The 236424-nt window shown below is 40.5% G+C and overlaps 4 protein-coding genes across 9 annotated transcripts; 1 reads left to right on the top strand and 3 right to left on the bottom strand.

The window, feature by feature from the left end:
• Nucleotides 1–43883: 43883 nt before the first annotated feature.
• cd276 (CD276 molecule) lies at nt 43884–107739 on the bottom strand. Of its 2 annotated transcripts, none has more exons than XM_072465003.1 (8): nt 107504–107739; nt 106337–106422; nt 90781–91131; nt 87937–88233; nt 75822–75959; nt 70890–70928; nt 63619–63658; nt 43884–44800 (listed from the first exon to the last, which is right to left on the bottom strand). In XM_072465003.1, the coding sequence occupies exons 2-7, from the start codon at nt 106380–106382 to the stop codon at nt 63636–63638; spliced, it is 894 nt and encodes a 297-aa protein (XP_072321104.1). In that variant the 5' UTR covers nt 106383–106422; nt 107504–107739; the 3' UTR covers nt 43884–44800; nt 63619–63635. The 2 variants fall into 2 exon arrangements, with proteins under 2 accessions (XP_072321104.1, XP_072321103.1); XM_072465002.1 differs by having other exon boundaries at nt 70890–70931.
• A 640-nt stretch (nt 107740–108379) lies between these two features.
• Nucleotides 108380–110938, top strand: ubl7b (ubiquitin-like 7b (bone marrow stromal cell-derived)). The gene is made up of 10 exons (XM_072465402.1): nt 108380–108596; nt 108974–109093; nt 109174–109259; nt 109430–109514; nt 109596–109653; nt 109739–109872; nt 109991–110040; nt 110141–110299; nt 110384–110497; nt 110622–110938. Exons 1-10 carry the CDS (start codon nt 108419–108421, stop codon nt 110760–110762), a joined length of 1125 nt encoding a protein of 374 aa, XP_072321503.1. The 5' UTR covers nt 108380–108418; the 3' UTR covers nt 110763–110938.
• A 2123-nt stretch (nt 110939–113061) lies between these two features.
• Nucleotides 113062–189190, bottom strand: LOC140381001 (SH2 domain-containing adapter protein F). Its single transcript, XM_072465004.1, has 8 exons — nt 188529–189190; nt 168415–168547; nt 132923–133141; nt 132099–132197; nt 125372–125524; nt 120670–120844; nt 120111–120230; nt 113062–115876 (listed from the first exon to the last, which is right to left on the bottom strand). The coding sequence occupies exons 1-8, from the start codon at nt 188955–188957 to the stop codon at nt 115690–115692; spliced, it is 1515 nt and encodes a 504-aa protein (XP_072321105.1). The 5' UTR covers nt 188958–189190; the 3' UTR covers nt 113062–115689.
• Nucleotides 189191–222447: 33257 nt separating this feature from the next.
• LOC140380998 (ubiquitin-conjugating enzyme E2 Q2-like) lies at nt 222448–228809 on the bottom strand. Of its 5 annotated transcripts, XM_072464998.1 has the most exons (14): nt 228439–228809; nt 228121–228304; nt 227663–227767; nt 227281–227403; nt 227078–227131; nt 226841–226990; nt 225877–225961; nt 225714–225774; nt 225557–225647; nt 225414–225472; nt 224841–224889; nt 224564–224668; nt 224019–224085; nt 222448–223691 (listed from the first exon to the last, which is right to left on the bottom strand). In XM_072464998.1, exons 2-14 carry the CDS (start codon nt 228277–228279, stop codon nt 223660–223662), a joined length of 1140 nt encoding a protein of 379 aa, XP_072321099.1. In that variant the 5' UTR covers nt 228280–228304; nt 228439–228809; the 3' UTR covers nt 222448–223659. The 5 variants fall into 5 exon arrangements, with proteins under 5 accessions (XP_072321099.1, XP_072321098.1, XP_072321102.1 ...); XM_072464997.1 differs by having other exon boundaries at nt 228121–228808; XM_072465001.1 differs by having other exon boundaries at nt 224573–224668; nt 226850–226990; nt 228121–228807.
• Nucleotides 228810–236424: the final 7615 nt, after the last annotated feature.

Below are 236424 nucleotides of genomic sequence, written 5' to 3' on the forward strand. Positions count from 1 at the left end.
TCAAATATTATTTGATCAATTATTTACTTTTGGCCGTCCGCAAAGAGCCTGGCATATGTGCTCCTGCTTTGACCACTAAACCATCGCAGCACTATATTTTGGACAAATCGCAAAATCTAAGAGTCTAAAATAATCATAATAAAAGAAACAAATCAGTGAAAATTGCACGGTATGACACTATAAACAGCTACAGACCACGCCGCCGGACCACGCCGCCGGACCACGCCGCCGGACCACGCCGCCGGACCGGGCTTGCCTAAGGATAACTACTGTTCACAGCTGTGGATGTTTATCGTTTTTGGTGCAAATTTGTGCAAAAATGGCTGCCCAACGCTGCTTAATCCAGAATCACCCATTAAGAAAGAGAGAAAGAGAAAAAGGAGAACGAAAAAAGTAAAGGGCAGTGAGCTTGTACGGGGGCAGGGGAAAGGGAATTTTCCGTGTGTCTGAATGTCTTTTATAAATACTGCACTCAATCACTCAAAATAAACATTTTAGAGGGTAATTGAGAAGAGAAACAATTAACATGGCTAAAAGTACTTTAAGCACAATACGCGTTCTTTAAAAAAGTGATCTTGGAGTGAAAAATTTAATTTTAGAATATTTGAAGTGAAATACATTAGATGTATTCATGATAAATCTGATCATGAAGGTTGGCATCTGGTCATTATAAAGACGGAGGATTTCAACTGTCCTCCAGTTTACCTCTGCAACTCTATTTACCATTTGAACCCTCATCAAATAATAGGAGAAATGCTTATGGTGGTGCACAATATTTTTGATGTAAAACCCATAGGAGGTCTCCAGCACTCTGGAGATTTAGCTCATCTACACAAGCACATCTATAACAATCCACTTTTTTATGCCTTCACTTCTAATAGTTATTGCACAGAACACTCCTTAGGGGAATAACAGTGGAACTGTTTAGGCAGCAGTAAGCCCCAGGAGCCCAATATAAACACATTGAACACTATTACTCTGGTAGAATAATAAAAGCCTTTAGCTGAAGGTTTGTATGCTGCACAGGCATACAGAACCTAATATCTCCAAATCATGTTGAGAAATGTCACTTTATTTTGCAGAGTTAATCTCAAAATACAAAAAAACATAAAAAATAGGCACTTGAGTCGGATCAGTGCCTCACACCCCACAGCAACGACATTTTCTAGATTGGGGTCCAACAGGTCATCTCTTTCATTAGCATAGCCAAACAAAGCCATGCAATGCCATCGGCATTCCATCAAAACATAACAAAGCTCTTATTGTTAATCCTATACAACTGTGAGACATTGTACGGCACGTCAAGCACTTTTTATCTCAATATTTTCTGCGTCATATCTGCAATGAAATCAGCTCTTCAGACGGGGAGCTGTTTGGCACTCGAGTGGAATACATTATCATTGGGGGCAGATTTGAGATATTTGGACAATACATTAGCAACGTCTCTTTTGCCAACATGCTCATTATTCATCTCTAATAGGGCAGATCATTGTCCTCCATTCTCCATGGGACAAGGATGGGAGGCGTCCAAAGGTTATGAAAACCTAACCACACTGACACCAAATTAGCTGCCTTCCATGAACACCATTATGTTGCCACAGAACTTGGGCTGAACGATTAATTGCATTTGCAATTAAATTGCAATGTGATCAAACGCGATTTGCTAATCGCAACGTACGGGATTAGAATTTGGTCATGTACAGGGGTCTCTCTATTGTATTGGTCTTATTTAAGTCATTCATTACGTTTTCTTACGGAAAAAAGAAGATACAATAAAAAATAAAATAAAAATCGCACATTAAATCACAATTTCAATATTGGGGGTGGAAATCGCAATTAGATTATTTCACCAAATCGTTCAGCCCTACACAGAACACTCAACAGCTCTTTCTATGGTTATGTTTGTCACAGTGACTGATGAGAGACCGGCCATCCACACTATTTACAGAGGTGCATTTAAGCCAATCATTATCTTGTGAACTGGTTTGAATATGATTGCCAAATAGTGTGTGTTGTGGTATCAGTTAACTTCTATATCTTTTCATCAAATGTGTTGCTGGGGTTTTATGGCCAGCACGTTGGCTCACAGATATACAGTACATCCAGGTAGAATGTGGGTGATGATTGTATTGTTGTGCCAACTGGGATTTCCCAGACAGCTAGCAACTGAACAGCTTATCCGGAGCCACAGACACAAGTAAAGTATGGAACAGATTAAAAAGGCCCACATAAATTAGTGACACTGAGATTAAAGTAGACATAATCAATTAATCAATAAACTAATTCCTCCAGATGACCCTAAAATAAGATTTGATGCAATATACATAAATGAGACTATGAGTCATGCCCTATGAGTTTGACATAAGCAGTGGGTTTGCTTGAGCTTCCAGCCCTAATCAATCCTGTAATCACAGCCACCAGGGTGCACAGCCCCGAGTGACAGCAGAAAAAAAATAAAAATGTGATTATGACACTAAAGACTCAAACACACAGCCCAGCCCTTGGCTCTCCCACCTTTTAGATATAATTACTACACTTCACTCGTTCTGCCCCCGGCCTGTATCAGAGTGCCGGAAAACAGATGACAGATCTGTGTTTTCTCTGCTGACTGGAAGGGTCCATGAAGCGGAGAGCTCAATTCAGTCCCACTGATTACTATGGATTAGCTAACGGCCGGAGCTACCTAGGCTTGATTTGTTTCATCTTTGTGCCATTCATATCATGCCCCAACTGAGCAAACAATTTCAATACTACATCTTCTACGTGTTCCTTCAACCTCCTCCTGCTGCACTCACATTACAGTTCCAGAACATTTGTTGATCTAGAGTCATCATTACACTAATACACTGATTTTATCACATTGGATATATTCAGGAGTAAATGTTTTATTCATTGAGCTTTTTAGTGTACAGTATATAGTCTGGATTTAAAAAAAATCTAATTCTGCTATAATAACATCTACTGTGCAAAAAATTATTGTTTCAAATAAATTGTGCATTATTTGTAACTACAAATGGTGCACATGGCAAGAACAAGGCCAAGCATTCTTTCCCAATGTGATTGAAGTGTGGAGAGTGATTAATGGCGAGACATGCAGAAGCCAATGACATGATTAGACCTTTAGAGGTTCTGAAGGAGAAGCCCCGTGGAGGAGAGAGTCTGGAGGTGGAACGCTCTCAGGACACAACAGTAGCGCTGCCACACAGTAATTAATGTTAATAAAACTGCTGTCACTTCCACTGGGCAACACCATCAAAACTTAGAGAGGAAAAAAAGAAGTGACTAATTATTTCATGATTGGGTCGAAGTGAAGGTGATAAAAAGGTCTTTATCAGATAAAACATGAGGCCAATATTTAATCACCCCACATTCTCAGCCTTTTCAGTAACGAGACATTCATTTTTACAAACCATGTTGTTTGAGAACATCTAAGTACCGTAAACCATTTATTACATATTTGACAGGGAATATACAATGATCATGAAACTGGTAAATAAACTTAAAATGGCACATATTTGGGACATTCAAACCTGAAACATTGACAGATTACATTTCTTGGTTCATTTTGATTACATGTTAGAGACAAAAACGTTTACAGAAAGGATTATGGATGTATTATTTAGTTTTTGAATTACTAGATCTGACTGAAAAGTTACTTAAAATTCAAATTTTTGCCAAAATGTTTCAGACTTAAAACTTTAATAAATCAGGCTCAGAATACGATATCCACAAATTATTTTGTTATTTGCAAGTTTGGAAAGATGTGTGTGGGTGCAACATTAAGGGGGGAGTCCTTTTGGTTTAAAAAAAAAAAAAAAATCTGTTTTTTATTCATTCTTAAAAAAAAAAAAAAAAATGTAAATATATACATAGAATTGCAAGTTCTGCTAGTGTAAACCTGGTGCATGACAACGTCAGAGCGCAATGCAGAGCCATCAACAAAGCCATTTCTGAGAGAGAAAAACAGACACGGGGGAAATGATTGCAGCTAAAATGCTCTGACTTTTCATATTGAACTTCCATACAAATGAAACCTTGCTGCATAGTGCATTAAACTGCATACAAATGGTCTGAGTAATGACATGCTCAGCTGAGCGCGGAATACATCAGGAGACAATTGAATTGGTCCTGGAAAAAATACACAATTACAGAAAACATCACCGAGGGGCTCATAGTCACACAATCACATCCCATACTTTACAACGGGAACTTAACACTGAGCAGCAGGAAAAGAGGGAGTTAATGAATTAAGCTTGACAGTGAGAATATGATCTTTAAAATAGAAAAGTACCCCCTTCTGTGAACACAACAAAGACGTTGTGAAATGCAAAGAGCAGCAGTCTGCAGCTGGCCCTCAGATTTGCCAGACTGTATTCTACAGGTGAAGGACAAAAAGGCAGCGAACTGCTCACAAAATTGTACAACGACAAATAAATTTAAATCATAAGAAGAGTGCGGTGCATGAGGGTGCTCCCCCAGTGCCCCTTATTTCACCTCACAATGGGCTCTCCCCATCACTTACATTTACGGCTTTCTTCTGCCTAATTCCACTCACTCACACCACCAGCGGCACACCTTTACAAGCTATTTTCTTTCCACGCTGCTCCAGAGTAATGAGCACTCCATTCTGGCTCACAAGGCTGCAGTGGAGGTCTTAATATTGCAATTCACCCAGTGCCAAGGACAGGTAAGCGCCATCCTTTCTATCACTGCAGAAAATAAAACACTGCCAAAGCCAATCGAAATTCAGGCACTTTCTGTCAACATCCAAAAGCAAATGAAAGAGGTTGCCATAATTACTATTACTACCATAATAATATGAATCATTTTGGCACCTGGGTGTCAGATATAACATGTGAAAAAAAGAGTAAATCAGAGAAGAAAAAAGTGTTTCCAATAATATACCTTATGGAATACAAAGTATGTTATGTCAATCTGTGCATTAATACTTTTGGGTTTATTAATGCACACAGCCTGGTACAGTGTTTCACAAATTGGGGTACAGGTACCACCAGAGCTACACCGAATGGTTAAGCAGAAGCACCAGGCTCTGTGCTGGTCTCATGCATGCCCTCCTTAACAAATTATCCAGGAATTAGTCCCATTGTGCTTTAGTCATATTTCATACCCTCACTTTTGGCATGGATTCTCTTTCAACAAATCACTATAACATCACCCTTTAAGGTAAGTTGGATTGGTTTATTATTGATAACAACAAACATAAACATAACCATAACCATGATAATAGCAATTGGAAATTTAAAATAAATTTAATGCCCAGCCCTACGTTTGCTGGCTTTCCAACAATTCTAAAATAACATATTATCTTATATTAAACGCATATACAACAAAGACCAAAAGATGATTTAGCATTTACTATAGAGAGCTAATTTTAGCAGCTTCGTTTAGTGACTAATGTTAGTGAAGAATAGGATGTAGGGAGGGTTTTTCCGCTCCACTCTTTAAATGGCAAAGCAAATGACTGCAATTTTAGCACATCAAATGACTGCTTTGTGACATCTACAGCTCGACAACATCCAAAAGATAGAAAAAAAGAGCGCCTTGGTACCATTTTCAGACATTTAGCCACTAAAGTTCACCACTAGATGGAGCCTTGTGCTACTTAACTATTTAGTGTGTCTCAACTTAAGATTTATACTTAATTATCTGGTTAAACAAAAGCTCAAAAACAATTAGTCAGTCTTATCATTGTGTGGTGTTATTAAGTGTTGGAGCAGAGGAATCAAGCTCATGACACTTAGAAATGGGTTGCCATGCATATGCACTGAAGCCCTAACCACTGAGCTTTTAAACACACTTTAAAAGACAGATTATGAGCAGGTATATGAGTTACTTGAATTTTCTGAGAATAGTATTTTCCATATCGTATGTCCTACCCCCAAAAAATCAGAGAGATGAATTAGGGCCACTGCCTTTCTCAGACCATTAGCGACTATGTCTCTTGGGTGCAGACCCCATCACACAGTGTTTTTAGAAACTCTAGGAAAGAGACTTGGCAGAGGAGAAAAATACATTTCTGCTTGATAAATCCCATTCCTGACTTTAGGTATTAAAAGCCAATGGCCTGTTTAACAACTTTCAGCGACACTAAACGGGTAATTAGTTACAGCCTAATAATTTTTCATACATTTTATGGATATGTCCAGAGTGGGATGTGTTCCCTTGAGGATGAGCTTGGAACTAAAATGTAAATCCACCTTTCCCTGGCTTTTTATACTGGTCCAGCTCAGAATTGGGGCCTCCATCTGTATCACACCATTAACATGCAATACTGTGGTATCAAGCAATAACACTTCCTCTAAGCCAAAGCACCTGCTTCTCATTGCTTTAGAGAGCATTTCCCACAGTGTAGCCATCAGTATAATAGGAAGCACAATCCATTTCCTTCAATACAGGAGAAAAAACGAGAGGGAGTCCAGGAATAATCAATTATGGTTTGTGCCAATTGCTATGGATAATCAAGCATAGAGTTGAATTCAGTATTTGTTACCTTTGCTCAATCTAATGTAGCCTAGGAATCATGCATGAGCTGAAGGCCACAGCGGTATAGACCTCATTATGATTCTTCAGGGCACACAGAGTACAGTGGCCTCTGTGTGCTAGAATATAGACTTATCTTAGCATGTTAATAGCTGTTAACCGCCCACAGAGGCAGGGGGCGTAAGAAATCAATTAATCAAAAGTGCAAGAGTGTCAGAATGGAAAGAGCTCCCAACTCCAGGCAAAACTATGCAGTATAATGTGAACAACAGGCCTTTAACAGAAACTATAAACCAGAAATGGGATTATGCATTTCTTGAACAATGGGCATTAATGCTGAAATGTATATGTGTGCAGTCAATCATCCATTTTACTCGTACAATACACAACCTAAAGGTCCTACGTAATGCTCATTTGATTTTTTAATGACTACAGTATATCATGGCTCATCAAAAAAGAGAAAGCTTTCTTGGTGTCCATACTTGGTGTTTTTTATATATATATTTTTTACTTTAATAAAAGACTTTTCATTTTCACAACATTGTGTTCTTTACTCTCCCACTAGCTATAAGACACGTCTATATAGGTGTTAATGGTGACTGTATCAAAGCCTTATAAGTGACAATGACATTAATATCTGCTCAGAAACATAAGGGCTTGGGGCAGTCTGGAGATAGCAGAAACCACAAGATAAGTGTAAGAACAGTGTGTGTAAGCAATGTAGTGTGAATCTGACAGCTAGAAACTGAGAAGAAAAAAAAAAGAATATATATATATATATATATATATATATATATATATATATATATATATATATATATATATATAGGCTTGTATGTCTCCGGAGGTCATCGACGGGTATCGGCAGGCCAAGCGAGCCGCGGCTCGTGCTGTCGCAGAGGCAAAAACCCGGGCCTGGGAGGAGTTCGGGGAGGCCATGGAGGAGGACTATCGGTCTGCACCAAAGAAATTCTGGCAAACCGTCCGGCGCCTCAGGAGGGGGAAGCAGTGTCTCACCAACACCGTTTACGGTGCGGGTGGAGGCCTGCTGACCTCGACTGGGGATGTCGTCGGACGGTGGAAGGAATACTTTGAGGATCTCCTTAATCCCTCAGTCACGTCTTCCGAAGAGGAAGTAGAGACCGGGGACTCGGAGGCTGGCTCATCCATCACCCAAGCTAAAGTCACTGAGGTTGTTCGCAAACTCCTCGGTGGCAGGGCTCCGGGGGTGGATGAGATCCTCCCTGAGTACCTAAAGTATCTGGATGTTGTAGGACTGTCTTGGTTGACACGTCTCTGCAACATCGAGTGGCGTTCGGGGACCGTGCCTCTGGACTGGCAGACCGGGGTGGTGGTCCCTCTGTTCAAGAAGGGGGACCGGAGGGTGTGTTCCAACTACAGAGGGATCACATTCCTCAGCCTCCCAGGTAAGGTCTATTCCAAGGTACTGGAGAGGAGAATCCGACCGATAGTCGAACCTCGGATTCAGGAGGAGCAGAGTGGTTTTCGTCCCGGTCGTGGAACACTGGACCAGCTCTATACCCTCCATCGGGTGCTCGAGGGTTCATGGGAGTTTGCCCAACCAGTCCACATGTGCTTTGTGATCTGGAGAAGGCTTTCGACCGTGTCCCTCGGGGTGTCCTTTGGGGGGTGCTCCGGGAGTACGGGGTCCGGGGCCCTTTGCTCAGGGCTGTCCGGTCCCTGTATGACCGGAGCAGGAGCTATGTTCGCATTGCCGGCAGTAAGTCAGACCTGTTCCCAGTGTATGTTGGACTCCGCCAGGGCTGCCCTTTGTCACCGGTTCTGTTCATAATTTTTATGGACAGAATTTCTAGGCGCAGTCAGGGGTCGGAGGGTGTCCGGTTTGGAGACCACAGGATCTCATCTCTGCTGTTTGCAGACGATGTTGTCCTGGCTCCATCAAATCCGGACCTGCAACATGCACTGGGACGGTTTGCAGCCGAGTGTGAAGCGGCTGGGATGAGAATCAGCACCTCCAAATCCGAGGCCATGGTTCTAGACCGGAAAAAGGTGGCTTGCCCTCTCCAGGTGGGTGGGGAGTCCTTGCCCCAAGTGGAGGAGTTCAAGTATCTCGGGGTCTTGTTCACGAGTGAGGGAAGGATGGAGCGTGAGATCGACAGGCGGATCGGTGCAGCGGCTGCAGTGATGCAGTCGCTGCATCGGACTGTTGTGGTGAAGAGGGAGCTGAGCCGAAAGGCAAAGCTCTCTATTTACCGGTCGGTCTACGTTCCTACCCTCACCTATGGTCATGAGCTTTGCGTAGAGCGGTCGAAATGAGTTTCCTCCGCCGTGTGGCTGGGCGCTCCCTTAGAGATAAGGTGAGGAGCTCAGCCACACGGGGGGAGCTCGGAGTAGAGCCGCTGCTCCTCCACGTCGAGAGGAGCCAGCTGAGGTGGCTCGGGCATCTGTTCCGGATGCCTCCTTGGCGCCTCCCTCGGGAGGTGTTTCAGGCATGTCCCACCGGGAAGAGGCCCCGGGGAAGACCCAGGACACGCTGGAGAGACTATGTCTCTCGGCTGGCCTGGGAACGCCTCGGGATCCCCCGGAGGAGTTAGAGGAAGTGTCTGGGGAGAAGGAAGTCTGGGAGTCCCTGCTCAGACTGCTGCCCCCGCGACCCGGCCCCGGAAAAAGCGGCAGAAGATGGATGGATAGATGGATATATATAATAACCATTTTCTCACAATAATAATAATAATCATTATTATTATTATCATTATTATTATTATACCTGAGTATCACAGAGTAAAAGATGCAGCAGTGGTTTCCATGCCACATCTAGCTGTACTATGACTTTCATTCATATTTGAAGACTGTACCGTCGCTCACTTGGGCTGAGAGCAGCACTACCCACAGCAGACACTCATTTGTGCACACACAAACAGGAGCTCATGAGGGTATAACATATGGAGTTGTGAAGTGAAGACAACAATATCCTCATGCTGCAAGGTTCAGCAGATTCATTTAACATTTACTTATGCAGCATGGAGTGAAATTAGCCTACTTTTAGCCAAAACAACACAGTCAATTCAGTTTGAGAGCTGTCTCCATGGAAGTCAATAAAAGGCATTGTATTACATGCTGGCACTGATGAGGGGAACAGTCCAAAGGGAGGCTACCGAGTGAAATACTGCATACCTTTGAGGGTTGCACTGGAATCTGCAATATATTATGAGCAAGCGGAGAAATAACAGCCCCACTCTGTGGAGTGGAACCAGAGGATTCAGAGATCAAATAGATAAGCCACTTCAGCCATTTCGGAGCATGATAGAGCTCACATCTCAAAGTCTTGCTCGGCACATGATCCTTTCCTGGGTTGATCCGATACTGATGCTGATGCAGAAGGGCCTGGTTGTGGCTACATTGTAATCCTGAAACGTAATAACTTTCTTAATTATTCAATTGACCCAGCAGCTGAGTGGAAAAATAAGCACGAGGAAGGCGTTTCATTAAAGGGTGGTGGTGAAGTGGATAGCACATATGCTGGCTGTGTGGGGCAAGCCGCAGCATTATCTGGCTCGCAATAATGTGCTGCATGTCATTCACCGGTCTTATTCCCATTACACGCCGCACTGTCCTGGGGGCAACAAATCCTGTTATCTTAAAATGTTATAGGCACTGTTGTCATAAATGTACACTGGTCCCCTATGTAGGACAAATATTATTAGCAGTAGCAGATTGAGACTTAGACTAGTTTCTTCATTTTCAACAACTGCTTAGGCATTCCAAGCATTATTTGAGTGACAAGAACCAAAAACACCTTACCAAATTAAAAGAGCAACTGTAACAGTAGAAACTGATATGGGCAAGTCTGTGTAATCCCTCGTCCAGGAGTGTTTCATTGTAGAAAAAATGCAGTTGTATCATCTGGACTAGAAAAACAAAACTCTCACACAAGAGTTATTCTTGATCTGCAAATCGAGTCTGGGAACTCAGGTTTTATATCCTTCTGTGTGTAAGGGATGGTCAATGTATTCTTATAAAGACTTTTTAGAAATTCCTTGCTTATTCAACTGTATCCCAGTTAATATAAGATCTGTAGTCATTTAAAAGGGGGAAATGTACTGTTACAGAATTGTCATGCTAGATAAGATAAGTTCAGATATTTCAATCAGACATTGAAACAGTTCAAGAGAGCCCCTTCAGAAGCATGCAGCTCATTTCACCTGATTCGACCTGCTGCGCTGACCAAAACTGCTATGTCAACATGAATGAACACAAAGATAAGCAGCTTTTGTTTGTTTTGTTTTGCTAAATGAGCTCTGGGCCTCTCTTGGGATTCAGTAATGGCCATACCAACTTGTCAAATCGTTGATATTGTGAGTTTCATATCAGATCTCAGAAGCTAAGCAGGGATGGGCTTGTGTAGTACTTGGATAGAAGACCACGGGAGTGCCAGGTGCCACAGCGGTGCAGCAGTGTCAACTGTCAGTGTCCAAGACACAACTCTCACCTTGCCTCCGGTGTCAAAGTATGAGAGTGTTGCGAGAGTGAATGCAGGAGATGGACATAAGCTTATGGCTACAATCGGCATCTATATTATGTATGTTCATTAACATGCACAACCAAATAATAAATAACAAATAATAATAATTCATGTGTGCTGTGAATTGCTTGTAATTATCTCACTTGTAAAACATTACAGGTGGAAAAAATGGTCTTTTGCTGAAGAAAGATTGCAATAACAAATATTTCTATTGGTAGAATAACTATAAATAAGTGAATGTACTAAACAGATAATGATCAGGACTTTCCACATGAAAAAGAGACAGTTTACCTAGCTTTACCTTCCTGCCATGCTTTCTTCACCGTGGGTGTCCAATTCCTCAAACCCTTGCTGAGTGAGGATAGATGGAGCCAACTCAAAGAGGCAGGAAATGAAAGAAACATGTTTGAGAGGTTTGTGGCGACAAGACTGGGCCAAAGCCAGACAAGGCACTGAAGAGAGAGCCATGTTGGGCATATGTGCTGCTAACCCTTTGAGCCTGATCCAGGGGGTGAGCCTGTCATGACCCACATGGTCAAACAAACTGCCTTTTCTCACATACCTCTGGGCCAATGGAACAGAGGCACAATGACATGGACTCAGAGGGAGACGACATAAAAAACAAATTTGTTCAATCAATGTGGGAAGAGTTATATTTGATTATTTTACCATGCACATGAGTTAGGAAACAACAGGTGTCAGTAATCAAACGGCAGGAGACTGAAATCAAACAAAAGCTGTAGCTGAGGTTCTGTGTTTGCAGACTCATATTTGGGGTAATGCACAAATAATATAAACACATATTGATGTTGGTAACAATTTATTCAACAAATGTATTTATTTATCCGGTGTCCTATTTGAAAAAACATAAAATCTCTAGCAGGTGTGTTGAATATTAGCTTAAATGATTAGCTGGACATCACGGATACAACCGATATTCTGGATCCAACCTGCAGGCCCACATGACTAGAGATCAATATAGACTAGTCCATCCCCTGGTGGTGGTCAATCATCAATGTAACAAGGTAACTAATGACCATAATAGTTGCCATTATTTTCAGTCAGAAATATATAAATGTAAAAACGTTCATAGACATGTTTTATGTCTAAGAACTGACTAAGAACCATCTGAATATCATCTGTGCTATACATTTACACACAAAGCTATTCAAAAACATAATTAAATCAAAATTGAATCTGTTGTAGATATATGTTTGAATACACATCCATTGACAGTCTCATAATCTCCCCCGATCATATTTATATCACATGAAATAAGTTAAGGAGCTTGTAAGGACCATAAAACCTTTGCTTCTTCACAAACAGACATTGTATTTCCCAGGCCTCTCGAAAAGGACACACTGCAAATATTACAGTTCATTAAGATATTATCCTTGAAGCAGACAAATGTGTACGTCCACATTTTATAATACGGAGACAATCAATAGAATTCGAAAAGAAGGCCACCGGCATAGGCTGGGAGATGACAGGATTTAACAACACTTAAGCTTTAGGGAATCGTGTTGCTTTTCCAGGACGTGCAGTACATATTTTACTTTCTTGTAAATGGAATAACCTTCATACAACAAAAACTTTTAGAAATTCAGAGCGTGCTAACCTTCGGAGGGGGGATTGCAAAATTTAAGCAACTAGTGGGAAAAAAAAACAATATTTGTGTTTCCAGTGGGCGTTAGGGTTAGGTTTAGGTTAATTATGTGTGTTGCTATAGACAATTTGTATTCTGAAATAAGGAGCAGAAGTGTCACCCTGCTCTCTTCATTTGTCTCACTGTCATTTCTCCTCTCAATCACTGAGATTCTGCAGGCCACGGACCCCGCTGTGAGTGCAAACAGTGACGCCCATCACTATTGACATCCGTCTAAAAGGATCAGTTAGCGCAGCCTTTAGCCCACAGGACCCACTATCCCTCATCCATACAATAACAGCCGGCAAATGTGCTTCTCCGATTGGAACTCTCCACCCATCAGAGAGCGAATAAAGGAGAGCACTAGTGCCTAATGCCCCATAAAAGTCTGACATCACCTTTCTACAGGAGAGGAGGACACACTCGATTTGATGAGCTAATTGTGTGTGGCATAATTAATCAACGACTTCTGACTGTATCTCACAATGTTACAGAAATGCCTGTGCAACGCAAAGGGTAATTAAATATATTTAGTCAACTGTGAGATCCTGCTGATGTAAAGCTAGACACTTATTTATACTTATATTTAGACACATTTATAACTGGGCTGTTCAGTTCTTCACTTTTGAAACAGGACTGTTAAAATCAATGTTCATTCTCCAAGTGCAGATTCTGGCAATTAGGGATGTTACAATATAACATTTTAGAGTCACGATTATTGTCGATAATCACGATTAAAGGCAAAAATAAACAAATGGTTGATAATGTGTTTTTTTATGTTTCAACTTATTCCTGTGAGTGGAAAATGTGTTTTATTATTTATATATATATATCGATTATTTTGAAAATAAAATATAATTGTAACAAATTATCACACACCAATTATGAATAAATTATATACATTTAAAGTTTATTTTAAGCATCGTATCAGTTTTTAGTGAAATGCGCTCCATGGTAATGCTCAGGGGCTCCACTTTTGGCCCGTGCTGAACGGCAGCTTTTTCCCCAACAGTTCGTTGGCGGTGCGGTCCCTCGCTCTGCCCCATATAAACTCATGAAGCATAAAACAACTATACACGCACTGACTGTAGCTCGTGTAGTTGACTCACACTAGTGTGGACCTCCGTGTGTAATGGAGCAGTCATTCAGCGTGTACGCCAGACAATCATTATAAACAGATCAGTCTTGTTGACACACTGGGCTCCCATACATCGCCTGTGACGTGTGCTGCGCCTGGTCACATTTCTGTGGTATACTGTAGGTTCCAAAAACCCCACGAATAACGTGCCAAATCAATCAATATTCACAGTAACTCAAAAACTAGTTCATCTTGACATCCCTACTGGCAATACAGATTTAAAAAAAAAAAAAAAAAAAAAAAATATATATATATATATATATATATATATATATATATATATATTGCATATGATCAGACAAAAGCACAAGACCCAGAGCATCAACAAAGCACAAAGATGTTTGAAAAAGAAAAGAAAAACCCTTCAGGTATAACTATTCTAAAATGTTTATTTATTTATTTATTTTTGAGACAAATATACATTCACCTTAACAGGAGAGATGCATTGTACTAGGTTGTAGCTCAAGTGCTAATTTCCACCATGTGTTTAGTGGTAGAGGAAACCTACGCAGACACAAGGAGAATGTGCAAACTCCACACAGAAAGGCCCCGCGCCACCCGGGAATCGATCCTAGGTCCTTCCAGCTGCGCTAATGTGCCGCCCACTTTATCCCACAGTGCACGTGTACAACACAAGCTGAAACTGAACTTTACACATGTCAAACACAGAAGGGTTTTATAAAACATCAGGAGGCAAGAGCTATGGAAGCACGGATGAGAGTCATTCAGGAACAACTGCAGGCAAGAAAAGGAAGAACACCTGCTGAGCCAGGTCAAAGGGTTTGATGGGTTTTGTATGTGGCAAGGCAAGGCAAGGCAAGTTTATTTGTAGAGCACATTTCATACACAAGGCAATTCAAAGTGCTTCACACAGCAGGAAAAATGCATTCAAATCACAAAGAAATTACAGAAACAGAAATACAATAAAATTAACTAAATTAAAAATTATCAATCCAACTGATTGTCTAAACTAATAAAATCACAAAAAAAAAACAAAAACTGTTCTTCTGTATCTACCTCTGTATCTACCTGCGTTGCACCAATGAAATTTCCCCATGTGGGACAATAAAGGAATATCTTATCTTATCTTATCTTAAACAAAAGAGAAGAGTGCAAAGAAAAAATCCTTTCAGTCATATGCGCAGCTAAACAAAACTGTTTTTAGCTTAGATTTGAACATTGTCAGAGTAGAAGCCTGTCTCACATCTTCAAGAAGACTGTTTCAGATTTTAGCTGCATAAAACTGAAACGCAGATTCCCCATGTTTTGTCCTGACTCTGGACACCAGCAGGAGGCCGGTCCCTGAGGTCCTCAGAGTCCGAGATGGTTCATATGGCACTAACATATCCAAGATGTACTTTGGTGCTAGGCCATGGAGAGACTTGTACACAAGCAGAGCTGCTTCAAAGTCTATTCTCTGAGCCACAGGGAGCCAGTGCAGAGACCTGAGAAAAGGACTAATGTGATCATACTTCCTGGTTCAGGTCAGGACCCGAGCAGCAGCGTTCTGGATGTACTGCAGCTGTTTTACAACTCGTTTGGAGAGACCAGTGAGCAGGCCGTTACAGTAGTCTAATCTACTGGAGACAAACGCATGGATAAGTCTCTCTAAATCTGGTTTTGACACTATATTTTGATTTTGGCAATGTTTTTTAGATGGTAAAAAGCTGCTGATGTTATTGATTTGACGTGGCTATTAAAGTTCAAGTCTGAGTCCATTATTACTCCCAGATTTCTAATTTGGTTTGTAGGTTTTAGAGCGAGACTCTGGAGGTGACCGCTAACACTTTCTCTTTGTTTCTGTGGGCCAAAAACGATTATTTCAGTCTTGTCTGAGTTCAGCTGGAGAAAGTTGTTTTGCATCCACAAACTGATCTGTTGGATGCAGTGACAGAGTGAATCCACTGGTCCATATTCACCTGCCGATAGTGAAACATAGATCTGAGTGTCGTCTGCATAATTGTGATAGGACACATTTTCACTGCGTATCAACTGACCTAACGGCAGCATGTAGAGGTTGAACAGAAGGGGACCCAGGACTGACCCTTGGGGCACTCCACAGGTCAGGGTCATGTGGTCTGAGACACAGCTACCAATTTCAACAAAGTACTTCCTGTCTTCCAGATAGGACCTTAACCAGTTTAGGGCAGTGCCAGTGATGCCCACCCAGTCCTCTAGTCTCTGTAAGAGGATCCCATGATCGACAGTGTCCAAAGCAGCACTCAGATCTAACAGAATTAAGACTGAGGCTTTGCCCGTGTCAGTGTTCAGGCGGATGTCATTTGTCACCTTGACAAGAGCAGTCTCAGTGCTGTGATGAGGTCTAAAACCTGACTGAAAAACATCAAATGAGTTGTTTATTAAGAGGAAATCTGTGAGCTGTTGGTAAACAACCTTTTCAAGGACTTTGCCCCAAAATGGCAGATTAGAGATGGGCCGGTAATGACTCAGTACTGCGGCATCAAGACTGCTCTTCTTTAGGAGAGGCTTTATGACCGCAGTTTTCAAAGACATTGGGAATGTTCCAGATTGAAGTGACATGTTAACTATGTGAGTGAATGGTGCTAACAAACTGTTCAGCACAGACTTTAGAAATCTGGTGGGTAACAGATCGAGGCAGCATGTAGATGAACTCAGACTGGTGATGATCTCATGGACAGTTTTGTCTGTTACTGGTGCAAAGTGAGTTAGCTCTAAGTGTCTTGGTGGTTTTAGGGTAATTTTTTGCATTGTGGGATTTATAGCATTTTTAATGCCCTGAACTTTGTCATTAAAGAATAATGCAAACTCATTACACTTGGATGTGGAAATGAGTTCTAACGGCAGCTGAGCTGGAGGGTTTGTTAATCTGTTTACTGTGGCAAACAGGACACGCGAGTTGTTACTGCAGCTTCCAATTATTTCAGAAAAATATCTTTCCCTAGTTCTACATAAGATTAGGTTGTACATGTTCAGCTTCTCTTTGTAAATCTCTTTTTGAACCTGGAGCTTTGACTTGCGCCATTTCCGTTAGGCCCTGCGGCACTCACTTTTCTGTGCCCTGACCGAATCATCATTTCTCCACGGTGCCTTCTGCTTATTTTTAACCATTTTAGCCTTTATAGGCGCGATGGTGTCCAGAACATTCAAAACGCTAGATGTAACAGAGTTCAACAAATCATTTACATTAGAACATGAGACATTTTCAAAGTTTATCATTTCCATAAATAGTGCACCTGTGCCATCACTTATGTGTCTCCTCTGAACAACTGCAGGACCAACCGGAGGTTTGGGAGAAACAGACAGGTCAAAGAAGACACAGAAATGATCAGACAGAGCAACATCGATCACATTAACATTTGAAATATTTACCCCCTTTGTAATTATGAGATCTACAGTGTGTCCTTTGCTGTGGGTGGGGCCTCTCACATGCTGAGAAAGACTGAAGGTTTCAAGGACAGCATCAAGCTCTTTAGCGTCTCTGTCACAAATATTATCAACATGCACATTGAAATCACCTGTAATGACCAAACCATCAAAGTCTGTGCATACGACTGAAAGCATCTCAGTAAAATCATCAATAAAACTTTGGGAGTGCTGGGGAGGCTTGTATAAAACAATGAAGAGAATGGATGGAGACCGTTTTAGCTCCATTTTAAAGGATACATACTCAAATGATGAAAACACCCCAAAAGACAACCTGCGGGTAATTATTTCATCTCTAAAGACAGCACAGACTCCACCCCCTTTTTTGTTTTCTCGTGTTTCAGATTCAAACTTAAAGTTGGGTGGAGCAGATTCTATCAGAATCTGCATCTACATTTCCTGTGTTTTTGTCAAGCCATGTTTCAGTTAAAAACATAAAATCAAGATTATAAGAAGAAATAAAATTATTAATTAAGAGAGATTTGTTACACAAGGATCTGACATTTAGCACAGCAAGTTTCAGACTAGTTTCAGTGGGACTGGGCTTTATCTTTTCACAGGGAATATGAATCACATTTCTCAGATTGGGCCTGACTAGCATTTTGTTTTTCCATCTGTGTGATGATGTGAAATAGCACTAGGGGGGGCTCTTTTTACATAGGGCCCCGGGTTGGTTTGATTTTTAATATGACAATAAGTCCCGGCAACGCTGAGACCCAGTGCATCCTAGCTATGGGCAACAAAACAGTCTCACAACTGGCAAAGGCATTAGGATGTAAAAGTTTCATGTGCTAAACGTTCTCTAGGGAACTTTGACTTAAATAGGAAAAACATCACAATAACATGCCATGGGTGGGGTGTCATTGTGCTCCTTGTCTAGATATAAAACTAAGTATAGATACAATGGACTCAATGTTTCAGCACCATGGACAGCATTAGTGAAAATGTAAGTAAAATATCAAGTTGTTAAAGGTTGAGGTTTAAATCCCTGATTGATTCCTTCTGTAGCTGGGATTTCCATTGCTCGGTAAACAGATCAATTTGAAATGTCACACTAAACCATCCATTTCATTATAAAGAAGAAAATGCAAGTCGGCAGTTTGTTGTTGGTGTACAAGATAACATATGGATAATGTAAATCTCTTATCAGATATTTTGTTCATGCGCAATAGGCCAACCGTGTAACTGTTCTGCAGTTTGTGTGACAATACTATAAACATATTTCTATTGGAAAGCTCTGTCTAAATAAGAAAAAGAGAACCAATAAAATATGCAAATTCCAATCAGCCTAAGAAAGAAAATGTTTACACACAAATATATAATGTCATTCTCATTTGAGGTTTTTGCAAAATTGACACGCTCACTGAGTAAATTAATGGGGAAAAAACAGCCAAATAAGCTTCATTTCCTGAGCCAATTACATGATTATATCTGAGCTGTGAAGAGCAATGCGGCAGATTAACAGCACCTTCAAGACACTATGAACACAAACATGACCTAAAACGTCACCTAGGAAAAAAACAATTGATTGATTTTGCACCAATCAGTGTTAAAGTTGCATTATTTAACTTTTATGATGGAGAGTATGCCACCTGCTTGTCTTATGTCGCCACAAAGGTGTTATTGCTTTGCCTTGAATAAGATAAGATATTCCTTTATTGTCCACACATGGGGAAATTTCATTGTTGCAACGCAGGTAGATACAGAGGAAAAGGACAGATAACTTATGGGAAGTTTAAAAAACACTCTTAATAGAATAACTCTTATAAACAAAACTCTTACAAACAAAAACTCCTATAGACAAAACCTGTCATTTCTTATGATGTTCAATACTGAATTTTCCGCAGTATGACATTTAACACATCTATCTAGCATTTATTTCATTTTGGGTGATTTCATTGCACAAAAATACCTTGAAAAACATGTATTCTTACTGTGAGCGTCTCTACACAGATCTGACTTGTAATTTGGATGCACCATCTGATCTGAGTTTTGAAGCCATACAACATTATAAGATAAGATAAGATAAGATATTCCTTTATTGTCAGATAGTAGACAACTCTGGTAAATGTACAATACAGTATATTACGATAATAGCTATATCAACGTTTTTTTGTAAATGCGCAGAAGATGGAACAGGTAAGAGAGTAATCAATCTGTAAACAGTATTTACTGGATATTTGAATGTTGTGATATTATGCTGATGCTGCTGCTGCTGCTGCTGCTGCTGCTGCTGCTGCTGCTGCTGCTGCTGCTGCTGCTGCTGCTGCTGCTGCTGCTGCTGCTGCTGCTGCTGCTGGCACGGCTTTACTTTTATCTGTTATTGTGCTAACGACTTTTGCTCATGGCTGGGATCGTACACTATTTGCAGTCTTGAGATTAGCGGAATGGTGAGTGGGAAACCAAATTGCTTTACATTCTCCGTAAGCAGCAAGCACACCAAATAGAGAGCCACCATGAAGCTCAAGCCTGACGTCTGGGGCACGGATCTCTTTGCTGGCTGCACAGATCAAAGGCAAGAGATTTGCTTCTATCTGCAGTAATTTCATAGCTCCTTATACATACCACATATAACCACTCTAATCTAAACACGAACATGTTTCATTCAATGAAACACACACAAAACACTGTCATAATTAAAAAATAAATACAGTTTTACAAAAATATAAATGAAATGAATCCTAGAAATATGTATTCACTCGTTTGAATTCAAGTCCACTTGCGATACAAACAAAGATTATAATCGACAGTTTTTATATGACGTTTATCTGTTCACACCATAGAACCATACAATATTTACTATCATACGCATGTTGTTGCTTTTTAATTGCCATGAATAGCAGCACTACAACACATTTCTTATTTTATGTATGCTACTATTAATATATTTTTGAGCCTCTATGAAAACTGTGAATCCTCTGGGCAGCCATAGCATAGCCAGATGTCATTGCACTATCATACACCGCTATAAAACATTTACAAGCCATTACACTGCCAAGCCACAAGGATGACACTGTTGCTTGTGAGGTCAGCAGGGTAAATGCTAAAGGTAGGGTTGCAAAGGGGTGGAAAATTCTTGGCAATGGGAACTTTGAAAATGCACGTAATTTTGCAACCCTAGGTCCAGGTGACCGGGGGTTCACAATACTGATTCTAAAAGCATAACGGTGAGCATACATTAGCCTAAAAGCACAGGGAGAACATGCACCGCAGGACTATACCGCTCTCCTCCCTGCATCAATACATCAGCTAAGAGAGCATCACATATGTATGGATTCTAAAGCTCAATTTCTAAAGCGTTTATTTGTAAAAAAAAATGATGATTTTCTTCCCTCCCTGTCTGTTATATTACTTTCAGCATTTCAGCAGCTAAGACTAGATCTCATTTCAGCACCGTCCATGAGAGAGGAGGCTTAAGGGAGATGACAGACCTGTGTCAGAGTCTCTGTGCCAGGGAAAATTAGGGTTACACAATTACACACAGTCCCACAAGCGTCACCATAAACCCTCTTCATAATTGGATCCATGTTTGGAGGGTTAAAGCTCTCTTTTGGAGATATACAGCCACCAGAGCAGGACTAGGAACAGAATGCATGTGCCTGTCACCATACATCTCTTCTGCATTTGTACAAGAAGAGAAACAAAACAGCAGTGAAGATGCAGCTGTCACATTGATTTGGCGTTATGCCACTGTAAAGCTGAATAAATGGATCTATTTGTTGGTCATGGAGAGAAATACCCAAGATCGTACTAACTCAGTATCATTGCCTGAGAGTAAAATAAGCTCATGCTATTTAGTGCTTCATCGCTACATTACAGTGCCCTTTATCGACTCAGGTCAGATCAATAACTATAGCTATAATGATACATTAATGCTATGTTCAGCCCATTACATGCTTATGGGGCAATAATATGAGATAATTAAGGATGTCAAGATTATTTTGTTAATCTATAATTGTGATTATTAAAGTCACAATATATTCGTAAGAACAAAAAAAAATTGTGTGTGTGTCTGGATGCGTCTAAACTCAATTAATCATTAGACTAATTTCTCAGGGAATATGAGTTGGATTATAATAAAGCACACAACATTTTGAAGTTTAAAATAGAGACGGTCAGGCCTTGATTTTCCTGTGTTTATCTGTGTCTCCACGTCTGGCTCTGCTCCAGTGAGTTTCCAGCTAGAGCGCCCCTAGAGGCCGCTCTCATAGTCCGACTTTTAAGGTAGTTTTTTCTACTAAACAATTAGTTTAGACATGTTTACGCCATGTTTTCCCATAACAGCAGTATCGGAACGCAGTGTAAAATCTTGGTGCCTCAGCAGTGACATGGAAGTCCCGCAGGGCTCTGTGCTCAGGCCACCTCAGCTAGTTTCATCATACATCAGGTTTTTCACAAATGCTTGGATATCAAATTGGCCTCCCACAACTTGTTCATTGAATCTGTGCTCCTTATGAAAAAGGAGACGGGAGGCCGTTCTGAGTGAATAAATAATGGACAAACAGGCTCTCTCGCATAGGGATGAGAGGGCAGTGATTGGCTGTCAGCAGGAAGCATTCAGCGCAACATAAACTTTTGAGTCTCAAACATTTACATCTACATCATCATGTACTGTATGTGTTGTAACGTGTCTTCTTCTATAATACTACTGTCATGTCTTAACCTACAGATATAAATTAGTCCTGAGCTACATCCAGTGTATTTACAGCACTAGATGTTCATTAATAAACACTATCCAATTCAAATAAATAAATAAACTAGTTATTTTCTATATTTTATCCATAACGCATTAATATTGACTTGAGAAAACCGAAAAAAATAGTCAAATTTAAAATACAGAACAGTGCTCACAAGAACTAACAAAAAACATTTGTTCTTGGTCATAAAGAGTTTAATGATATGCTTAAAGCGTTTAAGAAGTAACTACATGATACATTTCCATCTACTGCAGAACACGAGGCAGTTTTGCCCTAGGTGTGTGCTACAGTCCCTGAGGAGCAGAGACTGAAGGGAGACCATAAAGTGTTTATGAGAACTGATTTTCAATCAGACTACAGAGTGCCTTTCCTCTTGAGTACAATTCAGTCCTTCCCATGCTGAGGGATAATTGCAGCTCATCTAGAAAGAATATTTTCATGTTCCTCTCAAGGTGCGCTTCAAAATCTGACCCACCGCCTTGTTGCATTTCTCTCCTGACAGTGCATGGTTTGTGAGATATTAAAACCTGAATACAGATTACTTCAGTACAATAACATGACCCTCAAGAATGGTTATATTATACAAAAATAAAAATGAGGCTAGTAGCTTTGTGTTGTGCACTGCCGATGTCTGTCAAGGTTTGAATAGAAAAGTAATGACAATAACAATTCCATGGTCCATTACAATAAAAATTACAAAATAAATATGATTATGAATAAAAATAAATATGTTTTAGAATATATATTTTCTTTGACCGCAAAGAGAATAAAAGTACCAGGAGAACCTTCTCAACACAAAGCAGACAGTGTTGCTACTGTAATACAAACATCTGCAGGCTGAGGCAGTCATTTGTCTTGTACATTCATTAATTTTGCTACCTTCCTGCTCACACTACATGAACACAATCACCATTACCCATGCAGCTCATCCCCTTTTTTCCCCTCTACATTTTCATCAAAACATTCCAGATGAGGTCCTACGCACAATTAATCATTCAGCAGGCGTTCAGCACTGCCCTCTATTAATCACCAAGCCCACCACGCAGCAGGGCCTGGCCTCTGCTATGTTTCTTTATGGGAGCGGTGTGTTGCCAGTGGACACGCACCCACACACACACCAGGCGAAAACACACAAACACAGCTTCCTCTGTCATCTGTTAGGCCATGGGAGGGTCTCATTTTCCTCGGCTGAAGAATAGATTATAAGCAACGTAGTGATAAGAATGTTCTAAACACTTTTAATACATTATTTGGCAAAAACTATTTTCAATTTGACATAATTTAAAGTACATTCAGACATTTATGTGTGATGTATGTATGTATGATGATGGCACTTGTTAATTATATATTTGTGGTCTTTACCTATCCTGATCCACTCCACCAGGGACAGAATCCACCCATCTTCCAGTCAAAAATCTGCTCACACCACCAGACAAAGACTTATCTACAGCCGGCTGTGAGCGTGCGCCGAGAGCTAATCTTCAACTTCCTCAATATATCGCACAACTTTTTCTCTTTGTAGACAAAGCTAAAACTGTTGTTTTGCATTTGTTCTTGGCCAATGATAGTGAATAAGCAATAATGTGACTGAGGCTGACTGCAATTCTCCCGAAAGGTCAGGGCCTCAGGCTTGTATATCGGTGTTTATGTTCACAAAACTATTAGTAGATCTCAATTATATCAAATTTACCCGATTGTCTACAATTGATCTAATATCTGCTTACTATTTGGAATTGTTTTTGCCCGAAGGCTTTATTAGACAGGATAGTGTGAAATGGGGGATGAGAGAGAAGGACATGCAGTAAACTGTCGGGGTTGGGTTTCAAACTCTCGACACTGAGCCGGCTGCACTTGGAGCCCAGCATGTGTGCTGTGACTTAACCACTCCACCACCGGGCAGCACCTGCCTCACTATTTGGATTTTTGCTCACTCATTCTGTAGTGTGTGTTATTGATGAACAGATACTCATGGTGCACTGTTTTATTGGACTTGGCAGTTGCATTTGACTCAGTAGCCCACCCTGAAATAATCTATAATATCCATGGAAAATGTAGCAAACAATTCTGTTGGATCATTAACTAATTGCAAGGATAAATAAAGCATCAATGAATCCACGTCTGGGACAGTGCAAATAAGAGACCCAAGAAAGTACTATGGCAAATACCATGGATCCTAAATTATTTGTAAAATGCATGAACAATCTCTTATTTATTGACCTTTATCAAAATGTTTTTGGTGGTAGGGGAAAGCAGAAGACCCGGAGGAAACCTACGCCCAGGAATTAAGCCCAGGACCTTGTTGTTGTGAGTCGAGAGTGCTAACTGCTGTGCCACCGTGCCATCACACATTTCATTCGTCATCATCTATCTCCTATACTATTCATGTTTAAAGCTGACTGTGGCACATTGTTGCATCCCAACAGCTCTCCTCAATGACTAAGAAAGTAAATCAAGAACTTTCAGACGTTGCTCAGTGGGCTTCAACTTTGAGACTTCAATCCAAGTAAAACCAATGCTATCAGCTATCAAGATTCATCAACAAAATATTTATATTAAACTGAACTCATCTCACAATCCTATTGGATCTCCCTCAGGTCATCATCATGTTAGAAAGTATTATTTACTGTAAGATGGAACAATCAAATAAAGCAATGGTATTAAAGTACCAGACCAAACTAAATGAAGTATAGTAAGGCTGAGCAAAATAATATGTCTGTTTGCCGTAACCCGACCGACCCGGTATAAAACTAGCCGACTGGGAAAAAAAAAAATCATCATTTTGTTAAAGAAAACGCCAAATTCTTTTATATTTCAAATATTTTGCAGACTCACTGACCAGTCTTTCCCAAAGCGCCGTGTAGAATCATTTTATAGTGCTGGTAACCCTATCATACATTCCAAGGAACAATTAACGCATTGCGCATCACTTAAGCGTCTTCATTTACAGTCCTCCACATGCTTCTGTATTAAACAGACCATGCAGGTGGAAACCTATAGATTGTCTTTTATTTGTTGATTTGCCTTTGTCAGTGCCACTGCCCTGGCCACCGCTCATGCCGTTCTGCGTCATGGTGTGGCTTCATTTTAAATTTGACTTGCACATTTCATTCTGGGAGGGAAACACGCCGAGCAGCATCCTCACAACAAACATGGCGTCGCCCGTGTCCCCCGCATGTTCCCACCGCTCGCCTTCGCTACCAAAATAAAGGATGACGTACAAAAGGTCATTTGAAATATCTTAAAATCGGGAGATTTAGTCATTGACTGTTGAAGTCTGACCCCTGGTGGCCACTCCGAGTCAAAAAAGGGCAAAATTTTGATCTTTTTTTTTTGGCCTTCAAAGTGAAAAAAAATAAGAATTTACCTACCGACCGACCCACTTGAAAAATGTTGGTTCGGGTTACAGCAAACAGACAATTTATTTGGGGTAGCCTAAATATAATGTTATTATTGTCTAATGCTCAAAAGTACGTGCTGTCCAGGCAGAATTCTTGAACATCCAGTTTGGGGCCTTCATTGCCTGGGAAAAAAGTGCAACCTTAATAGGATGTAGGCCATCATAAATTGAGTTGGTTGACGTTGACACAACTTATTGATGCCTCATGTATGTCACAATTATGTATCTTACAAGCACTTCTATATGGCACGTCTAAAACAGCGGTACAATTTCCAGTTTTACTGAAATCTATGGAGAAATGAAAACGGCCATACACGCCTGTAAGGATTTTATGATTAAATTATTATAGCCTAATGTGTCCTCTGCTTCACCGACCTATAAAACTGACCCGGTTTTCTTCTACCCATATTCATCTTTCCCCTAATAAAGTTTCTTGACTCCACAGGGAAGGTAATTAAGAGAAAAGCATTGGTGTGCACGTTTGCAGTTCCCCAAAATCATAATTTACACATCAAACAGCTTCCTTCAGCCTAGTTCATTTGCATATAATAACACAAAGGTGTGTCAATGTCAAATAGAAGTCTTCCTTCCCATGCAGCATCACTATATCAGCTCTTCAGAGATGCTGACTTCACTTAAGTGTGCCACAGCAACATAAAACAATAAAAAAGGGGAGAAGAGTCATATAACATGTTTTTAAAAGTCAAAACACTTTACATTAGGCTATACTTCTCTTGTTCTTATAACACTTGAGTATGTAATAAATGAATAAATAAATGGTATATTGTAAATATTATTCATCAACCTACACATAAATAATACATTCATATTTTATTATATGTTCTTTGCTAAATAAATATGAAACTTAGCATGTGCTCGAACATCTCTTGTGTTTGATTAGCAGAATAATGTATGTGCTGGACATGAACTAAGCATCCTCTATCGGATGAAAACACTTTCATGATCCTCCTGCATACTACTGTCAATAACAAAATGGTCACATTTGGATTTCACATGCTCACATCAGGTTCATACTAGACTAGAGTAATCTGAAAAGAAGAAAGGAAGAAAGCTACACAACAAGGTGAGTTTAAAGGGCTAGCGGAGCAGCCCAGAGGCTAATTAAAGCAGGCTGCTCTGCTCTTAAAAGCACTTTCACTGGCGCTGTCGCCAGTAGAAACTCTAAACAGACAGAATATTTCATTAGCAGCCCTGAATATTTCATTTGAAAACACATCTTTAGATGCGTTTCCCTGTTCATATAATACATTAGGAAAAAGGCCTGGAAAAATACACACTTTCTCATTTGGATGTGAAGCCTGTAAAGCACGCACCAGTCTCTGTGTGAAACACTGGTGACAAAGTTTAATAATTCAGGCATCACAAGCTGTCAGCTACCTCACATATTTCTCAATCCGGCCCTAATCCACAGCCCATTTTATGTCCCATAGACACCGACATCCAGCTTTACTGGTCCATCTGCCACAGCGTCACCATGGCAACCTTGCACCGCTCACAAACTTACATTTTATGAACACTGGTTCAGGGCCATCCATAATATGTACATAGAAGGAAGGATTGGAGTATAATTAAAATGTTGATCCAATATTTTTGGACTGCACCAGTGTGTTCCACATCATAATAATGTTACCAGGCCAGTGCGAAGTTTGGGGAGTTTTTAGCAATGTTAAATGGTTTATAAAATCAGCTTTATGCTAAATGTTTTTAATGGCAATGCATGAAATAGTTGGGTAACATTATTCACCAACATGACTGCATTTAAAACAAATGTTACCTATGCAACTACGGTTCTGTGAATCCCGGATGACCAAAAAGTCTGTACAGCTCTTCTGGCGGTCAGAAGGCATGAAATAGAACAATATCCTGCAAAATAAACTTTTAATGCTGGATTTACATTGACATACCCCTGACAGCTCACAGCACCATAGTCTTCCAACTATTGACTTTTGATTGGTATTATGAGAAAAACACAAATTCATGTGTCTCAACTGTATCATACATTCATTTTCGACCGCTTGTTCCGATTAGGTAAACATTTACTCACTAGAGCCAATTTAGAGTTGATCATGTGATGTTGCGTGATGTTGGTCTGGCTCGGGTATTGAACCCACAATTTCCTTCTTGGGAGGCGAGGGCGCTAAATACTCAACCAAGACAAGTTCCTATGTTTGTGAATTTTGTTCATTGACAATTGATTCTGGAAAGATTGAGCTTTACTGTTGCTAAATTCATTTGAATGAAGACTCTTATCAGTCAGTGCATAGTGTGTGTCACTGTGGGTGGATATGGATTTTACCATAAATATTGCATGGTTCAGATGTGTTTTATCGGATTTCATATGACGGCTGGCCACAAAGTGTGAAACTGCAGTGCATCTGGTTGGTGCTTTTGGGTTATAGACAGATCATCACATCTCAGAGCAAAGGGGGATCCGGTATCAAAGTGCTGACTGGAAGACGCACAGGCGAAAAACAGGGGAGCTCACCATGTTAAAGCTTTAAATATTTATCTGATACAGTGGAGTTGCAGTCACTGACTGTATCATCACTGTACTGATTGAAACCTCAGCATGTCATGAATGTTGAACACAAGGTTAGGGAACTGTGAGGGCGAAATATGGTCCACACTATGGAATTAGGCACATTTTCTGTACAGGATTGCGTGTAATTAATAATTTTTCAATTTTTTTGCTAGAACTCAAACAATCTTGTTCAAATAGCTTATTGTTTCCACTGACAGTAGCTCCATAAATGAATTCTTATTAGCGATCTAAAAATAAGTCGGCTGGTTTGAGGGTCTATGCTGGTTCTAATCTGACAAGCACAGAGGGAGCGTCATGACCAGCCAGCTGCCAGAGCCTCAATGAAAAACACAAGGACTCCGGCTATGCAATAAATCTCCAGTGGAATAAAACTCCCATATATCAAATTATTCTGCTGCTCTATCAGAGAATGTAAGCAACCACGGATCGTTCTTCAAAAGGAGATAATGTTCAAAGCTGCCCAGATGTTTCCTCTTCCCCGGAGACAATGATAAACACGGGAGTAAATACTAGACTAAGCTCATTTATGTGCATGACCGCTTGTGCCCGTTTTGTTTGTCTCCAGGTTTACAACACAGCTATCTCACTTTATTCGCACAACACTTTTATAGGCAAATACATGCTTTTATTGAACATCCCCGCAAGTCCAAACAGTATATGTTTACAGGCACTTTGGCTGGAACAGTCCCATTACCGAGATGTCACTATGGAGGAGTTTGTAGCCTTTCCAGCAATTTATATCCAATTGATCTCACTGAATATGGCCGTTTGTGCCAGACACTAAAACATGAAATACAGAGTTTGCATTAAGTGTGTTCAGGTTCTTAAGCACTATGCAAAAAATAGGTTGTGTTCACGGTCTAAAATTTGATGAGGTCATCATTTTAGAGCCTGTGTAACTCTCAGAATCAGAAAAGGTTTATTATTATTGATTATTTTTGCAAAATTCACAAACGTAGGGACTTGCTTTGGTGATACGGTGCAACATAAACCAATGAAAAATGATAAAACAACCTGTATAAAGTCAAAAAGTGAAACTGCTATAAAATCTGCTATAGGATAAAAAATAAAAATAGGCTTACTCTGTACACACAATTTACAGTTGAGGGAGATTTGCTGTTTTTGAACGAAATCGCCGATCTAGAAATCCACAGACGTTGAACCCTGGGATTGGCTCCACAAACTTGTCATATTAATCTCACGGCCCATCTACCGACAAAAATCGTGTCTTTGGATTTGAATAATGGCAACAGTTTCTGGGGCAATTGTGGGGGAAAAAACGATATATTTCATTCCGACGTTGAGAAGATGTTGAACTCTGTGCCGGTATTTTCTTTCATGTGAATAGGCCCAGGAAAAAAAGAGAGATAAACCAAATGAACAAATCCGCAGTCTGACAGGGACACAGCAAATTCCACCCCAGACTCATGGCTCGATTTAAAACTATAATGCTGTGACGTCATGTGAACTCTCTGAACGTCTCTGAACGGGCCTGAAACCACCGCATGTACTAATGTAATGAAGTTTTGTCTCTCTAGAAAAAACTTCTCCTAGTTTTGCCTGATCATTTTTTATCAGCGTGAAGCCAAAATAGAGTATTTCGTGGAAGAGAGAATGAAAGAGCATTGTGATTAGATGACACGCACACAAACGCACAGGAGAGCCGTGTGATGAGCTTGAAAGGAGCAACTGCTTTCAAAGTGCGAGTGTCTGATCCTCACCTCTCATCCTGTGACTCCTTCTGTCACTGTGGGCAAGTCTCACCGTCTGCTGCGCAATGACCTGGATTCCCCTCCGCCGGAAGAGGAAGCGGGGGGGGGGGGGGGGGGGGGGGGGGGGGCCTTTAACACGTGCACCAATTACAGAGAGAGCTCAGCGTGCATCCTTTTTCCCAAAAAAACACTGAAGAGCACCTCGCACGCCCCGGAGTATAAGTCGTACCAGCCAAAAAGTGCATAATAGAGAAGAAAAAAACATGTATAAGTCGCACTGGAGTATGAAATGCTGTTGCGAATGTGGAAATAACAAATAATATCACATATAAGTATCTCCGGAGTAAAAGTATATAAGTATAAATATATATATAAGTATAAGTCGCACCCCAGCCAAAACTATGAAAAAATGTGCGACTTATAGTCCAGAAAATACAGTATTTGTAGTGCAGGGTATTGAGCCTGAACTGGAAATATTGAGTTTACATCGATCAAACAAATTATTGATAATATAAATTGGAATATGCCTAGGATCCACTGCCTCTTACACTTAAATGTTGTGTGTTCAGCTCTCAACGTTACGCTCTTCATAAATTGGAACGTTTACGGATATTGTATTATAGCAATCTATTTTGTCAAATTCCACAGACACTATTTATGACAAAGAATTAATAGCACATTTGGTTTATTTTCACATAAAGACTTCAACAAACAGAGCAGTTACAATTTATTTGCGATCTTTACTGTCGTCTTTTATGAGTGCAGAGAAAAATTAAAGCAAAGTGCAATTAAAACACTATTTTCATTGGGCAAATGAGATTAATTGAGAAACAAATTGTTATTTCTTGAAATTAGTCACATATTTAAGTATTTATCCTAAAGCACACTGACACTCATTGAGGCATAGCAGAGTCATTTTCTTGAAAGATATGGGTTTTAAAAAGCCAAGATTAAACAGGTATCATTAAAATACAAACCACACACAATCAGTGTAATAGTTTCCCCGGCGGTAGACAGGAGATTGGACATTACTCCAACCGTTGGCGGTGGATTGCACGACATTGCAATATTCATGAAAATCAGTCATATTATACCAGATGATGGCAAACAAAGTTTACTTTACTGAGGTAACAGAAAGAGCAGGAACGATCCTAAAGGAATATTCTGCAGAGATGTATCGACAGTTGTGTGCAAGAATGTACCTGATCAGTGCAAAAGAATGTCTTCATTGTTCAAATCTTCCCTTCATCTCTAAAATCCTTGAAAAAGTTGTAGTAAAACAGCTTTGTCGCCACCTGCAGGACAATAACTTATTTGAAGTTTTCCTGTCAGGGTTCAGAGCCCACCACAGCACTGAAACTGCACTTGTTAAAGTCACAAATGACTTGTTATTAGCCGCTGAAGATGGACTGGTCTCAATCCTGGTTCTGTTGGACCTCAGCGCAGCGTTTGACACCATTGACCACAACATTCTACTGCAGAGGTTAGAATGTGATGTAGGTGTTGGAGGAACAGCCCTCAGCTGGTTTAAATCCTATCTATCTGATAGGTTCCAATTTGTTAATGTAAACCAGAGCTCCTCACCAAGCTCTAAAGTAATTTACGGTGTGCCACAGGGTTCGGTACTCGGTCCAATTCTGTTTACTCTTTATGTGCTGCCATTAGGCAACATTATCAGAAAGCATGACATTAACTTCCACTGCTATGCAGATGACACTCAGCTGTATTTATCAATGAAACCTGATCAGAGCGATCAAGTAGACAGACTTAGTGCTTGTGTGAAAGAGATAAAAACCTGGATGACACTAAACTACCTGCTTCTTAACCCTGAAAAAACCGAGGTCATTGTGCTTGGCCCTAAGCATCTACGAGACTCTCTATCTGAGCAGATAGTCACACTGGACAATGTTAGTGTAGCCTCCAGTTCTACTGTAAGAAACCTTGGAGTCTTATTTGACCAGGAGCTCTCAGTTAAAGCTCATATAAATCAAGCTTGTAAAACAGCCTATTTCCATTTGCGCAACATCGCCAAAATCAGAAGAATTCTGCCTAAAAGTGATGCCGAAAAACTTATCCATGCATTTGTAACGACTAGATTAGACTACTGTAACTCCCTGCTTGCAGCGTGTCCTAAAAGCTCCATAAAAAGCTTTCAACTGGTTCAAAATGCAGCAGCAAGATTACTAACAGGAACAAAAAGAAGAGAGCACATTACGCCGGTGCTGAAGTCTCTTCACTGGCTCCCCGTCGAGTCTAGAATCAAATTCAAAATTCTACTCTTGACCTACAAAGCCATAAATGACATGGCCCCATCCTACCTCAAAGATGCTATAGAACCATATCATCCAAACAGAGCTCTTCGCTCTCAGAATGCCGGCCTTCTGGTGGTGCCAAGAGTCTCTAAAAGTACTGTAGGAGGTAGAGCGTTTAGCTACCAAGCTCCTGTGTTATGGAATCAGCTCCCGACCCATGTTAAATATGCTGACACAGTCTCTTCATTTAAGTCCAGGCTTAAAACGTTCCTCTTCGAAATCGCTTATGGTCAGACTAGTTAGGAACAGAAACATAAACCCACAGCTTTAGCTACGCTGCCCTAGGAGTAACTATGCTGGGGGAAGTATGACAGCTTGAGCACTATCATCTTCTTCTTCTGACTACTTATGCTATCAAACAATATTTATTTTTTGATTCCACTTGCAAACTGTTCACCGCCTTCTTTTCTTTATCTCACTCCTGAGGACCTGTGGACCCAGATGCCCCTCCCCTGGTGAAGTGGTCCCTGCCCTGTGTGGACGGTCCCTCATCTGCCTGAGGAGTGGGTCCAGCTCGCCCCCGACGGTCCCTCATCTGCCTGAGGAGTGGGTCCAGCTCGCCTCCGACGGTCCCTCATCTGCCTGAAGAGTGGGTCCAGCTCGACTCAGACGGTCCCTCATCTGCCTGAAGAGTGGGTCCAGCTCGCCTCCGACGGTCCCTCATCTGCCTGAAGAGTGGGTCCAGCTCGCCTCCGACGGTCCCTCATCTGCCTGAAGAGTGGGTCCAGCTCGCCTCCGACGGTCCCTCATCTGCCTGAAGAGTGGGTCCAGTTCGCCTCAGTCGGTCCCTCATCTGCTTGAAGAGTGGGTCCAGTTCGCCTCAGTCGGTCCCTCATCTGCCTGAAGAGTGGGTCCAGCTCCAGTCTCCCTCGTGTCCGTCTGTCCGTCTGTGAGAGTCGGATCTCTCCTTCACTGGAACTCCTCCAGGTTTCTACGCTTTTTTTCCCAAAGAGGTTTTTTTGTAGTTTTTCCTGGCCGAGAAGGAGAGTCTAAGGACAGAGGACCCTGGGACATCGTCCCTCGCCACCACAGACATTGTTGATTCATTTCTCCCTGTGGCCCTCAGAGGCAACTGTTGTTGTGATTTTGGGCCTTACAAAAATAAATTGATTTGATTTGATTGTTTGTTACTGATAGCTAATAATCAGCTAAACCTAGTAAATAAACTGTAAAAAAACAGGTTCCAAGCATTAAACAGCTGAATTCATGGCATTTCACCGTTCAATCCCCGACTGTGCTGCTGTAAAGGACCATTGAGCGTTTAGCTTCACAACACAATCATGATGACAACTTGAAACTGCTGCACAGGGGTTTTAAAGAAGCTTTGATCAAAAAAAAAAGTATTCATCAGAAATACTAATAAATGACAACAACAAGAAAATCACATTTCTTGCATTAGGACAGACCAACATGATGTGAATAAGGAACAAGTTTTTAGTTGAGGTAGAATTCAGTGGCCATAAGGCAGGAGCCTCTAATTACTGCCTAACGGGGACTTGCATATCATCAGCAGCCATTTTAGTGTAGCAAATATTCCCACAGCCTTTGATGTAATTACTTTCCAAACAGCTCCCTTAGAGTCTATGAGGGATTTTTAATTTGTGGCTAAACATGTTAACCACGTCCCTCGAACACACATGATAGGTTGGCCTACAGACAACGGATGAAACCAAACTTCTTTCATCACTGGACAGAGACCAACTATAAACACAAGGCACACGATATATACTTCTCAGGGCTGTCTACGCGCTTGTCATTACGTCTTCATGTGTTGCAACATACTCTCAGTTGCTGGGAAAGAATGTCTAATGACTCTGACCTTTAAACAAGATATTTGTCATTGTTAATACAAATGCATCCACGTTTTCATAATGACTTGATTAAATCTGTTTCGGAGGGACCCCTTTATGTCAAGGGTAGAGTGGGAAATGCATTTGGGCTTGTGTAACTTGACAAATTGTGCTTCAAGGTTTCTATTTATATCTTCCTCATCTCACAGGGTGGGTAAAATCTTCCCAATTCCCTCGTCGTTTGCCAGAGGCTTAGTGTGACATACTGCTAATCTGGTTATTATGCAATTTATTAGCCGTCTGTCTTTTAGAGCCATGGATAGCTATTATGCAGGTTTCTTATGAGGCCAACTGTAATAACACTTCAAGGAGCTAATGAGCAGTCACCACTGCCGCAGCAATTCATCTTAAGTCACTTCAGGCAACTTTTGTTAGAACAACTTGTTATTCTAAAAGACACCCATTAAGCTAACCAAATTATTTCTGCTAAAAAAAATGTTCTGCTTGAATGAATTGTAGTGTTGAATACATCAAGGGTCATTTTATGAGGTTTCATACATATTCTTTCACTCGTTACTTCGTGCGGCTTTCAATGGGCCAATGTCAAACACACATGGCCTTTTTTAACATGTGTTTGCACCATCAGCTAATTAAGAGTTTCAAGTGACTCACCATTCTTAATAAGGGCCCAGACAAGAAGAATGTGGTATTCAGACTAAATAGGCCCAAAGTTGAAAGGTCATAAGTCTTGATAATGATGTCCAAGTAGAGTGTATTGATCACCGGCCCCACTGTCCATAGATCAAAGCAGCACAGACAGAAAATCAGCTGGTTTTATCCTGCGTGTTACACATTTACAGAAAAGGACAAACAAGTCAGAGATGTAGGAAGTACTTAAGAGTTACCAGTAAATATAATTTAGCACTCTATTTTTTTCATATACAAAAGAACCATGTTGATTAATTTATGTCACCAAAACAGTATGAAGCTTTTTTTAATGTTATAATTAACGTTCTTGTTTGCTCAAAGTCAAAGCTTGAACTCACAACACTGAGTCAGAGATGTTCCCATGATCCTCAAACATGAATAAAACATATTCATTTAGATTTACAGCGTGGCCTCTTGATCTCTGTTGCTGTTGTTTGTGTGCTTCTTTGCTACTGCTTTACAACTACATAGGCTACTATAATAATATAATATCATCTTGTGTTTTTCTGCATGCTAATATGCATATTGATAAGCCAATGTGCAATTTAATTTAGGTAGTCAAATGACGCCAATCAATGCACTTTTAGGTTCATACCTGAGCAAGCTGCCGGGAGCCAGGAAGAGGAGACAGAAAAACATCTTTTCTAGTGTACATCGCGGGAAAAAAGCAAAAATGTTTTAGGTTTCTTTTCTGTTTGTTCGTGTTTGGCAGAATCTTTACAAGGATAATTACCGGAGTTGCAAAATTAGCAGTCTTTCCATCATTCTGAGGTCCCATGGCGAGCTAAATAAAACGTACACCAGAGTGACAGTCGGACCATAGCACTGCAGAGCAAAACGCGGCGGCCATCTTGTAACTGTAAACTGATCAACTATATCGCGATGATTAATGGAAGTTAAAATCGTTAAGGAGGCTGTAACAGTTGATCGAATAAAAGTAAAAACAGAACAAAAAAGAGAGAGAAAGCGTTGGAGTGGTAGTTTCTTTTTTATTAAATTTTTTTGAGGAAAAGTTTGGTTCTCGGAAATTCAAAACTGATCAATTTATTTTAGATCACTTTGTAATATTTAATGTATTTACTGGCAAAAGTTAAAAAAAAAAATAAAAAATAAAGTTAAATATATATATATATATATATATATATATATATATATATTTATACAAGAAAAGTATAACTAATTTTAAACAGACATCAAGAAAGTACCGTATTTTCGGGACTATAAGTCGCACTGGAATATAAGTTGCACCAGACAAAAAATGCATAATAGAGAAGAAAAAAACAAGGTACACTGGAGTATGAAATGCTGTTGCAAGTGTGAAAATATCAAATAATATCATATATAAGTCGCTCCGGAGTATATAAGTATATAAGTATAAATATAAGTATAAGTCGCACCCAGGCCAAAACTATGAAAAAAGGTGTGACTATAAAGGTATACATTAATTTCAACCTCTTTTTATATGTAGTAGCCATTTGTGTGTGTTTTCCTATGTCTCTTTCTCCTTGACTTGCCTGTAACGCTGAGCAGCTGTTGAAAGTGCAATTCACCTGCTGTAAAAAGGAGGCAGGGGTCCCCAGAGTAATACAGACTCAGTGAGGGGACTACAAACCGGAGCGCCTCTTTGAATGTCATAGATTTCCCATATTCCCTGCAGAATCAACTGCGGTGTTGTGCCCCAGACGTAGTGCTCAATATGTCAATAGTGTAAACGCTGCTACACATTTTCACACACTTTCTCCTCCACTATCTTGTGTGTGTGTGTTCCATAGGGTGTCATGGGCTAGCCTGCGATCTAGAAAGTGAGTTAATAACTTTTGTAATGGTAAACAGCGCTTTATTCAAAATGAATTGTGGGGAAAACAATTTATATTCATGAAGCCTATCTAATCATTGTGGAGGAATACATAAGATGGACTATGCATTACTGAGAGCACCGGACACTGCAGGATAATCTCAACAAAGACACACTTCACCTCGATCCCACCCTATCCCTCCACACACTGGACCTAGTCTTTTATTGAACCACCTGACTAACACAAATTAGTTTGAGCATCTTTATTTGTAACATTCTAAGGGACCAATCATTATCTTTTAATTACTAGTACCAAGTAGTGAGCCCATTAAAGCGGAGTAATTAATCTCAAAGTTTGGCTGGGGAGGAGATATGGTGAGTAAACAACCCCTTGACTGAAAGAGGCAGTGATCAATTTCTGTTCTCATGAAGTACGATAATGTAATTTCAGAGTAATACTATAGTACTAGTAATACCGTACTGCATATTGCTGCTGCTGCTGCTGCTGCTGCTGCTGCCGCTGCCGCTGCTGCTGCTACTAAAACTTTTACACAACTGTTACATCTTCTAAATGAGCAGATACTTAATCTACTACCAACATTTTCCAAACCATCTGCTAAAAGTATTTCATCCAATTTGGAGCAAGATACCAATATGTGAGTAGTTTCTCACACCCAGTACTACCAGCTTACAAATGAACAGCACATTCTGAACAGTCTGCACACCAACGCTATTTATACAGCTTGTTACCACATCAGTGCACGTTCCAGCCATGTTGATGATTGATTAACATGTCAAATTAAATCACTGTCAAAGTAACATTAACTGGCCTAATATTCTAAACAGTCCATTTACAGCTGTTAATTGAATGAAGCCAACAAGGTCTGAAGGACAAAGTAAGCGTTGTCAAGCTATTGGTGTGCTGAGTTTTCTGAAATTTGTTAAAGTTACAATATATTTGTTATCCTTTTGAAATAATGATGTTTTAAAAAACGTAAGACTATCTGCAGAAAAGGCTTGCACGAGTGTTGTTATCATGAGTGTTACCATTGCTGCGTTTCAGCTCTGACACAAAAGATGATTCATGTGTAAATGCGGTGGTTAAATTCGCCATGAGTTATCTTCTCAATAACCAGTACTCAGATAGCTGGGGTTGCTTCCACTGTAAACAAATGTAATTACAGTAGATGTGATGGATGAACAGTAAAAGATTGCCTGCAGGCTCAGAGAAAGTAGGACACTAGAATTAGGGATGGCCTGGTCTAGCACCTCTGAGAAAGGAGAGCAGAAGGTCTGTGTGCTTTACCATGTTGCCAACTGGCTTGAATCAAAACAAACATTGCACCTTATGATGAAAATAATAATACAAAATACAGCATGTATTACAGTAGAAAAAAACGTGCAAAGCACTTAACTAAGTAGACCTGGGGTAAAAGAAGATTTATATTTTGTTCTGAATGATTTGAGCGTAATGGTCATCCACAGACAATCAATGATCAGCAGTGAAATCTGGTTCCGGTTCCAGACCCTCCTGCATTCGACAGAAAGTATGAGAAACTGTCTCATTCTCAATCAAAATATGTATTCATATAATATACAAAATAGGACTATGATAGCATAAGAAGAATGACCATCAATGGAAATAAAATTTAGATTTATTAAGGTTGCATGCCAAGCATTTTTATTAATTATTCTCTAACATGCACTCTAGCCTTTGACACTATTGAAGGCATATTCTTCTGATGTTAACCCTGGTTTCCAGGGAATTCTACTTTAAAAGCTACCTAAAGCATGTGGAGTAAGCCAGGAGAGAAGCCCACACTTTTATCCTTCATGTCTGCACCCCAGGCTCTTTGATGTTTATTTTTAATAATGATCTGCAGCTAGCTGACCTTTATACTTTTCCTGCTCTTTCCAGAAAGAACCTCAGGAGTCATGTTTGAGGCAAGATCAAAATCCCCCCTGGTGATTCCTAATGAAGCACACAAAAAAACATTTTACAACACACAATTTTGTAAATGGTGGCTTTGTGATTTTTTGTTTTTTTTAACCATTCCCTGGGGTAATTTAGCACATCCAGTTTACAAAACACTTGCATGTTTTTGTAAAGAGGAAGGATTCAGCCATAACCTTCACATGTTATTTCAGTTAATTTTTATTCAAACTCTTCCGTGATGCCACGGTTGAATAAAGCCGGAGGGAGAAGTAGCATTATTCAGCTCAATCAAAAATTCAGTCCATCCCTTAAACGATCACAGGTAAATTGTTGAATTTACAGTTTAGAGAAAATAAAAACAAATCTGCACACTATTACCAAACTGCATTTATTTGGACAGAAGTAAATATGCAGGCTTACGTCAATAGCCTAGTGCCGTTTGTCTTGCTCTATTGTTTTACAGTGTGTCTCATACAGTCACTCAACTAACAAGTGATTTTTCAGTGGCTGGAACGGAGATTTTCACTGCATAATAACCATGACTATGACATGCATGCAATGAACGTTTTGTAAAAAAATTAGTTTTCCAACAATATAGCATGTCTCTATAGATTGAAAACATATTTTCGTCATTAGATCGAACGGGGACAGAATCTATACAAGGCCTAAACAGGTTGTGACGAGTTCTGCTTTTTGAATTGACCCAGTGAAATAAATGAGCTTTGTCAATACTGTCAGAAGTGGCTTCATGGCATACTTTAACACCCAGTATTGTGCCCTTCCTACTCAGTTGTGTGCCCTTGCTTGCTACTTTTGCCTCGGAATTGACCTTGACCGTGCTTCAACCTTCCCTCACATAAAAAACTGATTTTCATTATTCTGGACAAGCTGCACATGAACTGAATTGGCAAATCAGGCAGTTAATGGTTACATTTTAATTTGCAACACGAAAAAGAAAACCCCAATGCTAATTCAAACTGCCATGGTCTTCATAATATGAGCATTATACGGAACAAGGGCAGGGGCATCTTCACCCCTGTATGGAAATTATGTAGGTCTATTTGTGGTAAAATGAGTGTGTTTTTGATAGCAGAGAATAAATTCAAATTCTGTTCCAGCTTGTAAGTACAAATATGGCAGGAAATGCTGTTGATTCCAAGTGATTAGTTGAGCGATTATTCACACATCTGTTAGTTGCAGTGCAGATGTGCTCTCCTCAGACACTTATGTCGTGTGACATCCAGGAATACCCAGACCTCCATAATATACTGGCTCAAGGGCCTCATTTTCATTAGGAGTGTGATGTGAATTTCAATGGATATTTTGTTCCAGGCAAGAAGATCCAACACCAGACACTTCACCCACTCTTAGCTAATCATTATGCGACATTCAGGGCATTTTGTGTAAAAAAAACATGCACAATTATGTTGTGCTTAGTATAAAGCACAAATAAGATCCAAATATGTCTACAGTGGACAGTGACAGAACAATGAGCTTGGTTTTGTATAGTTTAGGTTGATGAGCATGTTTTAGTACACAGACTGCTTTGTGAGAATGAAAAGCTGGTGTATAGGTCAATACATATGCATTATGTACAATACAGTATTGTTTGAACTTATTCTAAGTAGTAAAACAAAACCAAAATAAAAAATGTAAAAATGTTTTGATTATGTCTTGAACCACAAACAATTTAATAAAACTCTCTAAATCAGCTTCAGCAAACATTTGAAAGTATAATTGTGTTCACCTTTTGCATCTCCTTTGTTTGATATTTTCACCTAAGCCTGTGCAAACATGACTTATTATTTATATTGGACATCCTCAGGAGAAATAAAAATGATTTAACCAAAAAATAAAAAATGATTTAACAAAAAAATGTCTAAAATAAAAGTGCTTTCAGTGCTTTTTGCACTGAAAAAACTAGAAAAACATGTGTCCTGAGTCCAGGCTTGTATCTCAACCAACTGACTGTCCTCTTGCTTGTTTTCATATAATATTGCTCCTTTGGCTATAATATTTCACAATATGGCAGAACATGTGTCCACCTCCATGGAGAGTATGGATTTAACTTTCAATTTCCATGGAATTATGCAGATGACGTACCGCCAGAAAGTTACATACTGTTGCTTTAATCAGGGAACAAAACCCAGGTCATCATAAAGTAATGCTCCATTACTGGTAGCACACTGATATGGTCAAAGTGTTAATTGAACTTTCTGAATAACTCCCATTTTAAAGCATCTTTATATTGGCTGAGTGAGGAGAAGTGGATTTTAAGAAACAAGCAATCACAAGTTTCAAACAAACTAACCCAAGTCCAATCCAGAGCAGGCAATCTGCCAGCGGCAGCAGGGTCTGCGTGGCACAGGTCTAACTCTAGCCTTGGGGTTTCCAAAATAAGCATATGGTTGTAGACTTGGAGCCTACAACCATGTGCTTTTGTGTTCTTCTGGTGCCAGGAGTTAAAATAGCTAGTTTTCAATACCTGTACTTAAACGATACTTTACTTACTTTAAGTCATATTCCTCTATTCCAGTAATAGATTAATTAAGCCTGTTTCTTTCTTATTTTATTTTGAATTACTTATTTCTTTCAAGAAAAACTCCAGTAGCTTTGTTGTTTTTTGGAACCAGTTTTTTCTGGTCTGAGGATCGAGAACTATTGCTTCTTTCAGAATACTTCCTTCAGACTGAATGTCTACTGGATGTCAGTAAGAATGTCTCCTCTTCCATCATGGCAAGCTAGAGATAAACTTTGTATGTTGACTTGCACTTTGCACACTTAATAATAATAATAATAAAAAAAATCCTTTTTAGTGGAGATGGATGGTCATTTGTATTTAAATTAAGTCAGCAGTGGTTTTAATTTAAAATTAGGCAACCGAGTGAGGCTTCACAGACTTCTGAATTAATGAGGGTTTAGCTTTTGCACCTTTGGTCTCACAATTATTCTTTAATATTGTATTCACTCTGGAAACAGAAACTGAGACACAGTCAGATTCAAATATAAGCTTTTCTTATATATGCTATCATTTTCAGGCATGTTCCTCTTACACAATCACATATAATTAAATCTGAAAAAGTGACATTTCAACATTAGATTCCATGATACTTTTTACTCCACAGGAATGAGTGCCTCTCCAAATAAGCCTCTCTTCAGGCTTGGCGCCACTAATCTGTAATTTCATTTCAGACAGGTGTCTAGGCCATGAGGACACTTGGCAAGGTCAAGGGCTACTGTACAGAGATGTGCACATTTTGTCAGTGGCTCATCCAGCTTAGCCACAAGACACAGTGTGAGCACCCTACACTCACACATGTCAGGAGTCCTGCATTAGTCAGTGTGAAGAGATCTATTTCCAATGTGACAAACAATCAGAAGGAAAAGCCATTATTTAAAACAAGTCAAATGTTTGGGATGACTGAGCATGAGCAAATAAAAGCCGGATTAGCCTCAAAATAGGACTGTGTCTAACTGGGAATGTGTCAATATGTCACAACTGCTCTACATACAAATGGAATGTTTGTGTTACCCACACAATAATTCATGTTTGGCTTATTCTGTGGAATGGTCTTGACTCTAGACAGTGGAAAATTATTCCTAATGGAAAGTGTAGAGATGAATTTATGAAACCCGGTTAATCCCGTGGGGCAGAAATGCCTGTAATAAACTGGACCTTGTTCTAGCTCAGTGAGCACAAAGTGGCCCTGGGAATAGGACCAATAATTACCAGTGGCCAGGCACTTTCACTCTGTCTCTTTAATGTAAATAGGCACTGTTTTATTTGACACAAATTACTTTGGTGATCATAAATGGATGGAAGACACAGGTAGGTCAAGTACCAAAAAAAACCCATAATGTAACATTCAAAGCAGCACAGAGCTATATAAAAGATTGGGCAACACTTTATTTTACACAACACCCTTAAATCAATGTACCTATCTTATTTAATAACATAACCAGATCCCTCTAACCCTACATTAAAAACCCCACTGTGCAAAAAGTCAACAGAAATGTATTTAATTCTGGCTGTTTCTCTTGCTCTTGTTTTTCCACAGACCTGACTTCTGACCTTTCTGGAGAAGGGCCTGTCAATTTGAGTCATTTACCAAATTTGCGTAAACCAAGCTAGTCTCTTAGCCTGATTTATTAAGGCCGGGCTCACATTGCACACAGGGCAGCTCCAGTGCGGTGACTGCAACCAGTCACAAAACAAAAGGGGCTCAGATTGCCCGTCGTGCAGTGTGGTGGTGCAGTGTGGTGGTGCAGTGTGGTGGTGCAGTGTGGAGGTCCAGTGTAGAGGTGCAGTGTGGAGGTGCAGTGTGGAGGTCCAGTGTGGTGGTGCAGTGTGGTGGTGCAGTGTGGAGGTCCAGTGTAGAGGTGCAGTGTGGAGGTGCAGTGTGGAGGTCCAGTGTGGTGGTGCAGTGTGGTGGTGCAGTGTGGTGGTGCAGTGTGGTGGTGCAGTGTGGAGGTCCAGTGTAGAGGTGCAGTGTGGAGGTGCAGTGTGGAGGTCCAGTGTGGTGGTGCAGTGTGGTGGTGCAGTGTGGTGGTGCAGTGTGGTGGTGCAGTGTGGAGGTCCAGTGTGGAGGTCCAGTGTGGTGGTGCAGTGTGGTGGTGCAGTGTGGTGGTGCAGTGTGGAGGTCCAGTGTAGAGGTGCAGTGTGGAGGTGCAGTGTGGAGGTCCAGTGTGGTGGTGCAGTGTGGTGGTGCAGTGTGGTGGTGCAGTGTGGTGGTGCAGTGTGGAGGTCCAGTGTGGAGGTCCAGTGTGGTGGTGCAGTGTGGTGGTGCAGTGTGGTGGTGCAGTGTGGAGGTGCAGTGTGGAGGTGCAGTGTGGTGGTGCAGTGTGGTGGTGCAGTGTGGTGGTGCAGTGTGGTGGTGCAGTGTGGTGGTGCAGTGTGGAGGTCCAGTGTGGAGGTCCAGTGTGGTGGTGCAGTGTGGTGGTGCAGTGTGGAGGTGCAGTGTGGAGGTGCAGTGTGGAGGTGCAGTGTGGTGGTGCAGTGTGGTGGTGCAGTGTGGTGGTGCAGTGTGGAGGTCCAGTGTGGAGGTGCAGTGTGGAGGTCCAGTGTGGTGGTGCAGTGTGGTGGTGCAGTGTGGAGGTGCAGTGTGGAGGTCCAGTGTGGAGGTGCGGTGTGGAGGTCCAGTGTAGAGGTGCAGTGTGGTGGTGCAGTGTGGTGGTGCAGTGCGGAGGTGCAGTGCGGTGGTGCAGTGCGGTGGTCCAGTGCGGTGGTGCAGTGCGGTGGTGCAGTGTGGTGGTGCAGTGTGGTGGTCCAATGTGGTGGTGCAGTGTGGTGGTGCAGTGTGGTGGTGCAGTGTGGAGGTGCAGTGTGGAGGTCCAGTGTGGAGGTGCAGTGTGGTGGTGCAGTGTGGTGGTCCAGTCTGGTGGTGCTGGTGGAGGTGCTGGTGGAGGTGCCAAGGCGCTCCGGATTCTTTCTGTTGCATTGGACTTTTTGCCATACGCCGGAGCTCACAGCTAAAATGTTCCCTGTGTAAATGATTTGTTATCGCGTGAGCACGTGGTCTCAAGTGTGTGTTCAAAGCCTGTGAGCTCAGGAGCACCGCAGAGCTCCGGTCCTAATGTGAGCGGCGTTGGATGCAGTGTGAGCGAGGCGTAACTCAAATTAGGGAATGACAGGGACCACCAACTGCTTTTCTCCATGGAGATGTTCTTTGCATGAAACATTCCACAAAATGGCATAAAACATTTCCAGTTCCATGTGGAATGCTTCAAAATGGGGTTTTACTTTGGTTTTAACTGACTCATAGACCACTAACGGCAAGTCCTTTGTAGGGGAAAATAAATCAGTAATCTGAATGTAGAAGTGCTGCTCTATTCCCCACTGTTCAACAACTATAGGAGCAAATGTGGACTGTAGGAGTTGCACCATATACAGACACAAAGACACAGAGAAGAATAAAGTGGTTCAATGGTTCAAATTTGTATTAACCCCTGAATCGTAGCAGCTTCTAACCTTTAACCCTGACAACCATGTTACAGGTGCTGTAAAGTAAAGTGTGATTGTTCACCTGCATTAAAAATCCGTTCATATAATTGTTCAATCATTAAAACCATTTCATATAGGAGGCTGTCAGGTCAGTGTGGAAATCAGGTTATATGCCATGCACCATTTGCAGTTTGTTGGAGCTTAGCTGGCATTCAATTTCAATTGCCTCAAGTTAGTGAATATAGGAGAGCAGTGAGCACTGACAGGTACAAGTTACTCTTGTGACAGACGCTAATTAGCAAGTGCAGAAGTAATAGAAGAGCTGGGCTCCCTCTCTGGCAAAGAGACAGTGATGGCAACAAAGGCAGGGTCATCTCTTTTTAAGTGTCTCGCTTCCCATTAGAGCCAAGATCTCTGGCACCAGCCCCATCAAAGGCCATTCAGAGCCAAAGCACTCTGTCACATTGTGTAGATCTCCTTTGCATCCTGCATACAATAGAGGGGAACTCGCTCACTCGCTGCTGGCTCACCATTGACAGAAGGGAGGATAATAGAAAAATAATGGCATGTGATGAGTTTATGTGTTTAGACGAAAACTCGTGGGGAAAGTCTTTGAGAGAAATGATGGACTCATCTTCTGCTCAGCGAGGCTTTGACATTCTGTAGGAGAGGCTGGAAATAGTCTCCAGGTTGATAGATAGGTGGTTTGGGATTAGCCGCCAGACTCATCTACCAGCCACTGCCTGGTGCCAGCATCTAGAAAAAACACACAGAAATACAAAACAGAATGTCAGGTTGTGCGCTGTGGGAGAAGCCATTAACTTTAAAAACAGTAGAGGCCACTGGGTGACAGTTTGGAATGATTTACAGTTTAACAAAGAGATATGGAGTTCAAAAAATATATTATAACAAATACACACATTTAATATAATTTATTGATTTGAACTTTTACACAATTCATTGGCTCTCATTTTGTCTAAATGTATTTAAAGGTTTAAAGATGATTTGAGCTAGTAGTAATGCAATATAAACAAATACAAATCAAAAACAGCCTGTATTTAAGTTTTATTTGTTAAATGTGACATCATTGACTTACCAGAAGTTCAAATGTAATAGATTAAAGCATGTTTGAGTAAGCCCATATTTTCCTTCATTTGTGGCTTCATTGTTTTCCCCTAGAGTTTTTTCAAAAATAAAAACACTAATGAAAATCCAACAGTGAATCTCCCCTTTGCAGCTCTGCAGTTTTGAACAAGAGGAACATTTTCCATTATATTTTAAGCTGTTTTAGATCAATATTTCAGTTTACAAATGTCATTTGTTGCTTCGGTCCCCCTCGCTCTTGCTGCTTGCTCCCTCCCTCTACCTGCCTGGTTACCAGGTGCAGTCCAGGCCAACAGATCCGCCCAGCTGAAGTTACAGTCAGCTGGAGATAAAAGGCTGCCGCGGCCAGAGCTCAGTGGCCAGTGTTTTTTTTTAACCTCTCTTTCATATATGTTTGTTTTTATTATACTCATTTTACTCACTTGTTATTTGCACATTCTATAGTTTTTATGCATGATGAGCGGTGTTGTATGCAGTGTTCATTGAGCAATTTGGAAAGTGTGATACAACTTGTCAGTTGATCAATAGACATCCATGTGTTTAAGAGCAATAGAGCCATTTGCTCCCATGTCTCCCTCAATGACACTAGCCCTCTGAAGCACTTTCTAATAATCCTTCTCCTCACCGGCCCCTATGGACCACCCTGCTGCATAGCATGCTGAAATAAATTGTTCTCCCTGCATCATTAAACAGTCTGAATTAGCGGGTGAAATTTAATTATATGTCACACATGAAGCTCTCCTTCTTGGTTTAAAAGAGGCATAGTTGGTTTTATGCATGGAGGTTATGTTGAAGTACATTATTCAAGCAACTTAACACAATTTGCAGTGATAGAAGTGGACTCCTTTAGGAAATTGGAAATAAAAGAGGTACATTTACCCCTTTCTAAAGTTACAGTTAACATGCTGTCTGTGTGTATTTTGAATATCTGCAATATTCTAAATGTTGAGAGCGCCTTCAGCCAAATGTAACCAAAAAGGTTTTTATTTGTATGGTGTAAAAAATAGAATTCTGCATTATCTTCAAATTTGGAATATCTTAGCCTATATGACGAAGTTACAATGCAATTTCTAAAAGTTAACAATCCTCTGATCTCTACCGATTGCAAACTTTTGTTAGAGGAGTGTTGTGCATTTTAAAAGACTGCCTACTCTCATTTGAACCCTGTGAACAACTTGGCAACATCCCAAGAACTACAAACACTACACCAATGTTACACGTGTGCCTTTCCAAGTGACCCTCTCCTCAAGTAATACCACTGCAGTCAATATTATCATATTATTTTTATTTTTGAAATTCTCCGGCACATGTTTCTGCTGTATTGTTCCCTTGGGTTATTAGAAATGTCTCAGTAACCTTCAAGCTAAGTACATTCACTTTCTCCGTCTTGTGAACAAGCAGAGGTGCAGACCAACTTCCACACAGCAGAGACGTGATAGACAGATTCATTTATAAAAAAAAAGAACACGAGATTGCACACTAATTTGCCCGGTTACGTGAGACACTTCATGTGGGAGACACAGGCAGCAGCATAGTGGAGTACTAATGAACAACTATAAATCCACCCTCTTCCTTTTTCAGTCCATTTACTAGATACGAGCGCAGCATAATTAATTCTCATCATTGGTTACATAGCCATTTAATGTATACAAATATGAAAAAAACAATAGGCATCCTATAGGAGTAATTGCAGTAAAACTGAGCTGTATTCTGAAGGGGTGATGTTTGGAGATCACCTTGGTAGTTGCACAATAATGAGCATCCTGCTAAGACCTTGGTGATACTAAATATTATTACCCAATGATCAAACACAGGCTAGTGAGAGAATGGCTAATTAGGAAGTATAACATACACAAGGAGGATCTACTTTTAGACATTATTTAAATTGCAGCATTTTTCTCACACCATTAAAAGAGGAGGTATGCTATGTAACAAACTAAATGTGCTTAGACAATGTGACATATTGTACAGCGAGATACTGAACAGTTAGACTAGAATTATAGATGGGAGTGATAAAATGTGAATATATGATTATATTTCTGTGATGTATTTTATCTGCATAATAGTGATATTTTATCTGCATCATTAGTCTAAGAGAAGAATGGGTGTGTGACAAACTGCATTTGTGAAGGTATCATAAAGATGGGCCAAAGAATGTTGCCCAGGGGGGGAGTTGCACCCCCCTTGCAGGCTTTATCTCTACGGAAAAATACCAAGTGCCTTGATGTGAAGCTGACCAATGAGAAATGTGACCCGCCTATTCCAGAATATCTAATAAAACCAACCAGTATGGGAAAAAAACGGGGTGAGACGCAGGAGGATCACGCAGGCTGCGTACAACAGCTTGCGTGATCAGTCTCCGCGTTTGCGGGGAGCTTGCCATACAAATGTCTGATATTTCTGTGTCGTTTCATATTCTAAGTTGAATTGTGTTCTCGATGTGTTACGGAATAGCATCAGTGTGTGTCTAATTCCATGACATTTTCTGGTCCTTCGAGCCGGATGACAAGCAGCCCCTTCGCAGAGATTGACGGGTGACTCGGTGAAGTCTGTGCACAGCTAAAGGAAGTCCACTTTTCCCGTGGCCGCCCATCGCACCTCATTCTCCGCGAGGAGAGCGCGTCGTTTCGAAGCAGCAGGAGAACACAGGCGACGAAGAAGGTCAGACAAAACTTTGAGTGTGAAAAAGAGTTAGCCATAAAACGTTTTATGCATTAGTTTGATATTTACTGGAAAAATATTGTAGACTTTTATGCCCAGTTAGGTATTACTGAGGAAATGCCCAGTTAGGTATTACTGAGGAAATGCCCAGTTAGGTATTACTGAGGAAATGCCCAGTTAGGTATTACTGAGGAAATGCCCAGTTTGATATTACTGAGGAAATATTGTAAGCTTATGGACGAGATAAGTTTCTCACATGAAGGAGTTAAATTGCTCACCACGAGTTAAGTTTCTCACCGAAAGTGATTTAACGTATGCTTTATGTACGAGTTGTTACTGACATAAAGATGAGTGAATGTAAGTAAGAGAGAAGTGTGAATGTGTGAATGAGGATTAATAAGTGATTAACTAACAAGTGTGAATCACAATTAATCATACAAGGGTCACAAGGCGTTATTCTGAGAGATCTAAAATTTGCAGTCACGGGTGAATCTTAAACACCACGTTTATGTCCGGAGGAATCTAATAAGGAATTTTCTCTAGAAGCTTGACATTGACCGTGACTGTAAAGCAAGTAGCATTTCTCTCAGACGACCGAGACCACATAATGCCAGAATTACTGATGACTGATGAGTAATAGGAAAAGTTAACATTAACAGGGAAAGAATTTGACATTCTAAAGTAAATGCCTGAAGAATTGTGGAGATTCAATCAAGAATTGAATAGATTTAAATTAGACAATATCATCTAAATTTAGACATTATAGAAGTTATGAAAACCAGTGATAACAGGACTTAAACATTATAGGACTCAGGACGGAGGCAAGAGATGGTTAGACTACAAGAAAGAGAGAAAGTAAAAGCAGGTTACAAGTGAAGGTAAGAGTAAGTGAAAAGAGAGAAAGAAAAAGCAGGTTTAGAAATTTGGAAATGGGTGTTTCTTCCGTTACGAGAGGAAGACAGAGAGCAAGACAGAGAGGAAGACAGAGAACAGACAGAGGGGAAGACAGAGAGGAAGATGCATGCGTTACAGAGAAAAGACAAAGAAAGTAGGGAACAAGGGGAAAAAAAGGTTGATAAAAATGATGTGCTTTATAACCAAGGGGAAGGTTTAGAATCATTTTGATTTTTTAATACGCATATAGACTTGCTAGAACAAACTAATACACAATGTTTGTAAAGCACCACATGAGCAGGTGTGAGAGATTGAGTTTGAAACTCACCTGAAGCACATATAGAAGATTAGCACATATCACATTAGATGGGTGACTTTATTCAGGCCACGCCCACAGAGGAGATGTGAAATTTGATGTTAATACTCTAAGTTGTGAACTGACCCTTATGGCCAGCTCAATGGGGGAATTATTGAGATAATTATTATTGTTTGATGTATTTGAATCACACACACACACACACACACACACACGCACACACACACACATACATACATATGCGCGCACACGTGGAGACCAAACATTTAGAGTTTGAAACATTTAGAGTTTGAGACTTTTAGAGTTTGAAACATTTAGAGTTTGAAACACGTAGAGTTTGAGACATTTACAGTTTGAAACATTTAGAGTTTGAAACATTTAGAGTTTGAGACATTTAGAGTTTGAAACTTTTAGAGTTTGAAACATTTAGAGTTTGAAACACGTAGAGTTTGAGACATTTAGAGTTTGAAACATTTAGAGTTTGAAACATTTAGAGTTTGAGACATTTAGAGTTTGAAACTTTTAGAGTTTGAGACATTTAGAGTTTGAAACATTTAGAGTTTGAAACAAATGGTGGTAAAACAGATAGGTTTGGCAGTGTCGGATTACAGACACACAGGGGGGGGGCCCAGCGCCGTGGAAGGGGGGGCTCAGCCAGGGATGTGACCACTGAACTGTGAAAGGTCAAGAGGTGACATTGCGGAGTTGGAGTGACAGACGCAATTCCATCTCTTCCTTGATTACATCCTGGATTAGTGAACGTTGTAAACTATCTGGATTATTGAATTTTGTTTAAATGTAGAATTGTGTAGTAGTTTGAGGAATGGGCAAGGCCATATCTCAAAAAGGAGGGATATTGGACGAGTAAACAAATATTCCGAATCAATAATTACTCAAAACAAAAATTGTAAACAAGAAAGCTGTTTGAAATACACTGAACTGTCGAAAAGACTTTGTTTATCACCGCAGCAGAAAACGTGTTGGAGATGTGGTGTTTACAGGGACGAGCCAAGTGGACGAGCCAAGTGGACGGAGCCACACCGTGTCGTCCTCACACCGACCATTGGAGGGACGAGAACATGGGTGCTCTCATGGGAAAGTGAGAGAAATGTCTGGACAACACAGCGGCAGATCCATAACATCGCAGACGCAGGACTTTGTTTTTTGTCCAGAGTCTACGGTAGAGTACGATACTCTGCTACAATGGACGGGAGACAGATTCTACAGTACGCAAAGTACTATACTCTGCTACGATGAACAAGAGCCAGAGGCTACGGTGCGCAGAGTACCATACTCTGTGAAAAGAATCAACAGTGAAGAAACACAATGGCATATTACACCACAGCCACTATTGGTTACACTAACTAAGAGAGTTTTTTATCTGCTACAACATAACTACATGCAATGTTAATGAGATTATGAATTAAGATGGGAAATGTACCAGTTCATATGTGTCATAGGTGTGACCGAAGCGAGCAGCGGAAGAAGGTCTCTTAAGAAACCAAGCGAGGACGTATGGTGGTGTGGGGACACAGTGCTGAGAAGGCACTTGGAGGCAAAGGGTGTAGGACGATGTGCCTATGTATCTCTTTTGTGGCCAGCCATGGTCATAACAAGGATCAACATCACCCAGAACCATACTGCAGGGTCAAGGTCGAGAGGTTAGTGGACAATCTGGTCCCAGTAGCACCTGATACGACGTATTTGATTCTATTGAGGTGTCCAGAGAGGTCCCTGACGAGTCAAAGTGACTGACCAGAGAGCAGCGGGTTTAAGGGCTTTCCGCTTGTACTTCTATATTTCCCATCACACCGCACAAAATTATAGACAAGATAAATTGTCTGTTTGTCAAATTACAGAGATTGACCAATCTGACTCAAAATTTAGGACAGTAATATAGCCATGTAGACATGTTGTGGGCCGAGAGAAAAGGAGTGTGTTCAATGTTTGAAGACTGTGCTTAACTTTTTGTGTGTAAAAGTGTCATTTTAACACCAATATGAAAGACATGTTGAAAACTGAAAAGAGTAATGTGTTTGGCATATGAGACAGTAGACTAATGCTTTGATAAACAGGAGGGAAATGTGATAAAATGTGAATATATGATTATATTTCTGTGATTTTATCTGCATAATAGTGATATTTTATCTGCATCATTAGTCTAAGAGAAGAACGAGGGTGTGACAAACTGCATTTGTGAAGGGGTCGTAAAGATGGGCCAAAGGATGTTTACCCTAGGGGGGGAGTTGCACCCCCCTTGCAGGCTTTATCTCTACGGAAAAATACCGAGTGCCTTGATGTGAAGCTGACCAATGAGAAATGTGACCCGCCTATTCCAGAATATCTAATAAAACCAACCAGCATGGGAAAAAACGGGGTGAGACGCAGGAGGATCACGCAGGCTGCTTACAACAGCTTGCGTGATCAGTCCCCGCGTTTTCTCCCAAGCTTGCCATACAAATGTCTGATATTTCTGTGTCGTTTCATATTCCAAGTTGAATTGTGTTCTCGATGTGTTACGGAATAGCATCGGTGTATGTCTAATTCCATGACAATGGGACATTTGGAGTTTACCCATTTGCTATTTTGGAAAGAGAGGCCAAACTGATATGGTTTGGAAAAGCCCCATTTGTCCCTCGTCCAACACTGGACCTTCTTGTGGTGAGGTAAGAGTGCTAGAGAATGCAAGCTACTGGAACATTAATCAGAACAAAACATAGCAATTGGAATGAAGCCAAATGTATTCATATATTTTGCATGATGTCAAAATGGCAAGATTGATAAAATTACCGTTTATGTGAATGAGGAGGGGCATTGTCCAATCTTTCAGGAAGTAGCAGGGGAGACTCCATGGATCTATGAGGAGACTCTCACTACAAAATGTAAGATTAGATTTGACTACATGTATTAAAATAGGCCATTTATTTTGTTATTTAATTTATTTATTTTAGCTAGAATTTTCTATTAATCTAAATTGCAGTATTTTGTTGTAGTATAATCACAATGTATATGTACCACTAATGTGATTACAGGATGATTAATGGTGCAGAACTGGTCACAATTGCGTTGGCCGACAATGCATAAATTGCCTTTGAAAAATGGGGGTGGCTCCATAATGGAAAGAGGTTGAATGAATGTAAAGATGATTTAATTGGCCTTAATAAAAATAGTGTTAGATGGAAATATTGGGCAATTACAGCTCAAGTGACAATACTTCACAATGAAGTATGCGTAAACACAGTAGGAAGATAATGGGAGAGGAAAACAGACGTTGTTTGTGAAACACTAGCGGCCAGATTTACCGGGGGCTAAATTGACAAAAAATAGCATGTGTCGTTTTGTTGACGTGTTGCTCCTTTTAGCATTAAACCTACGCTGTGATTGGTGGAGTGCCATTCAGTTGAAGTTTTGTTTATTGCCTCGCTTTTTTGTGTTTACTTGTATACATTTGTGCAAATGCTTAGTAAATCTGGCCCCAAGTTACAATAAAAGGTAAAGTGCAATGAAGAGATCAGTTGGATGATAAAAGGTATATTATATCACATGTATTTGTAGTGGTATCAGTTTTAAATTGGAAAATATATATGATGCGTTTTTTGTTTCAGAACAGTCTAAAATACCCCAATGTGTATTGTTGTTATAGGAATGATGAAAAGATATGCACCCACTTCGACAAATGTTCTTCCCTGAGTAATTTAAAAACAATTGCATACTTCTTTAATTTAATTGTAATTACTCCATCATTTTCACAGAAAAGTGAATAAACCCTGTTATCCACAATTTTTCAATGTGAGAAAATATTTATTTCATATATCTCCCTGAGTGATATTTGAAATGGGAGATTGGAGCATCTGACATTGAATGCTATAAATGATGCAGTAACGCATCACCTCCAGGCTTCTCCACTTTGTCCCAATAACAATAAGCCAGAGTGAGGTGTCTGACAGGTCATTCTGTTACTGCTCACAGCAGCATATATCACACCGGAATAAATCTTTTACTTTTATCAACTCTTTTTCTGAGGCTGAGGCTCCCCAACCTGCAGCTCACTCCAAAAAACAGCCCCCTGGTGTTAATTATAAGACTTTCTTCTCCTGGAGCCTGAACGGGATGTGGAAATGCATTAATCTTGATTCCTCAGCTAAGTCTAAAGGGATGGTTTGAAGAGCTTCCTGTGGTAAACCCTGAAGCGAGGTGACTCAGGATGAAGGCAGAGCGATGGGGAATATGTTGTGCAGTGGGATTCCTGCCTGACTGCCTCCTCTAACAAGTAAATCCCCCCTATGGCATTATATATTCACAGAATGGTAATCTGATTTAATATTTGGTGTCACCCGGGATGACACAACAATGACTATCTTCCACCTGTGTGTGATTTATTTGTTTCTACACACGCAGCATGAAGGTGACCATCACCTTATAAGTCCAACCGACGCTGAAGGACTCTGACATGTTTACACACACGAGTTTGCATTCTCATTGCACACATAATCCACATTTATGTAGACTGAGGTCGGTTCACTACTTTGTAACAAGGGCACAAGGCAAGAACACACATACACATTTTCCATTCAGCAGTGGCCATAATGCCTTTGTTTTTATTCATTGTGTAGAGATATGATATTGGCTGATGTGTAAAAATAATCCGCTCACCGTTTCAGAGCAATGAGTCAGTGTGGCTTGATGCATCACAAACACCTTACTGTGTAGCCCTGCCAATGTCATTGACTGTGAAATGGTGGCATGGCAATGACACAGACTATCAGGTATAGTAATTGCTTAAAAACATTACTGCTAGCAGCTGGTCGCAATAAAAACAGACAAAATAAAGATAAAGATAAACATGCTGCATTTATTGATAGTTTAGCAAGCAGTTCTATAAATCTAATTTGGTGTGAAGGAAAATTTTAAATATCCCAACAAGCGCATGTAAAACATCCAAATAAAATAAATAACCTATTTTCTAAAACATGTATCTTTTTAAATATTCTACACATGGTCCAGAACAACAGTGAGTGTTTGGTTGGCAAAAACTCTCAATATCTATCCAGTTGTGACTTTGAGCTTGGCACTAAAGCACATTGCACCGTTAACCCTTCAATTAAAATTTGCTCTATGCTCATCTCTGCACTTTTACAGAGTGTACTGATTTATACACACATGGAATTGTATATTTAGTGATTATTTGCATAACATATTTAATTATTAAATTTGAACTAATGTTTGCATGTTTTTCATTCTTGATGCTATATTTGTACCAAACTCATTAGCTAAACCCATTCTTCCTAAATAATATATGTGGGGGAAATGCTTAGTCCACACAACAAATTGAAGTCGACATTCACACTGCTGGTATAGACGTGTTTTGTGATAATTGTACACACTTAACAAAGCTGCAAACAAAAGCGATTGCTGTGTCCAATAGGCAACATGTTCTGGCTGTTCCCATCTCAGTGGGCACAGCGACCAGGCGTCAGGATTGTGCCATCTGTAATGTTTCTGGTGCAGAGCACTTTGATATGCACTCGTAAACAACGGGCCGATGCTTAGTTACACAAACGAAAAACTGTCCCACTCACATGGATAACACTCTCTCCTTTTGAGAATTGTTTCTTGTGATTGATGTGAACATTGGAACTTGAAATTGGTTGTGTCAGAAAAACACAAATCTTTTAGCTCTGGAGTAAAACTCATATTTCTCTAAACTTGTCTTTTCTCGTGTGTTGTTATTTGTTGTTGTTTTTTTGTTGTTTTTAAATGCAGAAGAAAGTCAAATTACTGTTACTTTAAATTAATATAAAGTAAAATTCCTGAAAATATGTTCGGAAAAGGAAGTTAATGATTTGTGGATAAAAAGGATTGTACAATTTATGAAATACAATTAATTACTTATTCTGCATTTAATGATGGATGAAATTGGTACAGCTTCCAAAACTAATTTTAATACAATCTATTATGTCAGTGGAGGAAAAGAGGTATACATACATGCACATACTGAATGCAGAATCATATTTAAGAAACTACATACTTACAGTTTTTTTTTTATTTTAAACACACCAGGCCATGTTATCCTCGTTGTATTTTCACAATGAACAGAATGAAAAGTAACCACAAAACCAATCCAGTTGCTCCTTGTCGTGGAAGGTATTAGGTGATGCTAATGTGCGATGACAAAGGCTATGACCTGGCGACCACACATAAAGAAAACCATGTTGTCACCATGGAGCTCGGCCATCAACAATGATGCAAAAAATATGTTTGCTGTCACTGGGGTCATAGCTGACAAGGTTTGTTTATGCATGGAAAATCATATCGGGCCATTTTAAGGACACATTATTCAGAGACAAAACAATGTAACCTAATGAAACTATTTTGAGTTTATTGATTGATAAAATTCATATTCTATTTTTTAACATGTTTATACAAAAAAATACAGCATATTTTTTCAGTTAAAACATCAATACAAATTCCTAACCCTATTTATTTTATTCCAATGTAACAGTGGAGTTTATAGTGGTGTTGCAAAGAAACACCAAACTCTCATTTTGATCCGATCTGATCTGATCAGATCTGTCCAAGCAAACCGCCTGAAAAACAAAAACAAAGGAAGCCCAACTGGCAACAGAATGAACAAAGATCCCAGAATGTGGACTTCACATTTAATCTGAACATGATGAATGCTTCAGCTTCCACCCGAGCCCTCACATTACCAGTCTCATGTTCCTGAAATTAATATCCAGGTAGAATGGTGAAGCTAGCACAGCATTTTCCCTCGTTAGACTTCTAACTGCAGTTTTCAGACGAATAAGAAAAACAAAACAGTTTTGGCAATGCTGCACCCTTTGTCAATATTAGATATTTCTCTGAAAAAAGGGTGAAGTTTCACCAAAATAGTGCCAAATAAATTTGAATTAAATTAAAGGTGTATTTTGTAACTATTGTGGTAAAGAGTCCGCTATCCGCTTGTCTCCTGGAAAATAATCTTAGAATGTTCCAAAATTTGGATCTTGTGTTTTAATTGCTAAAAATACTTTGACTACTTTGAGATTGAGAGGTTTATTGCCATACTATGGCATACAATACAGGCTAGACAAAGCTAGTGCCGGAGCTACACAATGCACCTTTAAGTGGACTCCTTACATCTAAATAAACAAAGCAATTACACATTTAAATTGAGTTTTACACAATTTGGGTGCTGTCCTGGTTCTAGTTGATTAATCAGCAAACTCCAAATTGACATCACAGCGATGAGGGAAGAGAGAGTGAGTTATGTTATGGTTTTACCAGCCAACTTTTAAAAGGCAAAGCTAAGCAAACTACACTGGTTTGGATTATAGTCAAAAAATACAAAACATGCTGCCCTTCTCTGTATTATTTTGAGTTTACACTTATCTTTTGATGGATAAGGATCCCAGATGGATGGTAACGCAGAAATTGAGGAGGAGTTGTAGGCAATGAGCTCAACCTCTGGGGGCAGTGCTTCACATTTCTACAGAGTTCAAGGTCTTGCTTGCGTTCAGTGACACTGCATTGTGTCTCCCATTGCAAATCGCTGCTAATATGCATGCCAAAATACTGACTCAATACTTGATCCGATAATATACAGTGCTGGAGCTGTAAGGAGAGGTGTGAGTCTCAGAATGGGACCTTGGCACATAAACACTCTTTCAAGTATGGCTCAAGCTTGTTTTCATTGTATGGGCGTTTATGAACTTTCAAAATCAGTAGATGACTTTAGTTACAGAAACACAATACAAAAAAATAAAAAGTCTACATGTGCTCAAGGCTAAATTATTGTTATATAATTGTTTATTTTTTTTTTTACTTCTTGTGCATCACGGCCACGACAAAAAATAAAATAAAATAAAGACTTCAAGGTGCCCAACACACTGTAAGGAGTGTCCAAACGTGTGGCCTTATCTGACCTACACCAGGCGCACTTAGAGGGTAGATAAAAAACACAATTTTAATAATTTTACCCCCTTTTTTCACCTCATTGTAACCTACGGTCAATTCATCTCAAAGCTTTTACTCATTGACCATATGCACTTACAAGAAATTATGGCAAAAGATCTCATTTGCTCTGACTAAATGGATAATGATAAGATATATTCTGACCATGACAGTGTGAAGCTTAAGTGAATATATAGGAGTAAATTAAATCCATATTTCACAACACGGCCGAAGGAGCTTGGGAAGGGGCTTTTATGTCGCACTAATTGCACCTATAGGGTCAATCTTTAAAAATGTAATCTTTTATCTCATTGTGATTCATCAAATGTCGTGGGTTAGATGACCGCGCTCGTCCATTTTATTCTTCATTCCACTACATTTTCTTTATTCCCTTCATGCCGCCCTTTGAATATTTATTATCTTCTCATTAGAAGCTCAGTCTAGTCGCGGCCATAGCCTTCTACTCACAAAGATATAAATTCAAATTAGTAACACTTGCATAGCAAATGACCCCTTAACATTTTTACTGTTAAAAATGGTTTTGTTGTAAGCTTTTGTATAAAATCGTATGAGCAGAACATGGCTAGTTTACAGACTTAAATGAAAATGAAACGCAACACTAGAGAGAGGGGATTGTGTGTACTGCCCAGACGCCAACTCTAATAATAATAATAATAATAACTTTTATTTATATAGCGCTTTTCAGTGACCCAAAGACGCTCTTCTGGCTTTACTGTTCTAATGAGACAATATAACTAAGAGTGGATAAACATAAGTCTGAGCATAAATGTATTAATCAATAGGAAAAGTGGCGCACAAATATTAGAATAATTGATCTGGCGTGATTCAGCAGAGGGGAGGTCTCACCGGATATTGCAGAGAAATAATCGCTCCACTGAAGGTCAATAAGTACTACAGGAGTGACAAATGTCCTTTCTTTGACTTTATTTTGCCTGCAGAAAATTACTTCAAGCTCATTCTTTTATGTCCTCAGTATGATGCAACTTCATGGCAGTGACAAATCAGAAAGCAAGGAAACACTCAGATCTCGAACCGCCCGGGCACATAGTACCACATTGGAAGCCTCAAACAGAGCGATGCTTTATGTAGAGCTTTTAAAAATATGGGATTCCCTTACAATAATAAATGTGATGGTCTTGCACAGAGCAGAAACATCAACAAGCCCACGGATAAATTAATCAAATTGTGTCTAATTTTCCAACAAAAGACATGCCAACTTCATTGAGCTGTTATCACTCTGGCACCGCAGCAACAAAGGAATTTCAATATCTGTCAAATGAAAATTGATGGAGTGCCTCTAAATGTCAGGCGCTGCATATGAAAACTAATACAAATGTCTGTGTTTGGGCTGAATACAACCGTCCCCAAAACATCAACTGCCTTCTGCCCTCACAGCCTCCTTTGATGCTTATATTACTTCAAACTTCTAAAAATAGCCCCAAGCTTTTGTACTGCGCTGGCACTAGGCTGGTAATACTGCAAAATGGGCAGCATCTCGGGAGCAAAACAGAGTGGAAATGGTTGAGAGAGACGCTGGGGTATATGGGAGTGCGATTGGACTCCCTGGGTTCAATAGTGTCACTGCCCTGGTTTCATCAGTACGGCCTGAAAACCAATACAACAACTATTACTGCATCTAAGTGTGACACAGGTCAGCGGGCTAAGGAAGTCATCACAAATATATCCCAGTGTGTCTCCAGGTTAACACAGTGAGTGGTTGGACGGACAGAGTTCCACCCATTTAGCTGGGGAAGAGTTTTTAGATTATTTGAGGAAGAAAAGCAAGAGACTGTGTGCGAGAAAAGCAAAAGCACTAATAAATAAAGTTCAGCCAAATTCCAACATCCCAAATTGTGTGCACTATAATTATAATAATAACAACAACAACAACAACAACAACAACACAGTGCAATTATGTACAAACGTGCTTCATAAGGCTAAATACACTCCTAAGTATTATTTTCTCCAACACTAGTTTACAATAGTACAGTCCAAATGCAGGTTCTTGAAATGGAACTGTCCTTGGTGCTGAAGACTGCCTTTCTCTTAAACACTTGAAGTCAACTATCTTCTTCTTTTTACTATTGTTTCTTCTGCTGCATAGTGAAAAAGCTACATACACTCTGACTACAGCAGTTTATCTCCTTCCCACTCGAGCTGCCAGACTAAGCGAGGGGGTTGTGATGGTAGCTGCGAGTCAGCATAAAATAAAACTACCTTTGGGACCAGCAGTTAGGCACTACAGTGTAAGTGTCAATATTAGTTAACCAAAGCCAATAAGGAACCTGTGAGACAATTATGCAAATGTTCCTGGAATTTAAATCTGTGTGTTGTTTAGTGAGACGCTTTAGTGAAATGGAACCAGATTAGATGGGGTTATTATCGTTTATTTTGTTTTATACTTATAAGTTACATCAGCAATATTGTCATACCTAAAGAAAGGCTTTGAATTGCAGGATTTCTTAGAATTTGATACAATACATGGCTCATACTTTGATAAATAATCTGAACCGTGAATATGTCAATTGTGTTCAATTTCAAATCAATTTATTTTTTGTAAGGCCCAAAATCACAACAACAGTTGCCTCAGAGGGCCACAGGGAGAAATGAATCAACAATGTCTGTGGTGGCGATGGAGTCAGACAATGTCTGTGGTGGCGAGGGACGATGTCCCAGGGTCCTCTGTCCTTAGACTCTCCTTCTCGGCCAGGAAAAACTACAAAAAAAAACCTCTTTGGGAAAAAAGCGTAGAAACCTGGAGGAGTTCCAGTGAAGGAGAGATCCGACTCTCACAGACGGACACGAGGGAGACTGGAGCTGGACACACTCTTCAGGCAGATGAGGGACCGACTGAGGCGAACTGGACCCACTCTTCAGGCAGATGAGGGACCGACTGAGGCGAACTGGACCCACTCTTCAGGCAGATGAGTGTTACATATCTCCTTTCTCAAAATAATCAAAATAAAATGTTCTGTCACAATCTAGTTTTGCAAAACGTTTTTATGTCCATTGCAATAATAATAATAATAAATATAGCCGCAAGCGGCAATGATCGGCCCTCGCCACGCCGCCGCCACGCCGCTGCCACACCGCCGCCACACCGCAAGAGGAGGGGGCGCTAACGCGCCCCAATTGTCCTTTTATTACGCCTACTGCTGAATCTGTGACGCTGTCACATCTTCTCCCCTTTGTTTTACCATCAAAAAGCTATTTTATTTTGAATTCTTGGCAAAATGTGCGGCTTTGCCGCACAGACACCGTGACTCTTTGAATGAAAATGTGGATAACTTTTGATGGTCCTGAAGATGAGTCTCACCAAATTTCAGGTTAATAGGGCTGACGCCCTGGGAGGAGTTTGTGAAAGTCTAAAGTGTAAACATGTTCTGGCGATTTCCCCATTGGAATAACATGAAAGGTTTCGGTCATCGTTACGGCAACGCCATAACAATTATGACATGGGTCTCATTGACTTTTTTGATGGGGATGCTAAAATTGAGTTGTGTGTCAAATTTCATATAATTTCGCAAAACTAAACATTTAACCTCCATATAAAATCTGTAGGGGGCGCTGTGGCGCCAAATGAATTTATTTCACTTCAAGTAGGTTTAGGGCAAAGAGTTTAACAACTGATTCTAATTTGACGCAATTCGGACTTTATCCGCGCAAACGGCAGAAATTTTAAATATGGGAGATTTCTGAAATTCTAGCTACAGTTTGCGGCTTCGCCGCACAGAGACCGTGAGAGGTATCAATGTAATTTGGATAACTTTTGATGTCCCACTCCTCAGTAGCATTTTTACCAAATTTCAGCTTTTTAGGGCTAACGCCCTGGGAGGAGTTCGTAAAAGTACAACGTTTGTAAAAACTCCGAAGTCATGTTTAGCCATTTTTGAAGCAATATGGCCGACATTTGGTTGGGCGGACGGCGTTGCCGTAATAATATTTTTTACTTCTCTTGTCACCATCTACCTCTGCGCCAAATTTCATGATTCTACGATCAGATTTTTTTTGGGTCATTTCCTATCTCTCAATGCATTTTTGGTACATTTGGGGGCGCTGACGCGCCAATTTTTTTTATTTTAGAAAAGGGAAATAGCCAGAATGTAGAGAGGCACGATTTTTAGAGGTGTGAACATTTTTGTGACTTTTTGTCAATGTTCACTGGGTGAAAAATAGGGGGGTTGGTCCCGAGAAGAAGAAGAAGAAGAAGAAGAAGAAATATAGCCGCAAGCGGCAATGATCGGCCCTCGCCACGCCGCCGCCACGCCGCCGCCACGCCGCCGCCACACCGCCGCCACGCCGCAAGAGGAGGGGGCGCTAACGCGCCCCAATTGTCCTTTTATTACGCCTACTGCTGAATCTGTGACGCTGTCACATCTTCTCCCCTTTGTTTTACCATCAAAAAGCAATTTTATTTTGAATTCTTGGCAAAATGTGTGGCTTTGCCGCACAGACACCGTGACTCTTTGAATGAAAATGTGGATAACTTTTGATGGTCTTGAAGATGAGTCTCACCAAATTTCAGGTTAATAGGGCTGACGCCCTGGGAGGAGTTTGTGAAAGTCTAAAGTGTAAACATGTTCTGGCGATTTCCCCATTGGAATAACATGAAAGGTTTCGGTCATCGTTACGGCAACGCCATAACAATTATGACATGAGTCATTGACTTTTTTGATGGGGATGCTAAAATTTAGTTGTGTGTCAAATTTCATATAATTTCGCAAAACTAAACATTTAACCTCCATATAAAATCTGTAGGGGGCGCTGTGGCGCCAAATGAATTTATTTCACTTCAAGTAGGTTTAGGGCAAAGAGTTTAACAACTGATTCTAATTTGACGCAATTCGGACTTTATCTGGGCAAACGGCAGAAATTTTAAATATGGGAGATTTCTGAAATTCTAGCTACAGTTTGCGGCTTCGCCGCACAGAGACCGTGAGAGGTATCAATGTAATTTGGATAACTTTTGATGTCCCACTCCTCAGTAGCATTTTCACCAAATTTCAGCTTTTTAGGGCCAACGCCCTGGGAGGAGTTCGTAAAAGTACGACGTTTGGAAAAACTCCGAAGTCATGTTTAGCCATTTTTGAAGCAATATGGCCGACATTTGGTTGGGCGGACGGCGTTGCCGTAATAATATTTTTTACTTCTCTTGTCACCATCTACCTCTGCGCCAAATTTCATGATTCTACGATCAGATTTTTTTTGGGTCATTTCCCATCTCTCAATGCATTTTTGGTACATTTGGGGGCGCTGACGCGCCAATTTTTTTTATTTTAGAAAAGGGAAATAGCCAGAATGTAGAGAGGCACGATTTTTAGAGGTGTGCTAATTTTTGTGACTTTTCGTCAATGTTCACTGGGTGAAAAATAGGGGGGTTGGTCCCGAGAAGAAGAAGAAGAAGAAGAAGAAGAAGAAGAAGAAGAAGAAGAAGAAGAAGAATATTCCGATGCGAAAACAATGTTTCCCATTTTTCAAATATCATAAACTATACATTTTCGGAAAGCGCTCGCGCTTTCCTACCTCATGGTGTGGGTCCCTGGTCACTGACGGGTACTTTCGTTAATTTTGAGTGGGCTCCGCCCACTTTGTGTTTTTGGCCCTCTATACAGTAATAATGTTCAATTTTTGCATTACATGCTTATATGCACGGAACATGCAAGAGATGGGGAACGTATTCGTGAGCTACTTAGGGCAAATGAGTGCTTTATATGGGGATGACGATCGCTTCGCGGTCGTCATCCCAATGTAAAGTGCTCGTTTAGTGCGCACTTTTGCACGGGCTTCGCCCGTTTACAACGGTAATGTTCCATTTTCCTACTATTAATTAGTATGCACGGGGCGTGCGTGAGTGAAGGAGTGCGTTAGTGAGTGTTTGGAAGTGGGCGAGCGCTTCGCGCTCGATTTCGTGCGCACTACGTGCGCACTTTCGCAGCCGTAAGGCCGTGCTTCGCACGGCCTTACGAGATTAATAGGCCTCTCGCCAGCTTGTGGCGCTCGGGCCTAATAATAATAATAAAAAAACAAAAAAACAATGTATATATTACAGATGTAAAATAGAGCACAGTTCAGAATTGACTATTTATTATAGTTCTCGTCCAAAGACATGCATGTGTTAGGTAAAATTGGTGACTCTAAATTGGCCCTAGTGAATGAATGTGAGCGTGAACTGTCTGTAATGTCTATGTCTCTGTGTTAACCCTGCGACAAGTTGGCCACTGTCCAGGGTGTACCCCGCCTAAGACCCGAAGTCACTGGGATAGGCTCCAGTCACCCGCGACCCCGAAAGGGAACAAGCGGTAGAAAATGGATGGATGGATGGATTATAGTTCTGCAATTGCTTTGAGTACGCCAGAGAAACTTACTACAGCATATATGCGGTAATAGATTTGTCACATCAGGCAGTGACTGTGTGATTCCTGAAATCAAAATGTCAAGACTTCTCATTTTCCTGTCTGTCTACAGAATTAATGCGGCTGGGCCTCATTACAGCCGTGCTCACCCACAGTCTCTAGAGAGCAACTTTGCCAGAGCAGAGCAGCACGCAATTGAAATAACAGGTTAAAAAGTCTGACATCTGTGTATACACACTTTTTGACAGCAGAATTGTTTAAATTGTACTCACCGTTCTCTGAGTTGGGTTTAGCTTTTCAGTGGGGTCATAGCTGGAGAAAAAGGAGAAATACATTATTATAAGTTACAGAGAACAATCATATTTATCAAGTTTTATTTTGTCTTTAATCCTTGCAAAGAAGTGTGCAGTGCGTTCAAGTTACATCGACATCGACTTTCAAGTCTTTCAAGTCTATTGTCTCAAAGTGAAGCATTAACAAAGTCTTTGCAGTTGCTATCAGCACTTCCCTCCTTCATCACCCCTCCCCTTCGTCTCAGTGCCAGAACCTTGCCATTGCTAACAGGAAGCAGAGGGCACAGTGCTTTATTTAATTAGTCACTGCAGCTGAGTGCTCATGTGGAACCGAACTGTTGAGGCAGATTGGGCTAGCGAGATGGATAGACACTCTCCCACCGGGTCTTGGCCACGCTGTCAGAGGAACCCAGATTACATGACAGGGAGGGGGCACAGGGGGGCGGACGGCAGAGGATGTAAATGGCATCTGTACAGGAGGACTCATCCCAAATAGCCCTGTCTCCCCACAAAAGCCTCGCTAACTTGTGTCTAAACTGCCAGCCAGTGTGCCAGTCTGCTGTTATGATGCACAGTACTCCGTGGCGTGACTGCTATTATTAGCCCTGACAACACTCATTATTCCAAATGATTTAGGGGAGGGCTATTTATTTCCATGGCTACTGACAATCATCAGGTGGCAATTCCCTCATTGGCTAGCAGATAACCTCGAAGTACTCGCTGCAAATCCTTGATGAGTGATGAAAGCGAAAGGTTGCAGCTGACAATAATAGGATATGATTTAGACAATTCTGGATTTTTCTTTCTTCTTTTTTTTAATTCTTCCTTTACCATCATCGCAGGAACAGGTATTTACGGACTTCCCATAAACATAATACACCATAAAGGCAAAAGTCAGTGTAATCACTCATTTGTGCTTTCTCCCTTACAGATGTTCACCAGTTAAGAACCAGCACATTTTGCATTATTGTCTTGTATATTTATTTGATTGTGTTTGTGTGTAGTTAAATATTGTCTTATAACTGGGTTGTATTTATTAAAGAGGCGGTGAGTGTTCTTTGAGTAGAGCAAGTCATGAGTTTGTTGATAACATCTGTCCATCTTTCCAATTTGGTAAGATTACGGTTTTTTTTTAAAGGTTATTGTGAGTGATATGAAAATAAAGAAATGGTAAAACATTTGTAGCGCTTTTCTCCCTTCAAGTCACCCACCAGTGTACGCAGACACTGAGGGCGAGGCGGGTTAAGTGTCTTGCACAAAGGCCCAAAGCTACAACATAACAGCAGTATTCACCTGAAGGGGCTGGAATTGCACCGCCACCCAGAGGGCCAGTGGATCAGTCTGCTGTACCAAGGATGTTTATGTCCTCTAGGAGAGATATTGTTGGTTGAACTAGAATATTGAGGTGAGTCCAACAATTTTCTACAGCCTATTCAAGACCCCACATGGATTTTTAATTAATTGGCACATAGTTGCTGGATAATAAGTATAGAGTAAATCAATTAGTACCTTGGATCACTATACAATTATATTATGATCACTTATCTAATATCGTAATAGCATGAATAGAGCCACCCTCTAGCCACAGAGATCCACAGTGTATTTTGGCATTTTTCAATCAGAGCAAAAACAACCCAGACTCATTTTTATCAAATAAGTTTTAGGTATGATAGATTCACAGTTGATATAAACGGCAGCCTTTGCTCCCAAATAGCACCATCTGTGGCGCTTTGCTTCGGTTACCTCCTTAAAACGTTCTGACGTTCCCACAATAGATGTAGATGTGGAGATACCCTGACATAAGTAACCATGACAATTTAGCTCATATCAAACTCACTCAATCCTCGCTAATTTTCTCTGGCTCCAACACATAATTTGCTCACTAATAGGTCACCTTAAGATGATTAGTGTTGCTCACTGTGGTCAAAATGCTTTATTGGTGTATAATGAATGAAGTATAAGGGGCAGATATAAATGAGTACAAATTAATTTAGCATCAACTTGCAGAATGGTGCTGAGGAAAAACAGTGGAAGAGCGCATCACTTGAATAATGTGTCCATTACTAAGGAGCAATGGTGTGTAGGGAGCACTCTTAATTAGCACTCTTGAAGTTATCCAGTGACCCACATCAAATAATGAAGGCAACATGAATGTTCTATTTACATATCTTGAGTCAGTAATGTGTGACCGTTGGGAGGGCCCAGTGGCGGAGGAAGTGCCAGTGCGAGGAGAAAGGCGCCTGGGGCTGTTTTTCAAGAGCCTCTCAAATCAAACTGTAGCTGTGCCGAATGGCTTATAGTGACCTGCAAGTAGTCACAGAAACACTGAGAGCTGTTGATTCGTATGAATACTTTCTGTTTATCTATGCATAAGTTGTTACAATACTTAAGCCAACTTCAAATTTGCACTTTTCAATTCTAGTTTTGCCACAGCAAATAACCTGCATGGTTACATGCCAAAGATGTTTTCATGGAATTTACCAATTAATCTGATTTGTTTAGAAACAAATACACACAAAGAGTAAATTAATAAACTGTATATATTGTGTAAATTATATTGTTTTTTGCTCGATGTAGTTCAACTATATTCAAGAATGTGCATATGGACGTGTCTTTGCAGACCTGTTTGTACCAGATTTGAGTGCATGTAAAGAGCCTTTACACCTCCAAATACTCCCCAAATTGGAGCTTGACTGTTTGTTAAACATTATTTGCTTCTGCTGTAAAGGCAACAAAGGGCTCTTACCCTTCTGGAAATGAATGAGCCCAGGTTCCTAGTTATCACTAGTTATTGTTCCAATCAGGCTGTGCTTTGAAAGGAGAGGCGCACTCTTCTTTGGACAGCTCATTAAGATAACACACAAATGTGGCTTGCCTTGCCATCATCCTGGGTTTATTAAACTGAGGCTCATTTCAACTCTATTGTCTAACGCAAGAACCTCTGCCTTTGTCAGCGCAATTGGAGCCAGATGTCAAAACAAAGCTGCGCTGCCTGAAGTGCTTACAGAGTGATCTCAGAAGGCAGCACCATTAGCTTGACTTCAACAGTCCGCCACCCACTATGTCCACCTGGATCAGGCAGGTGCACGGACAATGAGGAGAGACAGGGCGAGAGGCATAGGTGTGGCTGGGTGTCGTAGTCTTGTCAGAGAAATGCAGGAATGTTGGGATAAAATTTGAATGGTTGTCCCATGGTCTTCACATGGTAGATAAACGAAGATGGATTTTACCCTGACTTGTACCCAGCTCTTGACTGCTTTGTTTATAACAACGTTTTATACATATACATATATATGGAGCCTACCCCAGAGACATAGACACACAGACAACCATTCACTCTCACATTCATTCACTAGGGTCAATTTACAGTTGCCAATTTACCTAAAACATGCATATCTCTGGAGCTCCTTATTGGATTATTGAGAGGCAAGAGCTCTGCCACCGTGTACCCTACATATATATATCAAATATAGTAAAAAAGCCATGGTCTTCTTCGTTCAATGACTGACTTAATTTGCTTATTAATCAGATGTAAAATATTAGAAAATTGTCTTAGATGACCTGGCTAGACCGGTAGCGGTACTCTGCTAATAAAACTGGACCAATGGGGACCTGGTCCAGGCATCTATCTGATATAGAGAAATATATTGGGCCAATATTTGCACTTCTTATCATATCAGCTATTGGCCCTAAAGCGCCAGTATAGGCTGATATTCTATTTGGGTCGGTGTGTTAACAATCTGTGCCTGCAGGCCATTTGATTTTTGTTTTGAACGGGAAATTCAAAATCGGTTTCTCCACTGCCCCCTGGGCCGCCGCCGATTTGACCCTGGGATACAAAGAGCTTCGCCGGGCATTTGTCACAGAGCTTTCATTTCTTTTTTTTCCAATTTTGGTTTTCCCATTTCAAAACGAAAATCAAATGGCCATCAGGTAAACAGACCATCAACGTCTTACTGTACAATTGTTTTTTCTTACACTTTTCTAATGTACAGCAGTGCATTATACAGGTCAGTTGTGCCTGAACCTTTTTCCCTATAGGTCAAATATTGAAGGATTATAAGATAAGATAAGATATTCCTTTATTGTCCCACATGGGGAAATTTCATTGATGCAACGCAGGTAGATACAGAGGTAGATACAGAGGTAGATACTGAAGAAAAGAACAGATCACTTATAGGAAGTTTGAAAAACACTTTCAGTAGAAGATCTCCTATAAACAAAAACTCCCATAGACAAAACCTCACATTTAATAATAAGTTATAATAATAATAACACTTATAATAATAATAAGTGCTGGGCCACAGACTGGTAGTCGATATGTCGAATAATTCAGATGTGCAGGGACCACATCTTTTCAGACAAAGAACCCTTTTTATCAGTGCAGGGCATAGCAGGACAAATGTTCAGATTTAGTCAAACTTGCAAAACTTGTTCCAGTTAAATTTATAGACAAGATAGATTTCACTGTTATGGCTGTAGCTCAGGGGGCAGTGCATAATGTAAAACAGCTTGTTGGCATCACTAAATGAGTGTGTGCCTGCTTCTTCTTGCCTCAAACCATTGCACGCACGGTGAAGAGTTATACCATCGTTTTGTTGTGCTGAATGGCTTAGAGCCTGAAGGTGGTCTAATTTCTGGTGTGCGCATATCCTCTATCAGAGCCCAATCACACACACATTCCCATAGTTCCACCAGGAATTCTTCAAAACAAACTTGAAGGCATTTCAATTTGCATGTCTTGGAACAAATACATGGTGCTGTGGTGCACAAACTACAGACACCGCCTGTGCATAGACAGTATCTACATGATTAGATGTAATTATTATTGTGTTTCATGTAAGTAAAGTAATTATATAATGTTCTAAAGGGAAAGTCTGCATATTCTTTAAAAAAATATTGTATTTCCTGCATGCAAAAATGGTCAAACGACACATGGGCACCGTCACATGTGCAATATGTCCAAGGATAATGTTTGTACTGATTGACTGACCTGTCTTTGACTCTTCCTCTTCAAGCTCCTTGGCCTCTTCTGCTGTGGAGAACACATTATCAGCCAAACCACCACACAAAAGACAGCACACACTATTGCTACTTCATTGCCAGCCAATGGAGAGCTGATCCTTCACAGCTCAGAGGACAAGTTGTAATGAGAGAGAGACTGTAGGACGACCAAACCAGGGACAACACACACACTTATGACATATCCAGCCTCTATTCTCACAAAGACGGTAATCACATTAGGCTTTAGCCGGTGGCTTTCTGAAAACCCACTGTCAACAGAGTTTGAGAGGCACTGCACTGATGTCTGTCAGTGATGGCTGTCACACTTACACGTGCACACTGAGGCTAAAAATAGCTCAGGGAGAGAATGTCTGAGAAGCGCATATTAATTATTTATTTTAATTTCATTTTTTCTTCTCTGACGTGTAGTTAGTAAGAAGGCTCGGCTTGAACTGATAACAGCAGAAAATCTTGTGTCAAAACAATTTATGTGCAATCCAGTGTTTGCAAGATCTTTTTTCCTGACATTGACAGAAAGAAAATGAGTCTCTTGGGAAATTAACCACAAATCTGTGTTATTACAGTGTAAGTACGTGCAAAGTTTTCCAGATTAGTGCTGGCGAGATGTGCAGAGAAACATGTCACATTCAGTTCTATTGTCAGTTACAAAAAAGATGCCTGGAAAAGTAGAGAACACACAAAGGAACGAAAATACATACATATATATCAAATATAGTAAAAAGCCATGGTCTTTTTCGTTCAATGACTGACTTAATTTGCTTATTAATCAGATGTAAAATATTAGAAAATTGTCTTAGATGACCTGGCTAGACCGGTAGCGGTACTCTGCTAATAAAACTGGACCAATGGGGACCTGGTCCAGGCATCTATCTGATATAGAGAAATATATTGGGCCAATATTTGCACTTCTTATCATATCAGCTATTGGCCCTAAAGCGCCAGTATAGGCTGATATTCTATTTGGGTCGGTGTGTTAACAATCTGTGCCTGCAGGCCATTTGATTTTTGTTTTGAACGGGAAATTCAAAATCGGTTTCTCCACTGCCCCCTGGGCCGCCGCCGATTTGACCCTGGGATACAAAGAGCTTCGCCGGGCATTTGTCACAGAGCTTTCATTTCTTTTTTTTCCAATTTTGGTTTTCCCATTTCAAAACGAAAATCAAATGGCCATCAGGTAAACAGACCATCAACGTCAATTGTTTTTTCTTACACTTTTCTAATGTACAGCAGTGGATTATACAGGTCAGTTGTGCCTGAACCTTTTTCCCTATAGGTCAAATATTGAAGGATTATAAGATAAGATAAGATATTCCTTTATTGTCCCACATGGGGAAATTTCATTGATGCAACGCAGGTAGATACAGAGGTAGATACAGAGGTAGATACTGAAGAAAAGAACAGATCACTTATAGGAAGTTTGAAAAACACTTTCAGTAGAAGATCTCCTATAAACAAAAACTCCCATAGACAAAACCTCCCATTTAATAATAAGTTATAATAATAATAACACTTATAATAATAATAAGTGCTGGGCCACAGACTGGTAGTCGATATGTCGAATAATTCAGATGTGCAGGGACCACATCTTTTCAGACAAAGAACCCTTTTTATCAGTGCAGGGCATAGCAGGACAAATGTTCAGATTTAGTCAAACTTGCAAAACTTGTTCCAGTTAAATTTATAGACAAGATAGATTTCACTGTTATGGCTGTAGCTCAGGGGGCAGTGCATAATGTAAAACAGCTTGTTGGCATCACTAAATGAGTGTGTGCCTGCTTCTTCTTGCCTCAAACCATTGCACGCACGGTGAAGAGTTATACCATCGTTTTGTTGTGCTGAATGGCTTAGAGCCTGAAGGTGGTCTAATTTCTGGTGTGCGCATATCCTCTATCAGAGCCCAATCACACACACATTCCCATAGTTCCACCAGGAATTCTTCAAAACAAACTTGAAGGCATTTCAATTTGCATGTCTTGGAACAAATACATGGTGCTGTGGTGCACAAACTACAGACACCGCCTGTGCATAGACAGTATCTACATGATTAGATGTAATTATTATTGTGTTTCATGTAAGTAAAGTAATTATATAATGTTCTAAAGGGAAAGTCTGCATATTCTTTAAAAAAATATTGTATTTCCTGCATGCAAAAATGGTCAAACGACACATGGGCACCGTCACATGTGCAATATGTCCAAGGATAATGTTTGTACTGATTGACTGACCTGTCTTTGACTCTTCCTCTTCAAGCTCCTTGGCCTCTTCTGCTGTGGAGAACACATTATCAGCCAAACCACCACACAAAAGACAGCACACACTATTGCTACTTCATTGCCAGCCAATGGAGAGCTGATCCTTCACAGCTCAGAGGACAAGTTGTAATGAGAGAGAGACTGTAGGACGACCAAACCAGGGACAACACACACACTTATGACATATCCAGCCTCTATTCTCACAAAGACGGTAATCACATTAGGCTTTAGCCGGTGGCTTTCTGAAAACCCACTATCAACAGAGTTTGAGAGGCACTGCACTGATGTCTGTCAGTGATGGCTGTCACACTTACACGTGCACACTGAGGCTAAAAATAGCTCAGGGAGAGAATGTTTGAGAAGCGCATATTAATTATTTATTTTAATTTCATTTTTTCTTCTCTGACGTGTAGTTAGTAAGAAGGCTCGGCTTGAACTGATAACAGCAGAAAATCTTGTGTCAAAACAATTTATGTGCAATCCAGTGTTTGCAAGATCTTTTTTCCTGACATTGACAGAAAGAAAATGAGTCTCTTGGGAAATTAACCACAAATCTGTGTTATTACAGTGTAAGTACGTGCAAAGTTTTCCAGATTAGTGCTGGCGAGATGTGCAGAGAAACATGTCACATTCAGTTCTATTGTCAGTTACAACTGGAAAGAAATTTCTGGAAAGAAATTTCTGGAAAGAAAATGGAAGATATCAATTTGAGTCCAGGTCTGGGCACTATAAACACGGTAAAGAAATGTTGTGTTCTTCCACCAAACAAATGGTTTTCTTTTTTAGGTCAGGAAAGGATAAGTTTAGTATATTGAAATACGGTAACAGAGCATTCAAGTTAAATCAACAGGGGCCTCATTTATAAAAGACTGGGTCAAATTGAACGTGAACGTAAACATTTCAGGCCCGCAAAATGAAAATATGATGTATAAAACCTGTACAGCACACATGTACGCATTTTCCTGTTCCTAAATCCCAACCCACCTTACTTCTGTGCTGCGACAATTCCTCATTTTTGACCTGAACCTGCCCTGAGCCCGCCCTAATATACCATATTATGGGTATGCAAATCACTGAATAAACATATTTAGCATGAAGTCCACGATTTAGCGATGGGGCACGCTCTGCAATTATTTTCCTCCGAGGGCCATATTCAAATCCAGGCAAGTAGCGGAGGGCCGGCCCGCCACCATTGGTGTGAAAAAAAATAATCCCAAAAATTAAATATCAAATAAAATATAACTTTTCTGTCAAATATAGGCTATTGAATCTATATTTCACGTCATATGTATTAAGGATACACGTGCAGACAGATGCCTGAGGGCAAAATATATATATATATATATATATATATATATATATGTATATATATATATATATATATATATATTTTTTTTTTTTTTTTTAATATTACTTGGACAAGCTTGGCGGTCCGGATTAAAAGGATAGTTTTAATCCGTTTAATTAGTTTGCCCACCCCTGGGCACGCTCCTGCGCGATGGTGCACGATCCAGCACGAGGGTGTATGCTTCTGCTCGATGGTGCGCGATCTATTGCGATGGTGGACGCTCCTGCGCGATGGTGCACGCTCCAGCGCGATGAGGCATGCTTCTGCACGTGAAGGGTCTGTCACCCATATGATTGTGCGTGCCCTTACAAAGATCATAAAGCACATTTTGCTGTTGGTCTCAGACAAACCTTCCATGTGTGTCTCAGTCCACCTCTTCCCAAACTTGCGCAGCATCCACGAAAGCTCCAGAGTTTGCGTGGAAGTCCGAACATTTTTATGTCAAGTTTTTTTTTTTGGCGGGGAATGCGTACGCACATTTTGGGATTCGTTTTGTGCGTACCGGGCTTTATAAATGAGACCCCAAGCCATTTACTTCTCAACAACAATAAACAGTGTACAGTTGTATTATTTACTTCATTATTATTACATAAGGGTATTTTCATCATGTGATCATATATTCTTCTACCACCATAATTCTTTTTGTATTATTTCATATCTTCTGTTGCTGTTTGGGGCTTCTACAATCCGATCTGTGAGGTTACATTAAATTCCTTTGGAGGCAAAGTGTAGCTCATTTAAAAGCACATTTAAGTCAGGGTGAGAAAGAGGGCATCCACAGTAAAGTAAGCGAGAAGTGCTTTCCTTGTACATTAGAGTGTTACCGTTCTTTTATCCCCACTGGCGGCTTCCCAGTAGTGTAGGGCAAGGGAGGTGGAGGCAGGTTAAGGGTGAACAGAACATAAAAGACCACGGAGCAAACGAACAGTGGGATGTGTTAGCCGCAGCTGGGGAAGTGTAAAATGTATCTCATCCTACTGGCACACCGATGATGCGTTCAGTTGATATCCTGAGCGTGTTTAAAGGGGCAGCACCCGATTTTTTTAATGTAATAAAATAAAATCGGTTTAACCACAGTACAGAAAAATTGTAAACGCATCTATTCAGGTGAAAATTAGCCTATTGTGCACCTTTTGCTTCTAGTTATAGGTAATATCCGCAAAGCAGGAAGTGCCGCGTTAGCATGCAACCGTAGTAGTTGTTAAGTTTATTGTGACGGTGAAACACACTCTGGGCTCAGAGAGTTGTTCAAAGCCCTTTTGAACTTATCGTTAATATTAAGCATGCTCAGAAGGATTTAAAGTGAATTGGATCTCTTTTTCACCTTCAAGCCAAAAACTGAGAATGGCTTGTTGCACTTTTGTTTGGATAAATTACACATAATAATAATTGATTACAAGTGATATTAAATCACTCAAAGTCAGATAGAAGTAAGATACCTGCCTTAGCCCACACTGGGTCAAAGTGACAGATGCAATGAGGTTGTAAAGTGATGATGTCATCACTCTTACTTTAATCATAGGAATTTTGGTGATTTTAACCTGCGCCAGAGTTTTGAAAAAAGCCGTTTCAAGATATAAAAAAAATGCTAAAACCACCCACTGATACACTGTTTGCCAATGTCTGTTATGTTACAGTACATTATGTCTGTCAACATTGGTGGAAGGCAGATACATAAAACCAAGGAGTGAAAATGCAGAGATCCATAAATAATAATCTAGTTGTGACAAGATATTTTGTCATCATAAACTTTAAATTGCATTGGGCTTTTACAATAAATCCCATTGACTTAGCTAGACATGGTAGCATTTAATAAGGGGAAAACATGTGGGTTAAATAGTCGCAGCAAAGTAATACATCTCCTTTGGGGGAATTCTGCCACAGATACTGCTTCGCTCATGGCTTTTTCTCTCACCCAAGGGAGCGCTGTCCCATAGTTCGCCGTTAGATCTTCAGTAGCTAGTCTGATTAAAACAGATTGTGGGGAGGTAAAACGAGCCCTAGATAGGTTAGGATGTATTAAATGCACAATCACTATTATTATGCAAGGTGGTTCCAAAGGGAGAAGACCTTCCTGGTATTAACATGCACTACCTCATTTTGATTGAAGCTTTGCATTCCAGCTGCATCCCTCTTTTACCCTGTTACAATGCACAATGGGCTGCTCCACATACATCATGACAGGCATGAGAAATTACTCATTTTCTCACTCTTTTCTTGACCCTTTCACCCCTATCACCCATACGCAGTGAAGGGAGAGTCAACTTCACTTTGGCCATATACAGAAAATTTAAATTAAAAGATGAGATGAGCACAATTATCTTGCACTTCATTGCTATTTGTTCCCCAATTTCTTTGAGGATGCGCATAGGGGGCCCTATTTTAAGCCCATTCACATCTGTATTCATTTCGTATCATTCCGTATCTGAGAGGCGAGATGCTTGGTGAATAGGCCTGAGCTCCTACTCCTCGTAATCACGCTTGAAAAACAGTAGAGGAAAGATTATGTGCAGGGGGAGTAGAATACCGGTTAACATTTCAGTGCATGGAACGGTGGTTGACCATATAATCAATCTACGCTGAGAGCAAGGAATTGCAATGCAGCGCCTTGTTCGGTCTACTGAAAGAAATGGTCCCTAAGAGCCCTTTGCCTGTGGGAGGAGCGGCATTATATTTCTATCTTTCCATTTCATTTGATTTCATATGTTCCATGGAGCTATTTACTCTATCCACTGAGTTTGTGTCACTTCCATATTTATTTTTAAACCTCTGGGCTCTGGTGCAGACACTGGATGACCTTTCTTCAAATGTCTTCTCCACTCGGAGAGCGGATCTCATTACAACAGAACTGGTGGCTTTGCACAATCCATCTCATTTCAAAACTTTCTCACTCGCTCTCCTCAATTTTTGCACTTGCGGCGATCCTTGGTCATTCTGCAACGCTAATTACTGAAGCTGGAGTAATGATGTTCCTCCACTGCAGAGGATATGCGTCCCGCCATCTAAGATCCAGCTGGGGGATCTCGTGTTATGCAGCATTCCCTATGGATTCTCAATGCGTTTTCTGTTAGCGAGTATGCGATCTAATCATTTCTTCTCTTGCATGATCAGGCCAACATACTCACTGTTTTCATGCCCCTCTGTAAAACCTTTAAGTGTTTTTCTAGATCATAATGAAATCTACAATATACTGAAATGTCCTTAATAGATACACTATTAAGTACGGGTTGTGAGACTTTTTTGTTTCAGATGATTAAAGATATAGTCATTGGCTGATTCATTCTTGGTACTTTTGTTTTGTCTTAGATTATTTCATGTCTAGCTCATTAATTGGTATTTATAGAATCTGTTCTGAACTTGATAAATGCTGTTTAACAATAATGCCAACAAATTAATGATTGCAATTAAAATGATTATATTAACAGTGTGAGCTACAATGTTCCCAGACTAGATGTTGGAAATCTCACACCTGCAATAATGATGGCAGGATCCCGTGGTGCCCTTTGAACATGCCTGCTAAAAAATACAAAACATAGTGCTAGTCACTTTTGGCTGACCTTCTCTCCTGGCTTCTTCGCAGCTCTCCTTGATCTTACGACGGCAAACAGCAGCCAGGGCGATGAGGAGCACCAGCAGACACACAGCCAGGCCCACAGTTACCCACAGAGCCACTGGAGGGAACGCCGTGCTCTGACCTGAAGCAAAGGGCACACACAGAGCATAATCATCACTCAATCCTGTGACTTTTGACAGCACCACAGAGTGAATCTGATATATCATTAGTTTTCTCTTGACCAGTTCTCAAACCAATTACATAAAACCTATTTTATACAGTATAGTATATTAGTACAGTGTATAGTGGAGAAATGTTTGAAATTTAGTTCATTACCTCATACTGCTACAGCATTCATTAAAAAAAAAAAAATCCAAATGTATTAAACAAGAAAAAAGAACAAAGAACAAATGAGCATGAACTCACACAGAGATTTGTTAGCTGTGTCAAATTAAGAGACACCAATCCTTCAGTTGTGTCCAGATGGCAGATAGCTAACCAGTTGCACCAGGCTGCAGTCATTTCACTCAAACAGAATTGGCAAGACAAGAAGATGTTGGCACTATAAAGAACACACTCCTTGCCTTCTGCTATGCATATATCCCTGCTAGAATAATATTAATTAATTAATTACACAATTCTCAGACGTACCAATAATTTATCTATTTAAAACCTGTCGACTTAATTTTTACATTGTATCTTATAGGTGCCACATCTTGAAGACAGAACCTCACACCAAGCAAAGTGACAGCATCTTGGCGAGCAGCAATCAGAGGAGTTGAAATAAAAACTGCTCAGCAGGACAAATGATCTCAGAAACAGTGCCAAATTTCCCTAGGGAATTCAAAGAGAACAGAGGGAGGAGAAGAGAAAACAACTGTGCCCCTAAAAGGCTGTGAGCCTGGCTGTAACACAAACAGGCCTCCTTGTGAGAGCACTAGCTCTAGGCACATAATAATGAAGAAGGCTGAAAAATGATTGGCATTTCAAAAAGGAAATTATGAAGCATTTGCAAGGACTTGGCATCGGTCAAAATAAGAATATTGGCTGGGACAGGATGGAGAGTAAAGAAAATGATGGATTTGTATTAAAATGGTTAATTCTCACGGCTCACAAGTCTGTCTGCCGGAGAGAAACAACGAAGATCAAAGACAAAGACCAGAAGAAGACAGTAATGAAGCCAGCAGAAATCGACAGGGGAGAACTGCCCAGCGTTTCTGCTAAATACTCAGAATCTATTTATAGAGACGCTCTGAGTATTATTATCTTTAGAGGGCCAGAGTCTTGGTAGTGCCGAGAGAAAGGATCAAGTCTGGAAAGTCAATCTTGTCATTTTGATGAAGCTATGTGTGTCTCTCTGGGCGAGTCATGACTGATGATTCGGCTGCTCAGAGTCCACTAAGCCCTTTACTCTGCTATATTTAAAGAATGGCCACGTGAAAGACAAAAGTGTGCACACAAAAATAAGAACAATATCAGGCTACCAAAGGCTTTGCTTAGGACTGATTGAAGATGACGTAATACTCTGCTTTTATTGTCTTATTTCTCATCCCCTCACTAACCTCACATTTTCCTCCATGTGCCCCCTGCCTCGCGGCACACTGATAAAGACAAATGCCATATTGGCTATCATTGCTGCACTGGGGCCCACAGGCTGCAGGATCATATTTTTCTCTTTCTCTTGTTTGATGATGTGATTTTGTTTTCTTCAGAAATAGATTTGTCTCTAATGGCGCTGTTTACCTATCTCACTTCCTTCGTCCTCTTGGGAGGATGGATAATGTGGGCTGCAGTGTGGCTCAGCAACAGACTGCAGGACTTCAAACACAACGTTTTACATAAACACTGGATTTAGTTCAGTAGTTGTGACATTGTTTTTGACATTATGGTGTAAAATCCAAAAAGCACTCAACAGGACCATTACCAAAGACTGATCTCAAAATGGTATATGTATTATGGCCTCAACTTTGAACCAGCGACGTCCAGGTTTAGATGTTCAATTCAGTCACAAATCCTTCTAATTCACGTCATATAAGAATGATCACACACACACGACTGCGTTTGCATGAATGTCAGGAAAATGGGATAAGTTGCCTGGATGGAAAACGATGGCCAGTCACATGTTTAGTGGGATTGGCGTAAACAGACTCACAAATTCAGGGCTGAGAATGTCGTCCATCATACCATGTGCAAACTCCTTCAGAACTGTCTACACCAGTCCTTGCTCCGAGCCTGCATCCTGAGTGAACGGGGTGTGCGCGATGTACCCACTGTCGGCCAGGACGTTGCACTCGCCTGTTTGAATCGATTTACTCTCCCCCTTTTTTTGAGCAATCTTATATTTCATGCGCATGTAAACGTAGTGTTGACTCTGGCTAGAGCCCAAGCCCACAGAAGTTAGTCTTGCCCTATATGTGTTTTGTACCTGATAGAGCAGAGTCAAAAATAGAAATGAAATTGGGGCAGGAGAGAGTATGATAAAATACTATGTCCATGTGGTGCCTGTAACACTGGGAACATCACCAGTGAGAAATGAGGCACCCTGAAGCCTCTGGAAAACACCAACAGACTCACTCAGGCCAAGCTTAGCTACTGTTTGGCTTTTGCAACTGTGACTGCCAAGATTTAGAGGCATTTCTTTCAAGGCCATTTTTTTTTTCTCTTTTGCACATTTGACGAATAAAGTGCTCTGAAGACTTTCTAGCCTGTCATCTTCGTTGTGCAATGTGAAGACAGAGAAGATCAAAGCTGCTTTCCCGCTACCTGTCAGAGAGTTTTACCTGCCTGGAAGAAGCCCAGCCTCTTAAGCTGTGACCAAAGGAGAATAATGTCCCCTGACAGTAGGATGACTTCAGGCTACGGAGAGCCTCGAGGCTCATTCCAACAAGCTGTAGAGATGAGGAGGTGGAGAGGAAGGAGTCACTTAGGTTTCCCTTTCATTGTCAGGATGAATAACATGGCCTTATCTTGTCCGTGCAAACAAAGAAAGGAGCCCTGTGTGGCTGTAAGTTGATCACAGAAGAATGAGCTGGACTAGCAGCTAGCCCAGGGGTAGAGCAGCAGCTAGTCCAAGCTCTATTTCAGGGCAATACTGAGAAGGTCAAGCTACCTGTGAACTGCCCCAGACCGGCAGAGCTCTCTAGCACACTCACATGGCAGATATAAAGGCATATAGTCAGACAATACTGTAGACAGGCATAAAATAAAGTATAAAAGTCAGTGAGACATAACAAGAGCGCACACTTAAATCACGTTCAGCCAACAGGGCTTAGGTGATTGATGTATACTGCCACTGCAGCTCCAAAACAGGCACACTAGCTATTCAAACTTCTTTAGGTTTCCATGCAGTGCAGCTTATTACTGAGGAGAGGACTGGCAGAAACAATAATAACAGGGCTAATGGAAGGAAGATGGCCTCTGTGTCAGACGACATGGATTAGACACAATGAAAACATGAGCATGAGTATTAGAAATGCATTGAAACCAATTACTTTGAATTTGTTTCAGTTTCCCTTTACAATTACCAGCTTTTATTATGAAACTAAATATGTCCATCAAATCCTCCACCGTTTCCCAGTAGAGCCACAGTGGGCAAAGCTGAGGTCCACACATTGGGGACATTACAATGGCTTGCATTAATTTCCTTGAGACTGATCCAGATCCCAACCTCAACAGTAGTCCATACTTGCCTAAACTAAACCTATTTTTATAATCCATATTTTGTTAATAAGGGATTCATGTCATGGGGACCTGATTTCTGTTCCACACATGAATTTAGTGGGTATACAGATTTGAGTCCCCACAATGTAGGGTAGATGGCTGTACTTTCTGCAACAATAAGCTCACGTGTAGGAAAATCTTGGCATGGAAATGGATGGTGACACGATTTTGTCCTGTCAGCATTTTGCACTGAGCCTTCATACCTCTGTTTGTATTCAGCAAACTTTTTCCCCCACCAAGGTGCCACACCCTGTACCCTTTTACTTAGGCAGTTTGTGCGACATTATTGCTCTTACCTTGAAGAGATTGGCTCATGAGAGCAAAATGAGCAGACGTGCACATTAAAACAGAAAGTAACAGCATTACATTTACAGAAATAAAGTTTGTAACAGCACTATTTTTTTTCAAACAGGATAACTATAAAAAGACAGCTGGCACTGAAGGCAATAAGGATGTGAGAAGTGACGGGAAGACCTTTACTCAATAAGGTTAAAGGTGAAGGACTAAACTAAAAAAAAAAGATTTCCCAGTTTTTACAAGCATTGGCAGAGCTAAAATAAACATTATTTGTGACATATATATCCAGATATAACAGAGGTTACGTTTATAGCCAGCAAAGGAATGCATGGAATGGGCGAAGTAGATAAGTCAGTCAATACACAACCAATATTTCAGTCACAGCCATGCCAAGAGTGTGACTAACCTCTCTCAAGAGGAAGGTCGGCCCATCCAGCTGCTTTATGAACTCACAGTGCACTCTTTTAAGATACTCTCATCTCACACAACAGAGTCTGTTTTTGTCAGACAGTCATGGGTATCAATGCACGGTAACAAGGATGAACTGATATTGCTTACATATTGTGCTTACAAGAGTAATACTATGAATAGGATTCATTTACAATTACATGTTTAATACAACTGAACTGACAATGAGCATTTTTAAGATTGTCACTGTAAGAAAGATTGCCATATTTATTTAAGAACATTGGAAACAGATGTAAAATAGCTGAAAATGATGCTTGAATGATCAAGCCCAGATGAAGCAACTGGGAACTTTGACTTTCCAAAAAAAAAATTATGCAACTCCATCTTGTAATTCTTGCTTGCAAACTCTGGGATGCTGAACGTAGGCTACTCTTAACTTCGCACACAAGTTAAATTGTGATGTATAACAACAACATTTGCATCCAAGTAGCACATAACCAACCCTTTAGTAAGCCCTGTTAAGGCATCCAGACCACAGGGACACAGCTCTTCTGTGGAACCTCCAGATGCTGATAAGGTTAATAATACGATTATTAAAATCTACTGTCCTAGTCAATCTAGGTGGAGAGAATAGGTGCAATATTTCAAGATGCATTGCATCTGAACATACAGATTGGCCAGCCCACTTTATCACACTTACTCAGAGTAGCTAAGATGGGCCTCTCGGAGTTACTGGGCGTCAATTAAAAACTCCTCTGATGTCAGAGACTCCATCACTTCTGTACATCTCCCTCATGCTCACTGACATTAAGACGTGAGAGGCAGAGTGTACTATTGATTTTTCTTCTCCTTTTTTTGGATGGGTGCGTCCATTTTTCATCACCTTTGCAAAAAATGCAAGCAGAGTCTAATCATTGTAATCAGTTTACTACGCTGTGTTGTCTAAAGTCTTAATTGGCTTCAAAACATGAGCTGCCAGTGAGATGCTGAGAATGTGTAGGACAGAATTAGTAGTGACAGCTATCAGTAGCAAGAGAGTATCTGTCCTGTTGATAATACAAAGTAAAAGGCCCAGGAGTGGAGCGACAAGAACAAAGTGCTATTAAGGTGCCGTTTAGGGCAAACTGCATGCAATTGTTCTGCCAAGAAAGCTTAAACTTGATTGTGCCGTTTAGAGGCAATTTCAGCAATGCTTAAACATATATAAAAAATAAAACATGAAAAAAAAATCCATTGCAACATCACTCCATTAATAATTTACAAAAGAATGCTATGCTAAAGAAATATCATAGATAGTAAGATTCATTTTTGTTTTTAAGGAGAAAAAAAGCAACTAAAAAAAGAGGTATGATAGATAGATATAGATATATATAATTATTGGACCAAAACTGTGCTTTGAAGCGTTTAAGTGTAAATACATTGCTAACTGAAACTTCAATGTTGCATCATTGCAGTGTGAAGTGGGATAAGAAATTACCAAAAAAACATGACCAAGGCATTGCTACTCACCAGTCAAGACAGAAGCCCATTCAAATACACGACTGGTTTTATCACTTTTTTAAAACGTTTGCATGTGCACCCAGTAATGTTCATAGTATTATTCAATGGCACCATGTCTAATTCTTAAGCAAAACACAGAATAAATCAGGTGTTGAAGAGCTATTGTATTTTTAGCTTATCACAAAGCAGTGGGACTTCTCTACAAATCATTAAAGGGCTGCCCAGACCTCTTTAAAGCCCAGTTGTTTAGTATGCTTCTCCTTCTGCAGTTTTACTTTGAGAATACATAATGACGGATTTTAAAAGACATGTCTCTGTATGTCTTTGCCTAGGGCTCTCATTATAAAACAGCATTTCTCATTTTCCTTTGCTGCAGTTTTTGGTAGTAACTGGTCTTGTTTCTCAAAGCATTTGGTCTAAAGTTTTAAGCGCAAACTCAGGAGAAGGTCAACCACATTCTGCACATCTGAAGTCCAAAGCGTGTTCTCAATGACCACCAACATTCAGTATAGTTGACATATTCTTCTTTGCTCCAAATAAGTGTTTTAGGCAAGTTTAAATATTAGTATGATTTCAATAGCAGGGAACCACAATCAAATAAGGGCTGAGATCATTTAAAATCTTTACCATGTCCAAGATCTCAAATGGATATATTTATACAGCTCTTCACAATGCTATTAAATGACTTCAAAGCAAATATTATTGCGAAGTCGGTTAAATTTAACCGTAATGCAAATTTACATGGGTTTACTGCAGCCATTTTCTCAAAGCAATGAGCTAACAGAGGAAGGCGCCAGACAGTCGCTCAGACGAATATGAATCAAAATGATTGCAAACTGCTCTTTTTATGGCTTATGGTTATTATTCTTCCTTTCATACCAATAACTTTTTCATCATGTTATTTTTGCCAAATAAACATTTAAATGATAAATCTTTCAGTGGAGGCCTTAACCTTGTTGCATCTCTTTCCTTCTTCCTCCCCTTTTCCTTCCTGGAATTCTCCCATTGTGGGACAAATAATGGATATCTTATCTTACAGTACAAGCAGTAGAAAGCTAGAACAAACATCTTACACCCGAATATGTGCCGTTTATCATATGATGCCATTGCCTAAAGCTGGTGGGGCCACAAATCGTCCAGCATGTCGCGTTGGAATTTTTGCATCATTGTCAATTTAAATGTCTCCAGTTTGACATGAACATTTCTTGGTACACATACGCATTGCACAATGAAACCAGCTCTATTTGCAGTACTTCAATCAGGCAAACAAGTGGACATTGCGTATGGCATAGGTCTTCATCTACTGGAGTAAATGGCTGAACAGTTCTGGGACAGATGCTTTACAGATATGACAGTGTCTGGTGGTACTGTGGGTCACTGAGCTGTCTGCACTGTCGACAGAGACACACAGTTATAGCACTGATCAAATTAAGCACAGTTGACAATATTAATAAGGTAAGAGGAGCCAGTTTGTTTCTTTGTGGACAGTGTGTCTGTAATAAGCCGGGCGTTGTCAGGCTCTTGGTGAGACATGCCCGGCTATAGATATTAATGCAGCTTGAAGGATATGAGAGTCTCAGACGATGTACATTTAAACTGGATTGGATAACAAACTTATACTGGTAAATTGTAATAGACACCCACGATTAATTAGGCCTTCATCGTGTGTGAACATTTATTTACCTATTTGTATTTATTTTTTGGGTTGTGGGTTCAACAAGACAATTTATTTTGGTGGTAAAAGTTGGGCAGTAGGGCTGAAAAGAATTAAATTAAATATATTGCAATTTATTTTACAAGTATTGCAATCATGTTTGGATTTACAATTTATGTTTGTGTTTGTCCTGAAATACATGGAAAAACGTGGGTCCTAACTGTGAGCTGGCTATAATGGCCAAGGTTTGGCATAAGACTTATCTCCATGGAGAAAGTTTCAGTGTATGGTTTTAACATTCTACTTCCATAGAATAATGCAGGTTTCATGGCACCTCCAGAAAGTTGCATACTGTTGCTTCAAATAATTGAATCCTTTGTGAAAATTACAACACATAAAATTGTGATTTTTTTTAGTTAGAGTATATTTATATTATGCAAAATGGCAGGAATTAAAATTGAACTCACACTGTTGACTGAGCAGTGTGCTTGTATGTCCAGCCACCAATCCCATTGGCCATTGACCATACCACAGCCTTTATTGCCATTTCACCATTTCACACTTGTTAATCAATTACTTTGTGGACCTTTCCCAGGGAAAGCTAACTATTTAGAGATAAAGGACAATCTCTTAACAAGTTCTAATTGAAAATGTATAATACTGCCTGACAATGCTTTTGTCTATAGCCAGCTACCAATTTGAACTGTTACATGAGCAAAACAAAGCAATTTACTGAGGTTGCAAACACCCTTCTGTGAACCAATAACTCACGCTGTTATCAGGTGTAAGGGTTTAAACAACAAATAAATAGTGTGAATAATTAAACGGGCAAACTTGAAGGTGTGCCCAGGCCTTTGTTGGAGCTATTCTCACAACCACTGCGACTAATATGATTTCATATCACCGAGGCAGGACTGATGCCAGGCCCCCCAAACCAATTGCTCTTAGAGGATTTAGCAGGAGTTGTGTGAAATGTACACTGCTGGGCCACGGCAGTTTGGGTGATGGTCTTCTTTGAGTCCAAATCAAACTGAATGCAATCAATTACAATAGAGCCACTTTTGTGCCTTTATTGCAGCTATAAATAAAGTGTCCTAAAAAGGCAAGAGAGGACAGCTCAGGGTGGATTTAAGCAGGCGGCGGACAGGAATTAATGTGTCTAAGTATTGTTTTGTGACAGGAAGCATGATGTTTGAATAAGTCAGACTTGCATATAACAATACACATGTCAAACCTAGATGAAACAATAAGGCGGTGTAGCAGTCATTACAGAAAGCACGTCCTCGTCTAAACCGAAAAAAACATCTAGATTTAGAACACAACATTCACACACTTAAAATAAGCATAATGTTCAGGCTCAAAGGACATTCAAATCTCTTTTGACAGCAGCAATGTCGGATGTGAATGATCCTGATATGAAATAATATGCTTAAATGCAATAATGGAGTCTTTGCCTGATTTTACTTCAGATAGCACACATTACATCATCAGTCTATTTGGGTATTTTCCCCAACCTGAATTTCTGATAAGACATTCACACACTTCCAGCCGTAAAAAGAAGAAGGCCTGTTTGTACACTGGACACTAATTAAAACAGAACTCCATTGGGAAGTTGCCTACTTGCTGCTCCATAGACAGCACATTCAATTATACCACTTTTTTCTGCTTCTCCAAAGGCCTAGTTAATTGCACTTAAACAAGATCTTGTTTAGTGAAGAACATGGAGCACTGCAATATGTTATTGACACTAGAAGCAATTGAAAGATATATTATATAATATATAATATATATAGACAAAAATCTATTACATTTTTCCTTAAATGAATGGCTCACGCTGATATAAGAGAATGTGTGAAATGTCGAGAAATTACACAGCAAGAGCAACATTCACCTACTGAACCCTTCCATTGCTCGATACGTCAGCTACTGTGTTGACTTATAAATTCACAACAGCATAATTAAGTCTATCAACCATCAGACATCTTTCAGCTCAGCAAACATTTCCTTTTCAATCTTGCTCCCCGTCTTCTGGCTTCTCTGTCTCCCAAGCCCCTCGCCTCTATCTGCCCACCTCATCTTCTGTCTTTGCCCACTTCATCTATCTCCATCCACACAGTGCTTACTGGAAGTGCTGTGCCAGCAGAGTCATGGGGAAATAGCACCATCCTCACTGAGCGCAGGCAGACAGCATGGGGTGGTTCTGTGGGGAGGGTGGGTCTGGTGACAGCCATTGAAACACAGCCATCATCCAACACTGTGAAGCAATCACGCTGCCCGCTAGATGGGATACAATGCTAAAGCTGCACTATCAGAGGAGGATCAGTTAAGAATGATAGGATATACAATCTTTATCCTGCAAAGTCCAAAACATTATTCTTTCAGCGGCAAACAAAGTGGCCTGAATTGGCTTGGAGTGTTAGAACAGGCAGAGGAGGGGTGTAGCAGACAGGCCACTGCTCTTTGGAGGACTGAAGTAGACTCTTCCTTCATTGGAGTCTTCATAATGAAAGCTGTTCCTGTGGGTGTTTCTACCTCTATACCCGCTACAGATACACATATTCCAGCAATAAATTGATTCTTAGTCAAAGAATAAGAGGCAGGACAAGTTTTCAAGTCTGTAGCGCTCTCAGTGCACATGTTGTCATTTCAAACTGTGGAGACTACAAAAGAGCAAGGCCAGATTAACGAAGGGTAGTGCTTGATGTAACTAGGTGTAGCTTTTCCAACTCAAAATCTGCTGTGCTCTGTGTGAGAAAAAGGTTAATTTTCTCAAAATTAACCTTGTCAAACTCTGGCTCTGCCCAGGGGGATCTGTATTACTCTTCTAATTTTTTCAATCAGACATTGAAAAGGGTGTAAAATCTGTGCCCTCTCATTTACTCCCTCACCTCACACAGTCACGAACATTCTTCCTCATGACTTTTCTCACTCATTTAAAACTTAAAGCAGGTTTTGCTAGCCTTAGATGGATTCTTCATGTCTGAAGTATTGCGTAAAGTGAGTAGAAGAGAACACAGCAGCATGATAAGAGAGGTGTTCTGCTAGGCTAGGTCAAAATTAATTAAAGAAGCCGTTAAGCATACACCAGCTGTTGTAAACAAACACAAATCAAAATCATTTCATACAACCCCTGGTATCACTTTGAACGTTGTCCATCTTAGCTGTGGTGCATCCAACGTTTAAAGAAAAAAACATATGCTGTGTCTTCCTCTTATGCCTCACTCACTGTTAGAATCAGTTTTTGTCCATTTGCTCTTGAGAAACTTCAACCAGGGAAAAGTTGATAACATCATTGTCCATTTATGGCAGCGAATGTTATATGAAAAAATATATATATCCATCTTCATTACCAATTCCTCCGATTAGATAGTCAGACACATTTGTAAAGGGGAAATAAAGGAGACCAAATATGACAGAAAGTAATACCGCCATTATCTTTATTCCAGGAAGGAAACACGTGTTGAGGGCTATTTTTAAACTGTTCCTTTACTGTCATTTCCCTGTCTCCCCCTCTTTAATTCCTTTCCACTTTGTGAACATCCCCCAAACGCTTATCAGTGGTGTTTTGAAAAAGTCAAACTGTTAGAGCGGCCCCCTCCAGCCAGCCTGCCCTGCCAATCGAGCATCCCGTTTCCAGACAGCACAGTCATTTCCCAGCCCAGTGGAGCAGCTCTCTCTGACCTCTGGCTCGACCTCCACCTCCAAGGACCCTATACTCGGTACCAGACACCAGGGAGAGTGGGCTAGGGACACCTCTACTTATTTATGAGCCATTTTCCACAGTGCTGCACCTATTTGACAGCCAGCCTTGGTCCAACTTACACAGTCTCTGCACTTACAGAGGTGCTGCAGCAGAGCTAAAGGGACACATGAAGTGGGCGGGGACTCGGTGAAGGAATATATTAGACAGATCCTCCACAGTAACAACAAATAAACTTTTATTTATTCACCGGCCCTGCTGATTAAAGGGCGGGTATGTAAGATTTAAACTTTCTTTTCAAACAGTAAGCGTGCAGGCCACATATTCTCCCTTTAATATTGTAATGTACAAGAACAGAGACATATTAATATTTTTTACTTAAGAAATCCAATACAATTTAATATTGTATAGTATCTAGCTTTCCTGGTTATATAAATAGATACAAAATATAGTAAATAAAAGTAAAAAAGAAAGAATACAAAGACAAGGGACACTACTTCAGGCTGCATGTTTAATGTTTAATCTGAAAAAAATCTAATCTTAATACAACAAAAGCTTCAAGAAAAAAATGGCCTGTACTGTACTTAATCAATAACTTTAAACATTCGTTGTAGTATTTCTCATATTTTCCTGCGTGCATTGTTCCGGCTAAAACAAAGGTATAATCTAGATATGTACTTGAACAAATTCATAAAATACTTTTAGTAAGAAAGGAGAGCCATGAACAAGCAAAAACAAGACGAGTTTGTGCCGCAAAGTGCAAACACAATGTAACTGAATACGAGTTTATTTTCAGGCAAAGCTGTTTTTAGTGCGAAAGATTAATGGCGTGGCACTCACCTGAGATGGAGACAAAGGCCTTGCCCTCCTCGCCGAGCAGTGGATTGATAAGCTGGCAGCTGTAGGTGCTGCTGGGCTCTAGGACGACCGTCAGAACGCTGGTGAGACTGAATAGGCCTTGTTCATTGGCCACATGCGAAGTTGTGACGTTATCAGTCAAGGTGTGTCCGCCCTCGTCGCGCCATACAACGGAAGCCTGGGGATATCCACCATAGGCCACGCAGGTCAGCGCTACCTCATCCCCAGGCCGGTGGTTAAAGTCCGGCTCCAAAGTCACCACTGGCTGGGAGTAGGTAGCTGGGGAAATGTACACGTGCAAGATATTTATTTTAGGATATAATGTACAATGCAATGTACAAAAAATAGAGAAAAAAAAGAAAACATTAGGTAAGGTACTAATTAATCATCTGCATGTGACATATTCTCTGCTGTTGTGGCAACCTGTCTGTAACAGTGACAAACAGTGCAGGGCCCTAATTATTCTTCCCCAGATGACGTGAATGCCGCTTCTGCTGAACTATAAAGCCCTTATTTCAGAGAAGATAAGATAAAATAAGTTTTATTTGTCCCACAGTGGGGAAATTTCACTGTTGCAACACAGATTAGGTACAGAAACAGATTAGGCACAGAAGTATAATAATAAAAAACAGATAACCTATAATAATAAATCCCACTATATTTACAAGTAATACAATTTTGAATGTTTCTTTAGTCAGTGATTTTTTTTTATCGTCAGTTGGAATTCAAAATAGTAGCCTTAAAACTCGCATGAATTTAATCAGTGACTTTCTTTTGGCCTTGACACAGTTCTGGCTTTTAAAAAAAATCCTTCCATAACGAAAACAAATTTAGTTCAGCATTTGTTAGGGTTCACAACCATTTTCCTGAATAATTGTAACAAAGCGACAAATAAAATAAAGACTATTTTAATAAACTTTTCAAACAAAGACAGTGGCAGGATTACACAATGTAAACTTTATCTGAAATTAGTCTCCATCTAGAAGTTTTCAGTCAGCATATTTCCAACTAGAGCTGGACAAGATTAAATCATGTCTTGCAGTCAATTATCTGCTTTCTATATAGTTTTTTAATCAAGAAGTAGAGCAGAGTTTGGGCTTAGGAGGAAGAAATGTGTGTTAAATGGCACTGATTTAAAGTCTGTCTAGTTTATGTTTAAGAAATCACTACTGAAAGACAAAATATGATCGACTCGAAATCAATATGAGGCAAACAAATCTTTTGTACCATATTGTTCAGCCCTATTTCTAACTTTATCAGTATTCAAAACATCTCAGTGTACAATTAAAATAATTACTTAACTAGTCAACAACTGAAATGATATTTGCAGCCCTAGTATTTATTGAATTATTTGGACTTTGCCTGACTAAAATGTTTGCACAGACTGTACAGTATATGTTTAGTCACGCGGCAAACAAAGAGCCGTGCTGAACGCCTTCTCTGCACCACGGGTCACCCTGGGAACTGCATGACATGATTTCCATTAAATTCTTAATTATATTTAGCGAGCTTAGCACAACATAGTGTTTAAGATCCCTGAGCAGCAGACAGCATATGTGGCACGTCCTAGGCTGTATTCCAACACGCTAAACCACACTCTCAGGAGAGCCGAGACAACGAGCCACAACGAGCCACCGCGAGCCAGTCCCAGCAAGAGAAACCACCACCTGTACACCGGGCGGGCAGACGAGGAGGAGGAAAAAAGGATAGCCGGATGAAGGTCAAGGGTGAACCAAGTCTGGCTCGCGACGCGCTTCTCCAATCCCCATAGGTAAAACACAAGTGAGCTGGAGAGGAGGGAGCGGGCTTGAATTCCCAAAACCAATCATTGCACAGTAAACAATAGGGTGGGGCTAAGGGTGAGCTGGAATAAGACTGAGCTGCCTTTTGAAAGGCTCAATGTACAGACGGCTTGGCAAACACAAACCCGCCCCATTGTCCACTTGACTTGACCGGCTTGCATTCATACTACCGGTATTAATTCATTTCAGTGCAACGAGAGGAGTGAAAGAGTCTAGACAAAAAAATAAAGAAATCGAATGAATTAAAGGGAGTTAATTTGTCACCGTTTGGAGTTTCCCCCTCTCCAACTGGGAGGAGAAATATGCTTTTCTATCCATGCAAAAAACACTATTTGCTACTATGATTCAAACAATTAAATTCTCGCTGCCAGTGAAGGTAGGCCTGACCAGTCCGGCAGGCAACAGAAGGGTTGTTAGTGATGGCTGATTGGTCGTAACAGCTAATAATCACAGTCAGCAGATACTGACCATGACAGAGACCACAATCAGCCTTTATTGACTAAAACACAGAGCAGCCGTCTAGGGAAAACTGATGAGCACCTGCGTTTACCTCAGGGGGAAAAATTACCCTGAATTACCATCTACTGTATAATAGACTTTTATTGCATTCTGTTATTGGTTGTGTCCACATTCGATTCAATTAATTTACAGTAGAATAAATTGTGGGTCTGTAAACTAAATTGATCCTAATAAATTCTCGTTTTATAACCCTTGCAGCAATTTCACCCTGCCTCCCACTACAGGACTGTTATAGAGACTTGGGCATGGACAGCGGAATTACCTTAGCACAGTAATTCTGCAAAAAATATAGGTTGTTATTATTGACAACATTATTAAAATGTACTTTGACTGAAAACAGGGATATATTTTGCAGGATACTGAAAAAACAAACAAACAAAAAACCCAAGGCGTGAGTGGGGAAAAGTTTAAGTTGAATATTTACCAGTTGAAGAGAGCATAAATTCTGAGATGCCTATAAACCACATGACATAAAAAGAAAGAGGCTAAGTAGAACATTTCTCACCCGCCACCTGGAGAAAGAAAGCGGCGCTGCCATAGTCCTGCACCTTCACAAAGCAGGTGTAGCTGGCCTCATCTGCCACCACCACGTCCTGGAGCAGGAGTGAGGCGTTCCCCTGGAGGAGGCTCTGGAGGGACAGGTAGGTGCGGTTGGCGAACCTGGCCGCCTGGTCCTCCAGCTGGTCTTTCCCACTACTGAAGCCGTGCACGCTGCGTTTGGTGTCAGTCAGCTGCCAGAACACGCTCACGTCGGACAGGTTGTAGGGGCCCTCTGCGCTGAAGGTGCAGTTGAGCATGGTGTCCCTGCCATACAAGGCCACCATCGGCTGGTCTGGGACTTGAACTTCCATTAGAGCTAGAAGAAACAAATTATACAGTACAAGTGATACATTTGATGATATAGGATTGATATGGTGCCAAAAATAATACACCATTGTTTGAATGACAAGTATATTTTTATCTATTGGTTATACCACACTGTACCCATATGTAACCGACTTTTCTAACAACAGAGAATAAACAACATAGAATACTCCATCTGGTCCTGGGTCTATTAAAACATATAGTACCTGCTGAATCACAATGCTCGTTTATTATTTCAACATGGGGAGTGACATTCTGACACCAGGTAAAATTTGAATGTCTTTGAAACAAATCAATGCAGTGTTTTTGAAATATATGCCGCTACTGTTGTAAACACTTGTTTGTGCAGCAGGGGAAAAGAAAGCGGAAAAGGTGAGGAGGGAAAAGACTTTTCTTTTGTACTCCTATAGGCCTTGCCTCCAAGCTAAAGTTCAGTGCACGAAAGCGACACAATCTGTACAGCTTTGGTTAAAAACCCAAGCAGGAATGACTGCTAAACACTGGATTCATCTTTCTCAAGTCATGTTCAGGAGATGCCACTATCCGAACATAAAAACAAGTGCCAATTCTTTCTCCAATATGCTATAGCCCAAAAAGTAAAAGGATTTTTTGGGCAGGAAAGGCTTTAATAGACAGGAAAGTTCAGAATGAAATGGGGATGAGAGAAGGGAGAATATGCAGCAAACTGTTCGATCCGGGATTCAAACGAACAACACTGCGGCCGGCTGCACATTGAGCCTGGCATATGTGCTGTTGACCACTCTACCACCAGGCAGCACTTAGATTATCAGATCATTTCAAACTGAAATGATAATCGTGGAAAAAATTAAATTCAGTCTAAAAAAATAACCAAAAGTTAAAGTGCTCTTTTATTTTCTTCTTTATGCACACATTAATACTTTATCATTCAGAAAGTTTGAGTCCATAAAGCTGCTCACACACTATCATATATTACTACTCTAGTGGAGGTTATCGGTCAGACAAAGGAAAAAAGAAATAAAATGAAAAAAGGACATTTGTTTATGGTGTCAATAATCATAATAATAATATCCGTAAAAGTAAAATTGTGTATGTTCTCACATTAATGATAACACTAACATGTATGTCTTGAATAAAACCCTGTACCAAAATATGATATTTTCAGCTACATTTGCACAGAACTGTTGCTTTTCTGAACAGCGCACTGGAGTGTATTGTAGTGTATTGTAAGTCATACGTCATAAGGCGCTGGTACAGCTGGCAGCCCGGTGTAAACGCTCTCTCTTCTTTCTCACACTTATTGTGCTTTATCTCCTATATTTTGTAAATAAAGTTAGTATATTTTTTTATTTTACTGCACGATAGGGACACGCGCTGGAATAGTTTTTTAATTCAACTGTTTTTGACTTTTTTCGGCTGGATTTGAGCGTTTTTCGTTGTGTTGTTGTGACGTGAGCTAGCTCCGAGCGAGCCCACCAGCCCCCCTCGCGCCCTCCGGCCGCGCTAAAGTACGGCGTGTCGTCGGTACACGTTTATGTACACGTTTATATGAAAGAGTAACTTCACGAACGATCGGGACACGCACTGGAATCGCTTTAAATTAACTTGTTTTGACTTTATTCGGCTGGATTGAGTGTTTTCGTCGTGTCGTCGCGATGTGTCTTGGCTCTGAGTCCCCCGGCTCCGGCCCCGCCCCCCGGCTCCGGCCCCGCCCCCCGGCCGGCGCCGTACCGCGTTTACACAAAGGAGGAACTCATGAAACTGCGGAGAACAGTCGTCTTACCCGGAGATCGTCACGTTATCCCGGCGGACATCCTAAGGAAAACGCAACGAAGCAGACGGGCTGGACGTAAACTCTGAGAGAAGAGAGGAGAAAACAGGAAGTCGGTTCCCGCCGTAGTCATGGGTAACGTGAGGTCCCTTCAAAATAAAATTACGGAAATAGCGAGCCTCATGCGGTCCCAGAGGATTTATAGGGACAGCAGCGTCTTGATTTTCACAGAGACCTGGTTAAAGGCAGAAATGCCAGACTCTATTGTAGGTTTGGACAATTTTCATCTGCTGCGGACGGACAGAACGAGAGAATGCGGGAAGAAAAGAGGTGGAGGTCTGGCGGTGTATGTGAACACGAGCTGGTCCAAACCCGAACACTGCACAGTGAGGGAGCAGCTATGTAACAAGGATATTGAACTATTGGCTATTGGCATGAGGCCATATTATCTGCCCCGGGAGTTCTCACATGTGATTTTGATCGCAGTCTATGTGGCCCCGTCTGCCAATGCTGAAAATGCTTGTGAAGCACTGCTCTCCTGCACTTGTAGGCTGCAAACACAGCATCCACAGGCTCTCTTCCTCGTCTCTGGTGACTTTAACCACGCTTCTCCCTCTTCTGTTCTACCAACATACACCCAGTATGTTACCTGCCCCACCAGAGAGAATAGAACAGACTTGTTTTTTGCCAACACCAAAGAGGCTTATTCCTCTTCCCCCCTCCCTCCCCTGGGCAGCTCGGACCACAACCTTGTACATCTGAGGCCTGTGTATGAACCCATCGTGCGCAGGCAGCCTGTGGTGTCCCGTGAGGTGAGGATGTGGTCTGCTGAGAGCGAGGAGGCTCTGAGGGACTGCTTCAGCACCACTGTCTGGACTGAGCTTTATGACCCACATGGGGAGGACATCAACACCATCACAGAGTGCATCACGGACTACATCAACTTCTATTTTGAGAACATTGTTCCCTCCCAGACGGTGCGGTGTTTTCCAAACAACAAGCCATGGATTAACCGTGAACTGAAGGCTCTGCTGAAGGAGAAGAAGAGAGCCTTCAGGTCAGGGAACAAGGAGGAGCTGAGGACTGTGCAGAAAAAGCTGAGGAGGAAGATCAGGCAGGCTGAAGCCAGCTACAAGAGGAGGATGGAGGAGCAGCTGCAGCAGAAAAACATTCAGGGAGTGTGGAGAAGCCTGAAAACCATCTCTGGCTTCAAAACCCCACCTGCCCAGACAGAGGGGGATCTACAGTGGGTGAATGATTTAAATGCTCACTTTTTGAGGTTTGATCGGTCACCCGCCCCTCCCCCTGCACAGCTGCATGCTCCCTCTTCCACAGCTGGACAATGCCCTGCATCTGTTCCTCTTCGCTTCTCTGCCCCGGACCATCAGCTCCCCACTTCGCCTGGACTCACCCATCCCCCCAGCACACGGTCCCCCTGCCAACCACTGACTGTCACAGCAGCACAGGTGAGGAGTGAGCTGAAGAGGATTAAAGTGAGGAAGGCAGCAGGACCTGATGGCATCAGCCCCAGGCTCCTTAAGTCCTGCGCAGATGAACTGTGTGGAGTTATGGAGCATGTCTTCAACATGAGCCTGAAGCTGAGGGTGGTACCACAGGTCTGGAAGACCTCCTGTCTGGTACCTGTGCCTAAGACACCGCGCGCCAAGGACTTCAACAGCTTCAGGCCAGTGGCTCTCACGTCCCACCTGATGAAGACACTGGAGCGGCTGGTCCTGGACCACCTCCGCTCCACCGTGAGCTCAGCCATGGACCCGCTGCAGTTTGCATATCGGTCTGGCATCGGAGTGGAGGACGCCGTCATCTCCCTGCTGCACCGCTCTCTCTCTCACCTGGAAAAGCCTGGCAGCTCTGTGAGGATTCTGTTCTTCGATCTTTCCAGCGCCTTCAACACCATCCAGCCGCTGCTCCTGAGGGACAAGCTGGAGACGGCTGGTGTGGAGTATGACCTGGCAGAGTGGATCCTGGACTACCTCACAGACCGACCCCAGTTTGTGAGAGCCCGGGACTGTGTGTCTGACACTCGGACCTGCAGTGTGGGGGCGCCCCAGGGCACTGTCCTCGCGCCCTTTCTCTTCACCCTTTACACTGCAGACTTCAGACATGACACGGACAGCTGTGTCCTGCAGAAGTTCTCTGACGACTCTGCCATCATCGGACTCATCACGGACGACGATGACGCGGAGTACAGAGGACTGGCGCAGGACTTTGTGGACTGGTGTCAGCGGAACCACCTCCTCATCAACGCGGGGAAGACCAAGGAGATGGTGGTGGATTTCCGCAGACGCCACCCCACTGCCCCCTCACCAGTGAACATCCAGGGACGGGACATTGAGAGAGTGGACTCATACAAGTACCTGGGTGTTCATCTGAACCACAAACTGGACTGGACTCATAACACAGACGCACTGTACAGGAAGAGCCAGAGTCAGCTCTACCTCCTGAGGAGACTCAGGTCTTATGGAGTGATAGGGCCACTCCTGAAGACCTTCTACGACTCTGTGGTGGCATCAGCCCTCCTGTACGGTGTGGCCTGCTGGAGCAGCAGCATCACAGAGAGGGAGAGGAAGAAGCTGGACAGAGTCATCAAGAAGTCCAGCTCCGTCCTGGGCTGTGCTCTGGACTCGGTGCAGGAGGTGGGGGACAGGAGGGTCCTGGCTAGATTCACATCTATGCTGGACCATGAGTGTCACCCCCTGCAGGACACTCTCTCCGCTCTGGAGAGCAGCTTCAGTGAGAGACTGATCCACCCTCGCTGTGTGAAGGAGAAGTTTTGCAGGTCTTTCCTTCCTGCTGCTGTCAGACTTTATAACAAACATTGTTAGTACTGAACACTCGCAATACTGACCTAACCATGTGCAATTCTGTCATATGTGCAATTGCTGTTGGAATTCATGTGCAATTCATGTGCAATTACTGTGAAATTCATGTGCAATCTATGTGCTGTCTTGACACATATTCATGTGCACATGAATATGTATCACATGCAATGGTATTTATGCATTTATGTATTTATTTATTTGTCTATGGGAGTTTTTATTTATTTATAGGAGATCTTCTACTGAAAGTGTTTTTCAGACTTCCTATAAGTGATCTGTTCTTCTGTATCTACCTCTGTATCTTCCTGCGTTGCACCAATACAATTTCCCCATGTGGAACAATAAAGGAATATCTTATCTTGTATTGTACGTCTAGACAGTGCTGAAAGCAAAGAGTGCACTACATAATCATTGTGGATTAGTAGCCTTCTCAGGCCCAGTCCAGAATATACACCAGACTATTCTCAGGAGTCAGCATTCTCCATTGATCCCTGTCTGCTCTTATCCCACATGGAGACACTCATCTGCATCACAGGGGGAGAAAAAAAGGACTAGCTGACCCTCCAGCCAAACGCGACGCTTTCTACTCAACCTCCTCTAATTGTTATAATCATAGTGGCATTTGAGCCTGTGCAGCCTTCTTAGTTCACATCACATAGGCCCTGTCAATGCAGAATGACTTTGCCATGAAGGAGATTTGAATGCTGCGGGGTGCAATAATTGGCCTCCTATTAACAACAAACAAGTCTTTCATCTGGAAGGGTTCATATGCTGTATGGATGACTGTTGCTAAGTCAAGGCAGGACTATTTTCAATCACGCTGGGCTAGCTAACAAGGCCCCCCTCTTCACTGCTACTCCCCCAACAACCCAAGCATCTGCAGGAACAGTGCCATCTACTGATGGTTCATACATTGGATGAAAAAAAAGAAAAGAAATATGGTCAGTGTGCTGAATTGAGTGTGTTGTGTATGTGATGACTTCTTGTGGAAACTGTAAAAATGTTAATAATGCACAAATACGTATAATAGGGTTGTCAAAAATATCAAGAATTAGATAGCTACTATTAATCAATCAAACGAGATTCAAATCGAGACACTGATTCAAAGTATTGATTAAAAAAATTTATACATACACGGTATGTTGAGCTTTATCAGAACTAGAATGATATCAGAAAGTTTATCAAAAAAGTAATATCATTTTGTGTAGAAAAAGTAATTAAAAATCTTGACCAAAAGGTTTTTTTTATCCTCGATACAGATCGTCGTCAAAATCAGTATCGACAATTGTGTATATTCCTTAGTATAGCCACTAACACTAATATTTATGTCTGTATGAATAGTTAGTTTGTCCAAACACAGCAAAATTTGAATAAACGTTGACTTCATTTCATCTTGATCCAGTTTGTTTAAAGTCTTGATTGTTTCGTCCTGTATTTAGAATTGTTAAACTACACTGTATTCACACAATCAAAGGCTTCTAGCTGTACCTTTACAATAAGGACAAAAGAATGCTCTTGTGCCTGTGTCTTTGCATGTATGCCACTAATGAGAAGGCGGTTGTGTTCAGGGCTAACAATGACAGCTCGTGTATGCAACACAGCAAGCGAGAACAGCAGCCCGGAATGACTCACAGCACAAAATTATACAGGAAAGAGGTTAAGGGCGAACGAGAGACGAAGCAAGGAGCCGGCTCACACTTATAGATAATGTCTGGAAACAAGCCAAAGAAGCTACTATACGGTGGAGCCCCACACTAATCCTTCAACATGACCAAAGGACGCATCAGAAAGGACAGACACTGTGTACTGAATCATTATTATTCCATTGCAGGTTCCATGTGCGCCACAGAAAGTCATAAATCTAAATGGCTGCACAAGTAAGCCTAACCTACTGTCTGACTTTCTCACAGGGGATCATAATAAATTACACAAAAGTGACTGTCTAATGCCTAATTTAACTAGTAGGTTATTAATTATACATTTTCCTTGTTATATCTACCCGCAAATTCATCCTCTATTGGCAATTTTTCACACCAATTTAGTTCATTCTAAACTCTCTGGTCCATACCGTGACATCAATATCCTTTTTTTTCCGAGATGCAAGCAAACGGCTTCTGATCTTGAAAAGACAAGCTTCTAGGGACCACATGAAATGCATAAGCACTTTTCCTCTGGCTTCCTTCAGCGCTGACCTAGCTCTGGTTGGACGGCGCTCTGAGGACACGCCACTGCACGGGCACCTTGTGTAGAGGGGCTGACCTGCACTTGGAGGGAGAACAGAGGGGAGCGTTTAATACGGCACAGCGCACACAGACAAGGAGGGCGCGGCGCAGACGTCATCAAAAATGTAAGGTTCATCGGAGGTTGCAGCCAAAGAGGAATTGCAGCGCACCGGGCTATTTGTTGCTGTTTACAGTGAACGGCGTGTTTTGTGTGCGAGCTCCACACTTGATCCTCTGTGCCCTGCTCTGCTCTCAAACTACTACGACTACAAAAAACAACGACATGACTTCTCACGTGATATGTAGGAGTGGTATACTGTATAAAAAATGTGATAATATTGCAATTGTTGTTTATGAGATAGGCAAAATGTTAATATTGTGTATATCGTCTATTGAAACGATTGGAAATGACCTAAAAAAAAGACAGAAACGTGTTGTATAAACTACTAAACAAGGTATGAAGTGTTATTTCTGTGGTTCATATAATGCCCCCATGTAATTGTGTGCGATACTTAAACCTCAACCAAGACATTTACAAGCACATTTTAGCACATTCCTGATGCATTGTTAAAATATTGCTGAAATAGTTACAGAGATGATGAAAAAAGTAAGAAATGGAGACATCAATATCGCCCACCACTACAGTATCTCAAGTGAAGATGTCAAAAATCAGCGACCTCGGCCTCTCCATGCACTCTTCTTCTTCCTCGTCTTGGCCCCTAGTTCCATGACTGAATGAAATATTACAAATGGTTATACATAGGGTTTGGTGATACTGACAAATATGAATGTATCACATTTTTTGTCCTGATGACAATATTCCAACAATATGCAAATCCAACAGAAATGTGCTAAAACATGTCTTAATATATTAGTAGAGGTTTAATCATCAGACAAATGCAGTGCAGAAATATCACTTAATATCCTGATTTGAAAGTTTATAACATTAAAAAAATTAAACAATTATCTAAAAGAGTAGTTATTGCCAACCTCTAATTATACTGTATTATGACATTAATTACAATGAATAAACTAAAGTCTAGCAGTTGCTAAAAGTTCCTTGTGATGAGCTGTAGTAGAAGTTACTTTAAGCTACAGTAACTAACAACCCCCTGCCGCCAGTACTCTGTGGATCACATTGTTGCATATGGGGTTGAATAAGGTGGTTATAAAATATAACATTATGAAAAGCACCAATGATAGAATGATCAAACCATTATTTCATTTTTATAACATTACAGAGTGTTTTGTGAGTGAAGTAAACTGGAGTCTAGCCTCTCCTCACTGATGAAGAGATGCAGAGGATCCGAGAGCGCAGCCAGGGAGACTCCGGCCTGTGGGGATTTACACAGTGCACTTTGTGTTTATGGGCCTCAGCTCTGTTTGAGTGCCTGTGAGACAGAGACAGCCTCGTTCACAGCCCACATGAAATAAACTCATTACTGCCTTTGCGAGCGTTGGCAACGAGCCCAACTTAGCAGCAAGGCATAGGGCACTGGCTACAGAGAAAGCTGCAAGAGATCTTCAGCCAACTCTTAACTTTCAAGGGCAAGACAATACAGACCTGTCACTTTCAACATCTTGATCCATCCATTTGTTTCAGAGATTCTAATTTAACATGATCATCTTGAGTGCTGGAGTGGGAATTTGGACATTGCGGGATGGCGATTGAGGTCAAACACTCCGTTTATCACGGTAACAGGTGCGATTTGGACATACGATTTGATGTACGGCTCGACTGAAACGGTCACTTTCCATCCATCCATCTTCCTCTGCTTACCCGCGGCCACGGGCAGCAGTCCAAGCAGGCACTACCAGACTTCCCTCACCTCAGACACTTCCGCCAGGTCCTTGCGGTGTTTCCTGGCCAGCCAAGAGACACAGTCCCTCAAGCGTGTCCTGGGCCTTCCCTGGGACCTCGTTCCGACGTTCAGGAGGCTCCGGGACAGACGCCCGAGCTATTTCAGCTATAAGACTGAAGAAGCCCTTTAGATGAGTACTCGAACAAGACCAGTTACTCAGAACGGCATTACGGGGGATTTTTTGTTTTCAAATAGTTATTTTAATAATTAACCTCAACATGGCCAGTTCAAAGGTTTGACAAGTTAACAAAGTCAAACCCAAAAAAGAACATAATGATTGAGACGTTTTGACCCAGCAAAGACATGAACATACGGAGTGCACAGATGGACAATGGAGCTGAACATGAGCTGGAAAAGTCCATTGGTGGGTCATAACATTTGACTGAAAACCGGATAGCAGTTAATTATTTAGTATGAAACTCAATATTCTAAAGCCGATGCAGCCAATAAAAGACTAAATTGTGTTTTTAAAGCATATGGAGTTTATAGATAACTGAATATTAACACATACAGGGACACGTTGTATAAGCGAATAAGGAAGCTCCATTGGTAGTCAGACAGGAACTGCTCAAACAGAGCAGTTCCTGTCCAAGCAAACTACACTACATTTCTGTGAATATAACCCATTTTTGCAGCCATAACTTTTCATGCTAATGATTACATGCTTTCATACCAGGACGGATAGCTGTTTATCTGCTCTACGGGATCCACATCAGTCCTTTGTAAATAATTGTTTTGGTATCCAGTGAATACAAACAAAAAGCATTCTACCCCTCACACATACAAACACCAGACAATATGATGCAGACGGAGACACCCAAAGACCAGCGAGCACATTGATATTCCACACCTGCATGTCTCCTGACAGCTCCATAGCCGCACACTGTCTGCGGGATTGGACACGAAGATCCCCGACACTACAATAGATGCTGAGGCTCCAGAGCAGAGGGGCTTCTATCAGCACACAAACATGTCAGACACACGGCTACACAAGCTCCTGGTCCTTGGACTGTCACATACAAATAGATACAAGAGGCAATAGACAAATGTCACCAACACGACTGTGCAAAGGTAACCGAGCAGAAATGTCCTGTTGTCCAGGAACGTTTTAGGCAGTGGCACTCAAACTAACACGGGTCGAAGATGGACCCGTACTAAAAATCATTCATTTATTTCATCATCATTCATTTTTGCAGTACAAATTATAAGAGTTAAATCCTGGAGGAGTTTCTGTTGTAATTGTTGAGATTTGCTTTAGTCATAGTCGACATAGCTGACCCAAACTGCACTGAAATGACAAGACAAGTGCTAGAAAATTGCATATTTGTATGTAAGAAGGCAGAATAAATTAACGCCTCAAGTAAACTGTGTTCTGTTGTTGTCCATATACATCCTTTATTAATCCCAATAAAATAATGATCTTGGTCTACGAAGACAATATCGACTGATTAATCGACTAAACTAAACTAAATGCCTGAAAATATGTAAAATATACAATATATTGTGTTTTGTGACTCAGATCAATGAAGGAACTGCTAGATCATTTCAAGGTTGAGTCAAGGTATTGTACAGTACCTTTGCTTTACATGTTAAGCCTATAGTTTTTGTGTTTCTAACTGTAATTCTTTTTTTTTTCTATCCTGGTTACCCTTCCCTTTCAAGCCTTTCTTCAAAATCTGATCAGATAAACACACGTGAAGCATTCAATACCATCTCCAGGTTACAACTTGATTGCAAGGTGCCGCACTTCGATAACATTGAACCAGACCGCAGTCCCTCATAAAGTCATAATTAGAAACTAGGCTGGTATAGCATCAATAAATCAATTTATATGCGAACTTTCAAACACCCAAAGCCTCCAAGATCACACAGCAAGATCATACGTGCTGCTGCAATCTGGTGACTTAGAAATGACAGCAAAGGGAGGGGGGGAAACGAAAAAAACAAAAGTGAGTTCATAAGAGAAATCAAGCAACACTGGAGGACAAACTGCAGGGGAAATATTGACACAACAGAGTAAACAGGTACAAAACCAACATAGAGCAATGACAACAGGGGAAGGCAGGGCTAATGGCTAAGACAAATGCCTTTACAACACTGCCCCCTCGTGATTGTGAAAGCAACTACATTTAAGCGACTCCGAACTTCAAAGAGCCTTTTTAACTCAAAGGATTTGCAGTCATTTCAATAATAGTTATTCCAGACATACTACGAAAAGTCTGAGGAATAAAGTCTGGCGGTAATGCAACACTCGGATGCCAACCGCCATAAAACAACAACAACAACAACAACAACAACAGACATACAGCCAGTTGCTGTAAAGGGAAAATGCTGTGATCTTATGCTACGAGGAGCAGATTCATGTTCCGTCATTGTCTGAGAATCTTGTTCATGGGTTAGGTAGTTATTTAGTCTGTTTTTTATGTGAGGCAAAAGGAATAATAGACATTAGACAATGAAGACATTAAAATCTGGGTCGCTGCAACTTGAAACTGTGAACACTATTAACTTTCCTTCACCAGAATAATATGAAGCATTTTGTTCAAGGAGAGTTACAGGTGATGGAAGATAGAAGCGACAAGGACTTCATTTCAGAATGTCATAAATCAAAGTGGGACTCTAATGTGCAATATACTGGCTTTTGTATCTCAGCTTCTCTCTTTGCATTGCTTTTTTAAAAAACCTTGCACGTCAACTCATTTCCTGTCAATGACCTCGTAATGAGCTCTGACAGTCAGATAATGGAGGCAGTGGAGTACAGTTGACAGAAAAGGGCAAACCTCATCCCTGTGTATAGGAAAAATAAAGATAGTTTTGTATTCTCTGTCTCTGTAAATTGCATCTGCTGACAGCAAATCCTCTGTCTAACCTCCCTTATTGCCTCACATATTGTAACTTTACGTCCTATTTTATCACATTCAAGTAGAGATGTCAAGATCATTTGGTAAATCATGATTATTTAGGTCTCAATACAATCAACAAGTCATTTAAATTCAATCTATACCCACAAAAAGTTATGTGTGGCTTTTGATGAAACGCTGATAAAATGTTATCATAGCACTAAAAAAAAAGTATCTACTGTGTACAGGCTTGCCTCTGCACAGACCTGACTTGTGCCTCTTTGCTGCTCGTCTCCATGGCGATGTTATTCCTTTGGCGGGATTGTTCCAAAGAATGGCATGAAACTGATCCATCTCCATCTAATTTTCTCAAGTTTGGCTTTAAATGTCCATCTCCCTGGAGTCATAATGGTCGTGTACCTGCACCAGGAATCTCACAAGGCTACTTAATTATAGTTTTTTTTAATAGTTGAAAGGGTGATGAAAACGTGTTCTCTGAAATAAGTGCATGGAATTTGTCTCCTTAGTTTGAAACAGTTCTACTTCCTGTAATTTTCAGCTGTCTCAAAAAAAAACTTTTCTTTACAAACTGCCACTTGACTGATGTAAATCCATGATACATATTGACCACAGAAAATATATTAATAACCAACCAAACTGAGTAATAATTAGAGAAAATGCACTTTAAATCTATGCTAACTCCAGCTTTTTTCCCCAAACACAAGCCCAAAGTCAAAGTAAGCCTATTCTCGGTCTGGTTACTTGTACATACTTAATATACTTAATGACTCTGAAAGTCTCCCTTTGCAACTTTCTTATTTGATGACACGACTCTCCTCAAACTTTTATTTACCCCACCTCCCTCTTCTTATCCCCGAATAATAATAAGCGAAAAGATCAAGAGGTCAGAAGTGATTTTTGATAAAGCCGAGGTATTCATTTTTGAAAGTTAATGGCTTGTGTAAATGCGCACTTTTTCTAAGGTGTCGTTTGATGAAATCGCACATCATCTTTTGCTGATTCACACTTACATTATTATGCAAGCTTAAGCAAGAGTCAGCCGCCCCGCCACCTGCCTTATTTGAATACCAGAGTCCCCCAGTAACACATCACTGGAGCCACCACCCAGAGGCAGGCAAAGCTTTCCTAGGTGCATCCTCAGCATCCGTTCTGGTCATTTATCACGAGCCACTCGACGCGCGGCACTCTCGCATATGGCCCGGAGGCTCCAGCACTGCATTCTCCGCATATTAGCCTTATCAATTTTTTAGGATCCCACCAGGCTGCAATTTAGGAACTTGCTGAAATAATCATGAGAACTGCTGGTAGGGTTATAATGCGCTTTGTTTCAATGAATTGGTGAGAAACGACCCAACACCCGATAGAGACTCATTAGGTATGTGCTGCGTTGAAACCAATCTTAGTTGAGCTTGTCCTCCATTGTTTTTAAAAGGGATACTTCACTGGACACAATCAAATTAGCAAGAACATCACAGATACGGGGTAATAACCCTAAATTGAATTTCTAGCACCAGCTAAAGTGTCCCCTCTCTGCAAAATCAATTGCTGTGGAGACAAGAGGGAGGACAAGATGAGGGCATTCGTAGTTAGCAGACCTTTAAAGAGTACACCAGAGATGCAGGCCATTTTCACGCTCTGGGGCCCAGCCATAATGTGAGGCTGCTGTCTGCTGCTGTTGGAGGAGGAGATGCAATCTATCCAATTATGTTAATAAATTTAAATTACCTTACAGTTCCCATCAGTGAGCCAGTGAATGCAGGTCAGCTTTCAGCATTTGGATGGATTCCTATTGTTTGGCATGGGTGCTGCACATCATGATGCTAACAGAGCGCAGAGTATGACAACGATACAAGCAATTAGCTCTGCAGCATCCTGTTAGCTGCGCCGCAGGCTGTCGCTCTGATATGTGGAGGGAGCCAAAGGGGTTACTAGATCATGCTATTGCTATGCACCTATCCATCTTGTTCACTCATTATAGTGTGATTAGAAAATAACCTGTCAGTGTGTTCGTAGCTGGGCTTCAGATGACATAACATTTAACAGGCTTGTTCATAGCTTTCTTGCCTTCTTTGAAAACACTTGTCTAGGGGTCAAAGGTCAATACAGGATACAAATTAATGTTTAAAGTTTAACTGTCTGAAGCACTAATACTCAAATGTGGATTTATTAATCACTTAAAATGTACTATGAGACACTTGGGCTTTCAAATAGTATTAAAGCTCCTGTTACTGGATATGAAAAACATGTTATGTTTACAGAGCTTTTTCATGTACAGTGTTCTCACTGAGGGGTTTTAGCATGGCGGGCCTTTTCAAGTACTTTTCGCTCACGCCTATGGCGCTCGTACGGTTTGTCCCACCGCCATCCTTCAACCTCAGCCCAGCGAGAACACTGAAGGAAAAGGTGAATAGCTGCTAATTATGCTTTGTAAAAGCAAGCTGATCAAAGGAGTCAAGGGAACCAGTATGGATGTTTTAAACAAGAGAAGTGTGTCAGGGAGGACTAACTCATGACATTGTTAGTAGAACAGAGCATTTATACTTTTGGGAAGGAAAAAGACATACCCAGCAAACAACAACAACAACAACAATATATACAGTAAACAAATAAAACCATAATATATACAGTACATTAGTAGTATCATCATCATCATCATCATCATCATCATCATCATCATCATCATCATCATCATTATTATGAATGATATCATATTGTTAGTTTGTAATCATCATTGTGGTATAAGCACAGAACTAGATCGCATTTGCTTGGTTCCTGGGTTAGCTGGATATGAATTATTGTGTGAGGTGGTCTAATAGCCCATTAGAGTGAGTTAAAGAGCTCCATCAGTGCATGGCACTCCTTCCCTTGGTCCCTTCAGACAGAGATAGAAGCGGCCGGATCCACTCAGTAATGAGCAGGCCACAGGCCCATCGAAGCAGGACTGAATAGTCCCTAATGAACCACTGCACACACTCAGCCTGATTGAAATGTGCCACCGATGGCTGACAGGAGCTTGTCTCAGCTCAACCAGAAAGCAGACAGGGAATGGTCTGTTTTTTGTGGGTTTTTTGTATACTTAAAAAGCGACTTTGTCTTCTTGAGGTAAAAAATATTTTTTTATTTCTAGGTAGAAATTTGAATATATGTATGAAAGCACCATTGTCTCAATTTGTCAGTCAACTACCGTTCTCATTACCTATGTTATCATTTTAAGTGATACTATTGGGAGAGTTTGGTTGTTTTTATAATGACATTGATTTTATGTGAGCACCACTTCACAGAAGTGAAACTTCAGACTGCGTGAGTAACAGCTCCTCTTTCCAACCACACATTCTGAGTCACAGCAGAAAATGTGCACTTCAAGCAAAATTTTACACTCTTGCACTGAGTTTATTTCTCACCTGTCGTGTAAAAGGTCAAAGCTATTTTGTTTTACAAGTTGAATAATATAAAATAAAATATACCCCATGATGCAACTGTAACGACACTGTAAAAACTACAGTTAAAGTTTAGAGTGAAAAATTCAATCCCTCTTGAGGCAGTTTCAATAGGCTAGTATGCCATGTGACTTTACATTCTTTATTTATTTACACCTATAGTCGTTTTATGTGGGTTTCCAGTGTGGACACATATTCAAAGATAGAGCAGAAGGAAAGGATACTGACCCAGAGTGTGGAGGGCCATCATGGCAGGCAGAAGGAGGGACAGCATGGTCGTCTGTGATGGATTCAATTACACTTCACACACTGAACTGTAATAAGACAACATAAGAGTTAGTGATAGTACAAGGCTGCTTGATGTAATGCTTTATTAAATATGGAGGGCAAAATGTGATAAGACTAAAACAGGAAGCAATGTCTTAGTCTGCTTCCATAATTACAAAGGACTGGACTTTTCTCTGCCCAGCAGTGGTTTCGCTTGGTTCTGTTTGAGTGGGAAGGTGATGACAACAGGGAACTTCCAACGCGGACAGGAAACAAAGTGACTAAACACTGACCGTTAAACACATATATTCCAAGCCATGTGAACCTTAATTTAACCATTTTTGTTATTACTTTAAGTGTATTTTAGTGCTATTACACAGTAACTAACTAACTATAGTACGAGGAAGTACAGTGCACAGTACTGTATTAGATTGTTAGTCTCTACCTGAAAGAGCACAACTTTGAGGTACAAAGTGCCAACACACCAAACTCAAGTCTGTTTCTGCTGGTGGTGCACATTATAGACACAAGGAAACTATCAAAGGTTTAATGACACAGGCACGGCTAGACTATAGAGCCCCCAAGGAAGCCTATAAAAGCTCCATCTTTCCCCACTTTTTGTATGTTTTATGGTCATAAGTTATTACCAAAAATCAATAAATGTTGTACATTTTTAGGGAATTCAAATTGACTTTTCATTGTAATTTTGTTACATTACTGACAATGCATACACAAGCCAACACTAATGTACAATCCCCATACTGGCCTTGTAAGCAGAACAACAAAAACTGTCCCATCAACTTTATGGGGGCCAAAAGAACAGACTGCAAGCTAAAGATGTAAATATGTTCATTTTAAGTCATGTCCTCGTAGGTGAAAATGCTGACATGCCACTTTAAACTTTCGTGAGAGCAGATGTTCACTTTGCCAGGCGAGGGCGTAGTCTTCATCCACATCTCCAAAGCACATCTTTAAAACACATTGGAAAATACACTTTTTTTTTATAGAGGAAAAAAAGTGAGGAGCGGGGTTTGCGCCGCGACACAACTGTTGCTTTCTGATTGTGAAGAAAGTCCGCAGGAACACTATATGCTCGAAACACAGAGTTAACGGTGTCTTAAAGCTTACCATCGGGACTGCTAAAGTTAGAAACAGCCAAGCATCCAGACACCGCGACTCTGTCCAAAACAGCCGCGCTCCTCGTTTTATCCGCAACTCATTCCAAGAGCAGAGATTAGACGAATAAAAGAATAAATGTTGTTGTGGCCGCGGCTTTTGTCACTAAACAAGGCACTAAGGAAGATGTCTTTTTCACTGCCTGGGACTAGTATGTTCCATTGATTTGGGACGGGATCCTTCCACAAACCACTCCTTGCTGCTTTGTCCAGCGGTGATGTCATTCAGAGGGGGCAAGATTCCCCGCTCGCCGACCCCTTTAACTCTTTACAGTCCGTGATGTCGTAATAGATCCATGGTAACATAAGTCAGATTTCAATGGCTTATAAACAGTATTTCATCCTGTAGTAACATGTTTGTTTTGAGGCATATGCGTTGACAGCACATCATTTAAGCTTATTACTGTCAATGTTAACCGGAGCCCTTTCAATGTAAATTAATACATAACCCACATTTTCATTTTAGATAGACTAAATGTATGAATATTTAACCGCCTCATTCGTCAAAGTATTTATCGTGTATTTATTTTGTTTTTGAATCTTAAAATGTATTTCCTGCCGTAAGTAAACGCAACAGAAACCACGTGACTTGTACCCGGAAGTAGGTGAAACGTCAACAACACAACGGCGAGCAGTATATCCATGATGGTGAGTGTGCAAATACTTTTCACGTTTGCTCGATGTTTTTGATGACAATTCTAACCCGTGCCGAGTAGTTTTAAATAGTTGATAGTTTAGATGATTTGTTTAGCAGTTGGTAAGTCTTTGGTCGTGTTGTATGCGCGGCAGCTTGCTAATGCTACATGCGCCGTACTGTAACGTGCTTGTGTTTCATTGTACGCCTGTCTTTGGTTTGTGTATCAAGGCGATGATGGCGTCCTCGGATTGGCATCTTTCTCTGAAGCTTGTGGATCAGCCCAAATCTAAATTCCACTTCCCGGAGATGATGCCCGGAGACGTGCCCCCGGGAGGATACAGAGTGGCGACCCTCAAGCAGCTGGTGGCCGCTCAACTACCTGACTCCATCCCAGATCCAGAACTAATAGGTTTGCAAAAGGCTTACGGCGATATTAGACTTGTTAGTAACCTTAAAATGGACTTACAGATCATTTTATAAAGCTTTTCTTAGAATTGAGCTATCACAAAGAAGATCATCCTTTTACTTTGATAATAGAACTGGAACCATTTGATTTGACTTGTTCAGTCCACTGTAAGAAGCAGTGGATTGTCATTACATGTTTGTATTTTTGATTTGTTTTTATAACCCGTTTTATACACCAGTCTTAATTTTTCATATTATGGAAAGTACAGGGATGTGGTGGAGCTTCCGTTTCAGGACTATATAAGATTAATTCAATTGTACTAACAAATGTTGCTGTTATAACCAGATTAAAAGATCATTAAAGTTGATTTATTTTATCAGAGCTGGTCCACTGTGGAAGGAAATTGAAGGACGACCTCACTTTAGATTCTTATGGCATTCAGAATGGGTCAACCATACACGTCCTCAAAAAGAGCTGGCCAGAGCCTGAGAGTGCACCAGGTTGTATTTTTAATAATTGGAATTAATTTGGTGTAAATACCTAATCTAAATAACATTGAATTTGTATTGTGGTCATTTAGAGCCTGTGAATAGAGCGACAGCTGCCAGAGAGTTCAGAGTTTTTCATGCTGCTCTTCATTCTCTCAACTCGTCCTACAGAGATGCGGTAAGATGTGTTTGTTGTGGTCAGTGGTAGGACTAAAGCACATTCATACTGAATATAAATGGGAGTGGTATCTTTATCTGCTTTCCCATATTTGTAAAATATGACTCTAATAATGAAATACAATAAAAATGGACCTATAACAATGCTGCATGTGTTAATTTCCTCTTTAGGTTTATAAAATGCTGACAAATAAAGAGTCGCTGGATCAAATAATTGTGGCTACACCAGGCCTCAGATCAGACCCAGTTGCTCTCGGTATGATTAAGAATTTGTCAATTGTTTTCATATAATTCTGAAGAAAATAAATACATGTTTTTTTGGCCTCGTTTGTCTTAGGGGTACTTCAGGACAAAGACCTCTTTGTGCAATTTACAGATCCCAACATGTTGGATGAGTAAGTTGATATAACAGTCATAGTGTTTCATTTTACTACTATTAGATTTTGTGATTATTATCTTGAATATACCTCCCTTTTGCAGGTTGATTAGTTCACATCCAGCTTTGGTGAACGCCATCATCCTGGTCCTTCACTCTGTGGCAGGAAGCATGCCTGCACAATCCAGCACCAGCTCATCACGCAACGTCTCTTCCAGTTCATACAGTGACATGCCAGGTGAGCACAGAGCTCTTAATAGGCATCACTCATACCGTTTTCACTACTTAAATATGTGAATTACTCTGTTACCACTCAGATGTTTATGAGTTATGTTATTATATATCTTATTCGACAGGAGGATTTATGTTTGAAGGCATGTCTGATGACGAGGAAGAGTTCCAGTCTGTGAGTCAACTGTGTTCTTCATTATTTGATACAAATAATGAATAGTTAAAATAGTAGAAAATATATTTAAATGTATTTTATTGTAAATATGTTTTTACAGAGTTCAAACAGATCGGGACCATCAGGAATGAGACCTGTGTCTCTGAGCCACAGTGGAGCCACAGGGCCACGTCCAATCACACAGAGTGAACTGGCTACAGCCCTGGCTCTGGCGAGTACTCCAGACAGCAGTGCAGTCACTCCTACCACAACAAGCCAGGTCTCATTAACTAACATCCAGCTTTTAAAATGTATAGAAAGACATTGGCCATATATTTGACTGTTAGATAAAACTGTTCTTCAGGCTGACCCTTCCAGCGGTGTTACTCCCATGACAGCTGGAACTCCTGTCAGTAATGATCTGTTCAGTCAGGCTCTACAACAGGCGCTACAAGCCACTTCCATGCCATCTTTACAAGTAAGGTTTTGTCAATATTTATTTTTATGTGTATGGTTGTACTTTTATTTTATTGAGTATTATTCATTTAAACAGGTTTGAGAGTGCAATGTTTGAATGTATTTCTTGTGTTCTGTGTGGTTAGGGTAGATGGCAGTCCCAGATGCAGCAGCTCAGAGACATGGGGATCCAGGATGAAGAGCTGATGTTGAGAGCGCTGCAGGCCACAGATGGCGATATCCAGGCTGCCCTCGAGCTTATATTTGCTGGAGGCCCTGGACTCTGAGTTCACACATTTTACAAGGACAAAAAGAAAATGCTCTATGGAAATGTGGCCAAGACACATGAGATTATAAAGACAATGTAGGTTTGTTTGTTACATTTAACATTGTAGCAAAGTTACTTCTCACTGTAGCGACATGGCAGTATTTTATGAAAGTGAAATAAATGTTTGTCATATTATGAGCTGGTTTTGTGAAGTACTGGTTGTTTACATTGAAAATCAGTAATGTAAAGGGAACATTACCCCTAGTTGTAGCTCACCAATAGAACCACTAGATGGCACTACAGCCATGTATTTAGTATGTAGACACGCTGTTAAATGCAGTGGATTCACTTCTTTCAGTAACGATCCAATTAGTCAGAAACAATACAATTTGTAGAAATGTATGTTTGCTTTCATTGTCAAGTTACACAATTGTTTTGCTCTCACAATAAATTTCCTAGTTGGCTGAGAGAATTGGCAAAGACAATGTGCCATTGCTTTAACTGGCACTGAAATGCAAACGACTGTTACCATTAACCACATTTGTCCAGACCAGGCCAATTGGAGACAGCCACGTTTGCTTTGTCTTGTCGTCTTCCATCATGATATTTTCAGGGTGAGCACTTTGCATACCCCCCTCCTCTCTGCTACCCACTGTTCTCAATCTACAGTAATTGCCCTGCTTAGTTTTATTACTGCATCTGTGGATGTGACAGTTCAATCAGCAAATTGCCCTTTCATGAGCACAGCACCCAAACAGGGCTTTAGTCTGCCTTTTCACATTACCATTTTATGTGTGCACACCTGCAGGCAATTTCCACCTTCAAATGCCTCCAAGGGTATTTTCACAATAAAGCTGTCACAGTTCCAACAAAAAGACAATAGTAAATTAAATGGTGTCTGATACATTTATTTTAGTTTTAAAAAAAATCAGGGTGATGGAAAACAAAATTTGGAATGGTCTGAAGCAGGTTCACTTTGAGAGCTGAATTACACCCACTGTGGCACCATCAGTAGCAGCAGACTTAAATCATGATTCATAAGGGAGCTGAAATGATGAAAAACAAGCTGTTATTTTCCCCTCTCTCCCTCTCTCCACTCCCACATACCACTTAGATTTTTCAAATGAATAAAGCCACTCTCGTTAGTCTTTGCACAGTCGACCTGCCTCATCTGGCTGCAAGTAGTGTTGAAATGGAACAGTTACGTGTGAAAAAGCCATCTTAAAACACAATTATTTCTCATCACATTCAATTTATTTGACCAAGATGTACCCTGGATTATTATTTAGGCCAATTATATGTTTATATTCACATTTTTCATATTCATCACCACCAGTATGAGAAATATCAAAGGTACTTTAGAGTCTCCAATGAAGTATCACGGTAAAAGTATGCCAACCTGATTAATCCCGTCCATCAAACTTCTCTCAAGCTTTTGCTCTGAATGACTTGAACAGACTTTAAAATTAAATGCCGCCTTATTCCCTTTATGGTTCATATGTTTAAAGCTACACAAATTCATATTTTTTCCAAGAAACCTGCTCTTAAAACTTTCTGCTGCATTATTGTGTGTGTTATAAGTCGTGATGGAGAGTGTTGCAGAGAGATTATGAAGGGATTAATATGTTGATCATACGCAACGTTGTGCGTATGATTATATATATATATATATATATATATATATATATATATATATATATATATATATATATATATATATATATATATATATATATATATATATATAAATAATCACAATGTCTTATTTTTCCATTTTAGGAAACTCATTTACACACCATCAATATAGCCAAATCAGGCAGAAGACAGAACATCTGCTAATGCTTATATTTGAACTAAAACATGCAGTAAATAAAAACCTGTGGCACCACCATCACCATTATCAAAACATTGTCACCACCGCCATTTTAACATAATAAATCGCTGAACTTTGATTGCTGGACCATAATATTTGTAGTTCTATGATAACCGTTTGCTTTTTTGTGTTCAGTACGATTTTTGAAAGACACAGACAGATCTTGGATGAAGACCGAGCAGAAATACATTAGAACACAGTCCTACAAACTGAATCGATAAAGAACAACAAGTGCGGGTGTAATGGCTCTGCCGCTGTCCTTGACTCACACAATGGTGCACTCTTCAACCTTTATTGAAGGCGGCTCTCCATGGTAACAGGCACTGCTGAAGACTCCACCAGATACTTGTGCAACTGTAATTGTGCTTGGTGTACAATAGGTGTGTGAAAACAAATCAAGACAAACAGACTTATTAGTTGACACGTTTAACTTAATAAACCCAATTTTTATTTCAGGCTGAACCTCTTCGCCTCATTCAGTACATTCAGTATATACATTTGGCCATGAGGGACTTTACAGATATGTTTTTGTAGTGCATACATTGGTGGCACAAAATGGACACAAATTAATTGCCATCCATGCCACGTAACCGGATTTAAGTGAAGACACACATTGGGGACGTTGGTGACCGCTTACATCAAATCAGACACATTCAAACACTGTTTTCTGCATGCACGATGGTGTGTATGCAGTTGCAAGTAGTACATTGTTTAAGACACTTCTGAGGAGGGCAAAAGGGCGCGTTTGGATTCTAATAATAGACATTTCAGAAGCATGACCGCTGATTACAGACCATCTCTTCTTCAATCAGAGCACCCACCCCTCGGTCTCACTCCTGTCCAAACTCTACCTCTCCTGGATTCCCTTTTAAACCCAAAAGCTAAGGCCTCTTGTCAGGCAGTGCAGCCACCATATACAGACTCTTATAGAAATTATTCTCAGCAGCAGAAAGCAAACGTATAGCTTTTCTTGGGAACAGTCAGACCGCACATCGAGTGTATTCCTTTGCATGTATAAACATAGGTCCATAATGTCATCTTGGCGTCCCACACTAAACCTCTGGTGGCTTTATCAACTGACCTTTGTCCATCAATAGATTCAGGGCATTTCTTTCTGATGGCATTATTAAATTATCTATTTTATATGTCATAATTAACTGCAGTTTGTGTTTGCATAGCACACATCAGGTAATGATATAACTAATATACATAACAAAAGTGTCAATAGTTTTGTTTTGAAATAGTATTTTACACAAGAGATTACACTTTAATGCAATCACAATTAAACCTTTGGACTCCTAAATATGTGGTTAATGCATTTAATGTTGCGTGCACTGAATCTCAGTTTCAGTTGAAATACTGAAGTTCACCTTTCCACAGAATTCTGAAGGAAAATGTAGGGCTGGTATGACATTAGTTCTTGGATTAGTTAGGTTTGAACAACATATACATGTACTGTGTACAATATGTACATGTACATATATTTATAATATATTGCATACAACCACAAGAGAGTCAAAATGGCCTTCAATTTAGAGGATTTTCTTTCAGTCTGTAATCAACAGTTTTGGAGATATCAAATAAAAGTGAACTCAAGAAGGTCTCTTAGGTGTAAAAACAAAGGCTTTGGCGACGGCTGCCACAAGTTTGTACCAACAGTCAGTCATTCACACATTTATGGTAAATGGGTAAAAGATAGAGAGTTATCTGTGGTAGTTTAGAGTTTAGTTTGAGGCTTGACAATCCAAAATGGTCAGGAGACAGGCCACTGAGGCGACGTGCAGTAGGCAAGAAGCAAGAATATGAACAAAGCACCACAGTAAAAGAGGCCAAGAAACGTTCAAAAACAACAATCACATGGGCACAGGACTGGAGAGCCAGCCACGCCGAGGAGAACCGGCCCTCATAAAGAGTAACATATCAGAAGGAAGAATTACCCCAGAGTAAATATACCAGTCACAGGACAATCGTCAAAAGCAGACTTGGACCTCAGCTGATCTAGCAGGTTGAATTGATCCATGCATTATAAGGCATTAACCAAAACATGTGTTACCGACATCACATTACCGTATATAGTAGTGAGTATACATACAATTTCGGATCTGGAATCATTTGATGGAATTTTTTTTTTTATGATCAACACCCAAAATGCATTTCTTAAAAACCACTGATGTAATTGAAAAGGAATTGGGAATGTCAAAAGGAGCGCAGATCGATGTCTGTAATCCCATTGTACCTATTGATCCACAAATGGACGAATGAAATAGATTTTTCTATCTGAGGTAGACAATGCAGGCATATTTCATTCTCCCAATGCATAGCCAGTGAAAAGCAGGGGTAGAGGGAGGGTAATCATGTTCATTTGGAAAAGGCTCCGCGCTGCAGCCTCAGCCAATGGTTCTGGGATGAACGTTGGAACCATCCATCACTTTCTCCTGGCTGTCTCTGCCACTATGGTAGTTACACTGTCAATTCCATGATAGAACCGCTCTGTGATGGATAGTACACAACATGTACTATGACTATGGGATAGAGAGATCAGTGTGAGCTCGGGCCTGTTGCTTCATGTGCAGCTGGGGATACCATTCATACAAGGCTGACGTCTTTGTTTCAGTGGAGGTCGGTTCCATCTTTAGATCTTCCTGGTTCAAACGGAGCATAAATGAAAGAGAAACCATCCAGAATTATCCAGAATGTCCACTGTGACAGGAAGGTACAGGGTAAAAGATTAATTCCAGTGAAAAATCCATCTTCTGTACCTATTTTAAGCCTCAAGTGCTAAGGGAGCTCCAGCACGACTGAAATTATGTCATCAGTTAGATGCCACTTAATTAAGTGGGTCCTTTTCATAAATAAAATAAAATAAAATAAATTCATAAAGACTTTTGCAACAACCATTTTTCTCATTTAGACAGTATGCATTTGGCCTTGCAGCTCTACAAACTGTCCAGTGGCCAACGAGGCGAGTTTGTATCAGCAGTTTGTATTCCCCACTGGTCTCCAGCTGAACTCTGGCCAACCCCACTTTTCCAAACCAGTGGGGTTATATATGCCAGCAGGTGCCCCCGAACCATTATAGTGTCCTGATGGCCACGGGGTACAGCAAGGACATGTGCTCGGCCCCCTTGATGGGAAGCTTGCGGCTGGAGTAGAAGTGGATGATTTCAGGCACGCGGTCAAAGGGGCAGCTGTTCTGGCCCAGGATGTACTTGTTCTCCTTGGTCCGTGAAAGCTTCATGTGCATAAAGCCTTGGCTGCTCCTGGGAAAACAACAAACGCATCAATAGTTTTTAAATTAAAGCAAGAAAACACACTTTTTAAGTCATTACAAAAGTATCTGTGTTGAGCTGAACCGACAGCAGTTTGAAAGCAGAATTAAACCGAGGGGAAGGTTAAAGGTCGACTTGTAAAACATAAGGAGGCTAATGAACCCCCGGGATGAATCTCTTAAGCCACAGCTATAAATGCAGGGCAAATTAAAAGCTCCTCTGGCCATTGATCAATACCTTTTACAGTTTGCCAGTAATCAGCTTTAAAATAGAATGTGTCGATACTGCGGACTTCGACCAATATACATTAACATAAAGAGAACATTTGTCAGACTGTGGCAGGCTCTGGGTAACTTGGACAATGTAGTCAACTGCAAATGATATGCTTTATATATTTGTCATATTGCCTTTTATGTTTTACATTAGTTACACAATTACAGAACAGATTTTGATTCGAACCAGTGAGAGAAAAGACTCCCCATCACTAAATAAAGGACCTTGACACAGAGCAGGAAGTCGCAGGGCAGAGTGGCATTGTGTGTGTGTGTCATTACTCTCATCTAAGCCCTTGATGTCATACAATAGGTTTTACCATTAAGTGTAGGTGCACATTTTCTAAGTTGCTACGAGAGCCATCGCCAGCGAGGAAGATTAAATTGTGCTTAAAAACATCAAAGATATTCATTTTCTACTTATCTCATAATTGCACGTGTAAAAGCCTCGGATTCGTTCCTCTGCTCCTCCACATTCAGAAATAATAAGTGTAGATAAAAAGCAGAAAGTATAAGAATGCACTGGGTTCAAACTTTTGAAACCACCACCACATCATCATCATCATCATCATCATCATCATCATCATCATCATCATCATCATCATCATCATCATCATCATCATCATCATCATCATCATCATCATCATCATCATCATCATCATCATCATCATCCAAATATTGGTCATACTCTGACATCCATGACAGTAAAGCCTTGTAATTATACAGCATTAAGTCTTGATATCTCATCGTTAATGAAACTTGCAAGAGTATTAGTTGAATAGAGCATTGGTTGAATAGAGCATTGGTTGAATAGAGCATTGGTTGAATAGAGTATTGGTTGAATAGAGTATTGGTTGAATAGAGTATTGGTTGAATAGAGTATTGGTTGAATAGAGTATTGGTTGAATAGAGGATTGGTTGAATAGAGTATTGGTTGAATAGAGTATTGGTTGAATAGAGGATTGGTTGAATAGAGGATTGGTTGAATAGAGCATTGGTTGAATAGAGTATTGGTTGAATAGAGTATTGGTTGAATAGAGTATTGGTTGAATAGAGTATTGGTTGAATAGAGTATTGGTTGAATAGAGCATTGGTTGAATAGAGCATTGGTTGAATAGAGCATTGGTTGAATAGAGTATTGGTTGAATAGAGTATTGGTTGAATAGAGTATTGGTTGAATAGAGTATTGGTTGAATAGAGTATTGGTTGAATAGAGGATTGGTTGAATAGAGGATTGGTTGAATAGAGCATTGGTTGAATAGAGTATTGGTTGAATAGAGTATTGGTTGAATAGAGTATTGGTTGAATAGAGTATTGGTTGAATAGAGTATTGGTTGAATAGAGGATTGGTTGAATAGAGTATTGGTTGAATAGAGCATTGGTTGAATAGAGCATTGGTTGAATAGAGTATTGGTTGAATAGAGTATTGGTTGAATAGAGTATTGGTTGAATAGAGTATTGGTTGAATAGAGTATTGGTTGAATAGAGTATTGGTTGAATAGAGGATTGGTTGAATAGAGTATTGGTTGAATAGAGTATTGGTTGAATAGAGTATTGTTTGGTGGTAAACAGTGGGGGTGCCATTCAAGCGCTTCTTGGAAATGCAGGATTCAACAAGGCTTTTGATAAATGTTCATCTCCTCTGCGGGGAGATGGGCATTATGTTACGCAGAGCCACACTTTAAAAAGAAAAACACATCAATACTGTCCTTTTTAGATTCGCAACAGGTTTTCCAGCAAGCATTCAGCTCCTTATCACGTTACAGAGACAGCGCTGCACATCAATGGAGCACTTTAGCTAACGTCACCAATCTGGAAAGCTTATTTGTTGCCGTATCATTTAAATAAGGTTTTGTGGATGGAGCTGATCTGGATTCATCTCCCAGGCAGGTGCTGGTTTATTGGGGTTTTGTGCCTTTGACTTGAACCCTTTCCCCAACATAGGAACAGGCTGACGGCAATCAAAGCTTAACCCGGTCTTCAGCATATCGGATCGCTTCATGAATGACACTCTGTAATATCTATGGCAACAGAGAAGGCAAATGCTCATTCCACTTCTCATAATGCCATAATGACAAGAGGATGTTTTTCTACATTTTGTGAAATATGAAAATGGGAGTAAAGCCATACAGGAAACAGGCTTAAAAGCAAATCTGGTTTGACTTCTTCCTTTTGCCAGTGCGAAAAAATTATATTGTGTATCCAAATGTAACAAAAAGAGACAAAACAGTTCCTCGTGGAGACAAAACAGTTCCCCCCATCTTCTGTTCGTATGCAACAATTCAGCAGGTTATCTTTCCAAAGTCATCATAAAAGCTGTATGCGGTACTTCTGAAGGCTTTTTGAGGTTCAAATGGTACAAATGGCTTGAAAAGTGTTGGAAAGAGGCAGGTGGCCTGAAAAAAAAGGTTCAGAGGGCAAAGCTGATAGAAAGCTCTTTGTGGCCTCAGTAGTGAAGGGTCTCAGCTGCGATTGTCTGTATCAATAATGCAGCAGACATACGTGCCACCTCGCGCCCTGATACATTTTTCAGCAACCTCGAACACGCAGGATCTTCGCTTCCAGTTTTAACTCATTTTCAGAGCTCGGAGTGGAGGGCTTCTGTCAGTGGACTGAACTTACAGTTTCCTCTGCCCAGCGGCACGGCACCTGTCATTTCCATAAATCAACCTACAGTTTGTCCTCTACGCTTCATCTGTCGCAAAGGCAAAAGACAGAGGGCATCTGAGAGCAACAAACATATGACAGATTCAGAAAACATTCTCTATGCTAATGGAGTTTTCTCAGTTTTATGCAGCCGCTTCCCACACACTCTGCAAGATGTAGGTTTGTCCAAAAACACTAGTATGTGGAAATAACTAAAATAAATCAAATCAATGTAATTAATAAGCACAGTGGCAGATAGAATGCTGAATCTCTTTGGTGTTTAGCTTTTGTTTAAGGTGAAATGTATTATTGAGTTTGGATTAATACTTAACCGTCATGGTACAATTAATATATCACTAATGAGTAGTTCCAGATCCAACACATGGCATCTTCAGATTTAAAGAGTGATAAATAATGATTTGGGTCCCTTAGGTTGTGACAAAAGAGCTGCAGATTGTGTCGTCACAACTCAGAATTTTCTATTTGCCAAGAGTTAAACCAATAGAAATGTTAGGACTATATTTTATACATGTATATATACTGTATTTTGTGTTCAAAAAGTATACTGAGCCTGTGCCGTTCGGTGGCCAAGTGGATAGCACATGTGCGCGAGTAACCTGCAGCGTCGTGAGCTTGAATCGGCTCTCGAGAGTTTGCTGAAATGTCCTCCCCCAGTCTGACCAGTCTAAAAAGCCCACGGGCCAAAAAATCCTTACTAAGAAATTCAAAAGCATCTTGAACCAATAAGTGATGACATTAGTGCAGCAGTTTATTGGGTTGTTCCACGACACATTTGTTTACTTTTTATATTGCTTTTGCTAATGTATCTCTAAGGACCTTTTATTCAGCCGCCAGTAAAACAGTTGGAGCAATATAATGCGCCGCGAGATGTATTTTTAAACAAAGCATATGTTTTGGTAAATTTAAGTCAATGAAGTTGAAAATGTGTTAGAATATGATGTACACATTGTTGTTCTTTGTGTTGTTACAGTGACAAGTTATGTGTTTTTATACAGATCGTGTAATTATCCATCCAGTCACACTGGGTTTCAAACGCGGGCACAGATAAACACGGTGTGGGACGAGCATACATGAGCTGGTGTTTTCAAAGGTCAGTGGAGACAGGAGGGAGGGATGTGGACAGGGTGGGGTCAAACGTTCAACATGATCATAGCGGACAGGGCACAGTCAGCAGTAAACCAACTACTTAGCTTTACTGTAAAGTGAAGCATTTTTATGCAGCTTAACCTTGGACCACATCGGGCATAACAGTGTGTATGTTGCACAGGAGAGGGGGTAGTCCTTACTTAAGGGAGAGGGAGTAATCGTTCTTGCTGGTCTCGCTGTTCCTCACCAGGTAGCTGGCCTCTTTACACAGCCGGAGCAGAGACTCTGCATCTGTTCTACTGATGGCTCCATGATACCAACTACAGGAATAAAAGAACAGAAAAGAACAATGAAATGTGCAATCGGTGGAAATGATTCAAACACATTCAAATAATTGTAAATATGTGATTGTAAATCATATGTTTTATATAATTTTATCTCATATTGTATGTGTAAATGTGTTTTTGTGTATCGTTTAATTTTATTGAATGTTTTCTTTGTATTTTAGTTTATTGTTTATTTTGTGTTGTTTTAACAGGGACCCATGAAAAAGATCATAGGGTTTTCCCTGTATAAATACATAAAATGAAAAACAGTGTTAATGAACTGTTTACCCTAATAATATAAATATGAAAATAAATTACTTGAAATATGAACTGAATGAAAAAAAGCATTTGTATTCAGATATACCTATTAATGGTATTAATTTCCATTTCACATTAGTTAGGAAATGACAAGGTTAATGTGACCATGACTCACAACTGGTTTTCCAGGGGCAGGGTGGGGTCAATGCGCTCCCCCATTGAAGAGCTGCTGTGGTCCAATGAGGTCATTTTGGTGTTAACTAGACACCCGCTGGAGTGTCGCTGTAGCGGTCGAGCTTTCCCATCCTTAGTAGGTGACATTCGTGACTTCTCCACCCCATCAAATTGAACTGTAATATAAATACATTTGTATAATTAAATGAATAATCTATCACAGTTGAGTTTAGAACAAATTAGTGATTGCTTGGACTCAAATAGCCAGTAAAACCACAAACAAATCTAATATAATAAAGAAAAACCTACACAGTGCAACAGAAAAAGAAAGTAAGTATTCTAATCTAGACTGAACAAAACTGTAACTTTTGTTTTTGTGGCCATTTTTCATGATCATCTTTGGGATGCTCTGGATTTGTTCAAACCGTAACCAATAGTGGCTATTTTGGTGGTCACAATAGACATTTCAGAGTGGCTTTTTATTATGGCCAGCCTAAGGCACACCTGTGCAATATTCATGCCTCATCAGCATCTACATATGCCGCACCTGTGAAGTGGGATGGATTATTAATATTAATTTGAATTGCTCAGTGGATATAGAAGAAGTTTCATATATTTGAGTTCAACATGAAAAATGGGAGCAAAAACAAAAACATTGCATTTCTATTTTTGTTCAGTGTATGAAAAAATAAAAATAGGTGAGCTTTCTCCTCACATTCCTATTTCATACTCGCATTGTATAGAATGTCCACAACAAACCTCAAACTGGTCTAAAGATGTGTCGACACTGGAGATGATTGAGTGCAGTGAACTGTAGGATCTCAGTTTATACTGTTCAACCATTCAATGAGTGATTTTTAAAAGAAGCACCACATACAGCACCTGCTCCACTCCATGGAAATAGAAAGTTAAAACTAAACTTTGGATTCTCCTTATAGATAGATTTCATGCCATACTGTGGAATATTATAGCCAAAACAATTTTTTTAGAGTAGGTTTGTGGAGATGCAAGCCCACTAAGGATGCATGTTTTCCATATTTTTCAGTGCAACAAAAAGTGCAAATAAAGTAAAAAGTGGTGTGGTGGGGCTTTAACAAGAGCAAATAAAAAGTCTGGAGATAATGCGTGCAAACCAATAAAATAGTGTTTGTGTTTGCAAAGGCCAAAGTAGACAGCTGAACGTTAAGTGCATCATCAGTCAGCCTAATTGATGTCAAGCAGACTTCCCCTTTGAGCAGACAAAAGTAGCAACAGTGTCTTCTTATAGTGTCACACATGTCATGAGGCTTAGTGGGACAGGTTTGGCTGATTAAAGGGCTTAGCTCCACAAATCAAAGCAAATGCTTTCAGAGGAGTTCATGTATAGGCTGAACACTTAAGTGTAGCTGGTGTTTCTGCAGCGATCTGTCACTAAGGGGCAGTGTTGCGTTAAGTGGTTTTAATTAACAGTACTGAGCGCTAATCACTCAGGCAGACACTGTGATCTTCACACGCTTCATTGTGCCTGTCTGCTCTGCGCTCAGTCAGAGGATAGTGTTACTTTGCACAGTCTGAGTGCTCCTGGCTCAGGTTGAGAGGAGGGAGTGACAGGCCAATCTATAACTCTGGGCACTGTCAATGTGGTATGTACACTCATTTCACTCCTCTACATGATGTACCAACATAGAAATACATTCAACTTATTTTTTGTATATACTCATTGCAGGGTAAGTGTTATACATTAAAATGTTTCTGTTACATGTTCTCTCAAGTATTTAACGTTAAACGCCAGGAATTAGTCTGAAGGCACTAAGCTATTTTAGTTCCAACCAGTAGAGGGGTCCCTCCAATTCCATTCAACTAAACGTTAAACTCAATGGCCTTAAGAGGAAAACGTTGCCTAAACATAAACTCAAAAACATCACTAGTGATAGTTTTAAGATCACTAGGGTTTATTGTGAAAGTTGCTTGTTAGTGAGGTCATGACAGTTGCTGAAAGTGTGGTTCAGAAAGGGCAAAGAGTTGTCCAACACTACAGCGTGAACATGAAACTTGATGAATATTAAAACCACATTAATGATGCAGATGGAAAAGGTAAACATGAGTGTAAAGTACAATATACTGGCACATAATTTAAGGGTAAACTTGTGTCCATGCAGTACTCAATGCTGTCCACACTGACTGATTACAACATGTAACAATGCACATTATCTGTACAACTTTCCCTGTAACCTACTTTTTAGTCACATGATGTTTGGCTCTTTTTATTTCATCTCAATGCATCAGGTACATTATGTAATGTTCATTGGCTCCCATTTTACATGTAAAGGACAAGAAAGATTATGTGAAATATGTGTGATGAAGGGAACCTGGTATACAGTAGACTGACAATTTAAAGATTTGCATTTGTTAAGTGATAATCCACTTCTTATTAATTTCTTCACGTTTAGAGAATGTATTCTACTACACTGTTTTGTTGTGAAGTCGGCAACTTTGTTGTTAGTATCCACTACTCCGTTCCTTCACATCTTCCACTCAAAATGTGCCTGACTTCACCTTTACAAATCTGCACTGTGATTCCAGTGCCAGCATTAAATCTTCTTTTCCCTGATTTAACACAAGCGCTGCTCCATTTGACCTTGATTAAACCCATTGTCATCCTGCTGCCATCGAGGAATGCCTGAGTAGTCTAGGCAGCTTTTCTCTTTTCCCTTTCAACTTCTCCAGTCAAGACTATGGCTTTTCATTGAAGAATGCAGACACCTACCAGAGTATTACAGCAAAAGCCTCTGTGCTAATAGAAGCACTGAAACACAATATTGGCCATTCAGAAAACATAAGCTGGATAAACACCTGACATGGTATGCAGTGTCAGTCTCAAAGGCATACAGAGATATCCAGTAATGCAAATCCATCCAAACACATCCAAATAATGTACACACAAATGTGGAAATGTGCAGGTCAGCGGTGCGTCTTATCAGTGGCACTGCTTGTAAAGCACAGCAAATGGAATGTGTGTATCAGATTGAACTGTCAGTCAGATGGAGACTGATGGCTAATGGCCCTGCCCTCATAGACACGAAAATGGCTTCCTTGAAAGCAAGTAAGAAAAATAAAAGCACAAAGCAGGTTTGTAGACTTATGTGTTTTGTAGTTTTTCCTGGCCGAGAAGGAGTCTAAGGACAGAGGACCCTGGGACATCGTCCCTCGCCACCACAGACATTGTCTGACTCCATCGCCACCACAGACATTGTTGATTCATTTCTCTCTGTGGCCCTCAGAGGCAACTGTTGTTGTGATTTTGGGCCTTACAAAAATAAATTGATTTGAAATTGATGTGACAGGAAGCAGATTATACTGCTGAAGTGGAAAGGTATTATTTGTGTTTTATGCAAACAAAATGCAAAAGGAAAGCAAGCAAGATAAATGCAATCAACTGAAAAGTGATTTTAATAACTAAAATCTTAATATGTTCACACAGAAAGCATTTCAAAATGTACAGAAACAGTAAGACAAACCTTAAATAATAAAGACAATTTAAATGATACAGTTCCCTTGAGTCATACACTCACATACATATGTATAATCAAGATGGCCAATAGATTCTCATTTACTAATCACCTTGCTGGGAAATGTGTGCCATCAGGGATTTTCCTCTTTGATTATGTGCAAAATGTCACAATGCAAACTTGACCTGTGGGGCTATAGGCAAATAGGAATTCAACTTGACATATCAGAATATTATGTTCCAATCTGTGTATATACAGTCATGACAAACTGACCATCTGATGGGTATAATTTGGCAGATGTGGATTTGTTCGGTCTGTGTAGAGACGGAGTCAGACCCGTTATCTTTAATCAGTGTGTGGTGTTTGGGCTTGTGACTGAAGTCTGTCTGGCACTTAGGTCACCAGAGAGCGTTGTAACAGTATGCACAGAGGTCTTAGAGGTCATAAGCCCCTCTGCGTCTCCCACAATGAACTTTGACCCCTGAGAAGTGGAGTAGGCCCGGACTGGCTCAGACAGAGGGGGATCACTTTACAGCTGGACGCCAATTCTAAAGCCACTGCCATCACCGGAGAACAGAACCTTTCCCATGGATTTGTGGATATAAATCAACTCCTGCTCACACTGGTGTCCTCTTACATGGCTCAGCTCTGTCCGCCCACTCCACAGGGGAAGTCCCATTCCTGGCATTAGTTCTGCTACGTGTCCTGCTTTCCCCCTGGTAATTACTACACTTACATAGTCAGAGCTCGTGGAAGGACTAAAAACAAAAAAGAAACATTCGACTAATAGCCTTGTTGAAAATGAGTCACTTTGGATAAACACTGTTGAACATGTGCCAGAAGCTAAAATTTGTTTCATTTTTCAATTGACAAAAGGAACTTGTAAGGAAGAAAGGCCAAATGATGACGAGTATGTGTCAAAGAGGGAATAGGGGTGAATGGTAATTAAACATACAGAAGTAGTTTTCAGTTCAAACTACCGCTAATGATCCACTTCTCCAGACCTATGCAGGTCATGGTTTTCAGTCACATGTAACCCAGATGGAAATATGCAAAAGGACTACATTATGGGTGTGCAGCGATGCAGGATAGTAACAGATCAATAACATTGGGTGATGGTGTGTGATTTCTCATTGAATGGGTGGATGACAGACAGAGTGATGGGACAGACAGGATGGAGGACAACAGGGGAACTATGTGAACACCAACACCCACCATGGTGGTGCTGGTCACACGCTGCCTGTCCCGGGGAGGCCTGTGCTGGCTGAGACGGAGAGTCCAGCTCTTCCTCTACTGTGGGAGGTGGGCTGGTGTTGAGTTGCCCCACAGGAGGAGGCCACGGGAGGTCCTTGATCACTTTAATCTCTACTGCAAGAGCCGCCCAGGCCACGGAACGGATGCATGATGAGGGAAGAGTAAGACAACGGAAAGAACCAAAAGGTGGGATTCACAAACGTGAAAGTAAGAGGTGACGGGAGGAAAAATGAAGACAAGAGCGGAGATAAGTCAACAACAGATAAGAATTCACTTCAACAAACAAGTATATTTTGTTATCAAAGAATCAGCCGCTGTGGACTAAAAATAAGTGATGTTAGGACCACAGAGACAAGGGTTGTGGTTTAATTAATGCCTCGAATACTTGTCCTGCCAAACAGAACAAGACTAAGTACTCAAGTGGTTCCACTTACGATTGTTTTTTCTTGGACGGACAAAACCCCAACACTTTGTAAAAATGTATCTCTCCCAAATCAGATGCGCCGCCGGCCTTAGATGAACTGCATTTAAACTTCAGAGGATATTGCTCAGTTTAAGCACTTATTTCAAGTGGCCATAAAATGTAAACCCAAGACAATCACTTGTGTTAGCAGTACAAATGCTGCGCAGAAGGAAACCATGTGCTATTTTATTGAGATGAATGACAAAGCGGAATATATAGGAATAATACATCAAGACCAGCGGACACTCCCCTGGTTTTGTCCTGTAAATAATAGATGGCTCTGACCAAGTTGGGGAAAACCAGAGTACAACAAGCACTTCTGTAAGAGCAAAGATGCCACAGAGGAATGAATGGTCACAACCAAGGACAGGGTGAATGAATTGTAAACAGCAATGTCTTTTTCTCTGTTGACGTAACTTGACACAAAAGGTGTAATTGTAATTATAACAATGACATCTTAAAACTGTCTATTCAAGCCCAACGGACCAGGAGAGTCCTGTAAAATAAAGCTGGTTAGAAGTCCCAGAAAATACAATTGTTTTTTTTCCCACCTCTAAGAAAAGGAATATAATATTATTGTTAATATACTATTGTGCAATACTGTATATGACACAAGCATACGTAGATTTTGAGTACCGCTATTAAGAAAAAAGTCAATTAGATCAAGTTATTTCTCCTGGAGGGTAATGTTGGTGGTGCTGTGCTGTGTTGTGTTTCTACCTACATCTGCGTGGGTTAAGCAGATACAAGCTGAGGTGTAGAATGGAGGATGGAAGATGTTTTAGTGTCCTCTACATGAGGTTAAAGAATGGGCCTCTCCTCCTGAACGCCTAATATTTATTACAAGTTGCAGATCAATGTGTAACGGTTTCCGAGAGGTAGATGGCATGCATTCTTCAGCCTCACCCGGTGGACAAGACATGATTAGGATACGTGTGGCTCCGATACGCTTGGCTGCATTGTTGAATAATAACTAAGTATGAAGAAAATGATAAAGCCAGGGGAAAGTGAGGTGTTTTTTTTTTTTTTTCAAACTAAACCTTGGCTGTCTGTGGTTGGGAGCTGCTGGCAAGATCATGGCAAGGATGACACTCGTACACAGTCACCCACCATTCATTATCACATTCGATAACCGATCAACTCACTTCACTTGCTTGCCTTTGGACAGTGGAAGTTGGTAAATGGTCTCAGCTTACACAACACTTTCCCACCTCTACAGGGCATTCAAAGCACTTCGGGAACACTCACTCTAGCATAGCACATAGACACTGGAGGATGTTTTACCGCTCATACAGCCATAGGATGTCAGTATAATTTACCTCTATGACAAACTAATTACTGAAAAGCGCTAGCTGCTCCCACCTGCTCCGAACTGATTTACACCGCAACAACAACCCATAAGCTTATCAGCGAGCTCCAGTCGGTTGTAGATATATTCAGGCTTATCGTGGCACCCCGTTAGAGTGGCAGAGTAGCGGCGCAGTGCTAAACAGCGGCTGCAGCTACAGTAGCACCACTCAGATCAAAACTGATTATCAGCTCAGTGGGAGGCATGCTCACCTTGCAGAACTCAACAGGTTTGGAGCGGTTCAGATGCACTTTTAGACTACAGGTTAGTCAAAACAACTATATTACTAGATTCAGATCAATATGTTATACGGCCAGTGCCAAATAAAAGGATCGACATCGCCCAAAAGACAACATAAAGTGGATTATATTGTGTAACTGCAGATGCCGTTCTTTCATTGTGGGTTCACAATTAAAAGTGCACTGGCTTGTGAAATGTCTTTCACTAGCTAGGATATTAATATGTTTAAAACAAAAAAGAAAGAAAAGAGTAAGAGACAAGACTGGTTGGAGTTGTTCCATTGTAACTAAATAACTTCTGGCACACAGAAACTTCTGGCACACAGAAAGGATTAAAAACTTGCTTGACAGCCATGTTGGCAGTGCCCACTTAAACAAAAGACAACTGTCCGCGTGTTCCTTTGGGCTCGTCTAGTCTTTGTACTTCTAGGAGCAGATTTATCATCAAAGCCAGGTATTTGTTTACCCAGGGTTTTCATTAGCTTGTTCCATTTCATCACGGTAAAACACAGCCTTTACCATAAATCACATGCTACACCAGTTTCCACCAGCGACCACTTAATTTAGTTCTGCTTAATTTGGTAAGCTAATTGCATGCATATTCAAAAGCCGCTTTGTGACTGATGTTTGTATGTCACATTATGGGCGGAAGTTTAACACAAATAAGCTTTCTTCAATTGACTTCAACTTTATAATATCCAATGGGAAATGTGCTTAGGACTCAAACTAATTGCTTCCGACTTTGGGATTGGACAAGACTCTTTGGGGACACTGCAAAAGAGGCAGGCATCATGGCACTAACTGGCATTTCATATGTGCATGTCCTGGCTGTCATATTAAGCGCTTCCGCTATCTTCAAAACTGGAAAATAGAGCATGCAGATGATATGACGGACAAGCTTTCAATGACAAAAGGAAGGGTTAGTGACGGGTGGCCAGCGGTGGGTTCCGTAGGGGGCCGCTGCTGGGCTCCTGGGTGTGGGTTTTGTGTGGGAGCCTTGGAGCGCTGTTGTGTGGGGCCAATGTGTGCGAGTGGAGATAAGGCACATGGCAGGACTCAGTGAAGATGGCAGGGCACATTTGGGTGTCATGAAAGAGCACTGTCAGAAGGTTATCAGCTGTGCGCGGCAGAGGAGCCCCGAGGAGCAGTGACAGCGCGGAACCAAGGCTGATGCTAAACAGCTGCTTAGAAATGACTGGTCAATCTTAGTGAAAAAACTTAGATGCCTCCAAGTTTGTTGTATTTATTTAAACAGCAGCAAAAAAAGAAAGAGAAAAGTGAGCTGTAGCAGAATTTTTCGGAGTGAATTTAAATTGTTGCGGGTCAGACACGTGGTAATATTTTTGGTCACAGATTTCACACTACTGTCCTTTTAATCGACTAATAGTTTGGCAGGGCATGTGTTTTGTCGACCAACTATGTATGTCGTCTAAAACAAACCTAGTAACACCACTTTAAACACTTTACACAGTACACTGGTGGCCAAGGGGCAAACTGATGAAAGAACTTTGGAGATTATCTCCTCCTGCTGCGACCAGGCTCACTCTCGCAGGAGCGCTGCAATGTGCCAAAAACTCAAAGTTGATAATCTCATCTGTCTTGCTTGTGCACGAGTCTTGAGTTGACCAAATCCTATAGGACATCAATCAAGCATCAGTAGCCGTGTCGCTGTGGGGAGGACAGGGCTAGGGGCATGCAAAATGACTGATGATTAACACAAGCACAAGTATGCAGCTCCACACAGCCTACAAGGAAGGACATTTACATTTCACAGGGTACATGTCAGGAGATAGCCCCCCGGTGAATAATAACAGTGTTGCGAGAAGTGAACATGCAACCACTGAAGTGCTGCAGCATGGAGCATTAGTCTGCTCTCTAACCTTGGCATTAATGAAGACAAATAGGCTTTTATGCAGATTGCAGTGTTACCAGGGCACAGGCAGCACTAGCTATTTATTTCACATAGGTTAGCCGCACACTATAGAGCGCAGGTTGTTGTTTGCGTGCACTTTAATTTCTCATATGATACTGTAAAACAAAAAGGCTATCCAAGTAAGGTTGCCAAATATTACTATGAAAATAACAATTATTAACTACTAGAGATACTCTCCAAACCCTTGTAGTAAGGCAGCAAATCCACGATTAGCCATTTAATACTAACAAAGTACACTAATATAGAAAACACACATGAAGCTTCTCAGTTAGAAGCTTCCAGTTACAAACCAATCTTGATTAGGTCAATATGAACAAAATACAGAAGTACAGCCTTAGGGCCTGTGATTGGACAAGCTCCAGAGCAAACATTTGCCAATGTCTCTAGTGCTGCCTTACTACCTTTGTATGCCATTTAAAATTTCATCACCTTCAAACAACTCTCAACTGGTGCCTGTGTGAGACTAGATACCAAAGAATTTAAGTTGGAGGGATTTAGAAGATAAATAAAATCTACAAGTGGCAAATATGTGTGGGGCTTCCAATTGATGTGTCGGAGGAGAACACAGTGAAGAAGGGCTGCAGCGATTAATCCAAATAATTGTGACTAATCGACTACGAAATCATCTTTACAGGCTCTAAAGCGCCTGCCAAAAGATCGAGGGCGATTATTTGATTTGTTTTTTTGGCCAAACGTTTTATTAGACAGGACAGCTGTGGTGTAAAATTGTGAAAGAGAGGGGAGAGACACTCTGCAAACAAACAAGCCCAGGAGGTGAGCCCACAACACAGAGATGGCAACAACCACATATGTGCAACGCATCAAACCACTACCCTACCAGTAATTTTTATTGACGGGTCTAAGGGCACTCCTCTGCCAGTAAAAGCATGTGGTTTGGAGCAGTGTTCAGACTATAATAATAACGATAATGAAAATCAAATAAAAACTGATTGATCGATATGATACAAAACTTTCCTTCCTTTGACCTCTTAAAAAAGACATTGCAAACAGTAACGCACAAAAACTACAGTTTTGAGGACTGAATATATTCAACATGTTCTAGACCAGGGGTGGCAAACTCATTTTGGGCCTTATTTTTATGCTCAGGCTGGTTTGCGGGCCGAACATAATGTAAAAAATAAAACAATAAAAAATATAATTTATGAAAAATATTCATAGCTCATAATAGTTTATATGTGGACACTGTTGCACAAATCTGCAGCAGGAGAAATACTTTGAGTCCATATTTATGCATCAGCAGCAGGAACAGGAATATGGACTTGTGATATTAAATGTTGATATCACAGACCTGTTGGCTGTTGCTGCACAAACTCAATATAAGCGAACTATTTTTATAGTTTAAGCTCATCTTAGTGACAAATTATTCATGTAGTGAATCAGATAAGTGTGGACACAGTCTCACAGCAGCTTCACTCGATCATGTTTATACTTTATTACACTCTGACCTGTGTTTTTACCCGTGGCCCCTGATCTGTCCAGGTTTGCACTGGTTTGGATGTTTTCCTCACAGAAGTTTGTTTTCTTGCTGTGAACTCCACATTAGCGCCACTTTTAGAGCAGCTCTAATGTCCACAAAAGCGTCTCCTTTCTTAAGCATGTTTCCCAAAGCCACACGTCTCTTTCCCTGTTCCAGCAGCAAAGCAGCGATAAAAACGCTTAACATCTATCGGAAATTAATAAATATAAATGAAAACAATTTAAAAAAATAATACCGCTAAATATAAATTAGAAATGTTTTGTCTGCCAAATTAAAATGTCTGCCCCCGGGCCAAATGTCTGACACCCTTGTTCTAAAGAATAAACTGTCGCTGTGCAGTTTTGAACAGGAAATGGTAGTCTCTGTCAACTTGCAGCCTCATTATTACAAAATAAAAAAAGCATTTGAAGAATAACACCTTCTCTGAATCACAAAAATAAATGCATTGCTCCAAATTTTCAGGCAGCGCTTTGGTTTGCAAAGGAAATTTATCACCAACCAAACAACTGACTGTTGGTCTGTAAAGTGTGAAAGAAGATTGTTTTAGTAAATAAACCTATAACAAGACCAGCTTGACAAAAAGATAATGAGGAGAAGTGAAGTGATAAGGAACGCACTACAGCCCTGCATAAAATAGTGTGACTTGATTAGAACGTCTGCTCACGAACATCCGGTGCTGTGTGGAATAATGAGGAAAGGACAGGCCAATAAATATGCAAGGTAAGAATAATCATGAAACAATTTTCTTCAATATAATGTGAAATAAGGAATGTGGACAAAGCAATGTCTGTACGTAAAACAGTACAAGCTTCAATATCATGCCGGTTACCAAACTGTATAGTATTTACAACTCTAAATTGTAAGATTTACCTTAAATGTATACAGCTCATTGAGAGCAGACTACAACTGGCTTTGAGAGCCTGATTCCTAATCATTTGGTCTCCTTTCTGTAGAGGGTTTGAGAATAGATTGTAAGAGTGTAATTTCTCACCAAGAAAGTAACACTTGTCTATTTAAAGCAGAGCATACCAATAATATGATTAAGATTTGTTATGCATATTTTAGAGAAGAAAGTAGGGAAATAAATCAATACATTTTAGTCCTCATCAAATCACTAAAGACAATGATGCAAGGGGATGCAGTCCAAATGTGCGTTAAAGAGGCGAGTAAAGTGACAAATAGAAGATCCCAGCCCCTGCAGCTGTACCTGTGATGGCTTTAGAGGTGCAGTCCATTCTTCTGTGGGGACCTGATCCCGTGCCACTTACTGAGCCCTCGTAGCTAATGCAGTCATAACAAAGCAGAGCTGTTCAAGAATAAAAAAAGAACAAAATATATATAAAGAGAAAGGGCCAATGTAGAATAGACGGATCAACTTCTTTATAGTGGGACGTTTTTGCACTTTTTTGTAAACCAAAACGATTTGGGAACAGCCCTGTTTGTTGTTATGGCTGCATGTCTAAGAACTACACAGCATCATGCACCTGCGGAAACCAAGCATGCACCCCATAGCAGCTGGATCAGAACAGACTGGGCACCTGCAAAAGAATGTAGCCAGTGTTTTAACCAAGAGGAAAAAGAATGCAATAGTGCAAGCAGCAGCCACAGAACCTTCAAACCTGCCAGACGTCCTAATCACATTTATTAAACCTTGAAAAACACAGTGCGAGTTAGTTAGGGAGGAGGGAGAAGATATCAGGTTTAATTGTGTTAAAGCTAGAAATCAACATACAGCAGGCCTGTCTCAGAGGCACACATCCCCAAAGTAGAGCCGATTACATTAGGAGATTTGCAGACGGCCTCAGCCACAAACTAGGAAATACATAACATGGTAATTTAAAGTAGTTCTGGTAATAAACTGTCAGGCTTACCATTAGAAAAAAAAAATGTTTTACAGACTTGCAAATACACATTGTACAATATTATTGGCCCAAAGCTGTTGATTATTAATTATACTAAAACACATGAATAAACCTCCAGGAATAAAATGATGAAATAGTTTATAGGACCCGCCTAAATTGAAGAACATACCTGCAAAGGCTTTTGAAATCCTCTCCTTCTTCCACTCCCAGGGCTGGTCGTACTCCTCGGCCGGCCGCTCATCGTCCTGTGGCAGGCGGCTCTCCCGGGGACAGAGTGACCGCTCCGGGTCAGAGTCGCTCCCGTTCTCTGCCGGCTCGTAGGGCGTGTCGTACAGGGGGAGCTGCCTTACAGAGCCATCTTTAGGCCCTCGCCCTCCAGATCGAATCTCTACAAAACAGGAAAAAAATGTTGGGTTACTGAAAAAGGACTAAAGAAATAGGATAAAGTTGTCAGAAAAAAAGAAAAGATGGGTGAGCACCTTCAAATATACACAGCACTTAACCTTCCTGAGTTAGGTACAAGCACACCACACTTCTGTCACACAGTCCCCTGTGCATTATGTACACACTGCTAAAAGCAGCACAGTGAAAGGCAAAAACACTGAACTGTCTGAAATGTAGGGACTCACAAATCTCCTATTTTATTCTTGGCCATAAAGCTATTTATTCTCTATGTAAAAATGAGCATGACAAAATGCCTTAAACCTGAACTACTCTCTCTCCTCCTTCCTTTGGTAAATATGCAGTGCCCTGACTTTAAATGAAGCATCACGCCCTTGAGGAACACCTCTACACCAGCCTCCCGCCTCTTCCCCTCTTCCTCAATCTTCCTCCACTTGTATCAAGTTGTTAACAACCTTCACTCTTCCTCCTGGGCCACATGAAGCTGTTAGCGGCCGGCACTGCCGTGGTGTAATGTGAAGTGAAGAGAATGAAATATTATGCCACGCTACTGCATAATTGCCTCTTAGCCCAGGGGAGCTCTTGCGGGAAAAATGAGCAATGCACAGGACCAAATGGAGCTAGCTATGGCTGAGGTGGAAGTTGTAGAGGTGGAGTGATGGGAGACCACTGTCAAATCTATGGGTGATCCAGCCATCCAAACATTCACTTTCATCTGGATTAAAAATGTTCTTATAAACTAATAGACCATAGGAATGAAAAACATGATAAAATTCTGCCAGGCTTCTGTCAAAAAGATAAATGGAAAAGATTGGTGTGCTCTGGTAATTTCATCAAGCCAAAGCCAGCTCTTCATTCATTTGTTTTATACATTAATCCTGGCTGAGGTCATGTTGAAGCATGCTCAGAAAAGGGGAGGAGACAAATGTGTCAAGGACAGAAAAACTGGCACGGCAGTGAGCTGTACGTTTACACACAGTTGCAACTCATCATTGATTAATGACCTCCAACATTTGTTTAGGGTCAAAGGTCAGAACCTAGCCTTGAAGTATGTTGATGTACAACCCCCGTCAACAGTGATTTACTTCCTGTCCAGATGCTTCACTTCCTTTCCTTCACTTATCCTTCATTCATTTTCCATTCTGAATATTTTGATACACTAGAATAAAAAAATGAATATTTAATGTTTATTCCAAATTACTTACGAATAATTACTAAAATAAGTGATGAACAAATTTTGAAATAAAATCCACATGAATACCAATACCAACAAAACAATTATAAAAGCTGTTATAATTGACAAGTGTGCACAGGAAAATTGACAAGGAGAATCGATTTGAAAGTACAGGGCCTAATCTATGCACTGAAGCCAGGGAGGCTCCTGTTTACTTCATCCTCTGGGCATATTATCAGGACAAGGCATGTACAGACCCTGAGCTCTGGATTAAATCACAAAAATTAACTGCATCTAACCTGGCAACCACATCCTGCTCCCGGTAAACAACCAGCTCCCTCTCCCATTCTCACTGACATTTAAACGCATATATTTAATTGGGCTTAAAATGGTATTGTTGCTCGACTGAAATCTCCAATGCATCAGTGTCCTTTTGTTTGACTTCCATCCGCACACAACTACAGAGTCAGACAATTCAATGTGGTAAACAGCCCCTGGATCTGAAGATGGTAACATCTCTTGAGTGAGGGATTAAATGCAATTGACTTACGACCGGCGGAAAACAATAGGCAGCAGATAGGCAGGCTTGGAGGACTTGCACAGCCCACCGGAGGTATTAGAGGAGCCCCGACGCTTCGCAATTACAATCATTTCACTTTAAATGTTAACAAGGTGAATTGATGTTTCTATCTCTTTAACTCTCAGCTGCACTGACAACAGCCAGAGCTTCTCGCACAAATTAAATACAACACACATGAATAACAATTGCCATTTATTCCACACACTGAATCACCTGCATGTTTAGCAACCATAATTCATAACATTGAAGACTTTTGAGATGGGAATGGTCTCTATTATACTTCAGATATATGACTGCAGGGCTAGAACACCTGCAATGTGAGGTTTTGAGTGTGAGGAGGGGCCACCCATGGGCGCAGTGTGTCAGTCAGAGGAAGTGGGTGACAGGATTGGGCTGCACCATGAATGAAGCTGAGACAGTCCTCAAGCTGCCAGCAGCTCCCCACAGACTCTTGCTACAATGGTTATTATGAGCAAAGACAAAACAATCCTGTCAGTCTTGTGTTCTCGCCTCTCATTTGGACGTCTCGCAGAGCTTTCAAGAACAAAAGAGGAAAAAACATTAGTATGCAAGAGCCGGATTTTAGTCTTTTAACGTGTATTCATTCACCACATTTGAACACTAATTTTCAACCCGTTTGTATGCTTTATCATTAGTATGTGTTTTCATTTGTGGCTTGTTTGTATCATTGCTGAGCTTGGAATGTTCCATGGTATTGCATTAAACTTGCATCTCCGTGCAGGACAGGCAACAGATCAGATCCATACTGCTCACATTAATAATGCATGTTTTTCAACGTGTTTTAAACTAATTGAATCAATGCATAGCAGGTTTCCTGCAATACTGCGGAATATTCCAAGCAAAAAACAACATCTTATGGAGACAAGCATGTGGTAAACCAGAACATGTACACAATGCACCTTTAAAGCAACAGTATGCAACTTTCTGGAGGTGGCACATCCCCTGCATGCTCCTGACGGGTTGCTCCAGCGGCATTGAAGGACGGGACAAATGCAGACAAATGACAAATTTCCTCTGAGGAGGCAAGTGATAAAACCATACTTCTGAATATTCTCCATGGAGATAGATACGTAGTTTTATGCCATCTAATGAAATATTATAAAAAACATTTCCATGGCAACAAGCAGGAGAAGGCTCCTCCATGGCAAATACGAGTCAGGTTTGTGGAGATCCATGCCAGGATGCACGATTTTCAAAATATTAAAAGGTGTAATAAAAACATGCCATCATTTTTTTTATTTTTTGGGCAAAACGTTACGATCTGGGGCTGGGTAATGGAGAATACATAAAACATGATCAAACCCAAATTATCAAAAAACTACTTAAATATGCTAAAAATTACTTAAAACCAAACTCTCGGTGTAGACAAACATGCGTTCCTACATTGGAGCACAGCTTGTCCAACTAGACAACAAATATCAAGACTGAGGTGAAGAAAGCCAGACTAAATCATAGAGGCACATTTAATATGACAGGCTGGGGATGGATGCTGACAGAGTGGATTTAGGGAGGAGAGGAGTGAAAGTTGGGGACAGGCAGAATATGCAAGTTTGTCACATGAACAAAGGCACAAAAGGAAGTGAAGGAGAGTGAGATGAGGACAGAAGCTCTAAAAATAAAGTTACAAAGCAGTAATAAAGACAAATGATGTCTGAAGCTCCATTTTCCCATAGCAGGTGCAGTTCTGTGGTAACCAGCGCCCCAGATGTGGCATCAAACAAACACAATTGAACCCAATATAATTATTTAAATCATTTTTTTTTTTCTTGTGAGTTGAAGAGCCAACAAACAGACAAAACTTTGATAGTGCAATAACTTTATTATTTTGGTTGGATTAATGTTAATAAATTAAACATATTTAATTACCATTTTTATATTCAAGCAGGAACTCACTGGAGTTATTTTTAATATATATATATATATATATATATATATATATATATATATATATATATATATATATATATATATATATATATATATATATATATATATATATATATATATATATATATATATATATATATATATATATTTTTTTTTTTTTTTTTTTTTTAAATCTTTGATTTCATAAAGCTAGACTTAAAGAAAAAAGGCAAATGTAGGGTTTCGTAATTGTTTGGTCGAAATGCCAACAATCGTGAATAATTGTGATGTTTCTTGTCACAATCATAGTAACATTATAGAAAAAGATTCAGTTGCATTCATTTGTCATCTGAACACTGTTTTAGAAAAACAAGCCATTTCGACTCTCATCCAAGAGTCATTCTCAATCTGCGGATCTAGTCTGAGAACTTGGATACTTCCTACTCTGAGTGAGCCATGTCCACCAGGAAAAAGCTCCGCACAATAGCCCGTCCTGAGTCTCACCCGAAACCATTATTCTTTATAATCGTAACATTCAAATTTGATACAGCAAACTTCCTTACTTGAATATTGACAAAGTTGATGAACAAAACGTCCTCCTTAAAGTGGGATGTATAAATAATAAAAATATATTTAAAAAATTGAATTAAAGAATAAAAATATAGAAATTGAAAAAATGAATTACTTAATAAAAAATATTAAAATAAATAAATATATTAAATAAAAAGTAGGGTTAAACCTTAATTCTTAATATGAGCAGGGTCACCACAGATCTGACATGCAACTTGTCTGGTGGCCTAATGTCCTTGTCCCCATGGAGATAAATAAGCCATACACTGGGGAACTTTACAGTCAAAGCAATAACCTCTTCATGGAGACAGGCAAGTGGCAGGTCCTCCAAGTTCACATTTGCAATTTATGACTTTTATTAGAACAAAAACTGGCCAATAGCTAAATTGCTAATCAAGCATCATCTAGTAAGCGATCACCTCGACCTAATCTAGATGATGTACGGACACTAAGTAAGTGTGTGTCAGCTCCAGTATGTAAATGCTTAACCAGAGCAGGGCAAACCGAGGACAAGGCCATTGATCGTTTGTGGGGAGCCTTTGCAATTACACCTCGTCAGGACTAAGGTGAAAGCCCATTATTAGAAGATGGATTGAGACAGCGGGCTGGAAAATGCCCCCATCCACCTACATGAATCACACGACCTCACAGCTATGTTGCACGGCAGCACGCAAATGCACCAACAAAAACAGTGTGACAAACTCTATTAGCCATTTGGTGCAGTAGATATTTCATTTCAAATGTGTACCAAAGTCCTTGAGAGAAGAGGAGGACTTGATGTAAAGCAGTGACAGGATGCTTGGCTGCTTCACAACAGTGAGTGGGTTCCAGGGCTATATTTTCTGCTTCTGAGCAGCTTTGAGACCATTGTTCCTTTAGCTGTGATAAGGAAGACTGCGGATTACAGACGGGTGCATCCAGAGTTCAGTGTTAGCAGTTGGGCTGGGGGAGACACTGCTGGAAAAGGATTGGTTCAGGAAGGTAGAAGAAAGCGGAAGAGAAGTTGGCAGCATGATGTCTAATCCGTCTGTGTGGTCTTCAAGGAAAGGGGGGGGGCACAGGAAGATGGATAGCCGCTCCATGCCCCCGTCCCAATGGGGGTCAATGGCCCATTTAAAGAGATTGGCCTCAAGTAACTCGCACTCTGGAGCATCTAAGAGTTCAAACCTCTTTAAATTCCCTGGAAGGAGGTCAACACAAGTGTCTAAACAGTGTGAGACTGGGAGTGAACAACACAATGGCATGGACAGGAGACTTGGAGCCGTTTATCACAAATAAGGAGCAGAAGACCTCAGACACGGTCACTTGAGGATCACAGATCGACTACAATATTTGAACATGCAGTCTGTGATAGTTCAGTGAAATGTGTCAGCAGGCTGTTGAGGAAATAGAGCTAAGCAAACAACTAAGTTCACCTCCAAAACTTGAAGGTTACACGTACATCTACAGAGTCAACAGACGCTAATGACAGGAAGAAATGACTTATTCCAAACTATAAAGCATTAGCATTTTCAAACATGTCTTTTACAAAGATAAGAGCCACAACATTGCTCTATCACTTCCATGCAGGGAGCAGACAGTCAGGGTGCTCGCCTTGAACCGTCTCATTATTGAAGATGGATGGATGATATAGATATTAAGCCTGTAGAAAACAAAAGACGCTGAGCAAAGTGAACGGTGGATGACCCAGGTTTAACAGCAATTCTCGACACTAAAAGGATGCTTAAAGCCTTTAAAAATGCTACATTAAGGCATCTTTGCAACTTCCCTAAACTTCAAAGTCAAGGGTAATTATGAGGCACATGAAGCATAAAATGAGGATAAAGCTGCGGCAAATTAGAAATTATTGTGTAAGCTAGTCAGCGGGGGAGCATAAATATTCATTATGTCGAAGAAAGAGCAGAGGCATCTTTGGGCTAAAAAGAATGCTGAGATGTTTAGTATTGATTAGTTTCCTATTTCTGCTGGAGTAGCCTTGTGACTTGTTTACCAATACTCGCAGTCAATGGGGAATTCCAATCCCCAGAGAAACGTGCATTTGGACTCCCCACAAAGTAAATAGTTACACAGTGATGACCTTGGCAGTACGTGTGCGGTAGCGACCTTCAGAAGAGTTCCTGCTACACAGAGCCAGTGTAAATACAGTAAGGGTGGATTAGCACGTTAAGCTGCCAACACAGTGGACGACATCCGATCCCCGTCACCTTCTGAGGAGACAATCAACACCATAGGACCACTGCAGCATTCGGCACTGACAAAGTGGTTGGAACCATGATTCTTTAGGATATCTTTAGGTTATCTCTCCATGTGGCAGATAAGTACACGTCACGGAAATGGTAAAAAATAAATGAAACTTGACGCAGTATTCTACACTTTGAAAAAATGTATATTTTCATCTGTGATGGGTACGTACTGAATACATACCCATCAAAATAGCATACCCAGTATCAACAGGTCTACGTGTTTAATCACATTGTAACATTATGATTTTCTGTTTTAATTCAATGTAAAAATAAATAATAATAATTTAAGTAGCATTTATCCATGTTTTTAGGACATACGGATCATGCAAATTAAAAGGCGCAATGGACGATTTTTCGGTGATTTGAGAACGCAGGCGGAAGTGTGCATGTGCACTCCCCCGTGCGGACTGATACAACACACACGTGCGTTTGTTTATTAGTGCGACGGATCGCATCGCATCTCTCGTCTTCAGTAGATTTCCGTCTCTTGTGAGTCAGCTCGAACTGTCTTTCACTGTGTTCATTTTGTCCCGTACACTGAGGGAACTATATTATGTTAGATCAATGCGCTTAGGCACGCAGAAACGTGCTGCTCGTGAGGACGAGCCGCACACGGCTGCAGGTGAGCGGTAGGTGCGTTCTATGATTGATACGTGGCAGGACTAATCGGCAGTCCACGCCACGAGGAAATAAGATTCAGATTTATGCCAAAAAAATTGTCCATTGTATATTTTTGCCACTACACTATAGGGGTGGGTGATATTGATAAAACATAGTCTTGACATTTCTTTGGTTATTGCAACATCGATATTCAAATTATATTTTAATAATGCATCAGGAATGCGCTGAAATGTGCCTGTAAATGGCTTGGATGATTACACGAGACATTACTGAACCAGACTGGTTCAGTAATGCACCCAGTGTGAAGTAGTGTTCAGTGCGTGTGTGCGTGCGCTCCAGTGTGCATGTGCTCGAGTCCAGTGTGTGTGTGTGTGTGCGCTCCAGTGTGCATGTGCTCGAGTCCAGTGTGTGTGTGCGCTCCAGTGTGCGTGTATGTGTGCATGCGCTCGAGTCCAGTGTGTGTGTGTGTGTGCGCTCCAGTGTGCATGCGCTCGAGTCCAGTGTGTGTGTGTGCTCCAGTGTGCGTGTATGTGTGCATGCGCTCGAGTCCAGTGTGTGTGTGTGTGTGTGCGCTCCAGTGTGCATGCGCTCGAGTCCAGTGTGTGTGCGCGCTCCAGTGTGCGTGTATGTGTGCATGCGCTCGAGTCCAGTGTGTGTGTGTGTGTGCGCTCCAGTGTGCATGTGCTCGAGTCCAGTGTGTGTGCGCTCCAGTGTGCATGCGCTCGAGTCCAGTGTGTGTGTGTGTGCGCTCCAGTGTGCATGCGCTCGAGTCCAGTGTGTGTGCGCTCCAGTGTGCGTGTATGTGTGCATGCGCTCGAGTCCAGTGTGTGTGTGTGTGTGCGCTCCAGTGTGCATGCGCTCGAGTCCAGTGTGTGTGTGTGCTCCAGTGTGCGTGTATGTGTGCATGCGCTCGAGTCCAGTGTGTGTGTGTGTGTGCGCTCCAGTGTGCATGCGCTCGAGTCCAGTGTGTGTGCGCGCTCCAGTGTGCGTGTATGTGTGCATGCGCTCGAGTCCAGTGTGTGTGTGTGTGTGTGCGCTCCAGTGTGCATGTGCTCGAGTCCAGTGTGTGTGCGCTCCAGTGTGCATGCGCTCGAGTCCAGTGTGTGTGTGTGTGTGCGCTCCAGTGTGCATGCGCTCGAGTCCAGTGTGTGTGTGCTCCAGTGTGCGTGTATGTGTGCATGCGCTCGAGTCCAGTGTGTGTGTGTGTGTGCGCTCCAGTGTGCATGCGCTCGAGTCCAGTGTGTGTGTGTGTGCGCTCCAGTGTGCATGCGCTCGAGTCCAGTGTGTGTGTGCTCCAGTGTGCGTGTATGTGTGCATGCGCTCGAGTCCAGTGTGTGTGTGTGTGTGCGCTCCAGTGTGCATGCGCTCGAGTCCAGTGTGTGTGCGCGCTCCAGTGTGCGTGTATGTGTGCATGCGCTCGAGTCCAGTGTGTGTGTGTGTGTGTGCGCTCCAGTGTGCATGCGCTCGAGTCCAGTGTGTGTGTGCGCTCCAGTGTGCGTGTATGTGTGCATGCCCTCGAGTCCAGTGTGTGTGTGCGCTCCAGTGTGCGTGCGCTCGAGTCCAGTGTGTGTGTGCTCGTGTGTGTGCTTGTGTGTGTGCTTGTGTGTGCTTGTGTGTGTGCGTGTGTGTGTGTTCTTGTGTGTGTGTTCGTGTGTGCTCGTGTGTGCTCGTGTGTGTGTGCGTGCGCGTGTGTGCTCGCTTGTGTGTGTGTGTGCTTGCTTGTGTGCGTGTGCGCTGTCCGTTCCCTTCAACTTCCATTAGATCAGACAAAGAGAGCCTGAAGAGAGCTCCTGGAACATCGTCGAACCAAGAGGACTTTATCTAACCTTATTCAGTCTGACAGTGCAGACAGAGCAGTGCAGCAGACCAAGAAATATGATACTCAATTCAATGCAACAATGGTGGGGCCATGCCCATATAAAGCGCTTATGTAACACAGCTCTGCACAGCAAAATCTGAACATTTGAATCACAGTTGAATCTAGTCTCATCTGCACAGAAGCAAGCCTAAAAGTCACTCATCAATATACATTTCCAGAAGAAATGTAGAATATAACTGAATGTAAATGTATACAATTTCAATAACCCCGTTTTAGAACAATGACAAAACGTAGAAAGGTAAAAAATATTTGTACAGAAACATTTTTACAATAAAAAACAAATCAATGGGGTCTGAGCGAGTCCCCAAAGCAAAAGTGAAACCAGCACATTTATTGCTTGTTGGCGATGGCCATCATTTGTTCCGTTACAATAAACCTGCCATGAATATTGCATCAGTGGTACAACATTGTTTCCATTTAATCTCCTCTGTAGACATATTGTTATGCGATTCCATCGTCTTTCCCTTCTATCAAACAGATCTCATAATCCCTCTGACTGATGTGTCACACAGTAACTCAATCTGGACTGCAATCTCTTGTTGCCATTTGAATCAATATATGACAAGTGCACAGCTGCAGGGCGAGGCATCTAATGTAAAACAAAAAACTGTTCAAAATTATAGCACTTGAAAATTCACAGAGAGCGCTGATATTAGTAGAGCTCAACACTGTCCCCTGAGGAGTAAATAAAGAGGAAACAGGAAATTGAGATTATACTATCCATTTTAAACAGAGAAACAAAACTAGACTTAACTGACAGATTGCAGCAAATAAAGAAGAAGAACCAAAGACAAATACTTCATTGTACTTGCATAAAAATGTCCCCAAACATGAATTTTGCTCGTCTCCAAATGTGCTTCTTAATTTACTGCCTCATCTCACTTTTCGCAGCTGTCCCGTGAAGTCACTCACATTTTGTTTAATGAGTGAGGCCCACACAAATGAACATTGCCTGAACAATGAATGCAAATCGAGCCCAGGACTGTGCGGCGGAAAACGAGCTCGTGTAAACAAAAGTGATTACCCACAAAAACAGACTGCAGCATGAACCTTGACTAAGACGGTGCTTTACCAGATAATGAGAAAATCCTTCAACCCTTTTTACACTTCGAGCCAGACAATGATGGTGTGGAAGATTAGATCGCCTTGGATTATCAACTTCTACTGATGTTTTAATATTTTACACTTGTCTTTACACAGAATGAAATAAATGTTCCTAAACTTCACATCATTTCTCAGATAGTAAAGGAAACAGAAAAGTGGATTGAGAAGGGCCGTCGGTGTGATGGAGAGTAATAATAGTTTGTGAGTTTACACTGCATGTCAGCTGTGGGCACCGTGCCTCACTTTTACAACGCCTCACAGTTGGCCGGGCCCCAGACATGAGGTTGCAGCGTGCCACGTGGCCTCCTCCAGCAGCAATAGTCGCCTGGGAACCTCTGCCAAGCATCCGTCAGCACACCACTGACTTTTATAGCCCGAGTCCCGAGAAAAAACACACCACTAATGAAACTACGGCCATGAGAATGCTCTGGCAAGGCTGTGTTTTGGAAAAGAAACTGTCACCGTCCCAGCATTGCCTTTTCAGACTGACTGGAATTGGGCTCAGGAGATGGTTGACACCATTTCTCAGCAGATCTATGTATCACATCTAAACCCGAGCTATGTGGAATCAGAAGCTAGTGGCAATCCCATAAAAACACTCACACCAATAAAAAACACGATGCCACATGAGTAACAATTTCCTCCTTGATTCCTGGATCATTAAAAGTGTTCCAGGCAAAATGAGTGGGGATAAGTAACACACCAGTGATAAAGCCGAAAATGTATGCCAAATATCTGCCAAAACGTCACTTTTACATATTTGTTTTTAATTACTTCATTATAAACTATAAACAGTCAAAATGCTATTTAAAAAAATCAAGTGACATTTTTGCAACAGCTGATGAGAAAGCCACAGCAGCTGCTGAACACTGATGTATGTCTATGACCATGTTTGTTCTGGCACAAGGAGAACAGAACTCAATGTCATATGTCCATTATCCTCCGTCAGAACCCCTCCCCCAGTCAAGCGCAGTGTGCCAAGGGTACACTGACAAGACCAGTCAAGCTCCGAGCTAAGAACACATTCCTGCACCTGCTGCCTTCTCTCCACCGCGGCTCAACCACTCTCCTCTGGATTCCACTGGGGTGAGGTGGCTGCGGTTCACTGTTCAACAGTCACATTCTCTGCTATGCACAGTTGTGCCTCTCTAACCTCTGACAAGAGCAATTCTGGTTTTGTCAATGAATAAAACATTTTTCTGCTGAGGAGGAGTTTCCGAGGAACTGACAGGAAATTAGAGAGATGAAGGAAGTTAGCAAAGGGAGGAACTCTGCATCAACCCCTGTCGAGAGGGAGACACCAGCGACTTATGTTGAGAGGGTGCGTAAACTGTCTATATCCTCCATGTGTGAAATGTGAGACTGACAGTGTGCTCAGAAACAAAAAGGCACATTGTTTCAGGACTATAGAGGCAGAGGAGTGAGCATATGGGGGCTGTGCGTGCGTGTGTGTGTGTGTGTGTGTGTGTGTGTGTGTGTGTGTGTGTGTGTGTGTGTGTGTGTTTGAAAGACAGAGCAGTGTGACTTCTGCACTTCCTGCTGAGACTTCGGAAGCTACATGAATCCTGTCAGGAAAAGGAGGGTCTGCGTTCTGACTCAGACTCTCCAAAAACCCCTGTCATGGCTCTTTTCAATGGAAAACTGTGCCACAAAAGCCAAACAGGCTTTAGAAGTGCTTCTCGGCGTGTGTCAATTGATGGTCGGCGATTAGTCTAAATTACAGCATGAAAGAAAAAGTACCGGCATTAGCGCCTTATCCCTGTGCTCAGTATGTCCTGACATTTTCCAGCGCTGTTGTGTAAATTCTTGTGGACATGCTGACAAGAATGTGGCACCAGCAAAAGCATTCTCCGCTGGCTAAATGATGGCTGACCTTTCCACAGGCGGGCTGAGAGCAGGCAGGAGAGGACACAGCCACGCGGGCAGATGAGCCTGAAAATTACACAGCACTGGAAGGAGCCAAGAATAACAGCGTGGACGGATGAAATGGATGACGCGCTCGCGGTGGATTATTCCATCATGTTACGACCTCTTAGAAAGCGTTGGATTTCAATGGCTGTCTGTTTGCATTAAGCATTAATATCACTCATTAGCCATTCAAGGTCTGTTTGAACACTGCGTCACTGCGCTCTAGCCTCCCTGCTCTCCTGTCCTTATACACGTTACAGAGCAATGGCGGACAATTCAATTAAGGAAGAGGCATTTGATCACCATTAGGGCTCGCGACTTGTGCCCAAAGAGCCTTATTTATCAACATCAAGGTCTATTGTATGTCAGTAGCAGATGGAAAGTCTTGAGTGTTTTCTGAGAAGACGGCACTTACGATTTCTCAAACCGTAAGGGCTGGAACAAGATTAGCTGTGCACATGTTCCTGCTGCAGAATAAATAGTTTCATCTGTGTAGGGGTTACTGTTATTGAACACTAGTTTGCCATTGGTTTAGTCGCCCGTCACTTGAATCATCATTTGTTGGGCACAAACAAGTCTGATGAATAGAGTTGGCACAATAGAACATTTGGTGTTGGGATTGTGAGAAAAAAAAAAAATCACAATTTAATGATTTTTCTCGGTTACTGTGACCATGACCACACAACCGTAAAACATTTAATTCCCACTGTCTATTACTATTCCTCAAGTTTGTGCCCAGGTTTATGAAATCAAACTTTATGAATGACGAAACAGAATAAGATGAGTGACAAAAACAGCCAGATAAAATAGTGCTTTACATTTAAATGCATTTTCTTTAACTAGACTGAATTAAAAAGCCTTAATTGTGCATGTAAAATAGTCAGTTATTTTCTATTATAAGATAAACCTTTATTTGTCCACACAATGGGGAAATTTATTACTGATGAAATAAACACCTGAAGTTCATAGAGATCGATGCAATCACAGAATGAGAAAGATCCAAACAGGAAAGCTACGTTGTCACTTTTAAGGCTCGTTTTGTGCTCACAGACGTTGCCAAATGGATGGGAAATGTGAACAAGTCGACAGTGACCAAATGCAATGAAACGCAGTGAATGGAAAATTGAGATGCCAGGAGGTGCCATGGTCCTGTGGCCGGCTGACCCAGAGTTGGCTGGTCTGCTGCTATGAACGGTGCCCGGGCACAGAGGGGAATCCTGGGTAATGTGTCTGCTTGTTTGAGTAGGCCGCCATCTGCCACACTGCGAGACGCCCCCGGCCCTTCCACCAGTCTTGGTGTTGGAACCAAAATGCTAAACATATGGGAGCAGAAAATAATGACGCCCAAGTTCCGCTAAAGGCAGCGAAATTACAAAACAAGACCCTATCAGAGGGTGAAGGAATGTGCTCAACTAGAGATACGAGTCTGAGGAATTAGGTTCCTTGCCTTGGGTTATCTCAGCTCAAATATTATATGAATTACTTCCAAATATAGCTTATTGCAAGTGAATTATCTGCATTGACAGTTGGGGTTCAGTTTAATCTATATCAACAGTCAAAAGTAATTATCATATACGACTTTTCATTTGACATGCAAGTGGCCACATGCCAGTATTAAAGGGGAAATTCTCTCTCTATATCAGAGAGAGAGACAGAGAGAGAGACAGAGAGAGAGACAGAGAGAGAGACAGAGAGACAGATATATATATGTATATCACAATTTACGACAAACAAAAGATAACGTTACAGATAAAGAAATCTGATCTGAAGAAAAGCTTAAAAGGCGTAATGGACAATTTTTTGGCCCAAATCTGTGTCTCATTTCCTCGTGGCGCCGATTAGTCCTGCCACGTATCAGTCATAGGATGCACCTACTGCTCACCTGCAGGCGCATGCGCACTTCCGCTTCAGTTCTCAAATCAGCGAAAAATCGTCCATTACGCCTGTAACATTTCTCCTTTAAATTATTGAGTGAAAATGAGGGATGGCACTGATTTTTTCTGCACTGGCCCAGTCTGTTTGTCATTCCCAGTTTGTCCTCAGTGCTAGTGCGGATTCATGAGTAGAAATGAAAATTGAAGCGTAGTCAGGCTAAAAATCACAATTACAAATCATGCATGAAATTAATCACAGATAAAACATTTTGCTGTAGTTAATTTATTTTCCTATAACTAATGTTAATATCGCTATAGTCAAATATCGGTTATCGGACACAAGGGCTGAAACGATTAATCGAGTAAATTGAGTAATTTGATTACAAAAAAGGTTTGATTATTTTTCGATTACCGGTACCTCGATGATGTTTAATTTATACATTTAAGTAAATCCGCATGAATCTGTGGCGTGCGGAGCACACAAAACTACTGTTCCTTGTAGAACTGTGGCTACTAAAGCAAAACAGAGGAGAGAGTGGTATATTTCAAACAGTTTTCAGAGCAGAGAACACGATTATGAAACAGAAGGTCCTCGATGACGGGGCGAGGCTAAAGTGAACGGCACATGGAGCTAATTCTGCAAAATGATTGCCGAGTTACAGCTCAAAACAGGCATCACTGAGCTCACCAATAAACAAGTGTCTTATTTTAAGTGATCTGACATCAAATGCAAAGTAATTCATAGCAACTGTAAATGTTGACAAACAGTCTGGTGAATGAAGTGAATTAGTCTTTATTATATATATTCTTAAAGAACAATTTCAACAAATTGAGAAATGTAGTTTTGGGGACAATTTGGTGAAAAAGCGTATTTGAATCATATAATAAGCATTTAAAAATAGTTTACGGAATGTTAAAAAAATATTAAAAACAACAGCAAGCCAAGTATCAGCTCAGAAAATCCATATCAGACCATCCCATTAAAAATATATCCTAATTTATTTCCAAATTGAATATGCAGATTTAAAGCTCCAAAGCTTATCTTACCAATATAGAATCTGATGATGCACTGCTAATTTTGCACTTGGCTGCAGTACCAATTAAAAGTGTACAGTAAAGGCAAGGAGTTGTGTGGGAGCAATCTGATGCAACTGACAGATAGATTCTGCTGGCACATAGAACATAAGCAGCAGCTCATACCGCTCCAGATATGGGCTTTAGTGTCATCTTCAGACAATCCTGGCACAAGCAAAGAAACCTCTTCTCTCCACATGAAAAGGCGGTGGGGATTATTTGATGTGGTAAACAAGTGCTTGTGTCTACACAGTGAAATGGAGTGCACACTATGACTAAATTAGGTTCAAATAAAGTCATTTGCACAAGACGAGGAAACCAGGAATGATATTTACAGACATACGGAAGCATAGAAAGAAAACAAAAAATGCTCAATTGTAAATGTCAGAGAAAACTCATCTTAAAAGGCAAATCCACCATCCATCTGACCAGATCATTACTTTCCTTCTGGTTTGTTTCAAGAACACGCGCTTCATGCCATATGGTTTTCAAGTGACCTTTAAAAACTGACCCTGTAGCTGTTCTAAGGTAGGTGTTAGGTGCATGCGTTTGATACACAACCTGGTACAAAATATGAGGTCTAATAAATACTAAATATGTAAAATACTATTGTACAAACTTAAAACTAGAGCATCTATACTATGTGCCATTATTGAGTTAATTGCCTTTTTTTTACGTTGCATTTATTCATGAAATGCATGAAAGGCCATGGTTCTATTCTTTAGATGTGTGAAATGTGTTTGCAATGTCACATAGAATGCATATGTGATTGGGCTGGGCTGTGCAAATACTTGTTGCTTTATTAGCATGTCCAAGCTATAATATTTAGGTTGTTTACATTTAAAAAATATTTTTAGTTGATATTGTTCATATTTTGCACTTCAAGTCTCAAAGCCCATCCTCCACTTTCATGTGACATGCATTTGTACTTTGAAGTAACAAATAATGGATAGAAGATAAGTTTGCAAAAGAAAATTAAACCTAATTGATGCCAAATGGATACTAGCGTACCACATAACTCTAAGGGCTCTTTTAAAGCTGTAATTTCAAGACAAATTAACGCAGATTTCCCAGTGTTTTGACTGAGATTGTTGCGTGAAGAGTGGGCAGAGTTTGTTACAGGTGCAGCTGGAGCATCTGCAGACTGTCTCAGAATGCTGAATATGAGCAAATTGGTGTAATGAAGCCATTTAATTATGGCAATGAGCAGTGCTGAATAAACGAGAACAACATAGTGAAGTGCTTCTCCCTACCATCTGTGGAAGTGCTCTGGCATCGCGCCTCTGTGTTTACAACAATGATAAAAGCAGCAGGACAGAAGATGACTGAGAATTGTGCAACTCCAATTACAACCCAACTACCACATACAGTTTGCCCAAGTTGTTCCCAGGTCATTTTTGTAAAGTTTAAAGTTGGGCCGCAAATATGACAATATGACTTAATAAATATTATCTGATAACACCTTTATTTTGTGGAATGATGGTTTAAACCAGGGGGTCCAAACTTTTTTCACCAAGGGCCGCATTTTCAAACTTAAATGGGGCAGAGGGCCACAGACAACATGACAATGTCGAATTTGTTGAATCTTTCGAAATTTTACATTTGACGTAATTGCGACGAGCCTCCACACCTTGAATTATACCTAGAACATTAATATTAGGTTGGTTAACATCAATATACCTGAATTTCCCCAATTTCCCAGTAAAAAGTACTACTTTTTGTTGTTTGGGCCGACATAGCAGGAAGCTGGAGGGCCAACAAAAATTGGTTTGAGGGCCGCATTTGGCCCCCGGACCCTAGTTTGGACATGCCTGGTTTAAACTGTCCGAAAATTGTGTCAGTTGTGTAAATTGTCTTTCTTTTCAATGATCTATGAAACTACGATCAATATTTACCACAGGTTCCATACCACCAAAATAAAGCATAATTAGAAAAACAGGAGAAATCGCCATATAGACTTTAAGTAAAAGATCTGAACAAAATAATAACCCTGGCATCTGCACAAATGTACAAATGTGACTTAGTAGCTGCTCTTTTGTCTCAAAACTATTACCCTGCATGTGGTATAAGGATTCATCTGACCTATTCAAAATTTTTATCAAGATTCTGTGAAGTGGAAGCAAAAGTTGAAGCAGGTATTCTATGTAAACACTCCCTAGAGCAGCCAGACAAGACATCAAAAAGTGTTTACTCCTAAGACGTTTGACAAGATGCAGATGCAAACCAAGTATAAAGTGAAAAAGCAACTGACTTGAGGCAAACGGGCCAACGGCAAAATTGTGCGGTAAATGGGAGTGAAGAAAATATGCAACCTGCTCTGACCCAGAAGTATTTGGTGTTTACTTACAAGGGAACACTTGGTTGCTCATTCAAAGCCTATAAAGATGACCCACTTGCATGCACACCAAGCTATTGTATGAATTTGGCTTTGAATTTCATATTAACTGTCACTCCCGGGTCATGCTCCACTGTTGAATGTATTCGCCTTGTCGCATGAATCGTTATCACTGCTAATGCGTCCATTCGAATGAGACAGTTTTTATGCTCCAGCCCCATCCTCTGACATGTCATAATCACTCGCCTTCTGACATTCATTAAGTAAAACGCAGATTTTCTCCCCTCCTTTAACTGGGTCTAATTGAGCCTGATAAAAGCCATAGTCAAGTTCTGCCATTACATCTAGATAGGGAAGAGTGTGTGAGGATGACAAGTGCGCGCAGTTGATTGCCGTAATGGACTGGGCAGCTGGTCTCTCAGTTTTACAATCATTGTGTCTGAATAAACAAGCAGAGTGGCTTAGCAGAGAAAGAGAGCTTACACTTGTAAATTAATACCTGTCAATACGAGATCCTTCGGCAGCCATTAATAAAGCGTCTCTGACATATCGGCATCTGTTACGAAAAAATGTGTAATGAATATAGTTGAGGTGCGGCGCAGACGTGATCGCTGCAGGGTGAGCGGCTTTGATTAGGTTCTTTAATCCACTTTATACCTTTTGAGGTCTCCCGTGCTGTGTGCTAAATTAAACAAGCATCAAATATTCTGGTTTAAAGCCCCTTTAATAGATAGAAGCAGATGGGTGTAATTCAGAGGCATCAGAGCGGTCGCCGCGTTAGTTTTGCAATTCACTTGATCTCACTTCTGTGTTAAGTGAGAGTTGCACATTTCTGTTACACCATCTCATCACCAAATTATGCTAATGCCCTCATTTATGATAAAAGATGTCATGGCCGATTAACCAGTCGTATAGGTACGTGAGGTGAGCTTATGGAGAGCCGAATGATTGGAAACACACCACTCATTTGCTCAGCACTCATATACAGTTCTTTCATTTGTGCTAAAATGGAATTCAATATAAATATAAGGCTAAATCTCACAGATGAGCCACAGCAACCGTTGTTATACTACAAGTAATTTTGAAGTTTGGGAATACATTTTAAAAAGAAGTGTGTAATCACAGACGAGAACAAGCTAAAATGTCATTGTCAAGGTTCTCGGCTGCATTTGACTTGAGAAAATGCACACATCCTAACGCTCATTTGTGTTTCAGCAGCTTTCCACTCCTCATCTATGGAATATACTTTTCATGACCGGGGACCATGCTGCAGCTCTTGTGCTATAGCCTTGGTCAGGAATGCATTGGTAATTTTCTTATTGTGTATGTTTTGGGTTGATGCAGAAATTGAGTGCCAAGAGGAAACCCACCCAGACACACACGGAGAACTCGCTACACAGGTTCATTTTTGACTTGAATGATCAATTAAAGAAAATAACGACCATGCAGTTTGATAAATAAGTCTGGAGACACCGCTATAGAAGGTCTTGCTGAGATTTGCAATGACAAATTAATTTACAGGCTTCTGTCAAAATGTATATATTATCCATGGCCCATACCTTGAGGTTGCAGCTATATAATTTTAGTGCACAGATAATGGTTCAAAAGCCCATAGTCCTTCCTTTTACTACTTACGGTACATTGTCCAGAACAGAGTGAGTCTGTAAATGAGCTCAGTGTTATTATAGTCATGCAGAGACAGGCAGGATACCTCCCCTTGTTTTGTTTTAAGAACATGACCCATTTCTATTGCTGACTCCCCTTGTGCTCCAGCTCTTTATTCCCTCACTACATAGCACTGAGACGAGTAAAGAGAGAGAGTTTAATGTGGAAGCTTGAACTCGCCAAAAGGAAAAAGCCGCTCTACTCTTATGCAGTCTTCGTCCCATTGGCAGTGAGGGAGAGAAAAGACGTGCATGCATGGATGAAAGCGTGTATGGCAACACTTGACCCAGTGAGTGGCATTCCTTTGTCGGGAAATGAAGAGTGGAAGTGGGAGGGTGTAGGGTGTAGGGGGCTTCCGGCTCCATTCACAAGTTAGACGTGGTCCACTGTTGCCACATGCCCCCAACGGGCTGTAGTAAATGTGCCATAGACAGGTGAAGCTACCGCCAGCCTCCTGCGGCTACTCTCCAGATTCATTACACAGCTACTCTCTGAGGGACTGAGACAGCAAAGGAGCCTTGATAAATTTGGAGGCAATGAGACAATCCCCAGGGAGCAGGTTAGCGGCTAAAAAGAGAAATGGTGAACAAAGAAAAGATACAGGTGAAAAAAGAAGAAATAAAGTGCTTTGGTGTCTGTATGAGATAAGCCCTCTAAGCACATCAATGCATTGTTGTTGATACACCATCTGGTTTAATAGTTTATACAGTTTGAAGCAAGATTGTAGTTAAAAAGAAAAGGAAAAAATATGTATATATCACACTGGTAATCGCATTTCACATGTTAATTATTTTCACACTGACAACCCCAAGAGGGCACTCAAGGCTCTACGTGACGCAGAAGAAGAATCTGCACTTCCTCTTCCTCCGGAGTTTGCAGAGTTGTTTAGAAGTGACACAGAGGAAGAATTCAATGGATTTAGCCATTTTAGATTCTTTGGTAAACTTGTTAGCATGTTTTTTATGCTATAGTTATCTGAATAACTGTTAAAATATCACGTTAACATACCAGACACTTAAGTCAGTTCGTTGTCTGTGCGTCATGTAGCCGAAGGTGATGCATTAGCATACATAAACCTATTCATCATGTTCTCTAATCTGTTATTTTAAATTGCATTTCAAGATAAAAATGTCTGTTCTTGGTCTTGGATTTTGTCAAATACATTTCCCCACAAACATGTGACTTATGTTATTGTAGTAACTTATGTTATGTTTTTTTTTTCCCTATTAAGCATTGTTTTGGCTGGTGCGACTTATACTCGGGAGCGTGTTATAATCCGAAAAATATGGTATACTGAACACGACTGTTCGATCCAACGTGAACAAAGTGACTATGTATCTCAAGTGTTTTGTTTAGACTCTGGTCAATAAACGAGAGAGCAAGGGTCCCTCTGAAGAAACCATGTGCAGCTTAGGAACACTGCTTGGAATTAATGAGCCCATTGCAGTATCCATCAATGCACTGCACAGCTGTGAGAGTGTGTGTGTGTTCAACACCTGGCTCAGGAAAGCTCTACGCTCAGAAATATCTATTCAATCCTAAAATATCTCACCCAAGCGTGTTTGCTCACATGTTTGCTCCATGCTCACAAACCTGAGAAAGGCCATCACTGTATTCTCTACAAAGCCAGTCTGGTTGCGCATTCATTGAGTCCAAGACATACACCTGCACCTGTAGAAATTATCACAGTAAAAGTTTTTGGTAAAGAAAAGGATTGTAAGAATGCACCGGAGGAGACTAAAACATTTTATGGAGCACTCCGCAGCAATTAAACAATCTAGTCATAATAGCTTGTCTCATTTCTCTACTGAAAATAAAGTGAGCTGACCTACAGCCACACTAATGAACAAAACAGTTTCACAAAGGAAGTGAAACAATATGTGAATACGACAATTATTGCATCCAGTGAATTGTGGCAGGCATTTTTTTTTCTGTTTACCAAGAGTCAAGAGACGCAAGGCAGAAAACAAACGGTGTGTTTGTGGGTGCTGATGAGCGTGGCTGAACTCTGGAGATGATATTAGAGGACGTCCTGTAGCGCAGCAGTCTTCTCTGAATGGGACAGCTGTTCTCTGCACTCTCCCTGTGCCAGTGCCTGCTGAAGAGCTCTGCTCTGCCAACCACACAGGCAACAACACTAACTGTGACAAAGGCTGCCATCAGGAGGCTCCCATCAGAGGTGAGGCTCTGGACACTGTGGACACCACCTGGCCCATGTGGGATACTTCAATTGCGAGGGTCAGTGTTAGCCTATGGAGCTGGAGAGGCTCCAGAGAAGAATGTACTTATATTAAGTTTTATTGATCACAGACCTGGAAGAAAGAGCCTGAAGCAATAATAAAATATGTTTTTGGGATGATAACCTATTAATAGGGCCGTGTCTATTTTTACTATTGTTGTACTTGAGTTATAGCAACAAAAAGTAACAGCAGGCATAAGCAATAGTATGCATGTGTACATTAATGGCCAATATTAGGCAAAAAGGGCATCTTGAAAAATGCCTGGCGTCAGCTCACATCTGATTCTCATTTTAAGTTTCACTTTTGTTTTCCGCATATAGACTTGATGCACCGCACATGCTTATGCTTTAATTACATGTTTATGGGTGGACGAGGAAGATTATTATGGCAGATTGGATAGTATTTTTTTCTTTTAAACATGTATTGCACATATATAGTGATGATTAGTAGCATTACATTTGCAATGTCTTTCATGAATCAGCTACATGCAAATTTCAAAGTGCCTTTGAATCTCAGCTTTAATGGAATCTCTTCAGCGTTACTTGGTTACAAGCACATACAAGTCCTGCAAATAACCATGGACCCACTGAGAGAAGACAAAGGTGACACTGTATATCAGGGGTCTCCAATTATATTTTCCAGGGGGCCAGTTTTTTTAGAGGGACTACAAAATTGCACAATTTCATGTTGCATCTTTAAGCTACACAAACAATTCAAAGTGGCAATTCAACAACAGAAATTTACTTACTTTACTTTCAGAGAAGTAAAAGATAAGCTAAAATTACAAAAAACAGGGCTAACACACTAAAACTGAGGCAATGCAAACCCAGTGTTTTCCAGAAACCTGACTTGACTAGTGCAAAGCAGACCTAGGACAAGATCAGGTTTAAACCAAGACAATACAAAACATATACCAAAAAAAACCATGGCCAACTATAAAGCAGGACTAAAGCAGACCTTGGACCATCAGGCGTGGTCTAGAATAGACCTAAATTAGAACTAGGTTTAGACAAGATCTGTCTGGTTTTAGCCTGAATTTGGCCAAGTCTAGCCCCAAAGAAAAAACTGGGACAATCATAAAAATAAATGTCATCACATTTGGTTCAAATTATATTAAGAGTGTTCGAGCTGTCTCTGAAGAGACAAAAATCTACGGGAGACGAGAGATGCGATGCGATCCGTCGCGCTAATAAACAAACGCACGTGTGTGTTGTATCAGTCCGCACGGGGGAGTGCACATGAGCACTTCCGCCTTCTTTGAGTTCTCAAATCGCAAAAAAAAATCGTCCATAACGCCTTTAAGCTGTAAAATTATGTTTTATTACAATCTGACACATATTCACAGATAAATTATCTTATGAGAGCATGAATTTCAACGCGACCAATACAAAAGGTTCCCCGAGGTCCAGCTTTCATATCCCAACCCATGGGACAACCTTGCACTGACGGAGGTTAAGGCCTTTGAATACAAAGACACCTCTGGTGGCACGGCACGTAATGTTCCTCGTTAATGAGCAGACACAGTCCTTGTGCAGGTTACATTTATACCAAATCATCAATAAAGCTGTTATTTACTGCAGCATCAAACGTTTGTGCTTTCACAGGCAGTGGTTCAGATGCACTTGGGCTCTCTGGTCCGCCATGAACATCGGCGGAGCTGCCGCAAAGCAGCACAATGTATTTTGGATGTGCGGCCTAGCATTGCTATACAATGAATTATGGGAAACTAGGCCGCGGGTCAGACCACAAGCCTCGAAATAACGGGTCGGACACGGTCAATGACCGACGGAAAAATCAGTTTTGACCGGCTCAAAAATAAAGTCTCCGGACATACTGACCGACGCTAATTTTTTAGCGCGTGTCACTCCATTTTGAATTTTCTAACGGCCCATTCACTAAGGCGTCAAAGCGTCCAGTTTACATTCAAAGTCTATGTGGAGGCGTGTTTTTGCAGTGTGAATCCTGCGTTTTGACCGTTGGACACCGCCGACGGCGCTGGAGCGCAAAGCACTCGCTCAGTGTGGCTCGCAAAGTGGCGCCCCGGAACGCACAAGCTCAAAGGAGGAGAGGGAGAGGGAGGGAAAGAGAGAAGAGGAGACATGTAGTTCCAGAGCGTAATCTTACCTGTAAATGCTTTTTTCATTCTTCACAAATCTGTTTGTTGTTGGCGTGAGCCAAAGGAAAGTTTCAAGCTCCTCCCCCGAGCGTTACCGTGGAGCTCATCTCACTAATAAAGGATATAATGCTTAAAAGAGCTACAATGAGGGGCCAATAAGCATACTTTTATATTATTTAATCCATTATTATGTATGGATTAAAGAGTAGGGAAGTTAATTGTTTAAAAAAAAATTTTATATATATATATATATATATATATATATATATATATATATATATATATATATATATATATATATATATATATATATATATATATATATATATATATATATATATATATATATATATATATATATATATATATATATATATATATATATATAAATTGAATGAATGAATTGATTGTTTCCTTACTTTTCTGATAATTGTAAATAATCGTAAAATCGTGATATTTCTCCTCATGATAATCGTGACTAAAATGAATATTGTGACATCCCTAATAACGAAACAAACAAAAGTCACCCAAAAGCTAATAAGACGAGGAAATATGAGGAAGTGTATGTAGCACTTGGCTTCACTGTGACTGAGGTGGGAGACGAGGAAAGACCACCGTGTCTACTGTGTCTTCAAATGTTGGCAGCGACAGCATGAAGCCAAATAAATTACACATCAATAAAACACATACAAATGATTGGTAACTGTCATGTTGACAGGGACGTAAAAATAATTATTTCAAGGCTTGAGACCATATTGCTTGGCGGTCCAGAGTCGGCCCGCAGGCCGCCTATTGGAAACCCAGGCTGTATATCAACATGTGTTTGGACATAAAGCAGAACCGCAGCACCTCTGTCTGTCACATGTGCTCAGCTGTAATGAGCTCAGAGGCCTGTTAATGGCATTAATGTTGTGCAGATCAAGGCTGAGACAAGGGTTCCTTCCTCTCTGCGCTTATAGCATTAAACCAAAATCATGGCTTGTCACTCATCATTTAAGAGTGTGTAGTGCTGATCTGGTGAAAACTGAGCCATGCGGACCAGACATGCCGTCAGCCACCAGTCATATTGTGGACATTATGCAGAGTCTACTGTCTGCCCTAACTGGGTGATGTCATCACATGGTCCACTTTCTGAGGTGTCCAACAGAGGCTAATCCACCATAAAACCTGTGCTAATAGGACACACTTCCTCTGGCTCATCTTCGACTTTCATGTTCTTTTTTTAATATGTTATCAGAAACAACCATTGTCAAAAGCAAATGTCATTGCCAGAAAAAAAGTCTTCCACCAATGTTTTTACCTTCTTACACATATGTAGTTTTCTATTTACATGGAAATTTAATATATATTTATGAAAGTAATGTAGAAGCATAAAACTGCCAAAAAAATAAGAATGGACAACTTCTCACATTCTCCAAATGTGTGGAAGTCCAGGAAACTTTAAGGACTTTTTAAGAGTAAAATCATTGGCATCAAGCAGCGAAAATATCTAAGGAGAAGAATAAACTACTATAGATCTGACCCCCAGAGAGCCTTTTGGGATGAGCGGCAGTGGTCACTCTCTCACATCATCAATACAAGATCTGTGTGAAAAATAATGCAACACTGGATGGAAATACATTTTTTAATATTGCAGAAGCTTAAGAGTGCGTGCCCCCTTTTTTTTACTACAGCGACAAGCAGCATTCACCAAAGAATGCATGTTACAATTGAATAACATCACACTTTTAAAAAGGAATAGAAATTCAAACTTAGAGACACACAATAGCATATTTGCAAGGATATATTTATGAAAATGAATGAAAAACAAAAAGGACAGACCGCTTTTCAGTGTTCACTCTTCCACTTGGGCAGCACAATCTGTGTTTCCGGCTCAGTGGGTGTTGGGTTAACCAAAGCTGTGCCGCGGGCCAGGGTCACCCGGCGCTCTCTGTGAGGTCCTCCTCAGGGAGTTCACTCAGGCTCTCTGGCCCTGCGTCCTTAATCACTACGGCCAGTCAATAGTGCACACGAGTCAATTACCAAGAGAAGAGACCTCATGGAGCCTGCACACCACACCACCAATCTGTGACAGTGCCATCATGAACAACTTATAGGGTTTGGTGGAGTAGATCTAAACATTGATAATTCACTGCATCTAATTTGCCATGATGCCACCACACACTCACAGCACACTGATGTACACAGCAGGCGAGAAATGCAATGCTCCAATGGAAATGAACCGATTTTATTCTGTGCTTCCTGGCCTATTTGTTTTTCTATTTTTCCCCCTAAGCACCACCTCTGCCTTCTTAGCCATTCTGCTCGACTGCGCTTTTCCTGGCCGCTTGACTGTCACACATTCTCAATCTCAAGCACTTGTATCCTGACTGGCAATGCAGTTGAAAATAACAGTGGATAAATGATGGCTTTGCCTATTATTTGTGACTTTCAGAGCACTGAGATCTAGGAGGGTATAAAATATATAAAAAAGGTAAAGCCTTTAGAGAAATATATTCTAAAAGCAATCTATAATAAGACTTATGGTCAACAGTTCTGTGTTTTCTGTTGACCCATATAAAACCTTTTTACTTTTTTGTCCCTTCCATTTGCTGGCTGGTGATGGAGGGCCTGGTCTGTCCCTAATGAGCGTGCTGAGCCACACACCATATCGAATTAACCCAACCCATTACAACTTGAACCAGAGGCCGAGCCGCGGGCCAGGCCTGTTGTGCCTTACTGCTCCACCGATCTCACTGTATGATTGATAAGACCGCACAAACAATGACAATCAGACTGCAGGAGAAGCACTGCAGCCAAATAAAAATGACCAAGTATTTGTGTAATTTAGTAATACTGAGGCGAGAAAGCTCACTTCTTCCGAGTAATTAACCTCTTGATGGAATAAGTAATGAGGTTAAAACGTCACATTTGATTGTAGTATGGAGAGGTAAAAAGCTGCATGTTTAAATGTTTAACAAGTTACAATTCATATTTTATAATTACTATTTTACAATACAGTTTGAATATTTTGTTTACATGTCCTTATCGTGTACCGACGCATCAATAACACTTTGATTACACTGCAAACACAGATAATGCAGTATATGGAAGACAATCCAAAGGTCTTTCCAGAATAAATGTTAATAAATTGGCTGCCAAAGAGAAAAAGGTTTTTTACTGGGCAACAAGGCTCCAATGAAAGACCATTGTCTGCAGTCCATCACGGTGAAACAGCAATGGGCTGCCTCCTGGCTACACACCGAAAGGAGATGAATGTCAGTGTAGGGAAGCAAAATGTAACAAACAAGATTAAGGCAGCTACATGGTGGAAAGGTAGAAAAGAATACAGAAAGAACACAGTAATCTCCAAGATCATGTTCTTTTGAGTCTGATTGGTAAACAGTTGTCTGGCCTTCATATTGGCAGACACAGGAATACTTGAGTGGCTTGTCCATTTGCACCCCTAACTGTAATAGCATTCCAGTGTATCTGCCCATCTGTTCTCTCCATGTCCCTCAACAGCTGCACGGTTCTCTGCCCACTCGCAGTCATATAATCATGTACTTTACCACTCTCCATCACACCACAGTGTCAACGAGCACTTTCCTTTACAAATACACTGCACAATATAATTGTTCTATAAACCCAAACCAAATAGAAGTTGCATTGTAATGGCATCAAATGTTTCTGATTCGGTTGTACTCAACATATTAAATGACCCACAAAGTGTGTGCAGCACTGCACATGCGTCGAAGTATTCACTTGCGTGCCCAAGGGCCTGGCTGCCAGCAGTGGGTATAAATTGTGCCCCATCCTCCTCTGCAGTGGTCCAGACATGTATTAATGGTGTCATTAATCTTGACTCTAAAATGAATGACTTCAGCACCTCCAGCCTGCAGAAAAGCAGCCCAGACCCTCTCCTGCGCATCCCCTCTTAATGCACTTGGCCGTATGCACAAACAAGAGCTCTGGCATTCCATCCATCCTAGATTTGGCAAAGGTGCATGTGATACAGTATAGAACTGAAACCAACATGTCAGCAAGTTAGAACAACTAACAAATAATTAAATGGTGGCAAGATAGCATCTTAATTTATAAATTATATTTAGTCATGTTTACAGTAAATGGCAAACTAGCATTGTAATCAATGTAACTGAGGCTAAAAATAACTTCATAATAACTTTCATAATAAGACCAGTCCAATAAGTCCAAAAGCTCTACCAATTTAAATGGAGATAGGATTAGTCTATCAGCCAATATATTGGCAATGGCACCAGCCCCTAAACCTCAACATGGGTCCGGCTCGGTCTACAAGTGTCCTGCAGAAGTGGAGGTCTGTGTGAGTGCCAGTGTGAAGTGGGTGGATTCATCACTAAGTGAGAGGGAGGGACAGATAGGACTACAGCCAGAGATTTGTCATTTCATCAATAAGTCTTCAGTCTTCTTCCGTTCCCTCTCGTCTCCTCCAGCGTCTGAATTGAGCACTAGCCGGGCTCCACAGCAAGGAATTGACATACAATATGGGACTTTCTAATAGAGAAATATGCAAACAATATGTTTAGGCTGGCCTTTTACTTAAATGCATATCAAATAAAAAGCACTATCTGATTATGTTAACCATTGTGATGGGGCTACGGTTGCGGTCTGTTCAAACACAATACCCGACACCAAAGCTCATATTGTACAACACTGGTATTGCATCACTCAGCCATGCTGTCAGTTCAGTTTGTGAAATCTGTCAATCATATTTTCAAACCTCATGTGGTTCAGCAGAGGCAGTGTCTCTATGATCAGAAAATGTGTGGCTCAATAGAATGTTCAAATTACCTGAAAATAGTTTATCTGCTCCAATAGTGAATATTAAAAAGAAAAAGGTCAGGGGATGGTTCTGCTTGCTCTAGTGAAGTTGTTGAGGAGCGTAATCAGTTAGGTCATATGCTGCCCTGACCAGTAGCACACTATAATTTAACTTTTAATGGCCGTTACAGCTTTATGGGTTTATGTAAACCAGTATTACTTTGAATTTGGCAGAAATACGATAGCTAACAGAGCAGCTGTGAGTGGATTGGTCGCTCTAAACAGTAGTTGTTATAGATTAAGCGGAAAAAGCGAAGTGTTAATTATTCACTTCTAGGTCTAGGCTTCAGCCACTGGTTTTGTAGGTTTTGTTTATTTTTAAAAGCCTATAATTACTGGTTGTGCACAAATACGCTGCTGAGGTCATGCTTAAGCATTCCCTTAAAAGCTGAGCCAACACTGATGGAAAATAATAGTGTTTTGTGACAGAGTCAGACTAAAGTTAGGGGTTGAAGCAAACTTCTCAAATGAATGGCACACACTTCCGGAAAGTGTCACTGTTAGAACATGCTCCGGATATCTTTCAAGTTACAGCTTAAAAGCAATAAAACCAGGGTTACAGGCCAAGCCATGTGCTGCCACAGGTAGTACCCGTTCTGGCCTGGGGTGAGGAGGGACTAGAGAGTCTTAAATAAACCATGTTTCCACTCTTTGCTATAAAAGTGTCTCTTCAATTCAGTGCATTAACAGTCAGTTGTTCTCTTTCCGTCTCTAGGTCTTATATCCGGTCGGTCAAATTTGGACTTGTGTCTGCTCAGACTCCGGTAGGCTCACATTTCAGAGTTTCCTTGTCCTCCGCCTGTGTGTACCCACATGTTCTCCCGCTCATAGACACTGCCAAACTGTGACTCTGTGTGAGGCGTGTGCATTCCGTACAACAGTAAGTGATTGAAAGAATCAACTCATATGCTGCTACTCTCATTTGGGAAAGTGGAACAAGAGGCCAGGCTGACACATTTCCCATCATACTTTTCAGGAACAGAAATGGGAAAGAACATAAAATGAGTCAACACTTGTGGGAAACAACATGTTTCACTTTGCAAAGTATTGCACAACCTCATTTGCTCTATGACGGAGCAATACCTGATAATGCCAGGACACCAAACATTGACATAACAGTGAGTGGAGAACGCATGGGCGTAATGCATGTACATACAGTGTTGTTGTGTCCATGCCTCTATGTCCCTATGACTAACTTTGATCCAAGTACGCACCATTATCATACACAATCCTGCCCTGCCTGTGTTAATGTGAGATAGTTCAAAGTGCTTGCACAACAGACCACTGTTGCACTGTGGGAAATCTCTCATATGTTGACACACTGAGGAGGTGAGTGTGTCAGGGAGTTCATTGAGAAATGCTTTGACGCACACTGCCCCGGAGACCTGCCCGTCCCCTTGTACCTGTCAGACTAACAAGTTACAACATGAAAAACAGTAGATACAGATTCAAACTAGTGATGTGATCTAATGGCAAACAGGTTTGGCTTGAAAATGTTTGTATAATGTGCATATGTGTGTATGCATTCACACAGAGTAAAAATGTGTTGTATTATTATTACCATTATCACAATTCTACCATATATTGTCATACATGTAGATTGTCATATTTTTATATACCCATATACATATACATACATACATAAATATACATATATATCCATGTATAAAATGTTAAAATGGTGCCACCTTTCAGAAAGCTTAAAACCTGTAAATATGGGTCAACATTGTCTAACTGGTGTTTCTATAGTGGTAAATAGTGAATTTGACTCGGTATATCATCCTGCAATAATCTATAAACTCCCATCATATAGAATACGAGAGTTTTCAATTAGTTGAAGGATAGGCAACAAGTTGTCAAAATCATCTGGCTTACATATTATTTATTATATTATATTTATGAATCATCGCTCATTCAATCAAATAACTATAATACTATTAATGATTATTAATAATTATTAATCATTAATGACTTATGATACTACACTATTTGTTGCATCCCAACAACAACTTCCCTCACTGACAGAACATAAACCAGGATCTCTCAGAATTTGATTCTGACACAGACATTACTCATTGGGGGAATGCATTTCAATCCAATCCAAGCAAAGCTCTGTTTTTTTCCAAGGAGCATCAACCAAATATCATTAAACGCGCAATGGACGTTTTTTCGGCGATTTGAGAACGCAGGAGGAAGTGCGCATGCGCACTCCCCCGTGCGGACTGATGGCTGCGTTTGTTTATCAGCGTGACGGATCGCATCGCATCTCTTGTCTCCCGTAGATTTCCGTCTACTTCTGAGTCGGCTCGAACTGTCTCTCATCTTCATTTTGCCCCTTACACTGAGGGAACTATATTATGATAGATCCATGCGCTTAGACACGCGGAAACGTGGGGGCGAGCCACACGCGGCTGCAGATGAGTGGTAGGTGCGTTCTATGATTGATACCTGGCAGGACTAATCGGCAGTCCACGCCACGAGGAAATAAGACTCAGATTTGGGCCGAAAAAAATCGTCCATTCAACCTTTAAGTGGACCATGAATGCACAAAGGTGGAATCTCAAATATTTCTCCTGTGAAGACTAAGGTTATACAAGTGCTATTTTTTGCCCCACTTTGAGTATGCATCATTTGTCTGGGCCGCACTCAACAGTACACAAGCAAACATTCTAGAAAAGCTCCAGCACCGGGCCATAAGAGGCATACTGCACTATGCCTACGCACAATCGATTCAAGATACTGATTGCCAAGAAATTAAGAAATGTTGCTCTGATGCTGCAGCATGGTTTGCTGCCCCAAGCTGTTCTCTCGTTTAGACCAACAACTAAACCTACTAGTATTGAAACAAGAAACAAAACGCACATTTAGCACAGCATAAAGCATCCTACCAGCAGAACATTCGACCACTCTTCCTTCTTTCTTTCTTTACCAAGTGTTTAGATTAGGTTCCAGAGCAATAGGATTGTAGGACAGGAACATTTTAGGAAAAATCTTTGGAGGACAAATATGATTTTTGACCTGATATTTTAATAAGCAAAGTTTGCTGCCATCAATGCCTTAACCAAGGCATGAGGATTCATCATATTGGGTGTACTAATAAATTAAAATATAATAATTATTAAAAAATGTCTCAACAGCAGATCTAGACTCAAGACTCCTTGTGTTGTGTGTTGCATCCTCTTGGTACATAGATACAGACTATCTTAGCATTACAGCACAGCATGGGCTGACAAGGAAAGCTCTAAGTGTCCACACACGCAGTCAGCAGATACAAAGATAGCATGTGTAAAAGCTGACGCGAGTAGACATGACAAACATCTCGGGCACACAGGAAACGTTGTAAAGACAGAGCGGCTGTGCACAAGTCGCCACATAACTGCAGGTGGCGGGGGAAAGGGAGAGGGTTCAGGTTAAGGAAGTTATGACACAGCCCCTCCAGCAGCCTCATAAATCAGAGCACTGGGCCCTCACAAGAGCACAGGGCACTGACACATGAGTCCTCCACAGTGCAGTAATACTGCAGCCGTTGGACACTGAGGCACGTTCTCTTATGCAAACCTGGTGGCACTTTTAGCCCAGGGATTTATATGCCATACCTCCCACTGTGCAGCTCTGGGTTGTTGTGTTAAAGGTGTAGGAGGAGTATGAATGATCAAGTATTATTGCAAAATTCAGACGATAAAAATATGTTTTAGGCTTTAAGGCTCATGATATTTTTGTTAATAAGCTCATTTTTATTCTAACATGAGATCAAGGGCATAGTCTTTAATATAGGTTTGTGAATTTTCCTTTAGAATATTCTTGATTAATATTCCAAGTAGTTAATACTTACACACTCTAACGTCTGAAATCCACCAATCCATCCATAAATCGCTTTCTTTGCAACATTAAACTAAAACAAAAACAGCCCATCCACAAAGGAGACTCTCTGGTGTGGTATTTTAGCTAGATTTATCTAATTGGAGTTCAACATTTTGGCTTTGGATGCCATATAAAATAAATCAGTTTGTCATTTCTTGCAGCATAACCATACTGTGTGCCCATTTGCAAAAATACAATTCCCGGGGATAAAAGGCAGGATTCAGAGCAACTATTAAGACCAAATTGAAGCGACCCCAAAATTGTTAAGGTAATCACAAGCCGCTGTATAAGAAATGAGATTTGCTTGCATGAAAGTTGCAAAAGGAAATTGTTCTGTTCTCTCATGGAGCCAGTGCAGTTAAGACAATCATTTTCTGTCACAATGAAGAGATACAGATGCATACCTAAACCCTTTAACTGCAAATGTTTCCAACAGCTCCTAGCAATGCTATAATGAAAGTCAGTTTTGAAGGAATAGTATGGGCAAAGCATTTTCAAATGAAAAAATAATTTAGCCAAAGAACAAACAAGTGAATAGGCTGTTCTCGCCTCTTTACATGTTATTCTTTAAAAAAATGAAAGCTCCATGCGTTCAGACGGCCAAACATTGTCTAAAACAGGAGGCTCTCAGTGTAACAAAAACACAAGCGTGTGTCTTGTTAGGTCTTAAACTCACAGAAAACCTCAGCGATACTAGTGGGCAAACAAACACCGCTCCCTTTTCACTGCCTCCTCTACCTGCGAGAAACCATAAATCAGCTATTCTATCAGAGCGGAGGTAGTGACTGGGCTAGAGGTCAAACACGGGGAAGAGGGATGACAACAGGAGATCGCCTGGAGAGCCATTAAAATAAATTGGTGAGAAGGGACAAAGACTTTCATGTCCCGTCCATGTGAGCACTGACAGACGGGTGTATGCATATAGAAGAAAAGTTATATTGCAGTAGATATTGTAATACCAGTGTTTTTGTCACATCACATTGGGATTTTCTGTGAAAGAGCAACACTAAGTGGCACACAATTGTACAGTGGAAGGGAAATTGTACAAAATTTACAGATTTCCTGATGATTGCTGAAAGAATGAATGTTGGCTTAATGATTAAATAGAGTCCACCACCACCAGCGAGTAATCTAATCTCAGTATAAATATAGTATTTTTGTTTTGGCTGAACTTCAAGCGGACTCTGTCTGGCTGCATATCCCCACTGTATTTTAACCACGCCACATTTACTTGCGGATTATGCGTTTACCTGGACCGAGGAGGGGATGATTACAGCAAAGTGTTAATCATGTCCGTTTTGGCTTCAACGCGGACAACAGAGTGTGACGTGGATTTACGCACAACACAAAGACTTTGTGCTTTCGGGTGAATATAAAAGTAACTCTGGAGCTTCAGTTCTTTATTGGTAAGCTGAAACACTGGGCTTTGTTTGGGGTGATGTAGGCTTATGTTAAAGCCTTGTGATGTTTGTGCAGAATGCTCAGTCGTGCACACCTGCGCCGTTACGTCTGTGCTGTGTATTTGACTCGTTGACTAGATTAATTTAAAACCAGGCAAAACTTACTCTCTTAAAAGGCTGAGGGTGTAAAAACATGAAACGGTTCTTCATTCAACAGTTAAATTACAGCAGACATGTACATGAAACTTCATTAAAATGTAAAATGCTATCACTGCGGTCACTTGGACCCTTTTATGGTCTTACGTTCGCGGGAGGCCTTGTTTGAGGCAGGGTTGGGTTATAAAAAGATTTCCAAAGCTTTTTCCCCATTTCCAGATGATGGATTGAACAGTGCTCCATGAAATGTTCAGACTGATATGGCACAACTACAAACCTACAGACTTGGCTGTCCAACAAAACTTTCAGGCCGAACAAGGAGAACACTGATCAGAGATGCAGCCAAGAGGCCAAAGGTAACTCCACAGCTCAGATGGACAGGGAATGTGTCCACAGGAAAACTATTAGTCGTGCACAACACAAACCTGGCCTTTAAGGGCGAGTGGCAGGAAGAACAGTCATAAGAAGTGCCAGTGTTCAGTTTTCCAGAAGTCATGTGGGGGACACAGCAAAGAAGATGCTCTGATCAAACCAAAACTGACCTTTTTGGCCTAAAAGCAAAATGGATAGATGGAGCCAAATGCAGAGAAATCTGTGAAGAAAACCTGTTGGCATCTGTAACAGACTTGAGACTGGGGCAGAGGTTCACCTTCAGCAGGACAATGACCCTGAACATAAAGCCAGAGCTACAATGGAAAGGTTTAAAACAAAACATTTCCAGGTGTTAGAAAGGCAAAGTCAAAGTCTAAATCCATCGAGAATCTGTGACAAGATCTGTAAACTGCTGTTCACAAATGCTCTACATCAAATCTGACTGAGCTGGAGCTGTTTTGCAAAGAAGAATGGGCACCAACTTTAGCCTGTAGGTGAGCAAGGCTGATGGAGATAAACCGAAAAAGATTTGCAGCTTTAATTACAGAGAAAAAAAGACTCCATAAAGTATTGACTGGGGGCGGCTGAAAACATTTGCACCCTGCACTTTTCAGTTTATTTTATTAAAATCTGGAAATCATGTATAATTTTCCTTCCACTTCACAACTGGGCTACTTTGTATTGCTCTTTTACAAAAATATAATTTAAGCTTGTGGCTGTGACGTGAAAAATATGGGGAAAATCCCAGTGGTATGAATACTATTGAGAGCCAATGCATCTCCAGCCACAGCTGTCAAAAGAAAAAAAAAATTGAATTGTTATTCCGTGTGAACTCACAAGTATAGAGCATTTTCCATACTTAGGCTTCCATGCCTAGGAAGAAGTCTTGTAACTCATCATGTAACTCTCATTACGTTTTCTGTTCTCCCTCATTACTATAAAAATGTAACGTGTAGTTCAGAACATAATATACAAAACTATTGTTGTCAAGTAAAAGGCCTTCTTGGATATCAAGAACAAGTCGCTGACTCCAGAAACTCCAATAGAACAAAGGCAAGCACACATGTTTGTCTGAAGAGGGTCAACTCTTCACGCATTCTCTAATTATCATGGAAAAGGAGATTTTTTTCCCCAGAAAATGTTTTGACATCTTCTATGACGCCAAGGGCATTTCTGCTCTACTGCACCTGCCTTGTAAAGCAACAGGGAGCCATCAGAGTTGCTTTCAATAAGTGACAGCTCAGAAACATATGGCCAAAAAAGTGTCTTATGAATAACAATTATATTTTAACTTGTAATGTTGAAGATGGGTGGGTGCAGAAAGAAACAAGGAGCTCAAAGTGTAGAAATTGCCATCATACCTGCCATCATCTTCTGGGCCTCGTATGGTTCCATGTAGCCATCATTCTCCGTTGTCACTTTCTCCATCGTGGGCTGAATGCCCCCGGCCTGCTCAGCATCAAAAGGATCCGCATAGTCCTCCAGAATAATAAGCTGTAGGGGAGAAATGAAAGGTGAGGTGCAGTCACAAACAGCAGAAAGGGGGAAAGCATTTTGCCGCTCTGCTGGGCACTAGGAACAGAGATGACAGTAGAGTTCCATTGCTCCCTGGAATGACACACAGGACCAGGAGATATGTCCACTGAGGCAGGGCAGATGAAAGGAGCAAAACAAGTGACATGCCAACATACAAATACACATCAGAAACAGTAAAATTCTCTAGGGTCAAAGCTAATAGCTGAAACCACTTTCACCGCTTTAACCTAAAACGGCACACATGAAAGGATATTTCTGTGTAGAACATCTCTTTGACCTGAAATGGAGTATGCTGTAAGCATAATTAGAAATAGTGATACATATTAAGATATGTAAGCCTGAAAGATGCATTGAACTGCCTCTAAACTGCACAAAACAAAGGCATTTTACAATACAATAACAAAACATGACAATATTGAACGCGCACCACAGCAACTAAACTTTCAAAGCCGCCCGACAGATTTACGTTGTGCTGCCACAGAGCCATTTATAATTTTAGTCTTGTTCTTTGCTGGGCATTTTGTGCAGTTGGTAATTAGCTGGACATCCCAATGTCTATAATAACACTATAACAAATCTTGAGGGAGAACAGACTGCATTTGGATGTAATTTCTGTTTCATTCAAGATAGCAACAATCCATTTTGGTGTAATCCATCTCTAAAAGAGAATAGATTACACCATAGTCTATAATGAGGGGTTGTCACTGCAGAGCTCCAGGCCAGTTAAAAGTAACTCCACTTTTGACAACCATGTTGTCAACAACATAAAAAAATAAGCACAAACACTTATGCAAACAGTGAAGTAAGCGTACACCTGACCACCGGTGAGTCATGACTCGGAACAGGAAAAGATTTGCCCGCATTATAAACACGCTTGTCATCATTAAGCAAATCTGGCAGGGCGAGGCACATTGGAGAGAAGCACTCTTTCAGTTTATGTCGTCACTGGACTAACCACTGTCCAGAGAGAGCACCCTGCCCGCAATTACACTCCACATGAAGGCCACCCAGGAGAGGCCACAGACACACACCTGCAGAGCTCCAGGGGAAAATCGCAGTTCTCCAGAGGCAAAAAATACAAAAAAAGTTACTTGCACTTCTTTGGGAATAGAAATAGAAACTTCACACCAGGCTCCATGCCGATAGACACTGTTAGCATGCTGTAAGGAGCTTAAATACATTTGAACCACTGAAATGAGCTACTGTTTATGTTAAACCCTTGAACGTTCCTTTTCCATCTGTTTTAGGGAAAATAACTACTTTTTGGTACATTGTAATTATGGACTCTGAAAGTTTTGCTTCTATGAATTTGTGCAGCAGCCTCAAAACCAAGCCAAACATTGTCCTAGTTTGCTCCTAAAGCACAAATCACTCAAAAGGCAAATTCTTTACACAATTTAAGTTAAATGGCATCCTCATCAACGGCTGTCATAAGCCACAAAATACCAGACAGAAAGTTAGAGGGATTATTTCGTCGCTCACACCGAAGAATCCCTAAAAGCATGGAAAAGTTGCCTGCTGTCCTATAAGCAGGCTCTGTGTAAGGCCCAAACCAGAAATTATTCAAATCTAATAGAAGTCAACAAAAGTAACACTAAATTCCTTTTCAGCACTGTAGCTAGGCTATCAAACTGTCACAGTGCAGTAGAGCCCTCAATCCCAGCTACACTTAGCTCTGATGATCTCCTATTTTTTAACAATAAAATAAAAACAATCAGAGATAAATTAGATGAAATTACCCCCGCTATTAGCCCTGAACTAGCCCAAGCTGTAAATCTAACGTCCCATATAAATCCACCTGTAAACTTAGAAAGGTTCACAGCTGTTGATCAAGCAGAGAACTTCAGCCATTATGTCCTCTAAAAGCTCAACTTGTGTCCTAGACCCCATTCCAAGCAGACTCCTCAAAGACATTCTTCCCCTAATTATAGACCCTATTCTTAATATAATAAATACTTCACTCGAAAGTGGCTATGTTCCACAGTCCTTCAAACATGCAGTCATTAAACCTCTTCTGAAAAAGCCTAATCTAGATCCCGACCTATTGGTAAACTACAGACCTATTTCAAATCTTCCCTTCATCTCTAAAATCCTTGAAAAAGTTGTAGTAAAACAGCTTTGTCACCACCTGCAGGACAATAACTTATTTGAAGTTTTCCAGTCAGGGTTCAGAGCCCACCACAGCACTGAAACTGCACTAGTTAAAGTCACAAATGATTTGTTATTAGCCGCTGACGATGGACTGGTCTCAATCCTGGTTCTGTTGGACCTCAGCGCAGCGTTTGACACCATTGACCACAACATTCTACTGCAGAGGTTAGAATGTGATGTAGGTGTTGGAGGAACAGCCCTCAGCTGGTTTAAATCCTATCTATCTGATAGGTTCCAATTTGTTAATGTAAACCAGAGCTCCTCACCTTGCTCTAAAGTAATTTACGGTGTGCCACAGGGTTCGGTACTCGGTCCAATTCTGTTTACTCTTTATATGCTGCCATTAGGCAACATTATCAGAAAGCATGGCATTAACTTCCACTGCTATGCAGACGACACTCAGCTGTATTTATCAATGAAACCTGATCAGAGCGATCAAGTAGACAGACTTAGTGCTTGTGTGAAAGAGATAAAAACCTGGATGACACTAAACTACCTGCTTCTTAACCCTAAAAAAACCGAGGTCATTGTGCTTGGCCCTAAGCATCTACGAGACTCTCTATCTGAGCAGATAGTCACACTGGACAATGTTAGTGTAGCCTCTAGTTCTACTGTAAGAAACCTTGGAGTCTTATTTGACCAGGAGCTCTCATTTAAAGCTCATATAAATCAAGCTTGTAAAACAGCCTATTTCCATTTGCGCAACATCGCCAAAATCAGAAGAATTCTGCCTAAAAGTGATGCCGAAAAACTTATCCATGCATTTGTAACGACTAGATTAGACTACTGTAACTCCCTGCTTGCAGCGTGTCCTAAAAGCTCCATAAAAAGCTTTCAACTGGTTCAAAATGCAGCAGCAAGATTACTAAAAGGAACAAAAAAAAGAGAGCACATTACGCCGGTGCTGTAGTCTCTTCACTGGCTCCCTGTAGAGTTTAGAATCAAATTTAAAATTCTACTCTTGACCTACAAAGCCATAAATGACATGGGCCCCATCCTACCTCAAAGATGCTATAGAACCATATCATCCAAACAGAGCTCTTCGCTCTCAGAATGCTGGCCTTCTGGTGGTGCCAAGAGTCTCTAAAAGTACTGTAGGAGGTAGAGCGTTTAGCTACCAAGCTCCTGTGTTATGGAATCAGCTCCCGACCCATGTTAAATATGCTGACACAGTCTCTTCATTTAAGTCCAGGCTTAAAACGTTCCTCTTCGAAATCGCTTATGGTCAGACTAGTTAGGAACAGAAACATAAACCCACAGCTTTAGCTACGCTGCCCTAGGAGTAACTATGCTGTGAGAAGTATGACAGCTTGAGCTCTGTCCTCTTCTTCTGACTTATTCTATCAAACAATATTTGTTTTTTAATTCCACTTGCAAACTGTTCACCGCCTTCTTTTTCTTTCTCTCACTCCTGAGGACCTGTGGACCCAGATGCCCCTCCCCTGGTGAAGTGGTCCCTGCCCTGTGTGGACGGTCCCTCATCTGCCTGAGGAGTGGGTCCAGCTCGCCCCCGACAGTCCCTCATCTGCCTGAGGAGTGGGTCCAGCTCGCCTCCGACGGTCCCTCATCTGCCTGAAGAGTGGGTCCAGCTCGCCCCCGACGGTCCCTCATCTGCCTGAAGAATGGGTCCAGCTCGCCTCAGACGGTCCCTCATCTGCCTGAAGAGTGGGTCCAGTTTGCCTCAGTCGGTCCCTCATCTGCCTGAAGAGTGGGTCCAGTTCGCCTCAGTCGGTCCCTCATCTGCCTGAAGAGTGGGTCCAGCTCCAGTCTCCCTCGTGTCCGTCTGTCCGTCTGTGAGAGTCGGATCTCTCCTTCACTGGAACTCCTCCAGGTTTCTACGCTTTTTTTCCCAAAGAGGTTTTTTTTTGTAGTTTTTCCTGGCCGAGAAGGAGAGTCTAAGGACAGAGGACCCTGGGACATCGTCCCTCGCCACCACAGACATTGTCTGACTCCATCGCCACCACAGACATTGTCTGACTTTATCGCCACCACAGACATTGTCTGACTTCATCGCCACCACAGACATTGTTGATTCATTTCTTCCTGTGGCCCTCAGAGGCAACTGTTGTTGTGATTTTGGGCCTTACAAAAATAAATTGATTTGATTTGATTTGACCAGACATTTTGGAGCGATAATATTCATAAAAACTCTTGTCAGTGTTAATATAAGCAGTACCATGTGTAGACAGGATCAGTCACTTGAGCTTTGTGCACATGGGTTCAGTGGGCTCAGCCTCCTGTCCTCACAGTCTGCTCCCTGTTTGCTGGAGGGCTGTTTAAAATCTCCAAATTGGTCCACAGTGCCCATGCCGTCCCTGCACATTGAAGACACTCGACAGGAGTAGTGTGTGGTTTGGAGGACAGGGTGCCCTGCCGCTGCCTCGAGACACACCATCTGCCTGTGGCATCCTGGGTGTGTCAGGACCAAAGCCAGCCACACATGTCAGAAGAGCCCAGCCCCTCAGCGGTTTCGTTTCTGAAGCATTAAGATGAGAATGTCACTCACTCAATTACTTTATCGTCACGTGAGCCCACATCCCTGACCAGTGACGTTGTATATCTACCAAAGCTCTGGCAGGTTTCAGTCTCATCTAGAGCAGCACCAGCCACAAGATCTCTCTATACCTGCCTGAAGCTATTGACACATCAACTGTGCTCTCAATTAAAATACTGTACATTATTAGAGGAAAGTATTAGACAATTCCCATGAGACAAGAGATTGGTTCCATAAGAATGAGACGAGACGAGATTTTGGTGTTACAACAGAACGCAGATTAAATATAGGGTACTTTTCTTCCCACAGCTAAAACATCTACAGTATGGTATGGGGTTGAAAATGTTTGGTGTAAACTCAAATTGCAGCAGCTCCTTGAAGTGGCAGTGCCTCAAACACCTTATCATGGTCTGCAAACATGCACCTGCTGTTGTGTGTGCACAGTGCAGTCACCTGGAGATAACTCCAACATTTCTAGAAACACTATCTTGGAAGCAAACATTCCCCACCGGCAATTTATTTAGACAAAAATAATGGCTTCTGTGTTGACATAATGCGTTTACTGTCAGTCACACACATTTATGTTTGGAAAATTGACTTCAAATCTAGTTAGATATCATGTTGGCCCCTGGTGTGGACTGGGCCCTTGGGTTCTGTATCTCCCAACCGGATTAGGCAGGAGAAATGCTGGCTTCATCTCTCACTGAGGGAGGCTGCTGAGGCTTTCCCAATGTGCACAACCCAAACATTAATCACATTTTATTGAAATTTTTCCTGAACACAGATGCTCCTGTCGAGAGGGAATAACACTGCACTGCACCCAAAATAATTTTAAACTACTTTATTCATTCGATACCAGTGGTTCTCAAACTGGTTCACATCTCTGGGTTAAGTCCAGATTTACGTCTAACTTAAGGTCCCATTTATGACCGGTTTAGACTGTTATTTGTGTAGAATGCTAAATATTTGCTGACAGGGCGCTGAATGGCTGCCAAGTTAAAAATTAAATGTCCGAAAAAAAACTTGTAAGTGGTCCTAACTTCCAATAGTACTTAGTTTGAACTTGAAATATGCAAGTATCAATGTAATAGAGTATCTTTATTTGCATTCCTCTCTGGCTCCAGGGGTGACCAGACACCAGGAACTGTGCTCCTCCAGCCACTTGGGCAGACATAACCACACAGTTAGCAATGTTCAAGTGCCCAAATAATGAGAAAATATGAAACATATGCAATAGACTTAAACAAGGATCGACTCCCTTAGAATGCAGATTGCCATGTGTTGACCAACCAAATTAATGTATCTTGTCCTAAAAATAATATAAACATTGGATTTAAGGCTACTTTATCACTTTGCAGTTCACCTACTTTTTGTGTTTGTGGGTCAGTTGTTGTTGCTATTATGGGGTCGCGACTGAAAAAGGTTGAAAGCTATTGCCTTAGACATTCAGAGATCACCAGTAGATTTAGCATAAATGTTTGCTTATCTCTATATTTGGAAAGAGGTCCACATGTGTCTCACAGCACTGCTCACTGCACAACCCCAGTCAGCATCAGACCACATCAAACTCTTCAGATGGCTGCACTTACACATGTGGACTGGAGCGGAGGAGAAGCCCTTTTTGGCCCAATTTATTTAGCCTGTTGCAGATGGTGGTTTACAAGAACACTTCCAGATGCAGCGTTACATCCTTCATCGAGTGGAATGAGAAAAGAATAAAAACTACACTTGTGCATCAACGGACATTTGTGAGGGAGAAGCTTTTGTTTTAACTGTATGTAAATAGTCCAATCTCTTGGAAAGGTTCTGCTCCTGCAGAAAAGCAGTAAAGTGCACACTTGTTCCTCATCCTTCATTGGAATCCACTCAGACCGCCAGTATGAAGAATGGGTGTAAAACCCCATAAGAAGGGGTTCTTAATATGCAACAGATATTTGAGATTAACTACTTGACAACACGCTTGACAAAGTCCAATTTTCCTTCAGCACCCTCATCCCTCATTGATAGATTTATTGGCACTGTTTCAGTCACATCACGCTAATACTGCAGCACCAGGAATATTTCAGGTACAACTGAAGGTTGGAATTTCATAAAATAATGAAATCTGCGCCGTGTACATGAGAAATCTGCCGTCAGGGCTCAACATGACTGCCGAGTCTTGGGGTAAAAAATAAAAATGTTTGGCCTAATATCAAAAAACAAAGCACTTCCGTTCTTTGTGTTTTTTGGATATTGGCTGATCCACTGAGATTGAAGCCTTAATCAAGCACAATGTTTTACGGTGAAGAAAACACCATCAGCTGGAAACAATGGTGGGGATTTTGATGTTGATTGGGACTGGAAGACCTGTAGTCCCCAAATAAAGCCAGAGAAGGGTGGAGCCCACCGCTGATGGCTCCACATAGACACCACCTCTCAGCACAAGTCAGCAGCAGACCCCAGCTATGTTTGGAACGCTCACACGATCACCGAGTCACTGCCAAACAAGCCTTCAATATAAGTCATTGTTGGATGGGATTACAACATTAACCTCAGTTAACCACTGGAGTAAACAAAGATACACAGCACATCACTGCAGGCAAGTGCAGGCTTGTCAAGTTAAAAAGGGAACGTTGTAAACACTTCCTCTCAGGAAAGCAGCATTTCCTTCATCCCAGGGCCAAAAGACCAAAAGTTGTTACCACCAAACAGCTTTCAATGCGTTATGTATGAATTATTTGAAGATATTTTACATTAATAATGTCTTTGTAGTAATGCCTGCTGGAATTCATGCCCAAAAAAACAGCTAATTGCAGTTGCTGCCTCCTGCAGTGCGACATGTGTAGCTGGGCTACAACCAAGTGTGTCAAAAAAGTAATTTATTCAATAAAGTCATAAGTTATTGCATGTGCAAGTGGCATGTAGCCTAAGAGCTCTGTTTGTGCCCATGTAGTGTCAGTGACACTGGTCACTGCAGCAGCAGCTGCTCTACTCCGTCATTAAAGCTGTGATGCGTCTCCACTCTGCAGTGCTGCAAACTTGTCTGGCCTTCAAGGCTCATTGTGAACAGGTCAAGTCATGTGACCCATGTGCTTTTCAATACTTTGAAAACTAAACTCGCCCATTTAAAAAAAAAAAAAAAAAAAAAGCAATGTAACATCTTTTCAGAAGTCTTAGTCTTTATCAATAAAATAAAACCACATTGTTCTGGTCGACTAATCAGCAAACTCCAAATGGATATCTCCCCAATGAAAAGGTTAATGCAGCTGGTTACATTCTGGGATAGTGTGTTTTTTATCAGATTGTAAAAGAAAAGAAAATGAAAATGTTGACGGAATATTGTTATAACCAAGGAATTAAACAAAGCAATGACATTATAACCCTCTGACTGATTTTTTTATTTAGGCTTATAGATCAGAACTTTCAAGAGGAATTATATCTAAATTATATTAATGTATTAAAAATTAGGAAAGCCATTCTACTAAAAATATAAAAAATGTGAGAGGGTAATTTTGTTTTTACTGATGAAGAATGGGAAAACATATCTGCCAATGGAGGACCACAAAGTCACATGTTGTGAAAGAATTCTGTTTGAAAATGTACGGTACCTTGTTTTTCATAACACCAGTTAAAGTGCTCACTATTCACAAGGAAATTCTAACTGTTGGGAAAAATTGTGATTGACAGGAGGATCAGAAGTTCCCATCTTTTTGCTCAGAAATATTGGACGGAGATCAATAAGGCGCTACAGACCATCTTTGACATCGTCACCTGACATGATTTAAGAACAATGTATTTTGGCCTAAAAAAATAGAAAGTCCCATAGGTTCTGCATCATGGCAGACTGCAAGGGAAAAGGCCATCACTAAAAATGAAACCAACTCAACCAACAAGATTTGTGCTAAATTTGTTTGGGCCAAATGGGACAATTATGCAGACTACAAATGTAGGACTATTTATTTGGTTTGTATGTCGTCTCCCTCTGTGTTTTTATTATGTGCTGTGGTCATTCTTATCATTATGTGCTGTGGTCATTATCATCATTATGTGCTGTGGTTATCATCATCATTATGTGCTGTGGTTATCATCATCATTATGTGCTGTGGTTATCATCATCATTATGTGCTGTGGTTATCATCATCATTATGTGCTGTGGTTATCATCATCATTATGTGCTGTGGTTATCATCATCATTATGTGCTGTGGTTATCATCATCATTATGTGCTGTGGTTATCATCATCATTATGTGCTGTGGTTATCATCATCATTATGTGCTGTGGTTATCATCATCATTATGTGCTGTGGTTATCATCATCATCATTATGTGCTGTGGTTATCATCATCATTATGTGCTGTGGTTATCATCATCATCATTATGTGCTGTGGTTATCATCATCATCATCATTATGTGCTGTGGTTATCATCATCATCATCATTATGTGCTGTGGTTATTATCATCATCATTATGTGCTGTGGTTATTATCATCATCATTATGTGCTGTGGTTATTATCATCATCATTATGTGCTGTGGTTATTATCATCATCATTATGTGCTGTGGTTATCATCATCATCATTATGTGCTGTGGTTATTATCATCATCATTATGTGCTGTGGTTATTATCATCATCATTATGTGCTGTGGTTATTATCATCATCATTATGTGCTGTGGTTATTATCATCATCATTATGTGCTGTGGTTATTATCATCATCATTATGTGCTGTGGTTATCATCATCATCATTATGTGCTGTGGTTATCATCATCATTATGTGCTGTGGTTATTATCATCATTATGTGCTGTGGTTATCATCATCATTATGTGCTGTGGTTATCATCATCATTATGTGCTGTGGTTATTATCATTATGTGCTGTGGTTATCATCATTATGTGCTGTGGTTATCATCATCATTATGTGCTGTGGTTATCATCATCATTATGTGCTGTGGTTATTATCATCATTATGTGCTGTGGTTATTATCATCATTATGTGCTGTGGTTATTATCATCATTATGTGCTGTGGTTATTATCATCATTATGTGCTGTGGTTATTATCATCATTATGTGCTGTGGTTATTATCATCATTATGTGCTGTGGTTATCATCATCATTATGTGCTGTGGTTATTATCATTATGTGCTGTGGTTATTATCATTATGTGCTGTGGTTATCATCATTATGTGCTGTGGTTATTATCATCATCATTATGTGCTGTGGTTATTATCATCATCATTATGTGCTGTGGTTATTATCATCATCATCATCATTATGTGCTGTGGTTATTATCATCATCATTATGTGCTGTGGTTATTATCATCATCATTATGTGCTGTGGTTATTATCATCATCATTATGTGCTGTGGTTATTATCATCATCATTATGTGCTGTGGTTATTATCATCATCATTATGTGCTGTGGTTATTATCATCATTATGTGCTGTGGTTATTATCATTATGTGCTGTGGTTATTATCATTATGTGCTGTGGTTATTATCATTATGTGCTGTGGTTATTATCATCATCATTATGTGCTGTGGTTATTATCATCATCATTATGTGCTGTGGTTATTATCATCATCATTATGTGCTGTGGTTATTATCATCATCATTATGTGCTGTGGTTATTATCATCATCATTATGTGCTGTGGTTATTATCATCATCATTATGTGCTGTGGTTATTATCATCATCATTATGTGCTGTGGTTATTATCATCATCATTATGTGCTGTGGTTATTATCATCATCATTATGTGCTGTGGTTATTATCATCATCATTATGTGCTGTGGTTATTATCATCATTATGTGCTGTGGTTATTATCATCATTATGTGCTGTGGTTATTATCATCATTATGTGCTGTGGTTATTATCATTATGTGCTGTGGTTATTATCATTATGTGCTGTGGTTATTATCATTATGTGCTGTGGTTATTATCATTATGTGCTGTGGTTATCATCATCATCATTATGTGCTGTGGTTATTATCATCATCATTATGTGCTGTGGTTATTATCATCATTATGTGCTGTGGTTATTATCATCATTATGTGCTGTGGTTATTATCATCATTATGTGCTGTGGTTATTATCATCATTACGTGTTCTTATTACGTGTTCGTAATATTTCTTGTTCTCATTATGTGTTCTCTTTACGTGTTCTCATTACGTGTTCTCATTACGTGTTCTCATTACGTGTTCTCATTACGTGTTCTCATTACGTTGCGCTACAACTGCTACAAGTTGATTGGTAATCTAATTGTATACATCAGGAGATATCGTTGATGTTTTTGAGTTTTCCAATGAAGATTTCAGAGCATAGTTGTTACACTGCTTATTGGATCATAGTCAGAAGTTACAAAATATGCTGCCCTTCTCTGACCTTTTTCGAGTACACTTGATCCCAGATGGTAGCGCAGTATTGTGTATGGATTCTTATAAAGTTAAAAAGGTGTTACCTTCAGTGACACTACGTTAACACGTCTCCCACTGCACACCAAGGTCAAACTACAGAAGCCATTATATTTGGTGTTGAAGATTACACTATATTCTAGTAAATTATTAATAAAATATATATTATGCAAACTGTGCAGTAGTTCATGAATGGGTCAGGACACATTTCCCAAAGGAGACAATCAAATCTATTGACAAAATATGATATAATAAGGGTAGCTAGCTACAGCTGACAACAAAACAAACCCCTGCAGCCTAAAGATAAGCTTGTATCATATGCCACAGTCTGACTCACTCTGAAAAAAATGTTTGGATATTTCACATAGTTCAGGAAATACATGACATTCTTTCACACCTCTTTAGATCACACTGGAAGCCCACTGTACACAACCAAAGAGTGTTGGTGTGGTTAAAGGCGCACTAAGTAACTTTTCTGGTGGAGGTTGTATCCATGGAGACAATGGTGATGTTATCGTTATTGAGTGTGGCATTTTATGGAGACAAGAAAGCAATGCCGGCAGGCAAAATTACAAGTCAGATCTGTGGACAGGAGGGATGTAACAATATTGGCAATATTGATGTGGCAAAATGTCCACGATATTTTGTCAGCTCTGTATTAAACAGCACGAACTTGTGTAAAAATAAAAAATTGTAGTTTTCAGTTCACTTGAGCAAAATAAATGAAGATGACTACATATTCCATGATCCTTTAAAACACACTAAAACATGTTTGCAACCTGTGGGTCATGCAATTTTCGCATTCTCTGACCATCGGCCTATGGTTGTGAATTGAAATGCACTAAAACATGTACAATAGGCTCCTCCCCTCAGTCCCTCAATGAGATAACATAAGCCTGTCCAGGGACTACAGGTGAAAATTAGCACTTGAGCTACAACCCTGTACAATTGATCTCTTCTGATAAGGTTAATGTATATTGTGCACAGTCCCAGTCTCAAATAAATAAAGACTGAGGACTATGGTTAGAGTTGGTCTAAAGAAGCCCCTGAAAGCTTTTAACTGGTGACAAAATGTAGGATCGGCAACTGCGCAATTACACATTTTAACAAATGAATCCGCCTACTACGACTACTAATCATTTAAATGATATGGTTTACGCCTTTCCTTCGCATCTCACACTCGCGTGTCTGTGCAGTAGGAGCAGAACAAGACATGGTGGAGGCAGACACAGGTAAATTGGCTCATAGAGATCATGGCACTGAGATGCCGCGTGTTTCATTACAATCAGAATAAAATTAAATAAATTAAAATAAAACGAGGAACTGAAATTAGACGCGACTAAATGTAGATACAGCACACGATGGGGACGTGAGACAGCACAAGCAGCATTTTATTTTATTAATAATAATGAAATTAACTTCTTTACAGCCCTAGTCCCTTGTAAAAGTTTTCTACAGTTGACAAAAACATTACAATAACTTTAATGCACATTTTTTAGTGGGCCTTTACATTTTCTTGTATTTCTAGAGTACACACAGCATTAATAACACATGTAGTACATACATTCAAAAAAGATCTATCTAATGCCATACCATTCCAAGCAAAGCCATGGCATTTCTGTGGTGAAAAGTATGTGGTGGAAGTTTGTTAAAAGGTTATATAGTGCACCTTTAAACAGCACATCATAAAGAAGCATGATGGCTGTAAGACTATGGTTGTGATTTATTATTGTTCAACATATTCCTTGCATTGAAGTAGTCAAATATTAGAATGACGCAAATTGTAAATTGGAGGGCCAACCTGGCTCCTCTGGCCTTAGTTGGGCTCTACATCTTGCTATAATAGGTATTTCTAACAAACAAGATGGGGCCAGCTGTTTTCTTCCATTTGTCGGCTCTCAGGAGAACAGCGCTCGGAGAGGCCGCTGATATTGATGAGTGTGCTTGACATTTCTCCCATCATGGACAGAGAAATCGGCTGACGTGCGGAGAGGCAGGTGAAAGGCCCAGAGAACATATTGAAGATTGAGAGCAAATCACATTTGAAAGTTCAAGCAAGAAATGTGCGATGAGTGGCCAGTTAAACTTGCTTCTCCTCCCCACGCCTCTGCGGCATAGGTATGTTGTGCAAGGCTGTAATTCAATCTTGCTACATTCTCATTATCAAACCTCAAAAGTATGGCAGACAATAGAGAGGAAGGAAGTGTGCGTCATCTCAATAGGCATTTTTTGTTTCCATGCCATTTTATTTGGACCGTTGGTCCAACATCTTTTCGAAAGTATAATAAAGCACATGCAAGTACAAATGATCTTTTATCTCAGTACTGTATGTGTAGTAATCTGACAGTAATTTTAAAAACTCATTTAAGTCGATGAATCTGTCTATACACAATGTCAATAGTCAACTAATTAAGTTCTGGATTTATATGCAAAACAGCAGAAAGCAGAAGACAAGAAAATAGTTAGCTGGAGTTAAGAGAATGACTGAACGGTTTAATCTGCCTTTTTCACTTATGAAGATGTACTTATCTGTATACATGCTTGTTGACATTTTTATAAGAGCATTCCCTTAACTAGTTTATCAATGCACTTGGCATGCCTTTAGTCAACAACAACCCAAGCTTTTATTTAGAGTTGGGTGTAACTTTGGTTTCTCATTCATAGCTCCTATTTTCTTCAGTACTTCTACCCAACAGTAATAATAATGCCAAACCTATAAGCAGGACATTATACCCAGTCTTAAAAGTTGAAACATGAACACAAATTTCAGAATGTGATCAAAATAAATCCCTCAATCTTCTCACACTACAAAGCGCTGTCGCGGTGAAACAATTGCTAATTGTGGTTTGCGGTACATGCAGTGTGGCTTGTGGCCCATAATAATGCATGTAATTGGATTTAAAGTTATTCTTGAATTATAGCAACAAAAAGACAGGCATAAGTGACAGTATGTGTGTGTAAATTATTGGCCAATATTCAGCAAAAAGGGCATCTTAAAAAGCGCAAGAAATTTCTTATTATAACTCATTATAAACAAACCAACTCACAGCTGATTCGAGTTGTTTCACTTTTGTTTTCCACATATATGGAACCGATGCACAGCACATGCTTATGCTTTTGTTACACATTTATGGGTGGAGGAGGAGGATGGCGGCAGATTTAGTGTTTTCATTTTGGCTGAACTCTTCATGGACTCCGTTTGGCTGCATCTTTTTCAACCACGCCACATTTACCTGGACCGAGGAGGAGGAGAATTACAGATTAGAAGTGTTGATCATGTCCATTTTGGCTTCAACGCGGACAACAGACTGACGTGGATTTACACACAAAGACTTTGTGCTTTCAGGTGGATATAAAAGGCACCTCTGGAGCTTCAGTTCTTTATTTGTAAGCCGATACACTTTGCTTTGTTTGGATTAATGTAGGCTTAAAACATGGTGCGGTTTGTGCAGAATGCTCGGTCGTCCACACCCGTGCTGGTTCATCTGTGCTGTGTCTTTATTGACTCATTGACGAGATTAATTTAAAGCAAAGGCATCGTAAATTGGCACCCAAAATTCCCTGTCTGCTCGAGACTCGAGTCGAGCCTGATGGCAGAACAAGGTGAAAGTTTTCTTAGAAGGCAGATGGCGTGAAACCGTATTTCCTCATTAACCAATGAAATTATGCCGGGCAAATGCGGAAATTTCATTAAGCACAGTAGCTTGAGCTCTTTTGCGGTTTTAGTGATCATAGAAATATAGTATAGGAATATTGTGGTTACCACAACAGCCATACACATCCAGTATTAACATCAAACTTTTAAACAATTCATCCAGAATCAACTTGGAATCCAGAATCAAAGTGATGAAAATGTCTGAACGCAAAAACTATTTTTTTATAGATAGTATTTCTGCTGACTGGCAAACTGGAGCACAGAGAGAAAAAAAGCCTTTCCTGGCATAAACTGATAGAGGAAATCTGTCGTTTTCGATGCCTGTTGGATCTACAACAAGCATCTTGTGGTCTGATCCAAGAGTATGCTTCTATAGATACAGTCGATGGTGCAGCCTGGCTCCCGGGATCACTCTGTCAAAGGGCCGCAGCGGCTTCAGAGCTGCCAGGGTTTGAGAGAAGAACAGCAGGTGCATGCGGTGATACTGAGCATTTCAAAGCCAGGCTGCCTCCTGTCAGCGCCACACTACTGCTTTTGTTTACGGAGAACAAACCACCATCACTTTGTAGTGTCCTTGAGATGTTAGTCTGGAGAGGAGTGGAGCGATGAGCTAGGAGATGAGCCTTTTAATTAGCGCAGAGACAGAATGATAGCTGATCTTCACTCTGGCATGAGTTAGGCATCATTAACGGCAAAATGAATCAGGAGATCATGCTTATAGAAAGATACATTGGCTGTCAACAGCTTAAAATGATTCAAAATGAGTAATGTGCCACTGATTTTCACTCAAAAAACATATAAATAATTTGGGGGTTTTTGAGTGAAAATCAGTGGCACATTACATTTTTAATCATTTTAAGCTGTTGACAGCCAATGTATCTTTCTATAAAAATAAAAAAAAAAGTTTTTTTTTTAATCAAAAAAGGGTGTTAAATGTTTACCAATTGATGTTTTCCTTAGGTGGATTAACAAAATGCATTAGAATTTTATGTCCGCATTGATGGATTTATGAATAACTCACCTTTTCAGCTCAACAGATTCAGCCTTAATACAGGTATTTAACATGATTTAAAAGTATCACTATACGCATTCTTGCATCAAAACCTTCGTCAGGAGGTAGTTCTGTATCTAAATTTTGAGTACAGCTGCTACACAAGAAAACAAATAAATGTACAAGCGTTCAAAGGAATTGAATTTGTTTCTGAAAAGTATTGGCTTGTTAGATTTATTTGTGTACCAGTCTTTTTTTTTTAAAGAGAAAAAGTATTCCAGGCAGTGACACAATGCATTTTTCTTTGCGGTCTTGTGTAAAAAAAAAAAAAAAAAACTACAACTTAACAAGATGACAATGTTGGTCCACTTTGCCATTTCAGTAAATAAGAGAAAGTGAAAAAACTGTGTCGATGCAGCTATTGGCATTCCAGGCATTAGGTGAGCCCTGATATAATTAGCATTCATGAGTCAAGTAATTAAAACATCAATGTGGCCTAGCCGTGCTGTTAAGACACTGCTGCATTTGCTGAGTCTTTAAGCAGTCACTACGGCCTGTGCATTCACGAGGAGCCGTTTTAGTGAAGCTACGGTCTCCATCTGATTTCAGGCTGATGCTGCATGTAGAGTGTGCGTCTGAGGAGATGGAGGCTATTTAACTCCCACAACGTCTCCCAAACGGGAGCCGGTCGGACTCCCGCACACACAGTAAACACTATTACACTATTCAGCAAACTGCCGGCACCGTCCTCCCACTGAGACCATTTAAACAAGTGTGGGTGAAACTGGGCTGAGGGAAGCATCCACTTCATTTTCACACTCCTCACCTGCAGCACCTCTAACAAGGATTTACACGCCATTACCATGCCAGGCACAGATGCTGCCGAGAAGAAAGGCTTTTGAGGAAAACTCTAATCCCCATCAAAAAGTTTTCAAAGTGAGTCTCGTCTCAGTCTTTGAACATTTGAGCTGAATATTTACCACTTTCCCTTGGGACAATTATTCTACAGCAATGTGACTGAAGTAGGGTTATGGAAAATATAATAATCCCCAAATATAATTTCAGTCTTAATTGAAATCCGGATTGTTTGCATAAAAGAGAACAAATGTGAAATGAAAGTAGGACTTGAATCCAGCACGAAATAAGCTGTGGATTCTACAAGGGAGAGAAACGTTTCACTCGCAGACGTTTGTGTCTCTGCGTTCACATGTCTCTGCGCACTTCATAGTCGGCGTAAATAATTGTAGTTTCTTGATTGTGTAATGTTTGTTATCATTGGGTGCAATAATTATGATGAATTGATTAATTTTATACATGTTACTCATAAATTGCACAGCCGTGGTATGAAGCAAATGAACTGTCAAGGCTACAAAGAGATTTACATTACACACACAGAAAAAGAAAAAAGAAAAAAATATTTCACCAGTTGTCATCAGTTACAAATGCTCACCACCTGTTTTGGTCAATGATGGTGTAAAAGCATTTGTTCTCAATCCTCTGCGCTGTTGACATACACACAAGAGCAACTGCGCAGGCTAATGTCAAGACATGACTCATGAGTTGAGTACTTACAATATTAAACACATTACAGTATTTGTTTGCAGCTTCGTAGTTTCAAATACACACAATTTGAACTAGTGAGATTTTCCAAGCAAGCTTTAAATAAGATGAGACCAATAGGTTTAATTACAAAGATTTTTTTCTTAATTTGCCTGAACCAATTGATATTTACTGCAATAATCCTGACGACAGCTTTGGGAGAACATTAGGTCTAAGAAACAGAACGCTTTAGTCAGTGATAAAGACACTTCAGAGATTGTCTGCCATCATTTGTGTGTTGACATTTAAGGGCCACAACAGTGACGCTTCAACATACTGTGTGTTATGATTAAGGTTCACTTTATCATCCTTGTGCTCTGTATTTGACCAATCTCAATGAGGCAGGGGCCACCTGTCAGGTAGAGTGGGCAATATGGCAAAACATTTATATCACTGGATTTTCTTGGAGTCAGATCACAATTTTGATTTCATCAAGTTTGATGTAAACTTTCTATTTTTCTTAAGGATGTAATTAAAGACATTTGCTCCTCCTGAACATGCACACTTCACAGCGATTGGTTAAATCCACTTGTCACTCACTCAGAGCAAAACAGAAGCTAACCAATCAGATGAGTGGGTGGGGAAAATGTGTTTGAGTAGCACAGAAATACTGCATGACAATTTCGCCAAAACAGCAGCTCGTCAGTCACAGGGACCAGATCGCACCCTACAGTCAGGACTGGAGCAGGGGCCAATCACAGCGCAGACACCTGAGGACCCTTCTTCCACTCCAGCTTGAGTGGGGCAGGAGGACGAGTGGCTTGTCCTTGTTTTCAGATTAAATACGAGACGGCTCCAGTCCGTTTAATCAGCAAGGACAGCTGCAGGAGTTGTGTGAAAATGCCACTCCTCCCGCCCAGCTTACTTTCCCGATGCATGATTATAAAAGCAGCCAAAGTGGTGTGGGAAAACAAACTGGAGTTTTACAAGCGAGACACACACACACACACACACACACACACACACACACACACACACACACACACACACACACACACACACACACACACACACACACACACACACACACACACACACACACACACACACACACACACACACACACACACACACACACACACACACACACACACACACACACACACACACACACACACACACACACACACACACACACACACACACACACACACACACACACACACACACACACACACACACACGTTAGTAGCACCTAAACGCGACAGGCAGCAGCAGACAATGTAGAATATGTTCAAACTGAATGAACGTGCAAACACAAAAACCAGGAGGAAGTCAGGCGAGTTTGGGTGACCGCGCAATTCGCACGCACGTGACTTGAAACTACAGTCTTGACAGAGAGGAGACGGGTGTGGATTTTCGCATGAGCGTGTTATTCCTCTGCGGGCCTTGTACACACTGAAACATTCCTCGGGACACGTACACTCATCACACTGTACATCCTTAACCTGGCCGACTTCAAAAAAGCTCGGGTTTCTCAACATGAGCAAGTGTGCGTGGATTCCACAGGCGCCCAACATGACACGGGGCTCCAAGACACAACATGCATGTGCGTGGAGTCGCTCTGCACATAATGGAGAGGCTCAAAACTATCAACGACGAGAGGGGGAGGACTGTGTGAAGACTGAGCCGAGGAGACATGGTATGACAGGCTCAAACTCTTCAGACTAACATCCAAAAATGTGTGGCCTTCAGAATGTAGAAAGAACGAGAGAAATAAGTGCAAGTCCCCTAAACGAGTGTGCATACAACATCTCATACTTCCTAATCACTGTCACTTTAACCATAATTGAATCACTCACTGCACTGCAAATGTATATCTAAATTTGTGTGCATATTAAGCCCATTTTTTATTTTGAATCTTTTATTTTTTTTATCTGATAGCTTATTGTTATTCTTATCCCATTGTAGATTTAAATTGTTCCTCGTTTTGACTTATTGTTTTATGTTTCACCAAATCACCAAGTTCCTATGTTTGTGAATTCTGTTCATTGACAATAGCAATAAACCATTTCTGATTCTGATAATCAATACAGTTACAAAAACGTAAGTGTTCTTATTATTATTTTTAACTTGTGAAGAAATCCGTCTATGGACAAAGTTCAGTCACACTTTGCAAGTAAAAAGCAGCAATAACAAGCCATTCTTTTTGACTTTACATAGATTGTTTGATCATTGTTCATCGTTTTCTGTTGCACCGAATCACCAGACAAAGTTCTTATGTTTGTGAATCCTGTTCTTTGGCAATGGCAATAACAAACCTTTTGTCATTCTGAGCTTGTGGGCCGTGTTTTGGAGCCTTCACTACAGTTCTTCCCTCCACAGGCAGCACTCCTTAACTTGAACGGCAGGTTAGTGATTAGACAGACGGAGCGGGATGTCGCAACACTCGCAGACCGTTGTGATAACGAGTTCTGCCGGTTGTAACAATTCATTCCTTGAGTCACCGTGAGTAGGTCAAGCGCTTCATCCAGGAGGAGCTCGCGCCATTAATAAAAAAGAAGCTCGCGTTTGTGCAGCTCATTAGCACTAATTAATAGCACCTGCTCCTGAGAAGGGCTAATTTCGTTTCGTCTTAAACTCAAAGTTAAATATGAAGTTAAATATGAAGTTATGTCCCACATTTCAAACTGTTTCGCACACTTTCCCTCACCCACCTTGTCCTTGTTGTTGTCGTGCTCCGTGGGAGGTGAGGTGGGGGATTTAACGCCCCCGCCGCCCGCTGCCACCGCCTGGGTGACGGTGCCGCCCGGTGCCGCCGCCGCGCTGCTCTTTTCCACACTTTCCACCTTGATGAGTCTGTGCGTGGGTGAAACGTATTTGATATCCGGCGAACTCACGGCGTTCAAACTCGAGCCGAAGGAAATGTTTCCACCGGGAGTGTACGGGTCCTCGAAGTCCAGTTCCTTTTGTATTTTGTAAGCGGCGAGGATGTCCGGCTGCGCGGCGGAGGGGAACGTCGCCCCCCTGGAGCTCGGGTAGCCTGGCGCCCCGGTCACCCCGGGACTGTAGTCCTTCTTCGGAGGCGCCGGAGGGGGTGCTTTGGTAGTTTTGAATCCGAGGTGCTCCTTGAACCACTTGGCCATGCTGCCAGTGCATCGCTCAAAGGTCAGTGAATGTAGTTTAGTCCCAGCCTTTCTGCCGCCGCTTCCCCGAGAGTGTTGGTCAAAGTGTGCTCCCGGGTCGCGCGCAGCTGACTCTCCGGTGTCCGCGCGTGTCGCCAGTGTTGTCCCGTGCGGGTGCGTAAGGAGCGCGCCTGACGCCGAGGCGCTCCCGCAGACACTTTTAGGAGCTCCGCCGGGTCTGTCACACACACACACGCGCTCTCACAGCGCCCGCTGCTCCCTCACGTCGGGCTTCTCCGCGGAGCAACATGGGAGCTCGTGCCAGAGGAACACGCCCCCTCAACCTGCTCGCCCACCTGAGAACATCCACTGCCCCCTACCGGACAGACTCATGTGTTACACTACCGGACAGACTCCTGTGTTATACTACCGGACAGACTCATGTATTATACTACCGGACAGACTCATGTGTTATACTACCGGACAGACTCATGTATTATACTACCGGACAGACTCATGTGTTATACTACCGGACAGACTCATGTGTTATACTACCGGACAGACTCATGTGTTACACTACCGGACAGACTCATGTGTTATACTACCGGACAGACTCATGTGTTATACTACCGGACAGACTCATGTGTTATACTACCGGACAGACTCATGTGTTATACTACCGGACAGACTCATGTGTTATACTACCGGACAGACTCATGTATTATACTACCGGACAGACTCATGTGTTATACTACCGGACAGACTCATGTCTTATACTACCGGACAGACTCATGTATTATACTACCGGACAGACTCATGTGTTATACTACCGGACAGACTCATGTCTTATACTACCGGACAGACTCATGTATTATACTACCGGACAGACTCATGTGTTATACTACCGGACAGACTCATGTATTATACTACCGGACAGACTCATGTGTTATACTACCGGACAGACTCCTGTGTTATACTACCGGACAGACTCATGTGTTATACTACCGGACAGACTCATGTGTTATACTACCGGACAGACTCATGTGTTACACTACCGGACAGACTCATGTGTTACACTACCGGACAGACTCATGTATTATACTACCGGACAGACTCATGTATTATACTACCGGACAGACTCCTGTGTTATACTACCGGACAGACTCATGTGTTATACTACCGGACAGACTCATGTGTTATACTACCGGACAGACTCATGTGTTACACTACCGGACAGACTCATGTGTTACACTACCGGACAGACTCATGTATTATACTACCGGACAGACTCATGTATTATACTACCGGACAGACTCATGTGTTATACTACCGGACAGACTCATGTGTTACACTACCGGACAGACTCATGTATTATACTACCGGACAGACTCATGTATTATACTACCGGACAGACTCATGTGTTATACTACCGGACAGACTCATGTGTTATACTACCGGACAGACTCATGTGTTATACTACCGGACAGACTCATGTGTTATACTACCGGACAGACTCATGTATTATACTACCGGACAGACTCATGTGTTATACTACCGGACAGACTCATGTATTATACTACCGGACAGACTCATGTGTTACACTACCGGACAGACTCATGTGTTATACTACCGGACAGACTCCTGTGTTATACTACCGGACAGACTCATGTGTTATACTACCGGACAGACTCCTGTGTTATACTACCGGACAGACTCATGTGTTATACTACCGGACAGACTCATGTGTTATACTACCGGACAGACTCCTGTGTTATACTACCGGACAGACTCATGTGTTATACTACCGGACAGACTCATGTGTTATACTACCGGACAGACTCATGTGTTATACTACCGGACAGACTCATGTGTTACACTACCGGACAGACTCATGTATTATACTACCGGACAGACTCATGTGTTATACTACCGGACAGACTCATGTGTTACACTACCGGACAGACTCATGTATTATACTACCGGACAGACTCATGTGTTATACTACCGGACAGACTCCTGTGTTATACTACCGGACAGACTCATGTGTTACACTACCGGACAGACTCATGTATTATACTACCGGACAGACTCATGTGTTATACTACCGGACAGACTCATGTGTTATACTACCGGACAGACTCATGTGTTATACTACCGGACAGACTCATGTATTATACTACCGGACAGACTCATGTATTATACTACCGGACAGACTCATGTGTTATACTACCGGACAGACTCATGTGTTATACTACCGGACAGACTCATGTGTTATACTACCGGACAGACTCATGTGTTATACTACCGGACAGACTCATGTATTATACTACCGGACAGACTCCTGTGTTATACTACCGGACAGACTCATGTATGCGTTATATTACCATTATATTACCGGACTGACTCCTGGATGTGTTATATTACCGGACTGACGCCAGGAGGAAACTTCTGTGGGAGAAGTAGTCTGCCCTCAAAGCAAAATGTCCATTACGGTAACCTTTAGGTTAAATTAAACAGCATATAGCTTTATATAACATTTTGAAACCACTGAACATGTGAATGTCTTTAGCCTATAGTTACGTAGCCTGTGTTTTGGGGGAAATGGTCCTATTTGGCTTATTGTTAATAGACCACCTTGTACCATGTGCAGGCTTTAAGTTATTTAAGTTATTCTTCTCTGGTGGCCTCTGCAATCAATTTAAATTGCAAATCACAGTGCAAATGACCAGTGCAGTAGTTTATGTGTCACACACTAAAACATGTAGATTTGCAAACAAATTTGGTCAACTGACTATGATAATGGTACTTAAGGCTGCGCTAAATCTCAAAGATAACATACTTAAAGTGATAATAAATGAAGTCGTCTTTATTATCAGGAGTAATAGCTGCAATACAGCAAGCTTTTATGAAGCTACATATCTTTTTAATAATAATTTATATACACATAGAACTTGTGCAAGTCATTGTCCTGAGGCAGAGCAGAGTTTAACCCTGGCAGTCCTCCGGGAGAGACACTTTGTGCAAAACCCATTACTTGTGCCCTGAAATCCTGCCAATGTTGCACTCTGAGTTGCACCACAGAAATCTGACCAGCTCAGTTTTACTGCACTTGAAAGGAACAATTTCGCCCACAGCAAGACATTAATCTTGATAACTAGATCACTATACATCTGGGACATTACAAGGTCAGAGTGCAGGTATTATGTATTAAATCATTGGGAACTAGTTTGGATCCTTCTTTCAACATGAAGTAGGCCTACATGAAAGGTACATTATATTGTGGGCATCATCATCTGTGCACTAAATAATGTGGAATTTAGGCAAAATGTATTCAACAGACAAGCTGCACATTTACATAATGTTCACTGCAATGACAATACCAAACAAAGCAGTGGTAAAGATGTAGCCTATGTCCATTCAAGTCTGATTTTTTTTAAAAATGACCAAAAAGTTTAACCTAAATCAATCCATTTATTTAAATTGCACAATTCATATACCACAGCAATTCAAAGTGCTTTACATTACAATCACTATACAGGAATCATCATACAGTCATAATAATACATAAAACAAAATGATAACTAGACACATTAAATAATGTCAAATTTAAAAGAATATTAATAATTCCTTCAGTCATAAGCGCAGCTAAGTTGTTTTATCCTAGAGTTGAACACCCCCAGTCAGAGTCGAGGCTTGTCTCACCACCTCAGGAAGAGGACCTCAGCAGTTCTTATCTTTCATCTGGACTGCACTGTTCACTTTCTAAATGAAAGCTCATAGCTCTTAGTGCTTCCTGACATAACAGCAAGGTTGTCAACTTTAGTTTCAGAAAAGCTGGGCCAGCACAAATTAATCAATTTATGAAGAGAAACTGTGTTGCAAGGAGGATCAGGACATAATGCTAACCTGATTTAGCCGACAATAAGGTCCATGTAACCTCAGTACATTTACATTGTGTTACTGATAATGGCTTCCAACCTGACAGAGGAAACTATCCTCCTGTAAATCCAGCCTACTCAATATTATACCCATAGAGACAAAGGCCAACACACAGGCGTTGGCCGACTGGAAAAATAAATAAATAGAAGATTCAGAGATGTGAAGGTGCCGTTTGTGAAGAAAATGTGATAATATAAACTTAAAAATTATCGGAAGTAGAGCTGAGTTCTAAATGGCATCCCTCTACCTAAGTAATCAATGTGTGACGTGCCATTGGATACACAGAGACCATTTAAATGAGCATTCAACAAAATAAAGGTGTAATCAGGTAATATTCATTGTCAAATCATAACTGATGTGTAATTTATGTGGATTTTGGCTCTTATTTTCAGTGTGGTTGCTAAGTAACTGAGTTGTGGTAGTACCTCTACATGTGTCATATTTGCTGCCCATGTCCAACCAGGAAGTAACATTATAACTTCACAAAAATGGTCAAACTGGGGACAACCATGCAAGATGTTTAATAAAATCCTAAATATCATCACTACATTTTAGTGAAATGTGTTGTCTAGCGTTTCATACGTACTTCAACATACACATATCCAAGTACTGTCTCTTTGTATTGGCTTAAACCATCTAAATATAGACTGCCATATATACTATACTACTCTCATGGGAGGGTAGAACTTGCAGACCTAATCATTATTCATAGGATGCATGCCTACATCATCCTAAATATTTCTGCTAGTCTCATATTTCCTCCATTACTCCGTCTTCCAGCCATAAATATAGTCACAAACGATGGCACTGCAGACGACATTTTACCTTTTGAACCCTGTAAGTATGCCACCGACTTTGATATGATCCAAGCCATGAAGTACGAGGATTCGCTGCCTATTAATGAGAGTGTGGCTGTGTGGTCAGAGATGCTGGGAACTTCAATGCAATAGGGCTGTCTGACTACTTGAAAGAGACTGCACAAGTTTAAGCTCGAGGACATTTTAATGTGTTATGGATTAAACCATTTAGAATTGCACCAGTAGTAATATAATATGGAGAAAAACAATGATAAGTAACTATGGGACAAAACACAATGTCCACAACAAGATTGGATGCATAAGAATGATTAGATTTTGACTATAAGAAATACATTTTGTAGTTCAGTTGACAATTTTGGCCTCACATTTTTTAAACTACTGTTTCAAGAGGTGCCTCGCCAACACTTATTCTTTCTTTTGTAAAAACGCTCCCAAAATAATTGGCCACATGTGTGCACAGTCTTATGGCAATTGTATCTTGTGATAAGATATCTTGGTCCATCCCTATAAGTAACTATTTCTTGATGATTTTATCTTATGAATATAAATATGCTTGATATGTTTAACTCAGCTTAGACTATAGACCTCAACTTATACCAATTCTACAGAGTTTTTAAAATTCACAATTCACATTCAAAAGAATCAGTTCACAATGACAGTCAGTGTGCAGAATTATAAGTATTTAATTCAGTGTTATTATCCTCATCACATCTAATTTCCCCTTTTACTTCCTCTTATCCTCACATTAAGTAAATGATTATTATGTCAGTCATGTTTCACCTTGAATGTCATTATTCAAGTACAATTACCAAAGTGTGAAATGCCACTCGTTCAACTAGTAGTGGTTGCCATGCTGGAGGCTGGTAAGATCTAACTCACTTCCCACAGTTTTAATTTTCTAATATCTCTCCTGGACAAAAACACGCTCCAGCTGTGCGGGCAGACCGTGGCTGGTTTCCATGTCTCTCTTTTGGAACGTCTGTTGTATGCGTATGAAAAATGGTGTTTAATTTTAGGAGATGAGCAATAATACCCTGAAGTATTAAGTTATAGCCGGTGATAAATACCCAAAAACTATGAATAATCAATATTTTTGCCACTGTAGTATTTGCACACACACACACACACACACACACGCACGCACACGCACACGCACACGCACACGCACACACTAACTAACTAACACCTAACTCTCAGGGTATTTGCCAAATTTAGAGGAGTAAAATGAAAAAATGTTACCCAGCAGCCACTTCCAAAGCTTCTATTGTCATGGTAATGTGGCACAAGTGGCTAGCTGTGCACATGCCACTACCTATTACAGCCTAAAAGCTTCCAGGCCAATTTTTAGAGTAAGAATTGAAGGATGTGGCTCGGTTTGGTCTCGACGGACGTCTTTTCAGAGTAATGACAGCATATTTCACTCTCGCCTAATATGAATGTTTGAACAATAGCATCTGTGTGCCTGCCTGCCCCGCATTTGTGTTCAATGAATGCATGTGGGCTGCTGGGAAAACAACTCAAGACAAACAGCGCTGATAGCTTCGCTTGATAATTAATTGCCAAGCTAATCCTGGAATTGCAGCACTTTAATTTAGAGTGTGTTCCTAATGGCTAAAGCAGGACACATTTTGACAATGAAAATGAGAAAGCAGATGCGTCTGTGTTCAGCTCACCGCGGCCATGATGTGTAGCCATGAGTTTCTTTCAATAATATGTTAAAAAGGCCTCAGTGACTGCATTAATTTCGTATTGATCCAGGTGGCGCGATTCAATGTTATGGTTGGCTTGGAAGTGTTGGTCTATCAATAACTTGTTTGTCTTATAATTGTGTATTGATTCAGCTAATTTATTTAAGTTGTCCTTAAAACTTTGAAAACAAAAGTTAATCTCTAATTCCTCTAGTCTAGGGTACTGAATGTTGTTGAATGTCTTTTTAATTCCTCGGTTGTATTTGTATTAGCAATCATCTTGACAGAAAATACAGCTCTTGTGGTAATGTATTTCTCTGTCAGCACTATTTATACAAATCCAGGTGGTGGAGGTGATTTTGGCTCTAAAACCTAATCCTTTCTGTGTTTACAGGAGCGTGTGTAACGAAATGTAAGGTGATGAGCAGAGAGGACATTCAGCAAAGGCCGGGAATTGATCCACGCGACATGCTAGTGTTGTTTTGCTCTTGTAAAAGTGAAAGAGAAATATGGCCCCGTTCATGGCTGAGCTCTTCTGCATTGTGCTTGTGTTTACAGTGGGTCACATTTGAAAGAGATGGATTGCGTGCGGCTCATGGTCGAGTGGACGGCCGTTATGCCTGCCGTGCAGGGCTGGCCCCAGCGCTGTGAGTTTGAAATCGGCTCTCAACAATTTGCTGCATGTCATTCCCCAGTCTCACTCCCATCTCACACAACACTGTCCTGTCAAATAAAGCCTACGGGCCAAACATTCCAAAGAGAGATTGGGGCTCACTTCGATTCCAAAATCAGTGGGTTAGCCTTTGATCTCATGATGATTCTAAGTTAAATTATCTTCCATTTCATACAGTGAGACGTATGACACATGTTTTTGAGTCAAGACTAAGTATTTCCTTCTCTATTAATAATCTTTCATCGCAGAAATTGCAAAATAATGCAGTGGACTCCCGGCTTTAGACCAGTCACCCACTGGGGCAGCAACCATCAACATTATTTCTGACCTAAAACTAAATTTAAATTAGCCCATCTGACTCTAATAATAAAACCAAGCATAGTCAGCATAAAACGACTGAAACAAAGGTGGATCTTCCATCTCTCCAGCGTAACACAGTCCTCAAATGTCTTTTTAGGCCATGCAAAAGACTTTATTCACTTGCCAGGTGCATAATAGCTGTCATTAACACAGCTCTTAGTCTTTGCAGACACAGGTAATTTGGCATTCACACACAAAAACAATGCTTGTGTTTTGGTAGAAAAAGCGCAGATGCTGATGAATCCACAGCGAGATTACACATGCCACTAAACATGAGCACGCTGCATTCTCCAGTAGTTCCCTCACACCTTCCCAGACAAATTAGACACAGTTCACTGACATTCAATGGGCTTCTCCGGGGAAATTATCGCAAGACAATAGCCTCCTCATCTTCGCTTTATGTTCCAAAAGGTACAACAGGCAGGAAAGAGAGAGGAAGCAAGATGGCTTTTGGTTAAAAAAAAATAGGGCGAGACTGACAGTATTTGATGAGCAAAGAAGTGTGAATGATAAGTAATTTCCTCAACGCACATAGCCCAGAGACACTATAGAAGCGGTGTTTTCGAAGGGATGATTACCCCCTGAAGATGACGGATGTGTGGCGGTAATGGCAGAGGCAGGATGTCCAGGGCGCTTAGTGGTTGATGACTCGCCATTGGAAGCCAAAACCACGGCCTCATTGCACCCAAAGCACGAGCTGGGGTCTTCGTCCTGCTGCGGTGAAGACAGGTGAGCGAAGAAGTTGTGCTCAATTAGGCAGCAATATCTTTAGGCATTTTCTACAGGAAAGTGGAACATTTCTGGCAGAACATGGGAGAGAAGTAGGTAGCGGTTCCTCCATACTATTTAACACATAGTAGACCGTTTAAAGACAGCAGTTGGACGACATAATTCCAACTCCAAAGTAAATACGTAAAAAAACCTATTTCACGTTTGTGTCATGATGAGGCTTTTGAGTCCTTGAGCCGTTTTTGTTCAGCTTTATTTAGTTTAAATGTGAACCATGTTTGACCTGACTAAGTTACAGTAATGTGCTTTTAAATGAGGAAAATGGCCACTGTTACTTAAATACTTTATAAGATGGTTATGACACACACTGCATTAGATTGAGACAAAAGCTCATAGGCATGAGTCAGTTATAAACTTGGGTCAGTTTTCAGTGTTTTAGTGGGGGTTTTGCAGTTGTACAGGAACTCAAAAAAGAAACATTCATACTTGAGAAAATGTCACAATCATATATTTACGCCAGCTCAAACAGAGGGTGATATCGTTATGGAAGGAGATTTCTTTTCCCACTTCTCAGCCACTGTACCAGCTCACAAAGGTCTTATTTGCATTTATTTTTGAACAGTGTGACAGGAACCTTCAAACCCTGTTATCCAGAGGCACTGACCCGTTTCAGGTTGTTAACCCGAACAATACAGGGCACACTGTCTCAGCTTCTCCACTCCAGTGATAAGATAACGGAGACGGCTTCAGCAATGGATCACAGCACACAGAAATGATTCGATTTCTGTTTCATACACGCAGAGTCAGATTATAGATGTATATTTTTACAATTTTACAGTAATAGCAGTGGCAAATGTTTTGTTGTTTTCTTTTTTTTTGTTTCCACTTATAAAAAATCATGTGTCTCAATTTAAGCTCATGTTTGGAGATTTTGATTGACAAATGTTAAGTGTATACTGGGAATTTGTATCGACCAAGCTAAAAAAAAATCGTCTTAACGGAAGGTTGCTGGCATTAGATCCAGTATGCAACGTTACAAATGCTTCTTTCTTTTATTTTTTCAGTGTTTAAAGTATAAAAACCAAAAGCAAGAAAACACAAGACACAGAACACGACCAGAGATGCATATTTCAACAACAATAGTGTGAAACCTATGATTATGTACTTTTAAATCTAAAAATACTCTGCCAGCAAGAGTGTTGTATATCCACTGTTATACTGGGCTCTCTGCAATATATTCATTTGTCTAGCATTTAACTAGATGCTCTTTGATGCATATTTACAGTAAAAAATAAAACATTTTCCCTTCCGTGCAACAGTAGCTTTGCATATTTAACAGTACCATATGGACAATTAAAGTCACTCTGAGTTTTATTGTCTCTAAGGTCTTTTTCTCTCTGAAACTATGGTGGCGCACACTGTTATCTCTTCATAAAGCGCCTATGTAAACCAGTCTTTTCACTTATTAAATCACAAGCTTTGGGCTGGATACACACCAGACTAACGTGCCGTAGATTTCCCTTTTATGAGGCCCAGATCTGTGTTTTGGAGGGAAACAGCCATCAAGGCAATAAGGCACAGTACTTTATTAGATGTATCTTTATGGGCTGTGAATGCCAGGAGAGCTCCAGGCGGCTTTCTGTCTTCCCTCTGAAAATGGTGTTCTTATTTCTGTCATTTTTAGACTGATCAGAAGCTTGTGAAGCGATAGTTTTTGCAATTTACTTTTCTAAAGAGCTAAACGCAACAGATTTTCACATTTTATCGGACAGGTGTGCTGATAAAGCTGCAAGTTTTCTACCAAGTGCTAGTCATTTTAAAAAAATATATTAAACTATTAGAATTATTAGTACATTGTATACTAGTTTCTATTTCTCTGGGGTGGCGGTGCAGCTATTCCATCCAGTATATACCGGTATATGAGATCAGTTACTTGTGGCCAGTGAATACAGCTATAACATCAAAATAGTGGCACTTTTCTTTAAACTACTGTACCAGTCTGTTTTTCAAAATTCCATATTGAGCCATATTAACAGCGTGGTTAGCCCTGCTGCTTCTGACCTGACCTGTCTGAAGATGTTTTGATATTCAGACAGGTCAAAATATCTGCTCATTATTGTTTCTGTCTGTTCTTTCTCCCACCATCCAAAGACATGGACGTGTTATGTCAATCGGTCAATTCAAAAGTGGACTGGTCACTGTCCTCACTTCAGGATCATTGTTGCTGAGTATATGCTATCATTCTAAAATCATTCCTTTTTACGTGTTCCAAAAACTGAAATGCAGCAACAGCAAAGTAAAAAGTAAACTGTAACAAAAAACTTTGAATCTGTGTCAACCACAACTTCGGTCTAAAGTAAATGATGAAGTAGAGCAGTGCACACCTTTTTTGTTCCCTGTGGAAACATCCTGAGACAGCTCCTCCCCCGAGAGAACAGCCTGCCACAAGTTCTGCCACAACAGACAGACAGTTAAAAGTGGGTTTACTAGACTATAAATAGCCACAAGGTAATCCACTATCATGAGGTCACTCCTTTTGAAAGTACTGGGGGGAAAATATGGGCTGCTATGACTGGGATGCTGATAAACATGTGACAACTTCACAACCAAGAATGGACCATTACGTCAGCGTAGTATACAAGCCATTCTTTTCCCCTATCTTTGCTCTCACAGACAATGCAAGTCATGTCCCATGTGACCAGCTGTAATTTACACTCGGTAATAAAACCAAGCCCCGTTGAAGATTCACAATATATTTAATTGGAGTTAATGCCATAAAGCACATAAACTCTGAGTCACAGACAGCTGCCTTGACCAATACGTCTAACTATAAAATATATTACACGCATGTCGCTTCCTTTAATGCATTCAATAAATAAATGGTTCCCGTCTCTGAACACCAAGCGGTAAATTTGACACCTTATTCCCAATACACTTAAATGTATTGATATTCAGCATATGCGTCTCATTGCCTACTAGTGTTTGTGTTTATGTAGCATGCTAATAAGCCACTTGGGCCAGAAAGGGTTCACCTTGGTGCCCTATCAGCCGTAACCAGGCTGTGACAGAGCACCAGAGGGGTTGTGCTCTCTGCAGACAGGCCTAGTGGCTCTATGATCCACTGCACTTCATCTGCATGCACACACACTGGTGACACACAAATGAATGCAAGCTCGACCAGACACTTTCCACAAGCACCCACTCTCAGGGCAGAAAAGGACTGATCGGAGAAGTAACAAAAGCTGATTGATGTGTTCGGGCACACAATTACTGAACAGAAGCATGCACAAACGTCTAGCGACTTTCAATGACTCTACAAATGCTTGAAGATTGCTGGGGCTTTTGACCAAGCATTGCACAATATGTTGGTAGGTAGAAATATGCTGTCAATTGTAGCGAAGAAAAAACAATGCATGGATGGGTACCTGATGTAGTGGCCATTTTTTGCGTAATTAATTCTAAATAATGTTTTTCTTCCTCTATTATTCAACTCAACATTCCATGCAAATGTATTCTATAAAATACACATCATTTTGGATGAAGTTCTGTTTAGTTTCTCTGTAACGTACACAAAAAACATCAAAGTGTCTTGCTTTTCTTCAAAAAATTCAAAAGAGTCACTTGTTAAAGGCCGCTAGGTCAAAATAAATAATTAGTATATTCTTGTTATTGCAATATCCTACTTTTATGAACATGTGCGCCAGTTTGAAGTCCTGCTGTATTTCCTACCAAAAAAAAACTATTTAATTCAAGATGGTAATTAACACAATGAACATACTGGGTCATTTGTAAGATTTTTTTTTAAAAAAGGTAAAATGACAAGAGTCAAACACAAAATTATGTAGTGCTTGAAACAGTTGCTCTTTCTCTACTTGTAGAACGGATTTTGTTTTTAAAATAATCTTTGCAAAATACAAAATGCAAATGTATGTCACATATTTGGGCACATAAAAAAGGTGCTTAAACGTAAAGAACGGCAGAATTACGTCAAGCTAAATAAAAAATAAGTTCAAATGTTGATTGCCCTTTAACATCATGGCCAGGGGGCTACAGATGGAAAGTAGCCTTTGGCTAATTCTGGCTTTTTTACTCATGGTTCTTCATGAGCTTTAGGAAATTGCACTGCCCACTTTTAAATAAACAAATCTAATCCAATCTAATAGAAAGATATACAGAGCTAAACCAGTTACTATGCTAGTTATACAAAACATATGATCATACTAAATTAAAAACAAGCAGGTGGGATGCAGATCTTGGTGAGAATGCCCTTTCAGGAGTATTAAAATGTCACAATATCTGATTGAATTGGTTGTTTTTTTATTGTTAATCCAAAAATGTATCCTAGAAGAAAGCAACATTCCGCTTTTTGGAAATATGAACACAGACGGGCTTGATAAAAAAATGCATGGTCAGGAAAAGCCATTATGTTTTCTAATGATAAAATGATGTCATACAAGCTTTTGGAGCCACTTAGCTCTGTAAGCGATCAATAGAGGAGCTTTGGGATTAGTTACACTTTACATCCATGTCTCAATTTAAAGCTTTTGTCATCATCACTCACAGATGTCCATAGAGTCGGCTGTAACAGAGTACTGTATAGGTCAAAAAAACATGTTGATAAATCTCATTATACAGACTGGGTGTCTATTAAGATATTGATTTAACTGCCATTTGGGTTGGAAACAGTGGCAGAGTGGGCGGACACACAGTGCACAACTACAGACCTGGACTTGACAATTAATCATGGTATTGTGAGCTAAAACACACTGCCTGTTAAAATAAATATCGCCACTTGGACTGAACTAAGCAAATACAGTAGACACAAGCCTCTTACTGGATAAGTGCTGCATGGGTGATGATCATTCAGCTATGGCGACTTTTTCTGTGTGCAGGCAGTGTGCTCAAAAGTGTTAAGTTAAGGGTACGTGATGTGGGGAAACAAATCCTCCGAAAACATTCCGTTTAAGATATTCAATGGTTGGAATAGGGATGTACGCTCAGTTGATCATTGCTTGTGCAGCCTAAATCTGAAATGACTCAAAAGGAAAATCAAGAAACTGACAGCATGTCCTTTGCTGAGACTCTCCTTATCATGTCATGTATTGCAGCGTTGTTGATTACATTATCTACACGTGATATGGCAGAGGCAGGTGACTTGTTAAGATCTTGTAACACATCTTCTTGATTTTAGAGTCCTTTTACCACTGCACAGACCGCTGAGCCTCCCCGCGCTGCCTGTCCCGTCAAGGATGAGAGAGGAATACAAATGGCCGCAGTCCCATAAGCCTGCACCCCCCCTCTCCCCTCCCACATACACCCCCTCCGTCTGCCTCCCTCCATCCCTGACTGCTCGCCTCCAAGGACAGTCAAAAACGTTCTTGGGAGTGCGATAAGAGTGATTCCAGCCGACACAACATGGTAGTGGGGTTGGCTGCCAGTGGCTGTTTTCTCCTGCAGATTGAGACTTAGATGTGTTTCACTCAGAGATGCCAAGCAACAAGAACATTCACATTTGTCCCTTTCCTTAAGTGACAGTGGGAGATTTCAGGGAAATGGAGTGATGTGTGAGGAGGCTCTTTGAAGCAGATATCATGTTGTGTATGTCATGAGGAGAACAATTTGCATCTTTCAGTCAATTGTTCCAAAAGCAATCTAACAAAGGACTTTTCTGAAATGGAGAATTTCAAGTATTACCAAAACCAAACTTATTTCCACCAGAAACAACAGCCAACAATCAACATTCATACTAATGTCCCAACCAGTCAAAATAGTGTGACTGGAATGGGCTTTATGGGCAAGTGCTGGGCACATTCATTCATTTCATTTTATTTATGTTTACAGGGAAAACCCAATGAGAAAGTTCTCTTTTTCATGGGTACGCTGTCAAAGCACAACATAGATTAAACAAACAAACAAACAAACAAACAAACAAACAAACGCAAGCACACACACACCGGATATCTAATTAATTAACAAATACATAAAAACATACTTGCACGTGCACTATGAGATAAAATTATATATAACAAGTGCAGCAGCACTGCGGTCCTTGTGTTTTAACATCATTCAAAATAAAAATAATAATAATAATTTTAAAAGTCTCTGTGTTGTTCCACAGGCAGGGAGCCTGCTGAAGGCCTTTTTTATTGTCTCTATGTTGACACGATGGGACTGTAAGACAAAACTGTCCTGAGACCTCAAGCGGTGACTACTTGATCTGATAAATAATCAGGCAAAATACCAACTAGAGCCTTATAAACAAACAAAAGGCAGTGCTGTTCTCTTCTAACATCCAATGATTGCCATCTACTTTAGAATATAATTGACAGTGGTGAGTTCTGTGTCCTTCTCCTGCAATGAACCTTAGAGCTGAATGATAAACGGAGTTCAGAGGTTTTAACACTGTTAATATATGTAATACTTCATAGCTTAAGGGAAAGTACTTGATCATCTGCTGTATTCTCATGCATTCGGGTAACAGCAACAGATGGAGCAGCAGCACCAAAAATGTTTCCAGTGTCACACACTTGTGGCTCCAGAAATAATGGAGGGCTGACAGCAAATATGAAGCAAAGCTATATAATCGATACTTCAGTGACTTTTTTTAATAATACACACAACATTCACGTTATAAAATATAAATATATAGAAAATCTTATTTATGTTGAGAGGGCTAGCCTGTTCCTCGTGCACAAACATGTGAAATTTACAAATAAAACCTTCTCAGAGACAATCCTAGTGGAAAAAATCAGTTCAGATGTGGAATCATTTCACCTTGATTCAACAAAGTACAAATCATGTGTCCAGATGCGGCTAAAAAACAGTGTCCTCTCACATGACTTTTTAGTGGGAAATATATGGGCCTTACTGCCATCATTTATGACATTTATTTAGCTCCAGAAGGACAAAACGGCCAGAGGTGATTAAAAAGTAGAATGGAATGTCACCGCTAATAGATATGGAGCTGGTGGAAGGAAATGGAATCGGGAGGAGGAACAAAAAAAAAAAAAACCCGCTTAGGGGACTGGGATTGTGCTAGCTCCTGTCTTTGACAAAGCGTAGCCGTGGTGTGTATGCGTTTGGACACGGCCTGGTGGAAGAAAGTATGTGGCTGCTGCTGCTGGTGGCTCCCCCAATTTCAGGTGTAATTACCAGATACACAATGAGAGGTAAGTGGACCAGACACGCTTCTTTGATATACGTTCTACAGTACTTACTTCATGAATGATGCTATATAAGCCATCTTCAATCAGTTATCTAGATTCAAAAGTTGTTCACAAAAAAATAAAGGTTATGTGACAATCTTCAATGCTTTGAATATGTTCAGTCATTTGATAATAGTGTATATGATTTACTTACATTTTTATATTTGTATCATATGTAGGCCTTTTTTTCTTATTTATTTTTTTTTACCCGAAGGTTTGATAAAAAAGGACAGTACGGAGTGAAATGGGAATGGCATGTAGTAAATTGTCAAGAGCCGGATTCAAACTCACATCGCTGTGGCCCGGCAGTCATGTCCACTCAACCCCGAGCAGCACATAAATTGGCATATTTTTCATGCAAAGGTATATTGTGCGCTGCAAAGTGTATGTTACAATATTCAAGCTTCTGCCCTTCTGTTGATACATTTTGGATGACGAGTAATGGATGTTATTCTAACTTCACCTGTGCCATTGAAACTGGAAATGTTATTTTCAAACTGCGTAAAATAAGTCATTAGTCACTAGTCAGGCATGCATTTCCCTTCATGTATAAATCATTTTTGCATATACATTACAGATCTCAATGTAAAGTACAAGGACTTACTTTGTATACAAATTCTGCCCAGCAAATACACTCACCTTGCATTGTCTGTTGCTACATTTGTAGTTTTCCACCAATTGTGAGGAGACAATAATCCAATGTAAAGCATCCTAGAGGATCAAAAATTAACAATATAAGTGTGTGTGTGTGTGTGTGTGTGTGTTTGTACGTGTGGGTGTGTGCGTGTGCGTGTGTTTGTGTTCGTGTGTGTGCGTTTGTGCGTGCAGATTGTCTGAATGTTTTCTAATGCAAGGAGACATGTGTGAGTGACCTTATCGTTGCACACCTCCATGAATCCTCGTCCCTCAGTCCGTTTCCTCCCTCCTCTGCCCTTGTATAGTGCACTATAGTTGTTTTTCACAATGACCTTAAGTCAACAAGAGACATGTTTTCTAGTTCTGTTGTTGTTTTTCCCCAAGATTGCATATTTACATTCACACAGTTCAGCCTAGTCTCAAATTTGCCTGTACATCAACAATGTTAGATGTATTACTGCACACTCCCACTCACCACACTCATTCCATTGTGATACAAACAAATGAAAATGCATTATTCACATGCATTTGGTTTTGCACTTGCAACAGAAAATCACTGTAAATAGCGACACCATGGTTTTAAAGCGGCTATACCCGTTTTTGTTTTACAAAGCAATAAAGTAAAATCTGTTCTGCCTAAGTTACATTGTAAAAGTAGCCCTTAGGGTCAAAATGAGACTGCGGTGTGCTGTTTCATCACAAGCCAAGAAGTGACGCTGGTGCATAGCAGTGGGATGACAGAACTGGCTCTGAAAGTTGTGAAATGTGCTCATAAATCACAATACTAATTATGATACTAGAAATGCCGAAGGATAATAAGAGAAGTAAGTTTGAATCACAGCAAAGAGTAAAAATCACTCATTAATTAATTTCATACCACTTGCGGGTGACTAGAGCCTATTCCAGTGACTTTGGGCCTTAGGCGGGGTGCACCCTGGACAGGGGGCTCGTCGCAGGATTAACACAAAGACAGAGACACACAGACAACCACTCATTATCACATTCATTGGGGCAAGTTATAGTTGTGATTTAGACACATTCATGTCTTAGGACGGTGGGAGGAAGCCAGAATACAGTATGGTGTTGGTCTGGCCCGAGACTCAAACCTGTGATCTCCTTATTGGGAGGCGAGAGCTCTAACCTGCCACAGTGCACCTAATCAGCTACAGTGTTTTTAGGTTTTACTTTCTTTAAAACTCGTGTCTTTCTGGGATTGACTTTAAGGAGCGCCTGATGACAAAGGTCAGGGATGAACCAACAGTCACATGAGCATGGAATTTTAATCTTGAAGAAAATATATATATTCATTATATTACTTGAATAAAGAATAAGTAAAGTGTTACACAACATTTTATAACCTCATGACAATTGGTGGTCAGGAGCTTGAAATATAACTGCAGCCATGTGTCTCTCTATCTGCCCCTGGGCAGCTATTGACTTTTACACAACTGTACACTACTGTTTTCTGATGAGAACCTCAGTTATTGTGTGGAAATGTCTCATTCAGCTAGAAACTATTTCTATCCAGTCTAGTCTGAACTGAATTTAAAAACTAAAAACAGACTAAATGTCTACGCTAGTGTAAAGTGTAAAACGATGACAAAATACAGAAGTATTGTTTCCGTCAGATGAGTCTGTGTGTCAAACCGTGAGGCCTGTCTGTAGGAGTACATGTTGATATTACTGTTCCATAGATAAGACAAGAGCTTAAGATAAGCTCCATAAAGCAGCCCGATATGGTAAAACTACTTAAGTACATTTAATACCATTACTCTCATAAAGACCCAATTGAATTTTCACAAAACACTTGAGTGTTAATGTAATCTGGATGGTGATTTCCATCAGCTCCACCCTCCTCACACACTCTGTTTGTCTTTTTCACACACATATGCCAAGTCTCGGATTTGCCTGTGTCAGCAAAATGCACTCTTATAATCAATTTGGGCCCTGGGGTTGATGTTCCTTACAGCAAAGTAAATCCCAGAGTGACTGTGGCTCATGTAGTTCAGTCTGTGTAATCAATCTGAGCAGGCGTCTGACCACCGGAGACAGAGAGAGAGTTAGGGTCTGTTTTAATGATAAAGCGGAGCTGAGGTGCAGGCCTGTGAGCGTTTGTGTGTAGCATTCAATTCAATTGCACTCAACCTGTTTGGCATTATTATTCTCTTGACTTCTTCAAAAAACTACTTACTAATACTAAATTATAGCAGAAGTAGAAACATATATCATGTCTATGAATTCATTTTTTCAAAGTCATTAATCTCTCTCTGGAGGTCTTAGGTTTAATTGGCAATCTCAAAATTGGGCATCTGTAAAACTCCAATCTGCATTATCATTACAGCCCCAGAGAATCAGTCTTTTAATCTATTTTAAAAGCCCATTAAAACTATGAATCAGTTGGCAGCATGAGAAAACACAGTGGCCACCTTTCCCCTCACAAGACGGATTTAATTACATTTTCCTCTCATTTCAGGAAGATTATTGAGCACACATTTGTCTGGGAATTAGAAATGATATAAGATTAAGATCAAAATTGAAAGCACAAGATATGGTTCTTGACTTTGTGCTACATTTTCAATGATGGAACATGACCACCTCATAGTTCATTGGTTAATTATAGCAAGTTTTATTTTTTATTATAAATCTAATTATCTACATATACCTTGTTAAGTGATGCAATGGGTCAGACCACACCGTTTGGACACCTGGTCCAAATGGGCCTCCACTCATTTACATTACAATATAGTTTGAAGCAATGTGTTGTTTTCACCTTTTACATTTTAGGAAACTGAGTCGCAGAACTTCAAGGCATATTTACCTTGGGGGACAATAACAATGGATCTATTCTGAGCCAAAAGTGGTCAAAAGCATATTTGTTAACATTATTCACAGTGTTATGGGGAATAAAGTCTCCTTTTTAATTTAAGCTATTGATTCAAATAATCAATCAAGGGAATTTCAAACATAATAAATAAATAAATCCCTCGGGCAGCTCCCTTTACTGTTCTCCTATGTGCACTGGAACATGGCCCAAATATATGTCATGGCAGGTGCACCAAAGTAAACAGTTCTCTATTAACAGAACAGATTTTAAATAATAATATCAATCAACATGTTGCGCTGTGTGATTGTGTTTTTACTCTGTATGTGTATTGGTTATATGAATAGGAAAATCAGAGCTCATTTGTCCAACAAAAAACGTTTGCGAAGTTTGAGAATTCAGTATATTTGAGATTGCGTTAGATTTCTTGAATGTATATGGGTCATTACTCTCTTCCACGGCTCAACTCTTCTTTTATGTCCTCATCCACCCTCCAGCCACTCCTCATCTTTCACACCTCATTCCTCCTGACTGTTTCCTTCCTTCCTCTTCTTCCTCGTCTCCTTTGCTGCCTCGGCCCCTTTCCTTGCCTCGTCTGTTATCACGCCACACAACACACCGCCTGATGTAAACTGACAAGTGAAATGCAGCTAATCGGAGGGACTGGAGCTACTTAATCCTTTCTGACAAAAAAATCTATTGCTCCCCCTCCCATCTGGGCTATGCAACATTCATCAACGTAGAAGCAAACTTGTTGCTGGATGTATGTGCAGATCAATCATAAACAAGTCACAAGCTTCCTGTCTGGAAATCAAAATGACAGTGTATTCTGTTGTGTTGCTTTGGACTTGGATGGATTGTAGTTGCCATGACTGATGAGTTACCGGGTATATGAAAGATTCCCCTGTAAGTAAAATCGATTCATGTCATACAGAAGATGATTATGGCAAATGAATAAAAAACTTTAAAAATAAATACATGTAAAGATCTTCTGTAATTACCCGGTGATTTATTTCACATTGGTCACAATCTTCTTCTGTACATCTGGCTCGTTGCAGTAATCTCCTAATAGAGACTAAGAGACAACTATATATGTATGTATTAATATGTATGTATATGTATGTATATGTATGTAAAGAAAACACAACAATACCAGGCATATGTCCATATTCAAGTCCAAAGTCAGTTTTTCCATTTTATAAATGTCCAAAGTTATCTCAGTCCAGTTCCTAACAGTCATCCATTTCCTTGTTATTGCTTTAAATGTATCCATCTATCATTGTTGGAGTTTTACATCCGAGATACACTGTTTTATAATGACATATTCATGTTCATGTGCCTCGTTGATCCCAGACCAGTATTTATGAACCTTAGGACTGTCTCACATTTATCAAGAAAAGAAAAACAGGCACATTATTATTAATTAAATACAATCCGTCTCAAAATCAAAAGAAGACACAGACACAGTACAGTTGTCACACCATATGATTTTATGACAGACTTTTGGTAACATAATTCTTCCAAAACATTACACAAAGTATACTTCTTTTATTATTAAATATATTACAATGAAACTGAAATATATCCCTGAAAGAACTTAAAACACATCATCCCAGCATCAGATAATTCCTTTCAGAGCAATGGGAAATTCATTCAAGTTGTAAGCGAGCGCTCGACGTGTCATTTTGTCATCCAACGCTGGCTAATCCCTCTATCTCCTCACACTGGCCCGGACAGTGAATTAATAATACTCTCGGAGGGCCGCGGCTCAAAACCTCTTTCCAAAATGAGCTGTGACAAAGTCTGCCCTCTAATTGTATAAGCGTCGCCACTTTTCCTCCACTTCCAGGCGGATCAGGGGAGATGATGCCTGAGAAGAGAGCTGCCCTTTTGGCCCGGGCTACTACTACCGTCATATCTGCAGCCCCTCAGTGAGAAATCAAATACACTTAATGGAAAAAAGGAAACATCGTAACTGTAATCGAACCTGGAACAAGATAAGTGTGCCACCAATCAGCACCTTCCTGCATATGGAGGCTGTGGTCGGAAAGGCTTTTACAGTCAGCAGTACTTAGTCATTTCACGTGGATTGAGGGATGACACTATGTTTCGTGGGTTGTATTATAGATTGTATTCAGCTCAGCCGTGAGACTTATGAAATCTAAACAGAACTCACTGTAAAATGTCAGGTATGCACTCCAGGCAGTCAGCATATTTTTCCAGCTGAACGGAACGCTCTTCTCAACTGTGATTTGTTTCTACATTCTTCATCAGGAAGATCGTGTCGGATAACACTCACTGTATTTGGCATACTTATTCAACAGGATACTTTTGAGTACATTTTCTAACTCAAATGTACTTGTAATGATACAATATTTAATGTAATACTATGCAATAATGTGTAAATTAGTTAAACGATCAAATATATCTAATCACGTATTGAAGTAGACCTTTAAAATGCTACTTTAAGAGTAAAAAGTAAAAGTAATTCACATATAACTGTTTAGGCAAAGTGAAAAAATGTCAGCAGGTCTATCAAGTTATTAAAAAAAAGCTTTAATTTCCAGTCCAATTCAGTGGAGTGGAGTAGAAAGTACAAACTGCAGCTCTAGTGTGAATACAGGTTTGATATATTTTATTCATTCTCCTTTTCAACACATAAATGTTGATGTAAGCAGCTCTTTGTGGGCTGAGAGTGAGTGGATGGAGTTCTGTCTGTGATTGAGGTCAGTGTTCTGGGAGCATTAGGCTCAGTGGTGCCTGGTTCACCACAGACAGCTACTGTTACAAGAGAAATGCTCTGAGCTCACAGGACAAGCTCAAGGTTATAAGTATAGAATATAAAGATCAGTGATGAATCCTTGTGAGCTGGTAGTGCCCTTTTACTCCACTTTTTTGATGGCTGTAAAAATATATAGATATTTTTCAAACTTCTTTTTTTAATCAGGTTTTAAAAAAACAAAAATCCAAAAGATCTAGATATTTATTAGTCATGGAAAAGCAAAATCACAGAGGTGGTGGAATTAACATATATGTAAAATATGAATCTGTTTGTACCATTCATTCCCCACACATTCCCCTCCAGTGTCCCTCGACACACCTATAACCCACCCCGGGAGAGGATATGCTTTTTACTGTTTAACTTTAAAAGGTAGATGGAGTCATTTCAGTATGATGTGTCGGTGTATGATGTGTCATCATCCAGGAGTGTTCCATGTTGAAAAAGATTCAGTTGTAGCCATCTGGACTCTGTTTTTTAGGAAAAACTAAATGTTTCGACACTCATCCGAGTCATTCTCAATTTGCGAATCAAGACCGGGAACTCAGATATTTACCCTACTCTGAGTGTTTATCAGGGTTTTTTTGTTTTTATGTTTTTGTTTCACCAGAAACTAACCCTCTTTGGGTTATTTTCCTTCCTCCATATGATCTGGATCTGGAGTGGATTTCTGATTTAAGCAAATAAAAGTTTGAAAATAAATAATATATTAGAAAATATGTATAATACAGTAGAAACTATGGCCAATGTGAATGTGAAAAATCTCAAAAAAGTGGAGTAAACCTCCATAACAGGTCACAAGGGTTAAATATTGATTTTTGGATCATATTTGTTTTTTTGTACATTTTATGCATGCTTCAGCATTCAGTTAGATATTCTCTAATACACCTTTATTGTACTTTATTAATCCATTCATGTTGCACACCAAACCAAAACAATTCAATTTGGAAGGTTTGCAAAAAACAAACACTTAAAAATAATTACTTGGGCATTGTTCCCGCTCATCAGCTCTGATTTGCTCAAGTGGAAAACATGACCGCAAATGCTTCACAAACAATCCATTTGAACAAACAAAACAGGCATCAATATTTCATTATGAATCAATTATTTAAATTCAAAACCAAGTACATTTTGATGCAGTGTCACTGTTAAAACAACATCTACAAGTTTACCTCAACAATCAATAACCACTGTCAATACTTGCCAAGTACGGGCCATCAGCAATGTCTTAAATCAAGCACTGCTTTTTGATTTAATATTGAGTAACAAAATTGCTGCACATTATATTATACAATATTAAGTTTTCAGCCCCAATCACTCTAAATGCTGCCTCTCTCCCAGGCAAATGTAACACATTTCACAAAACAATATGCTGCTGAATCCTCAGTGCCCTTGGCCCATCATGACTGTACAGTATTACATTACCAATAAATAATGAAGAAATTCATCAGAAGAGACTTTGCATATAGATAGCCTACTTAAGCCCGGAAAAGACCATTAGCAGAACGTGCAGGCATTGCAGGATAATTAGACCGGCTCTCCTCCTTTCCCTCTTCTGGTGTGACTAATAGAGAGGCCGAGGTGACATGAGGAGGCCGCGGAACACACAGGACGCCTGGAAGAGCAGGAAGTGCTTTTTCCTTCTCTAACAGGGAAAAACAGGGACAGTCCAGGTGCTGTAAATTGAGCGCTATTGGCACTAAAGCTTGAGCCGGCATATAATTAGGCAAACGTTCTATTGCAGCCTCACAGACGGTTTCAGGCTGTCCATCTGTGTGGTCAAGGGCAAAAAGACAGAGTTTTTACCCATTGTTGAATCGACAACTGTGGATTTGAACATTGGAAACCTGTGCTCATTAAAATAGAAAAGCAACTGTCCAACCAAAAATACAAAAAAGGGAATAAATAAAGACAGAAACATAATTACAATGTGAACTGGTAAATGGCACAATTGTTGAGGTACTTGTTGACACTTTTATTTAACACAATTATATATATTAACTTCCATATACAGTAAAGCCAACAGTATGGATGCTATGCTAAGAAACATATAGACTATCAACCCTATTGATTAATATAAACTATTTTTAATGAAAGAGGAGAATAAGAAACAGACTTATTGTGACCGTTATGCCATCCATTTATAGATAGTAGGTTTATTCTTTTATGAAGGCAGTGGCTTGTTTGGTCTTTACTTTTGTAACTCTTAGTTTAGCTTACCTTGCATTCTTCTTTTCCCAAAAGCAATATAATGTGGAAGGGAAAGATTAATGGTGGTGTTGCTTGGTCTGATTTGGATGACGTGGCAAATCAAGGCATACAATAAATGACAAAAATCTGCTGATGCTTAACTGTTACAAAGCAGGGGACGCTCCTCAATACCACCTCATGCAGCAGTGGAGAAGCAAACATCTGAGACTGCCACAAGGGTATTACAGCATGCTTGTTATCTTATCTGAAATCATTACATGCATATTCTTTATTCCATTGTTTTAATCCGCTTTATCTTTTTTTTTTTTTAATCATTTTTGTTATTCTACATCCGCTTCTATTGTTCGTGTTCTATTGCAACACGACAAAAACTAAAAGTAGTTTTTCTTATTTTACATTTTCTAGACATACAAACACTAAACATCGCCTTTAACTCAGTGATAATGTATAATAGGCCTTGGACACAGTTGGTGCTCATAGTGCCATGCTGTGATGCAAGAGATTGATTCAAGGTTGTGCCAATGTGTCATTATGTACGTGGGCCTGTGAGGTCTGCTCAAGGCTGCCAGCGTGGCGGAGTGAGACATCAACGGCTAATGAAAACGCATTAAGTCTAAAATCGGTCATACCTCATGCAGAGTTTCACCTGGAGAGCTAAATGTTCCCTTTTCACTTTCAAGACTCACAGTAAACAGAGTAGAAAGTGCCATAGATTGTGAGTATAATCTCGGGAATTCGGGAATGATTTGTTAAGCGAAGGTAAGCATAAGTGTTACATGATCGACCGGACTGAGTGTTGAAAACAAATAAACGAGGATACGAGGCGAGCGTGAGCTGCTTTTCCTTGTGCTCTTATTTAAAGCAAGAATAAAACCATAAAGAGAAACCTGTAGCGATAATGAACAATGAAAAGATTTGCACAAACTGTGTTGGTTTCATTTGTGCTACTTCTAAAGTTTAACAGTCCCTAGGCAACGGAGTCTTCCACGGCTCTGATTGGCTGCTGTAAAGTTGTGGTTTGCGAGCTGAGACCCTCGTAACAGAATCACATTGACCCCACAGACATGAGGAGTGTCACTGCTGCTCGGGCTACGCCTCCCTGAACTTGTGGAGAGGCAAATCAAGCTTAAAGTTGGGGGGAAAAATTCTCTATTGTGCAGAAGGCTTTAGTTTATGACCGTAAACAGGCCTGACTGAGAAGGGGTATGGTCCGTCAGAGGTGTGCTACTGGTCCTGGATAAGTCTTCCTTCTTTTTTCGGACCAAAGGTGATGGAGCCTCTGAATGGAATCACTCTCATCCGAGTAGCAGTGGGCCATCGACTGCTCCCCCCTGCAGCGATGGAGGACCCCCTTTGTGAACATAATGAACTTGGAGATTGATGAGACTGTGCTGGTTTGAAATTCCTGGTCCTATCTTCCATCTTGCCCAAAGGCGGCAAAAAGGCATCTGTTTTGGGGGGGAATAATTCATATGGATGTGGAAATGAAAAGCTTCTGGTGAGTTGCAGGAATAGCAAAGTAATGTGCACATTTTACAGTGAGTGATTCAGTCTGGAGTGTCTGAATGTAATTGAGGACAAAAACAGGAATTGTAGGTCTCTGGGGAAATAGCAAATTATCTATGTGTGAAAAGATAATAATGTGGATTGAGGAGCAGCGGAATCAGAACTTTGAGCGTGACGTCTTTCTGCCTCAGAGACATTCATGGAAACAGAAACTAATAGGTTTTATTCAGGGCAATGGCAACCTAAGAGAGAGGTGCTTTATCTACTGGCAGGCTGCTACATTCAGCATTACAACAGGTATCCACAGAGGGTTGAGGGCTGAAGGCAGACAACACACTGATAAGATACATATCACCAGTAAAGCCGAGTGGCCTTATCAGACTGAGAGACTCTAAGCTTTTGCTTCTCACAGCCACATAAGTATTTGTTTAGAGAGGAAAATTTACCCCTGCTCAAAGGAAATGCTCCCACCAATCTTGTACCACAATTGATTTGATAAGATATACATTTAGAATATTATATTATAAATTCCTATATGAGGGATTTGAAAGAAAATGCAATTCGATTCAATTAAGGGGATTTTTAAAATGATGATAATTATATTGCATTAGTCTAGCACTTTTCTAGACAAGGACACAGAGAGAGTGTGCACTGGCCAAAGCAGGGTTCAAACTGGTGCCTCGTGTTTCTGGTACTTCTTCATGTAAAAAAAAATACTTTAAAATCAATTTTAAAAATGCAATATTACTACCCTATACCATTTTACAAAAAAAAAAAATATTGTTTATTTTGTTTTGCACAAGAAGATGGGCAAATTTGACATGTTCTTCGTTCAAACTTAATATTTGCAGAAATGTCATTTATCGATGTCATGCCACACAGTCCACACATGCCACTGGTGGTTGCGTAAACAGAGGAGGAGATTCCCATCTGGTCCTTGATCCATTCTTTAACTCCATCCTCATCGTCATTGTAGGCCGTTAAAACCCTGGCAACAACACCTTCTCTTTTCTATTACCTTGAACCGCTGCACTTGAAGGAACCAACGAGGGAAATCACTGTCTGACTGATATGCCGTGGGCTTCAGGGGGAGCATCACTGACAGAGGGGTTTGGATGCAGACATACACAAGGACAGGATGAATATTACTAAGGAATGTAGGAAATGTTCCACATTAATAGTGCAGCTATTCCGTCACAATAGCTTCAACAATCACCAATGGAAACTATATTAAATTTGTGATTTGTAAAATATATTAAGAACAAAACAAGTTATTAACTCAAGAATTATACATCATGTGTAGGCCTACTGCATTTCTCAAAGTACAGTAATGGTTTTGCACCATACCTGCACAACTAAACAGATCACAAAGAGCCGTTAACCTACTTAGTCTATAGCAAAATTACTTAGTTTTCATTAGGGCCCCTGCAGAAGTTCTGATTAGAGTGAAGAGTGAGGCTCCTTCAGACGGTTTCAAATCGATGCCCAGACAATAATTTAGTTCTCTGTCTTCTCTGCAGTCAAGCGCCGCATGAGGGAGTCGCTATGGGATGGATGGTCCATTTCACCCAGATCATTGCTTTTCCTATTGATCGTTTGATGCAGGTCCGACCTGAGCAAAGCATAGACTTGTATGTGCATGCAATAGTAGGAGTTGTTAATATAAACAAGCCAAGAAACCCTTAAAAGGTGAATAATATACTGTATGTGCCAATGAAAATACAACAAAAAGGAGAGTTTCATTGACTACAACACCAATAGTTGTAATATCTGACTTTGAAGGAACTTTCTGCAGCAGCGGGCACAGTGTATCGAGTAAGCATCTGGAATGAGTCATAGTCTCACTAATGGAAATCCATTTAGCCCGGACATGAGTAGAAGTCTGCAGAAGGAAGCATAGTCACTCTGGACTGACCTCCACTCAGCCTTCAGCAAAGAGAGCGCAACGTGACACTGTGAAAACACATCACAACTTTCCATCATTCGGTCTTGACTGAAAGACCGATTAAACTTGAGTATGCAAAATACAAGTCGAATGATTTAAAGTTGTGGGAGAAAAATGCAAACGTGTCCTCCTTGATCGGAATAAAAAGTGGCATAAATCACTGCAGAATATGGAGATCTGGGGATCATTAATATTTACATACACTTGAAGCTGAGCAGAATTGGATTTTGAGGATAGCCTTTTAGAGTAAAATATGCATTGTGGGTCTTGATTGTGCCGTTGCTGAAGCCTGAGAGGCAAACTGAATATATTTAGAGTGAATCTTCTAATGGAAACATGAAAGAATCCCTGTGAAGGTCAGTCCCACAGAGCTGCTGCTGCGGCTCCTGTGAGCCTGCCATCTTAAAATACTGGAGTTTTGCTCTATTTAAAATGTATTCTATTCTATCGAGTTTATAATGGACTATTGAATAAAGAGAGCTCCATCGAGACGATACCACAAATACACCAAGGCTATAAAGTCAATGTTGCTCTATGTTTCTGAAACACTTTATTAACTATTAGCTCACAACTTCTTTCACCGTGGATAATACGATGAATTTGTAAATAGCTCCTGAATTTTTACATAGTATAAAGTACATAAAACATGCTCCAAACCACTGCATTAAATTAAGTGGTTATTAAAAGAAAAGAGACAATACAACTGTGCAGACGATAATCAAATTCAATTAATTTGCACTCACACTTTTTAATGAAAATACTGTCTCTAATTTAACATTTCTAACATTTCTGGTATTTTGTCAAGTAATGGAGCAATTTAGCTGAAAAAAATAATTAAAAACACTCCTGCTTTATATTGATAGCTAAACAACACCTTTATTTTGCAAGTCATTAGCTTAAACCATGAAACAGAATATGAATAATAACTTAGATTAAATAAAAGAGATGGATGGTGACTGGAGCCTATCCCAGTGACTTTGGACCGGCTTTAAGAATATAAAAAATCAAAATGCGTTGTGTTGGGACCTAAAAGTTCACAATAAAAGACTTTGGACGTGTCTTTCTATTGTAGGGAGGGAAAAATATGGTTAATTCCCAATTCTGTGCTCAATCTCAAGTGCCCATTTATTTCGGAGTCCTTGAAGGTAAATCTGTCATTGCCTACGGATGTTGACAGAGACACTTCCCTTCAAGGACAGGCGACTGGCAACAAGAGACTGACACAGTGACATCAGATAGATTTCTTTGTACTATTGCTGAGCCGGCAGCCGGAGCAGCCGAGTGTGGGTGCAGACTTTATGACCACCGTGTCAGTGAGTGGACATGACATCTGTCTTATGGCTCTCCAGATGCTCGGCTCCATCGCGGGTCGTTCAGAGTTGCACAAGGACTGGTTATTTAGCCCCTGATTGTGCCCCGTCTTTCAAAACCTGGCATCATTACTGCACCTCTGGGCCTGTGGTGTCAATTTACTCTAACAAGGCCCACACAGCCTCAAAAAGATAGTTGTTTCTTTATAGGCTGCACTACCGGGCAACAGTGATGGCTTTGATTTATCCAGGTCCAGATAATAAGCAGAGCATCTTTGTTGAGAATGTTGTTTAAACTGTATTATTACTGTAAATTTCATTCTCTGTAGCAGTTAGTTTTTGTTTCTTTTCAAAGCCAAATCAATTAGAGTCTCTTAAATGAAGTCCTAAGTTGTAGGTTATCAATCAGCTCCATCTGCTTTTGAACACGACCCACTGTGTGCCGTGCCCGTGCTCGTGCTCGTGCTCGTGCTCGTGCGGAAGAGGAGGTGGTCAGCTGATATGAGCTGCCGCAATACAGGCATCAACAAGCTCCCTGTATTTTAGGGCCAAGTCACAGTCACAATGTCAGACCAGGCAGCAGGGTGGATGAGGAGAACAGAGTAATTCTGGTATGCTACATCGAGTGGTCACAGTTTGCTGTATATTATCCTGAATACACTTAAGCCTGTTTAAATATATAGGGGCCCTTTTGTAGCTCTGTACAGGCCAGTGTACTGTGTCCAAGTGCAAAAGATAAATGACCACAGCAAGGTTCTCCAACTCACCAGCCAATACATGAGCAGGGCAAGTCTTTTGGTCCATCAGACCACCAGGCACTGTCCAACCAGCCACACAGGCTGGTGTGTAACTAAAGGCAGGATCCACTGTAAAAAGTGGCACTGTGACTGTCCAATACACACAACAACCAAGCATCAAGTCCTCAGGCTATGGGCAGGGCATAGGGACAGGAACGTCATTAGAATCATCCAATGAGGCCCCAACAGCCAGTGGCAAGTCAGAACCACAGGGAGCGCTGTAATGGTCGGGCAGTACCATAAAGATAATTGGCACTACCTGTGGTCTTATAAAAGAGGTATGAAAAGCTGGACATGAGTTGTGCTGAGGTCATGCTGCGTATGGATTTGAGTACTGCTACTACAATTCTGGACATTGTTTAGTTTCAGAAGCATATGTTTCAGGGATTTCTAATCATACACTCATTAATCTACTCCAAGTTGCAAAGGCGCCCAAACCGTCAAAAAGGTTCACGTGAACCATCGACCTGGAGATCTTGGAGGACTCAGCAGGGACCAAAGGCCAGTCCAAGTGACTGCCACCCTCTGTGGCCGCGTAGAAGAGCTATGGAAAGGGGCAGTAAAGGGGACATTTGATTGATTTATATAATAACATTGTTCCCTTATCTTAATCTTACTCTGTCTAAGGTGTATTTCGATTGATTTATGTTTGAGCAACAGGTTAGGTAAAATTGGTGACTCTAAATTGGCCCTAGTGAATGAATGTGAGCGTGAACTGTCTGTAATGTCTATGTCTCTGTGTTGGCCCTGCGACAAGTTGGCCACTGTCCAGGGTGTACCCCGCCTAAGGCCCGAAGTCACTGGGATAGGCTCCAGTCACCCGCGACCCCGAAAGGGAACAAGCGGTAGAAAAAAAATGGCAACAGGTTGAAAGAACAAGGCAAACTGTTCACCAAATCCACCCTGAACTGCGTCTCTGTCTCCACAGATGGACCAGAAGGTAAAAAGAGTTATAGACATGGTTTAATAAGAACCAGGATATGTACAAATAAGGTTGTTCTGCATGTATATTCCAGGCTTATCTTGACTATCTCCCTATGAGTAAAATGCCCGAATAGGGTAAGGCAATCCTCTATACAAACTATACTAATGTAAGCAGTTTGGATGTAAACTCTGTTTAAATCTGTTTACAATCTGATTCATAATTCATGAGTGTAAAGGACCCACATGTTCGAATAATTTCAAACTGTCAACATAAAGCTTTTGTCACTTGTAGAGTAACACACAGAGTACTGTAACTTTAAACCAAATATTACTCAAATAGCAGTAAAAATATGGTGTCAGAAAACTACACTGAAATCTATGATCTTCTAAGAAAAGTTAAATAGGCAAAACCTTTATAAATATCCTGAAGCATCCACACAATATCTATTGGTTTATAAGTTGCACTATGCTTTATGCGCAACAGTTCAATTAGATCATAAATCATCATGTTAGCACCATCCTCCAGTGTCTCAGCTGACATCTGATACTGCCTGATGGAGCTATTAAACATGTCTGACATGACAGTTATGCCAACAACTGAAAACTATATCTCACTTCATACTCAAATAGAACAAATGTGGTGTCTTATCCACAGTTAAACACTGATAACAAATCAAAAATCACCCAGAGACAGCAAAAAGAAATCAGTATTTGGACAGATTTGTCAGGACACTATATTAAGCAAAAGGATGTACTGCCATCTAGTGGTCATTTCTGAATGCGCTGGAGAAAAATAATTGAAAAGTAAAAATATATTTATTAAAGAGGGATAATTGAGAATGACAGCAGTAACACTTACTCAACATTAATGAAGGGTACAATCTTAGCACTATCTGTGTATCATTTTTGAAGAGACACAATGTTAAAAATAAATAAAATAAATTGAGGTCCAAAAAGATTACTGTGCGCCATCTACCGGAAATGAAGTAACACGTAAGTAAGAAAGACCCCCGTTACCAGTAAATCACATTAAATTGCCAGAATATTGTGTGCGTTTTTAATTATCTTTTACCAACCAGAAAAGTCTTTTTAATGGTCCTCTCTGCCACCTTATCATTCTTTAAAGGTGCACTCTGTAACTTTCCCGATGGGGCCCTGTCTTTTTCTGGTCTTCACAAAAAGGTTAGTGCTTTGCCTGGAATGTTACACGGTAATTTTCTATTCAATGTTCGCTTTATTATTGGAACTGTGTTCATTGGGAAAAAATCCTTGAAAAACAGGTAGGTCTTATGTGAATGGGCTTGCCTCTCCACAGATCTGACCTGGAGGTTGGCCCGGTGTCATTCATGGACATATGTTTAGCGCTTACAGCGTAACATTTTGGACAAAGCAATAACATATGTGGACCCTCCATCCAGAGTTACACTTAGCTGTCCCTCTCATGCACTCATGTCTTTAGAACATTTTAACAAAACAATTTCATCTTAGCAACACAACAAATCCTTACCTTACACCGGGGTGTCAGAACTACGGCCCGGGGGCCAAATGCTGCCCTGAGACCAATTGTATATGGCCCTTGGACTGAATTGGCCCAAATCAGAACAGATGGTAGTTTTTCTGCCAATTGAAGTCTTTTCTACTACCATGACCTCAATTATAAATGTGATTGTGATAAAAACCTAATATAAATTGTTCTAGGCCTTAGTGGCTCCATTTAAGTACTCCATTGATCAGTGGCCCTCTGCTTCATAAGTTTCAGTACGCAGCCTTTGGTGACAAACGTGTGGACATCTGCCTTACATCATCTGTCACGCTCATCTCACTCAAGTCCAACCGGCAACGCGTCAAACTGCATTCAGGAGCCGCAGGCAGAACATCATAGATTCAAAGATTTCAGGCATCTCTTTATTCATAAACTTGATGCAAGTTTACAAATTTCTTTACATGGTCAAAACCACCCTTGCAATGAAAAATGATACCAACCAAAGCATGCTAACAGTGCATAACTTTTGACCCAACCACACTGTAGAAGCAAGGTAAGAACCCAGATTCAGCCCATCTGCTGCTGGCCATAGAGTGTGTCAAAGGAACTTAATCAAAGCCATCACATAGTTATTACTGTGAATCATAGGGCTTTTTATCCTAACCACTATCTCGTAAATCATGGGCATGTAAAAATAAAATACAATAATTATTTGAATCCAAATTCAACACAAAATTAACTCCACATTGCTGCAGTAACTCAAGGGCCCAGTGTTAACATGCAAAATCTGCTCTTACAGAAGATATTATGAACACTTTCAAAGAAAATGTTGGGGACAAATTGGCAACAAAATTCTTTGTTATAGTGACAAGTTATTACAACACTCAATATTACACTGCCATATCCAAATATGGATATGGCAGTGTAATATTGAGTATTGTAATATGAATGATAATGGGTGATAGTTTCCAACAAATACGTTGCAATTTTGAAGTGATCCTTTAGTTGTGTGTGGTACATATTCCTGAGTTTGCTTCCCCTGAAAATAAAATTGGGCTGGAAAACATACCCATGATGAGGTGGCTCACCTACAAATTGAACAGTTAACAATCATGCCATGTTGAGAAAAGGTGATGTGATGAATACAGAGCGCTCTGCGTGAAGACAGAAATGCTCTGGCTGTGAGGTTAGTTAAGTGAGGAGTCTGGAATTAGTTCACAACTGAACTTTCTATGCTGCTTTTAGGGACGAGATACCAATAAACGATGCCACACCACAGACACTCACAATTTGCATTAAATGGAATGCTCCACGCTGTTTTCCTGCATATAACTCACATTACATCAAAGCATTAGCATGCTGAAGGGTTACTGAGGTGGCAAGCACTGGGTCATTCCTGCTAGAACATTGGCATTTATCAAACCTGAGCGATCACTGTTTAATAGGGGCAAATTCCTGTTGGATGTGATTCCGAACATCATACAGAAGCACTGCTATTGCTGTGAAGTGTGACTTTAGTATGAAGTGAATAAAACAAATCACTGACCAAGGTCACTTAAATGCAGTGTGGAGAGAGCTATGCAGCTGTCTAACTTTTTAGACTTCTTTAGCATAACGAAACATCACTGCTGCATAGCCATAATGAGGTTCATGTGGTTTGAGAGATCAGAAAATAGCCTAAGCGCAATGCCAGAAACAGCTGTGCCTGTTTTTATTGTTCATCAAAGTGAAGAGGTGTCATCAATTGTGTACATGTACGGTTTCCAATTACTTGAGAATATAGTTACACAAAAATAATAAAAACGGCAAGTTATGGGTACTCATGGACATGGCTTACTGGGCTTTTACCTCCTGCAAGAGTATTTGTTTTCCTAAACAGGCTTTGAAGAAATTGCAGTGCCCCAGCTCTCAATTGTCAAATGATACATGGAACATCAGTCTCTGCCTTGTCCAGGACCCACACGGTTTCAATATAAACAATTTAATCCTTTTTCAGAAATACAAATTTACATGTTTACACTTGAGATTAAAATCAACTACCTTACAGTGTGATCCGAAACAAAGCGAGTCCCCTGCTGTAGCTGGTTTTGCATTGCCTAAGATGCACACCAGCTCCCTCCTGCACGGAGTGGGCCCTACGCTGGTGTCGGCAATAGCAGTGACCCCCCCCCCCCAACTCAAAACGTCTCATTCTTTACGGGCCGTCCCACCCAGGAGTGTGCGGTCTGCTCTTTTCTCTCTCATCACTCCGAGGGCGCCACGCTATCATATAAAAGCTTTAAAAATAATCATCATAAGAAGCCTTATAATTGTGGAGAAAGGGGTCTTGGCATTTTAAAGACAATACAGGAGAACTTTACCACAGAGGTCATCTATGAAGCAAAAAAACGAAAAAAAAAAAAAGCAATTTCACCAGCAGAAAAAAATAAAGATTTGTTCCAGCCACCACCAATCATCAGGCAACACAAGTTTATAATATCCAGTCTGAGGTCGGGGGAGGCGGGGTTGGGCACTCAGGGCCCCCCCCCATTCAAATAAAGCCATGCCTCAACTTTACAGCCAGGAGGAAACCGTGGCATGCCGCACTCTGAAACCCAAGAGCTGATGCGGGTTCGAGTCCTTTCCAGGAGGATGGGAGGGCGACGCAACGTAAAACTCAACAGCAGATATAGTGTTAGATAAATATCTACCCCCCCCCCCCCCCCCCCCCCCCGAGAGCAACTGCAGGCAGGGCAGTTTGTGGTGAGGGGCCGGGCTATTCATTCTGGATCATCTGGGAATTTGGAGTCAAGAGTTCGAGCTCTTGTGTACTAAACAAAGTCCTCAAAAAGACGTATTGGTCATGAATAAAGTGAACTAAGACATATGGGTCCCACAGCAGGAGAGGCAAAATTCTGTGCTAGCCATCTTCCTTTGGGGGTGTGTACCAGCCTGGGGAATAAAACAGGAACAGGAGCGTAAGCAAGGATTATTTGTGCATAAACAACAAACAAACGGCTCAACAACATAAGATTCGGCTCGTTTCACGTTTGTGCCCAGTGAACGCTTGCATTGTCTCTGCTGAACAATCTCCCTTAACATTTATTTCCTAAACACATTTTAAAACAGTCTAAGAGGATCGACTAGAGGATGTGAATTGCCACCGTCATCGTTTGCTCCATGCGTTACTGCTCTTCTATGATGGAGTGTGGCTCGGATTTAGTTTTAGTAAATAAGGCTGCTAATGCACTTGTATGAAACAGGAGACCCAATACTCACCATTCTTTTCATGAATCTGAACCAGAGATTTGTAGGACTGCTGTGCTCTGGCAAGATTGTACTGATTCTGTGAAGAGGAAAGACTCAAATGAGAGCAGACACGGAAGGCGGACGAACCTAATATTCAAAACAACTTAAGAGCAGATTTTTCAGACACAAAAGTGAAGCCAGCTAATCTTTTTTTTTAGGTTAAGTTAATTGTCTCAAATTGTGGGGAAAGAAATCTGGATAGCGCAGCTTTAACAGATTTGTCCCCAAAAATGCTTTTCCAAGTCTCAGCTCAAATGTCATTGTAAAGGATCAGTGGAACCAGGTTTACTTAATAATAATACCGGTGATTATATTTATTTTACAAGCAGAGCATGAGCATCTGTCTTGAAAAGCTATACCAAGAGTGAGACTTTGACTAAAAAATGTTCATACAAAAGAAAAACTATTAATCAGATAATGTAGATCTAGGTGTGGGAACTTAATTGTCTGAAGAATTTGCATAAAAAGTGTTTTTTGAGTGGAAAATGTTACTTTAAATACTTAAATTGTTATACCTCTTTTACCTTATTTGCTCCAAACTGCACTCTGGCTTTTCCTTTGACTAAAGTGGCATTGATCTGCATGATAACAGACTCAATAGAATAGGCACTGCTCCAGCCCTGGAATAACAATGACATGTTACAAATCATACAGGTGTGCATCTCAAATATATTTGTATTACTCAAATATTCCCGTACTGGTGGTGGAGAAGTTCATGTTTCCTTACATGATCTTGAGACAAACTTTCTACCCCATTTTAATTGCCACATTAGTATTTTTTTTTATATTTACCTGTTTGGTGAGAAGCTCCATGCAGAGGGCGCCTCCACCAAGGACATAGCTGAAAAAAAGCAAGAAATTAAAAAAGTGTATAAGGATAGCCCGGGCAGGCTGACACGGTGGGAAAAGAAGAGTAGAAGAAAAGACGAGTCAGATGCCATGAAAGAGTGAATGGAGTGAGAGAAAGAGAGAGAGATGATAGGTCAGCAGCTCGGTGCTTCTGTTACCGCAGAGACAACTGCAGGTACAACACTTACGCATGTAAACACATTAGGTTCTATCAGGAAGCTTATTTTAACAATACAAGCTTAAACACAGGTCCCATAATCCTGGTGCTTCAGCGTGTGAAAGCTTGGGTCGGATCCAGATTTACAGGGGTTCGAGTCGAGTTTGTCCACTACGTGCTCGGGCTGGATTTTCTGGGCCTGATCTAAACTCACCACCCTTTAGCAGACTAGATGCTGCACACGGTATGTGTTTAGTGGACTGATAACTTCTTCAGTTTACGACATCACTACTGATAATGACTTTGTACAAAATATAACTTCAAATTCAAGTAAAATTATTTTGAAGGCAAACACTCACCCCCCAGAAAGCACGGGCGAAACAACTCTCACAAATGGTGGATCGAAAGGAAAGTTATCCTGAAAAATGTTTGAACAATCAGTTACAATAGGACACATTGAAGAGAACTTACTTTGTTGCGTGCCACACCATTGTTGACTTACTTTATAGGAAAAGTTTAATAAGATGTAATCCATCCCTTCTTTTTCCTTCAGGACTTGTAAATCACTGTGTAAGGGGCTGTCTGGATCCACTCTGCAAGTATGAAAATAATGTTAATTTGAGCTTTGGAAGCAACACTTGGACCTTTGAGTTACTCACGTTCTTAATTTGACGTGCCATTCATAGAGACTGTCGTTAACAAGCTCAACAGAATAGATACCTAAAAAAAAGGGGTTCAAGTTACATTACATTACAATGTCAACAGGTAATGGCTATTGTGTGTGACTGTTGAATTATGACTTTATTTTAATACAGTAACTACCCGTCTTGTAACTTTGAGACCTGTAGATTTCTCTCAATTCCTTCATTAGGCGATCGGATGCCTGCACTGATCCAGACACAGCTCCCTGTCAAAGAAAAGTCCTTGTTAGTTCCTTATGCGCCAATTCCACTACATGCAACTGAACTCCGCTGCGCCACAATCTCTGGAGTAATGTCACTGCCATGGGAGGGAGGGTGCCACTGCGACGCCACATGACAACATTTTGGAGAAAGTTTATTTTCTTCTCCGTTGGTGTCCGGCCAGATCAAGCTCCACAATTTGGATATTTTAATATTGTAGATCTATGATTCAGAACGCATCAAACAGGAAAGATCAGATAACTTGTAATTAATAGGAGTACGCATTGTTGCTTTAAAAATTTCAACACGGTGGACTGTTAACATTCTCTACCGCCACAAACGCAGACAGGAGAAAATTTTATTGGACTCATTCACATAAAGCATTTATGCCTAATAATTATACCTAATGGCATTAAATGTGAGTGTGAGCTTAAGAGCAATCTCATGAAAAACAACCGTTATCTGCACTTCTGCTTTGGAAGAAATAGTTATTTGGTCCTAAATAGGAACTTTAGTTTGACACTTGTGGCCTCCGCACATGCACTTCTTAAGCTGCTTGGGGCTCCGGAGCCCGGAGGACCTGAGTGGAGCCAGTGGGTGAGGGTTTTACGGGGTCTTTCAGAAGTGGGCTGCAGAGCAGTGGCGCGGCGCTGCATGTAGTGGAATCAGCGCATTAAACTCTGCTGTTAAGGTGCCATTAATTTCACAATAATAATCAAAAATAAAGTAGTTAATCAAATTAAATACCATACTGCATTGCATCGTCAACAATCATATTTAATATTTAAAAGTGCATCATGCTCAATGAAGCAAACAATGTAATCAAATATTTTAATCCCATCATTCCAGAAATACATACATAGTATGAATGAATTAAAACTTACATCACTTACATTCAAGTGGTCTTGTCTCTGGTTTTTGCGGATTTTCTCCAAGATGGCTAGATTTTCTTTTTCAATACCATCATCTTCTGATTTCTTCCCTTCCACAGGTTCTTCCTCTTTCATTTCATAGTGGTCCAGATCCTCTATGTCCTACAGAGAAGGTGTATTTTAGAACATCATCAGCACATATTGTGAGAAAGAAACAATTGATAATTTAAGATAAAGTTAGAGACATGCCTCTCCCATTTCCTCCTCCTCTTCTTCCTCAGATGTAACTTCCTCTGTTCCATGCTTATACAACACAAAAACAAAACAATCTCAAATTCAGAAAGAGTCAGAATACTGGAGAAGTGTTTATATAGATGGACTGGATGTTAGCATGATATAAATGACATTCAAATTTGAATAGGAGGGAGTATTCTTAACTATTCAGTAACTACCTTTCGGTCTTGCCCTACAGGACCTGCGGGCAAAGGCTGGTCAAGCATCTCGACATCAGGATGTTGGGGAAGGTTGTACAACCGACAGAGGTCACAAATAAGTTTCTTCAACTGTTGTAAAAGCTAAAAACAAAAGTTTTTGGTTACATCAAGAAACGTATGTCCAGTAGAATGAAATGTCTTTGACTATAATATGTCAGCAAAACCTTAAATAACGTTTCTGTATTTCGCAGTTGTATTAGGATTAGCTCGTCTTGTGTTTATAAAAGATCTTGGGCAGACAAAATGATCCTGACACACCGTGTGCGTGCAAAGCCGGTGATGCAGCTAAACGTGACATTTCACTGTGATATTAGGGATCATCTTATCACATGTGAATTACCAGGGTGCTGCCTTTTCTCACATCTTCCAGCCGCTCTAAAACTTGTGCAAGGCTTGGGTCGTCTGAATCTACAAACCATATCGGTGGCGTAGTCGGATATGACTCCTAAAGACAATACAAAAAACATGTACAAATATTTAGACCGTAAAAACGTCATGTAACAGTGGGTTGTCACATCACGCAACTGCACGTATTTACACTGTGATCGTTCGTATAGCGTCATGAGCTAGTCTGAGCTTCTTTAGCAGTTAAAATAACGATCCATCTATTGTACCCAGCGTGATATTCAATCATGGTGAAACCGGATAAAACTGTATAAAAATATATATAGCTAAGATTATACATAACACAACGGGCAAAAGCGGATTCTTGACATTGTAGCAAGTTAGCTGCTAACTTTAGCCTGCTAGTGACGAACGTTGGTAACAAGTCCCGCTGTTATGTCCGTGCGCGCTTACCGTGATGTTACAGTGTATGATTAACAGCTTCTCTCTGGTCACATTAAACTGACAGCTTAGTTCGTCAGGTTTCCAGTCAATGATCCTGAAACGTTCGTGATTTGGGTCAAAAATAGACTCCAAAAACTTCAGTTCGGCCTTCAGCCCCGACACCGACATCTTCCATGCATCTCCGACTGGGCCGCTGGGGAGGAGTGAAGTCGGGACTTAGCTTAGCAAGAACCACAACAAATCCTGCCTCAACTACGGTGTATGCGCAGAGACAAGTCCCGGATGGTCTGCTGGAAGTCCGCCGACGGGTTTTTCACGGATAGCGACCCGTTTTGAGATGAAATAACTGGCGAGGGGTAAAAGTCTTGTCGGTTTTCGAGTAGCGTGCCAAACAACGCAGAGGATGGTTTAGCAGCAGACTAGCGGGGGAGTTAGCCAGCGAGCTAACCTAGCCAGTCCGTTGTTGTTGTCTTTCCGCCTATTGTTGTGTCTTCCTAGAATAAGAACATTTTCGGTCCTTGTCCGTGTCCTCTCACTGGCTTCTCACTACCACAGAAGACTGTCCCTCATCGCCGCGGTGAATGTGAAGCAAACATCCAAATGTGACGGATCTGAATCTTTCTGTGCGCTGTGTGGATTGTGTTGTTTTTCACCCCGGTGTTCAACTGTGGCTGGTGCTGCGCTCGTATGGGGTTTAAAGATGGCGTCCCTGAACCTCATTCGCGCAGATTCCCAGCATTCAATGCGACACTGATGTGTCCCAAAAGTTTCGTGTAATTTCATTAAGTGAATCCCCAAGAGCTCATAAACGTATTATGTGTTTATTTCGAATTTAGTCTTATTCTTATTATTTCATCCACGACAACTGCCCTACAATAAATATGCTATATTTAGGAGGTATGTTGTAATAAACCATTATTGGAGTCGCATAGTGAGGATTTCTAATGAACAAATATTTGTAATCTATCCAAGAGTCTATTGATATCTAAATGTAGATCCATACTTGTACTACACATTTTACTAGCTAGCATGTACGACGGAGGACAAGTGCCATTTTAAAAATGAACAAATAATAACAAAGAATATAAATACAATAATATAAATGTAAATTGATAAACACGCTCACACACACACACACACACACACACACAGGCGCGCGCACACACACACACACACACTCACTCACTCACAGGCGCACGCACACACACACACACACACTCACACACTCACGCACGCACACACACACACACTCACTCACACACTCACGCACGCACACACACACACACACACATAACTTTATAGATACAAAATATTAAAATACTGGGTAGTATTTATTATAAAAACTGAAAATACTGTATAATATATATAATAAAATATTATATTAAAATAATATTTAAGCATATACTTCAAATTATGATGATATTTCACTAATAACAAATGGTAAGTATTTACCGGGGACTTCGGTCTTTACATTGCATCATTCATGCATTTCTCATGCACACTTGTTTTTGGGTCATAACCGTCTCTAATAACCGCTGCCCTGAGGCCGACTGACAAAGGTTCCAACGACCTCTTTCATCACCACACATTTTTTGTGTAGGGTGGGGTGTCTTGCTAAAGGTCACAATGGCAGTAACACTGTTAGTTTGGTTGAACTGCCAACATTTGGGATATAGATTACATTTTGAGGGATGTATTGCACCCTCACTAGCCCAGCACATTACTCCTAAAGAAGGTGCAGATGTGTAAAATAAAGAGTTGAGGATGTAGAAAACTCTAACACACACTTGGAAGAAGCCTGAAAGTGTCCTCCAGCCTGACACAGGCATGGATAGGCTGGCTCCAAGGGTTAACATCTGCTGTCTCTTTTACCAAATAATAAATACAGGGGTTGCATTTTATGTTTTGACTGTTTTCACAATGAAAAGTGAAAATATTCCCACTTTGTGTGTGTTTGAAAAAGACCAACGTCTGTTTGTAATATTTAAGATCTCCCCTGATGTAGTAGACACCTAGAGCCTTAAAAATGTATGACATTCAATACTTTGACATTGCTTTTATAACTAGAAATAACAAAGAACATTCTTTTTTTTTTGGCAGCATTTATTGAATACATGCTCCCTTCAGGCAGGAGGCTACGGTCCATCCGGACCAGAACCTCCCGCCACAAGTACAGTTTATTTTCCTCTGCTGTTGGACTCATGAACACTTCTTAAACACGTTAACCATAATTTAATCACCCACTGCACTGCTCACTTTCTGCACTACATCTGTAAATTCAACTGTATATATATACTGTATATGTAATTGTGTGTAAATAGTAAGCCTATTTTTATTTTTATGCCTATGCCTATTTTATTTTATGCCTATTTTTTATTTTTTATCCTATAGCAGATTATTGTATAGGTCTTACACAGGTTGTTTTCTCATTGTTCATTGTTTTATGTTGCACCGATTCACCAAAACAAGTTCCTATGTTTGTGAATTCCGTTCATTGACAATGGCAATAAAGCTTTTCTGATTCTGAAAAAAAGAGGCCAAGCTTCCATCTTTTTACCACCTGACTTACTATAATTCAAGAAAATACAAACTGTTCCAAGAAAGTATGGATACAAGTTGATCAAATCTACATTTTGTGTGTTTTCTTTGGTAAGTTGGCAAGTTACTTCAATTGGGCATTGTTGCCAATTCAGAATCTAGACTGAAAGCCTACTTCCTAATGCTGCCACTAGAGAGCAATGTTTTCCAAATAAAAACAACTGGTATCTTAAATGCATAAATGTGATCCTTTTATAGGCCTTTTATTTAGGCACTATATTCATAAATATGATCATCCTAATTGTGTGTAATTATTTTCGAGGCCATTCTCAAAGGCATATCAAAATATGACCACTAGATCTATCGGTCCGTAAATAACAACGCTATAACAAGCCTAAAAAAGACAAATTAATATACATTTATCTCAAAACTGAATTATTGGAATAGCAGAGGTTCTCAATAGTTACAGCCCACATTTAATTTGATGCTTTTCTTAGTCCGTGACATAATATGGCCTATACCTGACCACAGTTGGTGTACAATATGGGTCAGTGGATTTATAATAGTCAGTGAAAAGGTTCCAGTCCAGCACACACACATTCAATTCTGGCCAACATTATTAAAAAGTCAATTGACAAAAAATACTGATACACACACAAAAAAAAAAAAAAAAAAAAAAAAATCAGTAGCTATTACCCGTATAAAACACCAGATAACCTATTATATGTTTGGCCTTGAGAAAATGTTCATATTTCACAAAAAGCACTCAACTAACGTATGTGCACTGAACTCTCTCTTGAATCCCAGAGTGTGGTATATTCCAGTTCACGTAGTCATTTCACTTCATTTGCTGACTGTCAGGTTCATGGTAAAGCTGCTGACCAGTTTTACCTGTGCTGACTGTTTGCTTCATCAATACCATTTATTCTTGTCACATGCATAATTACTTACTATCGACTGGATGGTGCTGCTGCGTTTTCAGGCTCTGTTTATGCTTATATCATTTCAACCCTACCAACTATATTTACATAAGGACAGAAGTAAAAATATTGTTTTTGTAAATAACCTCATTATTTTTTTGTAATTCAAAGTGTTGGGTTCCCACCACAGCATTATAGGCCTATCACTGAGCTGGAGGGCAGTTTATTCTTAGTTCTACAACTGTCAAAGGCAGATGTTGTGTCCAATTTGTGGTTAATGGGGTAAATGCCTGTCTACATGGAATAAAAACGGGTCTAAAACAACACCTTCTCCTTCTCCTTATTATTTTTTTCAGAATAGCTTAAAGGTGATGGTATTACTCAAACACTATGATTGTTGTCATTTCTTATCAAACACTGTGGATCATACGTTTGGATATTACTTTCCAACACAGTGAATCTCCCACAGTCACAATGGCCCCTGCCCTAAGACACTCTATGAACTACAACACTGCAGTTGGTCTGAGCTGGCTCCATGTACATGTACTGGTGCTTGTGGATACTGCAGTCTGGGTCATGAGCCCAGGACTAATTAAGGTCTGTGTCCTACGACTTTTCAGCAATACTTATTTATTTATTTAACCGTTATTTAACCAAGAGAGTCCCAATGAGATTAAAAAGCCCTTTTCCAAGGGAGTCCTGGCCAAGAGGAAGCGACATTTACATAGTGACAACATACAAAGGAACAAGATAAAAATAACACAGGTTATGTGAAATAATGGCACATTATTGATGAAATCTCTAACGTTTTCAGCATGGTTTTAAAGGCATTTAAGGACAAGACCTCAGCCAATTTCCAGTCTTTCTGCAACATATTCTAAGCAAAAGAAGTTTAGTGGACAAAGGCTTTCTTCCACAGCTCTGTGCAGGCAAAAGAACTCAGAGCAACAGCTGAGCATTTGATTCTACTGGAATATGAGTCAACACTTCTGTGTTGACTCATGATCAAAGCACAAATCATTTTCAGATTGATTGATGATTCGGTCCAGATTATGTCAGATGCTTGATTGATTCTTATCTTTAGTTGGACTTTAAAGAACAAGACCAGAGGGAAGTCAGTATTTTAAGCAAAGGACCCTCTTTGCTGTGAGTGGACAGTGGGATCCCTGTGGTTCTCAACCTACTACTATTTTTTTAGGCTATAGAATTCTCAAATTTCACCAGAAACAAAATCAAATTATGGACAAATGGCTGACTACAAACGGGGTAATTTTTGTCCCCAGATTAAAGATGAGTATGTGTAGGTACATGTAGTGATAATACTCATGCACCCATGTCAGCATCAACACTGGAAAATAGAACATGCAAATGAAGGAAAGCCTGGTCGTATAAGGCAACGCTGTAGTGTGATAGTGTTTAAAAGAATATTTCCGAGGGCCATCGGAGAGGCCATTACAAAGGTTGTCACGAGTCAGAATGAACAGAAAAGTATGCATCACAGTTCTCTTCAGGCCTAATTTATGATCGAGCAAGTGACATGCCGTTTGCCATACTATGTTTGTGTACGGCCCAATAAAGAGGCAGATTGCTGGTCTCTGACATGATTTATCTCGTCTCTCTGCCGTCCATCTGCTTCGGACAAAAAGTTAATTAAAATCCAGCTCTGTCTTATTCCATCCTCAACAGCATGAGCAAATCATCCTCCAGCATTTATAGCCTTCATTATTTCTGTTTGAATAACAATGCAAACAGTGGTATGCATTCTTCTGTCTATTTACCCCCTTAAGGTTATTTTATAAATCAATAGAATTTTTTATTTGCAGGTGATTTCTAATAATGTTAGGTGGCAACCAAAGAGAAGTGTATAGTAGCTTTGGAGAGAGATTTGTCAACCGCCTCGTCTGCTGATTCACCACATACGACCGCACACTTTGTCAGAGAGGACAGAACACTATTCCCAGAGAGAAGGAGCAATATTCGTCTCTTTCTTTTTTCCGTAGGAACAGTAAACGTGTCAGGGAAGGGGCAGGTCACATCCAGACGAGAGCCAATATTAAACTTATAGGGTATGTAGATAATATATATATATATACATACATAATCTATATATATCACTCTGAGTTCTTCGTGTTCAGCGAGAATGAGAAGAACTTGTATTTGTCTTCAAAACACCAGATAAGGGCAAGTTGATTTAATGATGGATCTTTTCTTGTTATTTTATTTAATTTTTTTAAAGTATAAACATAAACCGCAGAAAAAATAAAAATGAATAAATATGAACTAAACATCCAAAAGAAACAATTTGGAGCAGTGCACATCCATTAGGAGCGCTGATATCAATGACAAATATTGTGTGCCTGATATATCCTTGAATACATTTCTTATTTATTTTCATTAATTTACTTATTTTGAGCTGCTTGTCTTTAGCAAAACGACCGGAAAGTGGAACGGAATGAAGGACAATGCAAAGTCCAAGATTAACTTAAAACATTTCACTAGCAAGGACCACGACCCCAGATACGATGCAAGGTGTTTATTGGCAGGGGAGAAACATGAACAACACGAATGTACGAAGTTAATGCCGTTTTGGGTCTTCTTGCGATGAGGGCTGAAGGCTCCCGGGCCTCGATACCCCCATCTAGGAGATGAATTAGAATAGTTTAAAGAGGGTGGGAGGGAGGGGCACGAAAATCACGAACACAGGTGTGTGTGATCTGGATGATTAAGTAGTGTAGCCGCAGGAAGGGGCGTAGGAAGGGGCGTGGGAAGGGGCGTGGTCCTGCTGCCGAACTTAAGATAACAAACTTATCTCCATGTAAAATAAACATTGATGCTCGATATGGAGTGGGACAACTTATTTCAACCCACCCCCCAGAGCCAGAAAATACATTTAGGAGAAATAAAGAAAAACATATTTCTTTTCAACAGTGCTAATCAATATGTCAACAATAATTACCAAATGGCTTGTACTTAATGCATTCTCACCTGATGATTCTTGAACTGCTCTCTTAAAGAATTATTGGATATTTTAAGTAGTGAAATGCTTTAAAAACAAACTTTGCAGTGTAGAATTTAACCGGCTCATACATTTTGAATAACTTGGATTGGACGGATAAAGAATTAACACTGATGATAGTAACAACATGCAAACAAGTATGTCCGAATTCTGCCTTTTCTTCTTTATTTTATTTCCTCTTTTTGGGGCGTGGCTCTGTGTAATGGACAATTTTTGTGCCAATCTAATTCCATAAAGGTTATCTGTGGAACATCTCTGTGCTGTGGGATCTGCTGTTCTTCATGCACTCTAACCAAGTCAACTCAGGCCTAATCACATTGGAGCCAAACTCTATTTACTTTGTGGGGCACTGCTGCTCTGGTGAGAGGCAAAAAGCAGCAGTGTAAAGGTCTTTGCAAACGAGTGCACCACTGCCAATCCTGATGCTAATGTTTACAGTGCAAGCGAAAGACCCTGACAGGCTGACAATTGGGGGAAGGAGGCCAGCCTAAATCAATTAGCTAAGAGAACAAGTATCTTAATTCAAGCCATGTTGGACCGGCTATAGAAAGCACAGAAAGGTAAAGATTATGAATGTGTGTTCTCTTCATTTAGCCTGTTCTATAAAGGGCACATACTGCCCCTGTCCTTAAGTCCATGGACACGTTACTATTATTAAACCGCTTCAGCTGAATATTGTGGTATGAATTGAAACTAATGAAAAAGTTTGATGAATTTAAAGGCTGAAGGGGAGACAGTGGTGAACTACAGCTACAGGTCATGCATGTGGGGGCGTGATGGCTCATGTGGTACAGCAGATAAACTAGTACAAAATTATGTCATGAATCAGAATACAAACCTTGCATTGTATTTGTATTTACAGTAGGGCTGCCACCATCTAAACCTCCATAGAAGAATCTGACTTGACCTGGGCTGAGCTTGAGCTTCAGTTTTTGTGGTTTTGGGGAGGAATCAGGATGCTACAAGCCATGAACATATGGTGGACTATGGTGCTGCAGCAGAACGCTGTATGTGGCAGACAACATTTTCCACCAGCGTGACTGATCACACATAGACTTTAAAAGGGACTGGGTCTCAGAGGGAGTAATATGCCGGCTGGAACATTGTGTTCAGCGACCCATCCAATTTACCCCTACCTGTGGCCTTGACAGTAACGACAGCGGTGCTCACCAGGAAACAGCAGCACAGATGGGCATGAACCTGACAAGATGCTTTTTCAACTTACAGACTATACAGGAGAAAACACAAAAAGGCGAGGAATTAAACTAGATAGCTGCCCGTATATCTCTAATGTATAGATTTGCCTTTTGTCTAACAGACAAATTGTTGCCAAATTAACTATGTAGATTTCTAGTAAACTTGTTTTAACTCGGCTCTTTGTTGTCATACTGTATACTGATGGTTGCATTTGCATGTGGAAGTTGTTGCTTTCTGTCCAATCTGTTTCCCTTATTTTGGCGCAGCTGTGCTCCCTCTGGTTGGTTCATTGTCTTTTCCATGCATCGTTAAGTGCAAGTCCAGACATATAGGCCACAATCAGTCACTTCACCCTGTGGGACCTCAGTGGGACCCACCCCCAGGATGAGCCATCCCTGCTCTCGGGGGTGTGGTCGATGACTGATAAGCTTCACATTCTTCATCCTCGGTCCCTGGAGAGTTTATTTGACCGTAACACAGAAACCCAATTGAATTATGCTAGCCCAGACAAACATGCAGACATCATTAACCGAGGATATCTAGTGAGCAACGTCTCAAATCTCATGTGCCTCCCCGGTCATTTGCACGTCATGGTTTGTCAATTATAAAGTTAAGACATTCTACACCTTTTTTACACCCAGT

The sequence above is a fragment of the Eucyclogobius newberryi genome, unplaced genomic scaffold (assembly GCF_026437365.1).
Source record: "Eucyclogobius newberryi isolate DKJ021-1_F unplaced genomic scaffold, fEucNew1.0.hap1 SCAF_5, whole genome shotgun sequence".
Lineage (NCBI taxonomy): Eukaryota > Metazoa > Chordata > Actinopteri > Gobiiformes > Gobiidae > Eucyclogobius > Eucyclogobius newberryi.

What these genes read in the sequence shown, in the direction of transcription:
- LOC140381001 (XM_072465004.1), bottom strand. Translation starts at nt 188,957, where the DNA reads ATGGCCAAGTGGTTCAAGGAGCACCTCGGATTCAAAACTACCAAAGCA. An exon ending in ACGACAACAACAAGGACAAG is followed by an intron (nt 168,548 to 188,528) that starts GTGGGTGAGGGA and finishes TCTCCCCTACAG; the next exon opens with CTTATTATTCTGGAGGACTA. An exon ending in CACCTCTAAAGCCATCACAG is followed by an intron (nt 125,525 to 132,098) that starts GTACAGCTGCAG and finishes CGGCTCTTGCAG; the next exon opens with TAGAGATTAAAGTGATCAAG.
- LOC140380998 (XM_072464998.1), bottom strand. Translation starts at nt 228,279, where the DNA reads ATGTCGGTGTCGGGGCTGAAGGCCGAACTGAAGTTTTTGGAGTCTATT. An exon ending in TGGCACGTCAAATTAAGAAC is followed by an intron (nt 225,648 to 225,713) that starts GTGAGTAACTCA and finishes TCATACTTGCAG; the next exon opens with AGTGGATCCAGACAGCCCCT. An exon ending in TCGCCCGTGCTTTCTGGGGG is followed by an intron (nt 224,890 to 225,413) that starts GTGAGTGTTTGC and finishes GCTTTTTTTCAG; the next exon opens with CTATGTCCTTGGTGGAGGCG.
- ubl7b (XM_072465402.1), top strand. Translation starts at nt 108,419, where the DNA reads ATGATGGCGTCCTCGGATTGGCATCTTTCTCTGAAGCTTGTGGATCAG. An exon ending in ATCAGACCCAGTTGCTCTCG is followed by an intron (nt 109,515 to 109,595) that starts GTATGATTAAGA and finishes CGTTTGTCTTAG; the next exon opens with GGGTACTTCAGGACAAAGAC. An exon ending in GATCCCAACATGTTGGATGA is followed by an intron (nt 109,654 to 109,738) that starts GTAAGTTGATAT and finishes TCCCTTTTGCAG; the next exon opens with GTTGATTAGTTCACATCCAG.
- cd276 (XM_072465002.1), bottom strand. Translation starts at nt 106,382, where the DNA reads ATGCTGTCCCTCCTTCTGCCTGCCATGATGGCCCTCCACACTCTGG. An exon ending in TTTCTTTCTCCAGGTGGCGG is followed by an intron (nt 88,234 to 90,780) that starts GTGAGAAATGTT and finishes ACATTTCCCCAG; the next exon opens with CTACCTACTCCCAGCCAGTG. An exon ending in GGCCTTTGTCTCCATCTCAG is followed by an intron (nt 75,960 to 87,936) that starts GTGAGTGCCACG and finishes CCTTTGCTTCAG; the next exon opens with GTCAGAGCACGGCGTTCCCT.